General features: G+C 53.0%; 5 protein-coding genes, 1 long non-coding RNA gene and 1 other non-coding gene across 7 annotated transcripts; 4 read left to right on the top strand and 3 right to left on the bottom strand.

Annotated features, from left to right (window-relative positions):
• Window positions 1-10,777: 10,777 nt before the first annotated feature.
• ATL3 (atlastin GTPase 3) lies at window positions 10,778-43,409 on the top strand. Its single transcript, XM_048511932.1, is given in 14 exon segments — window positions 10,778-10,998; window positions 21,118-21,335; window positions 24,733-24,876; window positions 26,670-26,774; window positions 29,061-29,111; window positions 30,840-30,896; window positions 31,293-31,385; window positions 32,418-32,556; window positions 33,618-33,745; window positions 34,260-34,316; window positions 35,113-35,184; window positions 38,786-39,160; window positions 39,162-39,218; window positions 40,421-43,409. Coding segments are annotated over 13 exon segments (1,572 nt in total). The 5' UTR covers window positions 10,778-10,998; window positions 21,118-21,128; the 3' UTR covers window positions 40,508-43,409.
• A 5,982-nt stretch (window positions 43,410-49,391) lies between these two features.
• On the top strand, window positions 49,392-76,931 carry LOC125441475 (phospholipase A and acyltransferase 3-like). The gene is made up of 5 exons (XM_048512084.1): window positions 49,392-49,529; window positions 62,719-62,804; window positions 65,802-65,904; window positions 68,577-68,845; window positions 74,469-76,931. Exons 2-5 carry the CDS (start codon window positions 62,748-62,750, stop codon window positions 74,568-74,570), a joined length of 531 nt encoding a protein of 176 aa, XP_048368041.1. The 5' UTR covers window positions 49,392-49,529; window positions 62,719-62,747; the 3' UTR covers window positions 74,571-76,931.
• A 15,370-nt stretch (window positions 76,932-92,301) lies between these two features.
• On the top strand, window positions 92,302-137,917 carry LOC125436821 (phospholipase A and acyltransferase 3-like). The gene is made up of 6 exons (XM_048504148.1): window positions 92,302-92,388; window positions 92,950-93,052; window positions 95,087-95,232; window positions 134,375-134,477; window positions 135,996-136,264; window positions 137,819-137,917. Exons 1-6 carry the CDS (start codon window positions 92,302-92,304, stop codon window positions 137,915-137,917), a joined length of 807 nt encoding a protein of 268 aa, XP_048360105.1.
• A 5,324-nt stretch (window positions 137,918-143,241) lies between these two features.
• On the top strand, window positions 143,242-160,798 carry LOC125441500. The gene is made up of 3 exons (XR_007245869.1): window positions 143,242-143,444; window positions 145,382-145,460; window positions 158,856-160,798. It is a non-coding gene; the product is annotated as an uncharacterized LOC125441500 (long non-coding RNA).
• Window positions 160,799-171,217: 10,419 nt separating this feature from the next.
• Window positions 171,218-172,159, bottom strand: LOC125436814 (olfactory receptor 6N1-like). The gene has a single exon (XM_048504135.1). It carries the CDS (start codon window positions 172,157-172,159, stop codon window positions 171,218-171,220), a length of 942 nt encoding a protein of 313 aa, XP_048360092.1.
• Window positions 172,160-185,466: 13,307 nt separating this feature from the next.
• On the bottom strand, window positions 185,467-186,387 carry LOC125440741 (olfactory receptor 6N2-like). Its single transcript, XM_048510691.1, has one exon. The coding sequence runs from the start codon at window positions 186,385-186,387 to the stop codon at window positions 185,467-185,469; it is 921 nt and encodes a 306-aa protein (XP_048366648.1).
• A 25,874-nt stretch (window positions 186,388-212,261) lies between these two features.
• On the bottom strand, window positions 212,262-212,335 carry TRNAR-UCU. Its single transcript has one exon. It is a non-coding gene; the product is annotated as a tRNA-Arg (tRNA).
• Window positions 212,336-220,529: the final 8,194 nt, after the last annotated feature.

The following is a 220,529-nucleotide window of genomic DNA, read 5'->3' as shown; positions in this document are numbered from 1 at the left end:
GATCAGAGCGAAACCATGGATTAGCCTGAGTATCAGACAAAAGTAGGTGAATCAGCAGAGTGCTCATCATGCAAGAAATGCAAGTGAAGCCAAAATTTAAAAGCTCTCAACCAAGCCCTATAAACTAATGAATTTTGGCCCAGTTCTAAACAGAGGGCATATACGGTACCACAATTTGGCAGGCCCATAATTTTCTGAGGAAAAATTTGGATTGGACAAGTATTCAAGGAGTCGTCAACTGCTTGGAGCCAGATAGGTACTCCATAAAAGTAACTGCGCTTCTATCTTAGAGTTAAAGATTTTTAGTGCTGCTGGGACAAGGGTGGCCCTTTCCATAAAAGAAGCGTGCAATGGCAGAATAACTGATGGTAGCACCTGCAATAGCAGCTTTTTTGTGGGGTAACCAGGAGAGGTTATAAGAAAATGTAATTCCAAGATATTTGTATTGGTTAACCTGCTCCACTGGCACTTTATTAATCGCCCAGTTATGTTTTTTGTATTGTTTGGCAAAGATCAAAATCTTGGTCTTTTGATAATTGATGACTAGTCCGTTATCTGTACAGTACTGCCCACATCTATTCAGCAGTCGACTAAGTCCAACTTTTGAGCGAGATAGAAGGATGGTATCATCAGCATATAGAAGTACTGGAATATGCCTTGAGCCTAATTTAGGGGCATGGTTATTAATTTCCAATAAGGCTGATGGAAGGTCACTCAAAAATAAATTGAAAAGGGTTGGTGCTAACACACAGCCTTGCCTCACACCTTTAAAGGTAGAAATAGAATCAGTCATGAGACCTTCACGTGAGCACTTAACTCTGCAGTTTGTGTTGGTATAAAGTTGCCTGATTAGAAAAAGAAGTTTATTGTCTATTCCTTGTATAGCCAATTTATTCCAAAGACGTTCTCTATTTGTATTTCACTATAATTCTATTGTATTGGAATCGAAGGGAAGTTTTATGATCTAAAGGAATGTCAAACCTGCATGCCCTAGAAAGGTATATCTCTCCTCAGAAGCAAACTTAGAAAACAGGTTTTTTCTTGGAGGCAGAAGCTAGTTTTATTGCAGCTGTTTGCATATGGGCAGAGGGACATGAGCTAAGAGCATGCAGCGTTTGAATAACAGAAGGAATGTGACACGTAGAATAGAGGCTGTCTGTGACAAGGAGACAAAACTATCCAATGGGATTTTAAGGTTCATGCTTATAGCACATGAAAGTTATGGATTATGTACGTGGTTATGGGGATGAACTGTATGACGTATGTATCTTTGTATCTATAAAGACTGAGGTATTTTGTATGGTGGGCGTGTCTCTCTTAGGAGAGCACCCGGAGGGGTTCACCTTCTGTAATCTTCTAAATTCTGCTAAGTAAAAACTGTTTGTTTGTTTCTGATGTCAGATGTCTTTTGCTTTTCTTGGGATTTCTAACCTATCTTTCCCCAAACAGCTGCGCAGGCTGGACATTGTGTTCTGGCCTCACAACAGAGAAAGCTCGGGTGTGGGGTATAGTTGTTATTTAAAAAAAAACTTTTCAGGGTAGCATCTCCAGGGAGCCTTTGCTGAGATGAAGAAATCTGTCTCAGTGGAATACTAAAAGCACAGATCCTGTTCCCAAAATGAGTTTGCCCCTTTTTATTTCCCTCAATCTGGGATTTTTTAAATTTGCTAAACGTAGGATTTTTTTTTTTTTTTTGCAAAATCCTGGATTGGAGCTGCTCTTGTGTGAACGGCCAGGCAGGAGATGCTTTATTTCCTTCCTTACTACTCGTTCACTGGTAGGTTAGTGCCCGTTGTCATGGAGAATCTGCTCGGCCACTATTCTGTGTGGGTCCCCCAGGAGGTTGTGGGCAGATTCTCTGAGCACCTCACAGGGTACAAAGTCCCCCAAGCATGTTTTCTTCCCCTGGCAGTGAGTATGACTGATCTACAGCCAGTGGTGGGATCTCGTTCTCACAGGTTCCCGAGAGTAGGTTACTAATTATTTGTGTTTGCCGAGAGGGGGTTACTAATTGGTGATTTTGCCACGTGATTTTTGCCTTAGTTACGCCCCTCCTCTCAGCGCAGAACTTGAAGCAGTCTAGCAGGAGGTGCACCGGCGTGCGTGGCAGCCTGCGCCTGCGTGCATTCGTTTCCTGCCCAAGGACTGGCGCAGCAGCTGCGTCCTTGCCACAGCCCCGCCCAGGAATCCCCCACCCCCGGAATGCCCAGCCACGCCCCCATTGTGCCCCGCCCAGCCCCATTGGCGCTACGCCACAGTTTGAATCCCACCACCATGGGAACCTGTTACTAAAATTTTTGGATCCCACCACTGTCTACAGCAACATGTTTATTATTGCCCAGCTGTTGTTTGTTTCACATGAGCAGCTACGCAGGTGCAGCTGATCGTATAGTAGGGTGATTGGCATGGTCAAGGGGGTTTATTTCTAAGCATGTGTTGAAGGAAATTGCAGGAAATTAAAAAAGAGAGAAAAGCATCTCCATGCGAAGGTGCGAAAACAACCCAGATTGTTTCCATCAGCTTCAATTGCTGCCTGAATGGCATATACGTGAACGGGAAAAATGAAAATAACAACTGCAACACATTATAGATTTGCTGTGTGGAGTCCACCACTGACCATCAGTTTCTCCTAGTCTCTATGGTATACCATAGGAGAAACTGAAGTCCTTGAACATCCATTCTCTGAAGCTGGCATTTCTTCCTGAGGAAATGATCGTAGGCAGAATATGAGAGCAAGAACGGAGGCAACACTGGGCTCCAGGGGCATACCGCGCAGGGGAACATATGGGGTCAAATGTCCCCAGGCTGCAGCCATTTAGTCACGTGGGGGGCAGAATATTGCTCCCCACACCCCTCCTCCCCCCCCGAAAACTCAGATTTTGCACCAGGCTACATTTTCCCCAGATACGCCTCTGCTAGTATGAGACCAACCCCCGCCGCCACCAGGAGAGCTGTGTGCACCACGCTAGCAGTGCCTACCTGCCGGAGCAACACCTGCGCCTCCTGCCCCTACTGCACTTGCCCTCACAAGGCGCCAAGCAGTGGCTTCTGTGCAGCAGGGCGGCCAAAGAGCCCCCCCCGCAGGTGACCTGCTTTTGCTGGGCTACTGGCCAGCCTTCCTGAAGCTGTGGGTGCTGCAGTCCTGCTGCGGCCACCCACTCTTTACCACTTATGGCTCTGGAGGAAATGCTACTTGCTGGGAGCTGACGGGGACCTCGACAGCCTGATAAAGTGAGACAAGGGGAGGAAGACGCTTGCGTTCTCCAGGGATCCACTCGCCTCCCCAGATGCATCTCCTTCCCTCATCGCCCCCCTGCCTGCAGATGCTTCCCCTCTGAATAAAATCCTAGATTTTATTCTGAGTGGTTGGAGTGAAGAGAACAAGGGATCAATGATAATTAACAATTTAAAAAGCATATATATCTATTTGAATTTCCGAGGAAGGGGTGGAGTAATTTAAAATTTGAATTTAAAAGTAAAAAATGTACAAGCTGTGCCTTATTATTAGTAAAAAACAAAAACAGAAACAGAAAAAGCAGGATCTCAAGTATTTTCTTTTCTTGTTCCCAGTTAGAAAAAGAGTTTGGATTCATACTCCATCGTTCTCTCCTGTAAAGAGTGTCAAAGCAGCTTACAAACACTTTCCTTTGCTCTCTCCGCAGCAGACACTGTAGGGATGAGCCGCTGACCCAGCAGAACCGTAGGCAGAGTGCTTGGCATGCCGGCCCAACTACGGCCTTCTGGTCGCACCCGCTCCCCCATCCCCCCCCGGTGAGTCACAGGTCATGAACTACCTGGCTCACAGCCACCAGGTGTCCCAGACAAAGGGATAATGGGGCCCTTGCCCCCAGGTGTGGATTAGGCCCAGACACGGACGCTTCCTCCTGCACGTACCAGCCCGATGAGATCATGCATCACCTGATTATCTCCCGGTCTCCTGTTCTCCCGCTCTCCCGGCCTCCCGCCGATCCACCCCTTTGCCCGCACCCAGAGAAACCCTAATAAAAGGTGCCAGGAACTAGCACGCGGCAGAGTTGCCAGGATCACGGACCCCGCGCTCCCGCTGCTGGCTCTCTCCACCAGATGATATCTCCGCGTCTCGTCTCGTCCTTACGGTGACTCCGCGGGCACGACTACAACTGGTGCCGAAACCCGGGAATCCTCGAACCTCCACCCTGCTTACCGTCGCCTGGGAAAGGGCCACGGTACCGACGTCCGCTGGATCGGCGCATCCAGGGACCCACTCCTCAGTACCGCCCGTCCACTGGATCGGCGCATCCAGGGACCCGAGTTCTAGGACACTCTCTCGTCCGACGAAACAACGGTAAGTATGGGGGCTTGCAAAAGCAGGGCTTATGACAAGCACGTTAGCGAATTGAAAGCGCTAGCGAAAAGCGGCAGGGTCTCCGTAAAGAGAGGGGAGCTGCGCAAATTGGTTGAGGAGATTGAAGCTCAATGTCCATGGTACCCAGAAAGGGGGACATTGAATCTTAAGGATTGGGAAAACATCGGGCACACTCTGCACAGAGAGCCTCGTGCGCCGATGTCACTGCTACTGACGTGGAGGCAATGCTATGTTGCCATCAGCCTGCAGGTCTATGGCTCTCTTGCCATAGATCGCCCTCCTTTCGACCCTTCAGCTTCAATTTCACCCCCGGAACTTTCTCTATCCGCTAAATTGGACGCCTGTCCTCCTTCTGCCTCCCTTGCTTCCCCGCCTCCTTCAAATCCTCCCGCGGCTCGGCCGCCTCCTCCCTTCGCCCCGCCTTCATTTTCTGAAGCCACCGCACCTCCGTCAGCGCCACGTAGTGGCGCGGGTTTCAAAACCCTAGCAGAGCGTATACGATCTGCAAAAAAAGGAAACCCTGACAGAAGACGATGCCGACATCCTTGCCATGTGCCCCGTCCATTACACTGATCATGAAGGGGAAGATGGCATCGTTCGGCGAGTTGTCGAGTACCGCCCCCTAGGTTACAACATTCTCACTGAACTCCACAAGGCAATGCGGGACGTAGGAATCACCAGCCCCTATGTGAGAGGCATGTTGGAAGCAGTCGTGAGGAATCACCTAATGGTTCCGGAGGACTGGAAAACCACCTTTCGCATGCTCTTAAATCCCGCACAGTATGTGGTCTGGGAAAGCGAGTACCGCCAGCAGTGCATAAGCAGAGGAGCAGCCTCTGGCGGCGCCTACACCGCCGCGCAGCTTTACGGCTGCGAAGCTTTCACCAACCCCAATGATCAGATCGTCCTGCCGGAGGCCACCCTTACGATTGCCTCTGAATGCGCCTATAAGGCGTTTGTGAAGGTCCCCAATGCCGGACAGCCAACCCAAAGTTTCTCTAGCATCCGACAAAAACCTCAAGAGCCCTATGCTGAATTTGTGAACAGGCTCCAAGAGGCCCTCAAGAGGCAGGTAGATAGCGAGGTGGCCCAGAACGAGCTCCTCTTACGCCTCGCCAAAGAGAACACCTCCACTGAGTGCCGCAGAGCGATCACAGGCCTAGGGAGGGACCCCGAACTGGCAGACATGCTTAAGGCTTGCCAGGACATCGGGTCCTCCGCCCACCAAGCCAGCCTCCTAGCCGAAGCACTCTCTACTGCCAGGGGACAGCCCCAGGATGAGTGCTTCAATTGCGGCAAGCCAGGGCACTTCCGGAGGGAATGTAGGCTGCCCGGCGGGGGGGGCCTACAACCCCGACGGAGGGGGGTCCCCCCCCAGGAGGCGAAGACCCCCAAGACAGCCTAGAACCAAATGCCCCTAGTGCCAGAGAGGCTTCCACTGGAGAAGCGAATGCCCATCGGGAAACTCGCGCTCGGGCATCTCCCCAGCCCAGGACCAAGGAGGAGATTACTAGGGCAGTCCCAAACACCGAAGCCCACATCCAAACCACCTCCTTCTCGCGGCATCTCGCTCGCCTGCACCCAGCCTATCTCCTTTAAGTTCCCCCACGAGATTCTCGTTGCCCCGACCCAGTATAGCGATCCCATCCCCACGGGGACCATTGGGCTGGTGTTGCCAAAGGCTTCCGCCGCTGAGCAGGGATTGTTCATCATCCCAGGGGTCATCGACTCCACGCACCAGGGATCCATCCACATCCAGGTATGGACAAACATCCCGCAGGAGCTCCCCAGCGGAACCAGCTACGCACAGCTGATCCTCCTGCCCCATGCGCTGCCCGCCATCAATTCAATAAAGGCCACGAGCCCAAGCAGCCACCAGGGCACAGCCAACACCACCATAGCAGTGGTGGAAACACCCATCGGAAGCTCCCGCCCATACCTGGAGCTCACCATAGAAGGGTGTCCATTCAAGGGATTGGTGGACACTGGCGCCGATGTAACCGTCATCAGAGCAGCCGAGTGGCCTGATCAGTGGCCAACAGAAGCTTGCCCGCACATCTGGGGGGTGGGGGGAAAACAAACCGCGAGACGGAGCATCCGCCCGCTCACGGTTTGCAGCCCGGGACTCGAGCGACAGCTCACAGTCCGCCCCATCGTCTTGGACATCCACGTTAACCTTTGGGGAAGAGACCTCATGAGCCAGGTCAAGACGACCTTGGTCTGGGATGGATAAATCCACCCCCGCCGCCTTTCCCCATCACGTAGATCATTGGTCCCGACTGTGTTTCCTAACTCCGTCTCCTGACTTCTGCCCAGGAGCTGTTTCTCTCTCCCCCCTTCTCCTTCTATTTTTCAACCAGCAAAGGCGGGAGGGCCAATTGGCTGACTGGCCCTCCCTGGATTAAAATCTGGGCCCGTCCTGGTACCGCAGCACTGCCAGGACAGGCCCCAGGTTAGAACTATAGTTTAAGCACTATCATAACTTCTAAACCTATTAAAGACCCTAGGCTATTCCGGCGTCTCTGGCCGAGATCGCCCCTTAAGGAACAGTCTCTGGCCGGCGCCAAGCCAAGATAAACTAATCACAATCTAGCGCCCTTACAGCCCCTGTGAGCCAACCGCCAAGGTCACGGTAAGTACATTCCCCTTTGCAAGGAAAAACCCCCCCTCCCCTTTGTGTTGAACTTTTACTCCTAAGCGCCTGATCGTTTCATTCCCCGGATGCATTCCGTACTCCAGAAGCGCTCTCAAGGTCCTTTTGTACTGCAAATTAAGTATGCATACCCACAATTCCCTAATGGTCCGCTCGCCCCCCCCCTCCTCCGGGGCTCGGACCTTCACCTTGACGCGCCCTGATGACGTTTTGAGGCCGACCTCCCATCAGGATCGCCTACCCCTTGCCCTCCCTGTCAAAAAATTAAAGAAAGAGGAGTAGGTGGCCCCCTGCGCCATTCACGCAGGCGGCAAACTAGGTGGCCCCCTGCGCCATTCACGCAGGCGGCAAACTTGAGCAAACTTGATATTAACGATCACTTAAATTTGATCACTCAAACCTGAACTTGGCCGCCCATCAAGCGGTCAAGACCTCACCCACATGCTCAGGCCCCTCGCCGCCAGCTCCAAGACCGAGCCTGGCGGGACCCGGCCCCTCCCATAACCTGGGGAAGGGGGTGTGCTTCAGTCCCTCTTCCTACAGGTCCCTTGTGGATTTCGACTCGCCATGTCCGGCCAGCCCATGGAATGGCGCCAGGAAGAAACCAACCCCATCCCGGAGATGGAGCGGATCTCTTTGGAGGATCCTGTCCTGCGGCCTCGACGGAACCGCCGCCAGCGCCCGGACGATCCAAAGACCTGGATGACCTGGGGGGATGTCAAGGCAACCACCAGCCAAGCTCAAGAGTTGCTGCAACAGCGAGGCTACCCCGAGACACCCGAGGATCTCTGTGCTGCCATCTTTGCGATCATCATTGCCAATTCTGCAGTCACCATCCTCTGCCTGTTCTACTGCCTCCTACCGGTGACAATCGGTCACCCCCTGACGAGCCTTGGTCAGACCAACATCTGGGAACGATTCGCTGCCGCTGCCAACGTCTCAACCTTCTGCCTGGGCCGAGGTGCCACACACTAGGAGTAGGGAAGTTTGCACTAGCTCCTGCCTGCTCCCCTCGTTTGCAAGCTCCCCTGGGAGATTTCCTGAGGGAATCTGGCCTGAGCCCCCCTTTATGAACTACCCTGCGTCCATCCAAAGTACTCCATGAGCTGAGCTGGGGACCCATCTTTCCAAACCCTCCCGGCCCGGCGCTCTCTCCCTCCTCCCCACCAAGACTATGCGCCCAACCACAAGTCCAACACTCTGTGCCTCGCATTGCCGGCGTGGCCGGGACGAGAGTAGTCGGCCCCGAGCCCATTCACCGGCTCGACTGGCTGGAACTGCACGCATGTGGGAGGACATTCCCCCCGTGTGCGGGGAACATCCTGCTCCCCAAAGGCTGGTTCCTGAGGACTTGCGGGGAAAGAGACCCAACTCCAACTACATCCCTGCTCGGGACTCTCTGCGGAGACCTCTTGTTGCTGCCTCAGCCGCCTCACCATCGTCCTGCCTCGGAGGCTCCACCCCAGGAGCCCAGGTGCCGCCGCCGCTCCGCTCTCTCTCTCGACCCCTCTTGCCGAGAGCGACACAGTGCGCCCTCTCCGAGGCAGAGGATTCGTCTCCCTCGCGGCTTCCCTGGTTGGGAGTCCCTGGACTTGCTTCTTATAACAGCTAAGACTATTGGCCGGGCTGGCTCTGTTGCTCCTTCGCGAAGTCCATTAATTCCCACCTCCACCGCTCTGGATGCCCTGGCCTCCGAAAGCAACAAGGAACTTCAGCCAAGCAACTTTAGAATGTCGTGCAGCTATTGAATTTATTTTGCTGTTACTGCATCACCAATAGGTTGTGAGAATGTACATAATATGTTGTTGTTTAATCTCTCTGATAATTCCTCCTACTTTAATTCATATGGCAAGCAGTGCATGAGTTGTAAGGCGTTGTGTCTAATCTGAAATATATGATGTATTGCCCCACTGGTGGTCCAGCCCTTTGGAGTTGGCTGCCAGGGGGGGGATGGATTAAGTATTATTGTACAGTTCTGCATTGGTTTGATTGTGTGCCTTATCATCTAGGATCTTGCCTTATTCAATGTATTTCTAGGTATTGCCTGTAATGTGTGTAAGAAACCCTTTGACTTCCCCTTACGTCAGCAAACCAAGTTCTCATTTTGCATAAGCAGTTCTCTGACTCAAGGTTGGGCAGGAATGCTGAGGGAGGGTGGCGTCCCTTGTAGTCATCCCCAACCAATTCGGCTCCCTTCTAAAAAAAAAACGTGAAAAAAGGAGGAGATGTAGGGATGAGCCGCTGACCCAGCAGAACCGTAGGGCAGAGTGCTTGGCATGCCCGGCCCAACTCATGGCCTTCTGGTCGCACCGCCTCCCCCCCATCCCCCCCACCCCCCCGGTGAGTCACAGGTCATGAACTACCTGGCTCACAGCCACCAGGTGTCCCAGACAAAGGGATAATGGGGTCCTTGCCCCCAGGTGTGGATTAGGCCCAGACACGGACGCTTCCTCCTGCACGTACCAGCCCGATGAGATCATGCATCACCTGATGATCTCCCGGTCTCCCGGCCTCCCGCCGATCCACCCCTTTGCCCGCACCCAGAGAAACCCTAATAAAAGGTGCCAGGAACTAGCACGCGGCAGAGTTGCCAGGATCACGGACCCCGCGCTCCCGCTGCTGGCTCTCTCCACCAGATGATATCTCCGCGTCTCGTCTCGTCCTTACGGTGACTCCGCGGGCACGACTACAGACACCTTGTGAGGCAGGTGGGGCTGAAAGAGTTCAGAGAGAGCTGAGATTAGCCCAAGATCACCCAGCAGGCTTCATATGGAAGAGTGGGGAAACAAATCCAGTTCACCAGATAAGAATCTGCTGCTCATGTGGAAGAGAGGGGAATCAAACCCAGTTCTCCAGATTACAGTCCATTGCCTTTAACCAGTACACTGTGCTAGTTCTCACACTACGCTGGCACACAACGCAAGAGAAAGGACTTCAGAGAATAAACAGTCTTGACTCTCAATATCAAAAGTACATTGCCAGAGAGTAGCAGCAACCCATTGATTTCAATAGGCCACTCTGCAAAGGCTTGCTTTGTAAATAAAGTTAAGATCTTGAGCACAAACACCTGTGTAAACTCAGACAGATAAGCATGAAGGGGACAGATAACACTGGGTCTGCTATCACTGTGAGGTTTAAACACTTCTGTTGTTTAATGGGCTGGGCTGTGTAATTTAAAACGATACTTTCCAGGAGGGAGCTGTGTTGGTCTGCTGTAGAAGTATGCAGGATTCCAGTCCAGTAGCACCTTATAGACAAACAAAATTTTCAGGGTGTAAGCTTTCAAGAGACACAGCTCCCCTCGTCAGGGAGGGAGGTTTGATTATTGAAAGCTTATACCTTGGAAATCTTGTTGGTCTCTAAGGTGCTACAGGACTCAGGTTTTACTAATTCAAGATGAGGATGACAACTATCTTGATTCGGGGGGGGGGGGCGGGGTTGCTGTTCCTGGCTCTGGGCAGAGTGACACGTGTCAAGTAAAGAGGGGATGTGCCAGGAAATGGATTGCATAACCAATTCCTGCAGGGCTGTCACAGGATGCTGTTAAATTAACCGGAACAGCACTCCTGGAATCAACAAAAAATAGACTTCATTTCCCAGCATGCCGTTTCAGTTCTCCTCTGGGGAGAAATGGCCGGGTCTGGTAGTTTTTTTGAGCCCGCTCATAATTCTCCCGCTCTTTCTGCTCTAAAAACTACAATTCCCAAGATGCACCGCAGTCCGAAAGGATCGTCGACCTTTCCTTGTTTTGTGGGAATTATAGTCCAGCAGGCCTCCCCTGCCAGATGATTGCAACGATGGGTAGGGGAAGGCGGACTCCAATTCCCAGCATGCCTTTCGCGTTCCTTTCCCCACCCACTCTCTGAGCTCCATGCCTGCAGGGGGCTCCGCCTCGGTGGCTCTCCGGGACGAGATGAGATTGGGGCGGGAGGTAGGAGGAGGCTTGATGTTATTCCTTCGGAGTTGGTAACTACGAAAGCCGTCAAGCTGGAGGCGGCCGGTAATGGACCCTTTTGCCCTTATGGGGAATATGGGACCCCCCTGGAGGGAGTGAGGGGCATGTCTGGAAGAGAGTGCAAAGAGCCCCCGGCGTGGTTGGGCACCTTCTGGAGGGAAATGCGGAGAGCCCCATGCATGGATCAGAACTTTGCTTGGGTTCCCCCGGAAATTGGGGTGTCCGTGGGGGCGAGAGGTTAGGACCCGCTCCAGCGATGTGAGAGGAGATCTGTGACTCTGCTACATCAAAGAATGCAGGGAGCCCCCTAGAGGGATGAAGCGGTGGGAATGCATGCAGCCCCACGTGTAGAGGGGGTGAACTTGGGTCTCTTGCAGGGATGGGGCGTTCAAATGTCTGGGAGGATGGTGGGGACTTTATGGAAGGGGGAGAGGGTTATATCTCCTTCATGGGAGATAATTCAAGGAAGTAGATGTCCACGAAAGGGGAACCTTCTGAGGGGTGAGAAGTGTTGCCCCATAGATGTATGGGGAGAGTTTGGGGTTGGAATGGGGCCTTCTATGTGGCTCTTCTCTCCCGTTTTTAAGAAGGGAGTTTGGAGTTAACTGCATGGATGAGCTTTCCCCCATGTTCAGAAACAAAGGCAGGGAGCACTCCAGAGAGTGAAGAACTTGGACCTTTTATGGCATCCATGTTCCTTTTGGTTCATGGAACTCCTTATGTGGGTGGTGATACTTGGTGGGAAGAATGCACAGATCTCCCGGCATGGTTGCAGTTGCCTCTGGAGCAGAGTTCATGTTGCCTTCTGTATGGTTTGCAAAAGTGTGGGCTCATATAGGAACCGGGCACCTGTGGCAAAGGATGAACCGAGTTCCATATAGGGATTCCTATACGGGCCTTCCTGCGTTGGCATGTATAGAACCTTTACAGGGATGGAGAGAACTTGGCGCTGTCAGTGGAAAGGAAGGGACTGGGCACGGAGACTCTGTTGGGGTTGGGTTCTTCTGGTTGATTGAATATGTAGAGCTTCCTCTAGGGATGCTCCTCCCCCCAAGAGATGGGGCAGCTTGGCATTCTTGAGAAATGGAGAACTGGGGAGGTCCCTTGTAGAATGAGAGGAAAGCAGAAAAACCCATTGAGAACGACTGGGGGATAGGTGAAGATGAGTAATGAGACATTTGGACAGGCTGCTGTTCCACCAAACCTTTCAAGGTAGGTTGTGGTGGGTTTTCCGGGCTGTGTGGCCATGGTCTGGTAGATCTTGTTCCTAACCTTTCGCCTGCATCTGTGGCTGGCATCTTCAGAGGTGTATCACAAAGAGAAGTGTGTTACACACTGTCAAGGTAGATTCCTTAAGGGGGATTTCTCAATGTGTTCTGGAGTTCCTCCTAGATGGCCATGCCGTGCTCAGCCACGTTGGTGATGCCAGTTGGCACATCCTTCTTAACTTTGCTCAATTGCCTGCCCTGTGCCCTGGATATGTTTGCAGGAAAGGGAATGTCTTCTTCCAACAGAATTGTGGAACTCACTGCTACAAGATGTAAACTGTGAACGGAAAGGGGTGTGTGATTAGGCATTCCTGGAGGAGGAATTGCTTGTTAAAGGAATTAATATGGTGGCTGTGCAGTAGACTTGCAGGTACCAGCTGCTGAGGTCTTCATGCTGTGCTTGTGAGCACCTGGACAAATCTGGCTGGCCACTGTTGGAAACAGAATGTGGGGGTAACAACAAGGATTGAGGGTTCAGTCTCAGGTTGGTGGAACAGAGGAAATTCTCAGGAAAATCTATTTAGCAAGAGTGCTTCATTTGAATTAAAAGCAATGGCGGATCTTCCTGCCACTTAACGTAAACCAGGCTTAGGTTCTGAGATGTGGAATGTAGGGAGCGGTCTGGCTTTCTGAGTCACTGCAGCCAGGGACTGGCAACGCTTGTGGTATGTGAGCGGATTTCTCTCTCTCTTTTGGCCTGGGTGTGTTGAGAGTATTCTTCTTCCTTTCACGGAAGTTTTTCTTTCAGAGGGCCGGGGAAACCCAGCTTGCCAGAAGACTTTGAGAACAGTTGCGCAGAATCTGTTAGCCAGATTATTTTCCTTTTGCTTTGGGGAAACTGGTGAATTGGCTGATCCCCGGGGAAATTTAACAGGGCCTGGAAGTAAACCGCTGTTTGTTTTGCATGGAAAGTTCCTGCAAAATGGAGTTTAAAAAAGTCCACCGCTGCTGAAGTCTTGTTTGATCATGACAGGCGTCCTGGTGCCTTTGTATTCATTGGCTGGAAAACGGGAAGGACTGGAGAAGTTCTCTTCTCCCTGGCAAATAGGTAGGCCACATAAAGGTTTGCTGTGTGACTTGCCTGTTCCTTCCTCCCATTGTTAACAGATTAAAAAAAACACACCCTTATCTGGGAGCCAGCGTGGTGTAGTGGTTAAGAGCAGGTGGATTCTAATCTGGAGAACCGGGCTTGATTCCCCACTCCTTCACCTGAGTGGCAGAGGCTTATCTGGTGAACCAGATGTGTTTCTACACTTCTACATTCCTGCTGGGTGACCTTGGGCTAGTCACAGTTCTCTCACAACTCTCTCAGGCCCACCTGTCTCACAAGGTGTCTGTTGTGGGGAGAGGAAGAGAAAGGAGCTTGTAAGCCACCTTGAGTCTCTTTACAGGAGAGAAAGGTGGGGTATAAATCCAAACTGCCCTCCTCCTTCCCCTTCTTCTACTATGTGCTTCTGGCACTGGGTCTAACCATGCTCTAATGCAACTGTCCCTGCCGTTTGTTCATTTAAAATATTTATAAGCCTGCATTAGACTTCAATTGTGCCATTTGGTTGCTGCATGCTTGGATCCTCGACTCTCCGTCCCCCAGCAGTTTCCTCTCCCATCCGCTTTATTGCTCCTGGCATTTCTTGTTTGTTGCTGTGTCCTCTGTGCTTCCTTTCTCCCTTTCTCTTCCTGAGCAGTCTGCTAGCTGCTTCAATTTTACCAGTACAAAAAGTTGCCCCTGGCAAGCTCTTAAAAAGGCCTGGTGGCAAAGCTTGTCCTTCAGAGTTTCTGGTGGCTGGGTAACCGCTGTGTTTAGCCTGTTAGCATGACTGGACTCCAGCATTTACTGGGTGCAGTGGTGACAAAAGAGGAGAATGTCTTAGCATGTGCAGAGTGCTTTTTTTCAGTGCTAATCGGAACCAGATTATCCTGTACACACAGAAGGAATTTAGGAAGAAAGCATTACTCCCAAGCAGGCATAGCCCACAGCAACTCTGACTGTAGCCATGGTTTATTTACTTTATTTGCAGCCCGCCTCTATTGCTGAGATTCAAGGCAGTTTGTAGATCAGGCCCCGTAAGACAAACAACGAACAGTGCAATAGATCTAGGATCATGGAGTTAGAAAACAGTGAACGACAAACTGTCTAAGGCAAGGCAGACTGTAAACAATGCAGAAAGTAGCCGACAGTGCCGTAAAAACAAGATACTCCCTATAATTTAAGGCTACACACCTGTTTCTTTATAGCTGATCTTTTTTATTCTACTGCCCTCCTGATCTCTTTTATCCTACTACAGTTCTGACCCTTTTATAACAAAAATTCTGTCCCAAACGTATCATTCTGCCCAGCGATGGAGTTGGGAGCCTTCCTGACCTCAATATACAAGCTGAGCCAGAAACCGTGTGGATACTGTCTGGCTCAGAAAGCAGCGTTAAAACTATACCTTTAATAGAAATAATTAAAAATGACTGTATTAAATGAATCAATTATCAACAATGAAGATGTGTTATCAATGAAAAAACATAGATAACACATCAGAAACAGGAAAAGGGATCCCAACATGTACACAAAAGACAAAAAGTCTCTGTGTAACTGATGTTCTTTCAGTGAAAATCTATAAATATCACTTGGGAAGTATTCCAATTCCAATTACAAGATGTTCTGTTGGATTCCGCTTCAGGAGATAGGCCACATGTGAACATCAGTTCATGGAAACATCAATAAGTGGTAGTGTTAACTCGGGTGAGTTCAACACTTTTGTGTACATGTTGGGATCCCTTTTTCTGTTTGTGATGTGTTATCCATGTTTTGTATTATTCTTCATTGTTGGTAATTGGTTCATTTGATATTGTCATTTTTAATTATTTCTGTTAAAGGTATAGCTTTAACGCTGCTTTCTGAGCCAGACAGAGGTATTTTTTTCTGCAGCCTTCCTGACCTTCTCAGGCCGTTCCACAAAGTGGAAGACACTACAGGGAATGTGCTTGACCGGGCAGTGGCCGATCTTGCTCAAGCTGCAAAGTGTCACCTTCAGGAGATGTTGATTGGTGGAGTGAAGCTGTCCAGCAGAGCATAGAGTGGTTAAGCATAACTTGTAGTCTCCGATGCTGTGGGGCTGGTTTTCATTCCAAACTCAGGTGTGTCTTCCTTTCATCTCTGGTCACTGGTATGGAGTCATCTAGGCAGAAGAAACAGAGCTGGTGCAATTGATGCTCTTTCAATTGGCCAATCAAGATGATGAGATAAGAGAGCAACAAGGTGTCTTTCTGACAGACTTGGCTTGACCTTGGAGTTAAGGACCATGAAGAACAAGCAGGCTGGGAATGGCTAGCATCACTAGGACATCGATCTTGGTGACAGAATACGCTCCTGAGATTGATGAAACCAAATGCACTCTTATATTAGCTGCAGGGACCGCCATTTCTCCTCTGGTCGCCAAGATAGCTTATATTTTTTCACAATCTTGTAGAATGCTTGTTGAAATCAGGCTGTGTATTTAACTATTAGTCTGCCTGTGAAGTTATAGTTATTTTATTTAAAAGATTTGTTAGCTGCCTTTTTAGGAATTGAAGACGGCTTGCAGTGTAAAAAAAACCCAATTAAATACGTTGAAACCTCTAGTTAAAACCAAAATCTAAAGCTGCTGGTAGGCAGAAGGACTAACCAAATGCTGTCATGAATAAAATTGTCTTCAGCTGTAGCAAAAGTTGGGGATCCAGTTTTAACTAATTAGTTTCTGCTTGCGTTAGAATTCACTTGCATAGTTTGGGTTTGAATGTAGTTATATATATATTTTGTTTTGCTAATTGACAGGAGTAACTCAGTTAGCAAATCCGGTTTGGGTCACAGCCTTCGACGTACACACACACACACAAAAAGAAAAATTAGATTCCACTTGAACAAAGGAGAGAGATTTTTTTTAAAAGATGGAAAATAAAAATGCCAGCCCCTTCCGTTCTTTCTTTCCAGAATAAATAAGGTTGCTGCTTCCTCTTAACTACCCAGCGTGGGGCTCCCGTTTCTTCTAACTGCCTCATGACATGCATGATTCCAACAAGCAAAGCTTTCCCCCGCCCCCATATTGAGGAAAGCAGTACTAGTTGAATTGTGTGTACGTCCTTTAATAATAAATAATAAAATACCCATGGTGTTTTGCTGTGGGTGGAGAGAGTGGATGGAGAAAAGTTGGCAGTGTTGAAAAACAGGATACAAATCCCAAAAATCAAGCAAAATTGGTAAAGGGGAGTGCAAAGAATTCTGGGCAATGGTCCCTTCTTGGAACCTGGCCTAGAGAGGCTGTGGTTGCCATGGAGACAGGATTGTGATGTCCTGGATACGGGTTCTCTTCCGAACAGAGGATGTTGTGTTGTTATTCTCTTGTCTTTCTTGGTTTGAAAGCTCATGATAACCCAGAGGAGGAAGCTGGGGTTGCGACGGAAGCCCCAGCTCTCGAATTATGGGCCAGGTGCGGCCGCATGCTGCCCCCCCAGGAGGCCCACACAATTTCCCAAACTCTGCCTTCCCAGGTGGTTTCCAACCTGGCATTTCAGAGAAGGGAGTGGTCCCTCAGATGCCAAGAGCCATTGAGGGTTGAGCCTTGGGATATGTAGATGGATGGTGAGAAGTTGCTCTGTGTGGGCTACCGTTTACTTGCTCTGGCCTGCCAGAGTTGCTTTCTGGGGTTGTCGTTGTGTGTGCCGCACATGAAGATGCCTTCTACTGAGTATCTTCATCTAGGTCAGTGATAGCTAACCTCTTCGAGACTGAGTGCCCAAATTGCAACCCAAAACCCACTTATTTATCGCAAAGTGCCAACACGGCAATTTAACCTGAATACTGAGGTTTTAGTTTAGAAAAAACAGTTGGCTCCAAGGTGTATGTTACTTCGGAGTAAGCTGGGTGGTAGTTGGTGGCTTTGCTTTGAAGCAACAGTGCAACTCTTCCAATGGGTGAATCACGACCCTAGGAGGATTTACTCAGAAGCAAGCCCCATTGCCAGCAACCGAGCTTACTCCCAGGTAAAGGATCGCGTTTTAGTTCTTTGCATGAAAATCAGTGGGGTTTAACAGGGTTACCTACGCTGCTTCCCCAAAACTAGGTCTTAGGTTTAATGCTAATAATTGAGCCCAGTGGCCCAGGCCAGCCTAGATGTGTGTGTGTGTGTGTGGGGGGGGACTTTGCTTGTGCATGCCCACAGAGAGGGCTCTGAGTGCCACCTCTAGCACCTGTGCCATAGGTTCACCACCACTGATCTAGGTCAACCGTGTCTTCTTTGACAGTCAATGGGTCTCAGCAACACAGGCAGAAGTTGTAACCAGTGGTGGGATCCAAAAATTTTAGTAACAGGTTCCCATGGTGGTGGGATTCAAACTGTGTTGTAGCGCCAATGGGACCTGGGCGGTGCATGGCGGGGGCGTGGCCGGGCATTCCTGGGCGGGTCATTCCTGGGCAGGGCTGTGGCAAGGACGCAGCCGCTGCGCCGGTCCTTGAGTGGGAAACAAATGCACGCAGGCGCAGGCTGCCACGCACGTCGGTGCACCTCCTGCTAGACTGCTTCAAGTTCTGCGCGCTACTGCTGAGAGGAGGGGCGTAACTAAGGCAAAAACCACGTGGCAAAATCACCAATTAGTAACCCCCTCTCGGCACACACAAATAATTAGTAACCTACTCTCGGGAACCTGTGAGAACCTCCTGGATCCCACCTCTGGTTGTAAACGTCACCTGGGATGCCAGGGATTGAACCTGGGACCCTCTGTTCGCAAAGCAGGTGCTGTGCTACTGAACCACAGCCCCACCTGCGCATAGGCTTGTGAACATGATAGGATATCAGTAGGGCACGGCTAAAATAATGACTGGACAGTGAAGGAAGCCAGAAAAATGCTATGTTCTCTGCACTGTTGTGGTTATTTCCTTTTCCTTGGTGGTGGGTGCTTTGGAATGATGCCCCACAGGTTGCTGGTAGTCAATGGAGATTGTTCAAAACTGTTTGAAAATAAACAGTACCCTTCAGAGGAGATTGTTTCTTGGGAATCTGTTTTAAAAATCCAGTGAAAGTAAGTCACTTCTTCACATGGCAAAGGCACCATGTTGCATGTGTGTACTGAGTTCCGTTTTTGACTCTCATTCCTGTCACACAGCAAAGGCCTTCTGCTCACACAATCTGTCAAGGATCTCGGAAGCTGATTTTGGAAGCCAGAAAGGAGTGTTGGTGAAATAAAAAAAAGATAATCTTCACTGAACAATCTTCTGATTTCTGGAGTAGGGCTGTAGTATGGCTTCTTCCTGGTTCATAAAAGTTAACAAATCAGGAGTTAGATCAGTGATGGCGAACCTTTTCGAGGCCGAGTGCCAAAACTGCAACCCAAAACCCACGTATTTATCGCAAAGTGCCAACACGGCAATTTAACCTAAATACTGAGGTTTTAGTTTAGAAAAATGGTTGGCTCCGAGGCATGCGTTACTCAGGAGTAAGGTTGGTGGTAGTTGGTGGCTTTGCTTTGAAGCAACTGCAACTCTTCCAATCAGTGAATCACGCCCCTAGGAGGGTTTACTCAGAAGCAAGCCCCATTGGCAGCAACCGAGCTTACTCCCAGGTAAAGGGTCACGCTTTAGTTCTTTGCATGAAGATCAGTGGGGTTTAACAGTTCTTAACAGGGTTACCTACACTGCTTCCCCAAAACTAGGTCTTAGGTTTAATGCTAATAATCGAGCCCTGCGCCCCAGGCCAGCCTAGATATGGGGGAGGGCACTCTGTTTGCGTGTGCCCACAGAGAGGGCTCTGAGTGCCACCTCTGGCACTTGTGCACTTAGGTTCGCCACCAATGAGTTAGATGAATCACTGTGGGGGGTGCATTCTATAATGAAGGGGCTACAACAGATTGTTGTGTCTCAGGTTGCTACCTACACTGCTGTGTGTCTGATCCTGGTCTTAACTGGCAGGTGGGCTGATATAAGAATTGGCAGCCCTTCAAATGCCCACCCCTAGACCATTTGGGTCTTTAAAAATTAGCATCTAGTGTATTGAATTAAGCCTCATGATTCACTGGTAGTCAATGGAGATCTTTCAAAACTGCCCTAGCTAGCCCTCTCGCTGCTCCATTCTCAACTAGCCGAACTTACCAGGCTGTCTTCCTGCAGGGTTCATTACAGTAATCTAATATACCATGACTTAATAATTATATTAATCTGGTTAATTAATTTTATTGAGCCGCAGGGGTTCAAAATTCAGTGAACACCGCCTCAGGTCATTACAGGAACTGTAATTAACAATGCAGGTTTCCAGATCGGATGGGCCCTTGCTTAGATTTGTGTCTCGGGGGCAATGGCAAAAAACGAAAGCACCAAAAAAACACCCACAAACCCCCTCAGTCTGAGGGAAACTGCTGAGACTTTCCTCAGCCTGTCTTCTCCATTCCTGGTCACCAACTTCTCTTGTACCTCGAGTTGTCAACTCTAGATTGGGAAATCTGTGAAAATTTGGGAGTGTGGTGTGGGGACAGTGTGCTTTGGGGAGTAACCTCAGTAGGATATCATGCCTCCAAAGCTGCCATTTTCTTCAGGGAAAGTGATCTTCGTGGCCTGGAACGGAGCTGCAATTCAGGGAGATCTCCCGGCCCACCTGGAGACTGGCAACTCTACTTTGTACTTCTCTGCCACTGAACTATTTGTCCTAAACGGTGTGAAACTGAGTAAGGTGGAAGGAGGCAATCCTGGCTGACAGCAAGCTAGGATAGCTGCCTGGAGGTATCTCGTAGGATACATATCCTGCTTCTCGCAAGAGAGTGCTGTAAGATTGCTTTGGGTTGGGTGGAGTGAAAGAACTTCACTTTTAGCCTTTCGGGAAGGGAGTAGCCGAGGAATGGTTGAAGTGTTAGGCTGGGAAGATGAAGCGAAACACCATAGCTAGGGTGGTTTTTCATTGTCAGATGTGTGTCTGTTAGCTGAGGAAATATGTCTGATGCCTAGAGATGCAAAATGTCTGCTTTTTTCCCCCTGCGGAAAACCCCACAGATATTTTGAGAAACCTTCCAATGAATGCAAGGATTTCTTTCTTAAACTGACCCAAGAAGCCAACCTAAGCAGGTCTACTTGGAAATCAGTCCCATGTTACCGTTTGGGGATTACTCCCAGGAAAGCATCCTTAAGATAACAGCCCTCACCTTGCTCTCTTGTTTGAACAGAAGAAAACCTGTAAGTGATAACTTAGCATATACAATATCTGAAAATTTTGAAGCCGTAGGGAAAAAACCCTGCCCCCCCCCCCCCAAGAAAATAACACAGATAGTTGGTTTACTCCATTTGACTCTTTCCCCAATGGAGAACCAAGGCAGCTTACGTTATTCTTCTCTCCTTCATTCTGTCCTCACAACAACCCTGTGAGGTAGGTTAGGCTGAGAGAGTGTGACTGGCCCAAGGTCACCCAGTAACCTTTGGGGAGAGTTGAAAACTACGCAGTATTTAGTGAGGCACCTTGCCCCACCTTTGCAAACTTTGTGTGGTTTTTTTGATATTTAAAAAAAAATCCTAACAATATAAACAGAACAGAAACATGAACATAAAATCAAAACAGTAGTTAAAATTGCTTCTAAAGTCTGAGGAAAAAAATAAAATTGGATATTTAATATTGTTGAAAAACCAATAAACAATTACTAATAATGACTATTGACAATAAGAAATGATATCGTAATGACCATGAGATGATGCTTATCTTACTTATCTAAAAAAAAAATCACAACATCCATGTGAGCTATCTGATTGACTAGGCAAACATCTTGCAAACTTTGTTTGTGGACTGCAGTAATCTTCGCCGTTGTTTCTGGTCCTGGGTGCTTTATTGTGAAGCAGGTCGGCCTGGCTGGTGGCATGCATTCACCCCTCCCTCTTCTTCGTGTCATTTGGTTCATGCAGGTGGAGATGCCATGGCGCGAGGGAAGCCAGGACCGGTGCAGATCGTCCTGGTCCACAAGGAAGAGCACTCCTTTGAACTGGACGAGAAGGCGCTGAGCCAAGTTCTCTTGCAGGATGCCATCCGTGACCTGGATGTGGTGGTGGTGTCCGTGGCCGGGGCCTTCCGCAAGGGCAAATCCTTCCTCCTGGATTTCCTACTACGCTACATGTACATGCAGGTGAGGCCTTGACTAGCTGGCCTTAGGCATGGCGGGCTGTGATTTAGAATCCTTGACTAGCTCAGTTTACTGATTTTATTCTCTGCTTTTTACTGTCCGGAGCTTTTATTGGGGAGCTCTGCAGTCACTCTATTGATTTCCGTGGCATTGCTGTTAACAATGGCGTTTCCCCCCCCTAAATTCATTTAAAAGAAGAATAGAAGAGTTTAAATTTATATCCCCCCTTTCTCTCCTGTAAGGAGACTCAAAGGGGCTTACAAACTCCTTTCCCTTCCCCCCCACAACAATCACCCTATGAGGTGGGTGGGGCTGAGAGAGCTCTGAAACGCTGTGACTAGCCCAAGGTCACCCAGCTGGCGAGTGTGGGAGTGCACAGGCTAATCTGAATTCCCCAGACTAGGCGTCCACAGCTCAAGTGGCAGAGTGGGGAATCAAACCCGGTTCCTCCAGATTAGAATGCATCTGTTCTTAACCACTACGCCACTGCTGCTTCTAGAAATATGCATAGACGGTTCAATGGGTTATAAGGTGAAGCCTGATGAATCATCTGTGTACTCGCAGATGAATTCTTATTCCAGAATACTCAAATCGTAGGATGTTCCTGCCAAATACGGAAGAAGCTAGTTTTGGGGTTGGAACCTGCCCATCTTTTTGGCAACTGATTTAAAAGAGTCTTCCATCTGTTTCAAAGCTCCTTGTGAGAAACAGACCCTGTCTCTGACAGATGTGGGAGGCGTACTTGGTCTTACAAGAGCACAGAGGAGCAATCGAGGTTTTAATTGTCTTAACAGAAAGCCGCTGATGGATGTGGAAATATACCTGATGTTTTTCAATATCCAAAGAAACCTCTTTTAAGTCTATTTAAAATGATAGGATTGTATGCTGTGATTTTATTTATATATTATTTATTTATGTATTATACTTCTACCCCCCCAAGCTTCCAAGGGAACTCGAGGTGACTTACTTGTGAACATATAATAAAACAATTCAGTAATATAAAAATAGTATAAAACCGTGGTGGCGAACCTTTGGCACTCCAGATGTTATGGACTACAATTCTCATCAGCCCCCGCCAGCATAGCCAATTGGCCATGCTGGCAGGGGCTGATGGGAATTGTAGTCCATAACATCTGGAGTACCAAAGGTTCGCCACCACTGGTATAAAATATAAACATTAAAATTAATTTCCAACAAGATGGCATAAAAACCTACATGGGAACTTAGAAGCCAGATGTGTGTGTCGCATCCAGATGAAGACCATGGGATGATATTAAAGAAAGAGGTGCCCGGCAGAAAAGGCCCGGCAGAATAACTCCGTTTTACAGGCCCTGTGGAACTGAGACAGATTCCACGGGGCCTGGATGTCACAAGGGAGTGTGTTCCACCAGGCCGGGGCCAGAGCCATAAAAGCCCTGGCCCATGTTGATGCCGGCTGAACATCCCTGATCCCGGGACCACCAACAGATTTTGGTCTGCAGAGGGGTCTTTGAGGGCCATAAGGGAAGAGGCGGTCTCGCAGATATGCAAGTCCAAGACTGCTGATAGCCTTAAAGGTTAACACCAAAACCGGTGCCCGACAGGCAGCCAATGGAGATCTTTTAGGACAGGTGTTATAAGGTCCCGACTTGAAGATCCAACTAGGAGCCTAGCAGCTGCATACTGTACAAGCTTCAACTTCCGGATCAATTTCAAAGGTAGGCCAGCGTAGAGCAAATTACAGTAGTCTAGCCTGGAGGTGACTGTCGCATGGATTACTGTGGCTAAATTGGCCCGTGAGAAGTAAGAGGCCAGCTGGCGTGCCTGTTGAAGATGGAAAAAAGCCGTCCGGGCTGTCTTTGTGACCTGATCCTCCAACGAAAGAGTGGAGTCCAGAGTCACACCCAGGCTCCTTACTAATGAGGCAAGATTGAGGGCCTCACCGTCCAGAACTGGCAGCTGGAAATTCTCTCAGAACTCTGACAACCCACCTACTTCACAAGGTGTCTTTTGTGGAAAGGGGAAGGGAAGGCGACTATAAGCTGCAACTCTTCTTCTTCTTCTTCTTCTTCTTCTTCTTCTTCTTCTTCTTCTTCTTCTTCTTCTTCTTCTTCTTCTTCTTCTTCTCCTCCTCCTTCTCCTCCTCCTCCTCCTCCTCCTCCTCCTCCTCCTCCTCCTCCTCCTCCTCCTTCCTCCTTCTCCTTCTTCTCCTCCTTCCTCCTTCCTTCTCCTTCTTCTCCTTCTTCTCCTTCTCCTTCTTCTTCAAAATGTGAACTTATTAGCTTTCTAAAAATCAATCTTTTAAAACAAGGATTGATCTGATCGAAAGGATTGTCTTGGCAACTTTGTATTTCCGGAGCATTGTCAAGCTCTACGTAATGAATTGTGGAGTTCTAAATACTTGGCAGTAAACTCCTGGCTGGCAGAAAACTTTCAGTTTCATCTTTTTGGGGGGGTTGGGGGAGGGGCAATTCTCTTTATTAGATGTTAGAAAATACAAGCATGTGAAAATTAACCCTATCGCTGGTGCAAAAACAAGGGTCATAATTATCCAAGTTCCTACTGTTTCTCAACTGGACTAGAGTAAGGGGGAACATACTTACCCGGGGGAGGGCGGTATACAAGTACAATCAATCAATCAATCAATCAATCAATCAATCAATCAATCAATCAATCAATCAATCAATCAATAGTAAAATTTAAAGCAAGCCAGATTATTGCCTCACACTGCTTTTAGGAATTTTTCTTTGAGCCCAAATCCCACACACTGAAATCTTACCTTATCTCTTCTGAGAATTCTGTACAGAGAAATCTGATTTGCTTACCCCATCAACTCATTTTTATAGAAAAATAGCTAGCTTAGTGTACTGCTACAGAGCTTTTGAAAGCTGACAGCGTTTCTTTAGAATGCTGGGAGCAGAAATGGCCAGCTTAGACCCTGGCCAAGAACCCGGGGCTGTCACGATGCAATGCTTAGGTGCTCTGGTGGCCGAGATTTGTGGAGCCTTGCACTAAATGTTTGCTATTCTCATCGGATTAAATTAATCTTTTGGAATGCTGGACATGAGGTTGTTGATTTCATAGTAGCGCATGTATACCTTTCTTCAGGGTTGTCCTCTGTAAGTATGTTCATTTGTCTGTTACAAGCTGAAAGGTTAGATCCAATTTGCCTCTATCACAGTGGTTCTCAACCTGTGGGTTGGGACCCCTTTGGGGGTCGAACGACCTTTTCACAGGGGTCGCCTAAGACTGTCTGCATCAGTGTTCTCCATCTGTAAAATGGATAAATGTTAGGGTTGGGGGTCACCACAACATGAGGAACTGTATTAAAGGGTCGCAGCATTAGGAAGGTTGAGAACCACTGCTCTGTCATTAGTGGTTGAGAGGCAGCCACTGACACAGAGTTTCTGGTTGTCTCTAGAAAGAAGGGGGCAGCTCCAATTGGCTTGGAGAACAGGATGAGCCCCTGACAGGCTTCTCCTGGCGTGGCGGCTCTGACCCCGAAACCACCGGCATCCAGATCTGGAGTGAGGTGTTCATTGTGCAGAAACCAAACAACAATAAGGTAAGACCAGTGTGGTGGTGGCAGTATTGAAAGCATAGAGCTTTGGGTCGGATGCCGGTGTCATGATGCGTGTGTGTTTCTTTAGAGGCAAGTTGTACAAAGAAGGGGGTGAAAAGGGGATGAGAAAGTGTGGTGATGAGGTTTTGCTGGAGAGTGACTCTGTTCTAGAACTGAGAGGGAGTCAGAGTGAGCAAACTTGGGAAAGAGACAGTAGTCTGTGCTGGAGACTTGGGCCCCTTCCGCACCTGCAGAATAATGCACTTTCAATCCACTTTCACAATTGTTTGTAAGTGGATTCCACACAGTAAAATCCCGCTGCAAAATGCATTGAAAGTGGATTGAAAGTGCATTATTCTGCATGTGCGGAAGGGGCCTGAGAGAGACAGTCAGCCTGTGCTGTACACAGACAGACAGACAGACAGACAGACAGACAGACAGACAGACAGACAGACAGACAGACAGACAGACAGACAGACAGACAGACACTCTGTGCGAAACTTATGTGAAGTGTAGAATTGCCAAAAAAATAGGTAGCCACATTGAGAAACTAGAAATGGAGTCAAATCCTAATAAGACCTCAGAGATATATAGGAGTAAGAAGTATAGATGCAAAGTGAAGGTCACCCCAGCAGGACTTGTTAACTCAGTTTATTTTATTTGTTGTAAATTATTTCTTGGAACCTATAAGCTAAAGAACATATTTTAATTTGTTAAATGTAACCTGGAATCCAATGCTAGTAATTTTCTCAGGACCAGGTTGTCCTTCGAAACTGCTTTAAAACTCGGGCGCACTACTTTGGGAGAAATTATAAAGGGGTTTGGAATTAAATTCCTGGTGGCAGCAAAATGCAGATGAAGAAAGGAACAAATAAACATTATTTTGCACCTATTATATTTGTTTAGAAAGAAATAAGAAAGTGGGCATTGCAGCCAGATTTTCAGGGTCCCCTGAAAGACCCTTATATCTAGTGAAGTTTTTGATTGGGTCCACCAGTGTTTGTACCCTTTCCTGACATTTGCTGGTTATATTTATTTGATTTCTTCCCGCTCTTTGGATACTCAGGGATCCGCAAGGTGGCTTTGAAGAAGGCATGCTTACTATTGGGAGGGGGCTGTTTCCTCGGCTGCAAGAACCATCGCTTCTATCCTGTTCTCTTGGGGAGGGCCCATGGCTCAGTGGTAGAGCAACTTCTTGGCACGCAAAAGCCCTGGGTTCAATCACTGGCATCCCCAATGGAAAAGACCAGGCAGTAGGCCAGGGGTCCGCAACCTGCTCATGCTGTTGGAACTGCTCATGCTGTTGGAATGTCTCTGTTCCCCCTTCAACCTGCTATTGGCTGGCAGACAGCTAAAGGAAATTCGGTGACTGCAGCTGGAGTTAAAGGCATTATGCTAGGATAAAGCTGAGAGTGAGGTCCTGAGTTGTGCACAGAAAGTGATCGGAGCTGCTTCCACTGGAGAAAATAGTGCCAAATCTAAATAAGCATTAAAGAGTCATTTCTGTGTGCAGCTTTCCTTAAAAATGTCCTTTGGCTTATATTGGAATTTCTTTTAAAGAGCATTTTTATTGTGATAAACAAGCACTGCCCGAGACCTTGGGGAGCTCCTGCCAGGGTGAGCAGACAGTACTGACCTCGGTGGACCAAAGGACTGAATCAGTAGCGAACAGCAATTTTGATTGAATCTCTAGCTTCACTGTTGGCAAGGAGGGCCATTGCCACTCACGTGGTGGGGGTCACACTGCGGGGGCTTCTCTTTATGTCCTTTTGTTATCCTTCGACCCTTTCTGACAGGTGGCGGTTGTGCTGATGGACACGCAAGGCGCCTTCGACAGCCAGTCGACCGTCAAGGACTGTGCCACCATCTTTGCTCTCAGCACCATGACAAGTTCGGTGCAGGTGAGCCCCTGTTCTGGTTTTGTAAACAAAGCAAGTTGTGGGTTTTCTGGGCTGTGTGGCCGTTGTCTGGTAGCTTTTGTTCCTTACATTTTGCCCGTATCTGTGGCAGGCATCTTCAGAGGTATGTGATGGCGAGATTTTGTTTCTCTTCATGGCACTCTCCAGAGACACATCTCACCATGACATAGTCTAAAGATGCCAGCTGTAGATGCAGACAAGAAGAAGAAGAAGAAGAGTTTGGATTCTTATCCCCCCTTTCTCTCCTGTAAGGGGACTCGTGGTGGCCTACAATCTCATTTCCCTTCCTCTCCCCACAACAAACACCCTGTGAGGTGGGTGGGGCTGAGAGAGCTCCAAAGAGCTGTGACTTGTGCAAGGTCACCCAGCTGGCATGTGTTGCAGTGCCCAGGCTAATCTGGTTCATCAGATAAGCCTCCACAGCTCAAGTGGTAGAGTGGGGAATCAAACCCAGTTCTCCAGATTAGAGTGCACCTGCTCTTAAAAACTACCAGACCACAGCCACACAGCTCGGAAAACCCACAGCAGCCAGTCGATTCTAGCCATGAAAGCCTTCGACAATACATTGAAGCAAGACTTTAATTCATCGCGGGATCAAGTCAAAGCTGATTTGTCTGGCTTGACAGTTTGAGGGGGTGGTGGTTGCTGTGTCACATGAGCTAAAATGGGACCGTTACCCAGAAGGCCATGTGCAGCGTAGGAGAAATTTGGGCACAGGAAGTGTGTCAGGCCACACTGTACCAAGCAATACCTCTTTGGAAACCATTTATCCTTAACTTCCAGGCTTCTCACAGTTCAAGGTAAAATAATACCAGATAAAATCCATTAAAGATTCAGGCGGGTAGCCATGTTGGTCTGAAGCAGCAGAAAAATGTTTTGAGTCCAGCGACAAATTTTTATTCTTTGTTAATTCTATGCATGGTCACTAAAGCTTATACCAAGAACAAACTTAGTTGGTGCTAAAGGTGCCACTGGACTCTGACTTTTTTTCTGATAAAATCCACATAAACTAAAATAAAGTAAAGAACAAAGACAGGTTAGTAACAAAAGCCGTTGCAAATGAAGCAGACAATGGATGCTGGACTGAACAAACTATCAAAAACTTGAGGGGGTAAGTAGAAGCATCTGGAATTTATGTCCGGATTGTAGAATTGATTATCGAATCAAGCCTGTTCTACTCTTAACATTACTATATGTGTTTTAATGGAAGAACTGCTTCAGAGGATGGCTGTGTTGGTGTGGGGTATCTCAAAAAAGATATTGAGGAGATAGAAAAAGTGCAGAGAAGGGCAACAAGGATGATTGAGGGACTGGAGCATCTTCCCTATGAGGAGAGGCTGCAGCGTTTGGGACTCTTTTAAGTCGCTGGAGGAGTGAGACGCGCTGAGGGGGGGATAAGTGGGGATTCGAAGTCTATAAAATTATGCATGGGGTAGAAAATGTTGACAGAGAGAAATGTTTCTCTCTTTCTCTGGCAATACATTAAAACCAGGGGTATCATCTATTGAAAATGCTAGGGGGGGAAGAATTCAGGGACTAATAAAAGGGAAACACTTCTTCACGCAACGTGGTGGATTTCGAAAGTGTTTGGGAATATGCTGCCACAGGAGGTGGGGTGATGGCCACTAACCTTGGATAGCTAGTAGGCTTTGGTAAGCAAGGGGCTTGGACAGACTTGATGGAGTGGAGGAAGTGGGATTTATGGCTCCCAATCTTGATCCTCTTTTGATTTGAGATTGCAAATGCCTTAGCAGACCAGGTGCTCAGGAGCAACAGCCGCAGAAGGCCATTGCTTTCACATCCTGCATGTGAGCTCCCAAAGGCACCTGGTGGGCCACTGCGAGTAGCAGAGAGCTGGACTAGATGGACTCTGGTCTGATCCAGCTGGCTTGTTCTTATGTTCTTATGTTCTTATGGGGTAGAACAGTTTGATTCGAGCCCAGCAGCACCTTAGAAACCAACAAGATTTGGGGGGAATGAGATTTTAAGAGGCAAGGGTTCCTTGCATCCGGTGCAAGTTGGAAAGGACTGTGTCCTTTCCTGAGATCTCTTGCAGCAAAATGCATCCTGAAAGACTTACTGTGGCATCCGTTTCGTGGCCCAAAGCTGACTTTGACGGCGCCACGATAAACCTGGTGCATTTTGGACGTGCCGCAGATCTTGCAGTGGCTGCTTTGGCTGCGAAAGAGTCACACAAGTTCTCCCTCTGGAACGTGTCAGCATGGGAGATTGATATATGTTGTCGCTTCTCTTCATTTTTTCCCCCAGATCTATAACCTATCTCAGAACATCCAGGAGGACGATCTACAGCAGCTGCAGGTAGGTAGCCAAGACTATTGATAAGATTAGTGGCATGTGAGGTGTTGTATAGAATGCAGAAATGGGCATTTTTCTGAGGCCCAGAGCTTATGAGGCAGTGCGTGTTCTGGGATTGTGCAGAACGGGCAAACACCAGAGAAGGTGGCACTGCTGCAAATCTCAGTTTCACAAAACATCCCGTTTCTAGTCTTCATACCTGAGAGAAGTCTCGAAAGCTCAGTGAATTTCTGAATACGGCTTTCTGTAGTAGTAGAAGAAGAAGAGTTTGGATTTATATCCCCCCTTTCTCCTGCAGGAGACGCAAAGGGGCTTACAATCTCCTTGTCCTTCCCCCCTCACAACAAACACCCTGTGAGATGAGTGGGGCTGAGAGAGCTTCAGAAAGCTGTGACTAGCCCAAGGTCACCCAGCGGGCGTGTGTGGGAGTGCGCAGGCTAATCTGAATTCCCCAGATAAGCCTCCACAGCTCAAGTGGCAGAGCGGGGAATCAAACCCGGTTCCTCCAGATCAGCGTGCACCTGCTCTTAGCCACTACGCCACTGCTGCTCCTGTAGTCAGGGTTTGAGCACCCAGGATAACCTCTGCAAAAATGGGGTTAGAGCGTAACAGCAGACCGGGTTCTTTATGCACAGAAGGTCCCAGATTTAATTCTTGGCGCTGCCAATTCAAGGATCTTGGGTAACCCCAAACTCTAGATGTCAAACTCGTGGCCCTCCAGATGTTATGGACTGTAATTCCCATCATCCCCTGCCAGCATCATGCTGGCAGGGGATGATGGGAACTATAGTCCATAACATCTGGAGGGCCGCGAGTTTGACACCTGTGTTTAGAGATTCCCTGCTAGGCAGTAGAAACAGTACTAACTTGGGACAGGTCAGCAGTCTGACTTCCTCTAAGTCAGTGGTGATGAAGATGTGCTATGAATGTAGAAGGTCTCAGTTTTGTTTCTGGGCGTCTTCAGTTACCGGTGGTGGAACAGACTGTTCTCTGCCTGTAACTCCAAAGTTTGCAATGGGCAGCTGGACCTGAATGAAGCCATTTGATGTGTTCAAAGGCTGCAAAATATCCCCCTCCCCATTCCATCTCACCTTTTCTGAACTTGGCTATTATGGAATCATAGAGCTGGAAGGGACCATGCAAGCCATCTGGTCCAACCCCCTGCCCAATGCAGGATCAGCTCTAGAGCATCCTAGACAAATGTTCCTCCAGCTGCTGCTTAAAGATTGCCAGCGAGTGGGAGTGGACCACCTCCCTAGGCAGCCGATTTCACCGCTGTAAATGTTTTCCTACTACCCAGACCAGTGTTTCCCAACCTTTTCGAGGTCAGGGTACCCTTGACCTCACTCTTCATATCTCACGGTACCCCTGCCTCCACCCTCCACCTTACCCTCCCATTGCCCCTGCTTGCCCACCCCCCACCTTCCCCTCCCAGGGTGAAGGGAAGCACTCGGGGTGGTGGTGGCTGCTGACCTTGCGGCAGGCCCTGCCCCATGGGCCAGCTCCATGTCCTTGCTGGCGCCGGTGGGAGACACCACAAAAATGAGGGGGGGGGCGGTAGTGTTGCCGCGGCACCCCAGGGTACCACAGAACCCTGGTTGAGAATGGCTGACCCAGACAGTACCTTTCTGCCTGTAATTTAAATGTACCTGTTATAAACGTACCTGACTGCCCTCGTCTCACCTTAATTCAAAAACAGACCTGCTGAATATCTTCTGTTTCTCGTTCTAGCTTTTTACCGAGTATGGCCGCCTGGCCATGGATGAGATCTTCCTCAAGCCATTCCAGGTATGCACGCAAGGGGGGGGGGAAAGGGATGCGCCTGAGCTTAGTTCTGAGACGCTGCTTGGCAGATCTTGCCCTTGGGCCCAGATCTTTGCAGCCGACCTACGTGTTGATAGTGAACTGGATTGAAGCACTGAAGGAAGAATCTGTTACACACTGTGTCCAGTGAGAAGGGAATGTGTGTTAACAGACTTCCCTCTGTGATACACCTCTGAAGATGCCAGCCACTGATGCAGGCGAAACGTTAGGATCAAGATCTATCAGATCATGGCCACACAACCTGGAAAAACCACAACAACCAGTTGAATTAGGCCGTGAAAGCCTTCAACAATACCTGCTCTAATCTCTTCCCTGCCATTGTCTCTGGGTGCCACTTAAGGCTTTCTGTCTTCCATGCAGACCCTGATGTTCTTGGTCCGAGACTGGAGTTTTCCGTACGAGTATTCTTACGGCCTGGACGGTGGCAGGCGGTTTCTGGAAAAGCGGCTGGAGGTAAAACCCAATTGGACGCCCAGCAACGAGGGGACCATTTTGAACCATTTAAGCGATTTTTGGTCTTAAAAAGAAACAGCAGATGCACATTTTAAAAATGGCACATCTAAAAGGAAATGTGTGTGCTTTGTTTATGGCCTCATTATCTTAGATGAGACAGTTCTTCATGTGTGGAAAGGAGTAGAAAAAAAGCAGAGGTAGTCCCTTGTGTATTAGAAAAGGCCCTGACTCTCTTAAGGTGGCACTGAGCATCAGTGGGTCTATACTACAGTAACCCTGGGATTAATCCTAAGGGAACTGGGGATGTTTGGTCTGGAGAAGCGAAGGTTAAGGGGGGACATGGTAGCTGTGTTTAAATATTTGAAGGGATGCCATGTCGAAGAGGGAGCAAGCTTGTTTTCTGCTGCCTCAGAGACTAGGACATGGAGTAATGGATTCAAGGTGCAGGAGAAAAGATTTCATCCAAACATTAGGAAGAACTTTCTGACTGTCAGGGCTGTTTGATGGGAATTCACTGCCTTGGAGAGTGATAGTCTCTCCTTTGGAGGTTTTTAAGCAGAGGCTGAGATTTGTTGAGCCACCTGTGTCCAGTCCCTTCCGACTTAGGTTGTTTTGAAGACCCTGAATTCATAGGGTCACCCTGACATTAACAGCCTTACTCAGGAGTGTGGTGGAGTCTCCTTCTTTGGAGGTTTTTTAAGAGAGGCTGGATGGCCATCTGACAGGAGCGCTTTGATTGTGTGTTCCTGCATTGCAGGGGGTTGGACTTGATGGCCCTTGGGATCTCATCCAATTTTATGATTCTGTGACCTTAAAGCAGATGGTCCCAAGATCTGAAAGCACATGATAGCACCATATCCTGTAGAGGCAAGGCAGGGGTGTCTCTGGTCAGTGTCTGGAAGTAGCCTCTCATGGGACTTCAACGTGTACCACCTAGGATGGAAGAAATGTGGGATAGTTGATGCTGTATTTTTGTATACCCTCTCGTTGTAAAAAAAAAGCGTGTGACGATTGGTCTCCCTGTACCACCAGGTGAAATCTCACCAGCACGAGGAGATTCAGAACGTTCGGAAGCACATCCACTCATGCTTCACTAAAGTCAACTGCTTCCTCTTACCCCACCCTGGCCTCAAGGTGGCCACCAGCCCAAACTTTGATGGCCGCGTGAAAGGTAAGGGCTCAGCCTGGGTTCTCAAATAGCTCCTGCCTTCAGATTTTAGCTTGGTGGTTCCAGGTACAAGGACGCAGGCTCTGTCCAGGCAGAGCCACAAACTGGGGTTTTGAGCAAACCGTGGGTTAGAAGTCAAATTGCGGTTGGAGACTTCAGATGCACAGCAGGCAAATGACAGCTCACAGCCACTTTTCTACTTCCCCGTTGTCTCTGCTCAGTGTTCCCATCTCTCGGCCATTCAGCCTTTGTGTGGAACAACTGCTGTGTCTGTGGCTTGTCAGTTTGGAAAGTGTGCTGAACCAAAGTTTGAACCAAACCAGGGTTTGCAAAGATCCGTTCTGCTGATTACAGAGCTTTCCTGTAGCGCAAGGAACATTCCGTCCACACAACCCCGAACTTAGTATTCGACACAATTTATTTGGTATGTTGCTATCAGTAGAGAAGGATGAGGAATTATCAACACACAGAAGAAGAAGAAGAGTTTGGATTTATACCCCACCTTTCTCTCCGGTTAGGAGACTCAAGGTGGCTTACAAGCTCCTTTCCCTTCCTCTCCCCACAATAGACACCTTGTGAGAGTTCTGAGAGAACTGTGACTGGCCCAAGGTCAGCCAGCAGGATTGTAGGAGTGCGGAAACACATCTGGTTCACCAGATAAGCCTCTGCCACTCAGGTGGAGGAGTGGGGACTCAAACCCAGTTCTCTAGATTAGAATCCTCCTGCTCCTAACCACTACACCACGTTGGCTCCCCACGCTGGACTTCTGCCACCACTCTTACTTTGTGATTTTGTCTTGTATCACCCTTTTCCAATTATACTCAGTAGACTTGAGAACTAGAAACTTGAAAACGAGTAAGAGCAGATCTACCTGGTTTTTTTTAGCTGAGTGTTGTACCTAGAATCACATTCCTTGAGTTAATTTGTTTTTTACCCCTTTGTTTTAAGGGGTAAAAAACAAATTACGCACCAGTCCTGATCATGAAGTGACCCCGTCTCCTGGGAGGAGTGGCTTCCTTCTTTCCTTTCTAAACCTCTGCCTGTGCGCTTTCCCTTTCCTGCAGACATTGCAGATGAATTCAAAGATCAGCTGCAGGACTTGATCCCGTTCGTGCTGGATTCCAGCCAACTTTTGGAAAAGGAGATCAACGGTTCCAAAGTCACCTGCCGGGGCTTGCTGGAGTACTTCAAGGTAAATCGTGTTGTAGTGGTGGCTTGTTTTTCTTTTAAAATCTAATCTCGTGAATACACTTGAATTCTACCCTTTCTCTGAGGAGCTCAGGGTAACGCATGTCATTTCCCCCTTTGTCCGTGTTATCACAACCATCTTGTGAGGTAGGCTAGGCTGAGAGCATGTCTGGCCCAGGGTGAACCCCGTAAGCTTCCAGGCTAATGTGAACTTGGATCTCCCAGATCCTAGTCTGACCTTCTCGCCGCTAACCTACTCTGGTTCTGGGGACTGCAGAGGGATGTTCGTTCATTCATTCATTCATTCATTCATTCATTCATTCATTCATTCATTCATTCATTCATTCATTCATTTTATCACATTTTATCACATCCTTTCCCTGAGGGGCTCAGGGCAGGTTACAACAGATTAAATCACACTAGATCCTTGGTTGTGAAACTGCAGGAGGTGCTCAGATTCCCAGCCCTCCTCACCTAGCTCTTTTCTTCACTGACTTCTTGCATTTCCTCTGTTTCAGGCTTATATCAAAATCTACCAGGGAGAAGATCTTCCTCACCCGAAGTCCATGTTGCAGGTGAGCAATTGTCCCTCTAATCAGAATCAGATAATCTGTATTAGGCATTAATGAAGTCAACAAATTTAGTACAGGGCAGAACCAGAAACAAATAACCAGACCAAGGTTTTACCCCAACACAAGCAACAGCAAATTTGCAACCAAAATGATTGCTTCAGCCTCATGGTTGTTGAGCAAAAACTCCCAAGTACCCATTAGGAAACAATTAAAAAAAGTTCGGCCTCACGCCATTACATTTTGAACATACAAGCAAAATGTGCTCAATCGAATTTTCATGGATTAGACAAGACGAGCGCAATCGCTTGAGTTTCTGGATATTGGCAAGTCGCCGCTGCAAAAAAACCCTTTCTTTAACCCCCCCCCCCCCCCCCAAGTTTCGAGACGTCATGGTTGCTAAGGCATGCGCAAAAGTGTCTGGAGTCATAGCAGCTTTGCGTAGGGTACAAAAAGCTGCAGAGCTGAGCGGAGGACCTCTTGCGATTCGTGGATCTCTTTGCTGACAGCGAGGCTGATTCTTAGACAGAGCAAGAGAGGGAGAGCAGGAAGGGATAAGCCAGGGCTCCGCTCACACGGCCCTCTTTTACATACTGACTGCCAGGTTGGGGCCAGGAAGTAGTCTTCCTTTAGGCCAGATTGGCCAGAGATTTGGCATGATTTTTTTTTTTGCCTTCTTCAGGGCATAGAGCAGGGGTCACGGGGGTGGGGAAGTAGTTGTGAATTTCCTGCATCAGGCTAGATGACCCTTGGGGTCTCCTTCAGCTCCACTTTGACTTCTTTTGTCCTTTTATCCTCCCAGGCCACTGCTGAAGCCAATAACTTGGCTGCTGTTGCTTCGGCCAAGGACATGTATTACACCAACATGGAAAAGGTAAGATGACAACAGCAAAGAAGAAGAAGAAGAGTTTGGATTTATGTCCCACGGTGCATATTGAACCAGAACTGTGGCTAGCCCAAAGGTCACCCAGCAGGAATGTAGGAGTGTGGAAACACATCTGATTCACCAGATAAGACTCTGCCACTCAGGTGGCGGAGTGGGGAATCAAACCCGGTTCTCCAGATTAGAATCCACCAGCTCTTAACCACTACACCATGCTGGCTTGCGTTTTTGAATGTGTGCGTGTGAACACAGCATCGCCCTTTCCACTCTCCGCCTTGGATGCTCTAAAGATCCACGCAGACCATCCTGGGTCAGCGCACAGTTTGTTTGTTTGTTGAGCTTTTTGCAGTGTGCCAGCATCTCTTTTAAATTAATGCCCCATGGGACCAGCCCCACCCCAACATCCTGTCCCCACCAGTGACCCGCTCAGTTCTTCTTCCCAAGCAACCAATATTCAGAGGTAGACTGTCTGTAAAGCTGGAGGCTCGCTTTAGCTTTTGTGGCTGGCGGCCTCAATTCACTTCTCATGTGGACGCATGAAGCTGCAGTGTGCTGAACCAGACCCTTGGTCCCTCCAGCTCAGTCTGGTCTACTCTGACTGGCAGCTGCTCTCCCGTGTCTCAGGTGGAAGTCTTTCTGATCCTTCTAACTGGAGATGCTGAGGACCCAACCTGGGACCTTCTGCCAGTGTAAGCCAGCGTGGTGAAGCCGGTAGACTGGCGAACTGGATTTGTTTCCCTGCTCCTCCCATGTGAAGCCTGTTGGGTGACCTTGGGCCAGTCACAGTTCTCTCAGAACTCTCTCAGCCCCACTTACCTTATAAGGTGTCTGTTGTGGGGGAGAGGAAGGGGGAAGGAGTTTGTAATCTGCCTTGAGTCTCCTCAAAGAAAAAGGCAGATATAAATCCAGACTCTTCCCCTTCTTCAGAGTTGAATCATAGAGTTGGCAGGGGCCACACAGGCCAGCTAGTCCAGCCCCCTGCTCAATGCAGGATCAGCCTAGACTGTAGAGCAGTGGGGGCGAACCTTTTTGAGACCGAGTGCCCAAATTGCAACCCCAAACCCGCTTATTTATCGCAAAGTGCCAACACGGCAATTTAACCTGAATACTGAGGTTTTAGTTTAGAAAAAATGATTGGCTCCAAGGCCTGCGTTACTCGGGAGTAAGCTTGGTGGTAGTCGGTGGCTTGGCTTGGAAGCAACAGTACAACTCTTCCAACGGGTGAATCATGGCCCTAGGAGGGTTTACTCAGAAGCAAGCCCCATTGCCAGCAACTGATCTTACTCCCAGGTAAAGGATGGTGCTTTAGTTCTTCGCATGAAAATCAGTGGGGTTTAACAGCGCTGAACAGGGTTACCTCCACTGCTTCCCCAAAACTAGGTCTTAGGTTTAATGCTAATAATCGAGCCCAGTGGCCCAGGCCAGCCTAGATGTGTGTGTGTCGGAGGTGGGGGCGACTTTATTTGCACGTGCCCACAGAGAGGGCTCTGAGTGCCACCTCTGGCACCCGTGCCATAGGTTCACCACTACTGGCCTAGAGCATCCCTGAGAAGGGTTAATTCATTAATTTTCAAGGGATCCATTACTTTTTAAACTTTGTTTATAATATTTGTACCCCCCCCTTGCTAGCATCTCTAGGCAGCTTGCAAAGGCTAAGAAAACTACAATAAAAACATCATAAATAAAATATAACAATCAATTAAAATTACATTAAAATAGCCCCACTCCCCACCCATTATGCATGTCTGCTCCCCTTTGCTTTGAGCCTACATTCCCAGCGGGTTTGATTTTTCTAATGCATGGTTTTCCTCCTTTCCGGCACTCGCCCTGTGGCAGATCTGAGAAGCTCAATTAGCTTTCCAAGTGCTGGAATTAAAATTGATTAAGCTCTCTTCGGGTTTTCGAGCTCCTCCCTGTCTTCCCCCCAGGTTCTGCTGCTTAACCAGCAGTCAGTTCCAGAGGATTGGGAGGTGCTTTCTAGCAAAGGTCTATTGCAGGAGGGAATTGAACGCTAGATCAAACACCCCCACGCACAATCAAAACAAAACAGCCCCCACCCCAGCTCCTGCCTGTCTTCCCTTCCTCCCCACCTTCTCTCACAAGCCTCATTGAATGAAAAGGGAGGGGGTAGCAGATTGGCACTGGCACTTTACAAATGTGCATCAAAAGACGCAGGGAAACCTCATTTCGAAGGAAAGAGCTACAGGGTAAGGACATCATGCATAATGGGCCTGCCAGTGAGGGGGAGCTCACCCCTCCCTAGGTAGCTGAAAGTGTTTTCCTAATATCCGGCTGGAATCTTTTTATTTATACCCATAATTGCAAGTCCTATCCCCGTGGTGGCGAACCTTTGGCACTCCAGATGTTATGGACTACAATTCCCATCAGCCCCTGCCAGCCTGGCCAATTTGCCATGCTGGCAGGGGCTGATGGGAATTGTAGTCCATAACATCTGGAGTGCCAAAGGTTCGCCACCACTGCCCTATCCTCTGCTGCCAACAGGAACAGCTCCCTACCCTCCTCTTAAGTGTTGACTTTTAAGGCCGTGAGTGGTCTTGGACCTGCATACCTACGAGACCGCCTCTCCCCATATTGCCCCATTAGGCCCACTGGAAATCCCTGGCCCAAAGGAGTTCCGGCTGGCTTCCACGAGGGTGAGGGCCTTCTCAGTCCTGGCCCCTACCTGGTGGAATAAGCTCCCCGCAGGGCCCTGAATGAGTTCTGCGGGGCCTGTAAGACAGAGCTTTTCTGCCAGGCGGAAACCTAGCCAGCCGACCTGAACCATTATCTTCACTGGCCTCCCATGGGTGTAGTAGGAAGTGGGTTTTCAACGCCACCTGTCAGTTGTTCAATGTTTTAAATGTTGATCAATGTTTTATTGTTTCAATTCTGCAAATTTTATTGTTGTTTGCTGCCCTGAGCCCGCCTGGGAAGGGCGGGTTATAAATACAAATAAATAAATAAGGGACAGCCTTTCAAATACTTAAGAATAGCAATGATGTCCCCTCCCCCACCTCCTCCATCCATACATCACACATTCTCAAGTCTCAATGTGGTGTATATGCTCAAGGCTTTCACTGCCAGATTAACTGGGGTGTTGTGCAGCCTAGTTGTATGGTCAATTTTAAGAAAGATGTCTTTCCTGACATTTCCTCGATCTCAGGCTGGTATTCAGAGGATCTGATACTAGGATTCGATAGGTCGGAAAGCAAGTGGAGTATATATACTGTGAGGCTACTCTATTCAGAGGGCCTCACCTTTTGACCTCACAGTATATATACTCCACTTGCTTTCCATTCCTACTATCAGATCCTCTGAAGATGCCAGCCACAGATGCAGGCAAAACGTCAGGAGAGAATGCTGCTAGAACACGGCCATACAGCCTGGAAACCACACAGCACCCCATTCCCAAGTCCCTCAGCCTCTCCTTGCAGGGCTTGGTCTCTGAGGCCAAGATGCGACCTGCTTCAGGTCCCCCTTGGGGGGGAAAGGTGGGGTATAAACGAATCCAATAAAACAGAGCAGTCTCTTCCCCCCACTCAACACACGCCAGCCTTCTCTCCATCAACCCCTTCTAGTCCTGCTCCTCCAGCTGTGTGGCGGGGACAAGCCGTACGTCTCGCCAGACCTGCTGGAGCAGAAGCATCAGGTGCAGAGCGCCCTGGCCCTGGAGCACTTCCAGCGCATCAAGAAGATGGGCGGCAAGGAGTTCAGCCAGCGCTACGAGGAGGAGCTGGTGCGGGAGATGGCGGAGCTCTTCCAGGACTTTGCCAAGCACAACCAGAGCAAGAACATCTTCAACACTTTCCGGACGCCCGCCATCATCTTCAGCGGCATCGTCTGCCTCTACCTGAGCTCGGGCCTCACCGGCTACGTCGGCCTGGACATCGTCTCGCAGCTCTGCAATTTCGTCGTGGGGCTCCTGCTCATCGCCCTCCTGGCCTGGGGCTACATCCGCTACTCGGGCCCGTAACCGCATGGCTAAGGCCATCATCGACACCACTGCTGAGTTCCTGCTGGAAACGGTGGGTGCCACGTGCTGGGTGGTTTCTGATGGGGTGGGAGATTAAGAACATAAGAACATAAGAACAAGCCAGCTGGATCAGACCAGAGTCCATCTAGTCCAGCTCTCTGCTACTCGCAGTGGCCCACCAGGTGCCATTGGGGGCTCACATGCAAGGATGTGAAAGCAATGGCCTTCTGTGGCTGTTGCTCCCGAGCATCTGGACTGTTAAGGCGTTTGCAATCTCAGATCAAAGAGGGTCAAGATTGGTAGCCTTAAATTGACTTCTCCTCCATAAATCTGTCCAAGCCCTTTTTAAAGCTATCCAGGTTAGTGGCCATCACCACCTCCTGTGGCAGCATATTCCAAACACCAATCATCACGTTGCCATGAAGAAGTGTTTCCTTATTATTAGTCCTAATTCCTTTCCCCCCTAGCATTTTCAATGAATGCCCCTGGTTCTAGTAGAGTTGTGGAGAAAGAGAGAAAAATTTCTCTCTGGTCCACATTTTCTACCTCCCATGCATAATTCCTTATAGACTTCAATCATATCCCCCCTCAGCCGCCTCTCTCCAAACTAAAGAGTCCCAAACGCTGCAGCCTCTCCTCATAAGGAAGGTGTGCTCCTAGTCCTCTCAATCAATCCTCAAGCAAGGTTCTTCTCTGCACTTTTTTCTATCTCTTCTCGATATCCTTTTTTTGAGATGTGATGCACTCAGGAACTGACACAGTGCACTCCAGCAAGCGGTCAAAGCATCTCACTGCTTTATAGAAGGGCATGACAATCCTTGCAGTTTTATTATCAATTCCTTTCCTAATTATCCCCAGATTCCTGGTGGTATTCGTGGCCTTATGTGGTCAACTGTATAGGCACAAAAAGAGGCTTTGAACTGGAGATGCCGGGGATAGAACCTGCAGTTTCCTGCATGCCAAGCAGATACTCTACCACTGAGCCACAGCTCTTCCACAGCTCCAACAGGACTTCGATGCTATTCTTGTCTGGGAGGCTCTTCAACCTGTCACTAGTTTTAGAGAAATTGCTGTGTACCTTCTGGTATGCACAGAAGGGGTGGGGGTTCAGGACTCTGAATGTAACTTTTGGGGTTACTTTTGTAACTTTTTTTGCCCGGCAAGAATAAGTATTTGTTCAATTTAACTTTTTTTTGCGGCTGTTTTAATGATCTGTGTCTCATGCCCCTCTCACCTCTGTCCTTCCCCTTCCAGGCGACATCGCGTGGGATTAGTTCCACACAGCTAGCGGAAGCCACTACATCATCCGGGACCAGTGCCGATGACAAGAAATCCCAGTAAGGTCTTAATGCGAGAGGTCCGAACAGCGCTGGGCTCAAGGCGACCATCTTGCTCCAGCCTGCAAATTCAGGCACGGCTTCCCGGGCTTTCTCAAGAGTCCCTCCGAGCTCCCCGTCTTTGGATATTTTCCTTATTCTGATTTTTTTTTTTAAAAAAAGAAAAACCCTTTCCCGTTTTATTTTGCTTCCTGCACTTTAACAAAGGGTGGGGGGATGCAGCTTTAAAGTTCTTTCTGTACCAATTAAGTGCCTTCCTTGGGGAAGGGGGGAAGAGGAAAAAACTTGCTGATTTCGTTCCTTTTGACCAGCTGCTTTTGCAATCCTCTTCCTGCTGCTTGTCGACGAGAGGGGGTCGCCCCGCAGCCTTCCCCTCGCTGGACAGCGAACTCTTTGTCTCTCTTGTCTCCGGGGCCCTTCCTTGCTTACATTCCGTCCAGCGAAGGCAACGATGGAGGGAACTGTGAAGCGCCCCGGGCCAAAAGTAAACAAAAAGACCACGCATCCCTTGACTCCTTTCCCTTCTGTGCCTTCTTGTGGCTTGCACCTTGCACCTCCGGTCATAGATGAAGCTCACTCGACCCGTCACTGCCTTAGAAGTCCACCTCCACAAGCTTTTCTGGGGTGGGGGGTGGGGAAGACCAAATACTTTGAGCAATCGCGCTTCCAGCTTTGTGTATGGCGCTTGACCTTGTCATTTCTCAGCTTCTCCCCCCCTCTCCCTGTTCGGTTTCATTCCCTTAAAGCTCCCGTGACTTGCTGTGGGTGCATCGACCTTTTGCTGTGAATGCATCCTCTGCTTCTTCGGGTTACATTCCTGCTCAGACTGTAGATACAGGGCATTTCTAGCGGCTGGGGTGCGTGTGGTAAACAGCCGTGTGGGAGCATTCGTGTCCTGAGACCACTGTCCTTCCATATGTTCTGCGGTTCAGGAATGTGACCCGCCAGCAATTTACCGCGGCTCACTTGGAGTTCGCTAAGCTGCTTGTTTTGGCTTTCCGGGACTGTAATAAGAGAGAGATGGTGGAGGATTATCGAGGGCCTGCAGGCCATGGAGCCAGGCAGTAGGTTCCCCCTGATGGGAGCTAGGTGTTATTTCTTCCAGTTCCTCCTTCCAACCGCAAACCCTTGATTTGTCCATGATTCCGTTCCGGAGGATTCCCTGTCCTTCAGGGGCATCATTTAGAGGAGATGAGTGGGCTGCTGGAGTTAGGGCAGGGGGGCGGCAGGAAAGTTCTGTTCTGCTGATGGAAGCGCCTTCGTTGGCCGAAAATTTAGTCCAGCTCCAGCCCGCTCAGTGTGTTTGGCCAGAATCTGAGGTCTGCAGCAGATTCATTGGTTAAGAAAAAAACGTGCGGCTTTTCGTAGGGGGTCTTCGCAACTGGGGACCGATCTTGGAGATCCACCACTCATTCTCTGCCTAGATGAGCCGCCAGGTAGGCTAACTTTTGGGGGCAGGTTTTCCTCGTGGGGGCGTGTGCCTCTGGTTCTCTACAGTACTTGAAACGTCCCGCCGCAAACCTGTTTCAACCCCTTCCGCAGTCAACTCTCCCGACTGTTAGATTCTCTCGTCTGTTAGCTTTTAAGGGATGCCAAGAAGATAAATTGTTTTTTCTCGTTTTGGGTCCAGAGCCCTTCAGGGTCTGTTTCTGATCTGAATCCGTTTTGGTTGTTTTGTACCAATCCTCCCTTCCCCCCCAATTGCATAGGCCTCTCCTCCAAGCTTAGCTCTGAAGCTTCTCCATATTTGTGGTTTGATAGCTTTATAAGGTCAGGAGGCGGCCTTATTGAGTTCCCCATCCCCCTGCAGCCAAACCGTAGCCTTTTCCTCCAGATGTAAGCACAAATCTTAACAATCCCTCTGTGTTGATGCCTGTTTAATTAGGAGCGGTCTGTGTTTGTAACGGGGCAGTCTTCTTTGCTCCTCTTCGACAGTCTCTCTCGGATCCTGCTTCTGTTTACCTAGTACAGGCGTCTGCAACCTGCGGCTCTCCAGATGTTCATGAACTACAATTCCCATCAGTCCCTGTCAGCATGGCCAATTGGTCATGCTGGCAGGGGCTGATGGGAATTGTAGTTCATGAACATCTGGAGAGCCGCAGGTTGCAGACCCCTGTCCTAGTATGTCCAGGATCACATTATAATTTTCCCACGGCTTGCTCACGTTAACAATTATTGGGGTGGGAATTGTAAAGAACTCAGTGGTTTCTTTCCTTAAAAAAAAAATCCCTGCAGGCCGCTCACTGTGGAGGGGAGAGGCGGTGGATTTCCCCCATTCCAGGCTGTTTTTGGGGACAGCGTTCCACTTGATTTTACTGTGTGCCGAAATCCAAGAGTTGGGTGCCTCTGCCATGGCCACTTCTTTTCAAAATGGCGCAAACAGCAGGACCAGGGGCTCGGCCCCCTCTTTGCATCCACGTAATGCACAAAACTAGCCCGCAAAGGCTATTGGGTGCTAAAGTCCTCGTTCTCTCCCTAAGCCCCTTTTTTTCCGGTGTATGTTCATGTTCTGTCATTAGAAGATTGCCCGTCTGTTTGGAAAGAGGTTCGGAGCACCGGTCGAGGGGTGCCTTTGACACAGATAGGGTCTTGAATGAAGGGGGAGGGCAGCCTTCAGCTCAAATCAGGGACTAGCTATTTTATTTTTCCCCAAAAGGAGTTTTAAAAATAATCGTCGAATTGGGGGAAAACGGTATCTCTGTAAAGTGTCTCTCAACTCAGCTCGTGTCGCTGAGAGCCCTTCTTTTCCGTGCTCTCTGTCTGGCTCTGTTCACTGTATGTAAAACTTTGGCTGAGGACCAATGCTGTGGCCTGTCGCTGCCAAACTGTATTTATAAAGTGCACAAGGAAAAAGAAAAAGGCATTCCACTTTGCAACATCAAGAAATAAAGACCAAAATACTAAAATCGGGGCAGGCTTGAAGTGTTTTGTGTTTCACTGGGGAAGGGGGAGGGATTGAAAAGAGCATCTTCCGTGGGGGTATTTATTTATTTATTGGATTTTTACCCCAACATTTTTTACCCCAATATTTGTTGCATTTTACCCACCCTCCCTTCCCTTGCCTGCTACCCCTCCCTCCCTCCCCCTCCCTTCCCTCTCCCTTTGCTAGGGTGGGTGGGCCATGTCGAGATGCCAGGCCCCCTCCCTCCCCTCCCTTGCATGCCACCCCTCACTCACTCACTCACTCCCCTCCCTCCCTCCCCTCCCCTCCCCTTGCAAGCCACCCCTCCCCCTCCCTCCGCTAGAGTGGGTGGGCCATGTCCAGATGCCAGGCCCCCTCCCTCCCCTCCCTTGCATGCCACTTCTCCCTCCCTCCCCCCACTCCCTCCCCTTCCCTTGCATGCCACCCTCCCCCTCCCTCCACTAGGGTGGGTGGGCCATGTCCAGATGCCGGGTTCCCTCCCCCTCCATTGTATGCCATCCCGAGGGGCTGAGGGCGGCAATACAACACTATAATGTTAAAACAGCAATAAATATCTTAAAACACTATAAACAGTTAAAACAGTATAAACAACTTAAAAACAACCACCACCAGCAGGCCATTGTTTTCACATCCTGCCCGTGAGCTCCCAAAGGCACCTGGTGGGCCACTGCGAGTAGCAGAGTGCTGGACTAGATGGACTCTGGTCTGATCCAGCTGGCTCGTTCTTATGTTCTTAAGATGGCGAGTTGATCCTAATAAGATCCTGGGAGGCCAGTAAAGTAGATGTCAGCCCGGCCGGCCTCCAGGAAAAGCCCAGCTGAATAGCTTCGTCTTGCAGACCCCGCAGAAACAATTCAAGTCCCGCAGGACCCTGATCGCATATCCCACCAGGTAGGGGCCAGGACCGAGCAAGCCCTGGCCCTTGTCGAGGCCAGCCGGATACTTTTTGGGCCAGGGGCAGCTAAAAGGTTCTCTTCGGAAGAACGGAGGGACCTGATTGGGCAGCATGGGAAAGGCAGTCCCTGAGGTAAGTGGGTCCAAGGCCACTCACAGACTTAAAAGGTCAAAACCAGCATGAACTGTTCCAAGCAGTGGGGTCTAGGGGGTTTGCACATGAAGTCCTTTCAGTAGCTGTCTTGGCCCCATAGTCAAGGGGTGGGGGGTGGAAGAGCATCTACTTTGCCCATGGAGGATCCCAGGTCCAATGGCTGCAGTTTCCACTTGAAAGGCTCAGGTAGTAGGTGAAGTCAAAGTCTCCATCTTGGATCCTGGACAGCCAGTGCCAGTCAGGGTAGAAAACAGAGAGGGGAAAGTGTAATCAAGTTGCAGCCAATTCATGGTGACCACTGTATTTTTCAACACGACAGACGTTCAGGGGTGGTTTGCCATTGCCTAGCTCTGCCTCGTGAGCCTGGACTTCCTCGGCTGTCTCCCATCTGAGTATTAACCAGGGCCGACCCTGCTTAGCTTCTCAGATCTGGCGAGATTGGGCCAGCCTGGGCCACGCAGGTCTATAAAGGGTAGATGATACAAGACCAAACGTCTGACTCATTAGAAGCCAACTTTGAATATTCTTAGCCTCTGGAAAAGGGTTCATAAACAGCTTTTATGCTCCACCCAAGGCTCCTCACTGTTCTCTTTCACTGTAGCCAATTAGCCCTGCCCTGTTTCACCATAACCCCACCCCCCTTGAAAGGACCTGTAGGGAAACAGATCAGCAAGAGTTCCCAACACTGTTTATTGGTCTTGAACCACATAGGGCAGGCTGGAAGGGAGGGCGGGGATGACAATGAGGAATCATAAAAGCTGTGGGGCAGGAGCCCAGAGGAGATCAGGAAGTAGCTTGATAGATACTCTGTTCCCCACCCTGCTTGTCCATCCATCGTGAAAAGGTACTGCGAGAGAGGCAGCAACCTCATATTTGAGCAATTGAGGTTTATGTGCAACTGATCTTTCTCTAGTGATGTTCTATATGCTAACAAAATTTAAGTATGTGTGTCGCCTCTGGGAGGCACACGGATTATGTAAAGGTAATATCCTGTTGGCCATAAATAAAAAGGAAAATTACAGGGAAGTTATTACAGGTGATCCTGCTGACCTCCACTGTTCATATATCAACTGGTGTTATGCTGAGAATAACAGGCTTGGCTTGCTAGGTCAGCCCAAAAGTTCATCTAGTTCAGCAGGAAGACTGCCTTTGAATGTGAAGGTTCTGTTCTGCGGTCTTGTGCTCAACTGTTGCTGATAGGTGGGTATACAAACGTGACGGTTTTGCTGCATCAGGATCCATCTCATCCAGCGTCTTGTTTTCAAGTTTCTGGGAAGCCCACAACCAAATTATAAAGGTAACAGGATGACCCACACTCGGTCGCTTGTCTCTCAGCTGCTGAGACTCAGGTATACTGTCTCCGAACATGGAGGCTCCATTTAGTACCAGAGATAATTGGCAGATCTACACACATGCCTCGCACGTGAGCGAACAGAGATGGTTCCATTTAGTACCATAAATGATTGGCCGTTAATAATTACGCCAGTGTGGTGTCGTGATTAAATCCGGTGGACTCTAATCTGGTGAACTGGATTTGTTTCCCTGCTCTTCCACATGAAGCCTTCTGGATGGTCTTGGGCTAGTCACAGTTCTCTCAGAACTCTCCCAGACCCACCAACCTCACAGGGTGTCCGCTGTGGGGAGAGGAAGGGAAGAAGTTTATAAGCCCCTTTGAGACTCCTTACAACTGAGCAAAGTGGGGTGTAAATCCAAACTCCTCTTTGTGAACTTTGGTGTGTGAAGTTGCTTTATACCAAGTCAGATCTTTGGACTCTCAGGATCAGTCTTGCTTACCCTAACTGGCAGTGACTTTCTGAGGGCGCCCGTGGAATTTCAGATTACCTCCTACCTGATCCTTTTGAACCGAACTTGCCAGGAACCAAGCTGGGGACCTTCCATTATATCAAACAAACATCCCGCCACATTTCACGATCCTTCCCTCAACCCTTTTCTAAATCACATGGAAATGAATTCTGCAAGTTAACTGCATAGCTATGGGGAATGCACCAGAATGCTTCAATTTGTTTCGACGTCAAAACCCGCAGGATGTTCCTTGTGGTTGTACTGACTGTAGTGCAAAGAAGTGGAGAGAATTTGGTTCATCTTGAGGGCAGGCACCCTCATTGTGGCATAACACATTTGCACTCTACAGCCTGCTTTGTCAGAGGCACAAATTCCCTCTCTGCAACTGACAGATCTACATGCAGAAACGGGTGTACAGCGCAGGGGGACATATGGGGTCAAATGTCCCTGGGCGGTGGCCATTTAGTCACTTGGGGGGCAGAAAATCACCCCCACAACTCTCCTCCTCTGCCCAGGTTCATACACTAACTTCAAGACCGGTGCAAAAATAATTGTTTGGTCGTGGTGGGGGAGGGTGGCCGCCTATCTGGGGGCGGCGCGGAAAACTCAGATTTTGCACCAAGCTACATTTTCCCCAGATACGCCTCTCTGGAGAAATGATTCTGGCACCAGTGGTGCTGGAAGCTATGAAATACAAACAGTCACTCTGCTTCTGCCGCATTTGGATGTCAGGCTGAAATGGTACCCGAGATAAGGACGCAGTGACAGTAAGCCATCAGTAGCAACAATTCTATCTGCCAATTGAACAATACTATAGGGACAAATACTTTATGCCATAGGTGTCAAACTCGCAGCCCTCCAGATGTTATGGACTACATTTCCCATCATCCCCTGTCAGCATCATGCTGGCAGGGGATGATGGGAACTGTAGTCCATAACATCTGGAGGGCCGCGAGTTTGACACCTGTGCTTTATGCAGTGAGAATGATAGGAAGATGCTGGACCTCACCGGCACAGGGTCTGCTGGGCAGGCAGAAAGTCCCTGGCTCGATCCAGTTAAGGTCCAAGCACGCCCCAGTCCACACAGCAGCTAGCGAGAAAAACATTTCTCGGACTGAGACCTTGCTGACTTGCTGCTAGTTAGAGGAAACAGACAAATGCTCAGTATGCAGGCAAGCCAGCTTTGCATTTTTAGTTGTTGAGATTTTGTTGGTGTTTATAGTCTGCCTTTTTCATTGAGACTGGAAGCAGATTACACAGGGAAGGTCAATGCAATCAATAGGCATCTGAGGGGGGATATGATTGAAGTCTATAAAATTATGCATGGGGTAGAAAATGTTGACAGAGAGAAATTTTTCTCTTTCTCACAATACTAGAACCAGGGGGCATTCATTGAAAATGCTGGGGGGAAGAATTAGGACTAATAAAAGGAAACACTTCTTCACACAACGTGTGATTGGTGTTTGGAATATGCTGCCACAGGAGGTGGTGATGGCCACTCACCTGGATAGCTTTAAAAGGGGCTTGGACAGATTTATGGAGGAGAAGTCGATCTATGGCTACCAATCTTGATCCTCCTTGATCTGAGATTGCAAATGCCTTAGCAGACCAGGTGCTCAGGAGCAGCAGCAGCAGCAGAAGGCCATTGCTTTCACATCCTGCACGTGAGCTCCCAAAGGCACCTGGTGGGCCACTGCAAGTAGCAGAGTGCTGGACTAGATGGACTCTGGTCTGATCCAGCAGGCTAGTTCTTATGTTCTTAATAGGATAGGAGATCTAATAATGGGAGTAGAAATCCAGGAAGGTGAAAGCATATATTATTTAACGTGATACATTAAATGATGCAAAAAATGGTGTTGCGCAAGCATAAACCAGTGCAATAAGAAGCAAGACAAAGCATGCAACAACACAATACAAGCAGCAGCGTCACCCCCCTTCCCATCCTGCATCCTGTTCCCTTTATGAAAGCGCCTTCCCGAACCACTCTGTTATAATGCAGCTCTATTTTCTAAAATGCTCTCCTGAGCTATTCTGTTTCTTGAACCTACAGGTCAGTGGCAAAGCTCTTTCGCATGTGGAAAGTTTCTGGTTTGATCTTCAGTTTAAAATCGTAGCACAGGAGAAATTCCTCTGCGATTGAGGCCATATGGAGAACATGAAGTCAGCCCACCGTTGGAAAAATATAAAAACTTCCCAAACGATGCGGAAATTCACCAGATGAGGCAGCAGGCTGTGTGTGTGTCAGAACCCATTGATTGGTCTTTTTTGGCAGTCGGTACCCATAAACCTCTCCTCCAACACCACATTTCAAAGGAACCTGCATTGGGGTGCTGTCTGGTTTCCGGGCTGTATGGCTGTGTTCTAGCAGCATTCTCTCCTGAAGTTTCGCCTGCATCTGTGGCTAGCATCTCCAGAGGATCTCTGAAGATGCCAGCCACAGATGCAGGCGAAACGTCAGGAGAGAATGCTGCTAGAACATGGCCATACAGCCCAGAAACCAGACAGCACCCCAGTGATTCCGGCCGTGAAGGCCTTCGACAATACATGGAACCTGCATTCTTCAGCATTCTTCATGCACAGTAATAGGGAACGCTATGGCATGCATTAACTTGATCTTGGTTGCCAGCAATACATCCTTAGACTTCAGGATCTTTTCCAGCTCTTTTCATGGCAGCCCTTCCCAGTTTGAACTTCCTTCAAATTTGTATTGCCGAAGGCTTTCATGGTCGGAATCAACCAGCAGTTGAGGGTTTTCCGTGCAGGCTGGCTGCGGTCTGGTGGGTTTCGCTCCTAAATGTTTTGCCTGCATCTTGGCATCTTCAGAAGCGTGTTACGGCAAGACGTGCTTCTTTCCCCATCTTCCCCATGACTTGCCTCTGAAGATGCCAGCTACAGATGTGGGCATAACGTCAGGAGCAAAACCCACCAGGCTGCGGTCGCATAGCCTGGAAAAGTCACAACAAACTGTCCTTGGGATTTCTTGATTCCAGTCTCAATTTTGGACGATGGAGTGAACCAGATGTGATCACACTTTTCCCCAGTAGAGGGCAGCAGGGCCTGCCTCTTATTTGTTTATTTTTCAACCTCCGCTCTGCTGATGTGTCATATGGCAGAGGCGGAACCAGAGTGACCTCACGGCTAGCTGTTGTCAGCTTCCCCAATTGATGCTTTTCTTTCTCTCCTTGCCCGCACTTTCAGTGTTGCCTTGACAGCCAGTCCCCACTCCTGGACTGCCGGAGCAGCTCTGGACAGGTTGGTAGACTTCCTTCTGGGATCTGTTAGACTCTGTCCAATAACCACAGTCTTCTTTCTCGGCAGAAGCCCCCCTCCGGCATCAGGTGTCCAAGGTGGGCATTGTTCATCGACCCTTTGAAGTGGGCGCCCAGGGCATTTATCTTGTGCATTCTGGCCAGGGCGCCGACTTTTCTTAGCAGTGCCGCCAGGGCAGGAAAGAAGCTCTCAGCTTTGCCTTCAGGGAGAGATGTGAAAACTGGCAAACCGGTCTGTCTGTCTGTCTGTCTTCTCTTTGTTGTGACTTTGGAATGTTTCGTGGCTTCTGCCACTCATCCAGGCTAGTACCGCCCAAACTGGAAACACCCCTGGAAGGTGAAGCTGAATTTCCCTCTGACTCACTTCTAGGGGCTCATTCCAGAGGATCTTTGACTCAGAGGCTGGTACCGACAGCCCTGCCAATTACCCGCCCGTGGCAGGCTTTTAATAACCGGTGAACTAAAGTTCAACTGAGGAAGCTGCTCTCCGCCACGTAGAGATGGTGGCGGAGAGCTGGCTGGCTGGATTTCTTGTTGTCGTGCAGTTGGTAAAAACACAAGAGCTCGACTAGGGCAGGGGAGAAGGCGGCAACCCCAGCTGGGGCCTTCCGGATTTTGCTGGAGGGGCCAGGAACTGCTGGCAAACAATGTGTGTTTTGTGCGTCTGTGCCTCATGGGGCCCTGGCTCAGAGAATCATGTGCTTTGCGTGCAGAAGTTCCCAGGTACAGCCCCAAACACCCGCAGCTAAGAGGATCAGGCAGTAGGGGAGGTAAAGACCCTGCCGAGCGGCTGCCAGTCAGAGCAGACAATACTGATCTCGATAGACTGGTGGTCTGACACAGTTGAGTCCTGTGTTCGTGCACGGGGGAAAGGTTATTAGATCCCTAACCCTGGTTTTGTCTGCCAGATGTGTACAGCGGTGGGTTCTCTGTAGGTCTGCATTCAAGCCAAAATTGTGAGGCCGCCTCTGTTGGAGACTTTGTTGCGGTTACTTTCCCAGTCATCAAAGCAAACCAGACTGGACTGATTGGGGGGGTGTAGTGTTGCCAATCCCCCCCCCCCCGGTCATTGGTGGGGTTGGGGGGTTAAATTGACAGCTCCAGGCTGGGAAACTCCTAGAAATTTGGGGGTGGAGCCTGGAGAGGACAAGAACCTCAGTGGGGTACTACAAGGCCATACAGTCCACCCTCCAAAGCAGACATTTTCTCCAGGGGAACTGATCCCTGTAGTCTGGAGATGAGCTGTAAAGCAGCAGTGGCGTAGGAGGTTAAGAGCTCGTGTATCTAATCTGGAGGAACCGGGTTTGATTCCCTGCTCTGCCGCCTGAGCTGTGGAGGCTTATCTGGGGAATTCAGAGTAGCCTGTACACTCCCACACACGCCAGCTGGGTGACCTTGGGCTAGTCACAGCTTCTCGGAGCTCTCTCAGCCCCACCTACCTCACAGGGTGTTTGTTGTGAGGGGGGAAGGGCAAGGAGATTGTCAGCCCCTTTGAGTCTCCTGCAGGAGAGAAAGGGGGGATATAAATCCAAACTCTTCTACTCTTCTTCTTCTAAATCCAGGGGATCCCCAGATCCCACCTGGGGGCTGCCATCCTAAGTGGAAAACAGGAGGCAAGGTCACTCACTCACTGGGTGGACAAAGTTATCTCCATGAGCTTCTTTCACTTTTGCTTTTGGTGAGGGCGTTTGCCGACGAATGGTGTGCTCAGCCGAAGCCCACTCAATTTCTTGAGTTTCACTATCATTATTGGAATTTGGAGCTATTAGACACTTGTGAACGAGGTACTTTTAAAAATAGGTCGTTAAAACGATAGAAGGCAGCACTGCTTAGCTGTTCAGAATCCCGATCCTCAAATTGCTTTCTCAAACTATCTGTCTGCCGTATTTGCTCAAAAGGAACACGACCTTGAATGTAAGATGGCTCCTCTAAAAATGTTACACACAGGAAGGGTTTCTAATTATTATCACTGGAAGTAACAGTAACTTGAATGCTGTTCCCTCTTTTTTGTTGTTGGCATAATTGAAAGAAAATGTAAGCTTTCATTTGAGTAAATATTCTCCGTCCCTCTCATATCTTTTAAAAGGAGCTCGAGGGACATACTTGGCTTCCCTGACCCCCTTTATCACATCTTTGTGTGTGCGTAAGAATAGTGCAGACTTGCACTAAATGCAGTCCTAGGCTGTGTTAATGCAGTTTAAGCTCATTGGAATCACTGGGTTTACACTGAAGTAACTCTCCATAGGATTATACTACCATTATTTACATTATTATTTACTTTATTTATAGTCTGCCTTTCTCACTGAGATTTATGGTGGCTACACAGTCTAAAACAATGTGGCCCAATAGCATGGGAGATCTAATAACCGTATTTGTGGTAGAGTAGTGACTCGAACCCAAGACTCAGTCCAGGTCTGCCCAGCTGTGGCATTTTTTCCCTTACCTTTTCTCTAAAGGGCTTGAAGTGGCTTCCCTCCTCATCCTTTGCACCCTCACTACAACCCTGTAAGGAAGGTGAGCCTGAGAGTGCGTGGCTGGCTGAGAGTTACTTAGTGAACTTCATAGCCAGGCAGGAATTTGAACCCCGGGGCCTCTCCGTTTTAGTCTGACATTCTAACCAAAACACAGAAGGTGAGTCTAGTGTAACAAGGGGAACAAAAAATTTGTTCTGAACTCACTGGAAACGAAAGCAGTGCAACCATATTGCAACAAAAGCTGTGGGCTGCGGGTACGCAAATAAACAATAGAAATTGAAACACAATCTTGCACAATCTTAGCATAAACATAGGATAAAAGCTCCTATAGCAGTGATGGCGAACCTATGGCACGGGCGCCAGAGGTGGCACTCGAAGCCCTCTCTGTGGGCACGTGCACACAGAGTTCGTCATGTGGGGGGGGGGGAAATCACACACACCCCCACACACACATCTAGGCTGGCCTGGGCCACTGAGTACGACATGTGCACACCGCGGTGAGCAGGGAGGACTTGGCTGGTGGGCCTGGTGCCTATGCTCCGGGTGGCTGCTGCCCGAGGGGCAGGTGCAGAGGAGGCAGAGATGCTAGAGAGGCACAGAGCAGTGCGCGTGGGACTTGCTGGAGGCTAGAGCAGGCTGGCCCCTGCTCGAGCAGGTGGGGTGGAGGAAGAGGGAGCCAACCGATTTTTTCTAAACTAAAACCTCAACATTCAGGTTAAATTGCCGGGTTGGCACTTTGCGATAAATAAGTGGGGTTTGGGTTGCAATTTGGGCACTCGGTCTCAAAAAGGTTCGCCATCACTGTCCTATAGCAACCTATGAGGTAAGTTGGTACTGCAAAGGGTGTATGCTATCAATCCAGCTTTCTCGGTCAATATCATACAGTCGGTATTTAGTGAAACAGACAACAAAGTACATTGAGGTAAGCTAGGCCCGCAAAGGGTGCAAATAGTCAAACAATCTCCTTCAGTCACTTTCTGTGTGACTATAAATCGTCAGAAGGAGACAACCGGTGTAACAAATCCCATTTTTTTGGGGGGGGAAGCCCCCTTTTCAGCTTTTAGACAGGTAGCTGTTATTCTGCCGGTGCCTCAGTGGTTAGGAACTTGTGAGGAATGGATATCGCATAGTATTGCAGGTAAATATACATCAGGTAAGTAATTGGCTATCTTATAAATATATAAATGGCATACAAATCCAATAAAAACATTATAAATACAGATCGGATAAATATGTAATAAATAGTGAATTTTTAACATTATACATAAGGATCTGAAAGAGGTCCATAAATACAAAAATAGATGTTGCAGAAACCTCTTATGCTCGCATCATAAAAGCCAAAAAGTGCATGTTTGTCTTCCCTTACGTCTAGCTGAGCTGCTGTGATTAGTTTGGCACTGAAGAATCACCTAAGGGTGGCTGTATATATAATATCAATTGCTTTCAGCTGCATGTACAGAAAAAAAACTCCGTTACACTTTTCTAGTTTTATTTCTAGATCCTGACAGAACTGATACCCATTCCTCACAGTTCCTAACGACTGAGGCAGCAGAATACCCTGTTTCCCCGAATATAAGACATCCCCGGAAAATAAGACGTAGTAGAGGTTTTGCTGAAGTGCGAAATATAAGGCATCCCCCAAAAGTAAGACGTAGCAAAGTTTTTGTTGGAAGCATGCCTGACGAACAGAATACAGAAAGATAAGACATCCCCTGAAAATAAGACATAGAGCATCTTTGGGAGCAAAAATTAATATAAGACACTGTCTTATATTTGGGGAAACACGGTAACAGCTACCTGTCTGAAAGGTGAAGAAGGGGTTTGTTTCCCGTGAAATGGGATTTATTACACCGGTTGTCCTGCAAACCACAGTTTAGCCCCCACCCCCACCCCGGCCTAAAGCATCCCAGACAAGTGTTTGTTCAGCAGTTGCTTAAAGACTACCAGTGAGGGGGACCTCACCACCTCTTTAGGCAGCTGATCCCACGGTTGCACGACACTTACTGCAAAAACATTTTTCCTAATATCCAGTTGGAACCTTTCTCTTCATAATTGATACCCATTATTGTGAGTTTTATCCTCCACTGCCAAAAGATACAGCTCCTTGCTCTCCTCTAAGTGACAGTCCTTCAAATACTTTTAAGAAAGCAAATGTCTCCCCTCAACTTTTCTTCTCCAGACTGAACATTCCCAAGTCACTTAGCCTTTCCTCATAGAGCTTGGTCTTCAGGCCCCTTATCATCCTCGTCGCTGTCCTCTGCACCCGCTCCATTCTGTCCTCATTTTTTTTAAGTGAGGCCTTTGGAACTGTGCACAATACTCCAGGTGAGGTCTGACCAGTGCAATGTACAGCGAGACTACGACATCTTGTGATTTAGATGTGATGCCTCTGTTGATACATTCTAAGATCACATTAGCCTTTTTTGTCGCTGCGTCACACTGGCTGCTCATAAGTAACTGACTATCCACCTGTGCCTCAAGACCATGTTCACAAACACTGCTATTCAGTAGTGTATCCCCCATCCAGTATACACGTTCTCCATTTTTGTTACCCAGATGTAGAACATGGCACATTTCCTTGTGGAGTTGCACCTTGTTCACATCTGCCCACTTCTCCAGATCTCGCTACATTCTGTCTCTATCTTCTACACCAGTGTTTCCCAACCTTTTCGATGTTGCGGTACTCTTGACCTCACTCTTCATATCTCAGGGTACTCTTAAGCTTCGTTTGATTTTTTTTTTGCATTTTTTAGGGTTTTTTCCGTTTTTGGCCTGTAGGTGGGGGGAGTGGCAAGCAGGGGGAGGGGTGGGAAAGCAGCGTTGACAGCCGCATTGTTTGTTTGTCTAAATTCGGCATGGATGGGGGGGGGATTTAAAGGGAGAGCTCCCTTTAAAACTACCCCCGGAATCCACACCGAATTTAGGCAAATAAAACAATGCTGTTTTTCAGTGTTGTTTAAAGGGAGCCCATGAGGCTTCCAGCCCCCCCCCCCCTTCAAAATTCATTTGATTCCGAGGGGGGGGGAGGCGGTAAGCTCATGGCACCCCAGGGTACCACGGAACCTTAGTTGGGAATCACTGTTCTAGACTGTTCGATGCTCCTCCCAATTTGGTATCATCTGCAAATTTAATGAGTAGTCCCTCCAAACCCTCATCCAGATCATTTTTTAAAATACTGAAAAGTATCGGACCCAGAACCAAGCCGTGGGGTACTCCACTGGACACCCCTGTCCATGATGAAGTGCCAGTGACAGCTACTGTTGGTTGTTTCTCTACATCTTTTTATTTCCCTCTCCTTGTGTTCAAGAAGCTCGGAATAGTATGCCTCTTTCTCCTTGCCTCCATTTTACCTTCACAACAACTCTGTAAGGTAGATTAGGCTGTCTGGCTGAATTTCACACATCGGTTAGTTTCCTTACTTCATCTGTAGCCTGCCTTAGTTTTTGCAACTCAAAGCAGTTTACAGAACTGAGGGGGGGGGGGTGCTGTAAAGGGAAATACGGTACATACACTGAACAGAACAATAAAACTGGATCACGGTGTTAAAAGAGAGTGAAATAAAAGTGCTACAATGCATCCAATGAGCAAAAGAAACTGTCCATAACTTTTCGTCCTTAAACCTTCAATCCCACACCTTTTATAAAAAAACAGTCAAACCTAGTTCTTTCCTCAGTCTTATTTTGCTACTCTAATGGCCATTGGCATGTAATATATCTCATCTAGGGGCTTTTCGCATAATGCTGAACGCTTCACTTTCAATGCCTTTAGCGATCATTTGCAAAGTGGATTTTCCCATTTCACATAGTACACTCCGCTTGCAAAGTGCATTGGAAATAGATAGAAAGCGCATTCTTCAGCACGGGAAAGCCGGACAGAAAGTTGTATTGTCCCAAAGACCACTTCCTCGTTTTATCTCTTGCCTTTAATCGGAAACTGCTTCGCCAGTGATCCCTTCTCCTGGGTTTGGATTGGGCCCAAGGACATCCACCAGTTGCCTTTACGTTATAAGGATAGCTACTCGGTGTCTTGAACCAGTAGAAGAAGAAGAAGAGTTTGGATTTTTATCCCCCCTTTCTCTCCTGCAGGAGACTCAAAGGGGCTGACAATCTCCTTGCCCTTCCCCCCTCACAACAAACACCCTGTGAGGTGGGTGGGGCTGAGAGAGCTCAGAAGAGCTGTGACTAGCCCAAGGTCACCCAACTGGAATGTGTGGGAGTGTACAGGCTAATCTGAATTCCCCAGATAAGCCTCCACAGCTCAGGTGGCAGAGCAGGGAATCAAACCCGGTTCCTCCAGATTAGATACATGAGCTCTTAACCTCCTACACCACTGCTGCTCCTACATGTAGGGTTGCCAGCTCCAGATTGGGGAATTCCTGGAGATTTGGGAATGCAGCCTGGGAGGATGGGGTGTGTGGAGGGGAGCAATTTCAGTTGGGCATTCGGCCATAGAGTTCACCCTCCAAATCAGCCATTTTCTCCATGGGAAATGATCTCCGTAGTTTGGATATCAGTGGTAATTCTGCGAGGCCTAGAGGCTGCCAACCTTCAGTCTTAATCATAAGGGCTGAAAGAAGCAGTGGTGTAACAATGGTTCCTCAGCATGTCAAACCACTCAGGCTGCTCCTAAGTGCTAACTCCACGTGGCGAAAGAAAGTGGTCGTTGGGGCTGGGCTCAGTTGCGCCCCTGTTGATAACGATAACTCAGAGCATCGAAACATTGAATCGGCTGGGAAGGAAACAGATGTCCTTGAGCAAGGATCCTGTGTAAGATAAAAAACAGGGGCACAGCGGCACTTTGTTTCTTGGAGGCTCCTGCTTGGGGAGGACAAAGACCACCCAGCCATCTCCTCCTGCCATTCTGATTCTAAACATGGAATAATGGGCTAGAGTTAGGGAAGTGACTAGGCCCGTTGCCCACGGTAACCAAACCGACAGACTTCTTCAGGACAGTCACAGGAGACCTCCTGCCCCTGTCTTGGCCAAAGGGGTAACAGCTCAGATCGGTGTGATGTCTGGATTCCTTTCATGGTACCGTAAAAACTTCCCTCACAAGGCAGCCCACAAGCCGAAGACCACATTGGCCAAAAAGAAGAGTCGGACAGAAGTGGGGGCTGTAGGCCCCCTCAAGCCCCAGCAGTGCAAGAAGCAAGCCGCTCACCCAGATAGTCATGTCCACGTTCAACCGGGCCACGCCACACATGGTCCGAAAGGACTATTGGGGTTGGGACCGGAAGGTGACTCATCGAGTAAAGATCCGGCTGTCCCCAAAAAGGCTCCGAGTGCCACGTGGAAGAAAGTTAGCTGTGGGCAGTCAACTGTGAGAAGCCGTGCACGTCCCGAAGATACTGCAAACAGAACCAGGAAAGGACTTTTTGTGATTCCAGAAGATGCTGCAAACAGGACCGGGAGAGGTCCTGTTGTGATTCCAGAAAATGCCGCAAACAGGACCGGCAGAAGTCCTGCTGTGATTCCAGAAGAGACTGCAAAAAGGACTGGAAGAGGCCCTGTTGTGATTCCAGAAAATACCGCAAACAGGACTGGTAGAGGTCCTGCTGTGATTCCAGAAGATGCCGCAAATAGATCTGGAAAAGGCCCTGTTGTGATTCCAGAAGTTGCCGCAAACAGGACCGGCAGAGCCCTTGTTGTGATTCCAGAAGATGCCGCAAACAGGACCGGCAGAGCCCTTGTTGTGATTCCAAAAGAGGCTGCAAACAGGACTGGCAGAGACCCTGTTATGATTCCAAATGAGGCCGCAAATAGGATGAGCAGCCGTATCTTGGGGGGCATCCCCAGAGGTTTTGGAGGCTGTACACTCCAACCTTATCTTTCTAATAAGCACCCATCTAAATGTCCAGCTCATGCGAAAAGTAGAAAAGACCTAGCTGAGAGGACCAACAAAGTCCCGCTGTGCACTTACAAGCCATGCATTGGAGGATGGAGAACCAAGAGGCACTCTCGCCCCGTCTTCTTCAAAGGTACAAACATTAAAACCCACCCAACCTGGCACTTGCTCCTGGTAACCTACGCTACAACTTTGCATAAGCAAAGGAGAAAACACTGAGTGAAGAGCTCCAGTAAGTGAGCCAAACCACATGTGAAAAAGGAAGAAAGCGAAACAAGCATAACACACAGCAAAAAATCCCTGATTATTTACCACTTAGACTGGGGGGATTTTTTCCTGTCCCTCAACCAAGATAGAAAGATCCTGGTTACCCACTGGTATGAAATTGTTTTTCTTTTGCCTGTGCAGGGCTTAGGACTGTGTTAGGAATTAAGGATGGATATGCTGTCTTTCCAGAGTGGGATGAATCTTTTCTTCCTTTTCATCCTTTGCAGAAGGACTTTAGTGGAGAATAAGCAACAGATCTCAGTGCATCAACCCTGTGGATTGGAACCATGGCTTTATACTCCTGGTTGGTGCATTGAGTTGTGTTTTGTTTTAGCAGCTTTGGGGGGGGGGTGGCGGCGTGGAGGCCAAGGAATTATGCTGTGTATACAGCCTCACCCACTTAAAGGGTGGACAGCTAATTCCAGAGCCTGCTCTTCCAGTTCTGGAAATTCCTGGGCATGTTGACATGTTCAAAGGGCTTTTACACCCATTCCATTGTAGTAACTCTTACAATAACAGTCCAGTTAGTTAGGACATAAGAACATAAGAACTAGCCTGCTGGATCAGACCAGAGTCCATCTAGTCCAGCACTCTGCTACTCGCAGTGGCCCACCAGGTACCTTTGGGAGCTCACGTGCAGGATGTGAAAGCAAGGGCCTTCTGCTGCTGCTGCTCCTGAGCACCTGGTCTGCTAAGGCATTTGCAATCTGAGATCAAGGAAGATCAAGATTGGTAGCCATAGATCGACTTCTCCTCCATAAATCTGTCCAAGCCCTTTTAAAGCTATCCAGGTTAGTGGCCATCACCACCTCCTGTGGCAGCATATTCCAAACACCGATCACACGTTGTGTGAAGAAGTGTTTCCTTTTATTAGTCCTAATTCTTCCCCCGAGCATTTTCAATGAATGCCCCCTGGTTCTAGTATTGTAAGTTAGGCTTGTATTATTATATAATTGTGTATTATTATATTATTATATCCTGCTTTTCTCTACTTTCAAGAGAAAGCAGCTTACAAACTCCTGTCCCTTCCACTCCCCACTCAACAACATTAGCAGGACACAGTATTTATCTCCACGCTATCTTCATCTGTGGATTTCTGAGCACTGAGCTGTTGTTAAAGGCCATTTTTCTTGTTCAGTTGGCAACCCTCCGAGCATTGCCATTTTTTCTTGCTTCAAAACTGAGCACGCTCTTGTGCTTTTCACAATAGCTGCACAGGCTGAAAGTTAGTTGGTGAAGTTTTTGCTGGCGAGAAGAAGAGGGAGCGTTTGGATTTATAGCCCACGTTTCTCAACTGTAAGGAGTCTCACAGCAGCTTCCAAACTCTTCCCCTTCCTCTCCCCACAACAGACACCTTGCGAGGTAGGTGGGGCTAAGAGAGTTCCGAGAGAACTGTGACTCGTTCAAGGTCACCCAGCAGGCTTCATGTGGAGGAGCAGGGAAACAAACCTGGTTCACCAGGTTAGAATCCGTGGCTCTTAAGCACTATACTTCACTGGCTGATATACAGAAGTATTTTTGCATAAATATTATATGAAGGAGCTGCAGCTCATTGGCTGGGCATCTGTTTGGCATTCCAAAGCTTTGCAGTTCAATCCCTGGCATCTCCAATTAATTTATACTCCGTCCTCCCCCAGCAAAGTCGAGGTCAAGGCAGCTCACAACAGCTACAATTATTTTTTTTAAATAATTTTAATTTTATCAATGAAGAAATACAGAAAAAAAGAACGAACAAATAAGTGGCGTAGGAGGTTAAGAGCTCATGTATCTAATCTGGAGGAACCGGGTTTGATTCCCAGCTCTGCCGCCTGAGCTGTGGAGGCTTATCTGGGGAATTCAGATTAGCCTGTACACTCCCACACACGCCAGCTGGGTGACCTTGGGCTAGTCACAGTTCTTCGGAGCTTTCTCAGCCCCACCCACCTCACAGGGTGTTTGTTGTGAGGGGGGAAGGGCAAGGAGATTGCAAGCCCCTTTGAGTCTCCTGCAGGAGAGAAAGGGGGGATATAAATCCAAACTCTTCTCTTCTCTCTTCTAAATATAAGTAAACAATCATAATATTCGTCACAACTGAAAAAAAACAATTGTAATAAATACACATTTTGACTTATACAATCAAAATCAGATATAATCTATATCACAATTAAGTATTAAGTGGATCTGCATTTATCATCTTACAAACTCGGTAACCTTATTAATAAAGATAAACTAAGGTTTACTGGTGTGCTGAATAGAAACAACTGTAGTCATTAATCATTAAAGCAACCTGATTAACTTAAGGTACATTCTTAGCGTTTATGTTTGGAAAAGAAACTAATGAACAAGTACATATAATTATGCATACAGCAGCTACCGTTGAAAAGATCAGGTCGGAGGGGATGTGAAAGATCTCTGTTCGGTGACCCTGAAGCAGGGGTTTCCAGTCTTCTGAGGCCAGAAGTTACCTTGGGAATGTTGAGAACGGGTGCTGAGCGCCACCCCAAAAAAGTGTCTGCAGGAGGTGGAGTCAAACCCAAAATGTCTCCCACAGATGATGGAGGAGGAAGAGGAAGAAGAAGAAGAGTTGGATTTATATCCCCCCTTCCTCTCCTGTAAGGAGACTCAAATGGGTTTACAGTCTCCTTGCCCTACAATCTCCTTACCTCACAACAAACACCCTGTGAGGTAGGTGGGGCTGAGAGAGCTCCAAGAAGCTGTGACTAGCCTAAGGTCACCCAGCTGGCGTGTGTGGGAGTGCACAAGCTAATCTGAATTCCCCAGATAAGCCTACACAGCTCAGGCGGCAGAGAGCTGAGCGCAGTACATCCCTCCTCACTTTGCTAAAGAATCACAAAAGGGGAACAAAACAAAATGAAGGAAAGCCTCAGGAGGGGAGGGAGGGAAAGAGAAAGACAAGGGGGGATAAAGAGGAAACCTGAAGAGGGACTGGCATCACGAGCCCAGGTGTTTGCCAGTCTGCCTGATCCTCCCGATCCTTGAGAGCCAGCGTGGCATAGTGGTTAAGAGCAGGTGGATTCTAATCTGGAGTTAGAATGGGGTTTGGTTCCCCATTTCTCCACCTGAGCGGCAGAGGCTTATCTGGTGAACCAGACGTGTTTCTGCACTCCTACATACCTGCTGGGTGACCTTGGGCTAGTCACAGTTCTCTCAGAACTCTCTCAGCCCCACCTACCTCCCAAAGTGTCTGTTGTGGGGAGAGGAAGGGAAAGGAGCTTGTAGACCACCTTGAGTCTCCTTACAGGAGAGGAGAAAGGTGGGGTATACATCCAGACGACTTCTTCTTCTTCTTCTTCTTCTTCTTCTTCTTCTTCTTCTTCTTCTTCTTCTTCTTCTTCTTCTTCTTCTTCTTCTTCTTCTTCTTCTTCTTCTTCTTCTTCTTCTTCTTCTCCTCCTCCTCCTCCTCCTCCTCCTCCTCCTCCTCCTCCTCCTCCTCCTCCCTCCTCCCCCCCTCCTCCCTCCTCCCCCCCCCTCCTCCTCCTCCTCCTCCTGGGCAGCGACTGCTATGAAAACTCTTTCGTCTGCATGAGGGGAGCTGTTAACAAGCCTGGCCTTAAAATAGCCTTGCCCGCTTTCCCAAAAGCTTGGCAGATGCCAGAGGAAGTACCAGCGGGTACTATGGCATGATAGCACCCACGGGGATTATGTTGAGGAACCCTGCCTTGGAGCGGAGCTGCCAGTCAGATCAGACAAGACTGAACTTGGTAGAGTGAGGGTCATACTCTGTAGAACGCAGCTTCACAGTGAAGTGAAGTCAATTTATATGAAAAATGAACAGCAAGGGCTAAGACAGGGTAATGAGCAATGACGTGGTGTAGTGATTAAGAGCAGTGGGCTCTAATATCTGGAGAATTTGGGAATGGATCCTAGGGAGGAGAAGGTTTGGGGATGGAAGTATATAATGCCATAGAGCCCAGCCTCCCCAAAGTGGCATTTTCCCCCCCAGGTGAACTGACCCTTTTCACCTGGAGATTGGTTGTCCTTTCGGGACATTTCCAGACCCCACCAGAAGGCTGCCCCACTATTCTTCTTCTGCCAGCCTCCCGTTTCAAATCCTGCAGCCATTTTGGCTGGGATTTATGAAAACTCGCCTTGGCGATTCTTCCTCATCAGAAGGGCTCTTCTACCCAGAGGCGGGATCCAGCAAGTTCTCACAGGTTCCCAAGAGTAGGTTACTAATTATTTGTGTGTGCCGAGAGGGGGTTACTGATTGGTGATTTTGCCACGTGATTTTTGCCTTAGTTACGCCCCTCCTCCGCTCCTCAGCAGTAGCGCGCAGAACTTGAAGCAGTCTAGCAGGAGGTGCACCGGCGTGCGTGGCAGCCTGCGCCTGTGTGCATTCATTTCCTGCTGAAGGACCGGCGCAGCGGCTGCGTCCTTGCCACAGCCCCACCCAGCAGTGCCCCGCCCCCGGAATGCCCAGCCACACCACCATCGTGCCCCGCCCCATTGGCACTATGCCACTGTTTGAATCCCACCACCATGGGAACCTGTTACTAAAATTTTTGGATCCCACCACTGCTTCTACCCACATTCTCTCGAGGTTGTACTATCAGAGCATAACATTGTCTGTGACTCTTGATATCGCAGGGACCACCTCAGTCGTCGTGCGACGAGGCATGGAGACCAGAAGGATGAGAAGCATCAAAGGTGCCGAGCCGATGTTTCCTGATCTGGTAAGTAGCCCAGGAACTTTGCAGGTGATACGTGGCAGGTGAGATCAGCTCAGGTAGGCGTGCCAGGTTCTCTTCTTTTCAGCGCTGGGCTGACTGGTTCCCGGTGCTTTTCGCAGGGGCTTTGGGTTGGATCCCATCATGTGAGCAGAGAAAGAGGAAAATGCACTTTGCGCTGTTCTGCTTGCTCAAGGATTAGCTCAAGGGTAGGTAGGGCAGCCCTCCTGGCAGCCCTGTTTGGTTATGCTGCTCACCAGAGTGGTGGAGGTAAATGAGGACGGTGTGGGCAAGGAAGCTCCTTGGATCCTGTTTTCAGACAGTGCCCTACCAAATCACCTTTTTTGGTTTCATATATGGCTTATGGCAGGCTAAACCTTTGGATTCCAAAATGAGGGGCTTTCGCCTGAAGCTGTTTCCCCCACTCCCAGTCAAATATGGGGCCTTTCCCCACTTTTCCCTCGGCCGCTGTTGCTGCGCGCAATTCCCACCGCGCGGCATCCCTGGCGTGCGCCCGGGCGTCCCCACGACCCCGCTCTGCGCGGGGTCATCAAAAGGCGCCCTTTGCAAGAGCGCCAGGGATGCCTTGCGCTGAGGCGGCGCGACAGCGGCAGCGTCGGGGCGGCTGCGCTGTCACCGCCCCTCTTGTGGGGAGTGCCGGGGGACCCCACACTACTCTCCTCAAGTAGCGCGGGGCTTAAGGTAAGTGGGGAAAGGCCCATGGATAGCAGCTAAAAACAACAAACAGCAAACAAACAGAGTCACACCCATGCCATTTCCAGAAGGAGCCGTGCCAGCTGGCTGGTGCTTGAACTGTGATTTACAGCTTTCCTCTTCCTTTCCTCCCAGCATGCAGTCATCCAGAACTCGGAACACTTGAACATCAATCAAGCTGGATCTCTCTCTAATCGAGGGTTCCCAGCATCAGTCTTTGATCTAATTGCATCAGAAAGAGTAATCAGTACTTGATTGGCTATCGCTTCAGATAACCATAGTTTCAGAATGTTTGTTCCTGCATGGGAACTTTGTTCAAGGGGTGGGGCATTGCCGGATGGCCACATTTTCCTATATTAGGCTTCCAAAAATGCTGCTCCGTTCCCGTTGACCCTGAGTTGCCTCTCTGGCTTTTGTTCAGAGTGCCCGAGGTGGTTTTCTTTTTGGCATTACCAGTGCAGGCGTTGTTTGTTGCTCTCTCTGGATCCTCTTCACGCCAGGAAAGGTAATTATCGCCCCATGCCAAAACTATTCCAACCTATCCTCACCCCTATCTACATCTTAGGCTCCCAGTAATGTGAGTTGCCCATTACATGTATTTTTATTAGTTTATGCTTATAATATTGTAGAACCTTTTCACTTAAATCAGGTTTCTTGCAAATTTCTAAAGGGGGAAAACCCTGGTATAAAAAAATAACGATCCGGTGCCTGTCCTTTTCCAACGGAAAGGTCTGCCTTGGCTAATTCCGCATCCTAAAACAGGACAGACCCAGCCAATCCAGGGACCAGTGGTGGGGAGAAATAGGTATTATTCCAATGGTGTGATGTCACTTCCAGTCCTATCAGAGGGTTGTTCTAGGATTTCTGTGGGCTAACCTTAGAGCTTCATGCCAATGCTATGATATCACTGTTATCATATCACTGTGATATCAGGTTTGCACTGTAAGTGATATTGTGGTGTTGGTGCAATGTCTATTTGAATGTACCCACCACATTAAATCTCCAGCTGGTTGCAAATAGAGAAAGATCCACACAGACATCTGTAGTGGGAGTTCATTTGAAGCATGAATTGGGTCCTCAGCATTTATCTGTCAGAATTAAAGATCGTAAAATGCAATCAGCGTAGTCAGCAATAACATACCTTTCTAATTTAACATGGCCTTCCTGCAACCCATACTCATCACTATCCCAGCCTTCCATTTTCCTACCCCAGGTGGGGAATTACTTGCTCCGGGCATCTATTTCATGCCCTGGAGGAATTCAGAAATGGGAGAAAAAAAATGACCTCCATGAAGTGATGCTCTAGGAATTTCCATTGTCTCTGCTAAAGACCATGGAGGAGAGGGGAGGCAGCCTACAGCATCATTTGGAAGTGACATCACATCTTCTCCAAACTCCACCCTCTCTAAGCACCGCCCCCTCAGTTCACCTGGCATTTGCCAAGGCTGTGTTGGGAAACCTGCCTACGTCTGAGGTGAACAGCCCTTGTGGAACCTCCGGCACTACAGAGTCCATTTCACCTGGCTTGCTTCTGGGACATTTTGAAATCCCAACTTGGCCCTGTCTACAAATGCACAAATTGCACTTTAGAAATCTAGACAGTGGCGATATGCAAGTTAATTAATAAAACTGGTCCAGAAAACCAGCAGTGATCACTTGTGTGCACAATCCACGGCCGTTTCACAAGCATCCCCAAAAGAGTGTGTGTGTGTGTGTGTGTGTGTGTGTGTGTGTGTGTGTGTGCTTGTAGTGAATATGATCCTGGGCGATTTGAGAAATCCTCGTTTGCGTTTACGCGAGGTGCTTAATTACTTGCAAATCTGATCGGGGCAGAATCGGGCGGAGAACATGAAAAATGAGCTTTCCCCGAAATGCAGCCTCAGCGGATGTGAGCGCATAACTCACAGCTAATCTACCAAATCAGCCGAATCGAGAGGGGGAAGAGATATTTTTCCGTTGTCTTTGGATTGTTTTAAAAATTTGTCAGCTTCTAGGACAAAAAGGCTGCAGTGATGATAAACAGTGAAAAAAGAAGAATCGCTCCCCATTGAACAATAGAATCAGCTACACCAGAGAACAAACGGCCCTGGAAGAAGTGTTTTCTCTTGAGAGAGATTTCTTTGTGGGATGCGTTAGAATCTCTGTTTTGAGTCCCGCGGTTACTTGGCTCCGGGTTTTATTTTGTCCACATTTTTAATGTCAGTCTTTTCCTGAAATGTTCCCTCCCCGCTTTCCTGTTTTGGCTTTTGCAGTCGATATTTTTTTGCTCTGTTTCCTTAAAACTCACAGGCTGATCTGGAGCCCGGAGACCTGATTGAGATCTTTCGCTTCGGATACCAGCACTGGGCCGTCTACGTAGGAAACGGTTATGTGATCCATCTAGCCCCACCAAGTAAGGAACTCTGCTCCTCTCACGTTGCTGCCGTTAGGGTTAGGGGTCTCCCAGGGCTGCCTGGCAGGCAGAAGATCCATCAGCCTTGTCTTGTTCTAGGGTTGCTAACCTCCCGGTGGTAGCTGGAGTTATCCTGCTATTGCAACTGCGCAGTGGTGGGATCCAAAAATTTTAGTAACAGGTTCCCATGGTGGTGGGATTCAAACTGTGGCGTAGCGCCAATGGGGCTGTGCAGGGCACGACGGGGGTGTGGCCGGGCATTCCGGGGGTGGAGCATTCCTGGGTGGGGCTGTGGCAAGGACGCAGCCGCTGCGCCGGTCCTTGGGCGGGAAACGCAGGCGCAGGCTGCCACACACGCCGGTGCACCTCCTGCTAGACTGCTTCAAGTTCTGCGCGCTACTGCTGAGAGAAGGTGCGTAACTAAGGCAAAAATCACGTGGCAAAATCACCAATTAGTAACCCCCTCTCGGCACACACAAATAATTAGGAACCTACTCTCGGGAACCTGTGAGAACCTGCTGGATCCCACCTCTGCAACTGCCGCAGAGATCAGTTCTCGTGGAGAAAATGACCGCTTCGGAAAACGGGCTTTCTGGCATTATACCCCACTGAAGACCCTCCCCTTCCCAAACTCCACACTCCTCGAGCTCCACCCCCCCCAATTCCCCAGATATTTCCCAACCCAGAGCTGGCAACCCTACCCCCATTTCCTGCACGAGAGCCAGCGTGGTGTAGTGCTTAAGACAACCAAACTCCAATCTGGAAAACCAGGTTTTAATTCCCCACTCCTCCACCAGAGTGGCGGACTCTAATCCGGCAAAGCGGATTTATTTCCCTGCTCCTCCGCATGAAGCCTGCTAGATGACTTTGGGCCAGTCGCAGTTCTCTCAGAACTCTCTCAGCCTCATCTGCCTCGCCAGACGCCTGTTGTGGGGAAGGGAAGGGAAGGGCAGGCGGTTGTAAGCCCCTTTGAGGCTCCTTAAAAGTAGAGAAAAAGTGGGGTATACAAACCAACCTCATAAATCTGAGGGGGGAAGGAGGAGGGGTGTGGGTGGTGATTTTCCGCCCCCCCCCCCACGTGACTAAATGGCCACAGCCCGGGGACATTTGACCCCATATGTCCCCCTGGGTGGTACATCCCTGGTCTTCCCTCCAAAGCAGCGGGAGGTCAGCTGTAATTCTGGGAGGTCTCTGAGCCCAACCTGGTGGTTGGCAACTCTCAAGTATTACTGGACTATAACTTGCTGGGTTCTTTGTGAGTTGCCACGCTGGCTGATGCTCATTTTCAGTGATGATGGTTTCAACCGAGTCTGGTTTTTAGCCTTATTAATTTTATGATTCAATTAATTAAGCAGAGAGTTATGTGACAGTCGTAGGCTGATAGGTCTTGTATTACTATCTCGTTGTACTTCCTTGTTTAATCTGTTGTAACTATATATATATATATAGTTTAATCTGTTGTAACTATATATATATATATATATATATATATATATATATATATATATATATATATATATATATATGTATGTATGTATGTATGTATGTATGTGTATATATATATGTATATATATGTATATATATGTATATATGTATATATATATATGTATATATGTATATATATATGTATATATATATATATATGTATGTATGTATGTATGTATGTATGTATAAAATTTTAATTAAAAGACATGATTGAAAATAATAGGTGTTTCTAGTGTGGATGGTTAATGAAAACGATCCGGTTGAGCTACGCCAAAAACCCAATTAGTCCAGCACTCTGTTTCCAAGAGTGGCATGTTATAAAACCCAATATATACTGCACTTGCACACGGAGGCTCAGTTAGGTCACCGTATGTCCTGCTAGACTGATGCCTTGCTAAGGCAATAATTGTCTCTATATTGAGGAGTTGATAGACTGCATGATGTAGAATGAATTAATGTGATACATTTTGCTGGGACTTCTGATGGGGATGGTGCTGAAAATGTTTGCTGTGGCCTTTTTGTTCTCACTTTTGCTCCTCTTTGGAGCTCATAAAGCTTTGCTAACCTCCAGGTGGCACCCGGAGATCTCCCACTATTATAGAACCAGGGGGCATTCATTGAAAATGCTGGGGGGGAAGAATTAGGACTAATAAAAGGAAACACTTCTTCACGCAACGTGTGATTGGTGTTTGGAATATGCTGCCACAGGAAGTGGTGATGGCCACTAACCTGGATAGCTTTAAAAAGGGCTTGGACAGATTTATGGAGGAGAAGTCGATCTATGGCTACCAATCTTGATCCTCCTTGATCTGAGATTGCAAATGCCTTAACAGACCAGGTGCTCAGGAGCAGCAGCCACAGAAGGCCCTTGCTTTCACATCCTGCATGTGAGCTCCCAAAGGCACCTGGTGGGCCACTGTGAGTAGCAGAGAGCTGGACTAGATGGACTCTGGTCTGATCCAGCTGGCTTGTTCTTATGTTCTTACAGTTGAACTCCAGGTTACAGAGGTCCATTCCCCTGGAGAAAATGGCTGCTTTGGAGGGTGGACTCTATGGCATTATCCCCTGCTGTGGTCCTTTCCCTCCCCAAACTCCACCTCTCCTAGGCCCCACCCCCCAAATCTCCAGGTATTTCCCAGCAGGGAGCTGGCAACCCTTGGCTCACGAGTCCTCTTTCCCTCTGAAAGGTGAATATGCTGGGGCAGGCTGTGCCAGCCTCATGTCCACATTGACTGACAAGGCCCTGATCAAGAAGGAGCTGCTGATGGACGTGGTCGGGAGGAACCGCTACCGAGTGAACAACAAGCACGACTCCAAGCATCCCCCCCTGCCCCCGACCAAGATTGTCCAGCGGGCTGAAAGTATGGTGGGACAGGAGCTACTGTACAAAGTCACGAGTGAAAACTGCGAGCACTTTGTCACTGAGCTCCGATATGGCGTGGCCAAAAGTGACCAGGTAGGTGGGATAACAATAAAGGGGCGGGACCCCATGGATTTATTCTGCTTTTCCCAAGCACGCCTCTTATTTGGACGAAAGCTCCTTGTTCCAGGGAAAATGTGGCTATTTGTGGAATGGATGTACAGGATGCAACTCAGTTAATTATAATAGATGATCCTAATATTACCTAGACCAGTGGGGTATCTCTGTATTCCCCAAAAAAGATCACCAGACAAGAGAAAGCATTTAAAAATATTTATTCAGAGTGAAGGAAGCTGTACTCTGTTTCACACAGAGACTTTAGTTTGGTTAGTTGAGGTGCAGCGGTTAAGCAAATTGTATGCTTCCCCACTAGAATATACAGTGGAACCTCGGGTTTCGTTGGTAATCCGTCCGAAAAGAATCAATGAAAACTGAAACCGATGAAAACCGAGGCAAACTTTTCCATAGGAATCAATGTAAATCCAATTAATCCATTCTAGGCACTCCAAAAAACATACCAAAACCACATTTTTTTGGTGAATAAACATTGTGTTTAATGCTGAAAACAGTAACAAACAATAACACTAGGACCAGCTTCAGAGCCAGTGGACCAATGTCGCACCAGAAAGCTGTCCAAAGAGGCCTGTTTCTGATGTCTCTTCAAGATTTGTCTGAACTGGGGCAAGACATTGTCATTAAACAAGTTGCAGACACGGCCCTCAACAGCTTTGTCCGGGTGATTTTTCTCCACAAACCTCTGCACCTGTCTGCAAATCAATGAAAACCGAGGCAAATCGATGAAAACCGAGATAAAATTTTCACTGAAAAAATCGATGAAAACTGAAGGCAATGAAAACTGAGGTTCCACTGTAGTCCCAAACAAATATGGGAATTATAATTCTTTACGCACTGCCTTTGTCAAGACCATTATTTTGGGAGTTTTATTGAACATGGTATTTTGATACAAGAGCGTTTATAGTTCATTGTATCGTTACTTTCAAACTCTCAAATGGAGGAGTGGAGCAGGGCTAAATAGGCACTAGGACCCAGACAAAGGCCCCTTCCGCACACGCAAAATAATGCGTTTTCAAACCACTTTCACAATTGTTTGCAAGTGGATTTTGCCATTCCGCACAGCTTCAAAGAGCACTGAAAGCAGTTTGAAAGTGCATTATTCTGCATGTGCGGAATGAGCCAAAGCATTATATCACAAAGAAGATCCGGCATGCTTTGTTCTGTGGTGGAGGAACATATAATCTACTAACATCTTTATGTGAAACAAAGTATACCACCATGCAAGGGCAGAGGTTTGCTGCTCGATAACCTCCCTTTTGCTTTTCTGTGATATAATAATTTTGGCACCTGTGTAACAAGTGCACATAAAGGTGAAAATCTGGTGGTTTCTAAAGGGCACAAAAAGTTCATAGCATGTCCCTGTCCGCTAAACCACAAGCTATGCTCTTGTCAGTTAAACCACAAGCTACATTAATTCATGACAAGCAGCTTCTTTGCAAAACCTGAAAATGTTACTGCTTGCAAGCTGAATTGGTGCACCTGCTTGCATAAGCCAATTCGTAACAGAGGCAGAAATAGTCTGTCTTTATAGCAGTTCTGAAAACTGACTGCCGTTGTACTAAGTGATGCTAATCACGAGGCGCCCTTGAGACTGGCATTTCTATCTCACTAATCATGAATAATTAAAATGTCTGCGCTTCACAAATAAGGTTGTCAAGTGCAGGTAGCAACCCCCTGAGAGGAATTAGGGAGCCTGAACTGGTGCAGCTGTTCTGTCACTTCCGGGAGAAGGCAATAGAGTTTTGGAAGAATCCTAGAGTGTCACCTTGACATAATGACCTCATTCCTGGGTGTGTGTTTTTTTAATTGGAAGTGATATTGTGCGCTGGAGTGATGCTGGCACAACACTGCGCCCCCCCCCCCCCATTTCCAGGGGAGCACCAGAGGACAAGGGTATGAGTCGTGCTTGAGACACTGCGACAAATGATTCACCCCCACATCAAATTACAGAAGCTTTTAAAAGGATTTGCCTAAAAAAATCTAGTGCCAGATTTCTGCTGGATTTATCTATCAAAGGGTGATTATCAACCTTTAGATCTGATAACGCTAACAAGTAAGGGCTGAGTTCAGTTTATTTATTTATTTATTAATTCCACTTTTATACCGCCCTCCCCCAAAGGGCTCAGTTCTTTGATCCAATAACCAGAAAACCAGACTGCAACCCAGTAGAGACTCTTATCTTTTATTGGGAAAAGGAATCGTTGTTTTGCTTAATTATGCAAGGCAGTTTTGGAAATGCAGCCATGTAAAAATTAACCCTACGATCACTATAAGAAAAGTTCAAAGTTTCTAACATTGCCTTGATGCCAATCAAGAAGCCCCTTTTAAACCCGAAGCTGAATTAAAGGTAGAAGTGCCTGTCTGTTATTTAAAAAATTGAGATACTTTAAAAAAAAAGGCTGTATATATGAAGATAGACAGTGGTGGGATTCAAATAATTTAACAACCGGTTCCGGTGGTGGGATTCAAATAAGAACATAAGAACAAGCCAGCTGGATCAGACCAGAGTCCATCTAGTCCAGCTCTCTGCTACTCGCAGTGGCCCACCAGGTGCCATTGGGAGCTCACATGCAGGATGTGAAAGCAATGGCCTTCTGCGGCTGTTGCTCCCGAGCACCTGGTCTGTTAAGGCATTTGCATCTCAGATCAAAGAGGATCAAGATTGGTAGCCAGAGATCGACTTCTCCTCCATAAATCTGTCCAAGCCCCTTTTAAAGCTATCCAGGTTAGTGGCCATCACCACCTCCTGTGGCAGCATATTCCAAACACCAATCACACGTTGTGTGAAGAAGTGTTTCCTTTTATTAGTCCTAATTCTTCCCCCCAGCATTTTCAATGAATGCCCCCTGGTTCTAGTATTGTGAGAAAGAGAGAACAATTTCTCTCTGTCAACATTTTCTATCCCATGCATAATTTTATAGACTTCAATAATATTTTAAATAATTTTATAGACTTCAATCATATTTTAAATAATTTAACAACTGGTTGTTTACAAGCACCATTTTAATAACCGGTTCTGCCGAAGTGGTGCGAACCAGCTGAATCCCACCACTGAAGGTGGACCTGAATAGTAAGGTGGGGTAGAGTTGGTGAGAGAGAACCCATTTTTCTTTTAATATTGGAAGAAACATTCAAGCTGGAACAGTTCCACTTTTAAAGGTCCGGTGTAGGTATCTTTTTGAAAAATGGGGCTGTTCCTTCAGGCAACTATGCCACCTTGGGAGGGCAGTCGTCCACAACCCATTCTCCCAATTTTTCCTGGTTGATATTTCAGCCACTCCTTTTGCAAAGTGATCCTAGGTTTGAGAATAGGGGTATTATAAGGGTGTCCCTGTTTTAACCTATGACATACTGGCAGGTCTGCTTCCAGTATTCATTGGAACATACAGCAAGATTGGGGTGTGTGTGTGTGTAGAAACTTTCAAAATTTAAAGCTCCCTTTATCCGATACCAGACTCTTTGCCTCCTGAAAGCTTATACTCTGGAAATCTTGTTGCTCTTTAAGGTGCTACTGGACATGAATCTGAATGTTGAACTTCATAGCTATTCACCTGGAACAACCAGACACAGAGATCCATTGTGAGGCAGATCTCTTTGAGCCTAAATAGGCATTATAAACTGCACAAATTCACCACAAAGATGCGTTCCTGGTGGCACCTCATGAGTAAACGTCCATCAGGGCCTGATTTGGATTGGGATCACTGTGAGAAGGAAAGGAGACTATAGAAGTATAGTGTCAAGACTGAGGAGTGTAATTGTACCCCTCTATTCTGCATTGGTTAGACCTTACCTGGAATATTGTGTACAGTTCTGGGCACTGCAATTCAAGAAGGATATTGACAAGTTGGATGGGTCCAGAGGAGGGCAACCAAAATGGTAAAAGGTCTGGAATCCATGCCATACAAAGAGAGACTTAGGTAGCTGGTTATGTTTAGCTTGGTGAAGAGAAGGTTAAGAGGTGACATGATAGCCATGTGATATTTGAAGGGATGTCATGTTGGTGAGGGAGCAAGCTTGTTTTCTGCGGCTCCAGCGACTAGGACCAGGAGTAATGGGTTCAAGGTGAAGGAAAAGAGATTCCACCTACCCATCAGGAAAAACTTCCTGACAGCAAGGGCTGTTCGACAGTGGCATGCACTACCTTGGAGAGTGATGGAGTCTCCTTCTTTGGAGGTTTTTAAAGAGAGGCTGGATGGCCACCTATCAGGAGTGCTTCGATTGTGTGTTCCTGCATTGCAGGGGGTTGGACTTGAGGGCCCTTGGGGTCTCTTCCAACTCTATGATTCATGCTTCCTTACATATTAAGCTTGATCAGCTGGCCACTTATAATAAGGAAGCTTCTCTCTCTCCCTCCTTTCATCTGCAACCTGAGTGTCAACTGAATGTACTTGAAAAAATGTAAGCTTTCCTTTTTTGCAATATATTCCTTGGGAGATTTATTTACTGCACCCAACATCACATGTCTATGGCTGGGGAAACACCGCTGTATGAATCAAATATCCCAAGACTGGCTCCCAGCAGAGCCAACAATGCTTCCACTGTGGCCCTTGGTCTGGTTCAGCTGCCAAAAACAGTGTGGGAGAGAAAGTCAGAAATCCTTCTTTTCCTGTACAGTGACTCTGAGCTAAATTGGACCCTGCTGTGTTTTTCCTCACAAGTTCCTCACAAGTTTTTCCTCACAAGTATAGGGGAGAAGGTCAGAAATCCTTCTTTTCCTGCACAGTGACTCTGAGCTAAATTGGACCCTTCTGCCTTTTTCCTCACAAGTTCCCACTGGGAGCTCATCCCATTTGGTAAATTTGTGCGGTTTGTAACATCCGGATAGGCTCTTAGAATGCCATAACCCACACAATCCTTTCACATCAGGGTTCTGCAGCAGATGTGGAAAGTGGATAATTTGATAGGAAAAGTCTCATTTTTAAAATAATTTTTAAATTAATTTTCACATTATAATTAGCAGACACAGAAAAAGGTATGAAACAGAAAGGATTCAAAACTGACAGAAACAGAGCAAAAAAAAGAGAACACAGTAAACCTATTTACTCAAAACTGCATTGATATAATCATAACACGTTGGATCCCAAAGTAACATTCCAACATAATCAGAGAAACCATTGCGAAATCTTCAATTCACTATCTTCTGTCCGCCAACTCTGCAACGTCTTTGCTAATCAGTCTCTTTTATCTGAATCATTATCAAATCAATAATCTTACCAGTGGTTTTTATTTTTACATGATCGATTCAGCTTCATATAAGAAATAAAGTTCCCACCTTTCATCAAATTCATGTTTTGGCCATCTATTGACAAGGTTTGTTGATTTAGCCAATATAGCATATTGTCTGATTTTATCTTCCCAGACTAATGTCTCTTTAAAGCTAGAAAGCTCGAAAATCCTGCTGTGATAGAAACCCATTTCTTGCGCCCATTTGACTGGGTGCCCCTTTGACTCTGTTTGGTTTTGTAAAGCTAGCCATTTTTCGGACGCCAGCCCTAGACCAAGAGAGCCAAGCGTCGTGCAACAGTTTCTCCTTGCGTCGAAGGACTCCTGATTTAATTGACTGGCTTTCCATTTAATCCCGCAGGTCCGAGATGCCCTGGTGGGTGTTGGCATTGCAGGGCTGGGCTTGGCCACCCTGGGTATCATCAGTGCCATGGTCACGAGGAGGAAGAAACAGAACCAATAAGAGAACCAATTAAAGAGACTGAGACTTCTGTGTTTTCTCAGGATGTTTTGTGTATTTGAATAGTCTAAAGAAATGTGGTTTCCATTCGGGGACCGTCATCCTGGAGACCTTCTAGCCTGTAGTTCCTGGCCAGAGTTGGTAAATTTTCCCCTGGACTCACAAGTAGAAACAGGTGGGGTGAGTTATACACAGAACTATCTCATGCTGCCTCTGTTATGTAGAGAGAGACTGGCTTGGCTCTGAAAGGGTGTCTTATGTATGTAAGTACCATCAAGTCGCAACCAACCTATGACAACCCCAGCAAGGGATTTTCGAAGCAAGTGAAAAGCAGTGGTAGTTTGCCGTGGCTTTCCTCTGCAGTGTCTTCCTTGATGGTTTCCCATCCAAGTACTGACCCTGCTTAGCTTCTAAGAACTGATGAGATTGGGCTATTTCATATCCTGACAAAGGTCTGTTGAAAAGGTCAAAATGTAGGTGGAAAAAGTTGCCAACTTCTTATTCAGAGCTCAGACCTATATTTCACCTCACCCTGCAACTGGGGTTGCCAGCTTTTGAACTAACGCCTGTTCCTGTGCCTTTTAACAGTGGCAGGATTAGTAGCCAATCCTGTTTAGCTCTGTGTCCGGAGAAGTTCCACTTGCTCAGTTCTGTGTAGGAAATCTTATTACAGGTTTTCCCCCCAAGTCAGTTGGATTCCCCAATTTGTAGACGAATGAGGCTGAGATGGAGTAGTTTGCCTGTGGGAGAAACTTTAGTGCAGAGTTTAGAGTTGTAGTCCCCAATCTTTTTTGTGCCTGTGAGCACTTTTGCAATCCTGACAAAGGGTGGTGGACACAAGTCCCAAAATGGCTGCCGCAGGAGGTGGAGCCAATCACAAAAATGACTGCCACAGGAGGTGGAGCCAATCACAAAAATGACTGCTGCAGGAAGTGGAGCGAACCACAAAATGTCAGGGATCAAGTTTATATAAAACTCTAATAGTAATTCTTCAGAAGCTCAGGCTCCGTTTAACAGAATCCCTTTAAATCTGCACAGCCAATCAGAAGCCCTGCTGGGAACCCCACCACCACCCCTACCCCTGCCTACTTTCAGCCTTTGATTTACATGGAAGATCCATTCTTAGCGCATCACCAGAGAATGTAGGAATCACTAACTTTCAGAGATTGACTTTGAAGGAGGAAAAAGGTCCTTGTGCCTTTAACAAAATGAGAGGGAATTTTGGTGGGTGCTGCTTTTCACCCCACAGTGTGAGCAGGTGAAGAAAAGCTGCATAGCTGAAATTTCTAGGTATCACTGTTGGCAGAAATCCTCCTTGGTTTCTCTGTGAACAAAGCCTTCTTCTGCAAAAGAGCTATGATTTTTTAAATACAGGTTCCCAACGTGGTACCTGTGAGTGCCGTGGCACTTGCCAGCATCTTTTCTGGCGTCTGCCAGGTGTTTTTAGGAAGTGGGAGGGGACAGGTAGGGCCTTTGCCCAGCAAGGCTTCCAATTGACTCCTGGAGATATGATTGGCTATGCAGATTTTTTTTAAAAAAATGTTGCTTTGGTTCTAGCTGCCACCATGGCACAAAGATCTATACTATGTTACAGAAGTTAAGCTGTGGCAATCATTTTGTGACTGGTTCCACCACCTTGTAACATCCTTTAGCTGTAGCAGGGAGGACAACGTTCAGACGTTGTCATACGAACAACAGCTCGTAGGTTGCGTACACAAGGCTTTGAAGAGTTGATCACCCAAAATAATGTTCTAAAAAATGACGACCATAAACAGGCAAGCAGCTGAGAAAGTGGCCCCGAGGAGGAAATCCGGGCACTGTAGGGAGGCATGGGCGTTGTTTTGGGGAAGAATAGGGGAAGGGAGGAGCAACCGGATACTTCCAATAAGGCAAGGGATGGGGAATAAAAGTAGATAAAATATAAGTGAATGGATAAAAAGGAAGGGAGGGAGGCCAGCTAAGATGGAAATCGTTGCTGTCCTCAACCTAGGTCCAGTCTCATCTCTGTCTGACAGGACCTGTGGAATCATGTCAAGTCCTGCAGGGTCCGGGTCTCATTTGACAGAGAGTTCCCCTAGGCTCGGCCCAGAACCAAGAAGCCTCTATCTGTGGTTGAAGACAGCTGGATGCTGTTGGGCCAGGGACCACCAGTAAGTTGTTCCCAGCTGAGCATCCTTGCGGGAGGGTTATATCAGGAGAGATCGTCCCACCGGTATGATGGTCCCATCTAATTGTCCTCTGATCGCATTAAAACCAGCTCCTTTGGCTGTAAACAGCATTTTTACTGCCCTCGGTTTTAACAGACGGGTTCCTTTTTATTATGTAAATATTTTGTCACTAATAAAAAGATCTGGTTGACCAGAATTTTGAGTGGTTTATGGGTTGCGAAGGGGAAAAGGGGCTCAGTGTTTTGTTTTGGCGATACTAGTACAACTGGATTATATTCCAGAGCTTCATTATAGAATATAAGATACAAACATGGGAGAGAAAAGTATCTCTGAGCAGCGGCAGAGTGCATTTCCTTCTTTTATTTATTGACAATATTTCTTTCCTACCTTTTCAGCCATTAGGCTCAACAGAGCATCTAGAACAGTGTTTTCGAACCTTTTTGACGTCACGGTACCCTTGACCTCACTCTTCATATCTCACGGTACCCCTGCCATCCTCCCCCACCTTCCCCTCCCAGGGTGAAGGGAAGCACGGGGGTGGGGGTGGGTGGGAAGTGGCTGGTGACCTTGTGGCAGGCCCTGCCCCCTGGGCCAGCTCCATATCCTTGCTGGTGCCTGCGGGAGATACCGCAAAAGTGAGGGGGGCCGGTAGAGTTGCCACGGTACCCCTGGGACATGCTCACGGCACCCCAGGGTACCATGGAACCCTGGTTGGGAATCACTGATCTAGAAGCAGAACAAAACCAGTGGGTTTCAGAGATGGAAGGAACAGTGAAGTTGGTGGCAAACAGAATAATAGCTATGGGATCATTTGACAAAGTGAGGTGGTTCGTAACCCTGTATATTAGCATCACAAAGATCTGGAACGTCATGGAATCTCAGAGATTCACTGAGAGGGATTATTTATTGAGTGCATTGGCTGAGAACACTTTTTATCTCACCTTTCTCCTCATGAGCCACCTCATGAGTCTTTCAACGGACTTAGAAGAGTGTAACTCTGCTTTGGATTGGACTGTAAGATGTCAAACATCAGTCCAGTCACGGAGCTACAAGGGGACGGGGTGTGTGCTGTGCACCGGGTGCATGCCTGTGTGGCCCCGCAGAAAATCGCCCCAGGCCCCTTCCCCTTTCCCCACCCCCACGGCACCCCTTCCTGCGGCACCCCCACCCCCCTTCCCCCTCCCCATTCCCACACTTACCTTAGGTCCTTTCCTTTTCCTTGAACTTTTTCAGGCTGCAAAAGGCCTGCAAAAGGCAGTAAAAACAGCCTGAGGAACTACAGTTCCCAGGAGACCTTGGGGCTCACAAGGTCTCCTGGGAAGTATAGTTCCCATCAGGCCGTTTTTACTGTGAACAGGCCTTTTGCAGCCTGAAAAAGTTCTAGAAAAAAGAAAGGAACTAAGGTAAGTGTGGGAAGGAGGGGTGCCGCGGGGGGTGGGAGGGATGGGGGGACGGAAAATATAGAATGCGCGCCGGGCGCAGTTTGGCCCAGCTACGCCTCTGCATCAGTCCATGATGTCTTTAATATCACATCATCCAAAACTGCAAAATCTTCCTAAAGAAAAACAAACAAACAGCTACGACCCAGCAAAACAGCCTTCTCAGGTAAGACGCCTCTTATGGCTTCCACTATCCTCCAACACTATGTTCGGCTTTAAGGAATTTTCTGAAGGCCACAGATGGTCTGATGTAGTTTGGCACACTGTTCCACAGAGTTGGGGCAGCCATCAGAAAGGCCTGGGACCAGGCGGTAACCAAACCAGCTGGCAAGCTAGTAGGAATATCAAAAAGGCTATGCTGAGAAGAATGGAAAGGTCCCATGTGTACATATGAGGAGACAGAAGCAGAGGTGGGATCCAGCAGGTTCTCACAGGTTCCCGAGAGTAGGTTACTAATTATTTGTGTGTGCCGAGAGGGGGTTACTGATTGGTGATTTTGCCACCTGATTTTGCCTTAGTTACGCCCCTCCTCTCAGCAGTAGCGTGCAGAACTTGAAGCAGTCTACCAGGAGGTGCACTGGCGTGCGTGGCAGCCTGCGCCTGTGTGTATTTGTTTCCCGCCCAAGGAATGCCCTGCGCCCGGAATGCCCGGCCACGCACCAGTCGTGCCCCGCTCAGCCCCATTGGCGCTACGCCACAGTTTGAATCCCACCACCATGAGAACCTGTTACTAAAATGTTTGGATTGCAAGGCCTATAATGTAAAGGGTTTCAAAAGTTTTGCAAGTTTGCAAGGCCTATGATGTAAAGGGCTTCAAAAGTTAAAACCTGCAACTCCAACTGAACCTGAAAACAAGGGGGTTTGTAATTGGTTGACCGATTGAACCCAAAGGATACGCACTCTCATTCTGTACAGAAGTGACTAGTGGGGTGCCACAGGGCTCTGTCCTGGGCCCAGCACTATTCAATATTTTTGTCAATGACCTGGATAACGGAACAGAGAGCAGGCTAATCACATTTGCAGATGACACCAAGTAGGAGGGGTAGATAATAACCCAGAGGACAGAGTCAGAAATCAAAATGACCTGGACAGGTCAGAGAGCTGGGCCAAAACAAACCAAATGAATTTCAACAGAGATAAGTGTAAGATACTACACTTGGCAGAAAAAAATGAAATGCACAGATATAGGATGAGTGACACCTGGCTTGACAACACTATGTGTGAAAGGGATCTGGGGGTCTTAGTAGACCCTCAACTATCTGAACATGAATCAAGAGTGTGATGTGGCAGCTGAGAAAGCCAATGCGATTCTGGGCTGTATCAATAGGAATATAGTGTCTAGATTGAGGGAAATGATAGTACCACTCTACTCTGCATTAGTCAGACCTCATTTGAAATACTGTGTCCAGTTCTGGGCACTGCAATTCAAGAGGGATATTGACAAGCTGGAGTGTGTCCAGAGAAGGGTGACCAAAATGGTAAAAGGTCTATGCCCTATGAAGAGAGATTTAGGGAGCTGGGTATGTTTGGATAAGAGAAGGTCAAGGCCTGAGGGTGACATGATAGCGATGTTTAAATATTTGAAGGAATGTCATGTTGAAGAGGGAGCAAGCTTGTTTTCTGCTTCCTCAGAGACTAGTATACGGAGTAATTTAAACGACAGGAAAAAGAGATCCCATCTAAACATTAGGAGGAACTTCCTGACTGTCAGGATTGTTTGACAGTTTCTTGGAGGGTGGTGGAGTCTCCTTCCTTGGAGGTTTTAGCGGAGGCTGGGTGGCCGTTTGTCGGGAGGACTTTGTGTGTTCCTTCACAGCAGGGGTTGGGCTGGATGGCCTTTCTGGTCTCTTCCAACTCCATGGTTCTCGGTGTAAGCACTTTAAAGTCAGCATAATATGGGTATTGTGGCTAAACCCTGCTAGAAGGTGAGCTACCACCTGCGGAGAGCATGGCATCTAGGATGGGGAGGGATGTAATGGCTCCAAAGCAGACATTTTTACCAGGGGAACTTATCGCTGTTGTCTGGAGACCAGTTGTGATTCCTGGAGCTCTCCAGGCTGCACCTGCAGGTTGGCGACCCTGGCCAAGAAGCTTTACCGGCAACAACTCCAGAAGCCATCTTAACAAGGCAACTCAGCTTCTTTTTCCCACACACCACCGGAAGGACGATTACCTCCTCTGCAAACACTAACTCTTTCTCAATGTATCGTTTCTTTCTAACCCTTTACCACAGTAAAGGTGCCAATTTTTCACCCAAGCCTCTGTAGCCACACCTTTCAAAGGAACTTTCTCTGTTCTACCTAACCCATTTCAATCTTACACTTTGTCCAAAATTGCTCAGTGTGGCAGATGTAGTCTCTTTCCCTCCAATTTTTTCCCTCACAACAACTTTGCGAGGTAGGTTGGCTGAGAAAGTGCCTGGCCTGAGGTCACTCAACAACATTAGCAGGACCCAGTATTAATCTCCACGCTATCTTCATCTGTGGATTTCTGAGCACTGAGCTGTTGTTAAAGGCCATTTTTCTTGTTCAGCTGGCAACCCTCCGAGCGTTGCCATTTTTTCTCGCTTCAAAACTGAGCATGCTCTTGTGCTTTTCACAATAGCTTTACAGGCTGAAAGTTAGTAGGTGACGTTTTTGCTGGCGAGAATAAGAAAAAGAGGGAGAGTTTGAATTTATACCCCACTTTTCTCAACTGTAAGGAGTCTCAAAACAACGTACAAACCTCTTCCCTTCCTCTGCCCACAACAGACCCTTGTGAGGTAGGTGGGGCTGAGAAAGTCCTGAGAGAACTGTGACTGGTCACCCAAGTTCACCCAGAAGAAATGTAGAGTGTCTTAACCTACTGCATCTGTGTATGGTTCTCCAGTTGCACAGTGGCAGATAGGAAGGTGCTCCAAAGGGTGATCACTACTGCACAGAGGATTATCGGCTGCCCTCTCCCCTCCTTGGAAGAACTCTATAATTCCCGAAGCCTAAAGAAAGCCCAAAATATTCTGAGAGATCTGTCTCATCCAGCACACTCTCTTTTTGAACTGTTACCATCTGGCAGACGATACAGGTCTATCAAAACTAGGACAAAGAGGCTTAGAGACAGCTTCTACTCTAGAACTGTGGCGATGCTGAACTCCGTGGCTTCGTGTTGATGTGTTTGGGGCTGTTTAGGGGTGGGTGGAGGAAGGGGAAAGTGAGGATGGGATATGAGTCTGAAATTGTGTGCATCGAGGAATGCTGCTGTAAATTTTCATTGTGCGTGCACAATGACAATAAATGCTTATGCTTAAGAAGTGGGGAAACAATCCTGTCCAGCAGATAATGTAAAGGAGTAGAGAATCAGACCCAGCACTCCAGATTAGAGTCTGCTGCTCTTTACCACTATACCATGCTGGCTCAGAGTGGAGAAAAGCTTCACCTGTTAAATTTCTGCCTGCCAGTGTTGCACTGCCAACTTTTAAACTGCTCCCTCTAGCTGTCCCTTTAAGTCTGAGCATCAAGCAATTATCCAGTGATGCTGTTTGCTTCCCTGCCCTTTAAAGCTTCAGGTGTTAAAGCTTCTCTTATCATTAATCCCCCTTTTAAAGAGACCAGACATCTCCTGTCTCCAACCAGGTGACTGCGAAAGCCACAGGTCAGGAAAGAAATGTTAGGGACAGGGCAGGGCCCTGTTCTCAGAGCAAAAGCTCTGTCCGGTTACTCACAAATAACCATCCATAAGCTTCTTCAGTGTTCAGAGTTTATTGTTTCAATTTTATGCTATGAGAAGAGGGAACTTCTCCCTCTGTTAGCAACAGGGAGGGAGGTTCTAAAGGGGCTGTTGCTTGTGTAACATAATTTATAGTTACAAAAAAACTTAGTACCTCCCGTTCTTGCTCATTATTGGGTTGAGTCAAGAGCTAAGCGATACAGACCTGCACTTATCTTATCCCACCTCTTACCCACACCTTTCCATCTCCTTATTTTAATGGATAACTGAGGTCTAAAGAAACCTCAAAATGGCCCGCACAGTTTCTATAGCAATCAGAATCTTCTTGCTAACTCTTATCTATTTGTGAACATCTTGCCAGCTAATCTCTCTACTGAGAGGCCCCGTTCTCTTTAATCTTAGGAGGCCTGAGTCAGGCTGCTCCTTTGGCACCCTTCACATGGCCTCTTTGTGTTTACCTGATTTTCAGAAAACTGCCTTCAATTCTAAGCCTCTGCAGGGATGTTAGCTAAGATGATTTTATATAACATGCCTCCACCCTTTTATTGCAGGCTACTATATATATATATATGGCTTAAAAAACACTGTGAACTATATATGTGTACATATCAATCCATCCTTTTCCTTTTCATACTTGTTTTAAGCCACTAAAACTTGCATTTTACATAATTGTATTATTTTTTCATCTAGCTAACTTGGTGCTTTCTAAAATAAGTGTGCTTTTCTGTAACTCAAAGCCTTATTGAACCTTGTGACGTGTAGCATGTGCACAACTGCTTAAAGGTAATAAACATTGCATACAAATACATATAATAACCCATTACTATGTCACTCATTAAAATAAACATAAAGACATTTTTTTTAACCACAAATAAGAAATTCAATTAGTAAGCCACGCCTAACCCATCTCTCAAATTGAAAAAGGCTCTCTAGAGCATACTCAACATTTTAGAACATTTGCCACTAATAACATTAACCTTACTACTTTATAAAACTTATTATTATAACATTCTGTCTATACCAAAAAAAGGTAACTCTCACACCACTAATATAATGCATGTACTATATGACACCACTTATATTAAAAGAATTGATTACAATATTGCCACTCATTTTACCAATTAGAGTACTGTAAGCCTCAGTCCTGATATTTTTATCACCGTACTCAAAAATTTATTAGTCTCAAAAGCTAGAAGCTTTTTTTTCTTTTCTTTCTATAATAACGATAACATCAGTGCACCCTCCCCACTATCTGAAAACTCCTATCTCTCCCATTTCTACACAAAAGTCCTTTATTTTTTAAATTAAGTCCATAAAAGTAAAGGGGTTTTAAATTAAAAGCAAAGTTCTGTAATTTTTCTTTGTGGTATTCAACAGGGTTGTTTCTTCTTTAACTGTTAATGTCCTGAAGTTAAATATTAAGATTGCAAGTTCCTGGCTTTCTTCTCAAAGTCAGTTTTAAACAGCTGGTCTGGATGCGCAACAGTTCAGGCTGCAAGAGGCAATGAAGCTTTGTCCCGGTATATAATAAGCCATCCACGTTCTGTCACTTACTGATACCTCTGTAGGTCAACAGCGCCAAGGCCCGTCCTACTTTGGCTTTAAGGACTCTTTTTTTTCAGTGCTTCAACAGGACTCCAGTCTAGGCAAGAACTTATGATCTGTGGACTTCGTGTGGGGATCTGGTAATAAAGCATGCGTAAAACAAAACAGAAACAAGGCCAGACCAGCAGCATTTCCTAATAACAATGTTGATTTCAGAAATTACCCCCCCCCTCATGTGGTAAGATGACATCCCATACAAAAAATGCTGCACAGCACTTAAAAAGCAAACAGTATTATAATCCCATTGTTATGTTTGAACTCTGAATAAACTAAAAAAAAAGGATTTTTTATTTAAAACAAACTTTTCTTTAACTTGGCCAGAAATTTGCTTGACTATATTTACCCATATTCTAATTTCTACTTTTCCCAACTTTTCTTTATATATCCCTTGACCTTTCCCCCTATATTACTTTTAAAGAACTATATATATTTAATACATTTTACAAAAACACAAACCCTTTTTTCCCTTACAAATTTTCCTATTTCTCATTATAAAACTTTATCAAAACATTTATTGTTTTCCAACACACTGATACCCCTGTGGCTTATCCCATGCAGCACCAAACAGGCTACTGCTCTACCAACTCACTTATAATTATCTCCCATAAACCACACTCTTGATTCTAGAACAACTTTTTTTCTTCTCCCCTTCTATCTTAGAAACCTCTTTTTTTTTTAAAAAAGTATAACACCCCAAAAGCATTTCATCTTGGTATTTTAAATAATTGTAATGCCTGATTCAATGTATAAAGCTCGTAAATTTACGATAGGTATTGAGCAGTCTCCCTGCCTCTAAAATTTTTTACTTGTTTCCCCATCCACTATTGCAAACCCATTGTGCCTTTTCCCTTTATTACCCTAAAAAGCCATTTAAAAGCAATTTGCTTTGTGCTATTAAGTGCCCCAAATATTTTCTTCCCCTTTCTACTTGGTCAGCCAAAATTTCAGAGTCACTTGTTTGATGCCCTTTTGACATGTAGCACTAATACTTGGCTTGCGAGTTCTAGAGCTTCTAGAACTTTTTCCACTAACTGTTCGTGTGCCAAAAATTTGCCCCTTGTATTTAAAAGACCCCTTCCCATAATTTTTCAAAGGCTTGAATAACTCTATATGAATATTTTAAATCTGTACAGATATTTACATTCCCATTTCTTCTTAACAACAATGCTCTTCACAGTGCATATAATTTACATGTCTGGGCTGACCAACCAAGGGGCAAGGAACCTGCTAATTTCAGTTCCATGAAGAACTGCATATTCATTACATCGTTTCCTCTCTTCCATTCGAGAAGAACCATCGATGAACAGATCTGCAGCTCTTTTAATGGGATCTTCCTCCAAGTCCCACCTTGTTTTGGTCTAATAGTGTGTCAATTTTAAACAGTCATGGTCAATTTCTACTTCTATGCTCCCATCTACTTGCAGGAAAGATGCTGGGTTCCAGTAACACAGCTTCTTATTTGAGCAACTAAGCATGTCATAAATTTCCTGGCAGTTTGCCATCCCAAATCAAGGAGGATCAAAATTGGTAGCCATGGTTGACTTCTCCTCATAAATCTGTCCAAACCCCTTTTAAAGCTATCCAGGCTGGTAATGCATCCCACCTCCTGTGGCAGCATATTTTAAACACTAATCATTCGTAAAGAAATGTTTCTTTTATTAATCCTAATCTCTCCCCTTGTATCCCCAACATTTTCAATGTATGCCCCCTACTTTTAATACCATAAGAAAGAGAAAAATTTCTCTCTCTGTCAACCTTTTTTTCGCATAATTTTATAAACTTCAATCATATCCCTAACGTCTCTTCTCTAAACTAAAAAAAAATCCTAAACACTGCAGCCTTTCCTTATAAGGAAAGTGCTCTAATCTCTCAATTATCTTCATTGACTTTCACACCCTTTGCTGAAATTGAGCTGGCATCTCACAGAAAGGGTTAATTCTTTATCTCTCCTTTTTCTTCAGGCATGCAGCCTGCCATCTCATCTTATATAATTTAATACAGCTTTTTCTCTCTGAACAATTTGGAAGCAAACAGCCTGTCAAGAATACTGCGTTTGTTCCTGGAAGCTCTACTCTTCACTTCAAATCTAAAATTTTAAATTTTAAAAAGTGCAAACATGTGCCCCAGTTTCCCTTGATTTCTCCTGCAGCTGTTAAAACTGGTTCTTGATACTAAAACTTCTGCCTGGAATTTTTGGAGTCTTTGGAAACTGGGTACAAGGCTACATTATCTTCAAAAACACTAGGTTCATTTTTTTTTTGAATTTTCTTAAAACTACTATGCCATTCATATTTTGTTGTATTACTAAAACATGTCATTTCATTAAGGAAACTAACTAACTCAGCCCCCTTTTCTTTCTGTTACTTTAACTTACTCAAAACATACTTTGATTACTTCAAAAACACATTTGCTTTCTCCTAATTAATGTTGCAACATTTTAGCTCTCCTCTCCCATTTGCCCCTGTAATTAGAACTTGAGGACCAGCCTCATGTTATCCTTTTAATTTATGTTTTATAAATGTCCATCCTATTTTAATTTACTTTCTTGTTTAACTGCCTTCATAAATTCATCTTTAAACATCATTCTGCTTCCCCCCTCCTTTCTGCATTTTCCACATTCTTTAAATTAAAAACTCTTTGCTTCTCTATGCCTCTAGTCTCTGTAACTAAACAGAAACTTTAACATTCTCTTGTATGGGGGCATGCAGCTCCCCTTCTTTCAGTCCCCAGCGATAGGCTAAAAGCCTCTCTCTCTCACACACAAACATGATCGAACCACTGAGCAGAATTTTCCTCCCTCTCCTGTTGTAAAATGCTGCTCTAAGCATTTTCTTTTTTGAAAAAACAGCCTGTTTTAATCTTTTTATCAACAATATTTTTTTGAAATAAAAGAGCTCTAGAAATTAGCTAAACTCACAAAAGAAGACTTTAAATACAATAATCTTTTTACACTCTTGGCTAGCCATTTAAACTTTTACCTTGTTTCCCCCAATATAAGACATCCTTGAAAAACAAGACACAGCACATCTTTGAAAACAAAAATCAACATAAGATACCGTCTTATATTTGGGGAAACACGGCAATTACATACCTTTAAAACAATAGGTCATCTTGGTTCCACTGACCTCAACCTTATTGCCAGGGGTCTCGAGTTATCCTTACCACTATACCTCCCATCTAGAACCTCTGAAAGCGTGCCCTTTCCTCCCTTTATTTTACCTGCCCAAGGGAGGTTTCTTAAAAGAAGGTCTGAGGGGCCATGCCTGTCTTGGACCTCTGAGAAAACGTCTTTCCCTCCTCCCATACTTCTCCTGTGTGGTGTATTTCAATAACCACTACTCACCATCTTAATCCCTGTATTAGGACTACTCCAGGATATCCGTGTTCAGAAATCCTTGCTCTAACTGTTACCTTCAGGATTCCCTATTTCAGGAATCTTTAACAAAAGTCTGAGCACTGAAAAGGTGGCTCTAAAAGTTGTCAGTCTTCAATCCGATGCTGAGCTGCCAGAATGAACAATGACCCTGACGCCTAAAGAGCCCACAGAGAGAGACTGTCCAAACCAGAGCTAGATCAAGATTAATTCCCGTGCAGGCCACCAATTAGGGACAGGGCGGGGCCCTGTTCTCAGGAAAAGCTCTGTCGGTTACTCACAAATAACCATCCATAGCTTCTTCGAGTGTTCAGAGTTTATTGATGTTTCAATTTTTTAGCAGAGAGGAACTCTCCTCTGTTAGCAGCAGGAGGAAGTTCAAAGGGGCTGTTGCTTGTAACATAATTTATAGTTACAAAACATGCCTCCCCGTTTCTTGCTCATTGGGTTGGAGTCAAGTATGAAGCTTCCTGGTTATCTTATCCCACCTCTTACCACACCTTTCCATCTCATATTTTTATTGTAACGGAGTCTAAAAACACCTCATGTACACAGTTTCTATAGCAATCAAGTCTTCTGCTAACTCTTATCTATTTTGTGAACATCTTGCTAGCTAATCTCTACTGAGAGGCCCCGTTCCTTTCAACTTAGAGCTAGTGTCAGGCTGCTCCTTGGCACCCCTTCACATTCTTTGTGTTTACCTGATTTTCAGCAACTTCAATTCCAAGCCTCTGTAGGGATGTTAGCTAAGATGATTTTATATAACATGCTCCACCCTTTTGTGCAGGCTACTATATATATATATATGGCTTAAAACACTGTGAACTATATATGTGTACATATCAGAAACATGTCATAACATCAGTGCTTTTTGATTTTATTCTTAGGGAAAAGAATTAAACACCTTTCAGTTAATATCTCACATAAGACGACCAAACGTTTGGAAAATATATTCAAAGCTACACATCATAAAAAAGATGTAATACTCTTGGGAAACGGCATTATTGTAATACTGGCTGCTGAGGGTTTTCCAGGGTGTGTGGTAGCTTTCGCTCCCAAAATTTCGCCTGCATCTGCGGCCGGTATCTTCAGAGGCCACAGTAAGGTGTGTTTCTGTCCGAGGCACAATGTGGAGTGATTGCGAGGTGGGGCATAGATTTTGTCCATTGCATTGATAGAGAGGGGGTGATGCATATTTGTATGTGTCTGGGTGGAGTTTGTTTGCATTATCGCAATACACCCGAAGGGCTAATTTAAACGCTATGGGATTCTCTCCAAAGCAACTATAGATAAACTGGGTAATTTCACCTCTTCCTTCATTGCAGGAGGTTGGACTTGATGGCCCTTGGGGGTCTCTCCCAACTCTATGATTCTATGATAATTTAAAATAGAATTCATTATTACGGCCTCTCGGCCTGCCATTAAAACCAGAATCAGAATACGTAAAGATACATAATATTCCAATCGTGCAGAGATACAAGGTGTGAGGTCAATACATTAGATATCATTAACTTAAGCCATTTATGATAATTTAAAAGATGGAGCGTGTCCTCCCGGTTCTTTTCACAAGCCTGTCGTTTGCTCCATTTCCCATCTTTTGTCGAAACACTGCAGTGTTAAATCTAAAAATACACAATGTTCTTTGCAGACGCTTGCTTTGGCTTGCAGAGAGTCACCTGATCCTGTTGGGAGTCTCTTCTCTGTTCCATTCCGAGACGGTTAGGCCAGGCTTTTCCAGCGCAAAGGCGATTGGGATCCCTGCCAATCTGTCGGCCCTTCCACCCTGCCGGGCTGCAGCTGTCCACAGGCATTAAAATAACCGGCTCTTGACTTCTGCCTGCAGCTCTGACAACTGCCCTACCGCACAAGCGTCTGAAGATGTCCGATTACTACGTGAGTAGGCAGCGACTGGAGAGAAAAGAGCTTTAGTCACAATCCGTGTCCTGTTTTGCTTGCTGTCTCTGTTGTTCTCTCTCTGTGTGTCAGTCTAGTGGTGTAACTTGTGACTGTCAAAGCAAATATAGCTGGGGCTGCTCTCCAGCTGGTTAATTTCCACTGCGTTGCAGAGAAAGACAATATGCCTCAGTCTACCGTTAGACAATAATTTTTAGTACAGAATCTGGGACTGATAACAGATTTCTGAGAAATCCAACTGAAATGTTTAAAAATAAGGCCAAGTTTCTAGGCCTTATGGTAGTTAAAATGTTGAAGCCATCGGTATATTTAGAAATAAAGCCAAGTTTCTAGGCCTTATGGTAGTTAAAATATTGAAGGCATTGGTATGTACTTCAAGGTTTGCAAAGAGGAGTTTCGGTGTTAGAAATAAAACAGGGGATCTAGGGATTTTTAAATTTTAAATGGATTCAAAATACTTTCACCTCATTTTTTTCTACTGCTAGAAAATCATTTTTATCACAGAATCTGGGACTAATAACAGATTTCTGAGAAATCTAGCTGAAACGTTTAAAAATAAAGCCAAGTTTCTAGGCCTTATGGCAGTTAAAATGTTGAAGGTGCTGGTATGTGCCTCAAGGTTTGCACAGAGGAATTTCGGTGTTAGAAATGAAACAGGGGATCTAGGGATCTTTAAATTTTAAATGGATTCAAAATACTTTCATATCGGGTTTTTTCCTGTTAGAGAATGGGCTCAAGGGCAGCTTCCTATCGACCGTTGCCAACTCGGCCAAAGAAAAATGTCCATCCCCTTGGACAGATGCTTAATAGCATGTTGTTTATTGGGTGATGTTATTTACCACCTTGGCATGAAAAACTTGTACATATTAAGCCTCTATTAAAGCGATGGGACATTTTCCCCCCTCGGACCGGTCTCCTTTTCGAATGTGAAGCTGGTGATCTCTCACTTTACCCCCATCCTTTCGGCTACAAATAAATCTTCCCTCAGCGTTGCTGCTACCTAAATACCTTGGCAACCTTCTCCTTCTCTTCTTTTGGTCTTTCCCCCCTCAAATGGGAGGCCATTCCGTTTTCTCCGTTGCAGACCAAGGCATCCAAGAAATAATGAGTTGACCTACTTCCTGTTTCTGGTTTCCATCCAGGTTCTTTCTCTCCTTCCCTGCCTGCTTTACCCCCATCTGCCCATATCAAAGGGATGCTGAGCTTTTGATAGTACTAAAAATTTATCTGGAAGTGATGTGACTAACATGAACATTGCGTTCATACTTCTAGTTCAGTAACAGGGGAAGGTCTGGAATGTGGCTTGCCTGTTTTTGATCTATGTTCAACGGGAAATCTACTATGTCTTTGCAACAGCCCAGAAAGTCTTCTTGCTCACACTTCCTGTGTGGCAAGAGTAGGTGGCCACCTCTTACATCTATTAGGGCAGTGATGGCGAACCTTTTTGAGACCGAGTGCTCAAATTACAACCCAAATCCCACTTATTTGTCACAAAGTGCCAACCCAGCAATTTAACCTGAATGCTGAGGTTTTAGTTTAGAAAAAACAGTTGGCTCCCTCTTCCTCTGTCCCACCCGCTCGAGCAGGGGCCAGCCTGCTCTAGCCTTCAGCAAGTCCTGCGCGCACCACTCTGTGCCTCTCTAGCATCTCTGCCCCCCCACCCGAGCAGCAGCCACCTGGAGCACAGGCACCAGGCCTGCCAGCCGAGTCCTCCCTGCTCACCACAGTGCGCGCACGTTGTGCTCAGTGGCCCAGGCCAGCCTAGGTGTGTGTGTTTGGGGTGTGTGTGTGTGTGATTTTCTGCCCCCCACATGACGAACTCTGTGTGCGTGTGCCCACAGAGAGGGCTCCGAGTGCCACCTCTGGCACCCGTGCCATAAGTTCGCCATCACTGTATTAGGGATTTCACTTGCCTCTCTTGTGGTGGCACCTGTTGCCTGTTGGAGGGGGGAAAACAACTTGTCAGTTCAAAGAGCAGCGTGACATCACTCTCCCCCCACCCCTGGAAGTGATGCAAGATTGTTGTGGGATGGGGCCTCCTATGTCCCCGCCCCCTAGATTTACTGCCAGTTGGCCGGCAATCCTAACAGATCTCCCAATAATGTTTTATTGCTGTCAAGTCACAGTTGATTTATGGTAGGGTTTTCAAGGCAAGAGATGTTCAGAGGTGGTTTACCATTGCCTGCCTCTGCGTCATACCCCTGATATTCTTTGGGGGCCTCCCATCTAAACACTTGCCAAGGTCATCCATCAAGTTTCCATGGCCAAGCGGGGATTTGAACCTGGTTTTCCAGATCCTAGTTCAGTGACGGCGAACCTTTTCAAGATGGAGTGCCCAAATTGCAACCCAAAACCCACTTATTTATCGCAAAGTGCCAACATGGCCATTTAACCCGAATACGGAGGTTTTAGTTTAGAAAAAACGGTTGGCTCCGAGGCATGCATTACTCAGGAGTAAGCTTGGTGGTAGTCGGTGGCTTTGCTTTGAAGCAACTGTGCAACTCTTCCAACGGGTGAATCATGACCCTAGGAGGGTTTACTCAGAAGCAAGCCCCATTGCCAGCAACCCGAGCTTACTCCCAGGTAAAGGTTTGCGCTTTAGTTCTTCGCATGAAAATCAGTGGGGTTTAACAGCGCTTAACAGGGTTACCTCCACTGCTTCCCCAAAACTAGGACTTAGGTTTAATGCTAATAATCGAGCCCAGCGGCCCAGGCCAGCCTTGATGCGTGTGTGTGTGTGGGGGGGGGGGGGGGGGGGGCATTCTATTTGCACGTGCCCACAGAGAGGGCTCTGAGTGCCACCACTGGCACCTGTGCCATAGGTTCGCCACCACTGTCCTAGTTTGACATCTTAACCACTATATCACACTGGCTCTCAGGGATTTTTACAGTCTGTATATACACAAATGTGTGCTTGGCACAAAATATGTTAGTCCTGAGCTTTTCATGTGAGGAACCTGATTCTTATTAAACTGCCAAAAGGTGGACAGGAAAAGGAGCAGAAAAAAACAAGATATTTTTCTTCAGGCCAGTTGGCAACCTTGCTCCTAATCCTATGACTTAAGCCTCCCCGTTATCTGATTCCTCAAAGAAGGCAGAGGCTGGCAAAAATACAACTGGAAAGGTCTAAGGAGGTGGAGGATTCTGCCTCGAAGGGATGGGAATGACTGAATGACTGTAATGGGAATGACTGAACGTTAGGACTACATTACCCAGAAGCCTCTTTGCCTTAGAAAAGCAATGGCTTTCCATGGAGGTCTTTCGGTCTCTATGGTTCTCCTAGTACACAGAAAAGGAGCTGAGTAAAACGGGACCAGCGCAGGATTGCAGTCCGGTACCAACGTGTGAGTGCTGATGTAGCTTCCAATGAAAACTGAATGTTGCAGTAAAAAAAGTATTTCCAGATTATACATTTTACTGGAGAAGCAAGAGGCCCGGTTCGTTGTCAAAACAAAACGTCTCCTCCCATTTTCACAGGATTTCAAATCTCTATTTGAGGTCCATTCTGGTAGCATAATCTAAGGATCCCCAACATGGTGCCACCTTTCCCGGCACCAGCCTGCCGTTGCCTGCCGGCAGGTGGTGGTTGGAACTCTCCCTCCATTACAACTGATCTCCAGGTGACACAGATCATTTCAGCTGGAGAAAATGGCCCCTTTGGCAGGTGAGCTCTATGACATTATACCCGATTGAACCCCACCCTCTCCAAACCCCGCCTTCCTCAGGCTCCACCCCCAAATCTCAACCCGGAATTGGCAATGCTACAACAGCCAAGTGTTTATAGAAAGTGGTTGAGGCCAAGAGGGTTTTTTCCTCCAACAAGGCTTTCGATGGGCAGTGCAGATTTTTTAAAAAAATGTTGCTTTGGCAGCAGCTGCCACAACAGCACAAGGATCTTTACTGTGAGACTGAAAGAAGTTGTGCCATTTTGCCTCCTGTGGCAGCCATTTTACAGCACCCGTTTTGTGGTTGTGCCCACAACACGGCGTCCGAATGCCAACAGTTCCTGGAGGCTCAAAAAGGTTGGGGATCCCTGGTATAAAGGTTGCTAGCGCTTGAGAATCGTAGGTTCTGCTCCTACCCTCGGTCCTAATTGTGTGAGTATGCAGCTGATTCGCCCTGCTTTACGTTCTGCCCGCAGGCCCCTTTTATACCACGATTCTCCAATTCTGTCTCAACAGGTGGAGCCCAAACCTGGAGACCTTATCGAGATCACTCGTTTGGGTTACAAGCACTGGGCTATCTATGTAGGTTCTGGTTATGTGATCCACCTGGCGCCTGCAGGTAAGACTTCAGGTTTACTATGTGTTTGTAACCTATGCAAGATGGGGTTCAGAGTTACCAGTTCTCAACCTGTCCCTGCAGGCATGACATGAAGGCAGAAGCTTTCTTCTATTGTTCCCTCTCAGCCACTGATATTCAAAAGGTAGACTGCTCTTAAAGGCGGTGATTCCATTTCGCCACGATGGCTATTAGGTGGTGATTTTAAAGCCACCTAAACCACTGGCCCTCAATCCATCTTGCTAGATTTGAGTCCAGTAGCATCTTAGGGCAACAAGATTTGCAGGGGATAAGCTTTCAAGAGTCATCAGGTATCTCTAAGGTGTTAATGGACTCAAATCTGGCTCTTCTACTGCAGACCAACGTTGCTACCTTTGTGATATGAATCATGTGTTAACTCACGCATTTAGCGTCTATCCTGAATCAATTTTGCTGGGCATACCTGGAGCTCAAGAGTTATGAGCAAATGAGAACTCAATTCCATTCAGTCAATGAGTAACTCAACTGAGTAACTAAGCTGTGGAATTCATTGCCATACTAATGCCACAATCATACATGGCTTTAAAAGAGGGTTGGACAGATGAAGAAGAAGAGTTTGGATTTACACCACACTTTTCTCAACCTAAAAGGAAGAAGAAGAAGAAGAAGAAGAAGAAGAAGAAGAAGAAGAAGAAGAAGAAGAAGAAGAAGAAGGATTTATATCCCCCCTGTAGGAGACTCAAAGGGGCTTACAATCCTCACCCCTTCCCCCCTCACAACAAACAGCTTGGCTGGGGTAGGTGGGGCTGGAGAGAGCTCAGAGAAACCATGACTAGCCCATGGGTCACCCAGCTGGCGTGTGTGGGAGTGCACAGGCTAATCTGAATTCCCCAGATAAGCCTCCACAGCTCAGGCGGCAGAGCTGGGAATCAAACCCGGTTCCTCCAGATTAGATACACAAGCTCCTAACCTCCTACGCCACTGCTGCTCCCAAAGCAGCTTATAATCGCTTTCCCCTCCCCTCCCGAGAACAGACACCTTGTGAGGCAGGTGGGGGTTTGCTGTTGCCTGCATCATGCCCCTGGTATTTATTCCAAATACTTTCCACGGTCGAAGTGTCTCTAGCCCAAGGTCAACAGTCAGTTTCCATGGATTTGAACCTGGCTTTCCCAGAGGTTTTTTTGCACGTTAAAAATGCCTCGTTGTTGGCATGGGGAATACCTCGGCGCAGTGGGGAGTTCCCCACAGCACCCGGTGCTGCAGCATGTCTGCCACGCTGTTGCCCCAGCTCCGCCCCGCAGCAGCGGTTTTGCTACGGGACTTTCCAGAACCGCAAAGGTTGAGGACCTTCGGAATGCCCCTCTGTTCCTCCTGTGGCTTCCGCTGCCTTGGAAACTCCTTGGCAGCAGAACGAGGCCATTTTTCCTGCCTCGCCGCTCTGGCCCGCCCCGCCAATGAACGGGCGCCTTCCCCCCCTTTCAGTGAAATAAAAAACACGGAGGGAGAAACCCAGAGGTGGGATCCAGCAGGTTCTCACAGGTTCCCGAGAGTAGGTTACTAATTATTTGTGTGTGCCGAGAGGGGGTTACTAATGGGTGATTTGCCCGCGTGATTTTGCGCCAGATTCACGCCCCTCATACCAAAGTAGCGCGCAGAACTTGAAGCAGTCTAGCAGGAGGTGCACCGGCGTGCGTGGCAGCCTGCGCCTGCGTGCATTCGTTTCCCGCCGAAGGACCAGTGCAGCGGCTGCGTCCTTGCCACAGCCCCGCCCATGAATGCCCCGCCTCCAGAATGCCTCGGTCTTACGACGCGTTCGTGCCCCGTAGCCGCGTTGTTTACGCCACTGTTTGAATCCCATCACCATGGGAACCTGTTACTAACATTTTTGGATCCCACCACTGGAGAAACCTTGCAAAATCTTGTAAAAACCTTGAGGAAGCTTCCAGAAAAGTGGCATGTGAAGGCGCTGCGAACGGGAGGGCGGCGATTCCCTCGCACATGCAGGGATTTTAGAAGGGGGATGCGAGGGTGTCGATTCCCAGCGCCTATTTTGCGCAGAGTCAACTAAATTGGAGAAAGTGAGCGGGGGAAGCGGGGGCTGGGGAATTCAGCCAACCAGAATGCGGGAAACAGAGGTTGCCCACGCATGCTTAGAGGACATTGCTGAAGACCTCGCGGTGCAAGTGGAGGAGACCCGGGGAACAGTGCAAAGTCAACAGCCGGATAAAGACCGCCGCGGCAGCTGCGCTCCCGGATATAGCACAGGGTGTTTTTACTGCGCGAAATCAGCCCCAGATCCTAGCCCAGTGGTTCTCAACCTTCCTAATGCCATGACCCTTTAATACAGTTCCTCATGTTGTAGTGACCCCCAACCATAAAATTATTTGTGTCTCAGTTCCTATGACCATCGGGAATATGTGTTTTCGTTTGACCCCCAAAGGGGTTGTGACAGACAGGTTGAGAACCACTGCCCTAGTCTGACACCTTAGCCACTACACCATGCTGGTTATGAGCCTCCTTTTCCAACTGGATCTTGCAGGAATTCTCACCTACAAATAAATCTCTCCTCCGTGCTCCTGCTACCTAAATACTTTGACAGTCTTCTCTTTTCTTCTGGTCGCTCCCCCCCTGAAATGGGAGCCGTAAATCCGTAGATTCAGTTTGCTTGGTTGCAGGCGCGGTGCTCAGGAAATACAGAGCGTTGACCTACTTCTTGCCAGTGGTTTCCAGCTGCATCCTCTTCTTCCCTGCATGCTTTCCCCCTATCTGCCGGTATCAAAGGAACACTCCAGCGCTTTTGATATCTAAAAATTTATGTAGGGGTAAAGCTTGAAGGATTAGCATACAGATCAAGTCAGGCCCCAGGAGTTTACCTCCGTAACCTCCTCCATTTCAATAATGGGTGAAGGTGAAGAATGAGGCTGTATCTTTGTTGAGTGGGAAATCTGCTGTGTGTTTGCAAAAACTGAGAATGCCCTTTTGGCCACACCTGGTGTGATCAAAGGAATGGAGTTGACAGGTATGGGTGGCCACTTCCTCCAACTCTACCTCCTCCACTCGGGTTTAGAGTACCAATTTCCAGGTGGTGGATGGAGCTTACCTGGGATAACAATTGATCTCTGGATGATAAAGATCAGTTCATTTTGGGGGAAAAAGGCTACTTTGGAAGATGGATTCTATGGCATTCTACCCAGTGGTGGGATTCAGCCGGTTCGCACCACTTCGGCAGAGCCGGTTGTTAAAATAGTGCTTGTAAACAACCAGTTGTTAAATTATTTGAATCCCACCACTGATTCTTCCCCACTGGAATCTCTCCCCTCTCCAAACCCCACCCTCCTCAGGCTCCGCCTCCAAAATCTCCAGGTATTTCCCAGTCCAGAGCTGGCAACCCTGTTAAGGGTCTGTTTTTTAAAAAATATGGTTTTGGAAAGCAGGGAAAGGAGCCAAAAACCCAGCAATTCTTTCATTTAGCAGCTGTTACTTCTTAGCTGCTGTTCTTACAAGCAATTTTGATGTCTCAAAGGTATTATCTCAATTAGTTGGATGTGAAGCAGCGTGGTGTAGTGGCTGGTGTTAGAGTCGCATCTGGAGAGATGTAGGTTGAAATCCTCACTCTATTGTGAAGTTCATCAGTGGCTTAAAAGGATATTGTTTTGAAAGTAACATTATTTATAGTATTAGAAGAAGAAGAGTTTGGATTTATATTCCCCCCTTTCTCTCCTGTAAGAAGACTCAAAGGGGCTGACAATCTCATTTCCCTCCCCCCCCTCACAACAAACACCCTGTGAGGTGAGTGGGGCTGAGAGAGCTTCAAAGAACTGTGAATACCCCAAGGTCACCCAGCTGACATGTGTTGGAGTGCACAAGCTAATCTGGTTCACTAGATAATTCTCCACCGCTCAAGTGGCAGTTCTCCAAACCCAGTTCTCCAGATTAGAATGCACCTGCTCTTAACCACTACACCACACTGGCACTCTGGTTATTTGCAAGGTAGGAAAAGCTTCCACTTCTCATTTCTATACATTGTCTCTGTTAAAGGGATTGGACATTTTTCTCCAGGCCAGCTGACAACCCTATTAGTAATCTGATGGTTGAGAAACCAGTGTGAGAGGGAAAAGAACCAAAAGCACCCCAGTATGGAACTGGTCTTTTCAATGGTTTTTCCCCCCCCCCTGGTCCTGTGACTGTGGGGTGAGAATTCCGCTTTCAAAATTACTCAGTAGGACTGCAACAGGAGACTCTTTCTTCATTGTTTAGGAGTGCGAACAATTGCTTTTTTGTGTTCTTTCGGCATGCTTCCTGAAAGCAAAACAAGTATATGGGAGTAGGCCTCCCAATACATTTTGTCTTTGGAACTTCCTTGCAAGATGAGTTTATGCTAGCTCACGAAGACGGTTCTGGCTAATTTCTACGGCTCGGTTAAAATGAAAGACTTGATTTTACTAACAGTGATTGTTCTGGTTTCACTTTTGGGGTGGTGGCCCGAGTTCCTCAAATACTTCCTTAGCTTCTGGTCATTAAATTCTGGTTATTATTTAAAAAATGAGGTTGTCTCCACCCTACCACTTGGCGTATTACAGACCTCCTGATTATCCACCTGTGCAGGATATTACCTGCCCCAAACCCCAATTTACTGCCCCCAGGAAACTGGAGAGTGAGAAAAACAATGGTCTCTACATAGGCGGATTGCGCACAAGGTTTTTGCTCCATAGTGGAGGCCAGTGTTCACCACAGCAAGATTTCTTGTATGGATGTATTTCCTGGAACGCCGCTTTCACTTTCCACTCTCTTTGCGGCAAGTAAAACTACTCATAGCGTGATTTAAATCTCGCTTGGCCGTGAGAGCGGGTCAGCTTTGCCCTGAACCTTTTCCCTCCGCCCATGGCCAGCTTTCTCACTCCCTCGTAGTGCTTTGCATGCCTTCCCCTTCCCCCGCTCCCTTCATGCTGTAGAGTCCTTCCTGCTTCCCCAAGAGCACTGATCAAAAGATTGAGAGATTGATCTCTCATATGTATAGTGGCAGCGGGGGAAGCAGGCATCTTTTTGGCTCCACCCCAACTTCCCTGCTCTGCTTCTGCCCTCCCCGATGGCTGAGAGGGCTTTTAAAACTTTATTTCAGGCAAGACTCTGTTTTAAAACAAGTCTCTCTCTTTTCTTGTGTTGATGTCAGAGATACATATATATATAGAGAGAGTGTGTGTGCATGTGTCTGTAGAGGGGAAAGGAGTGGGGAAGAGAATATCAGCTTTTTGCCTTTAAAGCTGTTGATGGGTGGAGTTAAGAGAACCAGGAAAAGCAGAGGCCCAGCAGAGTTCAGCAGACAAAGTGTACTGCAGGCTGTGGACTGTCTCCTTGCGTGTACATTGAAAAATGCGAGGAAAGTCCACTAGGAGCCCACTGCAGAAAACAGGCTCAAGGTAGGTGTTCCATGCATAATGGGCCACAGTGATACTCTAGGAATTTCCCTTAGTCTCCATGGTGAAGATCATAGAGGCTAGGGAGCCCTCCTAGAGCATTCCGAGAAAGTGACATCAGGTTGTCCTCAACTTCTGCCCTTTCAGGCAACATCCTCCAGCATTTGTCAAGCTCGTATGGAACTCTAGCAACATATCATCCTAGCCTGTTGGAAAGAAATTTGGGGGAGGGGATTTCTTTTTTTGGAGGGGGGTGGAACTTGGCATGCCCAAGCTATTGGAGGGGCTATGCAGATTGAGTGAGAATGCTGCGTAGATAATCATGACAACAATGTAAGTTGACACTCCTTGTCATGGGGATCAGTGGTGGGATTCAAATAACTTAACAACCGGTTCTGGTGGTGGGATTCAAATAATTGCTATTCGTTGACAACCATTTCATTTGTGGCTTTGGTTCCTGCTGGCCGAAGTGGTGCGAACCGGCTGAATCCCACCACAGGGTATGATGACTGTTTTTGCAGCGCAGCCCACTTCATTCTGTAACTGTTTGAGTTGTGGGCCCCTGCCTTCATGAAATGAGTTTTAGAATGTTTTAGCAACAATCCATAGTTAATTGAAATCCCCACGTACAACTCTGGCAATTCTACAACGTTTATTTACAAATACAATTACTCTCTAAATATTCTCTGGAGTATCTACACTCCTTCGTCCTGCTGAATTACTAATTTAATTTAGCAAGTTTACAAATTTAATTAAAGATATAACTTTCCTGAATCTAGCAAACCAGGCCATTATAAAAATGAGATGGATCAGGAAATCACAAGGACTGAATCCTAGAATAACTTGGTGATTTCTTTCTTTCTTTCTTTCTTTCTTTCTTTCTTTCTTTCTTTCTTTCTTTCTTTCTTTCTTTCTTTCTTTCTTTCTTTCTTTCTTTCTTTCTTTCTTTCTTTCTTTCTTTCTTTCTTTCTTTCTTTCTTTCTTTCTTTCTTTCTTTCTTTCTTTCTTTCTTTCTTTCTTTCTTTCTTTCTTTCTTCACCCCCCCCCCCCCCCCCCCCCCCCCGCCCCCCCACCCCCCCCCCACCCCCCCCCCCCCCCCCTCCCCCCCCCCCCTCCCCCTCCCCCCCCCCCCTCCTCCCCCCCCACCCCCCCCCCCCCACCCCCCACCCCCCTCACCACCACCCCCACCCCCTCCCCCCCCCCCCCCCCCCCCCCCCCCCACCCCCCCCCCCCCCCCCCCCCCCCCCCCCCCACCCCCCCCCCCCCCCCCCCCCCCCCCCCCCCACCCCCCCCCCCCCCCACCCCCCCCCCCCCCCACCCCCCCCCCCCCCCACCCCCCCCCCCCCCCACCCCCCCCCCCCCCCACCCCCCCCCCCCCCCACCCCCCCCCCCCCCCACCCCCCCCCCCCCCCACCCCCCCCCCCCCCCACCCCCCCCCCCCCCCACCCCCCCCCCCCCCCACCCCCCCCCCCCCCCACCCCCCCCCCCCCCCACCCCCCCCCCCCCCCACCCCCCCCCCCCCCCACCCCCCCCCCCCCCCACCCCCCCCCCCCCCCACCCCCCCCCCCCCCCACCCCCCCCCCCCCCCACCCCCCCCCCCCCCCACCCCCCCCCCCCCCCACCCCCCCCCCCCCCCACCCCCCCCCCCCCCCACCCCCCCCCCCCCCCACCCCCCCCCCCCCCCACCCCCCCCCCCCCCCACCCCCCCCCCCCCCCACCCCCCCCCCCCCCCACCCCCCCCCCCCCCCACCCCCCCCCCCCCCCACCCCCCCCCCCCCCCACCCCCCCCCCCCCCCACCCCCCCCCCCCCCCACCCCCCCCCCCCCCCACCCCCCCCCCCCCCCACCCCCCCCCCCCCCCACCCCCCCCCCCCCCCACCCCCCCCCCCCCCCACCCCCCCCCCCCCCCACCCCCCCCCCCCCCCACCCCCCCCCCCCCCCACCCCCCCCCCCCCCCACCCCCCCCCCCCCCCACCCCCCCCCCCCCCCACCCCCCCCCCCCCCCACCCCCCCCCCCCCCCACCCCCCCCCCCCCCCACCCCCCCCCCCCCCCACCCCCCCCCCCCCCCACCCCCCCCCCCCCCCACCCCCCCCCCCCCCCACCCCCCCCCCCCCCCACCCCCCCCCCCCCCCACCCCCCCCCCCCCCCACCCCCCCCCCCCCCCACCCCCCCCCCCCCCCACCCCCCCCCCCCCCCACCCCCCCCCCCCCCCACCCCCCCCCCCCCCCACCCCCCCCCCCCCCCACCCCCCCCCCCCCCCACCCCCCCCCCCCCCCACCCCCCCCCCCCCCCACCCCCCCCCCCCCCCACCCCCCCCCCCCCCCACCCCCCCCCCCCCCCACCCCCCCCCCCCCCCACCCCCCCCCCCCCCCACCCCCCCCCCCCCCCACCCCCCCCCCCCCCCACCCCCCCCCCCCCCCACCCCCCCCCCCCCCCACCCCCCCCCCCCCCCACCCCCCCCCCCCCCCACCCCCCCCCCCCCCCACCCCCCCCCCCCCCCACCCCCCCCCCCCCCCACCCCCCCCCCCCCCCACCCCCCCCCCCCCCCACCCCCCCCCCCCCCCACCCCCCCCCCCCCCCACCCCCCCCCCCCCCCACCCCCCCCCCCCCCCACCCCCCCCCCCCCCCACCCCCCCCCCCCCCCACCCCCCCCCCCCCCCACCCCCCCCCCCCCCCACCCCCCCCCCCCCCCACCCCCCCCCCCCCCCACCCCCCCCCCCCCCCACCCCCCCCCCCCCCCACCCCCCCCCCCCCCCACCCCCCCCCCCCCCCACCCCCCCCCCCCCCCACCCCCCCCCCCCCCCACCCCCCCCCCCCCCCACCCCCCCCCCCCCCCACCCCCCCCCCCCCCCACCCCCCCCCCCCCCCACCCCCCCCCCCCCCCACCCCCCCCCCCCCCCACCCCCCCCCCCCCCCACCCCCCCCCCCCCCCACCCCCCCCCCCCCCCACCCCCCCCCCCCCCCACCCCCCCCCCCCCCCACCCCCCCCCCCCCCCACCCCCCCCCCCCCCCACCCCCCCCCCCCCCCACCCCCCCCCCCCCCCACCCCCCCCCCCCCCCACCCCCCCCCCCCCCCACCCCCCCCCCCCCCCACCCCCCCCCCCCCCCACCCCCCCCCCCCCCCACCCCCCCCCCCCCCCACCCCCCCCCCCCCCCACCCCCCCCCCCCCCCACCCCCCCCCCCCCCCACCCCCCCCCCCCCCCACCCCCCCCCCCCCCCACCCCCCCCCCCCCCCACCCCCCCCCCCCCCCACCCCCCCCCCCCCCCACCCCCCCCCCCCCCCACCCCCCCCCCCCCCCACCCCCCCCCCCCCCCACCCCCCCCCCCCCCCACCCCCCCCCCCCCCCACCCCCCCCCCCCCCCACCCCCCCCCCCCCCCACCCCCCCCCCCCCCCACCCCCCCCCCCCCCCACCCCCCCCCCCCCCCACCCCCCCCCCCCCCCACCCCCCCCCCCCCCCACCCCCCCCCCCCCCCACCCCCCCCCCCCCCCACCCCCCCCCCCCCCCACCCCCCCCCCCCCCCACCCCCCCCCCCCCCCACCCCCCCCCCCCCCCACCCCCCCCCCCCCCCACCCCCCCCCCCCCCCACCCCCCCCCCCCCCCACCCCCCCCCCCCCCCACCCCCCCCCCCCCCCACCCCCCCCCCCCCCCACCCCCCCCCCCCCCCACCCCCCCCCCCCCCCACCCCCCCCCCCCCCCACCCCCCCCCCCCCCCACCCCCCCCCCCCCCCACCCCCCCCCCCCCCCACCCCCCCCCCCCCCCACCCCCCCCCCCCCCCACCCCCCCCCCCCCCCACCCCCCCCCCCCCCCACCCCCCCCCCCCCCCACCCCCCCCCCCCCCCACCCCCCCCCCCCCCCACCCCCCCCCCCCCCCACCCCCCCCCCCCCCCACCCCCCCCCCCCCCCACCCCCCCCCCCCCCCACCCCCCCCCCCCCCCACCCCCCCCCCCCCCCACCCCCCCCCCCCCCCACCCCCCCCCCCCCCCACCCCCCCCCCCCCCCACCCCCCCCCCCCCCCACCCCCCCCCCCCCCCACCCCCCCCCCCCCCCACCCCCCCCCCCCCCCACCCCCCCCCCCCCCCACCCCCCCCCCCCCCCACCCCCCCCCCCCCCCACCCCCCCCCCCCCCCACCCCCCCCCCCCCCCACCCCCCCCCCCCCCCACCCCCCCCCCCCCCCACCCCCCCCCCCCCCCACCCCCCCCCCCCCCCACCCCCCCCCCCCCCCACCCCCCCCCCCCCCCACCCCCCCCCCCCCCCACCCCCCCCCCCCCCCACCCCCCCCCCCCCCCACCCCCCCCCCCCCCCACCCCCCCCCCCCCCCACCCCCCCCCCCCCCCACCCCCCCCCCCCCCCACCCCCCCCCCCCCCCACCCCCCCCCCCCCCCACCCCCCCCCCCCCCCACCCCCCCCCCCCCCCACCCCCCCCCCCCCCCACCCCCCCCCCCCCCCACCCCCCCCCCCCCCCACCCCCCCCCCCCCCCACCCCCCCCCCCCCCCACCCCCCCCCCCCCCCACCCCCCCCCCCCCCCACCCCCCCCCCCCCCCACCCCCCCCCCCCCCCACCCCCCCCCCCCCCCACCCCCCCCCCCCCCCACCCCCCCCCCCCCCCACCCCCCCCCCCCCCCACCCCCCCCCCCCCCCACCCCCCCCCCCCCCCACCCCCCCCCCCCCCCACCCCCCCCCCCCCCCACCCCCCCCCCCCCCCACCCCCCCCCCCCCCCACCCCCCCCCCCCCCCACCCCCCCCCCCCCCCACCCCCCCCCCCCCCCACCCCCCCCCCCCCCCACCCCCCCCCCCCCCCACCCCCCCCCCCCCCCACCCCCCCCCCCCCCCACCCCCCCCCCCCCCCACCCCCCCCCCCCCCCACCCCCCCCCCCCCCCACCCCCCCCCCCCCCCACCCCCCCCCCCCCCCACCCCCCCCCCCCCCCACCCCCCCCCCCCCCCACCCCCCCCCCCCCCCACCCCCCCCCCCCCCCACCCCCCCCCCCCCCCACCCCCCCCCCCCCCCACCCCCCCCCCCCCCCACCCCCCCCCCCCCCCACCCCCCCCCCCCCCCACCCCCCCCCCCCCCCACCCCCCCCCCCCCCCACCCCCCCCCCCCCCCACCCCCCCCCCCCCCCACCCCCCCCCCCCCCCACCCCCCCCCCCCCCCACCCCCCCCCCCCCCCACCCCCCCCCCCCCCCACCCCCCCCCCCCCCCACCCCCCCCCCCCCCCACCCCCCCCCCCCCCCACCCCCCCCCCCCCCCACCCCCCCCCCCCCCCACCCCCCCCCCCCCCCACCCCCCCCCCCCCCCACCCCCCCCCCCCCCCACCCCCCCCCCCCCCCACCCCCCCCCCCCCCCACCCCCCCCCCCCCCCACCCCCCCCCCCCCCCACCCCCCCCCCCCCCCACCCCCCCCCCCCCCCACCCCCCCCCCCCCCCACCCCCCCCCCCCCCCACCCCCCCCCCCCCCCACCCCCCCCCCCCCCCACCCCCCCCCCCCCCCACCCCCCCCCCCCCCCACCCCCCCCCCCCCCCACCCCCCCCCCCCCCCACCCCCCCCCCCCCCCACCCCCCCCCCCCCCCACCCCCCCCCCCCCCCACCCCCCCCCCCCCCCACCCCCCCCCCCCCCCACCCCCCCCCCCCCCCACCCCCCCCCCCCCCCACCCCCCCCCCCCCCCACCCCCCCCCCCCCCCACCCCCCCCCCCCCCCACCCCCCCCCCCCCCCACCCCCCCCCCCCCCCACCCCCCCCCCCCCCCACCCCCCCCCCCCCCCACCCCCCCCCCCCCCCACCCCCCCCCCCCCCCACCCCCCCCCCCCCCCACCCCCCCCCCCCCCCACCCCCCCCCCCCCCCACCCCCCCCCCCCCCCACCCCCCCCCCCCCCCACCCCCCCCCCCCCCCACCCCCCCCCCCCCCCACCCCCCCCCCCCCCCACCCCCCCCCCCCCCCACCCCCCCCCCCCCCCACCCCCCCCCCCCCCCACCCCCCCCCCCCCCCACCCCCCCCCCCCCCCACCCCCCCCCCCCCCCACCCCCCCCCCCCCCCACCCCCCCCCCCCCCCACCCCCCCCCCCCCCCACCCCCCCCCCCCCCCACCCCCCCCCCCCCCCACCCCCCCCCCCCCCCACCCCCCCCCCCCCCCACCCCCCCCCCCCCCCACCCCCCCCCCCCCCCACCCCCCCCCCCCCCCACCCCCCCCCCCCCCCACCCCCCCCCCCCCCCACCCCCCCCCCCCCCCACCCCCCCCCCCCCCCACCCCCCCCCCCCCCCACCCCCCCCCCCCCCCACCCCCCCCCCCCCCCACCCCCCCCCCCCCCCACCCCCCCCCCCCCCCACCCCCCCCCCCCCCCACCCCCCCCCCCCCCCACCCCCCCCCCCCCCCACCCCCCCCCCCCCCCACCCCCCCCCCCCCCCACCCCCCCCCCCCCCCACCCCCCCCCCCCCCCACCCCCCCCCCCCCCCACCCCCCCCCCCCCCCACCCCCCCCCCCCCCCACCCCCCCCCCCCCCCACCCCCCCCCCCCCCCACCCCCCCCCCCCCCCACCCCCCCCCCCCCCCACCCCCCCCCCCCCCCACCCCCCCCCCCCCCCACCCCCCCCCCCCCCCACCCCCCCCCCCCCCCACCCCCCCCCCCCCCCACCCCCCCCCCCCCCCACCCCCCCCCCCCCCCACCCCCCCCCCCCCCCACCCCCCCCCCCCCCCACCCCCCCCCCCCCCCACCCCCCCCCCCCCCCACCCCCCCCCCCCCCCACCCCCCCCCCCCCCCACCCCCCCCCCCCCCCACCCCCCCCCCCCCCCACCCCCCCCCCCCCCCACCCCCCCCCCCCCCCACCCCCCCCCCCCCCCACCCCCCCCCCCCCCCACCCCCCCCCCCCCCCACCCCCCCCCCCCCCCACCCCCCCCCCCCCCCACCCCCCCCCCCCCCCACCCCCCCCCCCCCCCACCCCCCCCCCCCCCCACCCCCCCCCCCCCCCACCCCCCCCCCCCCCCACCCCCCCCCCCCCCCACCCCCCCCCCCCCCCACCCCCCCCCCCCCCCACCCCCCCCCCCCCCCACCCCCCCCCCCCCCCACCCCCCCCCCCCCCCACCCCCCCCCCCCCCCACCCCCCCCCCCCCCCACCCCCCCCCCCCCCCACCCCCCCCCCCCCCCACCCCCCCCCCCCCCCACCCCCCCCCCCCCCCACCCCCCCCCCCCCCCACCCCCCCCCCCCCCCACCCCCCCCCCCCCCCACCCCCCCCCCCCCCCACCCCCCCCCCCCCCCACCCCCCCCCCCCCCCACCCCCCCCCCCCCCCACCCCCCCCCCCCCCCACCCCCCCCCCCCCCCACCCCCCCCCCCCCCCACCCCCCCCCCCCCCCACCCCCCCCCCCCCCCACCCCCCCCCCCCCCCACCCCCCCCCCCCCCCACCCCCCCCCCCCCCCACCCCCCCCCCCCCCCACCCCCCCCCCCCCCCACCCCCCCCCCCCCCCACCCCCCCCCCCCCCCACCCCCCCCCCCCCCCACCCCCCCCCCCCCCCACCCCCCCCCCCCCCCACCCCCCCCCCCCCCCACCCCCCCCCCCCCCCACCCCCCCCCCCCCCCACCCCCCCCCCCCCCCACCCCCCCCCCCCCCCACCCCCCCCCCCCCCCACCCCCCCCCCCCCCCACCCCCCCCCCCCCCCACCCCCCCCCCCCCCCACCCCCCCCCCCCCCCACCCCCCCCCCCCCCCACCCCCCCCCCCCCCCACCCCCCCCCCCCCCCACCCCCCCCCCCCCCCACCCCCCCCCCCCCCCACCCCCCCCCCCCCCCACCCCCCCCCCCCCCCACCCCCCCCCCCCCCCACCCCCCCCCCCCCCCACCCCCCCCCCCCCCCACCCCCCCCCCCCCCCACCCCCCCCCCCCCCCACCCCCCCCCCCCCCCACCCCCCCCCCCCCCCACCCCCCCCCCCCCCCACCCCCCCCCCCCCCCACCCCCCCCCCCCCCCACCCCCCCCCCCCCCCACCCCCCCCCCCCCCCACCCCCCCCCCCCCCCACCCCCCCCCCCCCCCACCCCCCCCCCCCCCCACCCCCCCCCCCCCCCACCCCCCCCCCCCCCCACCCCCCCCCCCCCCCACCCCCCCCCCCCCCCACCCCCCCCCCCCCCCACCCCCCCCCCCCCCCACCCCCCCCCCCCCCCACCCCCCCCCCCCCCCACCCCCCCCCCCCCCCACCCCCCCCCCCCCCCACCCCCCCCCCCCCCCACCCCCCCCCCCCCCCACCCCCCCCCCCCCCCACCCCCCCCCCCCCCCACCCCCCCCCCCCCCCACCCCCCCCCCCCCCCACCCCCCCCCCCCCCCACCCCCCCCCCCCCCCACCCCCCCCCCCCCCCACCCCCCCCCCCCCCCACCCCCCCCCCCCCCCACCCCCCCCCCCCCCCACCCCCCCCCCCCCCCACCCCCCCCCCCCCCCACCCCCCCCCCCCCCCACCCCCCCCCCCCCCCACCCCCCCCCCCCCCCACCCCCCCCCCCCCCCACCCCCCCCCCCCCCCACCCCCCCCCCCCCCCACCCCCCCCCCCCCCCACCCCCCCCCCCCCCCACCCCCCCCCCCCCCCACCCCCCCCCCCCCCCACCCCCCCCCCCCCCCACCCCCCCCCCCCCCCACCCCCCCCCCCCCCCACCCCCCCCCCCCCCCACCCCCCCCCCCCCCCACCCCCCCCCCCCCCCACCCCCCCCCCCCCCCACCCCCCCCCCCCCCCACCCCCCCCCCCCCCCACCCCCCCCCCCCCCCACCCCCCCCCCCCCCCACCCCCCCCCCCCCCCACCCCCCCCCCCCCCCACCCCCCCCCCCCCCCACCCCCCCCCCCCCCCACCCCCCCCCCCCCCCACCCCCCCCCCCCCCCACCCCCCCCCCCCCCCACCCCCCCCCCCCCCCACCCCCCCCCCCCCCCACCCCCCCCCCCCCCCACCCCCCCCCCCCCCCACCCCCCCCCCCCCCCACCCCCCCCCCCCCCCACCCCCCCCCCCCCCCACCCCCCCCCCCCCCCACCCCCCCCCCCCCCCACCCCCCCCCCCCCCCACCCCCCCCCCCCCCCACCCCCCCCCCCCCCCACCCCCCCCCCCCCCCACCCCCCCCCCCCCCCACCCCCCCCCCCCCCCACCCCCCCCCCCCCCCACCCCCCCCCCCCCCCACCCCCCCCCCCCCCCACCCCCCCCCCCCCCCACCCCCCCCCCCCCCCACCCCCCCCCCCCCCCACCCCCCCCCCCCCCCACCCCCCCCCCCCCCCACCCCCCCCCCCCCCCACCCCCCCCCCCCCCCACCCCCCCCCCCCCCCACCCCCCCCCCCCCCCACCCCCCCCCCCCCCCACCCCCCCCCCCCCCCACCCCCCCCCCCCCCCACCCCCCCCCCCCCCCACCCCCCCCCCCCCCCACCCCCCCCCCCCCCCACCCCCCCCCCCCCCCACCCCCCCCCCCCCCCACCCCCCCCCCCCCCCACCCCCCCCCCCCCCCACCCCCCCCCCCCCCCACCCCCCCCCCCCCCCACCCCCCCCCCCCCCCACCCCCCCCCCCCCCCACCCCCCCCCCCCCCCACCCCCCCCCCCCCCCACCCCCCCCCCCCCCCACCCCCCCCCCCCCCCACCCCCCCCCCCCCCCACCCCCCCCCCCCCCCACCCCCCCCCCCCCCCACCCCCCCCCCCCCCCACCCCCCCCCCCCCCCACCCCCCCCCCCCCCCACCCCCCCCCCCCCCCACCCCCCCCCCCCCCCACCCCCCCCCCCCCCCACCCCCCCCCCCCCCCACCCCCCCCCCCCCCCACCCCCCCCCCCCCCCACCCCCCCCCCCCCCCACCCCCCCCCCCCCCCACCCCCCCCCCCCCCCACCCCCCCCCCCCCCCACCCCCCCCCCCCCCCACCCCCCCCCCCCCCCACCCCCCCCCCCCCCCACCCCCCCCCCCCCCCACCCCCCCCCCCCCCCACCCCCCCCCCCCCCCACCCCCCCCCCCCCCCACCCCCCCCCCCCCCCACCCCCCCCCCCCCCCACCCCCCCCCCCCCCCACCCCCCCCCCCCCCCACCCCCCCCCCCCCCCACCCCCCCCCCCCCCCACCCCCCCCCCCCCCCACCCCCCCCCCCCCCCACCCCCCCCCCCCCCCACCCCCCCCCCCCCCCACCCCCCCCCCCCCCCACCCCCCCCCCCCCCCACCCCCCCCCCCCCCCACCCCCCCCCCCCCCCACCCCCCCCCCCCCCCACCCCCCCCCCCCCCCACCCCCCCCCCCCCCCACCCCCCCCCCCCCCCACCCCCCCCCCCCCCCACCCCCCCCCCCCCCCACCCCCCCCCCCCCCCACCCCCCCCCCCCCCCACCCCCCCCCCCCCCCACCCCCCCCCCCCCCCACCCCCCCCCCCCCCCACCCCCCCCCCCCCCCACCCCCCCCCCCCCCCACCCCCCCCCCCCCCCACCCCCCCCCCCCCCCACCCCCCCCCCCCCCCACCCCCCCCCCCCCCCACCCCCCCCCCCCCCCACCCCCCCCCCCCCCCACCCCCCCCCCCCCCCACCCCCCCCCCCCCCCACCCCCCCCCCCCCCCACCCCCCCCCCCCCCCACCCCCCCCCCCCCCCACCCCCCCCCCCCCCCACCCCCCCCCCCCCCCACCCCCCCCCCCCCCCACCCCCCCCCCCCCCCACCCCCCCCCCCCCCCACCCCCCCCCCCCCCCACCCCCCCCCCCCCCCACCCCCCCCCCCCCCCACCCCCCCCCCCCCCCACCCCCCCCCCCCCCCACCCCCCCCCCCCCCCACCCCCCCCCCCCCCCACCCCCCCCCCCCCCCACCCCCCCCCCCCCCCACCCCCCCCCCCCCCCACCCCCCCCCCCCCCCACCCCCCCCCCCCCCCACCCCCCCCCCCCCCCACCCCCCCCCCCCCCCACCCCCCCCCCCCCCCACCCCCCCCCCCCCCCACCCCCCCCCCCCCCCACCCCCCCCCCCCCCCACCCCCCCCCCCCCCCACCCCCCCCCCCCCCCACCCCCCCCCCCCCCCACCCCCCCCCCCCCCCACCCCCCCCCCCCCCCACCCCCCCCCCCCCCCACCCCCCCCCCCCCCCACCCCCCCCCCCCCCCACCCCCCCCCCCCCCCACCCCCCCCCCCCCCCACCCCCCCCCCCCCCCACCCCCCCCCCCCCCCACCCCCCCCCCCCCCCACCCCCCCCCCCCCCCACCCCCCCCCCCCCCCACCCCCCCCCCCCCCCACCCCCCCCCCCCCCCACCCCCCCCCCCCCCCACCCCCCCCCCCCCCCACCCCCCCCCCCCCCCACCCCCCCCCCCCCCCACCCCCCCCCCCCCCCACCCCCCCCCCCCCCCACCCCCCCCCCCCCCCACCCCCCCCCCCCCCCACCCCCCCCCCCCCCCACCCCCCCCCCCCCCCACCCCCCCCCCCCCCCACCCCCCCCCCCCCCCACCCCCCCCCCCCCCCACCCCCCCCCCCCCCCACCCCCCCCCCCCCCCACCCCCCCCCCCCCCCACCCCCCCCCCCCCCCACCCCCCCCCCCCCCCACCCCCCCCCCCCCCCACCCCCCCCCCCCCCCACCCCCCCCCCCCCCCACCCCCCCCCCCCCCCACCCCCCCCCCCCCCCACCCCCCCCCCCCCCCACCCCCCCCCCCCCCCACCCCCCCCCCCCCCCACCCCCCCCCCCCCCCACCCCCCCCCCCCCCCACCCCCCCCCCCCCCCACCCCCCCCCCCCCCCACCCCCCCCCCCCCCCACCCCCCCCCCCCCCCACCCCCCCCCCCCCCCACCCCCCCCCCCCCCCACCCCCCCCCCCCCCCACCCCCCCCCCCCCCCACCCCCCCCCCCCCCCACCCCCCCCCCCCCCCACCCCCCCCCCCCCCCACCCCCCCCCCCCCCCACCCCCCCCCCCCCCCACCCCCCCCCCCCCCCACCCCCCCCCCCCCCCACCCCCCCCCCCCCCCACCCCCCCCCCCCCCCACCCCCCCCCCCCCCCACCCCCCCCCCCCCCCACCCCCCCCCCCCCCCACCCCCCCCCCCCCCCACCCCCCCCCCCCCCCACCCCCCCCCCCCCCCACCCCCCCCCCCCCCCACCCCCCCCCCCCCCCACCCCCCCCCCCCCCCACCCCCCCCCCCCCCCACCCCCCCCCCCCCCCACCCCCCCCCCCCCCCACCCCCCCCCCCCCCCACCCCCCCCCCCCCCCACCCCCCCCCCCCCCCACCCCCCCCCCCCCCCACCCCCCCCCCCCCCCACCCCCCCCCCCCCCCACCCCCCCCCCCCCCCACCCCCCCCCCCCCCCACCCCCCCCCCCCCCCACCCCCCCCCCCCCCCACCCCCCCCCCCCCCCACCCCCCCCCCCCCCCACCCCCCCCCCCCCCCACCCCCCCCCCCCCCCACCCCCCCCCCCCCCCACCCCCCCCCCCCCCCACCCCCCCCCCCCCCCACCCCCCCCCCCCCCCACCCCCCCCCCCCCCCACCCCCCCCCCCCCCCACCCCCCCCCCCCCCCACCCCCCCCCCCCCCCACCCCCCCCCCCCCCCACCCCCCCCCCCCCCCACCCCCCCCCCCCCCCACCCCCCCCCCCCCCCACCCCCCCCCCCCCCCACCCCCCCCCCCCCCCACCCCCCCCCCCCCCCACCCCCCCCCCCCCCCACCCCCCCCCCCCCCCACCCCCCCCCCCCCCCACCCCCCCCCCCCCCCACCCCCCCCCCCCCCCACCCCCCCCCCCCCCCACCCCCCCCCCCCCCCACCCCCCCCCCCCCCCACCCCCCCCCCCCCCCACCCCCCCCCCCCCCCACCCCCCCCCCCCCCCACCCCCCCCCCCCCCCACCCCCCCCCCCCCCCACCCCCCCCCCCCCCCACCCCCCCCCCCCCCCACCCCCCCCCCCCCCCACCCCCCCCCCCCCCCACCCCCCCCCCCCCCCACCCCCCCCCCCCCCCACCCCCCCCCCCCCCCACCCCCCCCCCCCCCCACCCCCCCCCCCCCCCACCCCCCCCCCCCCCCACCCCCCCCCCCCCCCACCCCCCCCCCCCCCCACCCCCCCCCCCCCCCACCCCCCCCCCCCCCCACCCCCCCCCCCCCCCACCCCCCCCCCCCCCCACCCCCCCCCCCCCCCACCCCCCCCCCCCCCCACCCCCCCCCCCCCCCACCCCCCCCCCCCCCCACCCCCCCCCCCCCCCACCCCCCCCCCCCCCCACCCCCCCCCCCCCCCACCCCCCCCCCCCCCCACCCCCCCCCCCCCCCACCCCCCCCCCCCCCCACCCCCCCCCCCCCCCACCCCCCCCCCCCCCCACCCCCCCCCCCCCCCACCCCCCCCCCCCCCCACCCCCCCCCCCCCCCACCCCCCCCCCCCCCCACCCCCCCCCCCCCCCACCCCCCCCCCCCCCCACCCCCCCCCCCCCCCACCCCCCCCCCCCCCCACCCCCCCCCCCCCCCACCCCCCCCCCCCCCCACCCCCCCCCCCCCCCACCCCCCCCCCCCCCCACCCCCCCCCCCCCCCACCCCCCCCCCCCCCCACCCCCCCCCCCCCCCACCCCCCCCCCCCCCCACCCCCCCCCCCCCCCACCCCCCCCCCCCCCCACCCCCCCCCCCCCCCACCCCCCCCCCCCCCCACCCCCCCCCCCCCCCACCCCCCCCCCCCCCCACCCCCCCCCCCCCCCACCCCCCCCCCCCCCCACCCCCCCCCCCCCCCACCCCCCCCCCCCCCCACCCCCCCCCCCCCCCACCCCCCCCCCCCCCCACCCCCCCCCCCCCCCACCCCCCCCCCCCCCCACCCCCCCCCCCCCCCACCCCCCCCCCCCCCCACCCCCCCCCCCCCCCACCCCCCCCCCCCCCCACCCCCCCCCCCCCCCACCCCCCCCCCCCCCCACCCCCCCCCCCCCCCACCCCCCCCCCCCCCCACCCCCCCCCCCCCCCACCCCCCCCCCCCCCCACCCCCCCCCCCCCCCACCCCCCCCCCCCCCCACCCCCCCCCCCCCCCACCCCCCCCCCCCCCCACCCCCCCCCCCCCCCACCCCCCCCCCCCCCCACCCCCCCCCCCCCCCACCCCCCCCCCCCCCCACCCCCCCCCCCCCCCACCCCCCCCCCCCCCCACCCCCCCCCCCCCCCACCCCCCCCCCCCCCCACCCCCCCCCCCCCCCACCCCCCCCCCCCCCCACCCCCCCCCCCCCCCACCCCCCCCCCCCCCCACCCCCCCCCCCCCCCACCCCCCCCCCCCCCCACCCCCCCCCCCCCCCACCCCCCCCCCCCCCCACCCCCCCCCCCCCCCACCCCCCCCCCCCCCCACCCCCCCCCCCCCCCACCCCCCCCCCCCCCCACCCCCCCCCCCCCCCACCCCCCCCCCCCCCCACCCCCCCCCCCCCCCACCCCCCCCCCCCCCCACCCCCCCCCCCCCCCACCCCCCCCCCCCCCCACCCCCCCCCCCCCCCACCCCCCCCCCCCCCCACCCCCCCCCCCCCCCACCCCCCCCCCCCCCCACCCCCCCCCCCCCCCACCCCCCCCCCCCCCCACCCCCCCCCCCCCCCACCCCCCCCCCCCCCCACCCCCCCCCCCCCCCACCCCCCCCCCCCCCCACCCCCCCCCCCCCCCACCCCCCCCCCCCCCCACCCCCCCCCCCCCCCACCCCCCCCCCCCCCCACCCCCCCCCCCCCCCACCCCCCCCCCCCCCCACCCCCCCCCCCCCCCACCCCCCCCCCCCCCCACCCCCCCCCCCCCCCACCCCCCCCCCCCCCCACCCCCCCCCCCCCCCACCCCCCCCCCCCCCCACCCCCCCCCCCCCCCACCCCCCCCCCCCCCCACCCCCCCCCCCCCCCACCCCCCCCCCCCCCCACCCCCCCCCCCCCCCACCCCCCCCCCCCCCCACCCCCCCCCCCCCCCACCCCCCCCCCCCCCCACCCCCCCCCCCCCCCACCCCCCCCCCCCCCCACCCCCCCCCCCCCCCACCCCCCCCCCCCCCCACCCCCCCCCCCCCCCACCCCCCCCCCCCCCCACCCCCCCCCCCCCCCACCCCCCCCCCCCCCCACCCCCCCCCCCCCCCACCCCCCCCCCCCCCCACCCCCCCCCCCCCCCACCCCCCCCCCCCCCCACCCCCCCCCCCCCCCACCCCCCCCCCCCCCCACCCCCCCCCCCCCCCACCCCCCCCCCCCCCCACCCCCCCCCCCCCCCACCCCCCCCCCCCCCCACCCCCCCCCCCCCCCACCCCCCCCCCCCCCCACCCCCCCCCCCCCCCACCCCCCCCCCCCCCCACCCCCCCCCCCCCCCACCCCCCCCCCCCCCCACCCCCCCCCCCCCCCACCCCCCCCCCCCCCCACCCCCCCCCCCCCCCACCCCCCCCCCCCCCCACCCCCCCCCCCCCCCACCCCCCCCCCCCCCCACCCCCCCCCCCCCCCACCCCCCCCCCCCCCCACCCCCCCCCCCCCCCACCCCCCCCCCCCCCCACCCCCCCCCCCCCCCACCCCCCCCCCCCCCCACCCCCCCCCCCCCCCACCCCCCCCCCCCCCCACCCCCCCCCCCCCCCACCCCCCCCCCCCCCCACCCCCCCCCCCCCCCACCCCCCCCCCCCCCCACCCCCCCCCCCCCCCACCCCCCCCCCCCCCCACCCCCCCCCCCCCCCACCCCCCCCCCCCCCCACCCCCCCCCCCCCCCACCCCCCCCCCCCCCCACCCCCCCCCCCCCCCACCCCCCCCCCCCCCCACCCCCCCCCCCCCCCACCCCCCCCCCCCCCCACCCCCCCCCCCCCCCACCCCCCCCCCCCCCCACCCCCCCCCCCCCCCACCCCCCCCCCCCCCCACCCCCCCCCCCCCCCACCCCCCCCCCCCCCCACCCCCCCCCCCCCCCACCCCCCCCCCCCCCCACCCCCCCCCCCCCCCACCCCCCCCCCCCCCCACCCCCCCCCCCCCCCACCCCCCCCCCCCCCCACCCCCCCCCCCCCCCACCCCCCCCCCCCCCCACCCCCCCCCCCCCCCACCCCCCCCCCCCCCCACCCCCCCCCCCCCCCACCCCCCCCCCCCCCCACCCCCCCCCCCCCCCACCCCCCCCCCCCCCCACCCCCCCCCCCCCCCACCCCCCCCCCCCCCCACCCCCCCCCCCCCCCACCCCCCCCCCCCCCCACCCCCCCCCCCCCCCACCCCCCCCCCCCCCCACCCCCCCCCCCCCCCACCCCCCCCCCCCCCCACCCCCCCCCCCCCCCACCCCCCCCCCCCCCCACCCCCCCCCCCCCCCACCCCCCCCCCCCCCCACCCCCCCCCCCCCCCACCCCCCCCCCCCCCCACCCCCCCCCCCCCCCACCCCCCCCCCCCCCCACCCCCCCCCCCCCCCACCCCCCCCCCCCCCCACCCCCCCCCCCCCCCACCCCCCCCCCCCCCCACCCCCCCCCCCCCCCACCCCCCCCCCCCCCCACCCCCCCCCCCCCCCACCCCCCCCCCCCCCCACCCCCCCCCCCCCCCACCCCCCCCCCCCCCCACCCCCCCCCCCCCCCACCCCCCCCCCCCCCCACCCCCCCCCCCCCCCACCCCCCCCCCCCCCCACCCCCCCCCCCCCCCACCCCCCCCCCCCCCCACCCCCCCCCCCCCCCACCCCCCCCCCCCCCCACCCCCCCCCCCCCCCACCCCCCCCCCCCCCCACCCCCCCCCCCCCCCACCCCCCCCCCCCCCCACCCCCCCCCCCCCCCACCCCCCCCCCCCCCCACCCCCCCCCCCCCCCACCCCCCCCCCCCCCCACCCCCCCCCCCCCCCACCCCCCCCCCCCCCCACCCCCCCCCCCCCCCACCCCCCCCCCCCCCCACCCCCCCCCCCCCCCACCCCCCCCCCCCCCCACCCCCCCCCCCCCCCACCCCCCCCCCCCCCCACCCCCCCCCCCCCCCACCCCCCCCCCCCCCCACCCCCCCCCCCCCCCACCCCCCCCCCCCCCCACCCCCCCCCCCCCCCACCCCCCCCCCCCCCCACCCCCCCCCCCCCCCACCCCCCCCCCCCCCCACCCCCCCCCCCCCCCACCCCCCCCCCCCCCCACCCCCCCCCCCCCCCACCCCCCCCCCCCCCCACCCCCCCCCCCCCCCACCCCCCCCCCCCCCCACCCCCCCCCCCCCCCACCCCCCCCCCCCCCCACCCCCCCCCCCCCCCACCCCCCCCCCCCCCCACCCCCCCCCCCCCCCACCCCCCCCCCCCCCCACCCCCCCCCCCCCCCACCCCCCCCCCCCCCCACCCCCCCCCCCCCCCACCCCCCCCCCCCCCCACCCCCCCCCCCCCCCACCCCCCCCCCCCCCCACCCCCCCCCCCCCCCACCCCCCCCCCCCCCCACCCCCCCCCCCCCCCACCCCCCCCCCCCCCCACCCCCCCCCCCCCCCACCCCCCCCCCCCCCCACCCCCCCCCCCCCCCACCCCCCCCCCCCCCCACCCCCCCCCCCCCCCACCCCCCCCCCCCCCCACCCCCCCCCCCCCCCACCCCCCCCCCCCCCCACCCCCCCCCCCCCCCACCCCCCCCCCCCCCCACCCCCCCCCCCCCCCACCCCCCCCCCCCCCCACCCCCCCCCCCCCCCACCCCCCCCCCCCCCCACCCCCCCCCCCCCCCACCCCCCCCCCCCCCCACCCCCCCCCCCCCCCACCCCCCCCCCCCCCCACCCCCCCCCCCCCCCACCCCCCCCCCCCCCCACCCCCCCCCCCCCCCACCCCCCCCCCCCCCCACCCCCCCCCCCCCCCACCCCCCCCCCCCCCCACCCCCCCCCCCCCCCACCCCCCCCCCCCCCCACCCCCCCCCCCCCCCACCCCCCCCCCCCCCCACCCCCCCCCCCCCCCACCCCCCCCCCCCCCCACCCCCCCCCCCCCCCACCCCCCCCCCCCCCCACCCCCCCCCCCCCCCACCCCCCCCCCCCCCCACCCCCCCCCCCCCCCACCCCCCCCCCCCCCCACCCCCCCCCCCCCCCACCCCCCCCCCCCCCCACCCCCCCCCCCCCCCACCCCCCCCCCCCCCCACCCCCCCCCCCCCCCACCCCCCCCCCCCCCCACCCCCCCCCCCCCCCACCCCCCCCCCCCCCCACCCCCCCCCCCCCCCACCCCCCCCCCCCCCCACCCCCCCCCCCCCCCACCCCCCCCCCCCCCCACCCCCCCCCCCCCCCACCCCCCCCCCCCCCCACCCCCCCCCCCCCCCACCCCCCCCCCCCCCCACCCCCCCCCCCCCCCACCCCCCCCCCCCCCCACCCCCCCCCCCCCCCACCCCCCCCCCCCCCCACCCCCCCCCCCCCCCACCCCCCCCCCCCCCCACCCCCCCCCCCCCCCACCCCCCCCCCCCCCCACCCCCCCCCCCCCCCACCCCCCCCCCCCCCCACCCCCCCCCCCCCCCACCCCCCCCCCCCCCCACCCCCCCCCCCCCCCACCCCCCCCCCCCCCCACCCCCCCCCCCCCCCACCCCCCCCCCCCCCCACCCCCCCCCCCCCCCACCCCCCCCCCCCCCCACCCCCCCCCCCCCCCACCCCCCCCCCCCCCCACCCCCCCCCCCCCCCACCCCCCCCCCCCCCCACCCCCCCCCCCCCCCACCCCCCCCCCCCCCCACCCCCCCCCCCCCCCACCCCCCCCCCCCCCCACCCCCCCCCCCCCCCACCCCCCCCCCCCCCCACCCCCCCCCCCCCCCACCCCCCCCCCCCCCCACCCCCCCCCCCCCCCACCCCCCCCCCCCCCCACCCCCCCCCCCCCCCACCCCCCCCCCCCCCCACCCCCCCCCCCCCCCACCCCCCCCCCCCCCCACCCCCCCCCCCCCCCACCCCCCCCCCCCCCCACCCCCCCCCCCCCCCACCCCCCCCCCCCCCCACCCCCCCCCCCCCCCACCCCCCCCCCCCCCCACCCCCCCCCCCCCCCACCCCCCCCCCCCCCCACCCCCCCCCCCCCCCACCCCCCCCCCCCCCCACCCCCCCCCCCCCCCACCCCCCCCCCCCCCCACCCCCCCCCCCCCCCACCCCCCCCCCCCCCCACCCCCCCCCCCCCCCACCCCCCCCCCCCCCCACCCCCCCCCCCCCCCACCCCCCCCCCCCCCCACCCCCCCCCCCCCCCACCCCCCCCCCCCCCCACCCCCCCCCCCCCCCACCCCCCCCCCCCCCCACCCCCCCCCCCCCCCACCCCCCCCCCCCCCCACCCCCCCCCCCCCCCACCCCCCCCCCCCCCCACCCCCCCCCCCCCCCACCCCCCCCCCCCCCCACCCCCCCCCCCCCCCACCCCCCCCCCCCCCCACCCCCCCCCCCCCCCACCCCCCCCCCCCCCCACCCCCCCCCCCCCCCACCCCCCCCCCCCCCCACCCCCCCCCCCCCCCACCCCCCCCCCCCCCCACCCCCCCCCCCCCCCACCCCCCCCCCCCCCCACCCCCCCCCCCCCCCACCCCCCCCCCCCCCCACCCCCCCCCCCCCCCACCCCCCCCCCCCCCCACCCCCCCCCCCCCCCACCCCCCCCCCCCCCCACCCCCCCCCCCCCCCACCCCCCCCCCCCCCCACCCCCCCCCCCCCCCACCCCCCCCCCCCCCCACCCCCCCCCCCCCCCACCCCCCCCCCCCCCCACCCCCCCCCCCCCCCACCCCCCCCCCCCCCCACCCCCCCCCCCCCCCACCCCCCCCCCCCCCCACCCCCCCCCCCCCCCACCCCCCCCCCCCCCCACCCCCCCCCCCCCCCACCCCCCCCCCCCCCCACCCCCCCCCCCCCCCACCCCCCCCCCCCCCCACCCCCCCCCCCCCCCACCCCCCCCCCCCCCCACCCCCCCCCCCCCCCACCCCCCCCCCCCCCCACCCCCCCCCCCCCCCACCCCCCCCCCCCCCCACCCCCCCCCCCCCCCACCCCCCCCCCCCCCCACCCCCCCCCCCCCCCACCCCCCCCCCCCCCCACCCCCCCCCCCCCCCACCCCCCCCCCCCCCCACCCCCCCCCCCCCCCACCCCCCCCCCCCCCCACCCCCCCCCCCCCCCACCCCCCCCCCCCCCCACCCCCCCCCCCCCCCACCCCCCCCCCCCCCCACCCCCCCCCCCCCCCACCCCCCCCCCCCCCCACCCCCCCCCCCCCCCACCCCCCCCCCCCCCCACCCCCCCCCCCCCCCACCCCCCCCCCCCCCCACCCCCCCCCCCCCCCACCCCCCCCCCCCCCCACCCCCCCCCCCCCCCACCCCCCCCCCCCCCCACCCCCCCCCCCCCCCACCCCCCCCCCCCCCCACCCCCCCCCCCCCCCACCCCCCCCCCCCCCCACCCCCCCCCCCCCCCACCCCCCCCCCCCCCCACCCCCCCCCCCCCCCACCCCCCCCCCCCCCCACCCCCCCCCCCCCCCACCCCCCCCCCCCCCCACCCCCCCCCCCCCCCACCCCCCCCCCCCCCCACCCCCCCCCCCCCCCACCCCCCCCCCCCCCCACCCCCCCCCCCCCCCACCCCCCCCCCCCCCCACCCCCCCCCCCCCCCACCCCCCCCCCCCCCCACCCCCCCCCCCCCCCACCCCCCCCCCCCCCCACCCCCCCCCCCCCCCACCCCCCCCCCCCCCCACCCCCCCCCCCCCCCACCCCCCCCCCCCCCCACCCCCCCCCCCCCCCACCCCCCCCCCCCCCCACCCCCCCCCCCCCCCACCCCCCCCCCCCCCCACCCCCCCCCCCCCCCACCCCCCCCCCCCCCCACCCCCCCCCCCCCCCACCCCCCCCCCCCCCCACCCCCCCCCCCCCCCACCCCCCCCCCCCCCCACCCCCCCCCCCCCCCACCCCCCCCCCCCCCCACCCCCCCCCCCCCCCACCCCCCCCCCCCCCCACCCCCCCCCCCCCCCACCCCCCCCCCCCCCCACCCCCCCCCCCCCCCACCCCCCCCCCCCCCCACCCCCCCCCCCCCCCACCCCCCCCCCCCCCCACCCCCCCCCCCCCCCACCCCCCCCCCCCCCCACCCCCCCCCCCCCCCACCCCCCCCCCCCCCCACCCCCCCCCCCCCCCACCCCCCCCCCCCCCCACCCCCCCCCCCCCCCACCCCCCCCCCCCCCCACCCCCCCCCCCCCCCACCCCCCCCCCCCCCCACCCCCCCCCCCCCCCACCCCCCCCCCCCCCCACCCCCCCCCCCCCCCACCCCCCCCCCCCCCCACCCCCCCCCCCCCCCACCCCCCCCCCCCCCCACCCCCCCCCCCCCCCACCCCCCCCCCCCCCCACCCCCCCCCCCCCCCACCCCCCCCCCCCCCCACCCCCCCCCCCCCCCACCCCCCCCCCCCCCCACCCCCCCCCCCCCCCACCCCCCCCCCCCCCCACCCCCCCCCCCCCCCACCCCCCCCCCCCCCCACCCCCCCCCCCCCCCACCCCCCCCCCCCCCCACCCCCCCCCCCCCCCACCCCCCCCCCCCCCCACCCCCCCCCCCCCCCACCCCCCCCCCCCCCCACCCCCCCCCCCCCCCACCCCCCCCCCCCCCCACCCCCCCCCCCCCCCACCCCCCCCCCCCCCCACCCCCCCCCCCCCCCACCCCCCCCCCCCCCCACCCCCCCCCCCCCCCACCCCCCCCCCCCCCCACCCCCCCCCCCCCCCACCCCCCCCCCCCCCCACCCCCCCCCCCCCCCACCCCCCCCCCCCCCCACCCCCCCCCCCCCCCACCCCCCCCCCCCCCCACCCCCCCCCCCCCCCACCCCCCCCCCCCCCCACCCCCCCCCCCCCCCACCCCCCCCCCCCCCCACCCCCCCCCCCCCCCACCCCCCCCCCCCCCCACCCCCCCCCCCCCCCACCCCCCCCCCCCCCCACCCCCCCCCCCCCCCACCCCCCCCCCCCCCCACCCCCCCCCCCCCCCACCCCCCCCCCCCCCCACCCCCCCCCCCCCCCACCCCCCCCCCCCCCCACCCCCCCCCCCCCCCACCCCCCCCCCCCCCCACCCCCCCCCCCCCCCACCCCCCCCCCCCCCCACCCCCCCCCCCCCCCACCCCCCCCCCCCCCCACCCCCCCCCCCCCCCACCCCCCCCCCCCCCCACCCCCCCCCCCCCCCACCCCCCCCCCCCCCCACCCCCCCCCCCCCCCACCCCCCCCCCCCCCCACCCCCCCCCCCCCCCACCCCCCCCCCCCCCCACCCCCCCCCCCCCCCACCCCCCCCCCCCCCCACCCCCCCCCCCCCCCACCCCCCCCCCCCCCCACCCCCCCCCCCCCCCACCCCCCCCCCCCCCCACCCCCCCCCCCCCCCACCCCCCCCCCCCCCCACCCCCCCCCCCCCCCACCCCCCCCCCCCCCCACCCCCCCCCCCCCCCACCCCCCCCCCCCCCCACCCCCCCCCCCCCCCACCCCCCCCCCCCCCCACCCCCCCCCCCCCCCACCCCCCCCCCCCCCCACCCCCCCCCCCCCCCACCCCCCCCCCCCCCCACCCCCCCCCCCCCCCACCCCCCCCCCCCCCCACCCCCCCCCCCCCCCACCCCCCCCCCCCCCCACCCCCCCCCCCCCCCACCCCCCCCCCCCCCCACCCCCCCCCCCCCCCACCCCCCCCCCCCCCCACCCCCCCCCCCCCCCACCCCCCCCCCCCCCCACCCCCCCCCCCCCCCACCCCCCCCCCCCCCCACCCCCCCCCCCCCCCACCCCCCCCCCCCCCCACCCCCCCCCCCCCCCACCCCCCCCCCCCCCCACCCCCCCCCCCCCCCACCCCCCCCCCCCCCCACCCCCCCCCCCCCCCACCCCCCCCCCCCCCCACCCCCCCCCCCCCCCACCCCCCCCCCCCCCCACCCCCCCCCCCCCCCACCCCCCCCCCCCCCCACCCCCCCCCCCCCCCACCCCCCCCCCCCCCCACCCCCCCCCCCCCCCACCCCCCCCCCCCCCCACCCCCCCCCCCCCCCACCCCCCCCCCCCCCCACCCCCCCCCCCCCCCACCCCCCCCCCCCCCCACCCCCCCCCCCCCCCACCCCCCCCCCCCCCCACCCCCCCCCCCCCCCACCCCCCCCCCCCCCCACCCCCCCCCCCCCCCACCCCCCCCCCCCCCCACCCCCCCCCCCCCCCACCCCCCCCCCCCCCCACCCCCCCCCCCCCCCACCCCCCCCCCCCCCCACCCCCCCCCCCCCCCACCCCCCCCCCCCCCCACCCCCCCCCCCCCCCACCCCCCCCCCCCCCCACCCCCCCCCCCCCCCACCCCCCCCCCCCCCCACCCCCCCCCCCCCCCACCCCCCCCCCCCCCCACCCCCCCCCCCCCCCACCCCCCCCCCCCCCCACCCCCCCCCCCCCCCACCCCCCCCCCCCCCCACCCCCCCCCCCCCCCACCCCCCCCCCCCCCCACCCCCCCCCCCCCCCACCCCCCCCCCCCCCCACCCCCCCCCCCCCCCACCCCCCCCCCCCCCCACCCCCCCCCCCCCCCACCCCCCCCCCCCCCCACCCCCCCCCCCCCCCACCCCCCCCCCCCCCCACCCCCCCCCCCCCCCACCCCCCCCCCCCCCCACCCCCCCCCCCCCCCACCCCCCCCCCCCCCCACCCCCCCCCCCCCCCACCCCCCCCCCCCCCCACCCCCCCCCCCCCCCACCCCCCCCCCCCCCCACCCCCCCCCCCCCCCACCCCCCCCCCCCCCCACCCCCCCCCCCCCCCACCCCCCCCCCCCCCCACCCCCCCCCCCCCCCACCCCCCCCCCCCCCCACCCCCCCCCCCCCCCACCCCCCCCCCCCCCCACCCCCCCCCCCCCCCACCCCCCCCCCCCCCCACCCCCCCCCCCCCCCACCCCCCCCCCCCCCCACCCCCCCCCCCCCCCACCCCCCCCCCCCCCCACCCCCCCCCCCCCCCACCCCCCCCCCCCCCCACCCCCCCCCCCCCCCACCCCCCCCCCCCCCCACCCCCCCCCCCCCCCACCCCCCCCCCCCCCCACCCCCCCCCCCCCCCACCCCCCCCCCCCCCCACCCCCCCCCCCCCCCACCCCCCCCCCCCCCCACCCCCCCCCCCCCCCACCCCCCCCCCCCCCCACCCCCCCCCCCCCCCACCCCCCCCCCCCCCCACCCCCCCCCCCCCCCACCCCCCCCCCCCCCCACCCCCCCCCCCCCCCACCCCCCCCCCCCCCCACCCCCCCCCCCCCCCACCCCCCCCCCCCCCCACCCCCCCCCCCCCCCACCCCCCCCCCCCCCCACCCCCCCCCCCCCCCACCCCCCCCCCCCCCCACCCCCCCCCCCCCCCACCCCCCCCCCCCCCCACCCCCCCCCCCCCCCACCCCCCCCCCCCCCCACCCCCCCCCCCCCCCACCCCCCCCCCCCCCCACCCCCCCCCCCCCCCACCCCCCCCCCCCCCCACCCCCCCCCCCCCCCACCCCCCCCCCCCCCCACCCCCCCCCCCCCCCACCCCCCCCCCCCCCCACCCCCCCCCCCCCCCACCCCCCCCCCCCCCCACCCCCCCCCCCCCCCACCCCCCCCCCCCCCCACCCCCCCCCCCCCCCACCCCCCCCCCCCCCCACCCCCCCCCCCCCCCACCCCCCCCCCCCCCCACCCCCCCCCCCCCCCACCCCCCCCCCCCCCCACCCCCCCCCCCCCCCACCCCCCCCCCCCCCCACCCCCCCCCCCCCCCACCCCCCCCCCCCCCCACCCCCCCCCCCCCCCACCCCCCCCCCCCCCCACCCCCCCCCCCCCCCACCCCCCCCCCCCCCCACCCCCCCCCCCCCCCACCCCCCCCCCCCCCCACCCCCCCCCCCCCCCACCCCCCCCCCCCCCCACCCCCCCCCCCCCCCACCCCCCCCCCCCCCCACCCCCCCCCCCCCCCACCCCCCCCCCCCCCCACCCCCCCCCCCCCCCACCCCCCCCCCCCCCCACCCCCCCCCCCCCCCACCCCCCCCCCCCCCCACCCCCCCCCCCCCCCACCCCCCCCCCCCCCCACCCCCCCCCCCCCCCACCCCCCCCCCCCCCCACCCCCCCCCCCCCCCACCCCCCCCCCCCCCCACCCCCCCCCCCCCCCACCCCCCCCCCCCCCCACCCCCCCCCCCCCCCACCCCCCCCCCCCCCCACCCCCCCCCCCCCCCACCCCCCCCCCCCCCCACCCCCCCCCCCCCCCACCCCCCCCCCCCCCCACCCCCCCCCCCCCCCACCCCCCCCCCCCCCCACCCCCCCCCCCCCCCACCCCCCCCCCCCCCCACCCCCCCCCCCCCCCACCCCCCCCCCCCCCCACCCCCCCCCCCCCCCACCCCCCCCCCCCCCCACCCCCCCCCCCCCCCACCCCCCCCCCCCCCCACCCCCCCCCCCCCCCACCCCCCCCCCCCCCCACCCCCCCCCCCCCCCACCCCCCCCCCCCCCCACCCCCCCCCCCCCCCACCCCCCCCCCCCCCCACCCCCCCCCCCCCCCACCCCCCCCCCCCCCCACCCCCCCCCCCCCCCACCCCCCCCCCCCCCCACCCCCCCCCCCCCCCACCCCCCCCCCCCCCCACCCCCCCCCCCCCCCACCCCCCCCCCCCCCCACCCCCCCCCCCCCCCACCCCCCCCCCCCCCCACCCCCCCCCCCCCCCACCCCCCCCCCCCCCCACCCCCCCCCCCCCCCACCCCCCCCCCCCCCCACCCCCCCCCCCCCCCACCCCCCCCCCCCCCCACCCCCCCCCCCCCCCACCCCCCCCCCCCCCCACCCCCCCCCCCCCCCACCCCCCCCCCCCCCCACCCCCCCCCCCCCCCACCCCCCCCCCCCCCCACCCCCCCCCCCCCCCACCCCCCCCCCCCCCCACCCCCCCCCCCCCCCACCCCCCCCCCCCCCCACCCCCCCCCCCCCCCACCCCCCCCCCCCCCCACCCCCCCCCCCCCCCACCCCCCCCCCCCCCCACCCCCCCCCCCCCCCACCCCCCCCCCCCCCCACCCCCCCCCCCCCCCACCCCCCCCCCCCCCCACCCCCCCCCCCCCCCACCCCCCCCCCCCCCCACCCCCCCCCCCCCCCACCCCCCCCCCCCCCCACCCCCCCCCCCCCCCACCCCCCCCCCCCCCCACCCCCCCCCCCCCCCACCCCCCCCCCCCCCCACCCCCCCCCCCCCCCACCCCCCCCCCCCCCCACCCCCCCCCCCCCCCACCCCCCCCCCCCCCCACCCCCCCCCCCCCCCACCCCCCCCCCCCCCCACCCCCCCCCCCCCCCACCCCCCCCCCCCCCCACCCCCCCCCCCCCCCACCCCCCCCCCCCCCCACCCCCCCCCCCCCCCACCCCCCCCCCCCCCCACCCCCCCCCCCCCCCACCCCCCCCCCCCCCCACCCCCCCCCCCCCCCACCCCCCCCCCCCCCCACCCCCCCCCCCCCCCACCCCCCCCCCCCCCCACCCCCCCCCCCCCCCACCCCCCCCCCCCCCCACCCCCCCCCCCCCCCACCCCCCCCCCCCCCCACCCCCCCCCCCCCCCACCCCCCCCCCCCCCCACCCCCCCCCCCCCCCACCCCCCCCCCCCCCCACCCCCCCCCCCCCCCACCCCCCCCCCCCCCCACCCCCCCCCCCCCCCACCCCCCCCCCCCCCCACCCCCCCCCCCCCCCACCCCCCCCCCCCCCCACCCCCCCCCCCCCCCACCCCCCCCCCCCCCCACCCCCCCCCCCCCCCACCCCCCCCCCCCCCCACCCCCCCCCCCCCCCACCCCCCCCCCCCCCCACCCCCCCCCCCCCCCACCCCCCCCCCCCCCCACCCCCCCCCCCCCCCACCCCCCCCCCCCCCCACCCCCCCCCCCCCCCACCCCCCCCCCCCCCCACCCCCCCCCCCCCCCACCCCCCCCCCCCCCCACCCCCCCCCCCCCCCACCCCCCCCCCCCCCCACCCCCCCCCCCCCCCACCCCCCCCCCCCCCCACCCCCCCCCCCCCCCACCCCCCCCCCCCCCCACCCCCCCCCCCCCCCACCCCCCCCCCCCCCCACCCCCCCCCCCCCCCACCCCCCCCCCCCCCCACCCCCCCCCCCCCCCACCCCCCCCCCCCCCCACCCCCCCCCCCCCCCACCCCCCCCCCCCCCCACCCCCCCCCCCCCCCACCCCCCCCCCCCCCCACCCCCCCCCCCCCCCACCCCCCCCCCCCCCCACCCCCCCCCCCCCCCACCCCCCCCCCCCCCCACCCCCCCCCCCCCCCACCCCCCCCCCCCCCCACCCCCCCCCCCCCCCACCCCCCCCCCCCCCCACCCCCCCCCCCCCCCACCCCCCCCCCCCCCCACCCCCCCCCCCCCCCACCCCCCCCCCCCCCCACCCCCCCCCCCCCCCACCCCCCCCCCCCCCCACCCCCCCCCCCCCCCACCCCCCCCCCCCCCCACCCCCCCCCCCCCCCACCCCCCCCCCCCCCCACCCCCCCCCCCCCCCACCCCCCCCCCCCCCCACCCCCCCCCCCCCCCACCCCCCCCCCCCCCCACCCCCCCCCCCCCCCACCCCCCCCCCCCCCCACCCCCCCCCCCCCCCACCCCCCCCCCCCCCCACCCCCCCCCCCCCCCACCCCCCCCCCCCCCCACCCCCCCCCCCCCCCACCCCCCCCCCCCCCCACCCCCCCCCCCCCCCACCCCCCCCCCCCCCCACCCCCCCCCCCCCCCACCCCCCCCCCCCCCCACCCCCCCCCCCCCCCACCCCCCCCCCCCCCCACCCCCCCCCCCCCCCACCCCCCCCCCCCCCCACCCCCCCCCCCCCCCACCCCCCCCCCCCCCCACCCCCCCCCCCCCCCACCCCCCCCCCCCCCCACCCCCCCCCCCCCCCACCCCCCCCCCCCCCCACCCCCCCCCCCCCCCACCCCCCCCCCCCCCCACCCCCCCCCCCCCCCACCCCCCCCCCCCCCCACCCCCCCCCCCCCCCACCCCCCCCCCCCCCCACCCCCCCCCCCCCCCACCCCCCCCCCCCCCCACCCCCCCCCCCCCCCACCCCCCCCCCCCCCCACCCCCCCCCCCCCCCACCCCCCCCCCCCCCCACCCCCCCCCCCCCCCACCCCCCCCCCCCCCCACCCCCCCCCCCCCCCACCCCCCCCCCCCCCCACCCCCCCCCCCCCCCACCCCCCCCCCCCCCCACCCCCCCCCCCCCCCACCCCCCCCCCCCCCCACCCCCCCCCCCCCCCACCCCCCCCCCCCCCCACCCCCCCCCCCCCCCACCCCCCCCCCCCCCCACCCCCCCCCCCCCCCACCCCCCCCCCCCCCCACCCCCCCCCCCCCCCACCCCCCCCCCCCCCCACCCCCCCCCCCCCCCACCCCCCCCCCCCCCCACCCCCCCCCCCCCCCACCCCCCCCCCCCCCCACCCCCCCCCCCCCCCACCCCCCCCCCCCCCCACCCCCCCCCCCCCCCACCCCCCCCCCCCCCCACCCCCCCCCCCCCCCACCCCCCCCCCCCCCCACCCCCCCCCCCCCCCACCCCCCCCCCCCCCCACCCCCCCCCCCCCCCACCCCCCCCCCCCCCCACCCCCCCCCCCCCCCACCCCCCCCCCCCCCCACCCCCCCCCCCCCCCACCCCCCCCCCCCCCCACCCCCCCCCCCCCCCACCCCCCCCCCCCCCCACCCCCCCCCCCCCCCACCCCCCCCCCCCCCCACCCCCCCCCCCCCCCACCCCCCCCCCCCCCCACCCCCCCCCCCCCCCACCCCCCCCCCCCCCCACCCCCCCCCCCCCCCACCCCCCCCCCCCCCCACCCCCCCCCCCCCCCACCCCCCCCCCCCCCCACCCCCCCCCCCCCCCACCCCCCCCCCCCCCCACCCCCCCCCCCCCCCACCCCCCCCCCCCCCCACCCCCCCCCCCCCCCACCCCCCCCCCCCCCCACCCCCCCCCCCCCCCACCCCCCCCCCCCCCCACCCCCCCCCCCCCCCACCCCCCCCCCCCCCCACCCCCCCCCCCCCCCACCCCCCCCCCCCCCCACCCCCCCCCCCCCCCACCCCCCCCCCCCCCCACCCCCCCCCCCCCCCACCCCCCCCCCCCCCCACCCCCCCCCCCCCCCACCCCCCCCCCCCCCCACCCCCCCCCCCCCCCACCCCCCCCCCCCCCCACCCCCCCCCCCCCCCACCCCCCCCCCCCCCCACCCCCCCCCCCCCCCACCCCCCCCCCCCCCCACCCCCCCCCCCCCCCACCCCCCCCCCCCCCCACCCCCCCCCCCCCCCACCCCCCCCCCCCCCCACCCCCCCCCCCCCCCACCCCCCCCCCCCCCCACCCCCCCCCCCCCCCACCCCCCCCCCCCCCCACCCCCCCCCCCCCCCACCCCCCCCCCCCCCCACCCCCCCCCCCCCCCACCCCCCCCCCCCCCCACCCCCCCCCCCCCCCACCCCCCCCCCCCCCCACCCCCCCCCCCCCCCACCCCCCCCCCCCCCCACCCCCCCCCCCCCCCACCCCCCCCCCCCCCCACCCCCCCCCCCCCCCACCCCCCCCCCCCCCCACCCCCCCCCCCCCCCACCCCCCCCCCCCCCCACCCCCCCCCCCCCCCACCCCCCCCCCCCCCCACCCCCCCCCCCCCCCACCCCCCCCCCCCCCCACCCCCCCCCCCCCCCACCCCCCCCCCCCCCCACCCCCCCCCCCCCCCACCCCCCCCCCCCCCCACCCCCCCCCCCCCCCACCCCCCCCCCCCCCCACCCCCCCCCCCCCCCACCCCCCCCCCCCCCCACCCCCCCCCCCCCCCACCCCCCCCCCCCCCCACCCCCCCCCCCCCCCACCCCCCCCCCCCCCCACCCCCCCCCCCCCCCACCCCCCCCCCCCCCCACCCCCCCCCCCCCCCACCCCCCCCCCCCCCCACCCCCCCCCCCCCCCACCCCCCCCCCCCCCCACCCCCCCCCCCCCCCACCCCCCCCCCCCCCCACCCCCCCCCCCCCCCACCCCCCCCCCCCCCCACCCCCCCCCCCCCCCACCCCCCCCCCCCCCCACCCCCCCCCCCCCCCACCCCCCCCCCCCCCCACCCCCCCCCCCCCCCACCCCCCCCCCCCCCCACCCCCCCCCCCCCCCACCCCCCCCCCCCCCCACCCCCCCCCCCCCCCACCCCCCCCCCCCCCCACCCCCCCCCCCCCCCACCCCCCCCCCCCCCCACCCCCCCCCCCCCCCACCCCCCCCCCCCCCCACCCCCCCCCCCCCCCACCCCCCCCCCCCCCCACCCCCCCCCCCCCCCACCCCCCCCCCCCCCCACCCCCCCCCCCCCCCACCCCCCCCCCCCCCCACCCCCCCCCCCCCCCACCCCCCCCCCCCCCCACCCCCCCCCCCCCCCACCCCCCCCCCCCCCCACCCCCCCCCCCCCCCACCCCCCCCCCCCCCCACCCCCCCCCCCCCCCACCCCCCCCCCCCCCCACCCCCCCCCCCCCCCACCCCCCCCCCCCCCCACCCCCCCCCCCCCCCACCCCCCCCCCCCCCCACCCCCCCCCCCCCCCACCCCCCCCCCCCCCCACCCCCCCCCCCCCCCACCCCCCCCCCCCCCCACCCCCCCCCCCCCCCACCCCCCCCCCCCCCCACCCCCCCCCCCCCCCACCCCCCCCCCCCCCCACCCCCCCCCCCCCCCACCCCCCCCCCCCCCCACCCCCCCCCCCCCCCACCCCCCCCCCCCCCCACCCCCCCCCCCCCCCACCCCCCCCCCCCCCCACCCCCCCCCCCCCCCACCCCCCCCCCCCCCCACCCCCCCCCCCCCCCACCCCCCCCCCCCCCCACCCCCCCCCCCCCCCACCCCCCCCCCCCCCCACCCCCCCCCCCCCCCACCCCCCCCCCCCCCCACCCCCCCCCCCCCCCACCCCCCCCCCCCCCCACCCCCCCCCCCCCCCACCCCCCCCCCCCCCCACCCCCCCCCCCCCCCACCCCCCCCCCCCCCCACCCCCCCCCCCCCCCACCCCCCCCCCCCCCCACCCCCCCCCCCCCCCACCCCCCCCCCCCCCCACCCCCCCCCCCCCCCACCCCCCCCCCCCCCCACCCCCCCCCCCCCCCACCCCCCCCCCCCCCCACCCCCCCCCCCCCCCACCCCCCCCCCCCCCCACCCCCCCCCCCCCCCACCCCCCCCCCCCCCCACCCCCCCCCCCCCCCACCCCCCCCCCCCCCCACCCCCCCCCCCCCCCACCCCCCCCCCCCCCCACCCCCCCCCCCCCCCACCCCCCCCCCCCCCCACCCCCCCCCCCCCCCACCCCCCCCCCCCCCCACCCCCCCCCCCCCCCACCCCCCCCCCCCCCCACCCCCCCCCCCCCCCACCCCCCCCCCCCCCCACCCCCCCCCCCCCCCACCCCCCCCCCCCCCCACCCCCCCCCCCCCCCACCCCCCCCCCCCCAGAGAGAATGCTGCTAGAACACGGCCATACAGCCCGGAAACCACACAGCACCCCAGTGATTCCGGCCGTGAAAGCCTTAGTCATCCAGGTCAGTTTATGGCCTCTACATTTTGGAATGCTGAGAAGATGTTCATGAGCTAGATTCAGCTGGGGATGAACTCCCCTGGCTGGGATGGCCTTGCCAGCCCGTGTTGGAAGCTAAGCAGAGCTGGCACTGATTAGTGTTTGGATGGGAGACCACCAAGGAAGTCCAAGGTCGCTGTGCAGAGGAAAGCAATGGCAAACCACCTCAGAATGTTCCCTGCTTTGAAAACCCTACGGGGTTGCCTGAGATGGCCTCCGATTCAAGGACACTTTCCAACATTATGGCCTGTTTCCCCTGCCATTTTGTCACTTTCTTCTGGAATATTGTTCTCAGCTGGATTTAACTGCTCCTGAAGGCCGGTTTAGCTGATATTTAGAATTAACTGGAACCTTTTACAGTTCACGGCACCCTTGCTTCATTTGCATGATCTCCCCCATCTACATTCCCAATATACACAAAGATACAACACTGCAAAAAAGCAGTTGTGCTGTGCTTTACCGTCATGTACCGATAGAGAGCTGGCATGCTGCGGTTACGAGTGGTGGACTCTAATCTGGAGAACCAGATTTGATTCCCCACTGCTCCACACGAGCAGTGGACTCTTATCTGGTGAACTGGATTTGTTTCCCCACTCCTCCACATGAAGCCTGGTGTATGACCTTGGGCCAATCTCAGTTCTCTCCAAACTCTTTCAGCCCCACCTGCCTCATGGGGTGTCTGTAGTAGGCAGAGGCATATTGACACAAAATGGCACCCGGGGCAAGAAGTTAGTTTGTGCCCCCCCCGGGCCTGGGCTCCAATGCGCAACTAAACCGCTCCAACCACCACGCCTGCCATGGAGATGGGCCACTGGGGCTTGGTGCCCCTCCTGGCGCCCCTCCCGGACTCCAACTCACCTCACTATGGTGGGATGTGTGGGAGGGGGCAGGCAAACCTCCCAGGCCAGGCAGGATCTTCTGGCAGTGGAAATACTGGCCCAGATCTGTGCAGGGGAGAAAGGGGGGGGGGTCCCTGACTTCCCTTCCCTGAGGAACTCTGACCCCCCCCTCGAAAAAGGTGTTGCTGATGGAGTCTCAGTGGTTTGGAGGCCCTGGGGGCAGAGCTGCAGGGCCAAGGGGTGTATGTGTGGGGTGATTTTGTGCTCCCTCCACATGATCAAACGTGTGGTGCCTGGGGACATGTGTCACCACATGTCCCTCTGGCAGGTACGCCCCTGGTTGTGGGGAGAGGAAGAGAAGAAACTTGTAAGCCACCTTGAGACTCCTTACCAGAGAGAAAGGGAGGGTGTAAATCCAAACTCTTCCTCCTCCTCCTCCTCCTCCTCCTCCTCCTCCTCCTCCTCTTCCTCTTCCTCCTCCTCCTCCTCCTCCTCCTCGCATCCGATCCCACCGTCAGTGTTTCTTTAGTAGTGTTTTTTTTCAGTGTACCCAAGCATGCTGGTAATGTTCAAGGAGGGGGAGATGCAGATTTGCTGGAGGAAGTGAAAATTGCCACTTCGCCTTTATGCACGGCACTCTTGGAAATACAAAACGATGCAGTGGGAAATGTCTAGTGCGTTAGTTCTACTTTAAAAGAAAATAAAAAAGCCCAGGTAATTGGCAATGCCAAAATCCAGGGGAAAATCCAGATCTAGAGAATTTTACTGCTCGCTTATAGATTCCAGTAACTGCGTACATGTTCCGTGCCCCTATTTGTCGGGAACAAGGTCTGTATGTTTCTGTACGAATTTTGCCACTCCCGTGTTGAGATGTCGGGTTTTTTTAAGAGAACTGGCAGAGCAGAGCAGGTGGACTATAATGAAGGGTAGTTTGCCATTCCTCTGCTGAGTCTTCCTTAATGGTCTGCCATCCAAGTGCTAACCCTACATAGCTTCTGAGATCCAATGAAATCAGGCTATACCAGAAATTAGTCAATGAATCAATGAATCAGTCATCCTGTTGTCAATGGCTTTCACGGCTGGAATCCACTGGGTGATGTGGGTTTTCCAGACTGTGTGGCCGTGGCCTGGTCATTTTTGCTGCTAATGTTTCACCTAAATCTATGGCTGGCATCTTCAGAGGCACGTCGCGGTAAGAGACATTTAAATGCAAGTGCAAATGAACTCCACCTGGATCCATGCAACAGTGTCTCATCCCCCTCCCACCTTTGAGATGGACAAAACAGACACCCCCACCACACAATCACTCCACACTATGCCCCACAGAGAAACACTTACTGTGACATGACTCTGAAGATAGATGCAGGTGAAACCCTAGGAGCAAAAACTACCAGACCATTGCTGCACAGCCCGAGAAAACCCACAACAGCCAATCAATCAATCAATCAATCAATCAATCAATCAATCAATCAATCAATCAATCAATCAATCAATCAATCAATCAATCAATCAATCAATCAATTGAAAATGCTGGGGGGAAGAATTAGGACTAATAAAAGGAAACACTTCTTCACGCAACGTGTGATCGGTGTTTGGAATATTCTGCCACAGGAGGTGGTGATGGCCACTAACCTGGATAGCTTTAAAAAGGGCTTGGACAGATTTATGGAGGAGAAGTCGATCTATGGCTACCAATCTTGATCCTCCTTGATCTCAGATTGCAAATGCCTTAGCAGACCAGGTGCTCAGGAGCAGCAGCAGCAGCAGGCCATTGCTTTCACCTCCTGCATGTGAGCTCCCAAAGGCACCTGGTGGGCCACTGCGAGTAGCAGAGTGCTGGACTAAATGGACTCTGGTCTGATCCAGCAGGCTTGCTCTTATGTTCTTATGTTCTCAATCAATCAATCAATCAATCAATCAATCAATCAATCAATCAATCAATCAATCAATCAATCAATCAATCAATCAATCAATCAATCAATCAATCAATCAATCAATCAATCAATCAATCAGTCAGTCAGTCAGTCAATCAGTCAATCAGTCAGTCAGTCAGTCAGTTCCTCAGAGAGAGAGAGAGAGAGAGAGAGAGAGAGAGAGAGAGAGAGAGTACATCACACAAGTGGAAACTACTGTGCTTCACTATGAAATATTTATTAACCTAAGAAACTGAAAGGTCCAGGCGAAACTCTGCATGCGTAAAGAGAAACAACCATTTGTCACTGTCCAGCTTCGTGGGACCCAGCAGGCTCCTTGAGTTTTGCAGAGGACTGTAGCAAAATGGCCTGCGTGGGGAAAGCAGTCTGTCTCTGCCACAAACTGCCCTCCGGCAACTGCTGAAGCAGAGTAAAGTTACCATCGTGCTCCCCTGCCGCACGCCTTCATCTGCAAAATGTAGACGGGTGTGCAATGGCTGTTCGGCATAGGGGCTTAGGGACTGTCTGGATTCTTTGCGGCTTAGCTGAAATCAATCATGTGCAGAGGGGTAAATACACAACGTAGACTGCTGCGAATGGGAGGAGGATGCGGGGTGCTGCTGAGCCAGACTGGTGTGTTTCTTGGGGTTTTGGTGTTAGAACTCCTCTCCTCCATGGATGACTTGGAGCTAGGAACTGTCTCTTGGCTGAATTTAGCATGGGGGGTCTGAAGATCAACAGGAGGAGGGACAGGGCCTGAGCCCTTTAAGGAAAAGATGGGATTAAAACAAATGTAACAGGTGTCCCCAATGTGGTACCTGTGGGAACCGCCGTGCCCGCCTACACTTTTCTTGGCCTGCCAAGTGTTTTTAGAAAGTGGGCCCGGCGAGGCTTCTGATTTGCTACTGAAGATCTGATTGGTCGTGCGGATTAAAATAACATTGAAAACTGAAACCGAAAGTTGAAAAAAAAATCAAGTGGAAAAAAATCAAAATGGAAATTAATATTGTTTCAATAGCAGCTGCCACCGTGGTGTTGAGTTTATTCTCTTTCACCCCTTTGTATGAGTGTATTTTTAAATTATCCCTCCTCTCCCGTTTACTTGGGCTTCTCGTGTTTGACTCCTCCTCCGGCAGCCATTTTGCGACTGGGCCTACCATCTTGTGACGGAATTCTAACAGTGCCTGCAGGCTCAGAAAAGTTGTGGATTCCTGAAATATATTAAACTAGCAGTAAAGACCATTGTGCTAAACCAGACCTGGGCATTATACGGCCCGCGGGCCACATCCGGCCTGCCGGATGACCCTGACTGGCCCCCCTGCCTTGCTGGGGAGTGAGGTGTCTTTGAAAGCCCTGCAGAAGCTGGTTGCCTTGGCTGCCGGCTTTTGCGGGGCTTTCAAAAGCGCCTCGCCCCCCTGCCTTGCCCGGCCCTCCACAATATTTTCTGTTTCTTATGAGGCCCCATGGAAAAAATAATTGCCCACCCCTGTGCTAAACAATGCAACAGGTGTTAGACCGCTGTTGGTGGCAGGCACAGCAGAGATTCTCATGTCAAACCTGAGAAACTTCGAAGTCATATCCTCTAAAATTAATTTTTTTACAAAACAGGAAAACTATCCAGCTCCCAGGATCAGGCTCTCCTCCACCCCCCCCCACCTCACTTCCCAAAGTCTGCTAAGTCCTGAGAAGCGAGGTGGTGGTGGTGGTGGTGGTGGTGGGAGCGAGCCCAATCCTGCATGCGGGACTGAGCACACCACGCTGGCTCTCAGGGTGCATTCTGTTCTATGGGGATCATGGAAGGGTGTCGGGACATCTCTTCAGCTAATGATCATGCTTTCCCTTATTATTGGCAGTGCCTTTCGAGGTGCGAGAAGTTACCCTCTTGTGCTCTGGGGGAAGCTGCCACCAATAACGGAAGAAATCCCCAAGATCTAACCCAATCGAGATCAGCCGTGCTTTATGCCTAATAAAGGTTTACTGTACTGATCAGCCGTGCCACGCCCTAATAAACCTTCCACTTGTTTCTCACAGGATGAAATAAAACCTGGGGACCTCATAGAGATCTTCCGCTCTTGCTATCAGCACTGGGCCATCTATGTCGGAGATGGCAAGGTAGTTCACTTGGCCCCTGAATGTAAGTCCCCATGGAAGCCGGTAGGCCGTGTACTCGGATGTTATGGGTTCCTGGGACAAAGTGAAGGAGGAAAGGCTACCATTTCGTAGTGTTTTCCAGCTCTGGGTTGGGAAAGCCATGGAGATTTTGTGGGTGGAGCCTGAGGGCGGGGTTTGGGAGGAGGGGGTCCTCAGCAGGGTATGCCGTGGAGTCCACCCTCCAAAGCAGCCATTTTTCTCCAGGGGTCTTGATCTTGGTCGTCTGAAGATCAACTGTACCATCCACAGATCTTCCTCCAATTTGAACGCTGTGTGGTCATGCTTCCGCAATCCTTCATTCACTCTGCTGCGGATATAGAATCATAGAGTTGGAATAGACCCCAAAAGTCATCATCCAGCCCCCTGCAATGGAGGAACACACAATCAAAGCACTCCTGTCAGATGGCGATCCAGTCTCTCTTTAAAAACCTCCAAAGAAGGAGACTCCACCACACTCTGAGGTGGTGCATTCCACTGTCAAACAGCCCTTACTGTCAGGAAGTTTTTTCCGGGATGTTTAGGTGGAATCTCTTTTCCTTCACTTTGAACCCACCACTCCTGGTCCTAGTCTCTGGAGCAGCAGAAAACAAGCTCGCTCCCTCACCAACATGACATCCCTTCAAATATCTAAACAGGGCTATCATGTCTCCTTCTCTTCACCAAACTAAACATCCCCAGCTACCTAAGTCTCTCCTCCGACTTAGAGCATGGATTCTAGACCTTTTACCGTTTTGGTTGCCCTCCTCTGGACCTGTTCCAGCTTGCCAATATCCTTCCTGAATGATGGTGCCCAGAACTGTACACAATATTCCAGCTGAAGTCTAGCCAATGCAGAATAGAGAGGTACAATTACATCCCTCGATCTAAACACTATACTCCTATTGATGTACTAAAGGATTGTGTCAGGATGAAAAGTGTGTTTCCTTCAAGCAGTGCTTGAAGTATAGCAGAAGGCCTACCACACTCCTCATTGCAAATGTTAAATTCGATCTTGGCTCTGTGATCCCTTCAGTATCTGTGGGCCTCATTAGTATTTATGCCTTCTAGGTATAACTTCTATGATCCATATCTAGGGTGCAGTTTGATTGGCAAAGGGGCAGAGCAATGGCTTCTTCTTCATTCTTCCTATTCTTTTAAGCAGCAATTGTCTATGGTTGAGTGCCTCCTATTGACAACTATGGGGATTGCTATATGATGCACTTCAGTGTACTTGGTACGGTTCAGCAAAGTTGAAGGCACTTGAAGAAATAAAAGTGTTCTAAATGGAGGCCTTATTGGTGGTTGGGCAGCCCTTGCGAGGCAAAATGAAAGTCAGGGGAGTCAAAAATAAGTCCTTTCGGCAGAGGGAGTGCTCTATGGTGGGACTCAATGGCAAAAGGGTGGGGCGAATGTTGTGTATCCCAACATTGTTACACTTCCTGACTTTGCCCAATGTTAACTTGTTCACATGATCCCGTTGGCAGCTATCAAGCCCCCCTCTCTGCTTCTTTCTTCCTACAAGGCGACCGTCTCGCTAATGGTGCTGCCAGCGTTTTGGCAGTCTTGTCTGACAGAGCTTATGTGAAGAAAGACTGGTTAGATGTCGTGGTACGGAAGGACCTGTACAGAGTGAACAACAAGCATGACAGCACGCACTCGTTGGTACCGCTTGCCAAGATCCTTCAAAGGGCAGAGGAGCTGGTGGGCAGCGAGATGCCCTATAACCTGACTACCCATAATTGTGAACATTTTGTAATGGACTTACGATATGGAGTTGCAATGAGCGACCAGGTGAGGGCGGGACATCAAAAAAAGGGGGAGGGAGAAATACTTGTATTGTGCTGGAAGGTGCGCAGGAGGCAGAGCAGTTTTTAAACAGAGGCCCCTTCTGCACATGCAGAATAATGCACTTTCAATGCACTTTCAATCCACTTTGCAGCTGGATTGTACTGTGCGGAATAGCAAAATCCACTTGCAAACAATTGCGAAAGTGGATTGAAAGTGTGTTATTCTGCATGTGCAGGCCAGGGAGATGAAAGGGATATGATGAAGGCAACTTTCTCTACGCTGCACCCCCTCATGGGTTCCACTGCTATCTTTTTAATCAAAAGATTTTCTAGGTTTTAATGCAATAGAAAACCTACAAAATCTTTTTGGCCCTTTCCGCACAGCAAATGTATAGTGGGTTGCAGTTGGGATAAAGTAACCTGCTTTCCTTTTTTTCACGTTCGCATGCATCCATGCAGGCAGTGGTCTGAGCCCACAGAAATAATACAGGCTGCTGTTGCACCTTCGCATGGCATGGAGGTGCATCTATTTTTTAAAATGTACCTCCCACTGATGTTTAGCTATGCAGGCATGCATGAATGGACCCCCCCCCCCCTGCCATGCTGATGTCTCACGATACCACGGTACAACCTTGTGCACCTGCATGGCTACCTAGATGTAAGCTGCAAAATGAAAAAAGGAAAGCACAGCTGAATAAAGTGTTTCTTGCCCGGCTGTTTGCTTGCAAATGGGTGCAACCTGGGATTTTTAAAAAGACATGCGAATAGTGCAATTCTTGAAAACCCCGTCTTTAACGGTGTATTGTAAAACTGTTATTGGCGTTTATTGTACTATTGTTTTAATTGTTGTTTCTATTTTAAAGGTTTTAATGAACTGTTATTTGTTGTGACCCACCCTGAGCCCTGAGTGGATAGGGTGGGATACAAACTTGATAAATAAATACATAAATAGGGTGTTGTGGGTTTTTTGGGTTGTATGGCCATGTTCTAGTAGCATTTTTTCCCTGACATTTCGCCTGCATCCTTGACTGGCATCTTCAGAGGATGTCTGAATGCCAGCTACAGATGCAGGCAAAATGTCAGGAGAAAATGCTACTGGAACACAGCCATACAACCTGGAAAACCCAAAATATCCTAGTGATTCCGGCCGTGAAAGCTTCAATCAATCAATCAATCAATCAATCAATCAATCAATCAATCAATCAATCAATCAATCAATCAATCAATCAATCAATCAATCAATCAATCAATCAAATGTTCACGATGCTGCAGGATTTCATGAGCCTGTTGCTTCATGAAGACCCTGAAGGAAGTCAGTCTCTTGAGCTTCCAACCCTCAAGAGAGCTTCCTGAGTTACAGCTGATGACCAAACTACAAAGATTGATTGCTCATATCTATATTCTGCTCAGAACAATACCCTCGGAGGAAAGGGCAGCTTGGGCAAGCAGCTACCAGGAGATCACAGACCGCCTGAGCTCTCCGCCCAATCACCACCTCCGCAAATTTCCTTCCTATAGTTGGCAACCTGCCTCATGCCTTTGTTTCCTTTTCTTGCAGGTCACCGATGCCATAGCTGTGGGGACAATTGGCATGATGGGTGTAGCGGCTGCCATGCTCCGATCTGCAGCCAAGAGACGCAAGCACCGCTATGAATAGCTCGTGGGGACGGGCCAGGGGCCTCCACGGCGGGATTCGTACCAGCTCAGGGGGTGTTTTGCCTGCCTGCCTAGTGTCCTTTATTTGACAGATTGTTTTCAGACCACCAGACCAAAAATTAAATGAAATTTCGTGACAGAAACCACCCAGACATGCCGTGCTTGGAGCCAATAAAACTCTCTTTAGGATGAAGACCATGGCAGCAGCTGTTTTGCTGGGGGATGGCGCTAGGCCTCAGTAGGTCCGCTGGACGTTACTAGGCAACACCGACAGTTGGCCTATGGGAGTGGCTCGGGGACTACAGGGAGGTGCAGTTGTCCTCTTGCTATGGTTGCTAGGCAACACAAAAGTGATCCTGATGCCCTCTTGCAGTGGTTTCTAGGCAACACAAATATGATGGAGCGTTACTAGCTCCGACTTGGTAAATTCTGGACAATGTGGGGTTGTTGCCTGTTGGAGGGGGGAACTGTGGAGGAGAGGGAACTCAGTGGAGGTGTGATGCTATAGAGTCCACCCTCCAAAGGTGCCGTTTCTTCTCTGGGAACTGATTTCTGTAGTTTGGAGATCAGTTGTAATATTGGCCCCACCGGGAGATTGTTAACCACATATGATAGCCCTGTTGCCTTCTTTTAGATCATAGGTGTCAAACTCGTGGCCCTCCAGATGTTATGGACTACAGTTCCCATCATCCCCTGCCAGCATCATGCCCACAGTCAAAGAAAGGTTAGTGATTCCTGCTCTAAAGTCCATAACATGCTGTAGTCCATAACATGCTGTAGTCCATAACATGCTGGCAGGGGATGATGGGAGCTGTAGTCCATAACATCTGGAGGGCCACGGGTTTGACACCTGTGTTTTAGACAATGCCAACTCCCCTCCCCCCTTATGATGCTTCCAAGCACTATCACCAGCTTGTGATGGTTCCTAAGCAACAAATAAGGTGACTGCACTGTCTGTTCCTTGCGTTAGTTGCTAGGAAACAAAGAGCTGGTGGTCCTCATGTAAGGCTTCGTGGGCAGCAAAAATATTTCACCTGACCATTGCACCCTGTATGGGTTTGTACCCCAAAGCAGTGTTGGGTCTTCTTAAAGGGATGCTATCTTTTTAGAGCAGGAATCATTAACCTTTCTTTGACTGTGGGCAACTTTGGAATTTTGAGAGGGGAGTGGGGAGGATACCCCATCATGGCTGCCGTAGGAGGTGGGGCCAAAGCCAAATGGCTGCCGTGGGAGGCGAAGACATAACATTATATCTCCATTGCCTCGCTCATGACAAGCATTCTGAATAAATGAAGTTTTATTTGGAGTCTGGCCATCACGGTTGATGTTATGTTTTCGTTGGCTGGAGGCATGTATGGTTCAGCAAGCCTGAAGCCTGAAGAAGGAAGGAGTGGGCTTCTCCTGAATCTTCTCTTCCTTCACTCAACAGCTCAGGTGCCTCCATTCTAAGACAAGAACAAAGCTCCCTCTTGCTTTGCAAAGGATGCTTATGGCAACATTCAATCAGGGTTGCCAGTCTCCAGGATGGAGATCTTCCAGAATTACAGCTGGTCCCCAAGCTGTAGAGATCAATTTCCTTAGAGAAAATAACTGCGTTGGAAGGAGGACTCTATGGCATTGTACCAGTGGTGGAGCTACAAGGGGGGTGCACTTTGAACTGGGAACACACCTGGGGGCGCACATGGATAATTGCGCCCAGGCTCCTTCCCCTTCCCTCCCCCGCGGCACCCCCCAAACCCCTTCCCATACTTACCTTAGTTCTTTTCCTTTTCCTAGAACTTTTTCAGGCTGAAAAAAAAGGCCTGTCCACAGTACAGGCTAAAAATGGTCTGAGAAACTACAGGTCTCCTGGGAAATATAGTTCCCATCAGGCCGTTTTTAAGTCTGAACTGCGAATAGGCTGTTTTTTTCAGCCTGAAAAAGTTCTAGGGAAAGGAAAGGAACTAAGGTAAGTGTGGGAAGGCGGGAAGGGGGGAAGGAAGGGGCGCTGCGGGCGGGCCATGCCCCCCCCCGAAAATATAGACTGCGCACCGGGTGCTGTTTGGCCCAGCTACACCTCTGCATTGTACCTCACTGAGGTCCCTCCCTTCTCCAATCCCCACCCTTCCCAGGGCCCACCCCCAAATCTCTAGGAATTTCATAATCCAGAGCAGGCAATCCCACCTGAATGGGGAGTAGAACCACACACTGACTAAGGAAAGCCCGGATGGCAACCAATCCTTCGTGGCAACAATTGCAGCTGTGGAAAAACAGAATTATTTCATTTAATGAGACCAGTAGCAACTCCTGCCTTAGGATGGCCCTGCCTACTTTTTGAAAAGCTCTGTAGGCAGTGGTGGGATCCAAAACTTTTAGTAACAGGTTCCCATGGTGGTGGGATTCAAACTGTGGCATAGCGCCAATGGGGCTCGGCGGGGCATGACGACAGAGTGTGATGCGGCCAGACATTCTAGGGGGCGGGGCATTCCTGGGCAGGGTTGTGGCAAGGGTGCAGCCGCTACGCCGGTCCTTGGGCGGGAAACGAATGCACGTAGCGCAGGCTGCCACGCATGCCAGTGCACCATCTGCTAGACTGCAAGTTCTGCGCACTACTGCTGAAAGAAGGGGCATAACTAAGGCAAAAATCACGTGGCAAAATCGCCAATTAGTAACCCCCTCTCGGCACACACAAATAATTAGTAACCTACTCTTGGGAACCTGTGATAACCTGCTGGATCCCACCTCTGTCTGTAGGTACCTGGAGGAAGCCGTGGCAAAGCACAGTCATGTGACCAGAAACCAATAGGAGCCTCAGAACGTGTGGGATGGGCCCTGCTTCACTTTTTGGGTCATTATTCAGTCGATTTTACGTCTCCCTCCTTTTATTTGCCTTGGTAGGCCCTTGTAGCGGTTAGAGTGTTGAACTAGGATCTGGGAGAGCCCGGTTCAAACCACTACTGCTACGGCAACTTGCTGGGTGACCTCGGGCCATTCGCACAGTCTCAGACTGACTTCCCTCACTGGGTTGTTGTTGTGAGGATAAAATGGAGGCGAGAAAAATTATGTAAGCTATCTCAAGTCCCCGCTGGGGGGAGAGTCAGGGTGCAAATAAAGCAAATTAAAAAAAATTCTGTTCTCTTCCTCTCTTGCTAGCTTCCCACATATTTTTTCTCGCTGTTGCCGCTGTGACTTTAATTGCATATTCAGCTGGTATCACCTTTTTCCTTTTTGACTTGGAGAGAATAATAATGGGTAAAAGCTTCACTTGCTGGCTAGCCTGATATTCTGGGCATTGGAACAAGACCAGGGAAAACAGTGGCAAAGACAATCTCGTACACTATTTTGCCATTCAAGCCCTCATCTCTGCATGCTGTCACCTGCGAGCCAGCATGGTGTAGTGCGGTGGACTCTGATCTGGAGAGCTGGGTTTGATTCCCCATTCCTCCACATGGGCAGTGGACTAAACTGGTGAGCTGGATTCGTTTTCCCGCTCCTGCACATAATGCCTGCTGGGTGATCTTGAGCCAGTCACAGTTCTCTCAGAACTCCCTCAGCCCCACCCACCTCACAAGGTGTCCGTTGTGAGGAGAGGAAGGAATTTATAAGCCGCTTTGAAATCCTTACAGTAGGGAAAATCAAAACTCTTCTATCTTTGTTAAAAATATTTCAATTCTTTATTTTGTAGAGAGAGAGAGGGAGAAATTCATACTTAGCTATAAAATTTTTAACTACAGGATGTAATTTCCCCCCCTCACAAACTTTATATATACCGGGCTTAAATATATACAGAGTGGCTTCATACGGGACTCTCTGCCCCACTCGTAGAAATGGAAACACCCAGTCTAACACCTCACTGAGAATTGTGGAGGCAAATTAAAATGAATGAGACTATTACTTTAGCCAGTGGAGAAGGATAAAACTGAACCTCCTATCCCAACGAGCTTTCTATATGTTCTCTTTTTATGGTCGAAGATAATGGGATTGTAAGGCTGCCAGCAAAGAACTCAGGAAGATTAGAATGAGGGCTTTTAAAGCTCTCCAGCACGACTCTTTAGAGTGATGAGGCTGGATGGAAATATCATGGATAATCTGTGGAAAGGGTGGTCCCTCTGACTCCTCCTGGCAAGAGAACTGTGTGCCCTGAGAAAGAAATGAATCTGGTAACGAAGGGTCCCGTGAGCCCAGCGCACCGATCCGCAAAGGAGTTGCCTGGCGCAACTCTGCATGATCTACTCTGTTGGAGAGGAGTTGCACATTGTTCTTCTGTGTCTCTGGAACTGCAGTGATTGGGATCCTTCGGTCACTCCATGTCATTAGCCATGCCCTCACCTGGGAAGTTATCCTGGGCTTCGGTGTTATCACCTCAAACTTTAATCTGTGAGATACTGGAGACCGTGAGGGGAACATCAGGACTGGATCTAAAGAGTTGTGGGGCTTCCGATCTCCCCCAAAGAGAAACGTGCTCAGAAGCACTCCCTTCCCAGATCACCCCTTTCATTGTGCAAGGTCCCAGGAAGTCGAGTGAGTTTGCTGTCTGCGAAGAAAGGTAGTCTGGGCGTTGTGGGTTTTCTGTGCTGCGTGACTGTGATCTGGTAGTTTTTGCTCCTAACGTTTTGCCTGCATCTATGGCTGGCATCTTCAGAGGCACGTCACAGTAAAATGTATTTCTCTCCATGGCACAACCTCTAAAGATACCAGCCGTAGTGGCTGGCAAAACTTTAGGAGGAAAAACAACCGTTCCTATTACTATAGAGAAATTTCAAGCACCATCTATTTTAATTCTGGAACAATCGGCTTTTAAAATCAATATGATTACAGCTGTATTTTATGGTAGTTATTATATTTATTGGATTTTGTATGATGGGAGCTGCCCTGAGCCCTCAAGAAGGGCAGCATATAAATAACGACGACAACCACAACACCGGAGCACGGCCCCACAGCACAGAAAACCCACAGCACAAAATAGTTTCCAGCCGGGAAAGCCGCCGACAATACAGTCTATAAACCTTTTAGCCGATGTAATAAATAAACGCCTTCTCCGTAAAAAACCTTTTAAACCAGTGTAATAAATTAGTGACTTCTTAGTTTGCACCCCTTGCTTTGCACAGGTTGAGGTGGTCCGATGATTGTGCCCCCGAGCTGCAAGGACTGGTCCTTGGGAGCAGGTAAAGATCAGAATTGCCTTGAGTGGCATTCCACTGGGGATAAAGAGTTCTCTGTTCTCCCTCCTCCCTACTGGGCGAGCAGCTAAGACTGCGGCTTGATACGGGCCCATAAATCCTTTAAACTGGACGGCTGGATTTAGCTCCCGTTAATTCGTCACCTCAGCCCTCTGTGTCTCTTCTGAGCTGCAGTCCGCAAGGTTCAGGGAACCATGAGGACTCCCTGCTGAGGGGCTGACCTGCCAAGTATCCCTCCCACCGCCCATGCTGGCAGTACCTGAGGGCCTTTAGCCGGATCGCTGGTGATTCTGAACTTGCTGAGCAGGAAAACTCGAAAGCTTTTTTTCCAATTCAACAGCTGCTTCAGGCCTGCCAACAGCTCAGCAGGTGAGTGAAGGGTTTTCCCCGAGGGCGCGGGCTGGCATAGATCTTCTCACATTTTTTTGACTGAGCTCCCAACAAGACACTTTGCTGTGTTTCCGTGAATGACTGATGTGCTGTAGAGTCGCATGGTGACCCCGTCCAAAGGGTTTCCAAGGCAAGAGGTGAGCAGAGGCGATTTGCCATTGCTTGGCTCTGCGTAATGACCCCTCGGTGGCCTTCCTCGGTGGTCTCCCATCCTGGGACTAACCAGCCGTGACCCTGCTTAGCTTCCAAGCGCTAAGGAGCTCAGACTAAACTGGGCTATTAGGGCTGCTGTTCACATCTAAGCAATCTTATTATCAACCAGGTTAATTGTCTCAGGACACAGTGCTGAGCTTGCCTGGTGAAATCAGAATTAAGACAGAATATTGGTTCAGACCACAAATGATGAGCCTGAAACAAATTTCATCTCAGGCGTGAAACTGGCATTAGGTACCCGCTCTGGTTATCCCTGTTTTTGGTTCATGTAGATTGTGTTTGTGTTAAGTGCTGTCAAGTCGCTTCTGACTCACGGCAAACCCTCAAATCAATGTCCTCCAAAGTGTCCCATTGTTAACAGCCTTCTCTAGTTCTTGCAAACTGAGGGCTGTGGTTTCCTTTCGTTAGGTGCGAAGACTGGCATATATAACCTGCTTGCAACACCCACATCACCTGATTGATGTGTACCTTGATTGATATGTAAAGGGCCTTTCTCTTTTCCTTCCTTTCCTTTCTGATGTTTATTGCTTTGATGTAGATAACTAGGCCCTTGGTAGATAATCGTAGATAACTAGGCCCTTGGTGGCGAACCTGTGGCATTCCAGATGTTCATGGACTACAATTCCCATCAGCCCTATGGCACTCCAGATGTTCATGGACTACAATTCCCAATTGGCCATGCTGGCAGGGGCTGATGGGAATTGTAGTCCATAAACATCTGGAATGCCATAGGTTTGCCACCATTGAACTAGGCTGAATGACCTTGAGGAGCCTCTCTGCGTTGGGATACAACCGCTGGCCCACGGGGGGAGGCAAGGCAGGCGGCTGCAACCATTCCTATCGTGACCTTGAAGGCGCCTAAGCCTCTAAACTTTTCACACTTTCTCTGGGAAAGCGGGAGGGGGGAATTGGGCAAGGAACCCAAGAAAGCCAGGTCGAACGGAACTGGCTTTCTCAAGCTAGGTGCTTGCTGCCTTTCAATAAACCCTGCTGATCAAGAATCCAGAGTCTGTTTATTGGCTTAAGGTCCGAGTCAGTCCATCCAAGTTGGGTCTCCCTCTTTTCCTGCTGCCTTCAACTTTCTGTAGCATTATTGTCTTTTCTAGTGACTCTTGCCATCTCATAACACGGCCAAATTATAATAGCCTCAGTTTGGTGAAAACTCTATTTTTGTCTTTTTGGAGGTCCACAGCATCCCCGAAACTCTATTCCAACCCCACATTTCAAAGGAACCAACTTTCTTTCTGTCAGCTTTCTTCGCTACCCAACTTTCGCACCCATACGTAGTAACAGGGAACAATACAGTATGAATTTTTGTGATCTTGTTCACCAGTGATGCATTCTCACACTTAAGGATCTTTTCTAGCACATTAATGGCTCCCCCCACTAGTCTCAGTCTCTTTCTGATTTCTTGGTTGCATTCTCCCGTTTGGTGGATGATTGAGCCACGGAATAGAAAAATTTGAACAATTTCAATTTTGTGTCCACCTTAGCTTTCTGTAATTCCTCACTACCATTGTTTTCTTGATAGCTGTAATCCTGCTTTGGTGTTTTCTGGCTTAATCTTTATCAGGAGTCGTTTCAAGTCTTCACGATTTTCTGCCAGAATGTAGTATTCTCTGCATTATCTCAAACTTTTCACCCATTTTCACTCCACCTTCATTGAAATCTAATTCTGCTTTCCTTGTATGTTTTGCTTATAGCTTGAACAGAAATCCTTGTCTGACATCTTTGCTGCCCAGAAACCATTCTATTTCTCCGTATTCTGTCCTCAGAGTTCATGTAAGTTACTTTTTGTAGATGATTTTTGGGGATGCTTTAGTAAAATGCTGCGAATGTGACTAGCTAGCATTTGCCAGCCTTCAGAGTTCAATTTTCTTCCAATAGCCCTGTCACATGTTATAGTGAATTCATGAATAACTTATTTGTATGTGCATACATACACCTTGTTTAGAAATCAGAAAGAGAGCCAGTGTGATATAGAGGTTAAGAGCAGGTGGATTCTAATCTGGACAACCAAGTTTGATTCCCCACTCCTCCACCTGAGTGGCAGAGGCTTATCTGGTGAACCAGATGTGTTTTCGCACTCCTACATTCCTGCTGGGTGACCTTGGGCCAGTCACAGTTCTTCAGAACTCTCTCAGCCCCACCTACCTCCCACAGTGTCTGTTGTGGGGAGAGGAAGGGAAAGGAGCTTGTAAACTACCTTGAGTCTCCATACAGAAGAGAAAGGTGGGTTATAAACCCAAACTCTTCTTCTTATTTATAAGAAACAGCTAAAGCAAGTTCACTTTACAAACAAAACCAAGGACTATTACCTGGATAAATGTATGGTTTCAATCACACATTCTGCTGCATATGCATTGAATATATTATGATAAATACTCAATGCACGTATAAATCATCAAGTGTATGCTGTACACAGATTGTAGAGAACCTGGAATACCTCCGCATCAAATGCATACACGTTTGAATTACTTTCTATCGTTGAGATATTTGTGAATATGTATGTCTCATCCTTTTTGTTGTATATTTTTGCCCAGATTTACGCAGAGGCGATTTTGAAATGATTCTTGATCCAAGCTATTACATAAACTAATTGTTTTGAGACTGTTTCCAAGTTGACCCTCAATTGTTTGAGGTTGGTGTATCCATTTGGTGCAGAGGCGTTCCAGGTTCTTTGTAGATGTGACTCCTCCATTTTTCTTGTTGATAGGGTGTACATAGATTGAATGCACGTTCACTGTAACTTGTAAAGGAGCCATAGCTCAGTGGAAGAGTATTTGCTTTGCATGCAGAAAGACCCAGGTTCAATTTGCGGCATCTTCAGTTGAAAGGACCAAGTAGTTGATGAGGTGAAAGACCTTCGCCTAGAACTCTAGGAGCAGCAGTAGGAGGTTAAGAGCTCGTGTATCTAATCTGGAGGAACCGGGTTCTATTCCCCGCTCTGTTGCCTGAGCTGTGGAGGCTTATCTGGGGAATTCAGATTAGCCTGTACACTCCCACACACGCCAGCTGGGTAACCTTGGGCTAGTCACAGCTTCTCAGAGCTCTCTCAGCCCCACCTATCTCACAGGGTGTTTGTTGTGAGGAGGGAAGGAGATTGTGAGCCCCTTTGAGTCTCCTGCAGGAGAGAAAGCGGGGGATATAAATCCAAACTCTTCTCTTCTTCTTCTAGAGATGAAAAAAAGAGTTGGTTCTCATACTTTCCTTTCTCCTCCCTTTAGGACTCTCAAAGCAGCTTATAATCACCTTCCCTTCCTCTTCTCACAACAGACATCTTGAGAGGCAGGTGGGGCTGAGAGAGTTCTGAGAGAACCGTGACTGGCCCAAGGTCACCCAGCAGGCTTCCTGTGGAGGAGTGGGGAAAACAAACCTGGTTCACCAAATAAAGGTCAACTGCTCTTTACCACTATGGTAAATTAGGCGTAGCAGTGGCGTAGGAGGTTAAGAGCTCATGTATCTAATCTGGAGGAACCGGGTTTGATTCCCTGCTTTGCCACCTGAGCTGTAAAGACTTATCTGGGGAATTCAGATTAGCCTGTGCACTTCAACACACACCAGCTGGGTGACCTTGGGCTAGTCACAGTTCTTCTGAGCTCTCTTAGCCCCACCTACCTCACAGGGTGTTTGTTGTGAGGGGGGGGGAAGGGAAAGGAGTTTGTCAGCCCCTTTGAGTCTCCTTACAGGAGAGAAAGGGGGGGGGATATAAATCCAACTCTACTCTTCTTACATCACACTGGAGAGCCACTGTCAATCAGGCCACAGACAAGACTGACCTCAGTAGGCCAAAGATCTGGCTCAGTATAAGGCAGCCTCACACATAAATCTCTGAGTGGGGAATGGGAGTGTCTTCCTCCTGCATTCACATGAACATTGTTCACGCAGACACAAGAACATCAAGGCAACGTGCAATGTGATGCCTCCCATTTGTCAGGGGTGCACCTAGTTGATTGAGATGCATTCCTTACGCAATGTAATCGCTACCAGATGTATGTAACAAGCCTACTACATGTTACCACTGCTGTAATGGGACATTCCTTGATCTTATTTTATGGCTTCACATGCTAAGTGGATAACTAGGCTTACCCCTGACATTCTTGGTCCCATGGGAAACACAATGTTTCCGTTGTCCTATGGGGGCAGGAGGCCAGGTGGCTCTATCTGTATCTATTGCAGACCTTGGGGTGCCTAGGCTCCAGAATAATTCTTTCTCACATTCTCTTGGGGAAACGGGAGGGGGGATTTACTTCTGAATAAAGGGGATGGCAAAAGCCGTGTTCGGCAGAACGGACTTTTCCAAGCTGGGTGCTTCGTTGCCAACAATAATTGCTGCCGATCAACAATACAGAGCCCGTTTATTGCTTCAAGGTTCGAGACCTAACACCATTTCACACCCTGCAGCTGCCACAATCTATTTCAAACAAGGAAAAGGAGACTTGAGTACAAGTCTACGTGCGTGGCATATATCTAAAATTAGATGAGTTGTCTCCCACTTGGCTTTTAAATGGGGAGGACAGGTCACTGCAGAGCAAACGAGTGAAGCATTGAGCCAGGTGGTTAACAGCCTTCTAAATAGCTGATATTGGACAGGGAAGGGTTGCAATCGATCACATTTTTATCCCACCTTTTCTCCAATGAGCACAAGGCAGCATACCTGATTTCCCCCTCCTCAATTTGTCACAATAACCCTGCCAATTAGGTCAATTGAGGGGAAGGTCACCTTAGAGATAGGGTTGCCTTAGAGATAGGGTTGCCAGCCTCCAGGTGGGGCCTGGAGATTTCCCCTGAATTTGAATTGATCTCTGAACCATAGAAATCACCTTGCTTGATCTCTAGACCACAGAAATCCCTGGAGAAAGTGGCAGCTTTGGTGGGGGGGTTGATGGCATTTTATCATGCTGAGGCCCCTCTCCAAACCCCGCCTTCTTCAGGCTGCACCTGGTAGGTAGGCAATCCTACCTAGAGAGCAATCCTAAGAAAGTCTACTCAGAATCCTAATCAAATCTAACCAATGGGGACTGTTCATTCCTTATGTGACATCACACATGCCTGAAAATCTAACTGTGATTGCCGTGAAGGACAACAGGATGGTCCTAGTGGGTTTACTCTAGTGGGTGCACTCTGATCTGGAGGAACCGGGTTTGATTCCCAGCTCTGCCACTTGAGTTGTGGAGGCTTATCTGGGGAATTCAGATTAGCCTGTACACTCCCACACACGCCAGCTGGGTGACCTTGGGCTAGTCACAGCTTTTCGGAGCTCTCTCAGCCCCACCCACCTCACAGGGTGTTTGTTGTGAGGGGGGAAGGGCAAGGAGATTGTCAGCCCCTTTGAGTCTCCTATAGGAGAGAAAGGGGGGATATAAATTCAAACTCTTCTTCTTTAATGCAGGTTTATTTGTAGTTAACAATGTGAACAGTCAAACAGTGAATAGATAACTGAAGCTCTATGTCTGGACTCCTTTAGGTCCCTTAACTCCACTCATCAATTTAAACTCCTTAAAGGCACACATCTCCCCCCTCCCTTTGAGAATATAATAAATTATAGAATGCTGGAAATTCCAAAAGGCAATCTGTGGAAGAAATATCGGCCAAAAGGAGTAATGGAAATGGTTAGTTTTGCACTTTCAGGTGCCAAGTGAATCTGCCAAAATCCATTTGCAGTATCCATCAGTGAAAACGCACAGGCTAATTTTGAAAGGATGTAATCTGCTCATGTTTGACAGCTTTGTTCAGTTGTTTTAAGTCTACACAAATACGCACCAAACCATCTTTCTTGGGTACTGGCACCATCGGAACACACCAATCAGTAGGTTCTGTAATTGGTTCAATTTCTCCACAGCGAACCATACTGTCTAATTCAATTTCACTTTTGGAAGCTTGACTACTGATATGGACCTAGCAGTGCTGACAGCGTAGGGTGTAGCATTGTCTTCTAGCCATAATTTGATAGGAGGTATTTGTAAAGTTCCCAATTCCTGTTGAGATTCTTGTGGAAAGTCATCTAGGCGACGGATCAAACGCATTGCAACAGCTGCGTCTCTGCTCAGGAGGTTGCTGGATTGAGTTTTGAGTACATAAATCTTGAAGCTGTAGGTCTTCCCTTGGAAATGGGTTTGTGCTTGGAAATATCCCATGCAATTCAGCTTCTGTCTCCCCGGGCTGGAGAATAAGTAAGAAGTTTGGCAAAAGTGACAACAGTTCTTGAAGTGCCTGTAAACGCACTTTGAAATCACATTCACGTCAGCTCCAGTATCTATTTTGAATTCCAAAGTCAGGCCCAAAACTTGCAAAGAAACCACCCATAAGTCAGTCAGAGGCATATCTCGGAAAAATGTAGCCTGGTGCAAAATTTGAATTTTCTGCTCCTCCCCCCCACCCCCCGTATGGGCTGCCACCCTCTCCCACCATAACCAAACAACATTTTTTTTGTACCAGGTCTTGAAGTCAGTGTATGGACCCGGGGGGGTGGGGCAGGAGGAGGGGTGTGGGGGTGATTTTCTGCCCCCCATGTGACTATATGGCATTTGACCCCATATGTCCCCCTGGAGTCATTTAAGGGTTTGGAGCAGCTGACTGGTCCCAAAAATATCTGATTAGAGACAGCCCCTGTAGATGCAACTTCTCTTATTTCACAAGTGTGGTGAACTGTGACAAAACGTCCCATTTGTTTTCAGTTGTAGAACTCGGCAGCTTTTGTAAAACACTCTGCCCTAAATGCGTTCCCCCCCCCCCCACACACACTTAGGGGTCTGGCTTGGCTTGCAGACCAGTTGCTTATCTGGCTGGCTAGGATCCTTCTGGAAAGGTCTGGAGCTTTTCCTCACTGGGGCAGAGTGTTTAGGAAACTTTGATGCCAGGAAGAAGCAGGTGCCATTCCTGACGTTAGACTTGTGTTTCAGTTCAGAGTTTCTACTTAGTTGGATCATAGCATCTGGAGTAAGGCCACTTTTCAGATGCTGCTTCAGAGAAAATTCTGTGTCTGAAATACCCACCACTAATTGGTCTCTGATATTTTCACTTTTGGTAGCTCCAAAATCACAGACGTCTGCTTGCTGATGCCGCCGTCTTATATGAGCATCGGCAGATTCACCAGGCTTCTGTTTGCTCTGGTGAAAACAAGCCCTTTCCCCAGTCAAAGCTATTCTTATCACCTTCGATGGGAAACATGAAGGAGGTGAAGTTCTGCTCTGCTGGGGACCCCATAGCATAAGCCAAGGAGCATACCTGGATCTCTCCTATCTTCTCATGCAATTTAGTGGAAATTCTGTACCTAGAGAAGCGCGGTTTCCAGGCGGACCACCCAGCAGGCTGATTGAAGTCAAAGATTTCTGGCGGGGAAAACGTTGCCATTTTCTGCTGCCTCAGTTCCCGTCTTTCTCTCTGAAGCCTCGAAGAGAAAAAAACGCCCACTGTTGCAGACAGTTGTGGAGACGACTTGGGGTTCAAACTTTTGACACCATGTTGTGAAGGACGACAGGATGGTCCTCGTGGGTTTAACACCGGTTTATTTATGTGAACAATTAAACAGGGAACAGCTAACAGAAGCTCTGTGTCGAGACTCCTTTAGGTCTCGGCTACCGCTGCTTTTTCAGGGTCTCTTAACTCTACCCACCAATTCAAATTCCTTAAAGGCACACATCACCACAGTGACGTGTGCATGCTTGGAGGATGTTTAGAGCAATTCCCAATGTGCTTTTATCCCATCCGGGTTTTTGAGGTGTCTGACGCGCCCCCCTCTCTCCCACTCTCTATCTCTTTAATTTTGTAGGCTGCCACCAGGAACAAAATTTCCCCTTTTATTCTATTCTTTTTCTTGGCAGTGTGTACGAGAGGTAAGGCAAATGGACGGCATTTGTGGTACTAAGGAAAATCAGGTGGGAGTTCCAATATTTCATTGAACCAAAATAAGATTTTGCACAGGAGCTCCCAAAGGCACCTGGTGGGCCACTGCGAGTAGCAGAGTGCTGGACTAGATGGACTCTGGTCTGATCCAGCAGGCTCGTTCTTATGTTCTTATGTTCTTAAGATTGTATTTATAGTGGCAGCTAACTTCAAGGTTCCAATCAAAATTATTTTCAAAAGTTAAAATAAAATATAGCTGAGGCGCCAACTACTTTATATAGCTTCCAGTCAGCATAAAGTCATTCTGACTCTTGTAATGGAACTATGTCACCCACAGAGGTGTATCTAGGCAAACTGGAGCCCGGGGACAAAACCTGAGCGCCCCCCCCCCCCGCCATGGGCCAAACACACAAATCCTTCCCCACTATGACCATACAATGATTTTTTGCACCAGCGCACAAACACACCTCCCACCCCCAGCAAAACATACATGGCTCTCTCCCCGCCAACTCTCTTTCTGAATTTTGTCCTTATATCAACCCTATGAGGTAGGTTGTTAGCCTGAGAAACAGCTCCAAGCCAGTGCAAGTGGGTATTAATCATATAAATCTTTCACAAATCACCCCCAGCAAAACATTTACCAAACAAATGTCAGCATCATCTCTCACAAAACACCTCCAGTGGAATCCACCCCCAAACAGAATCACTTTTAATGGTTTTTAAACTAGGGAGCCCAGATTCTCCTTTTAAATCCACCTTGAGGGGAGAATCTGGGGCCCCCACTCAAAACAGCAGCCACAGTGATGCTGTTTTGGTGTGGATTCCTCCCCACCCCGAAACAGCACCACTTTCAATGTTTAAACTGTGACCTCCTACATTTTCCCTTTAAGTCCATGTCGGCAAGGGGTGGATTCAAAGGAGAATCTGTGAAATTTGAGGGTGCCTGCTGTCAGGTGCAATTGTTAAGCTAGCAGCACCAACATTTCAGGGTATCTTTAGGAGACTCTCCTGATGATACCACCCAGGTTTGGTGAAGTTTGGTTCAAGGGGTCCAAAGTTATGGACCCTCAAAGGTGTACCCCCATCTCCTATTAGCTCCCATTGGAAAACTCAAAAAACACTAAAAAATACAAAACACACACAAACAAACCGGAAATTTTTTGCGCCCTCCACTGGGGGGGGGGGGCTCGGGGACATAGGGTATCCCATGTTCCCTAGGTAAATACGCCACTGTTCATACAGCATTTGTCCTTTTCTGGCAGATTTTTTTCCTCAGAGAGAGATTTGACACTCTTGAGTTCCCTCTCTGTAAAAACCACATAGCCAAAATTCTTCTCACATAGATATGACACAGGTCTCATGCTCTCACACAGAGCTCTCCATCTCTGTCAGAACTCTTTTCCACACAGAACTCTACTCCACACAGAGCTCTCTCTGTGTTCAGCACAGCCTCTCAGTCTCTCACACAGACTTCTCTCCCCAGACACTCTCTATCTCCACCCCCTTTTCTATTCTTTCTTCCATTCCTCACAAAACCCAATCACAGCTCTCCTGTCTTTTATTGCTACTCCTTCTCTCTCTCTTTCTGTCCCCTATTCAGCATTCAGTTTAAAGATGCAGCATCTTTAAATGCAGCATCAATTGAGGCATCAGTAGGTTAAATGTTTTTGAATATTTATTTCAAAGAAAAACAGTAAACTGGCTCTGTAAGTGGAAAAGAGGGTCAACAAGAACAATATGGTATCAACAATAACTTTAAAAGTACAAAACTTTAGCTCAACCAGCAACCAAGCTAAAACACAAGAGTTAAAATCCTTCAAAACTGGATTCCTCCTCATCATCTGTATGTCCAAATGTAACCCAACTTCGATTTTAAGAGGGATATTATCAGAAATGAAAAAATCTACTATTAGCTTCCAATTGTAAACAATGGGGGATGGGGCATCCCCTTTGGGGGACAATAACTTTGGATCCCCTGACCCAAACTTCACCAAACCTGGCTGGTATCATAAAGAGACTCTCCTGATGAGACCAGCCAGGTTTGGTGAAGTTTGGTTCAGAGGGTCCAAAGTTATGGACCCTCAAAAGGGTAGCCCCATCTACTAATAGCTCCCATTGAAAATAATGGGGAATGGGGGCACCTCCTTTGGGGGTCCATAACTTTGGACCCCCTGAACCAAATTTACCAAACTTGGCTGGTATCATCAGGAGAGTCTTCTGAGGATACCCTGAAATTTTGGTGCCTCTAGCATAAAAACTGCGCCCCCTGCTGGCTGATAAAGTAAAAACACACACTTTTTTTAATGACCCACATATAAGTCGAGGGGAGCTTTTTCAGCATTAAAAATGTGCTGAAAAATTCGACTTATACATGAGTATATACGGTATGTATGTATGTATGTATGTATGTATGTATGTATGTACATATTTATACATAGAATTTATACATACATACATACATACATACATACATACATACATACATACATACATACATACATACATACATACATACATACATACATACATACATACATACTTTGGGCTTTTATACCGCCTATCCCCGAAGGAAAGGGCCTCAGTAAGGATCTGTTATGCCTGTCAATGATTAAGACTCTGGAATATGTCAAGAGCTTTATTGAACTGTGTCAGAACCTTGGATTCAGAAATCCAGAGCTAGAGTTCTGTCCTCTGCCCCCAGTATATATCTTGAAACATTTGCTCCTTCAGACAATCCCCCTCCTGTCCATTCCCCAAAAATAATTTGCATAAGAAAAGACAGTGAGAAAGCATCATAGTTGTAAAACTCCAAGCCAGGACAGGCCCCCTCCCTCCTGCAGGAAGCCGGAGATAAGGAGGAAGGCTTGCATAATTCACTAGTTTCAAGCAAAGCTAAAGAGAAACCATCCAAGCCTGAGGCGACTGATAGCAGGGACACATGTGGCCTTCACTCTGGACATGGGACGCCTGGCCCAGCGGGAGTCAGGCCTGACAATCTAAAGCAGGGGTGTCAAACTTGCGGCCCTCCAGATGTTCATGAACTACAATTCCCATCAGCCCCTCCCAACATGAGCATTGGCTATACTGGCAAGGGCTGATGGGAATTGTAGTTCATGAACATCTGGAGGGCTGCAAGTTTGACACCTGTCATCTAAAGATTTCCTTGTTTCATCTGGCACATCCCCAGTAAAGGTTATTGGCCCTCCTAGAATTTTATTGAAAGTATTGTAATAGTTTTAAATATTTTAATTGTTTAAATGTTTTTATGGCAAACATATTGCAGACCCTGGTTGGGTGGGTGGGAAGGCAGCTTTAAAATGTTTAACGTAAGTAAATAATTTTTTTTGGCCTCATGAAGCTTTCAGAAATGGTGGCCGTTGGCTTCGCATCCCTCTTCTTCAGGTACCCTGTTCTGTAGGGTGGGAGTTGTTGCAGAAAAACCACAAACTCAAGTGGATGTCAAGTAGGCTATATGTACATATGACCCATTGGGGGCAAATGTCCTGAGGCTTTTGAGGTTGGGGGAATGGAATTTCATAGAATCATAGAGTTGGAAGAGACCCCAAGGGCCATCAAGTCCAACATCATAGAGTTGGAAGAGACCCCAAGGGCCATCAAGTACATAGATAGAGCATTGGACTTGATGGCCCTTGATGTTGGGGGAATGGAATTTCATAGAATCATAGAGTTGGAAGAGACCCCAAGGGCCATCAAGTCCAACATCATAGAGTTGGAAGAGACCCCAAGGGCCATCAAGTCCATAGATAGAGCGTTGGACTTGATGGCCCTTGGGGTCTCTTCCAACTCTATGATTCTATGAAATTCCATTCCCACAGCATCAAATTTAGAGTTCAATCATTTGTTTCAAACATTTGGTTGTAGATTTTATACGAATGTCCTTGTTTTATTATCCAGAACCCGCGGCTGAGCACCCTCTGCTCCTTCATCCCATGAGAAAATAATATCAAACCAGTATTAACCATGGTCTCATTGTCTCTTTTTGAAAAGAAAAAGAGAATGGTTATCAACTGCCCTTTTAGGCAGACAACAGGCCTTCAAAACGGCTCTCACAGGGGCATTCTGATACAAATCGATGCAATTAAGATTTTTCTTTTTAGCAATGACCATTACCATTAGTGATGACCACTGAGGTGAAATATTCCCTCCTCAGGCCTCAGCGGCTCTTGCTCCTTCATTATCTTGTCTTGTAAAACTGCCTATGATCATTTCCTTTCTGAGCATCTGCATGAGATTTTCCTGTTGCTCCAAAAAGCAATCAAAGATGTGAAAATAAATGCCTTGGTTTCTCAAAATGCGTGTCTATGGCATCCTTGGGAACTTCTCCAAGATTCCCTTGGCAAGATCAGTAATCGCAGATATCCATTTATAGCCATCACAGCATTACCACATCTTAAGTATGTACAAGTAAAGACTTGTGTCTGTGACGTCAAATCCTAGCTGATTTATGGTGACCCAGTAGGATTTTCAAGACGAGATGTTCAGAAATGATTTGCCATTGCCTGGCTCCGTATAGGCTGAGAGAGGTCTGAGAGAACTGTGACTAGTCCAAGGTCACCCAGCAGGCTTCATGTAGCAGCAGGATATCTCTCCTAAAAACTGATGCATGAAGAAGACAAGTATCATTTCCTGATGCATGAAGAAGACAAGTATCAAACACAAGCCAGGGAAAACATGATTAAAATGGTGTAAGAATTTTGGCTAAGAATTACATCAGGGGATATGGAAATTCCTGATTTCAGAAGGTTCCATTTTTTCCTGATTTCACAAGGCTCCAGTTTAGAGAAATATCTAATGAAGAAGAAGAGTTTGGATTTATACCTCACCTTTCTCTCCTGCGAGGAGACTCAAGGTGGCCTACAAGCGCCTTTCCCTTCCTCTCCCCACAACAGACACCTTGTGAGGTAGGTGGAGCTGAGAGAGTCCTGAGAGAACTGTGACTAGCCCAAGGTCACCCAGCAGGAATTTAGGAGTGCAGAAATACATCTGGTTCACCAGATAAGCCTCTGCCATTCAGGTGGAGGAGTGGGGAATCAAACCCGGTTCTCCAGATTAGAATCCACCTGCTCTTAACCACTACACCATGTGATTTCCCTGTGGTAACCAGCAGGAAACTGGGGAGGGATGAGCGAGAACATTGGCTGTGTGGCATCACTTCCAGGTTTCTTCCAGAAGTAACGTTACACTTTTTGGCCAATGATTATTTTTTAAAAAATTCTCAAACCAGAGGCACACTTTTTGGGATTTGTGGACAGACAATGTGAAATAAAAAACCCCAAGAACTTTGTTTTCATACATGACATCAGCAACAAGAATACTTCATGTGCAAAAGTGGAAAACTTCACCTATGCCAACTACAGAAGGCTGGTTAGTGAAGCGGTTGGCAGAAATGGCGGAGCTTACTTTGTTGATTACAGAACAGAATATATCTCAATTCACTGATTTGGAAACCTTTGATGAACTTTTTAGACAAGACATAAAAATGAATTTATGATATGTGATTTTGAAGAACAGAAGATTAGGGATTTAGTTATGTTAGAGAATCGTATGAATCTTTTGTGGGGTAGCAATTAAGCTTTAATGTTTTACTTGGCTGTAACTAAGGAGCAAGGGGCAAACTTTAAAGGTAACTATATGTGTCACAGAAGGAATTGGAAGTCCTTTTTTCTTTTCTTTTTCTTTGTGCGTGTGTGTTGTTGTCTTGTACTTTGACCTTGTGAAGTTTAGAGGTTGGTTTTGTGTGTCTTTCAAAAAGTCAAAATAAAAATAAAAATTACCACCCCTGCCCGTGCCAGGGGCTAGCAACCCTACATAGGGGAAAGAAAACAACCCTATAAGTGGATCCAGTTCTGCATTTGAACTCACTTTGCTCCTGAAATATCCCTCAGTGTGATAAAGTAGACCCAGTTCAAATCTTCGCTCAGGGTGACCTTGGTCCTTCAGTTTAATTTATCTCACAGAGTTGGTGTGAGGGTACTATGGAGTGGGTGAGGAACACGTATGCCATTCTTAGCTCCTTGAAAGAAGGGCAGAATAATAATATGGTAGATCTCAAAGCAGGCAGGAGTATGAAAGTTTATGAATGATACAGAGATGTCAACCTTCCCGTGGTGGTTGGAGATGTCCCAGAATTCCAACTGGTTGGCAGCTGTCAGAGGTCAGTGCCCCTGAAGAAAATGGCTGCTTTGCAAATTGGTCTCTATGGCAACATATCCTGCTGGGGTTCCTCACCTCCCCAAACCTCATTGGCTCTACCCCTCAAATCTCCAGGAACTTCCCAACCCAGAGCTGGCAACCCTATGAGTGAATAAAGTCCATGACAAACTACATCGGATTTTTTTTTGCTATTTTGCTTCAGTAATTCAGCGTGGTGTAGTGGTTAAGAATAGTGGGTCTCTAATCTAGGGGCTTCCCCCACTACAGGAGGGAGCTAAGGTCGACTTGGTTCCCTTCAGTGAAGGGCGATTCCAGGCTGTCCCCACAGCAACTGAGTTGGCCCCCTGGAACTGAACTAAGTGGGCGGGATCATCTTGGTGCCTGTTTCGCTCCACAATCGTGATTGGCGCTTGTGTTACGGCGGGACACGGGAGGGTTCTTTTTTTTTTTTACAGTTTGCTCCGCTGACGCTCTCCCGCTTCTAAGCGCGATGCCACGCCAAAGCGGCTCATGATTGGTTGAACGGATGAGGTGTCGTTTTGATGCTTCCCCATTTTGAAGCGGGTTCGACCTTGTTCCGGCAGAAAAGTGTAGTTCATAACTGTGACAAGGATGTTGCAGTTCGGGGTGGGGGGGTGGGGAACTGAGACAAAACAATGTTGAGCTCGGTGGCAATGGGGATTCACTGAGGCAAACCTAGGTAGAAACCAGTTTAACTCTGTCAGTGGGGAAAGCCCCCTAGAGAACCACGCTTGATTCCCTAGTCCTCCACATGAGTGTCAGACTCTAATCTTGGTGAACCAAGTTTGTTTCCCCCTCTCCTGCACACAAAGCCTGCTGGGTGACCTTGGGTCTGTCAAAGTTCTCTCAGAACTCTCCCAGCCCCACCTACCTCACAAGGTGTCTGTTATGGGGAGAGGAAGGGAAGGGGTTGTAAGCGAGTCATTGAGACTTGCTTCTATTTTACACTTTGATTGTTTTCTGTGGAATGTAAAAAAATGGTTTAAATCCAATTTTCTTCTTCTTCTTCTTCTTCTTCTTCTTCTTCTTCTTCTTCTTCTTCTTCTTCTTCTTCTTCTTCTTCTTCTTCTTCTTCTTCTTCTTCTCCCCCTCCCCCTCCCCCTCCTCTTCCTTTTCCTTCTCCTCCTCCTCTTTCAGAGGCCATGTCCCAGGACCAGGCCGAGTCCATGGTGAAGACACTGGAAAGTCTTTTTGATGAAGCGGAACGGCTGAAGAACTTCTGCCGGCGCCAAAACGAAGAAGTCAAGCTGGTGATGGAAGAGCTGCAGCGGGAGAATCAGGAGTTGGTTCAAAATTATGCGCAGGCCGAACAGGAAATGGAGGCCGTGCGCAAGGTCCTGAATGAGTTGGTGGACACCAAGATTGCCTTTGAGGCGCGTGAGAGACAAGTCCGTAAGCTCAGCAAACAGCTGTGAGACCCACCTCGGGAATTTCTTGTCTTCTGAGTCAGAGTCACCATTTTCTCCTACAGCTAGAAATCTCCACTTGGATTGCTTGTTCAGTCTATCACCCGTCATCATGACAATATGAAAGCCTCTCTATGCACTCAGCTGTTTCTAGTGCCCTCACAGATGTTTGCTCCCTCCTCTGTGGGGCCTCGTACCATAACCCCGCTGGAAGCCATCTTGTGACCACCTGACATTCACTCCTGTGGTCCTTCTTGTCTCCCTCAGGAACTGCCGACTGATAAAAATCCTCCCCAGTTTCATCACTGCCTGTTTAGCAGTCACTGAGACTCGCTTCTATTTTACACTCTGATTGTTTTCTGTGGAATGTATTAACGCCAATCTTTTTTGTGTTCACAGAGGACGGTACCCAGTCAACTTTGCAGTCATTATCCCATGTAGGCTCTTGTGGCGTTCATAATTGCGTTAGATGTAGCCTGGTCTTCAATCCCATTAGTTTCCTCAGCAACTCGAGCTTGGAGCCTACTTCGAGTATTTATTACCTGTAGTGTGGTCATACAGGGCTGGCTCAGTGGCCTGTTCTGATGATTCAATTTCCTTGGTAACTGGTGATTACTTGTACAGGTTCTTAGCCATTTTGGATGGTCTCAGAAGCCTGACATTGGGGTCACACTGTTTTTTTCCGTGCGGCTAGTGTCGTGGATGCTATTGGTATAGTTCTGCCTTGATGGTGAGATTATAGGGGGATCTTGACTTGGATTCCACAAAGGATTGCTGCAGACTGAAGGGAAGGGATATTTCCTCAACTCAACTCTCCCACACAGGGCTGCCAACCTCCAGGTGGCGTCTGGAGACTTCCTGATCTCCAGACGACAGAGATCTCTGGAGAAAATGGATGCTTTGAAGGATGGGCTGTGTGACCGTATTCCTTTCTCTTTCCCAAGTCTTCCCCTCCCCAAATTCCACTCTTAAATATCCAGGAATTTTCCAAGCTAATGTTGGCAGCCCTGTACTGTAGACCTCTAATTCCTTCCAAGATTTTCTTGGGTGTCCACTTTCACCCAAGGGCAGCATTTTTGAGAACATTTTAAGCTGTAGCAGATGAAAAGCTGCAGTCCATGTATGGAAAAATTTTCCTGTCATCCATGGAAATCCAAGCTCTCGACTTAGTTCGTGTCCAAGTCTTCATCCACCATGGGCTTATCCAGCCGTCGCTGATCCCTTTCTGCTGAGCTAATTTGTCCAGCTTTAATGGAATGTAAGTTTGCAGCCGATCCCAGCCATCCAGCCAGGCCAATTAATAAATCTTGTCTTGTTCTTATAAAGTGACGACTGTCATCTCTGAGTAATGAACAGTCACTGCTTTGTCAGAACAACAGGAGTTTGATTAATTACTCAGAAAACCCACTCTCTGTGACCTTGTCCGTAATTGTCATCCAAGTCCTCCTGCTTCTAGAACTTTCCTACCCTTGCAATTCGGTCCTCTCATCCCCCTGCTAAGGCCCCCAACTTATGGAATGGCCTGCCAGAGGAGGCCCGGAAGACTCCCACTCTCCTAACTTTCCACAAACGATGCAACTGAATCCAGTGGCATATCAGGTCTAAATGGCGCCCGGAGAGTAAAAACCCTCTGGGCGGCCCCCGCAGAGCCCTGCTTACTCGTGAATAAGCGTGCAGCACTCACTATTGACTTTCCCTGCAGGCTCTGAGGCTTGGCTTCAGGGAAGCTGCCGCTCGGGCAGCCTGTCTCTATGTTTTCTTAAAAGGGTAATGCTGCAAAGATTGCTTAAGCTAGTCTGACCCATCCAGGTCACATCACACAGCCTTATTACTGGTGTAGCTTAAGCAATCTTTGGAGGACTGCCCTTTTAAGAAATCATAGGGACGGGCTGCCCAAGCAGCAGCTTCCCTGAAGCCAAGCCTCAGAGCCTGCGGGGAAGGGGGATGACGGCCGGCCGGCCAGTGAGCAGCGGTCGGCGTGGTCGGTGGGTGAGCAGGAGCCTGCTGGGCACCCCACAGGTGTGCGCCCAGTGACATGGGTGGCCCCATGTCTCCATAGGCGGTACGCCTCTGACTGAATCACTAAGGGGGGTTTTCTACACCAGTAATAAGGCTGTGTGATGTGACCTGGATGGGTCAGACTAGCAGGATCTTACCAGATCTTGGGAGCTAAGCCAGGTCAGCCAGTGCCTTGATGGGAGATCAGCAAATGTCAGGAATGGCACCCGCTTTCCTGGCATCAAGCAGCAGGACTCACATGGTGACAGAATTAACACCTGGGTGAGGGAGTGCTGGTTCCACTGTATGGGGATTGATCTATGCTTTACAATGTAACCGACTCTATGACATGTTCTGTTCTGCAGGGCCTGCAAGACAGAGTTGTTCCGCTGGGCCTTTGGGGAGGTCGGCCATTGAAGGTGCCGTCCTCTGCGCCCCATATTCCACCTTGGGGGCTTGTCCATATCACGCCGTTTGCCCGATGAGTCCATTGTTTATGTCATCATCTGATTTTAAGGTGGAGGTTGGAGCTGGTTGTTAATTGTGTTTAACTGGTATTTTAAAATATTGTTTATTGATCATGATGTGATTTTTTTTATTGGCTGTACACCGCCCAGAGCCCTTTGGGGATGGGGTGGTATATTAAATCTAATATATAAATAAAATAAATACAAGTTAATGGGCTGACTCTCTGCAACAATCTTGTTCACACTTTACTTTCACACATTCTCTGGGAAATCAGGAGGGGGGATTCAAGGGCGCACTAATGGGGATAAAAATGAATGTAGAAGCCAGATCCAACTTTGTTGCCAACTCAACAAAGACTATTGCATCTAGAGTCCACTTATTGATTATTGGTCCAAGACCTAACACCAAGGAAGTCCGGTGCGCCTACGCAGAGGTGGGCAATGGCAAACCACCTCAGTTGGCCTTTTGCCTTGAAAACCTAGCAGGGGGCAGTAAGTCAGCTACAACTTGATGACACTTTCCACCATCAAGAAGGCTGTAGTGTAACCAACCCCCCTCCCAAACTTTAGGAAAGGGTTAGATAATGTGATGTATACTACTGTGTATAGTTTGTACTGCTTGTTGCTGTAAGGACCCTTATGGCACCCAGGCCTGTCGGCCATGCTCCCCTGCAAGGCCTGCCCCCCTGCAAGGCCACACCCCCTGTACGGCCAGGCAGAAGTGCCTCAGATATCCAGGCTACACACAGGCCCACTGGCTCTGTGCACTGAAAAAAGTAATCTTTTAGCAGGTATGGTCCTGCCTTTTGGACTGTCTTTTAAGTTATGGTGAGCATTTTTAAAATTATGTTTTTTAACTGTAATGTAGCTTTAACATGTTGTTGCCACCCTGATCCCTTCTGAGCTGGGCAGGCTATAAAACTAACACTAAAAATGAATTAATTTTTTTTAACAGCTTACCCATGAGCTTTTGCTAAATATGCAAATTAAGGATTTGCATACCCTGCCCATGCCCCGCATCAGTCCTCTCCCAGAGTTGTATTTGACAAAGTGCTTTTCAACCATTTAGGGGCCAAATCCCTTAAAAAAAATTAATAACAGAAATATCTACATGAAATAATATGAAACAGGAATAAAAACAATATAAAAAGAGAACAGGTCTAAAGTTAATTGCCGTTCTGGAAACTTAAAGCTGACATCATAATGAAAAGAATATTCTAGAAAAGCATAAAAGTATAAAATACTCAACAAGAATATAACGATTTTAAAAGCATTAATACATAGTTCCGGTTATTACTAGTATTATTTTTCTTGTTTAATATAATTTTGCATTCTATTTTAAAATCCTTTCCCCCCGCCCAACACAGTTCTTTCTTTACCGAGCCTAAGCAAACTATTTGGGGGTGTGTGTGTGTGTGTGTGTGTGTGTCAGAACCTTGATACTTGTGTGACCTGACCCAGCTCAGGAAATGGAGTTTTAGTCTGCTAAGACCCTCACAAAATTGGCACATTACAGTTAAACGGCAGAGGCTTTTTCATCCATTCCAGACAGCTTCTCTTTTCATTTCGCCTTTCCCCCCTCCTTGTTTGCAAACTGGCAAAATATATGCTTAGGTAATCTAGTGATAAAAGCAATTTCCAAATAACAGGGCAGAGATAAAATTTTGAACTTTGCTCTCGGAAATTTTGAGGGCAACCATCACGGGGGGCAGAGTTGGCAACGGCAAACTCTTTTTCAGCTACAGCAAAAGTTTTATGGGCTCATTATGGGAAAGCGGCGTCGATTCTGACAATTAGGGTGTTCTTAATTAAGGTTTCTGGAAGATGCTGGAATGAATAAGCTGACTAACAAACTTGGGTGAAGGAAGGGTTTGATTATGGCAGCAACTTGAGCTGAAAAAACAGACCCTTTTTTATTATTTATTATTTAGATTTATTCTTCACCCTTTACTACGGTCTCGGGGGGGGGAGTTTTCCTAGGGGTAGGGTGTAAGCCTGTTTGTCCCTTGGGGCTATTCAGATGGCCAGAGGGATTTAAACTTTCCCTCCTTTCTGTGCTGCCCGAAGTTCCGCACAACCCGCCCCCCTTCTTCCAGATTCAGAGGCAGTAAGGCCCTTTCTGCACGGGCCAATTAACCAGGGTGAGAGGCGGTCGAAAAACAGCGCCCTATAGATGGTAAAAACACCATCCCTGGGGCGCTGTTGGCGCATCTGGTGCTGCTGCATTTCACCAGTGCTGTGCTTGTCTCCCCCCAACCCGCACAAAAATGCCGCTTTTGAAACTCGCTCTCTGGGCAAGTTTATTCAAAAGTGGTGTTTTCGTGCTGGCGCAGTGCGAAGCGCACTGGCGTGAGGCTGCTTTTGGCCTCTCCAGTTTCCCATTCACCTACCTCTCCTCCCTGCACAGCTCTGGAGAGCTGGAGGGACAAGCCCAGGCTGTCCTCCGACCCCCACATGGGCGTGTCCCTCCAGCCATCCAGAGCTGCGCAGGTAGGAGAGGTAGGTGAACAGGATGACCCGCGGGCGGCTCCGTGCTGCTGCGACCCGCATTGCTGCTGCAACCCGCAGATGTTCATGGACTACAATTCCCATCAGCCCCTGCCACCATGGCCAATTGGCCAATTGGCCATGGTGGCAGGGGCTGATGGGAATTGTAGTCCATGAACATTTGGAGAGCCGCAGGTCGCAGACCCTTGATCTAGACACTATACTCCTGTCAATGCAGCCCAGAATTGCATTGCCTTTCTTGGCTGCCACATCACACTGCTGGCTCCTGTTCAGTTTGTGGTCTACTAAGACTCCCACATCCCTTTCGCATGTACTGTTGTCAAGCTAGGTCTTCTCTATTTTATTTCTGTGAATTTCACTTTTCTGCCTAAGCACAGTATCTTTCATTTATCCCTGTTGAAATTCATCTTGTTAGTTTTGGCCCAGCTCTCTAATCTATCCAGGTCATTTTTAATTCTGGTCCTGTCCTCTGGGATATTAGCTACCCCTCCTAATTTGGTGTCATCTGCAAATTTAATTAGCATGTCCTCTATCCCGTCATCCAAGTTACGAAAAAAAATATTGAATAGCACTGGGCCCAGAAGAAGAAGAAGAGTTGGATTTATATCCCCCCTTTCTCTCCTGTAAGGAGACTCAAAGGGGCTGACAAACTCCTTTCCCTTCCCCCCTCACAACAAACACCCTGTGAGGTAGGTGGGGCTGAGAGAGCTCAGAAGAACTGTGACTAGCCCAAGGTCACCCAGCTGGCGTGTGTGGGAGTGCACAGGCTAATCTGAATTCCCCAGATAAACCTCCACAGCACGACATGCTGTGGGCATGCACTCACAGAGTTCGTCATGTGGAGGGTGGAAAATCACCCCCCCCACACACATCTAGGCTGGCCTGGGCACGACATGCGTGCACCGTGGTGAGCAGGGAGGACTCGGCTGGCGGGCCTGGTGCCTGTGCTCTGGGTGGCTTCTGCCTGGGGGGTGGGGAGGGCACAGAGGAAGCCGAGATGCTAGAGAGGCACAGAGCAGTGCAGGCAGGACTTGCTGGAGGCTAGAGCAGGCTGGTCCCTGCTTGAACGGGTGGGGCGGAGGAAGAGGAAGCCAACTGGTTTTTTCTAAACTAAAACTGCAGCATTCAGGTGAAATTGCCGGGTTGGCACTTTGCGATAAATAACTGGGGTTTGGGTTGCAATTTGGGCACTTGGTCTTAAAAAGGTTTGCCATCACTGGTATATATGGATGTAAAAGCTGGACCGTGAAGAAAGCTGATTCATTTGAAATTAGGCGTTAGAGGAGAGTTTTACGGAACTAGCAGACCACCCGAAAGGCAAATCAGTGGGTTCTAGATAAAGTCAAGCCTAAAGTCTTTTTAGAAGCTGAAATAATTGAACTAAGGCTATTGTCGCTTGATCACATGATGACAAGACAAATCATTGGAAAAGACAACGATACTTGGAAAAGCTGAAGGCAACAGGAAGAGAGGAAGACTCAACATGACTTAATCAAGAAACCGTGACCCTCGCATTGCATGACCTGAACAAGACTGCTAATGATAGGACAATTCGGAGGTTATTAATTCATAGGGTTGCCATGGGCTGGAAATGACTTGACGGCACATTACGTGGTGGTTGTGGCACATCTGAGGCCGTTTCCCCACTTTTAAAATGACGTCGGTATCGTCTGGTCCAGGATCTTTTTAGCGCGAGGGGTCGTGTTCCCGGGCTTCCCCACTGCCTCGCGCTCCGCGTGGGGTCATCGAAAGGCGCCGTTTTGAGCAGCGCCAGAATGACCCGTGTTGAGGGGGCGCAAGAGCAGCAGAGTCGGGGCGGCTGTGTTGTTGCCGCCCCTGTAGTGGGGAGTGCAGGTGGACCCCGCGCTACTCGGGGAGATTAGCGTGCAGCAAACGGTGAGTGGGGAAAGGGCCATAGTGTGAGGGTGGGTCAGTGGTGGGATTCAGCAGATTCGCACCACTTCGGTAGAACCGGTTGTTAAAATGGTTCTTGTAAACAATCAGTTGTTAAATTATTTGAATTTCCACCACCGGAACAGGTTGTTAAATTATTTGAATCCCACCACTGGGGTGGGTGGTAGTTGTTTTTCCGTGTTCTGGGGGAGCTGATTGTTTAATTGGTATAACTGTTTTTAAGGTCTGCGCTGGAAGCTGTATTGGAGAGCTGTAGGAAATCATTTATTAAAACTGCTTTGATAAACAAGCATGCTACATTCCAGTGCCTTCTCCTGACACATGCGGGTCTTCTGCTGTCTGAAAACCCTTGGGTATTATTCGCTTCCCTCCAGTGGGAGAAAGTGCCATCATTGGTGGAATAGATTTGCAGGATCCCACCTGTTATCCTCGCTACATTTCAGTGACAGCCAAGAAAGCAGCAAAATCAAGCCGGACGCAGGCAAGAACAGGGAGGTGAGAATTAAGCACGCAACTTGGAGCTCCTTAAAGAAGTCAGGTTGTGTGTGGGGTGTAGGAGGCTCTTGGGGGGGGGATCCTATCTCTCCCCATCTCTGCCAAGTGTGGTACAGCTCCAGTGGACCTTGCCCCTCACCTCAATGGCTGTCGCAGTATCATGGTAAGTGTGTTGCATTTGTGTGAGTAGACAAAGCTTTTTTAAGGAGCAGCAGTGGCGTAGGAGGTTAAGAGCTCGTGTATCTAATCTGGAGGAACCGGGTTTGATTCCCCGCTCTGCCGCCTGAGCTGTGGAGGCTTATCTGGGGAATTCAGATTAGCCTGTCCACTCCCACACACGCCAGCTGGGTGACCTTGGGCTAGTCACAGCTTCTCGGAGCTCTCTCAGCCTCACCCACCTCACAGGGTGTTTGTTGTGAGGGGGGAAGGGCAAGGAGATTGTAAGCCCCTTTGAGTCTCCTATAGGAGAGAAAGCGGGATATAAATCCAAACCTCCTCCTCCTCCTCCTCCTCCTCCTCCTCCTCTTCTTCTTCTTCTTCTTCTTCTTCTTCTTCTTCTTCTTCTTCTTCTTCTTCTTCTTCTTCTTCTTCTTCTTCTTCTTCTTCTTCTTCTTCTTCTAATTGGTGTGTGTGTGTGTGTGTGTGTAGATTTAAAGCCTACAATGTATTTTAAAAAAAAGATTTTTGATTTTTCTGCAAGCCTGAGATGAAGTCCCCCAAGTTTGCCGGCAATTTGTTTATTGACACTATGGCCCTGATCCACAGGTTTAGGCATCCGCAGATGGGGGCCGCATGTCGCTACTAGACATATAGGTTTGAGTTTGATTGACTGACAGGGGAAAGCACAGGCTTGACATTCTCGGGGGACTCTCCAGGCATGCAGATAATTAAAATGACAAATGAATAACCGGAAGACGCTGATTGATATGCATGTACAAATCTAACCAAATCCCACTGTTTGATGAGTATTAATGTTTATCCTTGTCAAACACTGACTTGGATCCAGTGCAGTGAGGTTGGAGTTGCCATTCGTAAATGGAAAAAAAGTTTCTGTTTTCTTTGTCCTGCTGGCAGCCTTTTGCAGCCCTGAAATTATGATCAGTAAGCATCAAGGAGGATGGGCTGCAGTGGGAAGGGAGAATTGGTGATATGTATTTTCTGGATGTGGAGGCGCCTTCCTTTAGCCAGTTTGGGGTAGATACAGAGGTGGGATCCAGCAGGTTCTCACGGGTTCCCGAGAGTAGGTTACTAATTATTTGTGTGTGCCGAGAGGGGGTTACTAATTGGTGATTTTGCCACGTGATTTTTGCCCCTCCTCTCAGCAGTAGCGCACAGAACTTGAAGCAGTCTAGCAGGAGGTGCACCGGCGTGCGTGGCAGCCTGCGCCTGCATGCATTCGTTTCCTGCCCAAGGACCGGCGCAGCGGCTGCGTCCTTGCCACAGCCCCACCCAGGAATGCCCCGCCCCGGAATGCCCAGTCATGCCCCCGTCGTGCCCCACCCAGCCCCATTGGCGCTATGCCACAGTTTGAATCCCACCACCATGGGAACCTGTTACTAAAAATTTTGGATCCCACCACTGGGTAGATAGCAGACTAGGAACTAGGAGATCTAGGTTTGAATCCCTACGCTGCTACGGAAGCTGGCTGTGTGGCCTTGGGCACCATCTGAGCCTGACCCACCTCACAGGGTTGTTGTCAGGATAAAAATGGAGGCGAGGAGAACGATGCCAGTTGCTTTCAGCCCCTGCTGAAGAGAAAGGGGAGATATAAATGAAGTAAATGAATAAACCATCATTATGAATGTTAGTTCTGTTGGAATTTGCTTCAATATGGATCAGCCTAGCCCTGCGTGGGAGTGCAGTAAAGGAGCTCTTCCAAACAAAACATATGCAAAAAGGAAAACTTGTATTTATTACAAGTAACTTCAGATCACAGGCATTGTTCCAGGTGTAAAGTAGATAGATAGAAACCTTATACTAAAGAGATAACTTTTCCTATCACAAGTGGGTATTCTAACACACTGTCATGTATGTGCGAGTGTGATATGTTTCTGTGGGAAAGTCGCAGCAGAAGCAGGTAGCTATTACATGCGCTCGGTGCAAAGGATAAGAAGAAAGAAAACGGATACAGGGTGAAGAAGGAGGAGTTGGTGGGCGGAGCCTAGACGTGGATATCAAACAATCGAACAGCTTAAAGATACATAGCGCCCCCGCATTGTCGAGGCATGCAGAAGTCGCTTATTCCAACAATCATAGTGAAAAAGGAAATTGAGATTCAAAAAACATCTGTCTTTTATCTCTTGGAAGGCACAGCAGCCATGTTTCTTTGTCCGTATAGCCTTGGGCATACTATCCTTATTTACCAAAAGCCAGTCTTCATTTCTTTTGGGTCCCTGGCAAATTTCTAATTTCTATTCCTATTTTTGCTTTCGGAGCTGTTAAAATTTTCCTGTTTGTGTTTTTCTAAGCATTGCCATCCCTTGTGGTTTCTCTCTCCCCCCAGGTGCTTGAGCCAGATCAAATCTCTTGGGTGCCTCTCAAGCATGCCAAAAAGTCAATACACATGTGCAAAGTTCCCATGCAATGCGCCGACGGCCTTTTCGCACAGGCAGTACGTTTTGAATCACAGAATCGTATGACATTTTTTCAGAGTTTTCCTTAATCCCGAGAACAAAAAAACCCCAGCCTTTTGGCTTTTACGTCAGTAAGGAGGGCAGGCTAGTGGGGAATAAACCGAGGCTTCTCCCATTAGGCACAGGAGAGTCTTCTCCAATATGGGATAGGCAGACAGCAGAAACTTGAGTGGTGACCCTTCCTTGGCATGAAAACAGTGATGTTGCAAAGAAGTATGCCCCTCTTTTAAACTGTGGAATGCTGCAAAAAATGTATTTTGATGCATTGCAGCCTGAAATCGTTCTGTACGAAGGATAATATGCATCCGGAATGCCTCTTTACATTTATTTGAAGCCGTAGGCGGGATGTTTTCTAATCTGGACTCTAAGCTGGAGAACCTCACAAGGGCCCTCTCCGCACACACAAGGTGACTCAGGTTTGACTCGTGTCTGCGGAAATCGTTACCTGAGCTTGACTCCTTCGTTTCTCCGCACAGCAGCTGATTTGTGTCTCTGGAGCCGAGTTCAGAGGGCAGGATTACCTCCTTGCGTCTTCTGCTCCTCATTCCCGATTGGCTGCCATTCTATGGCGGGAAACGTGAGTGCGTGTCCCTTTCCCCCCGTTTACCGATGTAGGAGCTACGTAGGAGGATTTTTTAAAAGGCACACTTCTCCCTGCTGCCACAAGTCTCCCGTTCTGCGCATGGCCGAAAATACTGCACTGTGATTGGCTGGCTGGCAGAGTCGAGGCGAGGGAGACTCCACACTCCGCCGGCTTCGGCTTGAGTGCAACCCGAGTTCACCAGGAAGTTGCACCTCCCAGTCAAGCTCAAAAATTTAACGGTGAGAGAGGGGTGAGCCGAGACAGACACGAGTCCAACGCTACAGCTGTGCGGAGTACCCGGGTCGGACCTACGTCGAACTAAGGTCGAATCCTACAGTGCGGAAGGGCCCAAGGTGTCTGTTGTGGGGGGAGGAAGGGAAGGTGATTGTAAGCCGCTTGGAGACTCCTTAGATAGAGAAAATCAGGGTATAAAAACCAACTCTTCTTCTTCTAAATCTCCAGGAATTCCCCAAGCGGGAGCTAGCAACCCTAGCCGCAAAGCCAGCCGAAAGATCTAGAACCCTCCCACTAAGCCCAAGTTCTTTGCATGTGTGTGAGCACTAATAAAGTGTTTGTGTAACCTCTTTCTTTGGGTTCTGTGGGGCAGTACTTGGAAGGAGTGGCAAAGAACCAAATTTAAACAAAACAGTTTACTTCTCTTAACAAATAACACTCTTAAAACATTTAACATTTACACTTTGCAGTCCTGTTAAAGTTTGCATTTTCAAGTCCTTATATTTACAGTCTACTGATATTGCCAAGTCCAATTCTTCTTTGCTGGTGGTTGGTTTTGAAGACTTGAGAGGCTTGGTGAACGGGCTTCAAGATGATGAAGGTTCCCAGAAAAACTCTCACCATTTACATACACAAAAACTCCTGAAACAATAAATTCTAACGTTTACAATATAGCAAAACAAATAAACTCCCTTCCCACTAGTTCCCAACAACATTGCAGTTACCTTAAACAAGGTGTTAAGGGCTTAATAAAATCAATCAAGGTCCCAGCCTGGTAGCCTTGCTTCTTCCAACCTCATGAGTTCTGCAGCATTCTGCTTCTTTTCAGACTCCACCCCTTTCTGGGTCATCCCATTCTTACACAGGGGTTACATTTGCATCAGGTAAGATGAAGAGGACCTGGAATTTTTAAGCTCAGAAGCTTCCGTCCACCTAGAACAGAACCTCTTCTTTAAAGCAATAACTCCTTGTGGTTCTCACGGCCTAGCCAGGCCTGGTTGGGGTAGTTGGGTAGCAAAGGAGTACATCTGCCAATGTCTGCATAATATATTCTGCTCCTGTTCATCACAAACAGGGAGCCAGCAGTTACGTACAACACTGAATTCAGTGGAGGATCCTTCTGCCTCTAGCTGAAATCATTACTTACCCCCCTCAAGCTGTTCTTCTTAACACGAACAGCACAAGAGCTAAAATACTCCCAACATGCTCAGCAGCAGATACACAGCCCTGGGTGTGACCTTAGCTTCTGATTACCCCGGGGCTATTCTCTTTCCCTCCCTGTCAACAGGAACATTCTTTTCAAGGCCGCTTGTATTTCCTTGTTTCTCAGACTGTAGATAATTGGGTTAAGGAAAGGGGTCATGATGCTGTAGAGGACGGCCAGCGCTCTGTCATAATCCAAGGAATAGCTTTTCGTCAGCCTGACGTACATGAACAAAATGCTCCCGAAGAAGATCAGCACCACCGTGAGGTGGGCGGCGCACGTGGAGAATGCCTTTCTCCTTCCAGCGGCCGTGCGGATCCTGAGTATGGCCCCGATAATGAGCAAGTAAGACATCAAGATCAGGGAGAAAGTGGCCAGGATTTTGCAAGCGTTGATGACGAAATCAACGAGGACGTTGACCGAGGTGTCTGTACAGGCCAAGCTCAGGAGCGGCGGGAAATCGCAGAAGATGTGCTCGATTTTATTGGGGCCGCAGAAAGGCAGCTTGGAGACCAAGATGATTTCAGCCATGGGGCCTAGCAAGCCACAGATCCAACAGCTGGCGGCCAATCTGACGCACAGCTGGGGGGTCATGATGGATGGGTACCGCAGCGGGTGGCAGATGGCCAGGTATCTGTCATACGCCATTGCTGTTAGCAGGTAGCACTCAGTGGCTCCCAGAGAGTGGAAGAAATAGATCTGCACCAGGCAGCCTTGGAAGGAGATGGTCTTCCTTTGGCTGAGTAAATTGGAGAGCATCTTGGGAATGGTGCTTGCTGTGTAACAGACCTCCAAGAGGGACAGGACGCTGACAAAGAAGTACATGGGTACGTGGAGCTGGGCAGCTACACGGATGACGATGAAAATGAGCAGGTTGCCGATGATGGTGAAGAGGTAGATGAAGAGGAGCAAGAAGAAGAGGGGCTTGTTGAAGTCCTGCAGGTTGGGGAAGCCCAAGATGAGGAACTCAACGACCTTGGTCTGGTTGAAGGACGCCATGTCATGCAGCGGGAAACTGGAAGGTCATGTGGACTGTGGAACTCCACCTACTAGGATACAAACTCCCACGCGGGCTGGTGGACTTTTGGAAGGACTTGCTGCTAGAATGCATATTTGAAGATCTCCATGACTCCTACCGCTCTTCATGCCTGCAAAACAGCTAGGTGAGATTGCTCAGCGGCGGAGCGGGATTCTAGATACTTATTCCTTACTCTGGCATGATTCCTGGCTCCTGTTTCCTGGCTCTTTCCATTCGCTGGCCCACAGTCCGGGCCTCGACGCTGCTGAGGTCATAACTTTGGCTCCTTCTTCCTGTCACATGACTGTGGTGCCGTGGGCTCACAGCTCTGAGTGGGGAGGGTCAAAAGAGGGTTTCCAGGTCACCGAAAGAATAACCCAAGAGGCGAACGTTGTTTGTTCAAACGGTAACGAGAATGGACAAAACGGTTTGCTAATTAGGTTACCTAACAAGAATAATTGTGTTCAGTTTGCATGACCTGAGTGAGGCTGTTTGTTAATGACGGGACATTTTGGAGGACATTAATTCATAGGGTTGCCATAAGCTGGAAGCAACTTGAAAGCACTTAACACACAATAATTGGGCTAGACGCAGCTTTTCGGAGCCCTCTCTGCCCCACCTACCTCACAGGTTGTTTTTTTTGGGGGGGGGGGAGGGAAAGGAGATTGTAAGCCCCTTTGTGTCTCCTACATGAGAGAAAGAGGGGATATAAATCCAAAGTCTTCTTCTTCTACCTGATGACCTGGAGAGCCACTGCCGCTCCGAGTGCAAAACATGGCCTTTAATGTACCAGGGGTCTGATTCAGTGTAAAGCAGTTTCATACGACTACGACAGCTCTTCATCAAAGCCCATAAAACAGGAAGCCACCGAAACCACAAAAAGAAGTATTTGCAATACATGAATAGCGAAGGATTTGCTATTTAGCATAACCTACCTGGACAAGTAAAGGTGAGAAATGTAAGAAGATAATTTCAGAGAGGTTGCCATGGTGGGGCTCACGTGGAGCACTTATTTGACCCCTGGAACAACACGTTTTTTTAAAACTGGTTTTTCAGATGTTTGGAGGGCCAGTTTCCAATTAAAGAGGGATAACTTTATTTGTTGTAGAGGAAGTTTTGGGTTAGCTCTCTAAATCTGGTTATGCTTCAAAATCTACCTCCCTTGCCAGGTTTTGTTCTCTTCTGCCATGCTTTGGCCTGGCTCAGGGGAGATTTTTTTTGAAGTAACTTTCACTTTTATTGTATTCAAATGAAGTAGAAAAAAGTTTTATTATTTGTGGCCACAGACCATTGCAATCTAAAACACATAGAAGCATATATAAAGTGTAAAATATACAACATGACTGCAGATTGACAGGTTTAACAATATCACCAACTAGATAAAAGTAACTCATCCATAGAGTTATTTTTCTCTCTGAAGATGTAATGCTGCCCCGTATCATCCTGGAAACTGTAGAGTCAGAAAGGAGAAAGCACAGTTGTTTTGAGTCTGAGAAATAGTTCTCAGGTCATCAGGATCCTTACAAGAAATTTAGCTCTAGGTTGTAAATAAAGAGAACATAGAGGTTGATTCCGCACTTGAGTTATCAACCTAAGTTCGAGCTGCGTTCGACCTAAGTGCTCCGCACAACCACTGGGATTGATGTGGTTTTGTACCAGCTTCGCCCCGTGTAACGGTCAAATTTCCGACTCCAGTTGGGAACTACTACATTTTCAGGGAACCACACTCGAACTCAGCTCGATTCCAGTAAAGTGCGGAATCTCTGGTGCCAGGAGTCCCCCATTTAGCCAATCACAGCTGAGTGTTTCGGGCATGCGTACAGCTGGCCAATCAAAAAACGCCACCTTCGTCCCTCCATTCCTGTGGCAGTTTTTTTATAACGTGTGTGGGGATAGACGGAACATGGCTGTCGAACAGTAGCCAATCGGAACGGAGTGGCGAAGAGGCACAGGATGATTCCGCCCTCCGAGCTGGGATCAAGCTGGTTGCAGTGGGGAACAACAATGGCTTCAACTTAGGTCAGTAATCCGCACCAGGGAACTGGGTCAAACCTATTTTACTCATGTGCGGAATCGCCCAGAATGTAGTAAGTCCGACTCCTCGGATATGGGTTCTCCACATATAAAGAGCTGAGAGGCCAGCAATATTTGACAGTAATGCCTAGCAAAGTAAAGCATAGTCTGGAAGCCAATTGAAGTAAAAGCCGTTCTAAGATTTTTGTGACAAAGTATTGACCAAATGAGGAGTTCTAGCATGGTCTCTTTTAATCAATTTGAATCAAGAAGAAAAGAAGAGTTTGGATTTATACCTCATCTTTCCTGTAAGGAGATTCAAGGCAGCTTACCGACTCCTTTCCCTTCCTCTCCCCACAACAAACCCCCTGTGTGGTAGGTGAGGCTGAAAGAACTCTGGGAGAACCGTGACTGGCCCAAGATCACCCAGCAGGAACAGGGAAACAAATCCAGTTCGCCAGATAAGAGTCCAGGTTTATGTGGAGGAGTTGGGAATCAAACCTTGTTTTTCAGATTAGAGTCCACCTGCTCTTAACCACTAGGCCACGCTGACTCAAGTGGAGAAGTTAGCCTGGGACATTGCTTGCCTATCCATTGAAGAATCACATTTAAACATCCAGTCACAAATGTATTTCGAAGGCTTTCACGGCTGGAATCACTGGAGTGTTGTGGGTCTTCTGGGCTGTATGGCCGTGTTCCAGTAGCATTTTCTCCTGACGTTTCACCTGCATCTGTGGCTGGCATCTTCAGAGGATCAGCAGACACAGGCGAAATACAACCCAGAAAATCCACAACACTCTAGCCACAAATGTTGTAGCCAGCTACAGGAGTATCCAAGCAGTCGTCTGGGATGGAATTGTCATGGAGAATACCATTACAATAGGTTGTTCGGGTCACAATGTCACACAACAATGTTTTATAAATAAGTTGTTGGAGACATTCCTTTGTCTTCTCCAGAATTTTAATATGGCGACACAATAACGGCCTTAATTGAGGGCAGTCTGAGTTCAATCCGCACCAAGGCTGTGGGAGGCCTGAAAAATAAGCAAAACCAAAATCTCTCTCTCGCTGCCTGGCAGAATGCTTAGCTAAGCTATCGCAACGTTCCTATCTATTTAAAGAAGATGCTCACAAAAGCATCAGGAATTAAAAAGAACTTTTCTTGTCAGCGAAGATGTTTCACAAGCTAATGATTGTGTGAAACGTGCCGTAGTCGCTAGAGTGCCGTCACAGACCTAGGCCAGCCGAAGATCAAATCCCCACACTGCTTGTTGAGTAGGGTTTCCAGCTCCAAGTTGGAAAATACTCGCAGAAGGGCTTCTTCGCTTGCTAGACGTTCAGCTCTACCTTCCGCCATTTTAGAAGGGAAATTTAATAAGGGCGGAGAGATTTTTGTCGCCGCAAGTCTGGGGAGTCGGAATCTATTGACCATGTATTTTTTTTATAGGACAGCTCGCTCGAAGATTATTGAGCCTTTGATGGAAAGATTGCCTATTAGTGCTGAAGAGGAGTTGATTAAAAAGTTTCTTATGGGAGATAACTCTCCAATAACGGTCCAGGTTGCGAAATATTGTGCAATATTACTTAAGGGCTGATGACTGATTGCATCTTGAACGAATTCATCCTATAAACTCCCTGTTGTACATGTTTTTAACTTTATTATAACTAATTTTATACGGTTAGGTTTTATGATTTTAATTGGTAAAAAGGTGTAAATAAATCTTATTATCTGGAGATTTGGGCGGGAAGGGGAGGGTGGAGCAAGACAGGGACTGCCTTAGGGAAGAGAAGGGATTTCTTAGGTTATATTGCTATAGAGTCTGCCTTTCAAAACGGCCATTTTTCTCCAGTGAAACTGATTTCTGGTGACTGGCGATCAGTTGTAAGCCCAGAAAGTCTGCAGCAACCATTTGGAGGTTGGCAATCCTATTATTGCAGTGGTTCTCAACCTTCCTAATGCTGTGACCCTTTAATACAGTTCTTTGTGTTGTGGTGACCCCCAACCCTCCCATTTATCCATTTTACAGATGGAGAACACTGATGCAGAGAGTCTTAGGCGACCCCTGTGAAAGGGTCGTTCGACCCCCAAAAGGGTCCCGACCCCCAGGTTGAGAACCACTGTGTTATTGGGTGACCTCAGGCCAATCACCTTTCTCTGCCTAGCCTACCTCACAGGGTTGTGGTGTGGATGCAATGGAGGGGAGGGGAGAAGGCTCAGATTTTGGTGTGAAATTCTGAGATGCCAGCCCTCCAGGGTTGTCTTAACAGTATTATAGGTGCCCGGGCAAAGAAGTGCACTGGGGCCCCTACCTATGCAACCACTGATAGGAATAAATATGTAAATGGTCGATAAAGTAATAGAATCATAGAGTTGGAAGAGACTCCAAGGGCCATAAACCCCCTGCAATGCAGGAGAACATAATCAAAGCACTCCTGTCAGATGGCCATCCAGCCTCTCTTTAAAAACCTCCAAAGAAGGAGACTCCACCACACCCCGAGGTGGTGCATTCCACTGTCGAACAGCCCTGACAGTCAGGACGTTTTTCCTGATATCTAGGTGGAATCTCTTTTCCTTCCCCTTGAACCCATTACTCCTGGTCCTAGTCTCTGGAGCAGCAGAAAGCGAGCCTGCTCCCTCATCAACATGACATCCCTTCAAATATCTAAACAGGGCTATCATGTCACCTCTTACCCATCTCCTCACCAAACTAAATGTACCCAGAACTCCTTTTGCATGCCAATAACGGTTTTTTGATGTTGAATTTTAAACTGAGTGACAAAGCCCGGCTACCTATATTCGAAAGCTTTCCTCCCTTGAGGAACTTTCGCACAGCAGTCTTTGCCTCTGCCTCTCTGAGTGAAGTAATGTGGGTACAGCCCAGGATATTTCAGTAAAAATCTGGAGGTGTGTTAATACAGACATCCCCTGCCTCTGGTTGTTAATTTTCAAGTGATGCCTGACGTATTAAAAATATTGAGCGTGTCAAGACAAGAATCAATAGGAGAATTTTTCTTAACACCCTGGAAGTTTTTACATATAAATATTGTGTTTTAAAGGTGTGTGTGTGCATACAGCATGCCCAAGGGCTTGCGTAAGCCTGTAAGAGTTAGCAAAACACAGTGGTTAGAGTGTGTTGCCAGGGAAGTTGTGGGCTCATGCATTTATTTATTTCATGTTTGCCTCATCTTTGTTCCAAGGAGCTCACGGTGGCTTACATGTATCTCCTTCCCCCAGTTCACCATCACAACAACCCTGTGTGGTAGGCCAGGATGAAAAATTGTGAATGACTTAACGTCTCCCAGTTACCTTATGGCAAATTTTTACGACCACCTACGATTGTTAAGCTTGGAGAAAGTCCGTCCCAAAGTCCCTCAAAGACCAGGTTTCGCTGCCATGTGGTAACCATTGCCTTATCCCAGCTAGAAATGTGCAAAAACGAGGAAGAAGAAGAAGAAGAAGAGTTTGGATTTATATCCCCCTTTCTCTCCTGTAGGAGACTCAAAGGGGCTGACAACCTCCTTGCCCTTCCCCCCTCACAACAAACACACCCTGTGAAGTGGGTGGGGCTGAGAGAGCTCCGAGAAGCTGTGACTAGCCCCAGGTCACCCAGCTGGCATGTGTGGGAGTGTACAGGCTAATCTGAATTCCTCAGATAAGCCTCCACAACTCAAGCGGCAGAGCTGGGAATCACACCCAGTTCCTCCAGATCAGAGTGAACCTGCTCTTAGCCACTGCGCCACTGCTGCTCCTAGGAAAATGAGAGGAACTGTTGTCAATGGCCCAGGAACAGAGGGGATTTTTAAAGGTGCACACCACAATGGTGGGCTATGTTAAATAGCCAGATGGGGAACAATATGAAAAAAAATCTGTAGGAACTGACATCTGGCAGCAAGGTGCAGAGAACGAACCCTGAGAAGAGACAGCTGCTGTTTCCATCTAAAATTCTTTGTGATAAAGTTGCCCACAGGGGTGTGAAGGTGGGGAATAGTTGAGTATCCCCTGTTGCCCCCTCCATCCTAGCAAAACCGGGCATCTCAATCCCTGCCTGGGATTTTGCTGGACATCTAAAAGAGGGATGCAAGGAAGGAGAAAGTAGATGAGGAAACCTTGTGCTCAGTGGTGGGATCCAAAAATTTTTGTAACAGGTTCCCAGGGTGGTTGGATTCAAACTGTGGCGTAGCGCCAATGGGGCTGGGTGGGGCACGATGGGGGCGTGGTCGGGCATTCTGGGGGCGGGGCATTCCTGGGTGAGGCTGTGGCAAGGACGCAGCCGCTGCGCCGGTCCTTGGGTGGGAAACGAATGCACGCAGGCGCAGGCTGCCATGCACGCCGGTGCACTTCCTGCTAGACTGCTTCAAGTTCTGCGTGCTACTGCTGAGAGGAGGGGCAAAATCTAAGGCAACTAAGGCAAAAATCACGTGGCAAAATCACCAATTAGTAACCCCCTCTCGGCACACACAAATAATTAGTAACCTACTCTCGGGGACCTGTCAAAACCTGCTGGATCCCACCTCTGCTTGCGCTTCTATTGCAGACTCCCATAGCTATCGGCCAGAACAGAACTGTCAAAATAAGCTCCCAATGAGAAATGCAGGATGAAAGCAAAACAGTTTGGCTCAGCTACACCATTTTTGGTCACTGACCACAATAATACTCACCTGTCCTTTCATTCCTTGACAACATTCCTTGACTACTACAGATTCAAGGAAAGACTGGATCTCAAAAGTCATCCAACAGGGTCTCCATCCTATGGCTGAAAATATGAGGACTTGACTGGATATTTCGTCTCAATTACTTATGCGTTTCCTCCTGGTCTTCAGGGGCTGATTAGGAACCTAATGGGTTGGACCGATCCGGATGATTTCCAGGGACCAGAGATACCCCTCAGCGTCAAATTAGAGAGGATGATTTCTTTTCTTTTTTTAAAAATACAACAACATCCACATTTGACAGCGCAACGCTGCCTGTAGAAACTGATTGATGAGCCAGGGGATTCTTGTAAAGTGCTCCCCTTAGAGGTTTTTGCTGTTTTTCTCATTCGATAATGGAAGTGGAAGGCATTCGAGGTTGATGCTTGACTAGGAAGCCTGTTATCCTTTAAAGCACCTTGGGTGCCGACCTCTGAGCAAGGAACATGAGACTTAGAACAGATGGGATCCAGTGAAGGGCCAGAAAACAGGTCTTCCCCCCTCCCTCAAGAGTATCCCTAAAGCAGGGGTGGCCAACCTGTGGTGCTCCAGATGTTCATGGACTACAATTCCCATCAGCCCCTGCCAGTATGGCCAATTATGCATGGAAGGCTTACCTTGGGGCTCCTCACTGTGCAGTGGGCTTTTAGTGGAGTTTCCTCACGTTTCTCTGTTTACATACAAGGAGGCAGCCCACAACCTGCAGCACAGTTTCTCTGATGAACTCTGTTGGTTCTCAGTTCCTGGTTCTCTTAACTCTGGCCTTAAAGGCACAGATCTCTCCCCCTCTCCACACATACACACATTCAATCACTCACATCCGCGGGCCCACTCTGCAAGGGCAAAAAACACTGGTGCAGGGCTGGTAAAAACACTGGTTGGGGAGGGAACTTTGCATGGCTATCACCTCTGAAACGAGGCAACACCATGCTTTTTCCCCCCACCCCCAACCAGTGGGAAAACAGTGTTTCCGTGACTTGCTAAACTAGTGAGTCTTTTCAGAAACAGCATTTTGCACACGGTGCCGAGCAAACAGCACCTGGTCAGAGGTGCCACTTTTAGGCACCTCCATTTTGTTTGTAAACTTCCCTTCCCCTGTGGAGCTCTGCAGCAACGAGGGGACACGCCTGCTGCCCTCCGACCCCTGAGGTATTGCCATGGCCACGGGGGCATGTCCCCTCATCCCTACAGAGCTCTGCATGGGAAAGGAAGGTAAGTTTACAAACAAAATGGAGGCGCCTCTGTGAGAAGGCACCTCTGCAGGTTGTGGCAAGTTGTGGCAGGGGTATAATGCCATAAATGGTCATACGCCATCTGTATTTTAAATGGTTAAGAATTTAAGCGCTGCATTTTAATATTTAATATTTAATATTGTATTTTATCCTTCCACTTGTTTGTATTAATGTTGTAAACCGCCCTGAGCCCCTCGAGGGAGGGCGGTATATAAGTGGAACAAACAAACAAACAAACAAACAAACAAACAAACAAACAAACAAACAAACAAACAAACAAACAAACAAACAAACAAACAAACAAACAAACAAATAAATAAATGGTCCCGGGGCCACACCGGCATCATATATGCTGGTGTGCAGATGCTGTGGGGGCCCGTGTGGAACGCCCCCCCTCTCTTGCTGCCGCTACTGCCGCATCAGGAAAGAGAAAGGTCGGTTTTAAAAGAAAGGCTGGTTTGAAATGAAAGCCCTCCTGATCAGTGGGGAAGGCAGAAGCAGAGTAAGGAATGTGATCCTGATTGTGACAGAAAGAGAAACAGAAACAGAAACAGATTGTAACAGAAACAGAAAGAGATCCTGATTGTACAATTTCTTGGAAAAGCCCGCTGTGTTGTCATTATTATATTGAGATATCGATATCTCGATATAAGCATTTAGAGAAGCAAGAAGGAGCCGGCAACACGAAGGAGGACGGTGAGTAGGAAAGCACAAATGGCAGAGTGAAGCTAGGTAAGCTGGCTGTGGGCAGAGGGAAGGTGTCCGGGGCAGAGCTGTGCTCACCGGCAAATCAGTCCCACTCTGGCGACGTAGCAAATTAAAGTCACGCTAGAAGTGGTCTCACTTACCGCAGAGAGAATGGAAAGTGAAAGCAGGGCTTGAGGAAATACGTTCCTTCAATAAATCTTCCTGCAATGGACATTTGCCCCCACTGCACAGCAGACACGTTGTACATAATTGGCCTATGTCCTGTATGCAGCCGCAGGTTTTCGAGTTCTGAGATTCAACCACCAGGTGGCGCCTGGAGATCTCTTGGTCTTTCAACTGACTGAATCAGTTCCCGTAGAGCAGTGGTTCTCAACCTGTGGGTCATGACCCCTTTGGGGTTCGAACGACCCTTTCACAGGGGTCGCCTAAGACCATTGGGAAACGGTCTTTTCATATTTTATACATACCAATTTTAAGGTTGGGGGTCACCACAACATGAGGAACTGTATTAAAGGGTCGCAACATTAGGAAGGCTAATGTTGCGACCCTTTAATACAGTTCCTCATGTTGTGACACCCCAAGGTGGAACTTTGGGGATAACAAAGTGTAACCCCCATGCTCAGAATGGGTTGACCCAGAAAGGGGTGGAGACTCAAAGCAGCAGAAGGCTGCAGAGCTCATGTAGTTTGGAGGAGACAAGGCTACCAGACTCAGACCTTGATTTGTATAAGCCCTTAACACCTTGTTAAGGTAACTGCAATGTTGTTGGGAACTAGTGGGAAGGTAGTTGTTTATTTTTGCTATGTTGTAAATGTTGGAGTTTATTGTTCCAGGGTTTTTTATGTTTGTAATGGGTGAGAGTTCTCCTGGAAACCTTCATCATGTTGAATCCTGTTCACCAAGCCCTTGGAGTCTTCAGGAGCCAACCCACTTGCAAAGAAGAATTGGAGAAAATGGCAGCTTTGGAGGGTGGGCTCGATGGCATCATACCCCTTGTAGCTCCACCCTTCCCCCAAAACAACTAAATATGAGCTAGAGAAGAAACCCTGCATTGAGTGAGCTCTAATTTAATTTTAATTCCTGTCAGGATGACAGCCATTTCTTTTTTACAGTTTGGTAATGACCAATGTAGTCTTATGCAAACAATGTTAAACCACACAGAACATAATAATATACTGCTGAAATTGCAGTTAATTACATGCAAATGAAATAAGAGAATGAACAGAAAGGTTCCGTATCGTTTGTTAACTTTCAGATGTGAACTGCAGTATCACCTCAAAGGACTGAATATGGTTGATTCCAAAGGGCTTGAGTGAAGGCAAGTCAAAATAAAACATTTTTGGGCTGCCAGCCTCCAGGGGGTGGCTGGAGATGCTCTGTTAATACTACCTATCTCCAGGTGGCAGAGATAGGCTCACCAGGAGAAAATGGCTGTTCGGAAAATGTACGACATTGTATCCCACTGAAGTTCCCTGCTTAGGCTCCATTTTGAAAATCTCCAGGTCTTACCCAACCCAGAGCTGACAATCCAGCAGTGCGTAGGGGTTAAGAAGAAGAAGAATTTATATCCCCCCTTTCTCTCCTGCAGGAGACTCAAAGGGGCTTACAATCTCCTTGCCCTCCCCCCCCCCACAACAAACACGCTGTGAGGTGGGTGGGGCTGAGAGAGCTCCGAAAAACTGTGACTAGCCCAAGGTCACCCAGCTGGCGTGTGTGGGAGTGTACAGGCTAATCTGAATTCCCCAGATAAGCCTCCACAGCTCAGGCGGCAGAGCTGGGAATCAAACCCAGTTCCTCCAGATTAGATACACGAGCTCTTAACCTCCTACGCCACTGCTGCTCCAGTGGATTCTAATCTGAAGAACTGGGTTTGATTCCCCACTCCTCCAAAATGAAGCCTGTTGGGTGACCTTGGGCCAGTCACCGTTCTTTGGAACTCTCTGAGCCCCACCTGCCTCACAAGGTGTCTGTTGTGGGGAGCAGAAGGGAAAGGAGTTTGTTAGCCACTTTGAGACTCCTTACAGTTGAGAAAAGCTCTTTATCTTTTTCTTCTACCTCCCACTGCCTTGAAGGGTGGACTTTGTGATATTATACTCTGCTAACATCCCTCCCGCAAACCCTTCCCTTCCCAGGCTCCACCCCCAAAATCATTGGGTATTTCCCAATACAAAGCTGGTTACCCTACTTGAAATATCTGCTTCAGTAAGTTATTCTAGTTACCCTACTTGAAATATCCTAATCCGGCTATAACTAACATCTTTGATAATTAATATGGCTTAAAATGTCACTGCGTGACGTGTTTTTGAGAAACTCATGTTGACTTTTAGTGATCACAGCATTCCCTTCTAAGTGCTTACAGACTGTCAGTTTAATGATCTGCTTTAGAATCTTCCCTGGTGTCGATGCCAGGTTGACCAGGTGGTAATTGCTTGGATCAGAGTGATAGGGAGAAAGAATGTGGAAACAATGGGCCACAGTGAAGGAAAGAGGGAGAAATTAAGCAAAAAGGAGACACAGTCTCTGCTGTCGCCTTAGTAGTGGTGATAGCATAGATGAAAAAAACCTGGCCTGAAGTGTGTGGCTGAGTCCCAGATCCTATATCCATGAGTTCCTGGAGTCCCAGATCCCAGATCCTATATCCATAATTTCTGTCCTGGTGGATGTATTTCCTCTGCTTGTGAAACCCCTATGTTCAGAATGGGTTGACCCAGAAAGGGGTGAAGACTCAAAGCAGAGAAGGCTGCAAAAACTGGTGAAGTTGGAGGAAGCAAGGCTATCAGGCTGGGACCTTGATTTAATTCTTTATAAGCTCTTAACACCTTGTTTAAGGTAACTGCAAAGATTGTTGGGAACTAGTGGGAAGGGAGTTGTTTATTTTTGCTATATTTGCAAATGTTAGAACTTATTGTTTCAGGGCTTGCTATGTATGTAATTGATGGGAGTTCGTTTGGGGACCTTCATCATCTTGGATCCCATTCACCAAGCCTCTGAAGTCTTCATAAGCCAACCACCAGCAGGAAGAACTGGACTTGGCATTTATCAGTAGATTGTCAAGATAAGGACTTGAAATGCAACCTAGAAGGACTGTAAATTGTTAATGTTAAAAGTGTTATTTGTTAAGGAAGTAAACCATTTTGTTTTAAAATTTAGTTCTTTGCAATTCCTTCCAAGTTCTGCCCCACAGAACCCACAGTTAGAGGTTACACTAGCAGAGTCAATTTACATTCTCTTAGACTCTAATTCCAGGATTCCAGAAACTTATTTCCTTTACCCTTATTTGTTTGGGCTAAAGGTAATTGTGACTCGACATTGCACTGCTATCTTGATTCACTGAAAATTAAACAAAATATTGAATATTCACTCAGTCTTGGTTGGGGAGGGGTAGGATATGAACCTAATAAAGTACATTAAAAAGTAACAGAGGGGCTAGGATTCAGGAGATGAGCTTTTGCCCTTGTAGTTCACTCAGGAAGAAGACTGGGAATCTCTCTTGGGTGTGTTAGCTTAAGGAAATCCCTGTCTGTCTTCTCTGATTCCTGCCCTTTGTTGTTTACAAACACTGACCATTTCTTGTGGACAGAAACTGAAATAAACTTAGCAAGTCAGGCTTGTTTGCTTTTAGGATCAACATTTTGTCACCGCAGTTATTTCCTCTGAGTCTGAGCAAGTTTCTCCCTCCTCTTAGCATCTCTTCTCTGGGTAGGAAAGTGAGGCAGGGAGTGTTTTTGGCTGCTCCCTTTTCTAGTTTTTGGCCCTAGAGGTGCTGGCATAACGGTGAGGTCATGCAAAACATGATGCGGGACAAATTCAGGGGGTGGCTGTATTGGTCTGAAGCAGCAGAAAAAAGTTGGAGTCTAGTTGCACCTTTAAGACCAATTAAGTTTTATTCTTAGTGTATGATTTTGTATGTATTCTTGTGACAGCTTATACCCAGAATAAAACTTTGTTAATGTTAAAGGAATCAAACTTTTTAGAAATAAACTGGTGGGAAACTACTCTTTCTGTCCTCACTTTGTCATAACTGTTCCTTGCTCTTGTGCTGTCCGTCTGTCCATTCATTCATGTGTCTATTCATGTCTCCATTTGTCCATTCATCCATCCATCTGTCCACTTGCCCACCCACCCACTTGACTGTCCGTCAGTCCGTCCGTTGCTCATCTGTCTGGCGTCCGCCCGGTCAGTTCAAGTCTCGCTCATTCGTCCGTCCACACCAATCACACCGGGTCCACCCATCCATCCATTTGTCCACCCACCCATCCATTTGTCCACCCACCCATCCATTTGTCCATCCATCCATTTGTCCATCCATCCATTTGTCCACCCACCCATCCATTTGTCCATCCATCCATTTGTCCACCCACCCATCCATTTGTCCACCCACCCATCCATACATCAACCTCTCCGTCCATTCATCTTTCCACCCACCAATCCATCTGTCTGTCTGTCCACTCGTCTGTTCACCCACCCATCCAGACTGATTCTGAAAACTTGAGCTTCCATAACATTGTTAGTTCAGTCCTATTTAAGCCATTTTAGAAGCCAAAAAACCTTGACCTAGATAGGAACAGAGTTCTGTTTTGAATGCCAGACTCTTGGACTACTCCTGGTCAAAGAGGTTCAGTGTAGAGAACTTCTGACATTGCCCTTCACTGGATTCTTCTCCTTATTGCTGTCAGGATCTCTTTGTTCCTCAAGCTGTAGATTATTGGGTTGACTAGAGGAGTCAGGACAGCATAGATCACAGCAAAGGCTCTGTCGTAGTCCAGTGAATAACTTGTCTTCAGCCTGACGTACATAAAAATGATGCTTCCGAAAAAGAGGAAGACCACGATCAGATGGGAGGCGCAGGTAGAAAAAGCCTTCTTGCGGCCCTCGGTTGTGCGGATCTTCAGGATCGACTGGATGATCTTTACGTAGGAGATCATTATGAACATGAAGGTAACCAGGATAATGAACGAATTGACTGCAAAGTCTACTAAGACATTAATGGAAGTATCTGTGCAGGCCAAGCTGAGCAGCGGTGGGAAGTCACAGAAGATGTGCTCGATCCTGTTGGGGCCACAAAAAGGCAACTTGGATACTAAGATAACTTCAGAGATGGGACACATGAAGCCACAAATCCAACATCCAGTGGCCAGTTGAACGCACATCTTGGTGTTCATGATAGATGGATACCTCAGTGGGTCACATATGGCCAAGTACCTGTCGTATGCCATGGCTGTGAGCAAGTAGCATTCGGAGGCCCCCAATGAATGGAAGAAATACGTTTGTAGGAGGCAGCCAGCAAAGGAGATCCTCTTCTTCTCACTGAGCAAGTTGGAGAGCATTTTGGGGATGGTGGTTGCTGTGTACCAGACCTCCAAGAAGGACAAGACGCTGATGAAAAAATACATGGGTGTTTGGAGCCGGGAGTCTGTACGGATGATGGTGAAAATGAGCAGGTTGCCGACAATGGTGAAGAGGTAGAGGAGGAGGAGCAAAAAGAAGAGGAATGTGTTGATTTGTTGGGTGTTTGGAAAGCCCACGATGATGAACTCAGTGACCTTGGTCTGATTGGAACCTTCCATGAGGCACGTGGCTCCGTCTCTGAGCCAGTTAAGATGCCAACAGCATCTTCAATTCAGATGTTATATTGGGGAGTTGTTATATTGCAGATGTTATATTGGGGAGTTGCTGAGAAGAGAGCCGATTAAAGAAAATTAGCACTTCTGTGCTGTTGAGACTAGAAGGCAGGAGAAAGCACACGAGATTGCAGAATGAATTGGAAGCTGGATCTGGAGGGACAGCATATAATACAATTCTCTGTATTTAAGCAGGCTGTAATTATCACTGGAATTATCATCGGGATGCCCATGGCTAACTGATAGAGTGCTTTGCATTCAGAAGGTCCCAGGTTAATTTCTGGAATTATCAGTGAAAGGATATTTGACGGCAGTTCTGGGGATGACCTTCTCTCCAGAGCTTGAGATAACCTAAAGTAGTATACGCACAGGGATAGCCAACCAATGGCGCTCCAGATGTCATGGACTACAATACCCATCAGCCCCTGCCAGGCTATCTTAGTTTAGGTAGACTAAAGTTGCGTTCCTCAGAGGTATAACGTGACTAAACAATACATATAGATGATTGTCCATTGCTCAATTGGGCCATCCAGGTCAGGACTGATAAACAGAGGTGCTTTGCCATTGCCTGCCTCTGCGTAGCCACCCTAGACTAGTGGCGCAGTGGCGTAGGAGGTTAAGAGCTCGTGTATCTAATCTGGAGGAACTGGGTTTGATTCCCCGCTCTGCAGCCTGAGCTGTGGAGGCATATCTGGGGAATTCAGATTAGCCTGCGCACTCCCACACACGGCAACTGGGTGACCTTGGGCTAGTCACAGCTCTTCTGAGCTCTCTCAGCCCCACCCACCTCCCAGGGTGTTTGTTGTGAGGGGGGAAGGGCAAGGAGATTGTCAGCCCCTTTGAGTCTCCTACAGAAGAGAAAGGGGGGATATAAATCCAAACTCTTCTTCTTGTTATTATTGGTCTCCCATCCAAGGACTTCTTATTGGTCTCCCATCCAAGGACTAACTAGGGATGGGAAGCATTTGTTGAAGCATTTGCATTCATGAGGCTTAGGTTCAAGAGAAGCACCCAAGAAGTCAGATGCCACCTGAAAGAGGATAGCCTGTAGCTTAGGAGTACACCCCCTGGCTGGTGTGCAGAAGGCCACAGGTTCAATCCCTGGTGTCTTCAGTTGAAGGATGCTATGTGGATTTTTCTCTTCTTTGGAGAATAGTTTACTAGTTAGAGCGAAGACAACGCAAGGGGGAGATCTGACTCAACATCAATGGCTTTGTCTTGAAGGGAGAGAGATATATTGTCGCACCAGCTTTCATGGATTCACATACAGGTCAGGAGATGCATGAAGCACTCTTCTGAATAGTATGTATGGAAGAAAAAGGGTTTTTAAAAAAACAAAAAACAAAGCAAGGTCAGAAAGTCAAGCGATGTAGGAGGCAGTAGTGGGTGGGCTACAGGATTGTGTGCCACAACAGAGGCAGCGAAATCTATTTCAGTAAATTAGCTCTTGAGAAAACAATGGTGTATTTCACCAGGCTGCCCATGAGAGAATAATAGGAGAAGAATGATAAATATTGCCCATGGAAAGTCACTGCTGCTTGTTCCTATGTAAGAAACTGTAAAGGAAAAGAAAAGGAACTATACTGTGATTAAAATCTGGCTGTCATTGGGGGATGGATACAGATTTGGATCCTGGAGATTTCACAATGGCCTTGTGCTACAGGAGTGGAAAGCATTAGTGGCCCAGATCCTTTGGGATCCATTGGGACCCTGCCTCAGCATTCATTAAAACAACAACAAGAAGAGTTTGGATTTATATCCCCCCTTTCTCTCCTGTAAGGAGACTCAAAGGGGCTTACAATCTCCTTGCCCTTCCCCCCTCACAACAAACACCCTGTGAGGTAGGTGGGGCTGAGAGAGCTCTGAGAAGCTGTGACTAGCCCAAGGTCACCTAGCTGGCGTGTGTGGGAGTGTACAGGCTAATCTGAATTCCCCAGATAAGCCTCCACAGCTCAGGCGGCAGAGCTGGGAATCAAACCCGGTTCCTCCATGTTAGATACACGAGCTCTTAACCTCCTATGCCACTGCTGCTCCTGAGGAGACCTGTTGGATCAAACCTGAAGTCCATCTAGTCCAGTCTCACAAAGTGACCAACCGGTTCCTCTGGAGGTCCAACAACAGGGCACTGGGATTCCAAGGTTGACTGCCTTTGAACATGGAGGTTTCCTTTAGTTGCCTTGGCTTTTGTAGCCACTGATAGACCTTTCCTTAATGATTCTGCCTCATTCTCTTCCAAAGCCATCTGTGCCTATGGCCATCACTACATCCCCTGGCAATGAATTCCATATTTTAATCACTCTTCGTGTAGCAAAGTATCTCCTTTAGTCCTCCCTGAATCTACGGCTAATCAGCTTTACTGGATGCCCTCAATTCTAGTATTTTGGAAGAGAGAGAAAAATCTCTCTTGGTCAACTCTTTCTACCCCATGCATAGTTTTATAATTGTCATGCCCCCTCTTCGTTGCCTTTTTGCTAAACTGAAAAGTCCCAGACTCTGTAGCCTTTCCCCCACAGGGGAAAGTATTCCAACCCCCTAATTATCTTTAGCTGCCCTCTTCGGTTTTTTTTTTTTGCAATCCTGTGATGTTCTTTTTGAGATACAGTAATCGGAACTGCCCACCATTGTCCGAATGAGGCTGCACCATTGATCTGTTCAGAGGTATTATAATATTGGCCGTTTTATTTTCAATCCCTTTCCTAATGATCCATAACATAGTTTGACTTTTTCATCTGCATAGAGCATGCTGGGCTGACACTTTTCATTTAGCTCTTTGCTACGACCCCGAGATCTTTTTCCTTTTCCTGTCCCAGGGCTTTCGGATAAGGTGGGTGGGGGAAGATATTGAAATATATAAATAGATGTACTGCATGAACTGGTGTACTCTCTCAGGGTCTCCTGCCTATAAATGTAATAAATGAAATTTATTACATGTATTTTTCAATCCCATTTGAACAGGGCCACTTGGCACGCTACCGGAATTGTTTAATAAGCCCTGCTCAAAGGAGAGCCATAATGCTCGCCAGGTTTAATGTTATGCCTTCCGCCTTGTTACACGGCAGATTTAACAAGCAAGAAAAGCCTGATAGAATGTGCACGTGTAACGCTGGCTCAGTTGAATCTCTGGCCCACCAATTACTACACTGTCCCAGATTTAAGAAAATCAAGATCCAAGTATGTGAATCTTGCTCCTTTACACTCACCCGATTTGATTAGATTACTCTACTTGCTGGGCACTCCTGATCCTTTCTTCTGTATGAGAGTGGCAGACATTCTCCTGGAAATTATTAAATGCTGGTAGATTTCCTTTTACTCAACGTTTTATTTCCTGTTCTGTGTGTCTATTTTTTAATATATATTTTTACTATTGCAGTATTTATTTTATTGCTCTTTATGCAAATAAAGGCTTGGTTCTTTGACATGAAAATGAACATAAGAACATAAGAACAAGCCAGCTGGATCAGACCAGAGTCCATCTAGTCCAGCTCTCTGCTACTCGCAGTGACCCACCAGGTGCCTTTGGGAGCTCACATGCAGGAGGTGAACGCAATGGCCTGGAGGATGGACTTGCTAGAGCGATTCCCCCTTGGCTTGTCAGTGATGTCTTGGTCGCTTAACCATCACTGCTGGCAGATCTTCAAAAAGACCTCTTGGAGAGCACTTGGTCACCAGAGTGGACACATTGAGCTAGAATGGACCAATGGAATGACTCGTACCAAAGGAGCATGTTATGATCTTCAGAAGGGACTTACTGTTTTGTCTTTCAGGGTCCACAATTGGGTTTCAGGAAGACAACGAAGAATATAAGCTGCTCCGTCCCTGTCCCTGCTCAGCCTTGATTATTTGGTCTCCGGAATATTTTTCCAGTTATCGCTCTGAGGATGGAGTTGTTAGGGGTTTGGTTAACGTGATCTTGATTTCCGCAGTCTTGCCCATCAAGGGTAGCATTTATTGCCCTTTGGTGCTTCTGGCTGCCTCTGGCCGATGGTACTGTTGGTTTTCATTGGCTCGGAGGTCTCTTTTCTGTACTTACGCCCCAGGAGAAAGGGGCTTTTTTTTGTTTGCTTGCTTATGCCGTGGGGCTTTAAAAACAGAACAATTCCTCCTTGGCTTGATACAGAGCCGAACCCCTGATGATCCGATCCCAACGGTACAAATCAGCAAGGCTCAGGTGAACCTATAGACCAGTGGTGGCGAACCTTTGGCACTCCAGATGTTATGGACTACAATTCCCATCAGCCCCTGCCAGCATGGACAATTGGCCCCCTCTCCCCTTCCCTTGCATGCCACCCCTCCTCCTCCCTCCCCTCCCTTGCATGCCACCCCTCCCCCTCTCTCCCTTCCCTTGCATGCCACCAATTGGCCATGCTGGCAGGGGCTGATGGGAATTGTAGTCCATAACATCTGGAGGGCCAAAGGTTCACCACCACGGCTATGGACTGAAGACCTATGGGAACCGAGATTTTTAAATCAAGATATCAATCTCAAATCCCTAAATGTTCCAGGTAAGTATCAAATGGAGAGCCAGCGTGATGTAGCGGTTAAGAGTGGCAGACCCTAACCTGGAGAGCTGGGTTCAATCCCCCACTCCTCCACATGAAGCCTGCTGGGTGACCTTGGGCCAGTCACAGTTCTTGTTGAACTCTCTCAGCCCAGTGGAGGCAGGCAATGACAAACCACCTCTGAACGTCTCTTGCCTTGAAAGCCCTCTGGCGTCACCAGTGACTTGACAGCGCTTTCCACCACCAAGTATCATAGATAGCAGATACTAAGAAATATCTCTACATGAGGTCTTGATGATGAGGGTAGATGGACTAATGATCTAATTTGCTATGAATATTTTCAAATACTTGTTCTGGCTTCCGAGCACCTTTCCATTTAATTGGCCAGAACACTAATCTCGTTGAATTCTACCTATAGAAGAAGAGTTGGATTTATATCCCCCCTTTCTCTCCTGTAAAGAGACTCAAAGGGGCTGACAAACTCCTTGCCCTTCCCCTCTCACCACAAACACCCTGTGAGGCAGGTGGGGCTGAGAGAGCTCAGAAGAACTGTGACTAGCCCAAGGTCACCCACCTGGCATGTGTTGGAGTGTACAGGCTAATCTGAATCCCCTAGATAAGCCTCCACCACTCAAGTGGCAGAGCGGGGAATCAAACCTGGTTCCTCCAGATTAGAGTACACCTGCTCTTAACCACTGCGCCACTGCTGCTCCTCTAGAATCATAGAGTTGGAAGGGATAATACAGCCGCCTAATCCAACCTTCTGCTCTATGCGGGATCAGCTAGAAAGTCATGGTAACTCTTACACTCCAGATGTTATGGATCATACATTTCACATCAGCCCCCCCGCCAGCATGGCCAATTGGCCATGCTGGCAGGGGCTGATGGGAATTGTAGTCCATAACATCTGGAGTGCCAAAGGTTCGCCACCACTGAGCTAGAGCATCCCAGGCAAATTTTTGTCCACCTGCTTCTTTATGACTGTCAATGAGGGGGAGCTCACCACTTCCCTAGGCAGCTGATTCCACAGCTGAACTACTCTTACTGTAAATCCCGCCCCCCCAATATCCCAGCGGAACCTCTCTGCCCATAATTTATACCCATTATGCGAGTCCTTCTTCAGCTGCTGCCAACAGGAACATCTCCCTGAACTCCTCTAAGGGACAGCCCTTCAAATACTTAAAGAGAGCAATCATTCCCCCCTTAATCTCCTCTTCTCCAGACTAAACATTCCCAAGTCCCTCAGCCTTTCCTTGTAGGGCTTGGTCTCCAGGATGGTGGCCAAACATATGCCCACTGGAAGGTTGGCATATGCTTGCTTTTTCACCAGTGGCCCCTCATATATATATATATATATATATATATATATATATATATATATATATATATATATATATATATATATATATATATATATATATATATATATATATATATATATATATATATATATATATATATATATATATATATATATATATATATATATATATATATATATCATGATATATATATATATATATATATATATATATATATATATATATATAAAGAGTAAAGGTTCACAAAAGGTCATCTTCTAAGTTAGCAGGAGTTTGCCCAACCCAAGGACGGAGACAGTCAGTCTAGGGGCAAGAAGTAGCAAAGATTAACCTTTAACATGATTGGTTAGTTCAACTGTAACTCTAGACCAGGGGTCTTCAAACTATGGCCCTCCAGATGTTCATAGATTACAATTCCCATGAGCCCTACCATTTGGCCATGCTGGCAGGGGCTGATGGGAATTGTAGTCCATGAACATCTGGAGGGCCATAGTTTGAAGACCTCTGCTCTAGACCAATGAGAGACTGATGCCAGGGCGGGGAAAAGTATCCTGTTGGATGTGTGCTTTGTAAATGCTAATTTCTGATAGAGTTGAGTCTGAGTTCAGTGTGTGTGTTCAACTTTGTTATTGCTGAAAAGTTCTGTATAGTCTTATAGTCTTGTATAAAATAGGCTTGTGTAACCTTGCAACTGCTAAAGTAAAAACCTTCCTATGGAAAGAACATCTTGCGTGGAGAGTATTCTTTTCCAAGTGTGGTGGAAGGTAGCAGTGAGTTCAAGAAGACGACTAAATCTTCTCATCTTACCAGAGTGACTCCGCTTTAAACTCTGCTGATAATAATGTGTTGGTAAGACATTTGCTTTGGATGCAGACGTTTCCAGCAGCCAACCCCCATATCTCCAGCTGGACTTGTGGCTGCTGCAGATACTGGGAAAGACTTCTCTCTGCCTCAAACCTCGGAGTCCTACGGCCAGTCAGAACGGCCAGCAGAAGGCTAAATGGACTGAAGGCATAAGGCAGATTCCTGTGTTCAGAGGTTGCAGGGAGGGACCGTGGCTCCGGGAAAGCGGACCTGTCTTGCATGCAAAAGGTCTGAGGTCCAACCCCTGGTGTTGACAGTTATTGAAAGGCACTCTGGTAAGCAAGTCAGATGCTGTGGAGCCTCTAGCTGTTGGAGCAGAAAATACTGGATTTGATGCATGAACAGTCTAATTTGTTGTGAGGCAAGGCCCATTACCAACGGTTTGCCTTTGCACAAGGCAGTTTCATAGGCTATTAAGGAAGATCTGTAAGTTCACGCTTTGCATGCAGAGAGTCCCAGGTCCAACGGCCAACGTAAAGGCTCTCAACAGATGTAGCGAAAGTCTTTTCAGTGACTTAGGGGCTGAGGCTGTGGCTCAGTGGAAGAGCTCCTGCTGTGCGTGTAGAAGTTCCCAGGTTTAACCCCCAATATGCAGAGGCGTAGCTCCAAGGGGACAGGGGGGGAACGCACCGGGCGTGCCCCTGTAGGGGTGTGGCGAGGGCGTTCCAGGGGCGTGGTGAGGGCGTTCCAGGGCGGGAAGGGGGCAGAGGATGCACCAATACACCGGGGGCTTTCCCCCCTTGCTACACCACTGCCAATATGTCTACTTAAAAGCTTCATGTGTAACTCAGCCCTGTTCTGCACAATTCATTTAGAACGTTTTGAGGCAGGAAATAAAAAGCTTCCTCCGTGGAGGTCTGAATTGTTTCTACCCCCAAACGTTTTGTTTCCAGCCTCAAAATGTTTTAAATGAATCCCTTTTTAAAACGATTCTCCGGCTGAAACATTTTGATAACGTCTTCAGTTACTGTGCGATCCATTGGCTATGTTTCCCATGGTTCTTTGCTTTCCCAAAATCCCTCCATTTGCTGAGCTCACTCAGTTCCCCCTCACCTTTTTATTTTATTTATTTTATTTTATTAAACTTATAGGCCGCCTATCCCCGAAGGGCTCACCTGTTTATTTGCAGCATTTCTCTATTTGTCCTTTTATTGGGGGGGGGGCAATCTTTGAAGCATCCATTGAGTATTTAAGGAATACAGAATGCAGCACAAGACTATGAAGCAAGGGAGCACATACATCATTGTAAAGGGGGAGAGTTTGAAATGTTTTAGAAACGTTAAGGGGATTTTTTGCAGAAAGGGCTGATGGCAAACCACCACTGAATGTCTCTTGCCATGAAAACTCGATGTGGTAACTATGCAGCATGTCTCTGGCCCCTTCCGCACATGCAGAACAATGCACTTTCAATCCACTTTCACAATTGTTTGCAAGTGGATTTTGTTATTTCAGACAGTAAAATCCAGCTGCAAAGGGCATTGAAAGGGGATTGAAAGTGCATTGTTCTGCATGTGCGGAAAGGGCCTCTGTTCTTTTATTTTTGAGGGGGGCGTCTTCAAAACAGAGAGTATTCAAGGAGTATAGAATGCAGCGTGAGGCTATGAAGCACTAAAGCGTCGATTCAACAGAGAACTCAAAGGGAAAAATCACAAAATGGCAGGCAGGAATCGTTTCAAAGAGGTGAGTGCGAACAAAAGGGGGGGATGGAAAACATTTTAGGAGATTTGTGTGGAAAGGACCACAGACTCTGGAGAGGTGCAGCCAGTTAGAGCAGACAATGCTTAGTAGAACACAAGAGCCATTCTGAACTGGACCAAGGCCCATCGAGTCCAGCATTGTGTTCACACAGTGGCCAGCCAGCTGCTTCTGGGAAGCCCACAAGCAGGGTGACAGCAACCACACTCTCTTTCCTGTGTTCTCCACCAACTGATATGAGGAGGCATTCTGCCTCTGGCACTGGATGGAGACATCTATTGTGACGAGCAGCCATTGATAGCTTCAACCTCCTCTTTTAAGAATTTCCAAGTGGGTGAGGCCCTCACCGCATCATCTGGAAATGAGTTCCCCAGATCTAATGTGGAGAGAGCCAGCATGGTGTAGTGGTTACGAGCAAGTGGGCTCTGATCTGGAGAACCGGGTTGGATTCCCCACTCCTCCATCTGAGTGGCGCACTCTTATCTGGTGAACTGGATTTGTTTCCCTGCTCCTACACATGAAGCCTGCCGGGTGACCTTGGGGTCACTCAGTTCTCTTCAAACTCTCTCAGCCCCACCTACCTCACAAAATGTCTGTTGTGGGGAGAGGAAGGGAAAAGAGTTTGTAAGCCCCCTTGAGTTTCCTTACAGGAGAGAAAGGTGGGGCGTAAATCCAAACTCTTCTTCTAGAAGTTCTGTTCCTTCATGGCCTTCATGGCCTTCATTCATTCATTCATTCATTCATTCATTCATTCATTCATTCATTCATTCATTCATTCATTCATTCATTCATTCATTCATTCATTTTAGGCTTATATACCGCCCAACCCCCAAAGGGCTCTGGGCGGTGATTTCATACAGGTCTTCATAATTTCATACAGGTCTTTCCTTAAGGTTGGTTGCAAATATACTTTGGAAACAGGGGCGATTGGGCAATGTCCCTGTTTTAATGGCAACTTCACATCCCCAGCGTTGGGCAATGAAAGAGCAGATGCCATCTGAATACATGAAGAGAAACTGTTTGGAGAAACCTTTCCCACAAACCACATTCCCCAGTAGAGTTTCTGTTTTGTCTCTGCAACGTTCCATTAATAATCAGTCGTGGGATTCGCCGCCTTAATGGCTTTGTTTTTGACACAGCCTCTCTTTCTCTGGAGGAAGTAACTCCCCACCCCCAGCCCCCCATTCACACTCGGGAGTCATACGACAAGCGACTTGTTTGCGGAGCGTGAAGTCGGCTCTTGGGTAGGCCTCCGGAGGGATGTCGCCTCCTGCAAATCTTTTCCATTTTTCTGGGATAATTAACCAAACCCAATTAGCTGGAAGACAGAAGGGAGAGGAAAAGTTTTAACCTGGGAGGATTTAAGAAGTTTGCTGAGAGCGGAGGCCAGGAATTCCCTCCTCTTTTCTCAATACGTTTGCCTTGTGTGAATTCGCTGGAATGTACATACGTGAACACATACACACTACACTGAACACACTGCCTTATAATAACTAGACCACTGCTCCGTCATGGACACTAATGTCCACTCAGACTGGCAGTGGCTGTCCGGGGTTTCAGATGGAGGTAGAATCATAGAATCATAGAGTTGGAAGAGACCAGAAGGGCCATTAAGTCCAACCTCACTGCAATGCAGGAACACACAATCAAAGCACTCCTGACAGATGTCCATCCAGCCTCCAAAGAGGGAGACTCCACCTCTCTCCGAGGCAGTGAATTCTACTGTCGAACAGCCCTGACAGTCAGGAATTTCTTCCTAATGTTTAGATGGGATCTCTTTTCCTGTAACTTGAAAGCATTACTCCATTTCTTAGTCTCTGAGGCAGCAGAAAACAAGCTTGCTCCCTCTTCGACATGACATCCCTTCAAATATTTAAACACAGCTATCATGTCCCCCCTTAACCTTCGCTTCTCCAAACTAAACATTCCCAGCTCCCTAAGCTTCTCTTTGTGGGGCATGGATCCCAGACCTTTTACCATTTTGGTTGCCCTCCTCTCGACACAGTCCAGCTTGTCAATATCCTTCTTAAATTGCGGTGCCCAGAACTGATCACAGAACTGATCACAGTGAGCAGCAGTGGCGTAGGAGGTTAAGAGCTCGTGTATCTAATCTGGAGGAACCGGGTTTGATGCCGCCTGAGCTGTGGAGGCTTATCTGGGGAATTCAGATTAGCCTGTGCACTCCCACACACGCCAGCTGGGTGTCCTTGGGCTAGTCACAGCTTCTCGGAGCTCTCTCAGCCCCACCTACCTCACAGGGTGTTTGTTGTGAGGGGGGAAGGGCAAGGAGATTGTAAGCCCCTTTGAGTCTCCTGCAGGAGAGAAAGGGGGGATATAAATCCAAACTACTCCTCCTCCTCTTCCTCCTCCTTTTCCTTTTCCTTTTCCTCCTCCTCCTCCTCCCTCTTCTCCTCCCTCTTCTCCTTCTCCTTCTCCTTCTCCTTCTCCTTCTCCTTCTCCTTCTCCTCCTCCTCCTCCTCCTCCTCCTCCTCCTCCTCCTCCTCCTCCTCCTCCTCCTCCTCCTCCTCCTCCTTCTTCATGTGCATGTTTGAATGTGAAGATGAACTACCAGCTATTGGTGAAACTTATTCTGACTGGGGTTGATGGCCACTTTCAGGACCGTTATGTCTGTTCAGTTTACGTTGAACGTCAAGAACAGAAACTTTCTTGGTTTCCGAAGCACCGCAGGACACAGTAGATTAATACAGCGGCAGGAGAGCCTTGAGTAATGCGTAATTTGTTGCATGTGGGGCTTGGGTAGTAAATCTCGGTTTGAGAAATGGGATGTTATCAAGCCTGACTCTTGTTTTCATCCGCAAAAGGTTGGAGGGTAAGCCGTTCTTTCCATTCGTCTGTCACTGGGACCAAAGATCACCTAATGACTGCAAATTCCAGAATGGACACACATTCCTGGTGTGTGTGTGTGTAAACCTGAAGCCCCCTAGCTAGAAGAAGGAGAATTGGTTTTTATATTCCACTTCTCCCATATTCAAGCTCCCTCTCCAGATCCTGGCTCCCATTTAAGCTTTTAGCTTCAGCATACACCGACCTTGCCATTCCTTGGCCGGAAGAGTCCTTAAGGCATATCAAAGAGCTATGAGCTGCTGGAGGATGGAGGCTGTGGATGAATTTGAGTGAGAACTCCTACTAAAGTTGAGGCTGTTAACAACTGGAACCAAAGGCTACGATGTATGGGTTGATTCGGCTCCCAAGTCCGATTGAGAAAGAGGGTCTGGGGCTGAAAGAAACCATCTCTGCAGGGCAAGCCAACAAACCACCTGTGGAAAAAAGCGACCCCCGGTGTCTAAGGGAACAGAATCTCCAAGACGACCTTGGCAACGGGAGCCTGGGCTGTCGCCATAACTGTTTGCAGTTACAATATAAGAGCTACTCTTCCTCTGGGAGCTGGCTGGGGGCAAACTTGTGTTGTGTTAGCTGCCCTGGGAAGGGCATTAAGACAAATGAAATAAACAAACAAACAAGGCAGTGGTTCTCAACCTTCCTAATGCCGCGACCCTTTAATACAGTTCCTCATGTTGTGGTGACCCCCAACCATAAAATTATTTGTGTCTCGGTTCCTAAGACCATTGGAAAGATGTGTTTTCCGATGGTCTTAGGCGACCCCTGTGAAAGGGTCATTCGACACCCAAAGGGGTCGCGACCCACTGGTTGAGAACCTCTGCTTTAAGGTGTCTCAAAGCAACTTACAAACCCTGCCCCTTCCTCTCCTCACAACAGGCGCCTGGTGAGGTAGGTGGGGCTGAGAGAATTCTGAGAGAACTGTGACTAGTCCAAGGTCACCCATGGGGAAGAGTGAGGAAACAAACTCAATTTTCCAGATTAGAGTCCACTGCTCTTACCCACTACACCACGCTGGCTACTGATGACTTGTCCTGTCCTCAAGGAGTCAAACTTTCAAGATACAGAAACACAGTCACAAACAAAAGATAAACTATAAAAAGGCTGAATGCTTAAATCAGGAATCCTCAGCGTTTTTGAGCTTGAAGGCAACTTTTGAGTTCCGAGATGGGTTGATGAGCACCTCCAAAATGGTTGCTAAGAAAGATGGAGTGAAACCAAAATAGTAGCCGCAAGAGCTGGATCCAAATCTAAAATGGCTGCCAAAAAAATGGCTGCCAAAAACTAATTCCTCCTTCTTTGCTTACCAAAAGAATTGTAGAAAGGGAATAAAAAGACATGAAAGAAACCTGAAGGGGAAGGGAGAAAGGAAAAGGAGGAGAAAGAAGGGAAGCTGGAAGGGCGAATGGATCCATGTTACTTGGCAATTGGCAGCCACAGAATAAAACTTTCATTTGAATGAGGAAAGCTAATAACAAACCCTGCCTTGCAGTTTACAATCTTGGAGAAAGGAAAATCTGCATGTAGTCAGAAATATAGGTTAGACTTCGGGAAAGCAAACTTTAAAAAACGTAAATTTGTGCCAGGTAAAGTCCCTGGACAAAAATACTTAAGGTATAAGGGCGCTCGAGAGGAATGGGAGTTTCTTAAAAGCGAAATATTGAAGGCAGAATCACAAACGATTCTTACGAGAAGAAAAATTGGGGAGAGCCTAAAGAAGCCAAGGTGCTCTGTAAAGATGTGAGAAACAAAAAGACTCATAGGAAAATGGAAGGAGGACCTTTTAACTAAGGAGGACCTTTTAATAAACAAATCGCCAGCGCTTGTAGGAAGAGTGTTACAAAACCTAAAGTTCAGTATGAGCTCAGGCTAGTGAGAGAGGCTAAGCACAATAAAAAGGGTTCTTTCATGTTCAGTGTGAGAAAAAGGAAGGGACATGATAGGCCCGTTGTGGGAACAGAAAAGTGAAATTGTATCAGGTGATGATGAGGGAGAAGAACTGCTCATTTCCTACTTTTCCTCTATCTTCTCTTGTGAGGGAAACGGTGTTCAACATGGCAAAAACAGAACACATGAAGAGGAAAGAGAGTTGCAGGCAAGAACTTGCATGGGGCAGTGCCTAAACACCTAGTTTCTATCAATGAAAATAAGTCCTTGGGGGCAGATGAATTGCACCCGAGGGTACTTTAATGATTCTACTCAAATGGCCGATAGGTGGTCTTAAGCAGGACCACAATGGTGAAAATATTTAATATTTAATTTATTACTCTTATCCTTTAAAATAGGAGGCCAAAATATGTATAAATTTTGCAGTCTTTACCTTCTCCGATTTATTTGTTAGTTAAAAAAATATCAGGAAGGTCACCCAGCTGGCGTGTGTGGGAGTGCACAGGCTAATCTGAATTCCCCAGATAAGCCTCCACAGCTCAGGCGGCAGAGCGGGGAATCAAACCCGGTTCCTCCAGATTAGAATGCACCTGCTCTTAACCACTACGCCACTGCTGCTCCTAGGGCCTCAAAATGTAGGAGGCCTCCGGACAAGGTGGATAATATTTTTGACAGTGGCATAGGCCTTTCTTATCCATGTTGTCAGAATGCACTGTGTAGTCTCTAAACTAAGTCTTCAGTAATTGTCCTTGTGTCACCCGGAGTCCACTAGGGGAGCTAAAGAGTTAGGACATTCCATAAATGAAAGAAAAGGCGCCATCTTCTCAGACTGACTGGAGGGCCTGAAGCTGCAGGTTGTCCCCCTCAGAAGGACTCCAAGCTTGTTAAGAACTACATATTCATATTCTAGGTATGAGAATGGCTTATACTGATTGCTGGAAGGCGGTGATTGGGTTTATATTAACTGGCTGTTAGCCTATATTTTTTTATTCCATTTATTCCATGCATTATTCTATGATTCTATGAAAGTTAAAGTGCTATTGTGAGACAAATTATATTTGTTTTGATTAGCGGGACAAGTCAATATTTGTTTGATTCAAATTGTAAAAGCAGAGAACCAGGTAACAATGTCTGTTTTAGACTACAGTGCACAACGGTGTCTGTTTTAGACTGAGCCAGCAGACAGGGTCAAAGGTCAGGGTTGGTGGAAAGACTTACTGCAACTCTGGTCTTTATCACTAGACCAGACAAAACTAGGTCTTTCTTTGATACTCAGCACTGTTGCTCTATTGTTTATTCAAGACCCAAGCATGCCTGATTGCCAAACGTAGGTCTATTATTCTTTGTCTAGTATTGTGGGCCAATCAACTATCCAGTTATGAACTACCAATGAGAATCTACCACTGTTACAAGGCGAAAGAAGGACACTATAAAGTCATTTTCTTTGTATTATTTCCTGGGGCATACACATGATGGTGTGTGTCTCCCAAACTTTCTATTGGCAAATAAAAGGTTTGTCAATTATTAGTTTGGGTTCAATTTATCGGACACTATCACGGACGCCCTCCATCATTTGTACTCTGATGTCAGTGGGAAGGGTGGTATCAATCTTTTGCAGAACACGGAAGAACTGGAATTTGCATTTATGCTGCATTTTTGGACCTGTGTGCTGGGTCAGGTCCGCAGGGTCAACAAAGCCATTCAGACATCAGAACTGTTATTGAGTACTTGTGCAAGTCTGCGCAGTTCGCTTCAGGTTTTTTAGACAGAATTAGAAAAGAGTTTGGCGAACTTTAGCAGCAAGCAAAAGCCACCTTGCCAAACGTTAACTACGGAACTGTCACAAGGAGACAAAGAGGAAGGAAATGGCAAGGAAATGATGGAAGTGCACCTGGTCCTGGTGTCCTAGATGAACTTTCTTCAAGAGATAGGATTATATAAAAAACTTACAGAGTCTGCGTATCTGAGGAACTGCCTTTCCTGATGTACCTTGCAGAAAGCATTAGCTCATTAGGAAACCACTTCTTGGGGATTCCTGGCCCCAGAACTATCCAGCTGTTCTTGACAAGGGTCAGAGCCTTTTCTGCCCTGGCCCCAGCCTGGTGGAAGTCTCTGTCTAGTGAGACCAATGCCTTGTGAAACTTAGCCCAGTCTAAGATGGAGGTGTTCTGCCAGGCAGATGGTTGAGAACAGCAATGCTGGTCATGTATATCAGCTGGTGTATTGTTTCCTGTTTTCCTTTCCTTTTTCCTTTCTTTCCCCCTCTCCCTTTTCTTTTTCCCTTCCCTTTTCCCTCTCTTTCTTTCCTTGGCTCCTTCCTGTTCCTGGTTTTCTTTCTTTTTACCCCTGGCTCTGTGACCTCTCCGCTGCTGTCAGTCACCCTACTATCTTCTTGGACTTATTTACATGTTAAGATCAGTTGAAGCTACAGGCAGCGATTACGTAGCTCTGGATACCATCTAGAAATGATCAAAAATAAGACTAGGATTTTAAGATGTTTTAATACTTTAATGTTAACTTTGTTGTATATTTTTTATATTGTGAAGCTGCCCTGAGTCTGCTGGGGAAAGGCAGGAGATGAATCTAATAAATTAAACCCCCACACACAATATCTGCCTCTGGATTTATATCTATATCTGTTTCTTAAGTTTGCAGCCACGCTGAAGGAGAGCCACATTCAAGTCCAGTAACACCTTAAAAACTTGACAAGCTTTTCAGAGTGTTAGCCTTCTTTGTCAGTTCTCTGTGGAGAAGTAGCTCGCTAGCTAGATTTCTTGTTTATGACCTTTATAATCCTGCCATTCTTCTAAGAAGTTCAGAGTGGCATGCAAAGGATCCCCCCCCCTCCAAGTTTTGGCATGACCTTTTCCTTTTCATGAAAATTTCATGAAAAAATTACTTTTACTTAGGAAGCCAACCATCCAACTGAAAGTCGGCTAAGATTTAAAGGAATGCCAAACACATCAATCATTTTAAGAATTTTTTATTTCCTGTCACGTCAAGAACCAAAGTCAGTAGTGTCTGACGAATTTCAAAAACGTGTGACTCGAGCAAGGAGACATTTACGGTAAGTCCCTGCCTGGTTCACTTGGTCATCTTGTTTTGTTCGAAAGAATACACTGAGGAGGACTGCTGTACAATTTTCAGCCTTCCTCTAGTTGCATCTCCCCTTTTCGTTAACAGTTTTTTAAACCATCGCAGTAACTGCTACAAGAGGACTAAATAACCACATTTGTGAACATCTTCTCCTATGTATTTCTTTGGTTGGTTGGTTGGTTGGTTGGTTGGTTGGTTGGTTGGTTGGTTGGTTGGTTGGTTGGTTGGTTGGTCGGTTGGGGAAATGGCCAGGGGACCGGATAACTTTGTTCTGGTGCATTTCATAATATTCATGCCAAAGCAGTTTAATTTACCCCTTTTGTTCCTTATGTGCACTGGTGGGTGTGTAACCCCCATGCTCAGAATGGGTTGACCCAGTAAGGGGTGGAGACTCAAAGCAGCAAGAGGCTGCAGCAGACCTCATGTAGTTTGGAGGAGACAAGGCTACCAGACTCGGACCTTGATTTCTATAAGCCCTTAACACCTTGTTAAGGTAATTGCAATGTTGTTGGAAACTACTGGGAAGGTAGTTGTTTGTTTTTGCTATGTTGTAAATGTTGGAGTTTATTGTTTCAGGGTTTTTTATGTTTGTAATGGGTGAGAGTTCTCCTGGAAACCTTCACCATGTTGAATCCTGTTCACCAAGCCCTTGGAGTCTTCAGGAGCCAACCCACTTGCAAAGAAGAATTGGACTTGGCAATATCAGAAGACTGTAACTAGAAGGACTTGAAAATGCAACCTGAACAGGACCTTGAAGTGTGATGTTAAATGTTGATGTTATATGTTATATTTTAAGAAAGTAAACCATTTTGTTTTTAAAATTTGTTGTTGCAAACTCATTCCAAGTTCTGCCCCACAGAACCCACAGTTAGAGGTTACAGGTGCATGGGAGGCAGGAAGCCATGCACCACACCAACAACATTCCCAAACAGTTGCACAAGAACGTTACATGCAGGGCTGCCTTAATGTGTGGGAACGCTGGATTGCTGCCCAGGAGTCTCATGAGCATAGGGGTCTCATGCTAATCTATGTGTGTTGTGACTTGCTGTCATGAATGAATGAATGAGTGAGTGAATGAATGAATGAATGAATGAATGAATGAATGAATGAATGAATGAATGCTGGCTGGCTGGCTGGCTGGCTGGCTGGCTGGCATCAGCATGGGCCGGGGCTTTTATGGCCCGGCCCCGACCTGGTAGAATACACTCCCTCAGGACATCAGGACCTTGTGGAATCTGTTTCAGTTCTGCAGGGCCTGTAAAACAGAGCTATTCCACCAGGCCTTTCCTGCTGGGACAGCCAGACACCCTTTGTGATATCATTCTTGATCCTCATCTGGGATATGTCTCACACGCCTGTTCCATCATATTGTTTTGGACTCTTTTTGGCGCCATCCTGAATTAATTGTTTTTTAAATTTTTTTTAACATTTATATTTGTAACTAGTATTTTGTACTGTTTTTATGTTTTAGCATATATTGATTGTAAGCCGCCTCGAGCCCTCCAGAGGATTGGCGGGATATAAATGCAAAAATAAATAAATAAAATACTATACTACACTAAACTATAAATATTTGTTATTGGAAAATGTCTATTTAGGTTGTGTTTTACTAAAGATAACAATATTTAATTGTTATGATAACAAGTGGACATTGGCACTCGCCTCTGATTTGGGATCACAGCAGTGGTGGGATCCAACAATTTTAGTAACAGGTTCCCATGGTGGTGGGATTCAAACTGTGATGTAGCGCCAATGGGGCTGGGTGGGGCATGATGAGGGCATGGCTGGGCATTCTGGGGGCGGGGCATTCCTGGAGTGCCAGGGCTGTGGCACAGAGGCGCCCGGAGCTGCCAAGCGTGTCGGTCCTTGGGCGAGGGAAAGCAGTAATCGCACGCATAGGCGCTTGCAGGCTGCCACGCACGCCGGTGCACTTCCTGCTAGACTGCTTCAAGTTCTGCACGCTACTGCTGAGAGGAGGGGCGTAACTAAGGCAAAAATCACGTGGCAAAATCATCAATTAGTAACCCCCTCTCGGCACACACAAATAATTAGTAACCTACTCTTGGGAACCTGTGAGGACCTGCTGGATCCCACCTCTGGATCACAGGCACCTCTGCAACCACATGTGCGTGTATGTGCTCAGATCTCATGTACTGCTTTGGCCAGGGGCCGGTAATGCTGTTAGGATGGCCCTGTACACATGCTCAAAGTATTTGCATTCCAATTTAGAACTCTCGATTTAAAAGTCGAGCTTCATCCCCTAGTGTTTGTGATGGTTGCTTGCAATTGGTGACCCAATTATAGACTGAGCAGATGAGAGCGTGCTCACCATTTCATAGAAGTAGGTCAAACTATTTTGGAGTGTATTCCACACTGTGAATCTTTGACGAGTGTGCCAAATGTCAGTCTCCTCGCTAGGGCGGAGGTAGGTTGCCCATTCATTTTGATGTAGAAATGTATGAATATTCGCCATTCATTACTTTCTAATCACCAGAGTCCACAGGGTCAATGGTAGCACTATCTCTCTCCCTTGAATCGTAGTTATACAACTCATTAAAGGAGGCAACAGATGTAATTTTGATGCCTACTGGGAGCTGGCTGAATAATTTGTAGATGCAGTGGGGAACATGGAAGCAGTCTGGTAAACATGATGATTAGAAGCTGGGTGGGGAGGCGTATGAACCAGCCCATGAAGGTCAGAAAATAGATTGTGTGTCCCTGGCTGACTCTCTGGCCTGTTTTTCACAAAGGTTTGTTTTGCATGTGTTGTCTCTGCAGACCAGCAGACAAGTGCGTGTGTGGAGTTGTTATGTTCTCAAAAGGTTTCCGGCAGTTGCAGAAATCAGGTGATACGTCCGCTGAGAATCCCAACTGTAGTTTTTTCCCAATACCTGTTTAAAAATCCCTCTTAATTAGAAGCGAACTTATTTTTTCTCGTCCCGTTCCTTTATTGCTCTTCGTTTTCATGTTGTTCTGCATCCCACTCCTCCTGATTTTCAGTTGAACTGGAATAATTTTTAGATTTGGAGCAGGTGCGAATTGCCTTTGCTTGCAGTCCCTTTACATTTCTGCACTATTACAGACGTGCACCTGTGCGCTGATACCCCATAGCGAAACAATCTTGAACATGACTGTATGCATGATTGTGTTACGATTGCCTGTTGCAATATTTCATCACTGTGGATATAAGAACATAAGAACATAAGAACAAACCAGCTGGATCAGACCAGAGTCCATCTGGTCCAGCACTCTGCTACTCGCAGTGGCCCACCAGGTGCCTTTGGGAGCTCATGTGCAGGATGCGAAAGCAACGGCCTTCTGCTGCTGCTGCTCCTGAGCACCTGGTCTGCTAAGGCATTTGCAATCTGAGATCAAGGAGGATCAAGATTGGAAGCCATAGATCGACTTCTCCTCCATCAATCTGTCCAAGCCCTTTTTAAAGCTATCCAGGTTAGTGGCCATCACCACTTCCTGTGGCATCATATTCCAAACACCAATCACTCGTTGTGTGAAGAAGTGTTTCCTTCTTCACACATATGCACATCTGTGCCCTGGGGAGGGGTGTGTGTGTCCCAGATACATTAAGCACCTCAGAATATAGTAAACTGAGTGTGAATATTGCTAAGAAATTCAGACATTTAAAGAAAAAAAAAGAAAACCCCTAATGTATGAGATCCACTACAGAAGCGTGACCAGGGAATTTGGAAACTCTATAATCAAGGGAGAGATCTGCTTTTTCAGTGAAATTTGAAACATTATTTTACACATGTAAACAGCACATACAGAAAAAAAGAAAAGAAAAAACCCAAATCTAATCCCCCTCCCCTACTATAATAACAATAGTTAAAAACAAACACACACACATTTCAGGACATCACTACATACAAATATGGTGACTTCTAGTTACTTCATTATCAATCCAAACTCAAATCTAGTTTTGTGCTTATGGTAGGTATCAGGGTTTCCTATGCTTTAAGTCCTTGTATAAAACTATTTTAGTCCAATCTGCTGTTTTCATTTCAATCTCAAATCCTGCCATTATTTCTCTGTTTGTATATGTTTTCAGTAGGTAGTCTGCAAAGGGTTTCCAGTATTTAAGGAAATTGTCCATATTCTTGGCAAGGGAGAAATTGGGATGACAAGCATTTTGGACACAGACCCCCTTCTCACTTCTGAAGTGTTGGCCTTTGGATTGGGGACTTGCTTTATTAGACTGATCTCTGCTTATTTGGTCTGCAAACTTGAATTGTTTTGACCGGTAGCTTTATCAAGTCACTTCTGCTGTTTTTGATGTTGGTTGCTAATTAAGGTGAAGGCAAATTTCAACTGGATTGAGTTGCAAGCAGAAGTGCCGAGCCCTGGTGGGTAAACCAACCCACTGCTAACATATTTGTAAAAGTACAAGATTTGTTTCAACTATTTTTTTTACAACATAAACATATATAAATGTGTTTACAATATGTAAATCCCTGCCACCCTCGGGTCCTGTTACCTGCTGCTCCTAGTGGTTTCACCATAGAGTCTCTGATAATTCCTAGAGCTACCCCTTGTCCCGTTACTTCTGGTAAGAATTTTTTTGTTAAGTGACCCTCTGCCCCCGAACCTCCCACCAGTTGCTGGTATTTCCAGGCTCTGCCAGGCAACCCCAGCTGCAGGTGAAATTCTGCTAACCTGTTTTCAGTCTTTCCTGTGATAAGAAGTGTCACAGGCTGGCAGCAAAGGAGGCATGAGACAGATCGTAGCTGATATTCACAGCTTTACTTATGGCTTGGTCAGAATACAATTGAAGAGGACTAGCAAAAGCTCACCAATCTGTCGGTTCAGCAAAGTCCACAAGAGCGAAAGCTAGTCCGAGGGCGGAGTTCAGGGTAGTTATCCAGAAGTCAAACACAGGGTTCAGAATCAGGGCAGCCATCAACGTGATGTATTGCCTTCTGAATGGTGTGATGGGCTGTCACTCACTGTCTTCACTGTCAGACAAAGAGGGGAACAGACCCTGACAAAGAAGTTAGTTATGAAGGTAGTTACGAATTTCCTGTGGTCAGGGAGTTGGACTAGGTGACCCTTGAGCTCTATGTTTCTATTTATAGTAGGTCTCAACTCTTTGGCCCTTTCCACACATGCACAATAATGCACTTTCAATCCACTTTCAATGCATTTGAAGCTGGATTTTACTGTGCAGAATAGCAAAATCCACTTGCAAACAGTTGTAAAAGTGGATTGAAAGTGCATTATTCTGCATGTGCGGAAGGGGCCTTTGGCTTGTAAAGGAGCCATCCTACAAATTTCATAAACCTTTCTCAAATGTTGTCTGCATGTGAGGGGAGGGAGGACAGCAACTGCATACATTTGGGGTGGACCACTTCTGGCATTCATGTCTACTATGTTGTCTGAAGACTCCATTCAGGAGCAGCAGTGGCGTAGGAGGTTAAGAGCTCGTGTATCTAATCTGGAGGAACCGGGTTTGATTCCCTGCTCTGCCGTCTGAGCTGTGGAGGTTTATCTGGGGAATTCAGATTAGCCTGTACACTCCCACACACGCCAGCTGGGTGACCTTGGGCTAGTCACAGCTTCTCGGAGCTCTCTCAGCCCCACCCACCTCACAGGGTGTTTGTTGTGAGGGGGGAAGGGCAAGGAGATTGTCAGCCCCTTTGAGTCTCCTACAGGAGAGAAAGGGGGGATATAAATCCAAACTCCTCCTCCTCCTCCTCCTCCTCCTCCTCCTACTTCTTCTTCTTCTTCTTCTTCTTCTTCTTCTTCTTTAGGAACTATTCATAATAAACTATGAAGCTGCCTTACACGGAGTAAGACCACTGCGTTGCCTCCAATAACTGTCAGATCCCCCTGCCACTGTTTAAACACCCATGCATGTGTACATGTGAAGCCATCTTGTACTGAATCAGACAACTGACCTACCTAAGTCAGTACTGTCTACTCTGGCAATACCTCTCTAGGGTCTTGGCTGCAGATCGTTTCAAATCATGTAGGACCGGACTTTAAAAAAAGGTGCAAATTACAGGGCTGAACTCAGCACCTTCTGCTTGCTGAAATTTCGGGTTTGGGCTTATTTTAACCTTGAAATTTTCGGTAAAGCCGAATAAAACCTATACATGTTGGCTTTATTCCTCTGCTACTGGAAATTTTCAGGTTAACCCCCCGCAAACCTGAATTTCTCAGTTATCCACCCCCGGCCACTGCTCCCAAGCCCCCGAGGGCTTTGAATTCATCAACGGGGGAGGGAATGCCATACTGCTCTGAGCTTACCCAGCACAGCATGGAGCTGTCTCTCTGTCCCACGCCCCTGGCTCTCATTTCCACATGGATTTGGGAAATGGAAACGGGGAGAGAAAAAATGGAAAAAGCTGGAAAAGTTGAATGTTTCAGCTTTTTTGGCACCAGGCGCAAACCTGAAAAAGTGATATAAGTTTTTATTTGTGTGTGTGTGTGCCCAAATCACCCCCACCCCATGAGCCACAGCCCCTACTCTGACGAGCAGAAGCTTCTGGAAGCTCTTTCACCTCACCATGGGATTTTCTAGCTTTCCAGGCGGGACCTCTGTCCCTGAGCTATGGATTCAATCCAGTGGTATACAAATTAGCTAAAGACAGTTGGTCGCACTCTGGCTGGTATCGTTGCCTCTGACAGGCAGAAGTTGTCCAGAGACTCAGGTTGAGAAGGTCTTTCTGCCAAAGGTGGGATCCAGCAGGTTCTCACAGGTTCCCGAGAGTAGGTTACTAATTATTTGTGTGTGCTGAGAGGGGGTTACTAATTGGGGATTTTGCCATGTGATTTTTGCCTTAGTTACGCCCCTCCTCTCAGCAGTAGCGCGCAGAACTTGAAGCAGTCTAGCAGGAGGTGCACCGGCGTGCATGGCAGCCTGCGCCTGCGTGCATTCGTTTCCCGCCCAAGGACCGGCGCAGCGGCTGTGTCCTTGCCACAGCCCCGCCCCCAAAATACCCTGCCCCCGAAATGCCCAGCCATGCCCCCGTCGTGCCCCACCCAGCCCCATTGGTGCTACGCCACAGTTTGAATCCCACCACCATGGGAACCTGTTACTAAAATTTTTGGATCCCACCACTGCTTTCTGCCCACCTGCTACATAAGACCCTTAAATGGGAGATGCTGGAATTGAACCTGAGACCTTCTGTATTCAAGACATATACGCTGTCACTGCGCCACAAGTCCCCTCCCCTTAGTTTAGAAATATATCACTTTGTCCATGTGGATTAACGCACAACTCGCCTCATGCGTATCTGGTATCAGAATGGAAAATAATATTTAAAACGGCTGTTCTTTTGGGCAACTGGGAGGAGATTTGTTTTATTCTATTGTATGTCATGTGTCGTTCTCTTGTATTTCCTTTATTGTCCCAGAAAGGGGCCACCACTGAGGAGATAGTCATTGTATCCCAGCTGGGAGTCAAGTTGGTGCAGTGGTTAAGAATGGTGGACTAATCTGGAGAATTGGGTCCAATTCCCCACTCCTCCACATGAAGCCTGCGGGGTGACCTTGAGCCAGTCTCAGTCCTCTTGGAAGTCTCTTGGCCCACACAGAGGCAGGCAATGGCAAACCACTTCTGAGCTTCTTTTGCCTTAAAAACCCGATGAGATTGCCATAAATCAGCTGTGACTTTACAGTACTCTACATAAACACACCCAACCTGCAAATAGCTACGAAAGCTGCAGTGTCTGTTCTTCTGAAAAGAGATCAGCAGTTGAAAGAGACATGGGAAAATGTGTGGGTGTGATAGGAGAATGATCCAAAAGCCACAATCCACCTTTACATGTGAAAAACGGGCTTCTTCGTCTGTAATGGTATTTCCCATATGCAAGCAGCTTGTGAGAGAACTTTGCATAGGGGTGTAAAATCAAACTACTCCCACTGAGCCCAGACCTGGATGGCCCAGACTAGCCCAATCTTGTTGTAACTCAGAAACTGAACCGGGTCGGGCCTGGTTAGTACTTTGATGGGAGACCTCCAATAGAAAACCACCTTTGTTCATCTTTGGAGAGTGATGGAGTCTCCTTCTTTGGAGATTTTTAAACAGAGGCTGGATGAACATATGTCAGGAGCAGTGGTGGGATCCAAAAATTTTAGTAACACGTTCCCATGGTGGGGGGATTCAAACAGTGGCGTAGCGCCAATGGTGCTGGGTGGGGCACGACGGGGGCGTGGCCAGGCATTCCGGGGGCGGGGCATTAATAATTTCTCTGTTACTGTAAAAAACTCTTACTGTTAAAAAAGTTCCTAATTTCCAGCTGGTATCTTTCTGTCCATAATTTAAACTCATTATAGCAAGTCCTATCGTCTACTGCCAACGGAAACAACTACTTCTCCTCTAATTGACTGCCTTTCAAATACTTAATTTTGTTTCTAGAAATCAAAAGAAGGATACTTTCCTTAAACAAGGAACTTTACCATAATTCTAAAACATGTTTTTAAAACAGCCCAACAGGGAGAATTATCCCGTTTTCTACCTTCGCTAACCAGCCACATAGGAAACAATAGGACTTTATGATTTTTGGACCTAATGGAATTTCTAACGGAAAAGCAGACCCAATTAGTAACTCCCTCTCGGCACACACAAATAATTAGTAACCCACTCTTGGGAACTGGTGAGAACCTGCTGGATCCCACCTCTGGTCAGGAGTGCTTTGATTGTGTGTTCCTGCATGGCAGGGGGTTGGACTTGATGGCCCTTCTGGTCTCTTCCAACTCTACGATTCTTGCCTTGAAAAGCCTACAGGGTCACTATAAGTTGGGTGGGACTTGACGTTACATTCCACCCCCATGCCCGGAGAAGCTAGGTTTGAAAGAGAAAGTCAACTAATTTCACCCCACGTGCTGCACTTATTAGAAGAGAGGTTGCACTTCTGTGCATGGCAAAGTTACAAGCAATTTGTTGTCTCTTGTGCGCCAGGACCTCTGGATCAAAAGGAAATGAAAAAATCCTATTTTGGAAGAGATGCATTGCTGAACTAAAGCGACAGGATGCATTTTCAAAGTATACGCTTGGATTCAAGGCAAGGGGTTGTCAGTTTTCTTTCACCGGATCTGCTTCAGGCGTATATGCAAAAATCCAGCAGGTGAAGCTTTTTATTTTACAGAAACAGAGCAACAAGGAAATGCTTCAGCTCTTCAATTCCCATAGGTCAGGCTGCTATAAAAAAAAAATAGCGATGAGACTAGTGAAAAGAATACAATACAATAAAATAGAATTGCTTATCTTCTGTTTAAAATATCATGATCGGAGAAATGCCGAAGGATATATTTTTCCACAAAAGAAAACATTTCTGCCTGAGTGCATTGAAAGATTTAAAGCAGATTGTGCTACTAATAATAGTTATAGCAACACTAAAAAAAGGAAAAAAAGGGCCTTTTTGAAATGCAGTCCCAAATACTAACTGAAAAAAAAACCCCATGCATGTAATACAAGAGATTCAGTTCAGAGGGAGGGGGAGATTGGAGCACAGTGCGCAACTGGGAAGATGTCAAGAATTGCTGCTCATTGTCCTTTCAAAATCCTCTAGTGAAATATAATTAATTACCGTTCCTTACTTGGGGAGATGAGAAAAATTAAGACACCTGTCCTGGAGACCATCTCTGCCGGGACTCGAACCCGGAACCTCTGGATTAGAAGTCCAGCGCGCTCGTCCATTGCGCCACAGAGACCTCACCACAAGCTCAGCATCAGGACCAGAACTGAAAAAGCACATACCTTCTGCATCACTGCTGAGTGATTCCAGCATCATGCTATTTCTGCTCGGCTTTGTCAAGGGTAGAGGGAAAACCTGGAGCCAGGATTCTATTTTTTCTCTTCCTCATCCAGTAGATTTCATTCTGCGTTCCCTCCATCCTTTGCTTCCCTTTGAGGGAAAGGGGGGGAAATCTATATATATAATTCATCAGATAGCTCCATCACTACCACAAAGAGAGAGACAGCAAAAACCTGGAGCAAGGATTAATCAAACCGCCTTCATTTCGTCAGGACCATGGACAGCAGAAAATTCCCGACCTTGGATATAACAGCTGTATCCCCGGTGGGCTTTCGCTAGCATTTCCCCTCCCCCAACACGGAAATAATCTAAAACTGGGGCTGTTCTGTATCCCTTTCAGAAGAGAGAAGCAAGTGAAGAAATATTTTTGAAGCATTTATCAGAACACTGGCTATCTGACTCCCCCCCCCCCTTCTCTGTTAAATTCCTGGAAACTAGCCCTGTCTGTGCAGAGATAAATATTATGCACACGACTCAGACTACATTAAATCAGATCAGCTGCAAATCTAGGACATTGGTCCAGAGGAATGGAAGATGTTGATGAAGGAGGGGTATGTGTGGAGGTTCTGCTAGCTGATTCACAGCTGTGGGGCTTTCTTTCTCTGGGGGGGGAGAGAGGGGCTCCAGGGGATTTACCAAAAAGGGGGGAAATATCACCTCCAGTATGACAGATATTTTGCTAGATGAAAGCCACACATTTACATGTATGGTCTGGGAAACTGCGAGGGAGGTTTGTGCAGCAAAATTGATGTATATATGGGATGTGAGTTTCATAGCAATTCTAAGGCGGAAATGTCTTGCTCCAGGCATACTCAAATTGAAATCACCACTAACACTGTTGGGCTAACAATAAGCTAATCAGCGTAATCTATTCCATAGAACTGTTGGGAAAATAAAATAGAAGATGAGCGAGAATGTTTTAACCTGCTTCTCAGGGTCATTGTAAGGATAAAACTGAAGCATATATAGATGATTTGTTTGGCAGTCTAATTATTAAATGGAACCTGCTGGATGCAATTGAAATGTTTTCGTTGACTTCCCTTTTGTTCACGGAGCTTATTTTGACATACAAAGCTCTTAGTGCTTTGGGATCAGACTACTTGAAGGATCCCGTTCTCCTTACGATCTGCAAGATCCATCCAAATGTGTCCCAGAAACTTGAGCTGGTTCATGTGAACAATGACCCAGCTGTTAATAGTTGCATAGTATTTAATTGCAATTACTTGAGGAATGAGACCGAATTTTAAAAAGCGGGTTAAATGAGCATTCTGCACCCCTCCCCAATTAACTTTGTCTTCCCCATTGTGAAAAAGGAACCTGTTGGTTTTTATTTTTTTTTGCATCAATTTTTGTCTTTGCTCACACTGCATCCCCCCCCCACGTTAAAATGAATACAGACTTCAGAGTTATTGTCACGTAAAATAAACAAAATTATTTCCAGTGGCAGCCATGAAAATGGGATGAACTGGAGCCAATGAAAATGGCAGTGTATGAAATCAGGTATAAATGAAAATGACCATATCAGCCTGTCCTTGAAGTATTCTGAAACAGTAGCATTGGCTATTGGTTTGTTTCTGGCTTCAGTTAAAGGCGTTGGCTTTGATCCAAAAGGTCCTAAACCGCTTGGCTTATTGGCACATCAGGGAGCATCTTCCCATGAACCCATTGCATCCACTGAGAGCAGTCAACAAGATCCTACTGAGACAAGCATCTCTTCTGCAAACTTCTCCAATAGTCAGGGCCTTTCTGGTGTTAGCCCTGGAACTTTGAGATGCCTTCCTAAAGGTCAGTTTCTTTATTCTCTTCTGTTGTATCTTTTCACAGGCAGGTCAAGATGCCTTGTTTTCCTAGGTTTTCCTAGGATCAAAGCCCTTTATTCCAATGCAAGTTCCCTTTCATTTTGATTGATGTAGTTTTATACTGGGTTATTAATTAAGAATGACTTTTGGGGAATCTAATGTTTCAGGTTCGATGCTGCAAAACACCGTCTTGAGAGAATTCGTTGCAGAACACTGGAAACGAATAAAGTGAAAATTCAAGGAGAAAGTGGAAGTGTCAGCAATGGCAAAACATTGCAACCGTTTGGTGTGAAAAAGAATTGTGAGAAGGTTTCTGAAATGTCTCAAAGGGAGGGAACAACTGGTTCAAAGTCATTGCTGGGCTTCTCCTAAGACTAAACTACAGATTGGATTGCCTTTGATTATGTGAGCCTTCTGGGTAATTTAAAAGAAGGAAAACGAATTTTGAGAAGACTGCCGAAAATTCGTAGAAATATTTCACCCGTTCCTAATTCATAGTGGAGAAGACACCAATGTCTTGTTTCTACAAAGAGCGGATGAAAAAGCCACATGGCCATGAGTCTCTTGACAAACAGGTCATATGGATTTGATCTGCTATCGGAGGCACTTCCTTCTGGCAGAAGGAAGTGATGTATGGAGGTTCCTTCCACAACAGGACACTGCACAGGTGTCAAACTCATGCCCCTCCAGATGTTATGGACTACAGTTCCCATCATCCACTGCCAGCATAATGCTGGCAGGGGGTGATGGGAACTGTAGTCCATAACATCTGGAGGCCGCGAGCTTGACATTTATAGTACTGGAATAGATCTGTGGAATGCAGCTACCCAGCTGTGGACATTTCTATTTTCCACCCCCATGTGTTGTACATATCTATCTCAAGATCTAGGCTCATGGTTTACACTTTTCTATGCTTATCCTGATTTTAACAAGAACCCATACATAAAGACTGGGGAGGGGGAGATGAGATAGTGACACACTTTTGAGTTCAGTAAGGAAGGGGGAACAAGGAAAGGTGGCATGGTGTAGCCTCAGACTTATCAGATCTTGGAAACTGAGCAGGGATGGTTGGTAGGGAATCGACCATGGAAGACAGCAGAGGACGGCAATGGCATGAGAACATAAGAACATAAGAACATAAGAACTAGCCTGCTGGATCAGACCAGAGTCCATCTAGTCCAGCATTCTGCTACTCGCAGTGGCCCACCAGGTGCCTTTGGGAGCTCACAGGCAGGATGTGAAAGCAATGGCCTGCTGCTGCTGCTGCTGCTCCTGAGCACCTGGTCTGCTAAGGCATTTGCAATCTCAGATCAAGGAGGATCAAGATTGGTAGCCATAGATTGACTTCTCCTCCATAAATCTGTCCAAGCCCCTTTTAAAGCTATCCAGGTTAGTGGCCATCACCACCTCCTGTGGCAGCATATTCCAAACACCAATCACACGTTGCGTGAAGAAGTGTTTCCTTTTATTAGTCCTAATTCTTCCCCCCAGAATGCCCCCTGGTTCTAGTATTGTGAGAAAGAGAGAAAAATTTCTCTCTGTCAACATTCTCTACCCCATGCATAATTTTATAGACTTCAATCATATCCCCCCTCAGACGTCTCCTCTCCAAACTAAAGAGTCCCAAACGCTGCAGCCTCTCCTCATAAGGAAGGTGCTCCAATCCTTCAATCATCCTTGTTGCCCTTCTCTGCACTTTTTCTATCTCTTCGATATCCTTTTTTGAGATGTGGCGACCAGAACTGAACACAGTACTCCAAGTGCGGTCGCACCACTGCTTTATATAAGGGCAAGACAATCCTTGCAGTTTTATTATCAACTCCTTTCCTAATTATCCCCAGCATAGAGTTTGCCTTTTTCACAGCTGCCATGCATTGAGTTGACATTCCCATGGAACTATCCACTAAGACGCCCAAATCCCTTTCCTGGTCTGTGACTGATAGCACTGATCCCTGTAGCATGTATGTGAAGTTTGGATTTTTTGTCCCTATATGCATCACTTTACATTTTGCTACATTGAACTGCATTTGCCATTTCTTAGCCCACTCACCTAATTTATCAAGGTCCGGCTTGGAGCTCTTCAAGCAATCGTTTGTGGTTCTTACCACCCTACATGGTTGGTATCATCTGCAAACTTGGCCACCACACTACCCACCCGTACTTCCAGGTCATTTAGGAATAAGTTAAAGAGCACTGGTCCCAAAACGGATCCTTGGGGGACACCACTCCCTACATCTCCATTGTGAGAACTTCCCATTTATACCCACCCTTTGTTTCCTGTTCCTCAACCAGTTTTAATCCATAGGAGGACTTCCCCTCTTATTCCTTCATTGCTGAGTTTTCTCAACAGTTTCTGGTGAGGAACTTTGTCAAAAGCCTTTTGGAAATCCAAGTAGACAATGTCCACTGGTTCCCCCTTATCCACATGTCTGTTTACACCCTCAAAGAACTCTAGTAAGTTTGTAAGACAGGATTTGCCTCTACAAAAGCCATGCTGACTCTTCCTCAGCAGGTCTTGCTTTTCTACATGTTTAATAATTTTATCTTTAATGATAGATTCTACTAATTTACCAGGAACAGATGTCAAACTGACTGGCCTGTAATTTCCTGGGTCCCCCCTAGACCCTTTCTTAAAGATTGGTGTGACATTGGCCATCTTCCAGTCTTCAGGGATGGAGCCTGATTTCAGGGATAAGTTGCATATTAATGTGAGAACACCAGTAATTTCATGCTTGAGCTCTTTAAGAACTCTTGGATGAATGCAATCTGGGCCAGGGGATTTGGTAGCATTTAGTTTATCAATAGCTGCCAGAACTTCTTCCTTGTCTACCACTATCTTCGCTAGTTCCTCAGATTCACCTCCTAAGAAGCTTGGTTCAGGTGCAGGAATTTTCCTCACCTCCTCTTGGGTGAAGACAGATGGAAAGAATTCATTCAGCTTCTCTGCAATCTCCCTGTCATCTTTTAGCACACCTTTTGTTCCTTCATCATCTAATGGGCCTACCGCTTCCCTAGCTGGCTTCCTGCTTTTGATGTACTTGAAGAACTGTTTGTTGCTAGTCTTGATGTTCGCAGCCATGCGTTCCTCATAATCCTTTTTTGCCTCCTTTACAGCTAACTTGCTTCTCTTTTGCCACCATTTGTGTTCTCTCTGGTATTCTTCATCAGTTAAGTTGGACTTCCATTTTCTAAAAGACATCTTTTTTTTCCTAATAATTTCCTCAACCTCTCTTGTTAACCATGGTGGCTTTCTTTTGGACTGTGCGCTGCCTTTCCTAACCTGCGGAACACATTCCAGCTGAGCTTTTAAGACAGTGTTTTTAAATAACCTCCAAGCACCTTGGACATTTTTGACTCTCTTGATTTTCCCTTTCAGCTTCCTGCGCGCTATCCCCCTCATCTTTGAGAAATTTCCCTTTCTGAAGGCGAATGTAACTACATTAGTAGTTGTCACTTGTTCGCATGCAGAGATACTGAATCTGACAGCATTGTGGTCGCTGTTCCCTATCGGCTCAACAACACTGACTTCCCGCACCAGGTCCTGGGTCCCACATAGAATTAGATCTAGGATCACATCTCCCCTGGTTGGTTCTACAACCATCTGCTCTAAGCCATGGTCATTTAGCATATCCAGGAATGTTCTCTCCTTACTATGACCTGAACATGCATTTTTCCAGTTTATATGGGGATAGTTAAAATCGCCCATTACCACGACATTTTTGCTTTTGTTGGCCTCTCTAATTTCTTTTTCCATCTCAGAATCCTCTTGTGCACTTTGGTCAGGGGGACGATAATATATTCCTAATGTTAAACTATGCTTCACCCATTGATATCCACAGTGCTTCTGTAGAGGAATCAGCTCCCCCTGCATTGTCTATTTTATGTGACACTATGCTCTCTTTGATGTAGAGGGCCATCCCACCCCCAATACGCCCTGTCCTATCCTTCCTGTAGAGCCTGTAACCTGGGATAACAGCATCCCACTGGTTCTCCTCATTCCACCATGTCTCTGTGATGCCCACTATATCAAAGTCCTCCTTCAAAACTCTGTACTCCAGCTCCCCCATTTTAGGTCGAATGCTTCTACTGTTAGCATAGAGACACTTGTATACTCTGTCTCTGTCCCTAACCTGGGATTTATGGCAAGTCACCTCTGCTTCTCTCTTGCCTCAAAAGCCCCTTGTTGGGGTACCCATAAGTGGGCTGTGACTTGAAGCACTTTATACAAATGACAGGGAGTCAGCAAAGGCTTGTTAATTGGGGGAAAGCACGTTCTACAATTAATATGTTTTGGCCCTCTGCTTCCTTACTGAAATCTGGAGTGTTTCCCTGCTTCATCGCATGGAGGGATTCCCCCCCTCACCCTTCTCTCAGTGTGGGAGATGTGCTGATATTCATAGGTGACTAGAAAGCAAAAGTAGGAAACAAAGCAGGATCATATATTGTTGGGAGATTTAGGCTGGAAGCATAAAGTGAAACAGAATTCTGTGAAGACAACAATTTGTTCATTGCAAACACATGTGTCAGACATGCATACACGGACATCACCCAATGGCCAATATAGAAATCTCTTAGATTGCATTCTCAGAAAGAAGAATGTGGAGAAGCTCCATTCTCTTTGCTAATACAGATCATGAACTGTTAATTCCAAAAACTGGAGTAAAGCTGAAGAAGAGCATTCACCATCCATAGTGCCTAAGCAACATTACCTGAAGCACTTAAAGGCAATGTAAAGAACAGATTTGCATTACTAAGTTAAAGTGAACATGAAGAAGAAGAGCTATGGGTTGTCAAAGAAGAATGCACAAAGACTATTCCTGTAGCCAAAAGAAATGAAAAGCTTTGGTGGATGACTGAGGAAATTCTTAAAATTGCTAGACAGACATGAAACAAAAGAGAAAGCTTGCAGAAATAGGGTCAGTAGTCTAAATGCAGCATTTCAGTGGCTTGCGCAAAGAGACAACGAAACAGAAGAGAATAACAAAAAAGGAAGAACAAGAGATCTGTTCCACAAGTTCCAAGAAATCAAAGGGGACTTTAAAGCATGGTTAGGCTTGTTGAAAGATCAACATGGAAATACATTAGTAGACCAGGTGCTCAGGAGCAACAGCAGCAGAAGGCCATTGCTTTCACATCCTGCATGTGAGCTCCCAAAGGCACCTGGTGGGCCACTGCGAGTAGCAGAGTACTGGACTAGATGGACTCTGGTCTGATCCAGCTGGCTTGTTCTTATGTTCTTCTTACATTAACTTAATAGGGCAAATTTTTTTAAAAAATGGGAAAATACACTGAAGAATCTTTTTTAAAACCTACAGTTTTAAAAAGTGGGGAAAACACACAGAGAGCAATTGGGAGAAACAAATCACTAGAGTAGATGAGATAGCAATAGAGCTACTTCAAGCCACAGAAAAGGAGTCCAACAAAATCGTAATGAGAATATGCTGATATGGAAAACAAACCCATAGTCTACAGATGGGAAATACTCAATTTACATTCCAGCTCCAAATGATGGAGGTGTCAAAGACTACAGCAACTATTGGACAATGCCATTAATTTCTCAGGTGAGCAAAGTGATGCTCAAAATCTTAAAACAAACACTGTTAGCATATATGGAATTAGAAATGCCTGATGTCCAGGCTGGATTTAGAAAAGGAAGAGGCACGAGAAATCATACTGCAAATTTACTGGAGCATACAAGAGAATTTCAGGAAAAAAATCAGCTTATTTATTTATTACATTTATACCCCACCTATATTCAGGATCTCTATGCAGCTACAATAGTAAAACACCCCTGTACATAAATACATTTATCTTTGCCAGGCATCTAAACCCATAAAGGGTTTATGGGTTGCCTGGCAAACCTCTGGGGGAAGATTATTCCAAAGGCTGGGGGGAAATCACAAAGAAAGCCCGCTCGCACTTCTGCCCCCGTATCTTGGCAGGGGAGATACCACAAAAAGACCCTCCCCCTGTGATTTCAGTGCCCGAGCAGTTTGTGTTTTCATAGATTACAGCAATGTTTTTGACTGGGTTGTTCATGAAAAACTATGGTTGATTTTAAAATAAATAGGTGAGCTATAACATCTGGTTGTTTAAATGCATAACCTGTACTCTGGAGAAGAGGCTACAGTTAGGACAGTAGGGAAAACAGAACGGGTTCCAATTGGCAAAGGTGTCACATAAGGCTGTATTTTATCTCCTTGTTTGTTCAGTCTGTGTGCAGAACAAATGATAAGGAAAACTTGATTAGATTTAGATGGAGGTGGAGTGAAAATTAGTGGAAGGAACCAT

Source organism: Sphaerodactylus townsendi, linkage group LG01 (assembly GCF_021028975.2).
Source record: "Sphaerodactylus townsendi isolate TG3544 linkage group LG01, MPM_Stown_v2.3, whole genome shotgun sequence".
Classification (NCBI taxonomy): domain Eukaryota; kingdom Metazoa; phylum Chordata; class Lepidosauria; order Squamata; family Sphaerodactylidae; genus Sphaerodactylus; species Sphaerodactylus townsendi.
Note: the sequence above shows the minus strand (reverse complement) of the source record. Positions and strands in the feature narration are given on the sequence as shown.

Bases quoted from the DNA above. Each gene is read 5' to 3' on its own strand.
- LOC125441475 (XM_048512084.1), top strand. From the start codon at position 62,748: ATGGAGACCAGAAGGATGAGAAGCATCAAAGGTGCCGAGCCGATGTTT. The intron at 65,905-68,576 runs GTAAGGAACTCT...TCCCTCTGAAAG, and splicing joins GATCCATCTAGCCCCACCAA to GTGAATATGCTGGGGCAGGC. The intron at 68,846-74,468 runs GTAGGTGGGATA...TTAATCCCGCAG, and splicing joins GCGTGGCCAAAAGTGACCAG to GTCCGAGATGCCCTGGTGGG.
- LOC125436814 (XM_048504135.1), bottom strand. From the start codon at position 172,159: ATGGCGTCCTTCAACCAGACCAAGGTCGTTGAGTTCCTCATCTTGGGC.
- LOC125440741 (XM_048510691.1), bottom strand. From the start codon at position 186,387: ATGGAAGGTTCCAATCAGACCAAGGTCACTGAGTTCATCATCGTGGGC.
- LOC125436821 (XM_048504148.1), top strand. From the start codon at position 92,302: ATGGTGCCACCTTTCCCGGCACCAGCCTGCCGTTGCCTGCCGGCAGGT. The intron at 93,053-95,086 runs GTAAGACTTCAG...TATTTTGCGCAG, and splicing joins GATCCACCTGGCGCCTGCAG to AGTCAACTAAATTGGAGAAA. The intron at 136,265-137,818 runs GTGAGGGCGGGA...CTTTTCTTGCAG, and splicing joins GAGTTGCAATGAGCGACCAG to GTCACCGATGCCATAGCTGT.